Below are 252,357 nucleotides of genomic sequence, written 5' to 3'. Positions count from 1 at the left end.
TGGTGACATGGCAGATATCAGTTGGCCTCTGAATCTTCCAGCCTTCTGTGCCTGCAGGGGAAGGGATGGGGGCTCTTCTGAGGCTGGGCAGGAATCGAGTGTGCACAGGCTGGGGAGGGCAGGCAGCAGGGTGCTGTCTCACACTTCACAGGCTCGGACATCACAGGACATTCTTCCCGCCCCTGCTCACGGCTCACTGCTCATGGCTCACGGCTCCCAGACTCGCCTCTCTTGCCTCCTCTGACCTTCACAACAGACTTCGAGAACACCTGTAACCCAATTTATGTGGAAGATTAATATTGTGCTCTTATTTCACTAGTATTTAGTAAAACCTTGTTATTTTTCTGTTTCTGCTTATTGGAAAACTTGAGCAGTACAAGCTTGCTTTCAGTTGGTACCATTTAGAAGAATAACAGTCTTTACAATATAGAGACATGAATATAGATATATTCATAACAGTTTTCAACTTGTTCTTTCTGTTAAACTATATTCTTAGAAACATAGTTTGAATAACTCTGCCTTTGTTAGGCTTGTTAAATTGTTGTCTTTGTGGAAAAATAAGCAACAAAAAAGTGTGTGGTTTGATTGTCTTACTTGGTAATTTGTCCTGGTAACAACTTAGTAACTGACGTGTCTTTGTTCCTAAATTGCATAAATACTGTGAATTTGCTCTGACATACTGGAAGTGTACCATTGGCATATTTGTCTTCGTTTATATGCATGATGGTAAAATAAAAGCATGTAATTTTGCTAGATTTCTTATTTCTCATCCTGCCCATAAATGTGCTTGAATGAAATTGTTCAAGTTAATGACAAGTTATGGAATTATTAAAGTTGTTAAATGGACACGATAGGCATTATCCCAAAGGTAAGAAAATAGAATACAGAACTGTACCTTCCAAGGTAGGGAGGGTAGTTAGTGCTGTTATTTTGCTTTACAATGTTAAGAATTGCAGCTGCCTACTTAAGATGTCAGTTTTTCCCACGTAGCTTATGTAGCATCACCACCCCTTCATGTTCTCAAATCCTCCATTTCTAACTCTAAAAATGATATTCTTAGTCATTTAGTCTCTTCCCTTTAGTCACTTGTGCATTTAATAAGCAAACATGCAGGGAATACCTATCATATATGATGTACTCTTCTGTTCTCATACTTTTTCATCTGTAAAAATTTGTCATTCTTTTCTTCAAACTTCTCATCACCCTCTGTCAAATCTTTCAAGGCCTGCCCTTGGTAACTCCTCTGCTTTATAGTCTAGTGTAGGGAAGATAAAATGTTTCTTTGTGTACTTTGTAAGGACCTCTGTTCTACAAAATATTACGTAATTTTTCATTATAGTGAACTCCATAAATGTCTATTAAGGTGTTAGGCCTTGGGAAGATGATAAAGTCCATTCTCTTCATTGTTAAAGAATTGGGGAAGGACTAGTATGTAAACATAATTGACACAGAGTGATACAGTAAAATAAAATACAGAGGTATATTTTTACATACTTACATTTTCACTCCCTCTCTTACTAGTTTGGAAACTTGGTGAGAGGAGATGGAGTGTACTTTACATCCCTCACTGCATCACAGAGTGTTGGGTAGCATAGTTTTGCACATAGTTAGCAGATAAATATTTATTGAATGACAGAATGAACAAGTCAGATGGGGAAAAAATCTAGTGCTCATTAAGATATTTCATTATCTTAATGAGACAATAGAAGAAAATGATTTTCAAGACATTTGTAAAACTGTCAAAAAGATTTGCAAAGCCATTTATTTGTATGTAACAGCAAGATTTCTCATTTAGTAATTAGAAAAGGTCCAAATACTTTAACATTTAATCTTTCACTTGCCATTTTAACAGAGCATTACTTAGTTTAGGATAACTTTTTATGTACTTTGTATATTTTAAGGTGATGATTATGCTGGAGATAGGATTAGACTTTAGATATGTGCTTTCCTATACAGTAGTAGCCTTTAGCCACCAGTGGCTATTGAAATCTTGAAATGTGGCTAGTGTAGATTGAGATCTGCTGTCAGTGGAAAATGCACACTAGATTTGGAAGACGTATGACAAAAAGAATGTAAAATATCTCAATTTTTTCATACTGGTTGCATGTTGATAATATGACATTGGGTTAAATAAAATGTATTAATAAAATTCATTTTTCTTGGGTTTTTTTTCACTGTTTAATGTAGCTACTAGTAAATTCTAAATTACATAGGACAGTGTGGCTCTAGACTTCCTGATGAATGTCTGAAAGCATATAAAATACCTGTAAAAATTAAACATGTTATTACTTTCTCCTCATGAAAATTTTTTCTAGGAGTGATAATAGCGCTCCATATCTTAATTTGGGTGATAATGCAGGTGTATCCATTTGTCAAAACTTGTCAAATTGTATACTTAGGATCCATACATTTTAGTGTAAGTAAATTATATCTCAATAAATAAATTTTTAAATGTGGAGAATTAAACTAGAACTCCATTTACCCATCTCCAGTCTTTTGGCTCCTCTTCTTTTGTGGTTAAAAGTTGCTGACTTTTAAAATCTTATTTGCTAGTTCTTACTGTTGCATAATTTTATTTGTTTAAGACAGTCTGACCCTGGGGAGAGTGCAAGTGGCGTCATCAAAGCTCACTGCAACCTCAAACTCCAGGGTTCAAGGGATGCTCCTGCCTCAGCCTCCCAAGATGTTGGGACTACAGGCATGTGCCACCACGTCCTGCTAATTTTTTCTCTTGCTCAGGCTGGTCTAGAACTGACCTCAAGGGATCCTTCCACTTTTGCCTCCCAGCATGCTAGGATTACAGGCATGAGCCATTGCGCCTGGCCACTTAATTTTGTTTATAATTCCAATCTTGGAGTTTTTTTTTTTTTTTTTTTAACATTGCTCTTGCAATTCTGGGACAAAATTGATCTTTCTAAAGATTCTCTCAACTTTCAAACTAAGAAGTCTGTCATCTTCTGGTCACTGAAGTGAAGTCTCCTTTGGGCATATTGTCCTGTAAATAGTACTGACATACTCAAAGATAATCTCCCTGGAGCATTCTCAAGAATCTCTCTGACCTTCCCTTTCCATTTCTCAACATTGAGATGCTCACGAGGCCAGGCGTGTTGGCTGACACCTGTAATCCTAGCACTCTGGAAGGCCAAGGCAGGACAATCCCTTGAGGTCCGGAGTTCTAGACCAGCCTGAGCAAGAGGGAGATCCAGGTTCTATGAAAAGAAAAAATTAGCCGGGTGTGGTGTGGTGCAAGCCTACAGTTTGAGCTCCTTGGAAGGCTGAGGCAGGAGGATGGCTTGAGCCCCGTGAGTTTAAGTTTGTTATGAGCTATGATGATGCCACTGCATTCCAGATGGGCTACAGAGTCTCAGAAAAAAAAAAAGAAAAAGAAAAGATACCCACAAGACACTTCTCTTTGACTTCTTCCGCTCCAACCTGCTGCTCTCCATTACTCTAAAGCGGTGGATCACAAAGGGTGGTCTGCAGACCAGCAGCATCAACCACCTGGATTTTGTTAGACATGCAGATTTTCACATCCCACTGATGTACTGAAACAAACTCTGGAGGTGGGGCCTAGCAACCAGGTTTTAACCAGTGTGCCAGGTGATTCTGATGCATGCGGACTAATATTTGGGAATCATTGCCCTAAACTCTATTGCTGCTTCTGCTTCATCTCCAGTTGATTCTGTTTCCTAATTAAGTTTTCATTATAGCCCATTTACTGATACTGTTAATCACAATGGGTTCCCTGCCCCATGGAGTCACAATGTGAACTTTGGATATCCAACTCTATGTCAGGTACATATCTCTGTCTTTATAATTTCAACAAATTATTAGTTATATCAGGAACTTCATTGTATGCTTTCATTTTGTAATCCTATAGTTTTTGTTTTGCTATCTCCATTTAATGGATAATGAAATAGAGGCTCAGCAAATATATTACCCAAGATGTAAGTAACATAGGCTGCATTCAATTAGGGTTTCTTATTTTAAGCTAAGATACCTTGCACCATATTGCAACAGCCTATAATTAATTTTGCCATTAAATATATCTAAAATCCTAATTACTAGTATGAATAACTTGGTCTTAGTTGAAAGCTATTCCTAATCCATTCATGAATAACTTTTAAAAGGGACTTTATTTATATTTATGTATGTTAACCAATAGAGGGTCTCCAAATCCTAACAGATTATAACTTTCCTATTTTTAAAAAGGTAATTTTTGATATTTACTGCCTGAATTAAATAGCTTGGTTGTGCTCTCCCTCAGAAGAACAGAATGGACCAAAGAGTATTTTAATATTCATCTGGAATTTGGCTGTTGAGATGTAAAGAACTGTTGATATAACTAAGAAATGCAGATAATGTATATTTGTTGAGGTTTAATTTAGTCAATAGAGTGATTACTTATAACAGGCATTTAGTACTTAAATATCATCCTCTTCACCAAACTGTAACTTCATTTAGTACAACAAATACAATTAAAAGTTGTGTTCAGGTGGTTCTAAAAACAGGTGCACGGTAGTCTAGGTGCTGTTGTAGTCAACCATTTTATCTAATGGCCAGATTTCTGTGAGTTTACTCTGGGGTCAGTTTTGGTGAATCCTCTCCAATTTCATCAGCAGTGAGGGAAATGTAATTTCAAGATGAGCATTGGGCATTGAATATAAGGCACGCATAGGCTTGTTTACTTATATCCTTATGGCTCCTAGAAATAGAGTGGTTATAAGGAGTAATCATCTTATATTTCAGTACCCTATTTTTCCAGAATAATTTTCTTTTCCCAAGAAATTTTTACTTTGTATTTATTTGTATTTAGGCCTTCTTTATAAACTATAAGTCTGTCAGAGCAGAGACTGTGTCTTTTTCATCTTTATATCTCACATTTCTTAGCATGTTAGATGTTTGGTTGGAATGTGATTTCAGACACTGTGTTCCAGCCTTGATCCAATATTGGCAAACTGAATGTATTGATCCATTCATTATAAGCAAAGATTTTGAGGTTAGACAAACTTGGTTTGAAATCCAGACTCTGTTTCTCACTTAGAATGTAACTTTGAGGAAGGAAGTCTGCTTAAAATATTCTATTAAAAGCATATATTTCACAAAGCTAATTTTTTTCTTAAGATGTTTTATAAGTCTTTAAAGTGATGATTATGTGGTAATTATGTGGAAGAAGGTAGTGAGGCACTTTAGTTCTAGCAATAAACTTTTTTGTTCCCTAACAACCAGAAGTACCATATGTCTAGGATCTTTCAGAAGTAGCTAACAGTGAACAAGTATTCCTAATACTTATACTTGTGAATAAGTATTATGTCCCAATGTTTCATGTCTTAGATTATTCAAATTGTATCCTACTTGGACCAATTCAACTCTCCTTTTCTTTTTCTTTTTTTTTTTTTTTTTTGAGACAGAGTCTCGCTCTGCTGCCCGGGCTAGCTAGAGTGAGTGCGTGGCGTCAGCCTAGCTCACAGCAACCTCAAACTCCTGGGCTTAAGCGATCCTCCTGCCTCAGCCTCCCCAGTAGCTGGGACTACAGGCATGCGCCACCATGCCCGGCTAAATTTTTCTATGTATATATTTTAGTTGGCCAGATAATTTCTTTCTATTTTTAGTAGAGACGGGGTCTCGCTCTTGCTGAGGCTGGTCTCGAACTCCTGACCTCGAGCGATCCACACGCCTCGGCCTCCCAGAGTGCTAGGATTAACAGGCATGAGCCACCGCGCTGGGCCTCAACTCTCCTTTTCTTCCACAAAGTTTTCATTTGTTGCTTCATTCTACATGGATGTCTTTTGTTCCTGAACTTCTATATACTTAACAGTTTCATAATAGAATTTAACATTGATTTTTTTACTGCCTGCAATATTGTCTGTTTAATGTAGGTAAAGCTAATGATAAAAATGAACAAGTCAGCTTCTATTTATTGAAAGCCCATTGTGATAAACGCTTCATAGATATGTCATTTCATCTTTATGATAGTCCTGTAAGTTAAGTTTTATTGTATTCATTTTATATATGAGGAAATTGTGACTTAGAGATGTGAAGTGACTTGCCCAAATCAAATAGCTGGTAAGTATCAGAACTGGGATTTGAAGCTAGATCTGACTCATTCCAAAATGTGTGTCTTTAACCAGCTTACAAAGGTGTAAGGTCTTCCAGGTCAGAACCCTGTTTCTGGTTTCCCTTAAGATTGGGGAAAGCAGAGCCGTATGAGACTTTCTTTTGCCAAGTATTATCACAGGAAGCCATCACAACTAAAGAAGCCTGAGAAAATTTTAATTTTGTAACAGTGATAGCCTAGAATAAAGATTATATTTCATCTTAATAATACACAGAGTACCAAATTTATGTTGAAAAACCATGCCATAGTTCTTTTAGTGAACATATGGTCTATAATTGCCATAAATATTTTCTTTAGAGCAACTGTAACTTCAAAGGCAAACTAGGATCACATTATCATCTTACAGACCACTTCCTCCCTCTAGTGACCAGGACAGGGAATACCAAGCATTTACGGTAACAGATTCTCAATGTGTATGTGTACCTCCCTCTAGGGGGTGTTTGGGAAATTGTGGGGAGTAATTTTGGTTATTACAATGAATGGGGATGTGACTGGCATTCATTAAGGGTATTAGGGATGCCAGACATCCTGCAATGTAAGGGACGGTGCCCTATATTAAATAATTATCGAGCTGTAAACATTCATGTAGATGAGAAATCCAATTATTATTTAAGCCTAGAACATAGCACTACTGTCATGCGTCACTTAACAATGGGGATAAGTTCTGAGAAATGCATTGTTAGGCGATTTCATCATTGTGCCAACCTTGTAGAGTGCACTTATGCAAACTTAGATCGTATAGCCTGCTACATACCTAGGCTATATGGTATAGCCTATTGCTCCTAGGCTACTAGCCTGTACAACATATTACTGTACTGAATTCTGTGGGCAATAGGAACACAATGGTAAGTGTTCATGTAACTAAACATATCTAAACATAGAAAAAATACAGTAAAAATATGGTATAAAAGATAAAAAATGGTACACGTGTATAGGGCACTTACCATGAATGGAGCTTGCAGGACTGGAGATTGCTCTGGGTGAATCAGTGAGTGAGTGGTGAGTGAATGTGAAGGCCTAGAACATTACTGTACTCTGTTGTAGACTTTATAAACACTGTGCACTTAGGCTACACTAAGCTTATTTTAAAATATTTTTCTTCAATAATAAATTAACCTTAGCTTACTGTAACTTTTTTACTTTATAAACTTTTATATTTTTCTTAACTTTTTCACTCCTTTGTAATAACACTTAGATTAAAACACATTGCACAGCTGTACAAAAATATTTTCTTTCTTTATATCCTTATTCTATTAGCTTTTTTCTAACTTTAAATTAAAAAAAGTTTTTTTTTACTTTTCACAACTTTTTGTTAAAAATTAAGACACAAATACATACATCAGCCTAGGCTTATGCAGGTTCAGGATCATTAATATCATTGTCTTCCACATCTACATCTTGTTTCACTGGAAGGTCTTCAGGGGCAATTGCACAGAGTTGTCATCTTCTACAATAGCATGCTTTCTTCTGTAATATTTCCTGAAGAACCTGCCAGAGGTTGATCGTAGCTCACTGCAGCCTACTGGGCTCAAGCAATCAGCCCATCTCAGCCTCCCGAGTAGCTCACACCACCAAACCCAGCTAATTTTTTTTTTTTTTTTTTTTTTGAGACAGAGTCTTGCTCTGTTGCCCGGGCTAGAGAGAGTGCCGTGGTGTCAGCCTAGCTCACAGCAACCTCAAACTCCTGGGCTTAAGCGATCCTACTGCCTCAGCCTCCCCAGTAGCTGGGACTACAGGCATGAGCCACCATGCCCGGCTAATTTTTTCTATATATATTTTTAGTTGGCCAGATAATTTCTTTCTATTTTAGTAGAGATGGGGTCTCACTCTTGCTCAGGCTGGTTTCGAACTCCTGACCTCCAGCGATCCACCCGCCTCAGCCTCCCAGAGTGCTAGGATTATAGGCGTGAGCAGCTAATTTTTTAATTTTAATTTTTTGTAGAGACAGGGTCTCTACGTTGCCCAGGCTGTTCCTTGCCTCAAGTGATCCTTCTGCCTCAGGCTCCCAAAGTGCTGGGATTATAGGTGTGAGCCACCATGCCTGGCCTGTGCCTTGAATAATTTTAATGATACAACATTTCTTTATACAATGTCCCACCACTTATAAGAGTGTTCTGGAATTTTTTTTCCCTAAGCCACTAGTACCATCATGCAAAGTTTGATACTATAATGGATATATATATAACCAGAAACTATATCATTCTGAAAAACAAACTGCTGTTCAAAAGAGTATCAATAGGGGATATTTAATAAATTTTCCAATCTTTACTATATACTTTAGGAAAGTCATTCCTATTTGACTGTATTAATTTATGTCTGAACTTCTTTTTTTTTTTTTTTTTTTTTTTTTTTGAGACACAGTCTCACTCTGTTGCCCGGGCTAGAGTGAGTGCCGTGGCGTCAGCCCAACTCACAGCAACCTCAAACTCCTGGGCTCAAGCGATCCTACTGCCTCAGCCTCCCAAGTAGCTGGGACTATAGGCATGTGCCCCATGCCTGGCTCACTTTTTCTATATATATGTTTTTAGTTGTCCGTATAATTTCTTTTCTATTTTTAGTAGAGATGGGGTCTTGCTCTTGCTCAGGCTGGTCTCGAACTCCTGAGCTCAAACAATCCGCCCACCTCGGCCTCCCAGAGTGCTAGGATTACAGGCGTGAGCCACCGCGCCCGGCCTGAACTTCTTTTAAACTCCTTATCTCCTGGCAAATGAAAATTACCTCATAAATTTTCATGGCATTTTCTATGAATATTTTTCCACTGGGTCATAAGTTACTGATGTATCTTTTCTGTGTAGTGAGGTTTATTGCCAATTTCCAATAGAACAGGCTGTATTGTGTACAAAAGTGTCCTATATCCTAATGAGCAAAATTGTAAAATATGACTCATAGCTACAATATGTATCGACCCAACTCAGAATGAAAGACTGCCATAATCTTATCATTCATTTTGGTAAATGCTTTTAAAACTTTCATTTAAATTCAAAATTTCACTTAAATCATCAAGTTTAATGAAAACATTCTATGAGATCGTCACTGGACTATACTACAGTAGATGCTAAGGAAGAAGCTGCCATGTAGCTATCATTATCTAACTGGGATGAGGAGACTGACCATGAAATAACCAAGAAAGTAAAAAAGTAGAGGATAGATAAGTACAGTCATTCACTGTATAACAAGATTTTGATCAATGACACACCACATTAGTCCCATAATATTATAATACCATATTTTTACTATACCATTTTTATCTTTAGATATGCTTAGAGACACAATTGCCAATTCATAGAGGGCTGTCCGGAAAGTATCCAGTTGTTGTTAATATAACGAGAACAGTTTGCATGATATCTATGTAACCAAGCAGCCAAGGAGAGTGGACTGGAATGCGCGTGTGTGAACAATGACAACTTCACTGTACTAGTCAGTGGGACCCTAGAGTCTGTTGAGTGAGCATGTGTACTATGTGGCCATCACATTCAAAATGACTGAGTGAGTAGGGCAACAAATCTGCACCAAGTTTTGTGTTAAGCTTGAACATTCCTCTGTGGAAACTATTCGGATGATTCAGAAGGCTTTTGGATGATGAAATGAGTGCAGTGCAAATGAAAACGTGGCACAAATGTTTCAAAGATGGTTGAGAATCTGTTGAAAGTGATCCATGTTCTGGATGGCTGCAACAAGCAGAACACCTGAGAATGTTGAACGTGTACGGGTTAGGTTAAGAGATGCTGGGAGAACTGCCTGAGGTCCCAAGGTACCTACTTTGAAGGGGAATGAGCCATCATTGTCCTATGTAAATGTTTCTTATATCTTGTATCTTCTTCAGTAAATGACTCCATTTTTCATATTACATGGCTGGATACTTTCTGGACAAACCCCATATATGTGTGACCATGAGCAAGTTAACTTCTCTGTGCTTCCTGGGTCCTTGTTTATAAAACTTTGTGTATTTTTTTTTTTTTTTTTGAGACAGAGTCTCGCTGTGTTGCCCAGGCTAGAGTGAGTGCTGTGGCGTCAGCCTAGCTCACAGCAACCTCAAACTCCTGGGCTTAAGCGATCCTACTGCCTCAGCCTCCCCAGTAGCTGGGACTACAGGCATGCGCCACCATGCCCAGCTAATTTTTTTTCTATATATATTTTTTAGTTGGCCAGATAATTTCTTTCTATTTTTAGTAGAGACAGGGTCTCGCTCTTGCTGAGGCTGGTCTCGAACTCCTGACCTCGAGCAATCCACCCGCCTCGGCCTCCCAGAGTGCTAGGATTACAGGCATGAGCCACCACGCCCTGCCTATGTATTTAAATATTTAAAATGCCTAGTACAATCCACCTGAACTTAGGTTCTTTTTTTTTTTTTTTAAGGGACAGAGTCTTCCTTTGTTACCCAGGCTGGTGTGCAGTGGGGTTATCATAGCTCACTGTAGCCCTGAACTCTTGGGCTCAGGCAATCTTCCTGTCTCAGCCTCCCAAGTAGCTAGGACTATAGGCATATGCCACCATGCCCTGCCCATTATTTTTTGTAGAGAAGGGGTCTTGCTATGTTGCCCAGGCTGGTCTCAAACTTCTGTTCTCAAGTGATTTCCTGCCTTGGCCTCCCAAAATACTGGGGTTACAGATGTGAACCACTGCACTCATCCTAAACTGAGTTTTAAAGAACTTTTAAAGGCTTTTATGAGTGAGAAATCATTCAGGTGACAGGAATAATCAAAGCTAGAGACAAGGATGTTTTCAGTAGTGGAGATATAAATCTTTTAAAAATTTTGGTATACATGTAATCCTAGCACTCTGGGAGGCCGAGGCGGGTGGATTGCTCGAGGTCAGGAGTTCGAGACCAGCCTCAGCAAGAGCGAGACCCCGTCTCTACTGAAAAATAGAAAGAAATTATCTGGCCAACTAAAATATATATAGAGAAAAAATTAGCCGGGCATGGTGGCACATGCCTGTAGTCCCAGCTACTGGGGAGGCTGAGGCAGTAGGATCGCTTAAGCCCAGGAGTTTGAGGTTGCTCTAAGCTAGGCTGACGCCACTGCACTCACTCTAGCCCGGGCAACAAAGCAAGACTCTGTCTCAAAAAAAAAAAAAAAAAAAAAAAATTTGGTATACAAAAGAGAAAAAAGTTCAGGTGGAATTTCATAATTGTCTGTAAAGTTTTATAATTGCAAACATTTTTTTGCCTCCTGCGTGGCAAAGGAACTTTCATGCATTTGCTGCTTCTCTTCATCTTGGCTCAGGTTATATATAATCCAAGAGAATTACTCCTTCAACAGTGCAACAATTCTTTAAGAACAGAAACAAAGCAGAGCAGTGTCAAAGAATAACACAAAGTCAAAAAGTCAATTATAGCACACTTGTTTACCAAGAAGATACATCAGGAGATTGATTTCACCCCACAAATGCAAAAAGAGGATTTTTTTAAGAGAAAGAGGAAAAAGGGAGAGAAAAATATTTGCTATCTGTTGAGCGAATCAGGTTTTCATGGGATAACTGATTAGCAGGCAGGCAATCTGGACATACTGTCCTTCAGTGTCCTTGAGACTAGGCATACAAAAAAAACATGTCTGGCAGGCTGCTTCTCTGTATTGTCTGCCACTGTTCTTCCATTAGCATTTCATACTTAATTGAACCAGGCCTACTAGAAGTCTCAGAATACGTGCTGCGCTGTGTTTTTCTAAATCCTTTATCTCTAAATCGTCTGTGCCTTTATTTGAAAGCGATCAATCTCTGGTGCTCAAAATGGAGTTTCTATTACAAGGAGTTATAACCATAATTGTTTATTCTAACATAAATTTAAGATGTTAAGCATTAATATGCAAAATTTAAGTTTCCCTTTGGTCTTTCCTTTTTCTAAGGATGAACACTATTATTCTCACACTCCAAAAAACTAATACATAGTAGTGATATCACTATCAAATGAATTCTATGAGCTAACTCCAATAGACAATAACTAACCTTTATTTTAAACTAAATATCTTAAGAGACAATAGCTTAGGTACCTGCAAATAGCTAATTATTGCTTTTTTCCTGCATTGAATTACCACAGGAACAAATTTTAGCAAATATTTGCTGGCTTCATGCCCACAGGATTTATGAAGCAGGAACTACTTTTAGATTAAGATTATAACCTGGGGAAAAGCAACATATAATGTGCATTTTAGAAATGAAAACCCATTGAGATCATATTGCTTTCAGTAATGTTTAAAAGACAAATTTGTGTACGTGTGCTAAGTCACCTCTTAAGTAAGGAAAAACATTTTCTTTCTCATAATAGTTAGAGGAGGGAATATTGTCCAGTTGCTTCATAGAAATTGGCCAAAGTACATAAACTTTAAAATCTGTAAGGCAAATTGAAATAATCCTTTATTATGTCTTGTTAGTATGAGAGACGTTTCCCTTTCAGCTGCTACTAATTTGTTAAAATTATCACATTTAACACAGTCATACTTCACGGCTCTCTAAAAATCATACTCTGCGCACCTCAGTTCTTTGGTAATAGCTATTAATCCATACCTTAAAGAAGAAAGGCCTGCGAGTTGGTGAATCCACTTTCCTATTTGTGAGAAGCCCTACAGCGAACTGACTCGAATATACAATGACTAACCTTTCTTATCTTTAAATATTTTAAGAGACAATAGCTTAGGTGCCTTGGAAATTCATTGAGAGGCTTAGAAATCCACATTAACACAGTTCTCACAGGTTTGATTCTGGTCTACATCCATTTATGTAAGCCAAATTTCTTTTCCAGGCTGATTAAATTCGCATTTTGTAACAAGACAAAGGATTACGCTTGATTGATAAGCTTAATCACCGGCACAGCAAATTCTCGCGCGATGGTACGATGCTCCCGCACTGACGTCACCGGTTGCCATGGTAGCACCCGCTCGAGTGGAAAAGAGGGGCGGCGCTACAGCATCCCGCAGAGTGCGGCTGCTGCGGAGGACGAGAGACGCTCCTTCTCCCGCTAGGCTGATTTCTCCCAAAATGAGCGGCCTGGATGGGGGCGACAAGCTCCCTCTCGCTAAAACCGACGGTCTCGCTACTCCCGACCATGCCCCAGGAGATCCGGACCTAAACCAGTGCGAGGGGCTGCGCGAGGAAACCGAGGCGACACCCGCGATGGCGACTGCAGGTGGGAGCAGTTTGGAGACCGCTGCGGAGGGAGGTGCACTCGGGGAACCTGTGGACTGTGGCTTCGCATTCTGCATCCGAGTTGCCGGGAGTCGCGGCGGTGCAGCGGCTGCAGCTTGGAAGGCAGATGCTGCGCCTTCCACAAAAAGCCTGGAAGCAGCCTCTGCCTCCGCCTCCGCCTCCGCCCCCGCGGCGGCTGAGAACAGCCAGCAAAATGGCTGTCAGCCTGGAGAGCCCCGCGGCCCTGCTACGCAGAAGGATCTAGAAGCCTGTGGCGCAGAAGGGTTGGGGTCTCAGATGATGCCTGGGAAGAAGGCCAAGGAAGTGACGACGAAAAAGTGCGCCATCTCAGCGGCAGCGGAAAAGGAGGGAGAAGCAGGAGCAGTGATGGAGGAAAAGAAGGTGGCACAGAAGGAAAAAAGGGTGATAGGAGGAGCGAGAGAGATGATGCGGCCCAGGGGCCCAAGAAGCAATACCTGCATGGACTCCCTGGAGGCCATCGATCAAGAGCTGTCAAACGTCAATGCCCAGGCTGACAGGGCCTTCCTTCAGCTGGAGCGCAAGTTTGGCCGGATGCGAAGGCTCCATATGCAGCGCCGAAGTTTCATTATCCAAAATATCCCAGGTTTCTGGGTCACCGCCTTTGGAAACCACCCCCAGCTGTCACCTATGATCAGTGGCCAAGATGAAGACATGATGAGGTACATGATCAATTTGGAGGTGGAGGAGCTTAAACACCCCAGAGCAGGCTGCAAATTCAAGTTCATCTTTCAGAGCAACCCCTACTTCCGAAATGAGGGGCTCGTCAAGGAATATGAGCGCAGATCCTCCGGCCGGGTGGTGTCTCTTTCCACTCCAATCCGCTGGCACCGGGGCCAAGACCCCCAGGCCCAGATCCACAGGAACCGGGAAGGAAACACTATCCCCAGTTTCTTCAACTGGTTCTCAGACCACAGCCTTCTAGAATTCGACAGGATTGCAGAGATTATCAAAGGAGAATTGTGGCCCAATCCCCTACAGTACTACCTGATGGGTGAAGGGCCCCGCGGAGGAATTCAAGGCCCACCAGGGCAGCCAGTGGAGAGCTCCAGGTCCTTCAGATTCCAATCTGGCTAACCTCCCATGTGAGAAGCTTCTGCACGAGTTTCCTTACCACTTCCTCTTCGGCCTATGCGTGGCCAACAGCATGCATCTCCTCTCTTCATACTGTGGATTTTGTCCTTTGGTTCTTCTGAATCTTCAATAATCAGTTGCAAGATTGTTGCTTACATGACTGTGTTCTTCCTCCTCTGTACCTTCATGCTGTTCTGCATCGTATTAACATGTTCCAAGCGCAACGTCTTCTGCTTCTATGACAACTACACGATGCTGTAGATATACTGTACTGTACTGCCTTTCTTTGCATGGCTTGGCCCCTGTTTCTGACCATAGTCTTCTCCCAGGTTTTTAAGTGGTTCTCTACCACAACGAAGCTTGATACATCTTTGCAGATAACTAGCTGGGCTTCATACTTTATGCTGACTGTGCTCCTGATACCCATGTACTTATGTTGAGTTTCACCACTGCAAGAGGAAACTGATATCCCAACCCAACCATCAACCCAAATCGGACGTTCCAGTCTACCACTAACTGGATCCCAGCTGCTTTCCTGGACCTGTGCCATCCGCCTTGCTGGTTATCTGGTAGAACAAGCTGGTGACTGGTGGGTGACTGCTCGTGACAAATGAGGTAATAGAGAAGTGTTCTGTTATCACGTAGGTCTTCCTGTATGTTTGGTTACTCTGCATCATGACCAGCTGCTGGTGAGTATGAAGGCCTATGCTATATAGCCCACTCCTACTTGCTTTCACCTTCTGGTTGAGCTTTGCTCAGGCCACCATTGTCTGCCTCCTCAGGAACTCTCTGTGGAATTAAGCTCCCAGGCAGCACACAGGAAACCCCCGTTCCCCACCAGGTTGGGCATTAGGTGACAATGCCCAAAGCAAGGCTACAACACACAGTCCCTCCCAGCAGTTAGCCCTTCTGACCCCTAATCAACAAACCACTCTTGATCTGGGCAACCCCCCCCCACCGCCTGCATCTACTTGCCAGGGTGGGGGCATTGAGGAAGTAGTATTTCAGGAATGTGGGGCTTATTATGCCTCTTTCTCACTCCCTTCCTCCTTCCTTCACTCCCTCCTTCCCTCCCAAGCCCTTACAGCTCAGAAATAGAAAACAAAACTGGCAAAGCAGGCTTTTTGTTTAATTTGCTCTCTCCTTGATTGTGTCTAGAGAGAGAAATGTATCCTAAAATAGACTCCAGATCTCTTATTTTCCTCATTCCTCTGCCCCACTTCCTTTAGTAAGGTCTGAAAGTTTCAAAGAGAGACCTATAGTTTGTTTAGTTATAGGCATTGTTCTTTTAAGCTAATTTTGACATCCTCAGGCTTTTTTCTTAGTCATTCTACCAAAACCTGTGTGTTTGTTGAGCTTTAGTGTGAGAATATGGGAGGAGGAGAGAAGGGCCTCATAGTGATGGGTTCAGGACAGGCCCTGAGCAGGAGGTGAGCTAAAGCAATCAAAACTTAGCTTTACTCTGCTTTTCTAAACATAGAATTCTTTTTGAGGCCTTGGACTGCTTAGAAATGACCCCTGGGTAGCATTTGGCAGGTCACCCCTGTCCTCTGTACTATTTCATTAGCGCCCAGGTGTCCCATGGGCCTCCACCCTACTGCTTGGCTTTCTTAGCCCTCAGTCCTCAGCTTCTGCATTTCCTTCCCTGTGTCTGTCCTAACAAATGAGCAAGCAGGCTGCAGTCTGCACTGTGGGAGATCCCAAGCCTCCTCCTAGGGGTTAAAGGCATGGGTGGCAACCGTTTGGATTTCCAGGACAAGTTCCAGAGGGTAGGACAAGAGTACTGTCAGGGCCATTTTAGTTGTGTGTGTGTGTGTGTATGATGGTGATGGCCATCCACTCTTACCCTTTCCCCTTCTGTTTTGGGGGCCTTGCCCTAAGCTCCCTGAGGGTTTAGGAGGTCTGGAGAGAAGCCATGGAGAAGGGTGGTCTAGGCTGGGAAACAGTAAAAGTCTAGAAGCAGAAATGAGCCTGCTGTGGATTGGGCTTGGAAAGGCCCACAGCAAACACTGGAACCCTGCAGGATCAGGGGTGGGAGGGGAGGCCTCTGAGGCACTTCCCAGGGTAGAGGTGGGAGAATCAAAGGGGTTGGGGTTTAGTATGCTTGGAGGAGGGTTTTCCTCCAGTTTTTCATAACTCTTTGAATTCACAAGTAGATTTTTGTAAACAAAATTGTAAGTCTGGATGTTTTCTCTCTATTATTCTGGGAGTGACCTTTATATACGTGGAAGATTAATGGTATATGCTCCATACTTCAATGTTTTTAAGTAAAATCCTATTCCTTTCTCCATTTCAGCCTACTGGCAAAATTGATGTTTACAGGCCTGCTTTTTGCTTGCAATTGAGAACGTGTGCAAAAATATCAAATTTGTATCTTGTGCTGTATGAAGACTTAAGTGAATATTCACTAATATATTAGCTTGTTCTGGTCTCTGTTCATATATAGCTCTATTCTTAGAAATATAATTTGAATGATGTCATCTTTGAATAGTCTGAAGGTTTTGTTGCTATGTCATGTGAAAGTAATCTCAAGAAGAAAATATATAACTCTGTTGTCTTACTTGGTATTTCTTGCCCTAGTAATAATGTACTTGACATTTATGTTCCTAACCAGTTGTAAGTACTAGTAGAATTGCTCTGTCAAACTAAATGAAGATCATTAATACTTTTGTCTTCTCTTATGTGCTTGAAGGAAAAATATGTCACTACTGTATTTCTTGTTTTCACCAAAATAAAAATAAATTAAAAGTTCTGTGTTGTCTAGATTAATGATTTCCCAACCTTTAATTAAAGTTATCAAATGATTGCAGTAACCACAGTAACCATCATTCTGAAAGTTAAAAAAAAAAGGTAATAGCCACCAAACCTTCCAAGATTTTTTGCTTGAAAAAAGGGTAAATAAAAGCCATACTGCATACTCATGAACATATACATATGTAGTCTTGATGTTTGCTGCATATAAATGAAATTGTATGTTCCCTGCAGCAAATGCACCAACAGGACTTTAAATATACTCATGGAATTTAGCTGCTAAGAACTGTTGACAATTGCAATTAAATTCAGTTTTTTTAATTAAGCTTGGTGATTGCTTTTAATAGACACTTAGTAATTTATTCCTTCTTATTTATTTATTTATTTATTTATTTATTGAAGACAGGCTTATCTCACTGTGATCATAGCTCACAGCAGTCTTGAACTTTATGTGTAGATGCTTATGCAGCACGTAGGGGGACATCAGGAAAAGCTCCATATGGATTCACGTGCACACATCTGGAGGTACTAGAGCCCTCCATGGCAGATCCAAGAACAGAGAGCTAAGCGAAGAGGCCGTTCCTGTCATTCCAGTTTCAGAAGCTCCATGTTGAAGGTGAGTGGCATGTGGTGGGATGATGCCCAGGTGCCCAGTGGCACCACAGGCATAGTCTGCATATAGTTTGGCTCTCCGCCCCATGCTCATCTGGGCAACCTCTTCTTCCCGGCCTTGGATCACCTCCTGCTTGTCTAGCATAAACTTAAAGGGCGTGTTTCTGTCCCAGGAGGAATCAAATTTCTATCTCCAGGCATCCCAGGGCACTGCACCATGCAGGTCTGGCCACACTTCAGGAAGGTGTACCTGTCTCCTTGGGGAGATGGTCTCCACCTGCCCTCCCATGGAGGCAGTGGATGCTCCCAGGCTCTGCCTCGTCCCTCTGCGCCCCATATGACTTTAATAAAAGTGGTCAAGTGTATTCCAGTCTTGCACTAATCTGGAAGCCAACTCATGATAATCTGTGCTCAAGAGCCTGAGAAGAGGAAAAGGAATGAATGTTACTGCTGTACATTTTAAAAGGCTATTCATGTGATTCTAACATTTTCCAGGTTATTTTATTTTTTTGAGGCAGAGTCTCACTCTGTTGGCTGGGCTAGAGTGCTGTGGCATCAGCCTAGCTCACAGCAACCTCGAACTCCTGGGCTCAAGCAATCCTTCTGCCTCAGCCTCCCAAGCAGCTGGGACTACAGGCATGCGCCACCATGCCCGGCTAATTTTTTCTCTATATTTTTAGTTGTCCAGCTAATTTCCCTCTATTTTTAGTAGAGAGAGGGTCTTGCTCTTGCTGAGGCTGGTCTCAAACTCCTGACCTTGAGCGATCCTCCTGCCTCGGCCTCCCAGAGTGCTAGGATTACAGGTGTGAGCCACCGGGCCTGGCCCTCCAGGTTATTATATAGTTTGATGTTCCATTTTATGCTGGTTTGTTCAATGAAATAATATTTGATTTTCATGTGTGCACATATATATATATAAAGTTAGTTTTGGATATGAATGTTGGTGGGGAAATAATACGTGATTTCAATTTAGAGTTCAGTGAACTCAGAAGTTGATTTTAGATTGCAATTCATGGTTCAACTGAAGTTTCTCCTACCTCAATATTACAAGTAACAAATTCTGACAAAATATTTGACCACTGAGTCATTCAGATCTTTCCGCTGCTGAGATCAACAGTGGCCAGCAAAGAAAATCTCAGTTCCCTTGCATTTTTAGGTATCTTTTAGATGATGTTTGCCTGTGTGCTAATATTAAACAAGTTTTCTGCCCATTTACACAACTTTCATGCTTTCTTACTTCATATACCTTCATTAGAGAATATATAGCTTTTCTTCTATAATATTCTTTTTAATTTTTATGGTACCACTTTTAGATGATTATTTATAAACTTCATATCCAGTTAGAAACACCAGCACTTTTTAGAAACAATGAATAAAAATTTAAAAGACCTAATTATAGTCTAGTGGAAAAACAACATTTATTAGAAGCACTGACTATGCTATAAAGGTAGAAGGAAACTTAAACTCTAACCTTCTCTTATTACAAGATGGAGAAAACTGAAGTCAAATTAGGTGGTAACTTGTTCAGGGTCTTTAGGTAGATACTGGCAAAAAGTAGCACTAGAACCTTCAACTTAAGTGAATTTTTTTCCCACTTCTTGGTGCAATTATTTTCTTACTTGGGGTTCTTATTTTTTGTATTAACAGAAGTTTATAAGCATTTAAAGATGTATCCTTTGGCATTTACAAAATAAAAATGCATAAGGAAAAATAGCTTCATTTTTAAAAGAAATCAAATGTCGATTTAAAGTATACATGAGATAGCATCTTTCATTTAGCTGTAAGCTTGATTGTGTTGCTCATAATATTCCAATTATATTCCAATTCAAGTACATCACTGTATATTTATTGACAGATATCAAACAAAGCTACTGACTTTGAGGAAAAAATTTCAGTAATTTTTTATCTACCCTGAGATACTCACCCACATGGTATATTTGGGATTCATTTGACATTTACAAATTTTAACAAAATATTTTTCTTTTCATTGCACACATCAATATACTAAATTCTCCTCTATAATCCAGGTAAAATAATGATAGGGACCAGTGTGTTTTCTAATACTGTCCTTGATGGAGAGAGTGAACTTAGAGCATAAAGAGTAGCCAGGAACTAATATTGTAAACATTATTTGGCTCTAAATAGCTTGCAACAAATAGCTGCTACTATGACTTATACATAGCACATAGAACACAACAATCCTGGATTATAGTATACTTATAAAACCCCTTAAAGCAGTTTTTTCTTACACTCTTTTTTCATTATCATTTTCCTTCCCCTGAGAAAAATTAAATTTAATGCTAATTAAACTGAATTAATAGCTTTAATAGCTATAAATTAAATTTCTTCCTAATGAGAAAGATTAATACTAAGGAATAAGATTTTTTTGGGTAGGATTATGCTTTTGGAAGGCTATAATCCACTGTATTATCTAAGAGTTTTTTTTTTTTACCACCCCAAGAACCAATTTTTGTCCCCATTCGAAATACATGGCTTAAAATTAATGAAAAAAAATAAAACAGACTTTAATATTATTAGGGGAGAAAAAACTTAATGGGTAACAATGGAGGCTGAGATAGGTGACTTCCAGTATTCACTCTGTTCCATACTGGCTTTGTGATCTCAGAAGAAATCATGTCTCTTTATTTCCTTCTTTTAGAAAAAAACACAGGAATAGAATAAAACCTAATAGCTTGGAAAAATCATTTAATTTCACTGGACTCAGCATTCTTGGCTGTCAATCAAAGGAATTGGTATAAATCAGTTGTTCTCAATTCTGGCTATACTTTCCCAAGGCATATAAAAAATATCAGTGCTCAGCTATAACTATTCAGACCAATTAAACTAATCTCTGGAGGATATGGTGTAACCAGTGGTGAATCAGAATCACCAGTTAAAACACAGATTTTGGGCCTCACTCTCAGAGTTTCTGATTCAGGAGGTTTGGGATGGGGCCCACAAATTTGCATTATAAGTTCTCAGGTAATGCTATGCTATTGGTCTGTGGACCACACTTTGAGAACCACTGGACTAGGCATATGTGTAAATGTGCAAATGTGTGTGTGGGTGCTTGTGTATGTCTCCCCAGCTGAATTCTAATCTCAAAACTAGTGGTATAGAAAATATAAATAAGGTTCTTTTTAGTTCTAGTATACTGAAATTTTAATGAGAGTTGTTAAACATCAAAATGATTTATATTGGAAAGGAGACTTATGGACAAATATCAATTTCTTGGTCAATTTTCATTAAAAATATTTCTATAAAGGAATTTACTAAAGCATTATTTTTTGAGAATTAATATTTCTTTTTACAGTACATTTGCTGCATATGTGGTTCTTCACTTCAATTGTAAAGAATGTTTATTTGGTTGTCAGTGTCTCATCATTTGATAAGACCAATGGAGGGTTTGGATAGTAGCCAGCTATTTTTGAATTGCTTGAAGAGAATCTTGTAAATTTGTAGTCCAGAGGTAATTCTGGGGGAAAAAACCCAAAAAACAATTCGATTATTCCACTGGTCTCTGAATGCCTTTCATAACTATAAACAAACCAAAATTTGATATTCACTGATAATGATACATATTTTAGAGATGCATAATTTTAATATTTCTTTTGCCACCTGGATAAGTCTCTGTGTAGCTATTATTATGTGTACCTATTATTGATATTATAAAGTTGAAAATAATGACCTTATCAAAATGCTTATAAACCAAACCACAATTGTAACATATATGGCTAAAAAATACAAACTTTTATAATAGCTATAACAATGGCTTCTAGGCATTTAAATATGAATGAGATAACCACATCTAATAGGATATCCACAAATATAGAAACATTACATGAATACAAGAACGTTTTGAGAGGCAAAAGGGAAGTATCAGGTTGTTCTCACTTCCTATTCATTCAAAACAAATGAATTTTATTCCTTCTCCCAAGTAACAGAAAAGGTCTATCATTGTTAAGAAATCTGAGTATGGGAGAGCAAAACAGGTCAGATGACTGTTCCATTAAAACAAGAATCCCTGGACTGCGGCTTCTTGAGACTGGGGACTCAGCAAGAGGAAAACAATCTGTCTCTGTCATAGAAAAGTCATTGTTGGGTGCTGACTATCTGGAAGAAAAAAGAAAGGGAGACAAAGAACCAAATTCTTTCTTACCAAAATGTTCTATTAAATTCTGTGCACTAAATACACTATAGTATCAGCCACATTATCCACATTTAGGTAACAATTAAATGAAATCAACCAAAATAAATAAATATTCTTACACAGTAAGTTCAATGTAAAATAGTATGGTGAGAAACAGAATAATTCTTGGGACTTTTTTTTTTAAAAAAGAGATTAGCAGGATAACATTTATACAAAGATTCTATCTTCAACATGTCTAAGGCCATGACCATAACACTATTTTTCTTCCAGCCATTCTTCTTACTTGGAGGTAAATTACACGGTATGAGCCAACTGTAGTGAAGCTGTTACTGAGATAATAGCAAGTTGTGTGTGAGATACAACTTCTGTATGAAAATGTGATCACAGCAATGGCTAACTTAGAGACTAACACTTTGCTTTTTGAGGAAGTATCTTGAACACCAAAACCAACAACTGAATGTGACACAACTCCTCATCCTTTCCCCGCCCACACAAAAAAAGAGCATTTGTTTAGGTGTGTTTGATACTGACAAATCCTACTTAATACTTCCGCAGGAGAAAAGTTGGAGAGAAGACAGAGGCCCTGCCAAGTTCTCTTCAAGAGTGCTGTGAAGAAAGCTTCTGGGATATGAAAATGAAATGTACACTGAGGTTACTGTTGTTAGAGGAGGTTATTTTCCAATTCTTTGGAGAAATACTTAAATTCTGGAATAATGGAGATTCACTTTTCTTTGACCTTCTTACTATTTTACAAGTTTTACCTATGTGTTTTAGAATAATTCAGGGGATGCAATTATCACACACACTCACTAAAAATCTGAATCCTTTTACAAGAAAATAAAAATGAACTATAAAGATTGAAAATGATAGCTTAATTCTGGGCTGACCCTCGCTTAAAGTTACACAGTCCACTTCTTTAACAGGAAAATTATTTGTAAAAGGAAGAATTATATTTAGGTTATCTTTCTTTAATTTTATGTGTGCAAGCATGAAACAAAATGAAAAAATAAATCATTCTTTTGAAACTAGTGAGAATAAGATATCATTTCAAAGAGTAGGCTATACTAACATACGTATTGGATTTGTATACTGGCAGGGAGGAGGAATCATTTAGAAGGTCATACATATCTTAGGGTCATACTCATCATCATCAATCATCCTACCAAAATTCAGATAAATATCTTGCTTCACTTTGTTACATCTATACTGTGAGGGAGAAAATGCAGCCTGGTATTATCATCCCCAATATAAGGAAGAAGAATCTGAAGTTCAAAAACCTTAACTAGACTTCCACTTCTAACTTGGAGGTGAAACAACTAGAAAAGCTGGATAAACTAGAAACATCAGAGTGAAATCACTGGACAGCCGAAGATGTAACCGGGACTTAGGACCCACGATTCCTGGGAAGGAGTAACCTGCAGAAGAGGAGCTGTTGCCACAGCCTTTTCCGTTAGGCACTGGAGTTCTGGCTGGTGGCAGGGGCCACTCACTCCCAGCAGCAGCAAAGCCAGGAGAGCTTCTGGCCGCTTTGCGGGGCTGTAGAGACGAACGTTGAGGGGCTAGGAGTCCGCTGTACAGGAAAGGGCAGAGAACTGCACTCTGCGGGTTTTCTCCTCAAGCCGTTTGCCAAATTCTGAAGGGAACTTGGAAACTAAGAACCCAAGCACAAAGCATACACCTCTACAGAGCACAGTGGATTTTTTTTTTAGCAGTTTCTTGGCATCGTGAAGAACAGGGAGAGATTAAGTTCTGACCTGAGAGGAGGGAGCCCCTGGTGAATACCTTAGACTTTCAGTTATATTTCTGAGCACTGAAAATTTATCATTAGGATGTAATTCTCTCTCATGTTAATGGATTTTTCCCTTAATATCTAGTTTGTTTCATAATAACACAGCCAACTCTTTTTTGGGTTACCAAATAGCAAAATGTGGTACTTGGTACTGCCTCTTTCCCTCTTTTGAGATTTAAACTTTCTGAGTCCTTATGTTTCAGCTATGTCTCTTTTAAACTGCCTTTAGTTGGGTAGTGTTATTTTATTCAGGCTTCTAGTTGGAGTATTTAGTCATCCATATTTAATGTAATTACTTCAGGTTTAAATCTATCATCTTACTAAATGCTTTGCATTTGTCCTGCTGATTCTCAATATATTTTTTTTCCCCCCTTTCTTGTTCTCTTTTGGATTCTTTATTTTACATATTAACTTGATATATATGTACATATATATCACTGCAATTCTTTTGATAGTTATCTTAGAGATTACAACATGCATTTCTGACTTATTAATACCTAACATACTCTTATCCATAATTCAAGGATGTTAGAATACTTCAACTCCAGCTGCCCCACTTTGGCATTTATATGCCACTGTCATGTATTTTAATTCTCTATTTATGTAAATCCCATAGAACTCAATTTTTTATTGTTTCAAACAGTAAGCATTCATTTTAATTTATTCATATACTTATCCTTTTGTACTGTACATTCCTTCTTTATAGTCTTTATGTCTCTACCAAATTTCTCATTCCTTTTTTTTCTGTATTTAACCATTAGTAAACATGGTTATTTCTATTAGTGTGGTCTCATACTTTATCTGCCTGACTATTTTTTCATTATGTGCTGAATCTTATATGAATTGTTTTTAGAAGTGATTTGAGTCCTAGAATGATGTTATCTTCCTCAAATAGAATCTACATTTGTTTCTACCACGTGTGTAGACTGCACTAGCGATCTGGAATCTCCTCAACCACACTTTAGAGATTCAGCTGATTTGAAGCTAAGCTTCAGTCCCTGTGAAAATGAGAACTACTTTCCAATTCATCCTTATTCTAAGGTAAGGCCCTTCAGGGCCTCATCACAGACTGAGGGAGTTCGCTAGGCCCATCCCTTCTTACGCCCTCTCCAGTTCCTATTCCTGCAGGTTCATGAAGTTCTCGAAAGGTCCACTCACCCTCTTTGGTGCCCTCTCTGGCATCAACAAATACCCAGAGGAAAAAGCAGCCACAAAAGCCAGGTTCACCTTCCTGGGCCTCCTCAGCATGGTGCTCTGATAATCCTTCCCTATCCTTGTCCTCTGCCTCCAAGCAGACTTAAAAAAAAAAAATTATCCAGCTTTTGTAGTTGGCTCCAGCAGAAGGGCTGGTCCTAAGGACCTAGGTTGCCATTTCTAGAAGATGTTTCCCCTCAAAATAAATCATGTTGTGGGAAGATTTCTTTCTTTTAAAGACAATAATCCTAGTACTTAAGGTCATCACTATCCAGCAATAGGTAAAGCTTTATAGCATTTTCCCCTTACCTGCAATTGCTTCAATACTTGGAATTGCAATGGTGCTATAAGTACTGATTCTCTTACAAGACCATGTATAAACCAACGAATCTTCTGTATTTTCCAGTCCCGAAACTGAGTCAATAAAAAAAGAGCCCCATTTTTTAGATGAGGTACTTAGAGGCTTTACCTTTGGTCCCTGAAACAAGAGAATAGAACAATGAAAACTGTGATTAACTAATGTTCAGTGTCATAAGTTTTTTCATCCATTAGGTATATCAAAATAGAAAAACTGTGTAGGAATTTACAGATAGGCTTTGGGTACACATTACATTTTTGGAAAAGAAATAATATTTCCTTCTTATTATGAAGTATCTTTTACTTTAAACTGGAACTGGCTTTTTAAATGGTTAATTTGTTATCTAAAAACTACCCTAAGCAGAGCAATCTAGAAAGATAATTTTTTCCTATAATTAAAATAACTCCCTAATTTCATTGTTATTATGTATAAGGATAGTTAAAAAACAACTTGGTCTAATTTTCTTCTTTGGTATTTATTTTTTAGAAGAGAATGAGGACAAAATTATTATTTATTGCTTTCAACGTATATGGAACATGAAGCAAACAAATTGATGCAAGTTTTCGAATTATTATTTTTAAAAAGTCTCTCTCAGTTTTTAGACACCAACTGGGAGTACTGAGAGATAAATACGTCCGCTTGTTCTAGGACTAACCCTTTTCACAGATATACTCTTCATTTAGGGAATTGCCAAAGTGTAATAGTTACACTCAAGGTATGATTCTAAATAAAATAGTATTTGTTTCTCACTGAAAAGCCAAATAGGTGTTCACTAAAACAAAAAATTAAAAATTATTTTCATTATAGTTCAGAGTTGTCAAATCCAATAAAGTGAAGCTTTAGTGAACGATATTGGTCCCAGTCTATGTTTTTCTTAGTTAACTCAGAAATGTATCTTAGACTATTTTATTAGTAAATCAATTTAAAAATCCAGACTCAGTTTATGGCTTTAAGGTGGTAGGTAAATCACCATTGTTTTAATTTGCAATTTATGAATTACTAGTGAGGATGGGCATCTCCTCTCATAGGTAAGCTTTCCTCTTCAGTCAACTGCCTGATACCTTTTGTCCAATTTCCTACTGAATGTTAGATTTCTTATATGTTAGATATCAATCTATTGTCAGTTTCAGTAGGCTGAGCCATATTAAAGTGTAGATGTTCACCAGTTTCAAACATACAAAAATAGCAATTTCACAAGGTTCAATCTATTAATAAATGGACGTTGCAAGACTCTTTCCCCTGTCTTTTGTCTCTTGGTTAACAGTATCCCAGGTATCTTGAACAAAAACATTTAATATTGATGCAGCCAGTCATCAGTTTTTCTACTTACTGGTGCCCTTTGAGTTCTAACTTAAGGAATCCTTCCCCACCCCGAGATCCCAAAAATACTTTCATAAATTTTCTGCAATAAATTTTATAGATAGTATGTTTTATTTTCAAATCTATAATCTGTTCAGAATTTATTTTTATATATAGGATGAGAAAGGGGCTCATCTTTATTTTTCTCCATATACTAAGACCACTTACTTACTGAATTGGCTATCCTTTCCTGATAATGCTCTATCATATACCATACTTAGATGGTAACTTTGAATGTGATACAGGGGCCTGTGTCCGGGTTTTTTTTTTTTCTGTCCACTGACTTTTTAATATTTTTGTCACCAGTTCTATATTAAAAAATATTACTGTGGCTTTCTAATGTGGTTAGTATCTGATAGGGTGAAATTCACTCTTTTCATTATTGTTTTCATAAAATTGTCTTAGCTATTTTAGGCCTTAAGTCTTCCATCTAACTGCAGAATCAGTTTGTGAAGGTCTACCCAAAATCCTCCTGGGATTTTGCATAACTTTACATTGACTTTACAAATAAATTTGAGAAGAACAGGTATCGATATAATTTTATATCATGCATAATTATGGTATATCTCTCCATTTATTCAAGTTGATATTCAGAATACTTAATACAGGCTTATAATTTACTCCATCAAGGTCTTATGTATTCATTAGGTTAATTCCTAGACAGTGATTTGTTTCTGTTGCTTTTACAAATGATTTGTTTCTCATTACAATTTGCAAGTGGTTACTGCTAGTATAGAGAACAGCTATTGATTTTTGAATGTTGATTTGGATCCAGCATTCTGACTGAACTCTCAGTTTGTTGATTCACTAAGGCTTTCTATGCTAATAATCACACAATCATGAAATAATAATTAGGTGTCATATCTTTTAATCTTATCCCACATTTTTTTTTCTGTTCTTGTGATGTTGGCCAGATCTCTGTTATACAGTGAAATTAATGTTTAGCTCAGAACCTTAAGGGGCATGTGTCTCCACTAAGTATGGCTTTTTCTCTCCTTAAATTTCTCCATTACATATTACATTACCACTGGGGTTTTGGTAGACAGCCTTTCTCTAATTAAAGGCTGGTATCTTTTTCTTGCCTGCTAAGAATTTTAATCATTAAAATGAATTATTTTTGCACTTGAATTTTATAACATGGTATTCTAAAAAGTCTGAAAATGCTTTTTATTTGTTTTTAGTTAAAATGAAGAAACACACAAATGAAGGAAGCAGAAAAAGAAAGTTCTTTTTCTTTTCGTACAGGAGGGTAGTCATATAGGACTGAGAGTGTACAAGTAATTACAAGTATAATAGACTTTTGATTTATTTCTGAAAATAAAAATAAATTAAATTATTCCTTAGTCTCTTTAACTAGGCTTACTTTAATCATTAAAATGTACCATTTTTGCTTAGCTGACCTCATGCTCCAATATAGTAGAGTGGATAATCAATTGATGTATCATGATTTTAGAAAAAGTTTTGTAGATAAGCCTTTAAAGTTCCATCTGAGATGCTCCCTATCCTTATCTTAAGCTTCTTGTCACATAGAGAGGTGAAAGTGATCCTCAAGTTCCAGATGGTTTTATCTAGAATGGAAATTACTGTAAATATCTGAGACATTAAATTCAAACCTAAGTGAAACAAAACATTAATCTCCATAAAATGTAGTAAATGTAAATGGTTCACAACATCAATCTTAAAATGATCTGGTTAACTTGATTTTTAATTATATTTTTAAAAGTTTACTTAGGCTGAATAAAGTAACTGGAAATACAAAATTAAATCCTTTTGCATTCAGACTTTGTACTTACCAAAGGACTGCACCTTATATATGTTCTGTGCTTGATATTTGATTGGAAAAACTAAAAACTGCATTTTTATTAACAATCACACAATAAACAGAAAACACCCTCATAGGTGTTTCCTTTTTAGCTCTCTCTTTTATGAACTGTTTTCCTCCTACTGCAGTAATTAAAGATATTTATATCTTTGTTCCCGCCACAGGGAAGCAGGAAAGAATCTGAACTCTCAGGGAGTGCTGTACTTACTGCTTGTTTTAGATGTGCTGCTCGGGCCTTTCAGAGGGAAACGTGCTGTGCTGTGCAGAACAGTCCCTGAACTTAGATACTAAAGCAGTCTGAATTTATAAACCACACAACTGTTTCATCTGCCTTAAATATACACAGAAAAATACATGATAGATTTTTCATAAAGCAGATAAAACAACTAAGTTGGCCCGAAACATCTGCTAGGGATGGGCCCAGCCATACAAATACTGCCTCAAAAACAACCTACAGGAACATGACGGCACTCAGTTTGACCAGGATAATTTTGGAGTCATGCAGTATAGAGAGACTTTAGATTTCAAACATAAACGTTTTTCTTTCAAGGAAAGAGGTGAAGGGAACCCTTACTTCATATTTTCCTTTCTTCTCTAGAGGCTCTGACTCCTCAGGCCTCTGACTCCTCGCAACTTCGTCCCCTCTGAGTTCTTCCAGTATGAGGACCGTCTCCCAGTTACTGTAGTGACAGGCTGGGAAAATATCTGAATGCATGCTGTCACCAAAATAAACAACCTGTAAGACACACAGCAAATCCTCTCTGAGGCACAGAATTGTGAAAAAGAGTAGTGTTCATTTCACGGAAGACAGAAGAAAATTCCTAAGCAGGCATCAGAGTACAGCAATAGAAAATTGCATAAACATCTTAAACTTCCTTGAATAACTTCACAGGTGACCATCGATTTGTTCCATTTGATTCCCTTGGCGCCAGGTTTGTTACGAAGTTGTACAGCACATTTGCAGATAGAAGAAAGAAGATGAGGAAATATATGATTTTATTCAATTTTCCTAAAGACGACACGAACATATGTTTACAATGAAACCTGCCCCTAGAATTGAAGATCTGATAAGATATTAGACACAACTTGTTATAGCAGGTTGCAGATTATAAAGAGTGCATATCGTTACCACTTTTCAAGAGAGTTTCTGGGTCTAACCCCAGATCTGCTGACACAGAATCTCTGCAAGTGGGGCTGGACATGTGGAATCTGGAAGGCTCCCTAGTATTCTGAAGCAAAACTCCATTGATCTAGTCCACTCCCTTCAATTTACAGATGAGAAAATAAGGTTAAGGGATATGAGAACTAGAACCTCCAAGTCAGGATGCTCCATCCACTTAACCTCTCAGGAGTCCCCAGGGGACTGTGGCCTTGTGGGAGTCAGCGGAGCAGGGCTTAGTTACCCCATGACCTCTGCTCCAGGGGCTCCTGATAAGTATTTTTTGGAAGGCAGGTTCTGCTGGTAGAGATGCACCAGTGCTCAACATCAACAGTGTGATCAAATTGCCAAAAGCAAGTGTATCTTCAGGCTAGTCTGTAGCACGCTTTCAACTAGTGCTTGTTTTATATAAAAAAACTTTTCTGATGGATTGTTATCAGGATATCATTCCTCAGCTATCCCACACACTCATCCGGTGTACCCCTTAGATCTGTGGCCCCCTGTGTGGAATCCTGGCTCTCCTCTGTCACAGATAAAGACCCCCTCTACATGGACAAAGGAAAGGCTTATTTAAGCAGAAGAGGTAAGAGGAGAGATCTGGTAGATGGACAGAGGCAGATGATTCCCTCATAGTTATCTAAGCTGAATGCACTGAGAATTATGGGGTCAGTTTACAAACACTTATGTCTGCAATTGGGCATCAAGAATTCTGCCTCGATCAGAGAATACCTTGGGTTCAGGTTTGCCAGTCATTTTCTTCAGAAGTTCATAGAGGTGGCCAACATTCCCTTGGGAGTACCAGCCAGGTTTTTCCAGGGATGGCAGCGCCTCCTGCTCCTCATCATTCTCTGAAAATACAGTTTGACAATCATTTACTTCTTAATCAAGTGAGAGGACTCAGTTGGGCAGATCACACTTAGGGCATGGCTGTAGGACATGTACCAAAAGGAACCATGTGGGGAAGGGAGCTGGCATTCAGTGAGCATCTACATATTATAAGCACTTTATGGACACGTATTTTTAAATCCTATGGCCTTCTTAATTGGGGAAAACAAGGTTGAGAGAAGTTATTTTGCCCAAGATCTCAAAGCTGGCAAGTGATTTATTCAGTGATTAGATAGATGTCTGCTTGCTCCGCTTTTGCAGACCAGTTTACTAAACAAACAACATAATGGAAGCTATTAGGTCCTATTTGTTTAGAATTGGCGGTGGGGGAGATAGGTTTTTATCAGCAGTCTTTTAAATTCAGGCTTACATTTCACACTCTAGGTGCTTCCCATGCTTTCCTCTAGTCCCAGCCCAGGGTGGCCGTGTGGGGACTAAAAGGACTATCTGATGCCAGAGCAGAAGTCTGTGGACTGTTCCAGGCTGTCCTCTCCGGCATATTACTTCCTCATCCTCACTTCTGTTAAAGCAGGGCTGGTGAAAGAGGTAAAATGTCTTTGCGACTCTGGATCTGGCCAACTACTATATACCTTATACACAGGCTGAAAGGTGAAGACAATCTGCTCATTAGCAAGATGATGAAGGAAGACTCAGGCAGGTGTCACAAAATGGATGATATACCAGAGGAGATTTGGGTAGCTATTGGCACAGCTTTGAAAACTGTATGGGAAAAAAAAATCTCTTTTTTTCCACATTAACTGTACAATTTAGATTTTAAGAGGACTTCTTTGGTCCTCTCTGCCGTGCCTCTAAGAAGAATCCTAATGAGATATAGTCCTACGTTGTATACCGAGGTGGTATATATAGTAGCTTACGTAATAACAGACCTCTTTAAGGGAAGAAATACGACATTAACAAAACGAAATTGCTGCGGTCCCTGCCAGAAGGGACAAATGAGGGGTCCTAAAGATTAAGCTTCACTGGCTTCAGTATTAGTCAATCCTGGAGCAGGACAGGTAGAAACAAAGGGTCTATCTAGAAAGAAGACGGCAAAAGTAGGTAAGTCAGTTATGAAAGATATATCTCTGGCACTCTTAGTACCTTTAACTAAAATCTCATTCCCCTTAAAGAAACTATATGCAAAAGTCACAGGTAACTACCCTAAATCTCTGCTTAGTTTATAACATAAACCACCTTGAATAAGGTACCAGAGAATTTAAGATTAATAAACGAAATGTTGGTCACTATAATTGTAATGGAATGTAATTTATTAATCCTATGACAAAAAAAGAATCAAATATGTCACAATAACACGAGGTGAATTTCTATATAACCTCAGATATTTTGAACAAGGAACTCTAAAAACACATTTATAGATAATTAAAACCACATCAGAGCAACTGGCAGCTTATGGTCAAGAAATATTTATGCCTATCTCACTGCCATTTCAGCAGTTATTTTAAAATTCTTCTGCACAATCAAATGAAAATCCCACTACTCTCTAAAGAATAGGCAGTAAGCCAAACCATGTACTAGCCTAATATTAAAAGGCTCTAGTAAGATTCAGTACTTCCCTGAAGCAACACAGTGAAAAGGGATTACTTCTCGTGTCTGCCTGTCTTTATTTATTCACTAGAATGTCTTACTGTGTAAATAATGTAGGTTTGATGGCAATTGGAGAATGAATAATTTAGAGAAATACTTTTGAAAGCTGATTTACATTTGATATGTAGATACTTTGCAAGAGAGGTGAAGAAAGAAATCTTTCTACTGCTTATTAAAAATGATTTCTAGAATAATTGCTCAAATGTCAGAACTCAGTAATTTAATGAGAAACAAAAAATCCAAATCAAACCAAAACAAAAACACTCACTTTATACAAACATCACCTACCCTCCCTGTTTCTAGCCCCTATACTGGAAGCTCCCTTAAAGGATAATTAATCCATGAAGGCAGCTTCAGTGGTTCTAGCAGAACCTCCACAGCTAAAAGCTGTGGGACTCAGAAAATTATTAATTCTCTTAGCAGAGAGCCTATGAGGTCAGTGAAAGCAAGAGAGCTGAGGAGAAAGCTGTATGGCCCAGAGGAACAAACTCATGGAAGTTTCAAGTACAGTGTTCACGGATCCAAGCAGGGCACTCACACTCCTTTTCATGGTCTTTAGGAAATAGTTACATGAACTTCTATTTTCACGTAATATTAAAGAGTGTGCCCTGCAAGGAGAACAATGAGGACACTGATTTCAAAACATTCAATTAAAAATATGTTAGAAGATATGGAAAGATACAGAAAAAAATAAAAGAGGGCAAAGAGTATAGAAGGTGACTATGATCTGTTCCCTCAGTTTTAAAATAAGGACACTAACAATGCTCACCTCACGGAGTGGTTATGTAAATAAACTATTACAGATAAAGATGAAACACATGGAACAGTGCCTGCCACACAGTGTTTGTGAACTCAGCTGTGATCCCTTCAACTTACAAGTGAAGAAACTGATAATCTGGAAAAGTTAAGGAATCTGTCCAAAGTCACCTAATTGTTATGATCAAAGCCAAGCCAAGAATGCTTCTTGCTGTCTTATTTCTTGAAGGACTTCAAATTGGGGCTGGAAGACATAGAATAAGATGACAGGCCCAGAGATCATCTCAGAATTTGAATTCCTGTACCTTAATGTGGCTCATGGTATTGCCACAAACAAGAAACTAAAGCACAAGACAAAATTTTATCTGGCAGCCCTGAAGGCACCTGTAAGCTAACCATTCTTACCCTGAAAGGAGCCCCAGCCTATTCCCTGTGACATTTTCAGACATGCCCAAATTCAGTGCTGTTTACAGTTTTCCATTTATATCAAAAACAGGTTAGCAATGGATAGGGAAGGGGAACTTTAGAATGCATTCTATCTCCCTCAAATTCACTGACAAAACACTATTTTACGAAGAATGCAAACTTGTATTATTTTCCTAAAATTCAATTCTGTCACAGCTTTAGTTTAAAGCAATCCCAATAGCTAGGTAAAACACATTAATTGAAGAAATCTTCCTATGAAAATATATTATTAGGGGCCGGGCGAGGTGGCTCTATGCTATAATCCTAGCACTCTGGGAGGTCGAGGCAGGATAGCTTGAGGTCAGGAATTCGAGACCAGCCTGGGCAAAAGCAAGACCTTGTCTCTACTAAAAAATAGAAAGAAATTAAGTGGACAACTAAAAATATATAGAAAAAATTAGCCAGGCATGGTGGCACATGCCTATAGTCCCAGCTACTCGGGAGGCTGAGGCAGGAGGATCACTTGAGCCCAAGAGTTTGAGATTGCTGTGAGCTAGGCTGACACCACGGCACTCTAGCCCAGGCAACAGAGTGAGGCTCTGTCTCAAAAAAAAAAAAAAAAAAGAATAATTTTTTATACCAAAGTTCTATAAAATGTCCAAATTATTCCTCAAATCCCTTAACTGAATGACTCACAGATGTTTGGGTTATCAGATAACTACAAAGGAGAAAAACTCACATGAGACCAAAGTTCAAACTTGTTCCTATGGCCTATAAACCACTGAAAATATTGACTTAATGAAGTTAAGAAGCAAATGAGGGTGGATAGAGATGGAGGAGCTGCCAATTTAGGGAGTTAGTAAATCAAACTATTAATAAAACTCTTCTGAAAACTGTAGTTCGAACTTGGTGGGGAAGATTGCTGACCAGAGACAACAGCTGCCGGAGCATCTCAGTAAGGAGAAATTTTAGATGGAAGAGACAAAACGAACAAACAGATAAATATAGATTGGGGGTGGGTCTGAGGGAAGGGTACCAGAACCTTCAGGAGACTCCTGGCCCAGTTTGTTTAAACAATGCCGAGCATCTGAATCAAAAGTAAAATAAATTATAAGGCATTTATTACAGTGGACGCTTATATGTGTTATGCATATTATATACATATATAATATGTTAATTTTTATCATTCTTTTTTAAACACAGCTAGATCACCATATAGGTCTATAAATTTTACTTGTTAATGATCTTATATGCATTTATATGTATTTATAACCATTCACTGTGTTTCAACTTCTAACCATTCCTGGGTTTAGTTTAGATGTTCATCCCCTAAGAGAACTTCTGAATGGTCCTCAAATGTTAATATGTCACTGAGCTTATTTGACATCTACTTAAATAGAAACAAAAGACATGACAGATATCAACAACCAAACTCACTGCCTTTCACTCCCCCAAATGCATCACTCCTCCATTCCTGACCAGGCTCCACTTTTTATTCATTTACATATTTATTCAAGAAGCTTTCAGAGAGCACCTACCTGCGTACCTTACTCTGCTATTATCATTCTTTTTCATCTGCAAAATTTGATCACTCTTTTCAATCCACCTCTCTCCCTATCAGTCTCTTCTGTTAATACATGAGTGACAGTTATAAGTATCCTTCCTTGAAGGCTTTGCCTCTTCCCCAGAGAGAGGACTGTTTCATGTGTTAGCATCCTCATGTATTCTTCAGGCACTTTTCTTCCAGAAAATAACCCAATTGACTTATTACAATTAATTCATCCCTCAAATATTTATTTAGGCCCTAAAAACTAATGTAAAGTCCATGTTCTTCATTTTTAAAGTCAGGGATAGACTGACATAAAACAAATAAATATGATATAAAGTGGTAGAGTAAAATTTAATACAAACATAGGTTTACCTTCTTTCTCCCCCATGAGAAGAAAGAAAACATGGTATTGCATCTAACACAGTGCTTTGCACACAGCACAGTGCTTTGCCAACAGGTACACAGAATAAGAAAGAAACCAAACGTAACTTACCGAGTGTCCGGAAAGGCCTCTGACATGGTATATGGGAGAAAAAGCCAGGCTTCAATGCATTTGTAATCACAATGTCAAAAAGGTCTGCAAAATCATTCCTAAAAAGCAACAAAATTTTTCATAAATTTATTTTAAGGAAATAGAAAGGGTCCATATAAAACAGAACTTTACCTATCTATTTTACCACCAGCATCATTTCTTATCTTTTGCTTAACCTTTACATGCTTTATATTTTTCTTATACATTTTCAGGTGAATACTAAACTGGAAATAGAAGATGGCTGAGCACTAGTCTTCCTGACAACTTCTTGAAGTATAAACATCAGCAGGAAAAAAAAATGGTACATCAACTCTAGGTACTGAGCTGCCTTTTCTCATGATGGTAATAGTTACAGTGATGAATTCAATAGTTTTTAACAGCTAGAAATATTTGGGAGCTATGTCTTCAAATTTGGGGACTGAAATTTGTCTGGATTTATTAGCTTAAAGAAAGAGTTAATAATTTTGTTTGTTACATGGGTCCTACAGAAAGCAGCATTATAGGAAGTCAGGTGAAATCTTCCAGAGAATGCTCAAAAAGATATTTTATTTTGAAAATCAGTGTAGTCTGTAATGTGGCAATGTTTAAATGATCACTACTAATGATTTTTAATCTGTACTTCGTATTCATTAAGGATTATTTGAGATGACAAAGGAAAGGCAGTCCTTCTTCCTGAGGGGCTCACTGTCACATTGGGGACACAGTATTTGCCTAACATTCCAGAATATTTTTACAAATCAAAAGAGCAATAAATAGAAATTAAGATGAGAAGAAAAATTTTGATCATCTATGCTAAGGAAAAAGGAATGAAAACTCCTGAGTGTTTATTCTAAAGCACAGTCCCACTACCAGGGCAGTACATGTCTCTATAAGAGGCATCTTCCAAGGCATCCAGGACTTAAGCCTTAATTCACTTTAAGGATCCCAAACCTATGTATTATTCAGAAGGCAGAAAATCCCCTCACAGATAGCAAGTATATCATAGAACAAACTATACCCACACACATGCTCAGGAACGTGGAAATCACGAGGCTAAGAAAGTTGGTGGAGGTCAGTTTTGCTCCATACTCATGGCAATATAGTATTTACTAAAATCTGAGGAAACGTTAGAAGAGATCTAGCAGCCCATTGTAGAATCTTGCTCTGACCATGGACATTTCCAGGTATAGCCCACAGGAATGACAAAGATAAGTATGAACACATTGAAACTATCAACTGCTCTCATGCTTTACTACTGCTATTTAAATACCCCCACATACCTATGAGGTATTATTGTACCATTTTTAAGATGAGGACGTTGAGGCTTAAAGAGGTTACAAAATCTGCCTCAGGTCACATAGTAAGTTGTACAGCAGCCCCAAGTCTGTCTTATTTTAAAGTCTATGCACTTATACTTCCTTGATTTTCGTGGGTATCTACTGCATCCCTGGCTGTGCTAAATGGTAAAAGTACATCTTAATAGCTTCACATTGAAATGGCTACAGAGAAGCTGTACTCCAGGTATCTGTCCTGGAGTGTAATCTCCAATTCACTGTCCCTCAGTAATCACCCAAGCTGAGAAACCAAATTCATGGAAGACTGAAGGATGTACAGTCTATTCACCTTTCAGAAAACCTAAAGGCCAGACCATTAGTGAGCTATGAGCATACTGGCCCCCAGTACCACTGCTTTGCTAAAATGTACTTGGGGTGGGTTGCTGTTGGCAGATATTGAGGTATGTTATAAGAAAAAAAACAACTATGACTCAGCATTGTTTAATATAATGATATAGGCAGGGCTGATGCTTTTAAAAAAGCACTGGGGTAATTTGCTATCAGTTTTTATAAGACAATGAAAATGAAACAAGTCATCACTTACCCAAGGATATAGTCACAGAGCAGTCTACAGTAATCACTGTGAGAACTGGTAATTAACAAAAGAATTTTTCCTGCATTCTTTAGCTGTCGAAGCCACTTTTTAACAGATTCAGGACAACTGTGTAAATATCTGCCTGGATCTCTTTTTATTTCTGGGAAATACATTCCAGAGTTTTCTGAAAAATAGAAATATCAGAGATTTTTCTTTTTAAAATATTTTTGACACTGAATATTCTCAAACAAGTTAATCGCTTTCAAACCTACAGATAAAAGGATAAAGACTAGGTTTGAACAACTTAGGAATGATACCCGTACCAACTAGTTTTTAAGAATAATTTTTGTTCTTTAATTAAAAATATGATGGTTTAAAATGTCAGTTGATAGTATTGGTTAGCTATTTGAAAGGAACTAATAAACTGTTCAAACAGGTAACATAAGAAACACAAAATAAGTAGCATTTTCAAACCAGTGAAAACCTTACTGCATTTGGCATATCAATTATTAATAAATATTCTTGTAATTATTCAACATATATTTGCTGAATACAGATAAGAAACAAATAAACATTCAGATAATGTACCAGAAACACATCTTTGGCATGAAGTAGCTGAGAAGGGAGCTAGATTCCTTAGAGGGACAGTAGTGTTGTTTCAGACAGAACCCATACGAGGGGAACCGGTCTATAGCCTCTGAGAAGTGCTGAGATGTCAAATGGAAAAACCAGAGCAAAACAAGCTAGAAGAGGCCAAAAGGCACTGCAGTTGACAGGAAAGACGGAAGGGCCTGAATCACTGAACTGGGACTGCTGGTTCTGTCCCTTTAGAGAGTCCAAAGGGTCAGGCTGAGCTCCGAGGCAGATGGTGGCAATATCTACGGACAGCATGGCTAGATTCATCGATAGTGCTTGACTCAGTTCCTTTAAAGTTGTGGGTACTTAGCAGACAATTGCAGATTTGGTTGAAATGCTACTAGATTCATAAAGCATTTTGGAAACACTGTTCTCTGAGCATGATAGAATTAATAAGTAGATACAGAGAATCCATGTTCTTACTTTCTCTAACAGCTAGGAAAAGGACACATGCATAGACAAAACAATAGGTTAAAGAGCTTGTACTGAAAGACAAATTCTGCAATAACTAGATATGGGATGCATTTGTAACTTTGTCCAATGTGATGCACTTGAAATAACTGAAATGAAAGGTATATTTCAAGAATATCAGGACAGAAAAGACTCTCTAAGTGAAACTAACAAACAAAACAAAAGGTGGCAAATACTGTTGTCTGCTTGACTAAATCTACTCCTCAGTTTCCTTGCTGGACAGTTCTCTGGTTTTATTTGAGGTTTCCTCCTCCTTTGGGAGGATCTGAGTCTCTCTCAGTCTACGCATATGGTAGCAATTTCCTTCCCTTGCCAGTGAATTGTTGAGGAAGTTCAGCAGACCCCGTCATGGCAAGGAGACCTACGATCAACTTTGCTAGGAAATTTTGAAGTAATGTATACCACTGACTAAAAGTAACATACAATGGGGAAAAATGTCCTCTCTTCTACTACTGGAATTTGCCACAGTTGTAAGTTCAACTTAGAACTGCAGTAGCTTTCTTCAACACAAAGCATAAGTCTGACATACCAGGGATGGCAGAGTGGAAATATGAAAGGAACCTGGGTTCCTGATGACATCACTGGGTTTCTGATTAAGCATCTGAACTAACCACCATTGGAAGTAGCAACCAACCTCTGGGCAACATCTGGTCATGTGAAATAACTCAATTTAACAATAGCTTAAACATTAAGGATATTTACTATGTACAACTTAAAGCATCTTGATTAAGAAAATAACACATTGCAAGAATATCATACCCAGACCCCAAAAAATAACAAAACAAAGAATATGTTACAATGTGAGAATAATATTCAAACATCAGGGGACCAAGAACAAAAAAAGTCTGTGCTCTTCTTGTAGTTTGTCCTGCAGGAACCTTTGTGTGTAAATCTCTGGGATCTCTTGCTATTCCAGAAATTATATATTAATAATACCCCTTAAAAAATTAAAATATAGTTTCTGTTTTCCAGAAAGGGTACTAGTAAGAAAAGGCCAATTTAAGAAAGAGATAATAATAAAGCTAAATGGTTAAGAATTGAATAGTTTGATGAGTGAGTGGACAACTACCAAGGTAATTTCAGAGGCTATGTCTCTCTCGGAACTTATTATACCTAATGGAGTCATATGTGAGACTATTTCACTCAGAAGAACAAACCTTTTTTCGTGAGAGGAATTTTGTGGGCTGCATAACAAAAGATTTATAGCACGTAATGCTGAAAACAGTTAAATAGAGTTAAACTTCTGAATTCATAAAAAAACTGCTAAGTTCTTTTTTTCTTAGCTACATGTGCTTAGTGCCATCTAGTGATCAAAATATAAATTACTATTAAAAAGCTACTGTTAACATTTCTAAGCCAATAAAAAATAAAGCATATACATTTAAATATTGTATTATAAATATCTTACCTAGATTAATTTTATTAGTATCTCTTAATTAGTAATGCCTAACTCAAAGGAGTGCAAACGTAATAGTTTAATCAGAAAATTACTCTCATAACCAATAATGGAGATCTTTGTTTTGTCCATAAGCTAGATTGAAATGAGCAAACTAAAAAAGACAAGCCCTGTACAATTAGATACCCAATGGTTTATGGGTTGCTCTTACTACAAAAGATCACTGGAGAAAATATTTTTGTCCCCTTGTAACCTCAAATCATTAAAGGAAGGAGATGAAATTACATGAATAGACACTCATCTTTTTATTGAAATAAATCAAGCTATTAAACCAAAGGAAGAGTTATATTAAACATACTACACTGAATTATAATTGTCTATTAAATTATTTTCCAAAAGAGACTGTAAACTCTCAAAGGCAAGAAATATATCTGCTTGGCATGGAGCAGGCATTCAATGCATGAATACCTAAATTAGCCCAGGGGCAGATCCAGGAACATTTGTTTCCTTACATTCTAACATAATTTGTAACATATAGCCAACCGTGAATGACAAAAAAACTGTATTATTCATGTACTCTCAAAGTTACCCTAATGTACTCTTTCATTTTTTTTACCCTTGTTGAAAAAAAAATCATGTTTAATTATGATACTAAAAGATTAACACTGATTGAACAAAACAGGGAATTTAGATCTAAGGTGGAAAGAAATGGTATTGCTTGTTCTTAACTCACAAAGTAGCCTGCGTTTTCACTTGACCTCTAAAGGAATTCTATTTCACTGCCACTTTGTGTAATTCATTTTCCTGGCCTTTCCACCTCTCTTATATCTTTAGATGCTGGTATTTTCTATGTCCAGTTGGAATTAAAATACATTTTTAAAAAAGTTGATTCTAAAGAATAAAAGTTTAGCTTTCCTATGTTAAAAATTTGGTTAATATAGAGTCACGGAAAAATAGCAAACTGTTGGAACAGTCTAATATGCACATAAAATGGCCTGAATATATTAAACAGGATTTAGGGACCTCTTGTAGCAAAAAAAGAAATTAGTACAGCTTGAATATCAAAAATACTTTTTAGTTTAACAGACAATTCTGCCACATCACTATTTCTAGCATCACTGACTAAGTAAGCATTTTTCTTGTTAACTGTGTAACTACTGTTCGTGTGATTTGTGGCTAGAGTTTTCAAAGCTGCTGTCTAAGAGGATTAGAGATACCGGATGCTAACACCTTCACCCTCAGCCTCCATCTAAGGTTTGTTGCTATTTCCATTGCAGAACATAATTTAGGAGAGCTTTAAATATTTATAATCTATACAAGTTATATAAGACCATGCTAGTGAACACCTAAAATGTTTAGTTATGAATTGTTTAAATTTACTTGCTGTAGAGATAATATAATTAATTTCTGAAAAAATATAAAACTTTTTCTTGGCTAAGAGACACTGAAATATTTTTTGGAGGATAAAAGATAAATTGCTTTTATTTATAGAGGGCAAATTATAAAATTGGAATTTAATATTGAAACAGATTTTCTGTTTATATAACAGAGATAGAGTTTTTTAATCTATTTAATGTTTTATTTATAAATAAAGAAATCTAGAATATTTAGATTGAGTAAAGTGAAAATCTATATGCTAAATATAATGCTTAGAAAAGGATACCAAATAAGAATTGGGAGATGAAGTATATAATGTATTAAAAAACATAATATATAAAATTTATATTTTAAAAATATCTGACTTCTGGCTCTGTAATTTAATTCACATACCTCTGCCCTACCACAAAGATTCTGATAATTGGTCTGGGCTAGGCCATCACCTTGGTATTTTTTTTAAAGCTCCCCAAGTAATTCTAACATGCCACTAGGATTAAGAATTATTACTCTGAAATGTAAGAGCTAGGACTCTTACTATTATTATCTGTATATCTTGCTTGTTTCCCTGGAAATCATAGGTTCTCAGAAGGGAGAGACTTCTTAATTTTATCGTATCTTTATGACCTAACACATATCCTTGTACATAATAGGCAATCAACACATATTGACTGCTGCTGATTATCTTAAATGTCATTGTGGATGATGATCTTTAAAATGTTTACTTACTTTATACCAATGAAACATGGTATTCTAGATTAGTTAAGCATTCTAAGTATATAATGATAGATTTCATACCTATGGACTGGAGAATTACTGGGAAAAAAAGGACATGGAATTCTTTCAGAGAAAAATCATTCAAACAGTTTAAATGAACACAAGAACAAGCCAAAGAGACATATCTCTCTAAAGCTTGGACCAAATACAGTCTATAAACATGGTTTTTGGTCATCAATATTTTTAAATTTTCGGATGTTGATGTCTTTGGATAGGATTACATATGTATTCTAATAGTTTACCACAATCTGCACCATATGTATTGTATTACACTTGGCCTAGTCAGCTCCCCTGTTGCCATCAGAGTTCACAACCTATGTTTTCTTCTATCATGCCGATATGAGTCATTCTAAAAGAACTTAGTTTCCTCTTTCTGACATGGCAACTGGACAGCTATTATGTTTTTGGTGAAAAATGATGTAAATCTAGAGAGAGGTTTTAAAAGCCTGCCTGGTCTTACGGAAAATATAACGACTCCTTGATGAAGACACGGACAGTGGGGAGGGATAGCATATGCATGTGATGACAGAATCACATACAGTAACATCTGGAAAGGCTGTAAGGTTGACAAGGTGACTTAGTGAGGTAAAATTTTATAGGGATAGATGTAACATTGTTAGGTTGAAAACTCAGGCACATATGTACAGCAACGGAGGAGCTGTTGCTTTTCAGCAACTTCAAAATATAGAGTCTATAATCAGCTCAAGGTCCACGGTATAGGCAAAGTGTAATTAAAAAGTTTAGGACCATGTCTTACAACTTATTTAGTTAATTTTACATACTTTTGACATTGTCATCTTTTTCAAAAAATATCTGTACTCTAGAAAGTTGGGTAAGAAGAATATGTCCCCCTTCAGAACCCCAGGTATTGGATCTTCATATGTTCTTCATTAGCCACTTAGGTGATTAGACTGTGCACACCCAGGGAAGCAACAATTCCCACTTTTTCATCAGACTAAACCTGGATCATCAGGTTCAAATGTGGATGACACTTTTCAAGAGGCAGTGTGTCCAAAAGAGAATGACTATGTCAACACATGGGCATGGACATCGATGAAAGACCTTTTGTTTTTTTAAAGTTTTTTTTTAAATTTCAGAATATTATGGGGGTACAAACGTTTTGGTTACATGAATTACTTTTGTACAGTTTGAGTCAAAGTTATAAGTGCCCATCATCCCGATAATGTGCATTGTACCTGTTAGGTGTGAATTTATCCGTCCTCTCAACCCCCTCTCCCCTGCTTGATTTCTACAGAATTTTACTACCATATGTGCACATGAATGTTGATCATTTAGTTCCAATTTAACAGTGAGTACATGTGGTGTCTGTGTTTCCATTCTTGCGATACTTCACTTAGGAGGATAGGAAAGAGCTTTTTTGAAAAAGAGAAGGCTTGTGTTGGGAACAGGAATGAAGAGAAGGAAAAGAATATGAGAGCTGAACATTCAAATATAAGAACAAAGACAGTGCTAAGGGCAACTGGAACTAGGGGAGGTAGTAAGTTATGGTGCCTGAATCTGTGATCCTCAAACCCTGGAGCACGACAAATACCCTGTAGTACTTGCAGCAAATATCAGTTCCTGTGCCCTACCTAGGAATCTCTGGTGGGGACCCAGAGAGTCATATCTGACTAATCAGGCATTTAAAAACCTGTAAAATAGGTGGCCTGAAAGGACCATTTTAATTCTACAGTTGCCTGAGTCTATGCCTCAGTGGTGATGTCCAGTCAGGTAACTCTTTAGTCACAACAAACACCCATTTCCAGTGTTTCTCCTCTTTTAACATGTCTCTTTTCTTTATGTATATTGTCTTTCAAAAACAGTATTTCTGTAGAGTAGTAGTTCTCAAACTTTAGGGTAAATTAGAATCACCTGGAAAGCTTGTTCAAACACTCCCAGAGTTTCTGATTCAATAGGTGTGGGGTATGGCCTGAAAATGTGTGTTTCTAACAATTCCCCAGGACAGCTGACAGTTGAAGGACCACACTTTGAGAATTACTGCAGTACAATACCCTTATAATACCCTTATAAAACCAGATAGCTTTTTGAAAGCAGTTTTCTCCTAGTGGAACTTGATCTTCACTATTTTGGCTAGAAGTGCAAAAACCAGATTAAACATATTTAATATTATCTGATGAAAATTCTTAAGCCTGTGTCTATGTTAAAATGGATCTAGAGCTGGGTGTGGTGGCATGAGCCTATAGTTCCAGCTACTCAGGAAGCTGAGGCAGGAGGATCGCTTGAGCCCAGGAGCTTGAGTCCAGCCTAGGAAACATAGTGGGATTCCATCTTTAAAAAAAAAAAAAATGGATCTAAGCCAAAAAGGTTTTAAGTTTTTAAAAATGATTTTCATTTCCTTTATATGAAGGATCTATGCAAGCGTGAAAATCTGATAGACTGTTTTTCACTGTACTATTTTACATTTGTTTTAATTTATCAGCCATGAGAACACTAATTTTGTGTAGGTAAAGTGGAAGAAGCAAGGCTTTGGAGTTAGACTGGCCTAAGTTTGAATCCCAGGTTTGCTATTTACTATATTGAGATTTTTGAAAAAGCCACTTAAAATTTTGATTCTTAATGTCTTCATATACAAAACCTTATATTAAATTATGGAGAAGAATAAATAAGTAATGTGGGTCACCTCACAGTGCCTGGCACAAAATCCCCAATAAGAATTCCTTTCCACCCCATCCACTTACCTAGACACAACTGTTTCTGAACTGTTGTAGGAAGCCCAGCTCTAGAGGTGAAATAGCCAGGATCCTGTGACTTACTGCACTTGTAAAAGCAGAGTTATTTTTTAGTAAAGCTTATTATAATTGAAGGGGCATTTTCATGTTCTCCTACATGCAATTTGCATATAGAATACATGGTCAATTTGTTGTACATATTTTATATCATTGGAAGACGTGTGGTGGGTTGGGTTTCCAAATGGACACAATAATATCTCCCACCTCACATGTGTCTAGAACTGGAGTTGATTGCTCCATTCCTTTGAATCTGGGCAGGACCTTTTACTGCTCTAACCAATAGAATGTGGCACATGTTACACTGTGTTAGTTCCTGGTGTAGCCCTTAACTGGCCTGGCAGCTTCAACTCCCTATCTGTTGGAAGCCAGGTACCGTGTAAGATGTTCAAGCAATCTAAGACCACCATGCTGTGAGGAGCATGTCAGACAAAGAACTTACATGCAGATGCTCCAACAGCAAGCCCCAGCTGAGTGCTAAGCTAACAGCTTCCACTGCAAGACATACAGTGAGCCCCCTTGGACATCCAGCCCAGTCAAGCCTTCAGATGACTGCAGCCCCAGCTGACACCTGTCTGTAACTGCAGGAGAAATCACAAGTGAGAAGCTCCCAAATGAGCCCCAAATCATCAGTGACAATAATGAATTGTGGTTTTAAGCTACTAAGCTTTGTAGTGGTTTTCTATGGAATAACAGATAAGCAAGACAAGATTCCTTAGAATGGAGTCAAAATTTTAATTATTATCTCTATACAATTCAAGATAAATTAAGAAAACATTTACAAATCCTTCTAGAAACATATGAAATAAAAATAAACAGGCTCTAAATTGTTTTTCTTCACCTTTAAAAAATTACTATTATGTGATAGTTATATATAATACTATTGTATATAAATTTACAAAATGTAAATACATGAATAGTTTATGTCAGCATAAATCTTTTAAACAGCTAAAACCCCCCAAATTAACAAGCATTTAAGGTAAATTCTACATAGTACTTCTGACTTCAAAATGTACTTCATCTACTTCAAATATGAGATATTTAGAAATTGAAAATGACGTGAATAACCTCCTGAAATACAGATAGATTATGGCAGTAAAAATGAATCTCTTGGGATGTCTGCCCCTGCCCCACCCCCATTAAATCTCAACTCAAAAACGTCCGATATTTCTTCAAAAAATAGATTGGTCTTCAAAGAAATATGCATTTTAAAGATCAAATTTTATCACAAGGGTGCACTGTTTCCTCACTTACTTTAGTTCAAATATCCTCAGTGTCTTCAGAAATATTTTTTCTTACTAATAAAGCCAAAAGTATGGAGAGCTATATCTCACTTAGAAGAAAAACAGTTCAGAACACACATAAAGATTATAATCACATGTATTACATAAACATGAATAAGACCTACCTAGGGTCTTAGGTCTGTGCCACATTTATACCTAGCACACACAGAATAGTTAAGCAGCTATTTTAAGGAGGCATTACTGATTTTCATCACACTTTTCCACCTAAATCTGTATCGCATCAGTTGTAACTTCTATACGTTTTACAAAATACCAGCTGAACAGTTACCCCATGTTACCAAAAAAAAAAAAAGAACTCACTAAAGTTTCAAATCAGTGAGATTTTAATTCAGATATTGTTTTGACTGAGTTATTAACTTTGTTAGTAGAAGACAATTAGAATTAAATAATTTTCTTTGATATAGCAAACAAAAATATATAGGATCTATATATAATGCTCTGCAACATTTCTTGAGAAATAATAATGTCCTAAACCAGGGTTCTTAACCTAGAGTCTATACATTGGCCCCTAAAACTGTGTGTAACATTTTGTTCATCAATGTGTTTGTGAGCATTATGGAATTGGAGCAGGGATAGACAGGCTCTCTAGCTTTCATCAGATTCCTGGGGTAAGGGCCATGTGACCCCCATAAGGTTAAAAGGCAAAGATTTAGATTCTCCTAGATCAGGAAAGTCCAATAAAAAAAAGCATTTCAATATTCCTCCCTTTGTTATTGTCAAGAAAAATCTTATAAAAATGTCCTAGAGAAAAGGTGGCATAAAATTTTCACACAAATAAACATAATTCCTGTACTCTGTAAGTTTTATATGTATATATTCTAAGTCCAATAAATTTACACTTATTTAGTATGGTTAACAAATGGCAGCTCTAGTTAATTTAATTTGTAGGTTAATTGACAGTTACCAAATACACAACTAAAAATATATAAAAAATAATAAAATCCTAATGTCAAAATTATACTGAAAATAAAAATATTTAAAGATTAAATTATTGCTTTTTAAAAATATGATACATTCTTTTTTGTAGAAAATTCAGTTCATTGTATTGGGTGTTTTGCTGCTGCGTAAAATAAACCACTTCAAACATGGTGGCTTATAACAACATCGTATTATCATTTCTCATGATTCTGAGGGTTGACTGAGCTCAGCTGGGTGGTTCTCACTTGGAGTGGTATCCACCAGATACCAATGGGTCTAGAATCATCTAAGGATTTCTTCATTCATTTTCTGGCACCTGAGCAGGGCTGGCTGGAACAGTGGGGGCTGGTGAAACATCTCTCCACTTAGCTAGCTTGGGCTTCCCCATAGCAAGTGGGTCTCAGCGTAGTTGGACTTCTTAAACGGTAGCAAGTTTCCTTCAGAGAAAGCGTTCCAAAACAAGCAAAAACTGCAAGGCTTTTTATGACATAGTCTTAGAATTTTTACAGTGATACTTCCGCAGCATTTTATTGGTGCTGTAGGGCCAGCTCATTTTCAAGAAGAAAACAGAAAGGTGTCAATTCTGGGAGGCATGATTCATTAGGGAGCCATCTTTGCAGACTTTCTGTGTAATTTCTGCTAGTTTGTTTTCTGTTCATATGTAACTATGGGAATTTAAAGCATACCATATATAGTTCTGTTATCTGTGTTTTTGTTCAGCATCATATCTGAGGAATTTCCTATGGCATTAACATTTATTTTAAAACATATTCATAGTTTTAATTTAATATCAGTTTAAAATGGATTATTTATAATAATTATCCTTATAATAACTGACATACTTTGAGTGTTTATTTTTTCTAAACAGTTCTGAGACCTTTGTAATTATATTAATGCATTTAATCCTTTTGCAACTGAGGAAACTGAGGTACAGAAAGCCTAAGGAACTTGACCAGAGTCACACTGCTACCATGTGGCAGAATCAAGATTTGAATGTAGCCAGTCTGCTTTTGGAGCTTATGCAACATTGCCTCTCCCATGATATGGCATTTGTGGACTATGTAGTTACTTTAGGGTCACCATAAATCCTTCCTTCCTTTTCTTTTTCATATAGTACACTATCATGTAGTATCACAGTTCAGGGGCTTTGGGGTTGATTGGAATTTGAATAAATGAGAGTTTGGAATATCTATAACTTTGGACAAATCAAATTAGATTTCTGCAGAGGAAAAAAGTATCTATCAATATATATTCTAATTATAATCACAGCACCTAGAACTGAGAGGAGCCTTAGAAATCATCTGTCAATCCTGTCATGTGAAAGATGATTAAGTAGAGATCATAGGCTTTGCTCAAAATTACAATTAGTAAAAAACCTGGGAATGGAACAGAATGTTCAAGAATCCTAGTCCACTAAACCTCATCATTTACAAGGCTAAATCTTTGTGTTTTCAATCTCACTTTTAGATCTGGTGACCACTTTCTGTTAAAGAAGAAACAGAAGTCCTAAAGGCTTTAAATGGTACACCTGTTTAACTCTGTTATCATTGAATAATAAGATTCAATTCAGCTTTTCCTCAGGATTTCTATGTATAGAAGTTCTTTGTAGTCACTGAGCTGATGTTATCTCTGTTATCTGGGAACTGAAACCTTATACTGAAATAGGAACCCCCCCCCCAAATAAATGTCTCACATTAAGAAATAAATATTATCTCCCTTCCTGGAATGCACTGCCCTCTCTCTGCTGCCTGGTGAACCTTGGAGGCTCGTCACAAGGTTATCTTCTGTGTAGAGCCCTCCCCAATGGCCTTACCCCATCATGCCACCTCTGGACATTGATGATGATGTTTACCATACTATAATCAACACCTGTAACAAGCATCTTCAAATATTTTTCTTTCTTCTGAGACTCTGAGATCTTTTCGGAAGGGAACTGTCTTTACATTCATGTTTATATTCCTACTGTCAGGCAAACTATCGTAATGATTGTAGAAGTAAGTGTACGTGCAGGGAGAGCTACCAGCCAAGTAGTGACCATAAAGATCAGAGGCTGGCAAACCTCAGCCCATAAGCTAAGAAAGGTGTTTACATCTTAAAATGGTTATGTAAGTACCAATAGAATAGCTGTGATTTTGTCTCTTGGTGCACAAAGCCTATAATATTTACTATCTGGCCCTTTAAGAAAAAGCTTGCTTGTTCCTGATATATAGTATTTCATAATTATAGAACAGTAACTTAATAAGCAACAAAGAGTTATAACTCACTATTATTAGAAAAAAAGAATAAAATCATTAATTTGAGAGATTTTACTTAAAGGCTATGCAGTCTCTCAGCAGGAGTATTACAAAATCATTTATGATAAAACTTCTGAAAGACAATATAAATACCTTTATGTACCTTTTCATCACAGTGGATCCCCGGGACTAATTTAACTGCCCCTCAATTATTCTCTGGCCTGGGTCCTCTAATAGAATATTCTACCAGCCAAAAGAGGAGTCTCTTCACTCTGCCACATTCTTAAAAAAAATCTGAATCTGCCTTTGCTGTTGCCCTTATGATTCTTGTACACTTTATTTTTAGTCTCTGAATAAAATGTTTCAGGCTCACTGAGTCTATTTGTTAATAGAGCAGTGGCAGGGGCCACAGCAAGACACTGCAAGCCCAGGGCTAAAAGCTAACAGCTGGTAATATTTTCCCTTGTTAATGTCAGAGGAAGTAGAAAGATCCAAAAAATGCACATGATGACATGATGACATCATCACAATAAACTAAAAAGCTTGTAGCTTGAGATGAATAAAGGCACTATTGCTTAAATACAGTCTTACAAATTAGCTGTGCAAGGAACAGGAATGTTTTCCTTGGTATAGCAAATTAAAGATGCCTCCAGGTAAAATATGGGACAGGTTTTAGGGGCTAGCTTCAGAGAGATACACTGTAGGTTTCATCTCAAATAGTTTTGAAATGTATTTGCCATGCACAAAATCATCTAGGAGTGTTTTATTGACCCACTGCCTGACTATCCTGACTTGAAACCTCCCACCTCCTCTAGAAGAGAGAAACTAGAAAAAAATAGAACTAAAATGTGATAACTCCAGGGCAAAGCAGGCTCAGAGAGGTGGCAATGCTTATTCCTTACAAAAAAAAAAAAAGAGTTGACTTCTCTAGCTTTGAAGTACAAAGAGATCAGAAACAAAAACAGGAACAAAGGAATCAGAAGCTAGACGTTAGGGTTCATTTACTATAAATGTCTTCAGGAAACCTGCCTCCCACTGAGGGCTGAAGCACTCCATTATTTCACAAACAAAAAACCTGGAATAGAACTTTCGGTGTGTTTCTCTAATCTATTTTTATTTCTGTAGCATGTAGTCTAACAAATGCCAAGACAGCATTTTAGTATGTATGTCTTCTGGTAAATTCAACATAAATAACTAAAATTGATAAGTGAGGGGAACCCAGTCTTCATTCTACAATGATCAGTTATGAGGTTCACGGCAGACAAAGTCTGGGGGCAGCTTGGAGCCTCTGTAAGGTGTGGGCAGGGTTTCAAGTAGAAACACAGTGGGCACCTGGGCAGAAAGGGTTCAAAGGTGAATAATAGCTGGGTATGGCAGCCTTCTAGATAATATTCTACTCTAGACTCAGGGCTTTTAATCTCACAGTCCCTCTTTTTTCTTCTCAGGCCTGACTCCTTTTACCTCTTTCACTGTCTCCTTCCAATCTAACTAGTGCAACAAGTTTATATATCTTGGGTATTTTTCTGAACAAACATATAGTTACAGTAACATAACAATCATATGTATTTTTTAAACACAAACATGAAATATTTTTTAAACCAAAAATTAAATGACAACTCTTTGCCAGGTTAACATAAAAAATGAAGTTATGAACTCAGTCTTTACACATATCTGTATCTATTGTCAACTGAAGAAATAATGCGGTTCATAAATTTGGAAAGGTGGGCTTTATTTCTCATAAAGAATTGCAGCCTACAGGATGGCCATTCTGACAGGCTGGGAAGCAATAGCTTCAGGCAGAAGCCCAGAGTATGTACTTTGAGGGACAAGAAACAAGAATTTATGCTGAGCAGGGTGGCCAAATATGCATATTAAACAAGCCATAGGAGTCATGAATATTTATGAAAGGAGAAACATGTGCATGCACAATTGAGCTTCATGCCCCTTCATGGGCTGCATGTACAAAAAAAATGGTGGTGTTAGCATGCTCCAAGGGTGGCATTTTCTACCCTCTGACATAAAGGTGAAGCAGAGGACATGAAAACTCTTAATGGACATACTCCCTTAGTCTGGTTAAAACCACTCCATGGTCATTGGCTCCTTATCAGGAAAGAATGCTGGTCAATTGTGCCCAAACCCCAAAAAGGGAGGAGCAACATTAGGTGGTTGATTGAAATCAGTGGTGGGGCAAGTCTTTCCAAATGGTTGGTTCCATTTAGCCCTTCGGGAAGAAAGCCTAATGGCAGTTAACAGGGTGGGGGTATAATGAGGTATGTCTGACCTCCCATCCTGTCATGATTGGGAACTCAGTTTTAAGGTTTCTCTAGGGTCCCTTGGGCAAAACAGGGTCTGTTCAGTTGGCAGGGGACTTAGAATTTTATTTTTAGTCCTATCTATCTACTTATCTCATCTATCTATCCATCCATCCAGCTATCCATGCATCCATCTATCTATCTTATCAAGGGTTTTGAAAGAAAGATATTTTTCTTCTTCCTCTCTTTAGGATACCTTAAGTTTACAAATGAAAACATAAACATTTTATTTCTATAGCTGTAGACTCTATTGATGTTAATAGGAAATGTTTGAAGAAAAATATTTTTTCCCACTATTCCTTAAAACACAAGATCCGTTTATTGAGCGCCTGTTTGGGGCCAGGTACTATGTCAGCACTGAGGATACCAAAATGACACATGGTTCCCACTTGCAAGAAGGTCTTAACCTTTAGCCAAAAAATCCAAATCACTGAAATACAGTTTGAAGTGTGCCCGGTTAGGTAGATGACCAACATGGCCAGTGACCCGGGGGAAGAAAATGACTACTTCTTCAGCAGGTAAGGTAAGGATTAGAGAGGTGAGATTTTGTTTGGATCTTGGTCAGTGAGAGACCAAGCAGGTTGTGAAGGGGAGCAAGGGCAGGCCAGCAGAGAAAATGGCGGAAGGTAAAGAGAATGAGCATCAGTGGCTCTCTGGGGCTTAAGTGAAGGTTGTTCTTTACTGCCTGGACAACTGGACGTATTTGTTCCTACGGCAGTGTCTTTGATCAAAATGTTGCTGTTCGCCCATCCCACCTTCAACTTGAAGCCATTATCCCCAAACTGATTTCTTCTCTGCTTTTCTAAACCCCATCTTGCTTTAAAATTTAAAAGGTCAGCTCAATTCCCACTTTTTTTAGTTTTCTCTCTCCACTGGATATGCCAAATATTTATATTCTATTTCATATACTCTAACCCTTGTTCATGTATTTTTCTATATAGTTCATTAATTGCACAGTAGATTTTTACTTCCCACATCAGGTCCATGAAAGCAATTTTCTTTGTGCCATTACAGTGATTAGCGACAGTGAATAGATTCCGGACATATAGAACACATTCGATAAAGGTCACGTAATGAAAGCTTGTTCTCTTAAGGAGGTTAAACATATTCTCTTGAAATCTTAGTGATATTATTAGGTGGCTTAACAAACCATTTCTTCTGTATTCAAAGGTAAACTTCATTCTACTGAATTTAAATGTGGCCTATTTACACATTACAATTAAGTGGGCTCTCAAGGCTACAGGTCTTAGGAACAGTAGTGGAAATCTGAATAGTGATGTGTATTTAGTGTACACCTTCAATCTTTCAGAATAAAGCACAACAAATCTGCTGTAGGCAGAGAACAGTTGTAGTTATTAAGGCAGAGACCCTATCAGTTCCCGGAGGACTTGAGTAAAACAACATTGTAATAATGAAACTATTTACTGATGAAAAACTATATTCTAACTTTCTTTTGACCTAGGAAAAAGTTTGTTAAGAAAGCATGTGGCATAAGTGATCAGACTATTTCTTTTTAAAAGGAAAGGAGCTGTCAACCTAACTCCAGAGAACCCTGAACCTCAGAATTACTCAATAACCAAGAAGGAAACATTCAAAATCCAATTTAAGTGAGGCAAATATTTGACTCACAGTTGTTTGGCAAATGTTAGCAATAAACACTAAATGAGCTATGTACACTCAGTGAAGAAAAATGTGAATGAAAAGGAAATTGCACTAGACCTCATAGATGACTAATAACCAATTCAAGTTATCTGAAAACTATGACAAAGAAAATGTTTCGCCTTCCAGATAAGAAATCCATTTAAAACTTCAAAACGACTTTAATCCAAATGTCTCATGCCAGCAAATTAAATCATTATGGAGCAGGAGTTCATGACGTGCAGATGACATCATTAAGAAACTGCTATTGCTGTTGACGTAAGGCTATTCCATTCCTACTGAGGACGCTTCAAAGGACAAAAACATTTCTGTGCTAGAGTAGACACACAGTTGTAAACATAGGGTGTGGCCACAGGGTGTGGCTGTTCCTGGTGGCATGGATCCAAATCAGACAGTCCTGATTCTAGTCTCAGCTGTGCAATCTACTTGGGTAAGCGATTCAGTTATTCAGACTTTGTTGGCTTATACGTAAAATGATGATAATAATAGAACCCGTCCCATCAGGTGGATTAAATGCAATAATGTATGTGAAATACTTAGCACAGTGCTTGGCTCATAGTTAACACTCTGTGTTAGAGCTACTTTTTCTTTAACAAGTTCTCCTAGCTTAAGTACAGACAGTTAATTAACCGTGAATGCTATGGGCCACGTTGCACCATGAAATTGCCCTGCATGGGTCCAAAATGCAATATTTCTCTTATCAAAATGCTACTTACTTTCAAAACATACTTTGAAAAAACATTTGCTATGCAGAAACCCTTAAAGTCCTACTGAAGGGGAGCCATGGTGGCTCCTCTTTTTGTCACTTCCAGGGCAAAACAATAGGCTAGATGGCCCATTATATCATCATACAGCACTGAGCAGGGAAATTTGGGGTGGCTGCTGGGAATTGGGGACCACAAAACCCAATCTCTTCACTGTGAAGATATGAAAATGAGGCCTAGAGAGGCTGCCTTGCCTATCAACACACAATAAGGAAAAAAGCATGAAGGAATGAAAATCCTGGTCTCCTGATTTTCTTTCATTCTATATTTCTTACTATCTGTATCTATTAACCTTATTGTTTTATCCCCTTTATTAAGGTATTTTACTGCCTTGTAAAGGTATGAATACAATCAGTGAAAATAAAAAAATGTTATGTACTTTTCTACTACAAAATCAGAACAAAGATGGAAATTACACAAATAGCGAATTAATCCTGAAGAAATACGCAAAATCTCCAGACAGCTCCTCCCCCCCATTTTATTCTACATGTTCAAGAAATTCCTTTGGGAAGACCAGCTCCAGCAAGATAGGACCCTCTGTGTATTTGCGTGGAGATAGTGGGGTACCAGGGGGAGGAGCTCCCGACTCAGAAAGTTCCAACCTGCCAGATAACAAAAAAAAAAAAACTTCCTATAGTAAAATATAATTTTAAAATTGCCTTGTAATTACCTAAGTAATACATGAAAACATTATCCCTTTTCCAAATTTTGAAACATGTAAAAAAGTCTGAAGTCTTCTCTGAATACTATTCCCAAATTCTGGTCCCTTATCTGTCTACCCTAAAGTGTGTCACCGTTGTCATTTTGGTGTATACTTCCCAGATAAGTTTCTGTGGACTTAAATACACACATACGTAGTTCACATTTTGGTGTGTATCCTTCTAGTAAGTTTTTTATGGACTTATACACATGCATATGTATTTTTCAGTATACATTTTCTGTAATTTGCTTTGTCCACTCAACACTAGGATTGGCGATCTAGCCATGTACATATAAATTCAACAAATAATTACTGAGCACCTACCACATACCTAATGCCTTGTTCTAGTTGTTGAAGATATGGGAATGAACAACAAAAAAGGTCCTTGCCTCACAGAGGTTACATTCTAGAAACACTTCATTCTTTTTAACAACAACATAGTAATCCAGTGGATGAATATACCAGTCCTTTGATGATTTTTTCATCATCATCATTATTATTATTATTATTATTATTATTATTTATTTATTTATTTTGAGACATAGTCTCACTCTGTTGCCCGGGCTAGAGTGAGTGCCGTGGCGTCAGCCTAGCTCACAGCAACCTCAAACTCCTGGGCTTAAGTGATCCTCCTGCCTCAGCCTCCTGAGTAGCTGGGACTACAGACATGCGCCACCATGCCCGGCTAGTTTTTTGTATATATATTTTTAGTTGGCCAGATAATTTATTTCTATTTTTAGTAGAGACGAGGTCTCACTCCTGCTCAGGCTGATCTCGAACTCCTGACCTCGAGCGATCTACCCGCCTAGGCCTCCCAGAGTGCTAGGATTACAAGTGTGAGCCACCGCGCCTGGCCAATTTTTTTTCATTATTACAAATTCTAAACTATTGTGTATAATTATTTGTGCATATGTGAGTACTTCTTTAGGGTTTATACCTATAAGTGAGACTGCTGGGTCACTGTATATTCATATTTCTAAACTTAATAGTTACACTGAGTTTCCTCCCAGAATGGTAGTAACATTTTAGCAGCATATATGTGTGTATACCCCACACTCTCATTAGATCATATTATCAGACTTTTATTTTTGCCAATCCACTGAGTGCAAATGGGCATCTCATTGTCATTTTACCTTGCATTTCCCTAATTACTGATTAGGCAATGCATCTTTTTGAACTTTATTAGTCACTATCTTTCATTTCTTTTATATTTTTACAACATACAAGGTTGCTAATGAAGCAATCACCAAAAAAAAAAAAAAAGTTTGTTGAATTCAGTTGGGTGAGTTGAGGACTATTTATGAAAAATTACTTTATTATAAAAATGTACCAAACACACTCTAAGAGCACTTGGCAAATTCAGTATTAATAACTCCTGAAGTATTTCCTACCCCACCAAAAGCCTTCAGGCTCACAGAAGGGCATCATCATCCTCTCCCTCACTCAACTGTTTCACTGCAGGACCAAATTCCAAATTATATTGCCCAGAGTGAACTGGATCAGAGGACACTGCCTTCAAGCGGCTTTCTGGATGGGGCTATGGAAAGCTGGGAGTGAGTATATTTGATGATCACTGTGTGTATGTGGGGGTGTGTGTGGAAACTGTAAAGCAGCCAGTCTCTACTGGCTTCCTCCAAAAGCTAAATTATGATATCATTATAGATATTAAGTGGTTAAAAAAAAAATCCTGACAATATCAAGTACTGGTGAGGATACTGAGAATATAAAGTATCTGGAACTCTCCTACACTGTAGAAGTACTTTGGAAGACCAATTGGCTCTACCTACTAAAACTGAACCCATACACACACTTACCCTATGATGTAACAATTCCAATTTAGGTATAAATAAGAGTAACATGCAGTAAGTTCACAAAACACATGTAAATGATGTTTAGGAAGCATTATTTGTAATGGTCCCCAATTAAGTTAATAAAAACATTTATCAATTAGAATGGATAAATATAATAAATTGTGGTATAGTTACATAATGGCATACAATACAGCAATGAAAATGAATGAATTACTGTTATATTCAACAACAGAAATACATTATAGGGCATGATATTGAGGAAAGGACACCAAAAACAAGAAAATATGTACAACATAATTCCATTTACATAAAGTTAAAAATCAGACAAAATTAATCTGTGGTGTTAGATATCTCTCCAGGGATAGGCTATCGGCTGGAAGAGTACATGAGGAGGGTTTTTGGGGAATCGCAATGTTCCATGTGCTAAAAATATGTTCATATTTAACAACAATGTCTAACAACAGTAATAATAAAGAACTGCTGTAGTACTTTCATGACCATGAAAATAAATCCAAGAAATGGAGTAGAAACAAATGCTAAATCAGAAATGAAAGACTCACATTAAAAGAGAAATCTATGTAACACAACATTATGAAAGAGTTCAATGTAGAAAAGCATCTGGTAATTTAGTTTGTTCAAATTTACATTAAATAACATTTTAGGTTAACTTCACTATTTTCTGTCTCCCGGCATAAGAAGTGTTTTTCTATATCACAATCTGTAGGAGGAATTCGTCTATTAAACTTAACAAACAAGCACTTGTATTAAGACGTCAAGAACCATGTTGGGAGAAGAAAAAGTTTCTTATGAGATAGCCCCTCCCAAACTTTTTGCATTTCTTTATTACTGCTGGTAATAAATGTTACTTTTGTACTTTCCTTACTCCTTGAGATTTTCTAGTCAAGGAAATGTTAAGTCACTAAGAACTGTCACTTTTTTCTGATTTCTTCTATAGAGCTTTTGAATTTACTTGTTCAATTTAATAACAATAATAAAAAGTTATCATTGTTTTAATATTTTAATGTTTATCTGCAATGCATTTATGAATTTATAAACCACAATTCCCCCTTTCCCAGACTATAATCTCAGAATTCCATTCTTAGCCTAATGGGAACATCATGTGACTGGATTTTTGTCTGGCTCTGTAAATATCACTCGATCCGGATTTAAAGTGTCATTGAACTTTGTAGGCATCAAATAACAGATTTGTATCTGTAAAAGAAAATACCCCTTTGTTTTTAGAATTAAAGAAATAAACCTCTTGCCAATAATAATTTTCTAAAGGTTCAGACTCTTAAAGGTAGAATCAAGGACATATGGGACTGCTATCTCCTCATTTCCCCCAAAAAAGAGTATGGTAGATTAAACTCAGTGAATTCTACTTTTTAGTGTCGAGTATAAGATCTGACAGCTTTAGATTTTAGTAGGTCAAAACTGAAAAGGAACTTTTTTCTGCTAGTGATCTATATATTCCAAATATCCTAAGCATAAGAAAAAGGTTCTCAAAAAAACCATTTTTCTCAAAAAGAATGGCCAAGTGTGCACCAGCAATGCCTAGAGCTAACGTTCCAGAAGAGCCTGCACCATAGTGGAGGATTCCTATGCTGTCTAGACCTGTACTCCAGCAGGGCATTAGCAACCTACAACTATTTAAAGTTAAATTAAGTAAATTAAATAAAATTTAAAAGTCGGTTCCTGTAACACCCTAGCCACATTTCAAGTGCTCCGTGGCCACATGTGGTTAGTGGCTACCGTACTGGACAGCACAGAGATAGAGTATTTATTTCATCACTGCAGGAAGTTCTCTGGGTCAGCACTCCTCTAGGTATAAGTTAACTTCAGTCCACAGTTCCTAAAATTATCACCTGTAGCTGAATAAAGCTACAGTGTGGCAAGTGGAGCAAAATAATAAGCAAATATGACTTGGTCCAGAAATAGAGCATTTAAAAAAGTAGAAGTAATGATTATAATTATGAAGTTATGCCAAGGCTTCAGTGCAGGCCAACGGGGAAACACTGCCCAGAATCACGTGGCTCAGGCTTTACACCTGTGTTGCAGCCGTGTGTCCTTGCACTCATCTGTCAGAAGTGGCCATATGTTACCTTCCTTACTTCATGGGTAGGATGAGATGTCAAACAAGCCTAAATGATGGGAATGATTTGGGGAGTGGTAAGCACTTATTTGTGTTATTTTTATGTTATGTTAAACTTTTGGTATCCTCAGTAAACTTGACTCTGGAAAATGCTCACATCACTGAGGTGCTCAGAATTGAAAAGCATTACTGTGGTGATTCCATAAGTTACTGGTCACATTAGGGAAATTTGATTGGTCAATTCTTTTTCACCAAGAGATTACAGAACACTGCTCTCTATATAATGAAGTGACTCTGAATTCAATTTCTATAATCAACCATGCTCAAAAACATACCTTTATATAGTGTTATACACTCAGAATGAATGAATAAGACTGAAATAAAGATACTGGGGATGACTTCCAACTATATAGTTAGGTATCACAACTATAGCCAGAAAGGGAAGAGCATCACAGAGGTAACGAATTCTAGTTAGCTACATTAAACTTTTTAATCCTCTCGTATATTGTCCCTCCAAGATTTCACATATGGTGACCACTCTGAAGGATCCCCTCACCTTACATTTCCCTCTGCACACATCCATTTGCAGTACCTGCTGGGCAGGTTTGTGTTTCATTCCACAGCTATAAAGGAGTGCTGCCATAGTACCTCTCCACCTTTTTCCATTCCACCTTTGTTAGGTAGATAGGAACTCCAGCTCTTCTAGGGACAAGGGTGCCCTGCTTTGGTGCTGTCTTGAGCAATTGCTCCACCTGGGAAGAAGGATAAGGGTGGACACTCTGTTTCCAGTGCTGCCCCACCATTAATCCTATCCCGATTCAATTGCTATGCCTGGGGAAGGAGAGGATGTTTTAACAATCTGGGAATTCCCCAGCCCAGGCATGATAGGATTTGGAAAGTGACCTAGAAGAACCTAAGGGTAATTATTATGTCATTAGCTTAAATCTACATGTTGGCTCACCCTACCCCCACAGGTGGGCTTTCTTAGAGGGAGCTAGTATAGGCAGATGGAACTTGGAGGATACCTGTTGATTATTTTGGTAATATCCCACACCTCCCAAGCGCCACCCCCCCCACAGGGCCAATAAAAGGAAACAATCCAAGAATTCAGTGAGTCAGTCAGTGAGAAAGCTGGTAAGTGAGTCAGTCAGTGAGTCTGTCTGTTTCTCTCCATTTTTGGAGACAAACCTGTTTTGTTCCACAATACAAAGCTATTGGTGTGAAATTGCTTCTTGCCTATGGTCATGCTGTTGTATTGGCCCTGCTTGTGATATTTCCAAGTAAGGAGCCAAAGAACCAGGATAATAGTCCACCAAGAGGCTGGACCTGACACTTTGGTGTGTCTGGTCATTCTTCAGCCAAGAGCACACCAAGAACCGAGAGCAGACTGCCACCCTGACACCTTGACAACAAAGCAAGCAAACAGGGAATCTTTCAGATCTTGGTTAGAAGAAAGCACCTGTAAACTGTTAAGGGCAGCTGTATTTCAGACTAGGTGGGAGAAGAAGAGGGAAGGAAGCACATGTGGATTTCCTCATAAGAAAAAGTAAACATGGTCTGCCATAGGGTTTATGCCAAGAAGGTGAACAACTGATACGTGATATCCTTCGCCCTTTTCAGTCAGAAATGTAAAACTGCTTTCAAGCTAGTGGGAGGAGTGATGAAGCATGATTGATAAAGATATTAAACATCACCCTGAGAATGAAGTTGGGGAAAGACTTCATCCATAGACTTTTAAAACTAAGAGAATTATGCATCAGCACTTGATAACATTCTGCATAAAATAACCATTACTTAGAATAGTGCCTTACCTTTAGCTTTTTTAAAAATAAATTTTTAAGTTTAGAATAGTTTCAGATTTACAGAAAAATTACAAAGATAATACAGAGTTCCCGAACACCTCACACTCAGTTCCCCTATCAACACCTTACAGTATTATGGTACTTTTGTCATAGTTAGTGAAACAATACTGATATACTATTGTTAACATAGGTCCATACTCTATTTTTCCTTAGTTTTTACCTAATGTCCCTTTACTGATCCAGGATCCCATCTAGGACACCACATTACATTGAGTGGTTATGTCTCCTTAGGCTACTCTTGGCTGTGACATAGTCTCAGACTTTCCCTGTTTTTGATAACTGACGGTTTTGAGGAATACTGCTTGGATATTTTGCAGAATGTCCCTTGGTTGGGAGTTGTCTGATATTTTTCTCATGAGACTGGAGTTACGGGTTTTTGGGAGGAAGACCACGGAGGTGAAGTGCCATTCTCATCACATTATATCAGGGATACATACTATTAACATGACTTATCACTGTTGATGTTCACCTCGATCATTTGGGGAGGGCAGTATTTGTCAGGTTTCTCCGCCGTAAAGTAATTCGTTTTCTCCCCTTTCTATACTGTACTCTTTGTAAGGAAGTCACAATGTACAGCCTACACTTAAGGAGTAGAAAGTTATGCTCCACCTTCTTGAGAGTAAAATGTGCGCATAAATTATTTGGAATTGTTTTGCATGGGAGATTAGTCTCTTCTCTCATTTATTTTTTGTTCAATCATTTATTTATATTAGGTTCACTGATATTTATTTTATACTTTGGGTTATAATCCAATACTATTTTATTTATTTTGTTCTCAAATTGCTTCAGGCTTGGCCACTGGGAACTCTATCACTTGATTCCTGTATCCCTTTGCCATACCCCTATCACTGTAATTCCTTAATAAGCACTTCTTTACTTTCTAGCACTATAAGATGCTTCAGGCTATCTTGTATATTTCCTGACCCAGGCCTAGAGTCAGATAGTTCTCCAAGGAGCCCTGGTTTCTATTATTGGAGAATGGTATTAGAAACTAAGATCTGGGTGCTAGGTGCCTTCTTTGGTTTTTAAAGATGCTTTTATACACACATTTCTCTCTTTTCCACAACCTCATTGACAAATGGGTACCCTAAGGCTCAGAGTAAAAGGATTTGCTCAGTGTCAAGGCTAATAACAGCAGCATTGGGATAAAATTCAGTCTTCTGATGATAGTTCCATGTTCTTTCCACTATCTGATATCATTTGGAAGAAGACAAAGCCTCAAAGAACAGATTAACAAGTTGTAGGAAAAAGGAAAAAAGAAAAAGGCACTTCCAGAACATGTTCCTTTTAGGAGGGGAAATTTATCAGGGATATTTGAAAGACTCTCTGGTCTATCTAGTAGGAAAAACTGGAGGTTTTGTCTTCTATGGAAAGAGGTCTTTATATATTATAGCAGTGGTTTTCAACTGGGGGCAGTTTCACTCCCCCCGCCACAGGGACATTTAACAGTGTTTGGAGATATTTTTGGTGGGTAGAGGGTGCTGCTACCAGCCCCTAGAGTGGGTAGAGGCCAGAGATGTTGCTAAACATCCTCTTGCACAGAACAGCTCTCACAACAAAGAATTATCCAGTTCAAAAATGGCAACAGTACTAAGGTAGACAAAGGACTATTAGAAGAATAACCAATTTTCCACTATTTCTATTCTTGCTGAATTATTTTTATATTGGTGGTTATCAGTGACCACCATACCATGGAAGATCTTTTCTCATCCTGTGATCTCATGAGTTAGCCTATCAGAACAAAAAGTCCCCATTTTGGTTAAACAATGTAGCTGTCAATCACGTAAGAGACTTGTATGGTTCTTTTGCATGGAACAAACAGAAGTTTAAAACAAGTTGCTGAGTCAGCAGGGCATGAACAGAGCAGTAATATCCCCCAAGTATGAGCAGAGTTACATATAATGGTCCTGGAAAGGGAAGGCATATCTCCACTTAAACCATCATTTACTGGCCACGTTGTGTGGCATCTTCTGGTTCAGGAACAAGTTGTACAGAACAGTAAGGTGGCTTGGAAAATATGCCAATGAATGGGTGAACCTTACTAAGTAGATGGCTGTTACCCAGAAACTATTCACTAGTCAGTGACCTCAGTTTGGAGAGGAAGTGAGTGACTGAATCCCCTGTTTGTTGATGTAGTCAGTGACCACCCAGCACTCTGATAGGAGAAAGAACCCTTTTGTTTACCAGGATCTCTCTTGGAAGCTTCAGAAAAAGCTTGGTCACTCTTGGTACTAACAAGTTGATGAAGGACACTTTCTGAGCAAAGATAGGTGCTCTGGGGCCATAAACTTCCATTGCCCTCTATGAAAAAAATGCAGAGAGCTTATGGCAGCAGCATTATCTGGGGTGAACCCGTTTGTGGAGCTCCTGATGAAGGAGTCATGTTTATGTAGAGTAGTCAATGCACCGTCACGTCTGATACATATTAATTGCTTGTCTATGGCAGCAACAATGAAGAACACATATGTAGTTAGTACTCTCAATTTGTCAGGCCCTGTGCTACGTGCTTTATACATTTTCTCACTGAATCTTCATAACTAACCTATGAGATAAATATCATTATCAGGTTGATTTTCATATGTGGAATTTAAAAGTAATTATGTCAACTGGCCAATGCTAAATAACAGAAAAGTAGAACTGGCATTTGAACTCTACAGTCTAACTTCAATAGTTGGGTACCTGTATCATTATATTCTATAGTCCTCTAGCCCTACCTCAGTCACTAAAATTATTATTATTAACCATTGCACCTGCTCTTCATTCTTAAAACTTGGGTGGCAGAGACAGGAGGTGGTGGAGGTCAAGAATGTTAAGTGTTATTCTACCCCGTATTTTCCAATGACTCGATTCTGCTTAGCTTTTCAAATGAGACAAAATGGTAACCAGAGACCTAGTAGGGAATCAACGACTTTTTGTGGGTTTTGTAAAAAGTTCAGTTATAAGTCTCATACAGTCCCAGTGAGGGGGAATGGTGTCTAAAAACCATGGGTACTGTGTGGTTCAGGACAAAGGTGACATTAGCATCATTAACGAGATGCCCATGAAGGCTCATGCCTCATCAGGCCCTAGGCAGGGAGTAGAAGGGGAGGTGAGGTGCACAGCTGTCACACTACAAATGGAGCAAGGAGGCAGCGGGTGGATGGGAGACCAGTGGATGCCCTGTTCCACCAGCAAGGAGAAGAGACCCTGCCTCCTACAACTCTAGGCCTCTCAGGCTGTGGCTCTGATAGACACATGCAGCTGTAGGAGAATGAGGAGCCCCTAAATACCTGGTCTGCCAGAGATAAAAGGAAAAAGAGCTGGTGAGTGACTATCAGATAGGACTCTGGAGAAAAAAACATGGCTATCCCATTTGAGGATATCTCCAATACCAGGGTGGAAGAGGGGTGGTGGAAAAGGAAGTATCGCCTTTCCCTGTCTCATGAAGAATGGTGCCTGGCTCATGGTAGCACTGTGTTAAAAACAACACACAAGGTTGTACAAGTGGAAGAGGGAAGGTGGAGAGAGTGAGCCAGCACTCTTGACAGTGCAGAATTAAGAAGCAGCAAACATGCCCCAGAGAGTCAGCAACACTGGTGAAATGCTCATAAAGTATCAGAGCAGACAGGGATAAACACTATTTTATTTGGTGTAATGAAACTACTCCTCCTGTCCTCTTGACCTCAAGCTTCTGTGTACTAAATATAATTTGACAAAATAACATCCAAATATGTTGAGTATTTTTCTAATTGATATAATTTCTTTGTGCCATTAAAATAAAAATCTAATTGAAAAGAGAAAACTTTTTTCTAAATAATAATAATTACCAATAATGAGTTAATTTATAGTTTGTGGAAAACATTTAGAAAATATTTAAAGACAATTAAGTACAACAGGCTTAAATTTTCATTAACTGAACTCTCTCCCATGGGTTTATATTTTTTGTCATTGCTAGAGCAATGCAAAATGCGAAAATTTACAGATTTTAACTTACATTTAGGAAATAACAAACGTGATGTGGAAAATATAAATAATCTATTAGTTAAAAAAAATGTAATTCCTGAAAGTTGCTGCTGGGTGATTTGAGGTTTAAGCCATCAAGGAAGTTAGATGCTTATGAGATATATGATTGGTAAGGAAAGGAAAACTATCCTTTTTGAAATACAATCTGACTCCTGTAGATAGCATGAGGTCAGGAAATCACACGGACAACAGAATGTCAAGTTTAGCCCCTTAACATCCTGACAACACCAACCAGAGTCCTACAGGTGGTGCTCAAACATACACTAGACGGATGGATGGAAGAATGAATAAGTGAACAAAATGTTCATTATCAAACATGGTTAGAGAGAGGGACTCTCTTCTCACCTCTACCTTCTCCCTTTCCAACCTGTGGTTCAAAATAGCTCTTTCTGGTCTCTTCTAAAGTTAGTGTTAGAAAAGAACATCTTTTTCGTCTTCAATCCAGTCTGCTCTCTGCGTGTTGAATTTGCTCAATTGCTATTATTGATCTAAATCTGCCTACATTTCAATCTCAGTCAATAAATACATTTAGCTGATTAACAAGAGAGCCTCCTATATTCTAAAGATGTGCTTTTTTTCAACCGGATGTTTAGAACATGTTCTGGTAGTCAGTCACCTTTTTAACCCGATTGTGTACATTTGAGAGGAGGCAGGGAAATGATATGAAAGGAATCATTTCAAATGTGGGCATATCTAAAAGCAAAATATTTAGATTATTGGTGGTATCCTGTATTGAGCAATTCTTAAAAATGAATATTTTAGTAATGATTTAGTCATAATCTGGCCATGTTGAAGCTAATCTGGTATACAACCATTATCTCTTTAATAGAAAAATGTTAATTTAATAAAAATTTAAGATAAGTTAATAGAAAAATATGGAAAATAAGTGTTTCCATAAAATTTCCAATGTTTGGGACAATCAATATTCTCTTCTGCATTGTTTTTATAGTGAAATCTCAGTATAAAATCCTGGCATAAAGCAAGCCATTTTCAAAGCAGTAGATATATTATATCACTTACTAACATATACCTGTATTGTGAATTGAGTCTGTTTTGTTTTATAGAAATTTACTATCTTGACATTTCGGTGAACAAGAGAACTAAGAATGATGATACTATAAAATATAATGCGACATAGGCTGATCTTAGGCTGGAAAGCAGAACCACCCCATGCTACCCAGGGATGAGAGCAGGGTACAGAGAATGTGGAGGGAGTAGTGACGATGGGTGACAGGAAGGCCAGATGACTTCAGGTATAAATAATTACAGTGTATCTTCTAGATTTGGTGTTGGGAGTGAAAGTCACCATTTTTGTTATCAGTACTTAAAAAAATATGCTTGTATCAAAGTAATGAATGTACATAGTAAAAATATTACTATAATAGTATAGTGTCTTATAATGAAAAATAATAGCCTCTAGCCCCATACTTGCCCTCCTTCAGTACTCCTCCCTAAAGCTACTACCTTTAGTGACTTGTTTTTAACTCTTATGGTAATTTATATTCACAACTCTAAATAATATAATTATAGTTCTTAGTTCATAAGCTATAAACATCCACTGACTTCTCATGAACAAATAGAGATTTACTAAATTCACATTACCCTTTATTTTTCTTCTCCCTCCACCTCAAAATTTTTATAGTTATAGTTTTATTCTTCTACTGGTTACTGTTCACTTTAAACAATATATTAATACTTCAAGCTCGGTTGTTCCATCAATTTTTAACTCCCCACAATATAAAATAGGCTCTTTGTGATTCTTACTTTCCCACCAATTCTCCAATCCACTACATCCTAACATTCTACCTTCTGACCACAATCTTTTTCCCCCCAAATTATCCACTAACCTTTTTATGCTCTGTAAGGAATAACCTGTGTTTACTATATTGTGAATATAAATACTGTTCATTGTAAAAACAAGTAATATTATATTTCTATGATATTTTTAGAGTATCATTTTTTATGAACTCAGTCATTCAAAAGAACATGTTACTGGAATAAAGGCCAAATGGATTTTCTTTTCTTAATTTTCATAACTGCTCAAAATCATGCCAAACTTTTGCTGCACTGTGATTGGACCATGGTATCATTCTACCAATTTTTTTACTTTACCTGGAATTTCTAATTGTACTTTTTTTTAATTGTTCACCAAATCCTTAAATTTTTACATGTTTGGATCAACACATAAAGATGAAAAAATTCAAGGTTTATTATAGCAGAGTTAAAATTAGAGCAAACTTTTCAAAATATTATTTTGTTTTAAAATGCTCAAAGATAACTATTTACTCTCTGTCCTTTAGCACAGAGATGAGATGTATTCTGTGTATATTAATGACCTTTATTTATTTGGTACTTTCAGTTTATAAACCACTGCTTACATACATCATTTTATGTTCTCAATCCATAAAGCAGGCCATTTCTCCACTTCAGGGTTAATGTAATTTAAGATTAGAGAGCCCAAGAGATTTAGCCAAGATCGCACAGCAAGTAAGTTGCAAATTCCAGATTTGAAATCAAGTTTTTATTTTGCAAAGGCCAGTATACTTTGCTGCTACCACAGCTGCCCAATGCATGGGCTCTTTCTGCCTTTTGTGTAGAATTAAAACATCATGATTTTTTGATTTATAGGTCTTGTTATCAATTATAGCATGCCTATGGAAAGCAACCCAGTACTTTCACTCTCTATTTATTACTAGATATTAGGGGCAAGGTTTTTATAAATAAACAATTGAAAAGTTGGCAGAACTAGAAGAAAAATACAAATAAAAGGTCATTACATAAAGAGTTATTCTAATAATAAATTGAATATCAAGAAAGTGCAAAGATTCATAAGCACTTTCTGAAGTAATACATAGGGTCTGTAAAGCACGCAGGCTATTCTGTACAGCTTTAATAATGCAGCGTTCACCTAAAAGGGGAAGTGATCCCAATAACGCTCTCACAAACCAAATATATCTCAAACAAATAGCATCTTAAGAACAACTCTGGGTATTCACTGCAAGGTCAAGGCCCACCAGAGCACACTCAGGAGGAGAACCAGGGTCTGTTGAAGATACAGTATGAGGAACCAGGGGAAACTGAGCCTGGAGAAGACACACCTTACAGTGGTAGGAGGGCAACAAAGCAGGTTAGGCTTAACATTCCTAACAGAGGAGAAATGTGCTCCCAGAAACAAAGATATTAGTATTCAGACCAGGTGGATTCTGGTTAGTTGAAGTTTTATACTCTTACAATACAAGCGTAAGGCAAAACCTGAAAATTCAATTTCAAAACTTTGAATTTTATATTTACTTTTTATAATACACAAAATAAATATTCTTTAATATACTTAAAGATTTGACTTTTGATTTCACATCAAAAGAAGATAGTTTAAGAAAGAAGTCTGTTCGCTTTTTTTTAAAGGAAACCTACATGACAGAAACATATAATCCAATTTGAGCAAGAAAAAAACATTCATTTTAAGTCTTTTAGTTACATATAGTTAAACCCTAGTACCAGTTTTCTCTTTTTAAAATGATGGGGGAAAGCATGTATAACCCTTTAAAGCACAAATGGTATTTCATAAGAATATTTCATTATACAGAAAATGGAAACCATGCCTTTTCATCAATAATATTAGCTGATATTTATTGAGAGCTTACCATGCTTAATATATTATATGTATTCTCTCATTCATAAAATACAACTTATCCCTGTTTTAACTATGAGCAAACAGATTTACAGAGGTTAATTAACTTGCCAAAATCACAAGTAAGTCTGAACTCACATCATCTCTTAAACATACATATTACGACTCTCTAACTACCTTAAGTCAACTGAAAGTCCACATGACCAATGCTTACCATGATATTAATGATTATCAATTTTCATCTGAGTAATGAGCTAAAGGGTGATTAATTAGATGAGTTTCATAATCCTACATCCTCATCCTCATGTTTGTTCTTAATGTTCCACCTCATCTTTGTTTTGTCTCCCCCCCAGAATTGGCAATCAGTGTAGCTTACAAGAAGTGACAAAACTGATTTGACTTATCTTTGATAGCATTTCCTGTTTCCTTGCTGGTGAGAGCATTAATGAGCAATGAGCACCAGGCAGCTATAAGGTTTGGGGAATACAAATATATAAATACTGCATATCAATATAAACACTTTTAGGAGTTTGGTATTAAAAGAAACACCTCAAAATTAAGATGTTGATTCCAGAAACTTATATAACCTATGTTATTACACAAAAATGTTACACAATGTTGTAGATTCCTTAGCAGTAGGAAGATTTTCAGTTAGTTTAGACAGACTGTATTTTCCTATTGCACTTAATTCCATGTAATTGGTGGTATCATGCACCTTGAAAAGGCAAGATGTAGGTATTCTAATGTATAATTACATACATAAAAATCTTTTTGAGTTAGATAGTGATTGCTGAAGCCTATTTCATCTATAAATCTGTTAGTAAATATTTATGAAGCACCTAAGTAGAAATCTCTTAAACTATAAAACTTTTCTCCTTCCTCTTCTTTCCCTTGAATTTCCTCTCCTTCTCCTTCCAGACAGAGATGGGAGTCATATAAGTACAGCTGGTTTTTTGTTTGTTTACTTACAGTTAACATTTTTTAAAGACCTCAGATGCTCTTCCTTGTTTTGTGTCATGAAGCAACGTGTCCTGGCATTTGAGTCAGAGGTATAAATTCCCGCTGAACTACAGAAGGAAGGGTAGGAGCTGTTGTTTATTTATTTGTTTTTCTTTATTTAGGATATTGACTTTTGGAGCTGAATAATGTTACTGGGGTAGAAACACATACTACATTTTAAAAAATGTTTTCTCCTACTATTATTATAGCATTTATTATAGCTCAGGAGTTCAGGGACTTAGGTCTTGGTCCTAGTTCTAATGTTAACTTGCTATGCAATTTGGGGAAGTTACTTTAGGCCTCTGAGCCTCAGTTTCCTCATTTAAAATAAAGAGCTGTACTTAGATAATTTCTCAAATCGCTTCCAGTTCTAGAATTCTAGGATTTCCTTGTATTAAACTTTATTAATAGAGGTAATTACTAATGAGGATGGGTAGAAGCACCACATAGAACTCATCTCAATGAAATTACAAGAGCTTATCTCTGGCACCTTCTTGGCTTACTGAAGGTCTAGCAGACTGGTCACTTGTTCCTCGGCAGAATGATTCTTTCCAGACGTTTTACATACCACATGATTCTCACTGTTCAGTTGTCAAGAATCCAGAGACCACTACATTTTTGGCAGCTTTATTGGTCTAAAGTTTTTCCTGTTTGATTTTATTCAAGACCCAGTAAAGCAAAGAGTTGTGCAAAAGTAGAGGCTTTCTGCATGGGCTGTTTACCCCACAGCCATTGTCATTTTTATTGTTTTTGACTTAATTTTAGCTGCGTAAAAATGGGCAACTAATGTGATGGGAGGGGTATTTGTTTTTCTTCTCAAGATGCCAATGCCATTAACTCTTTTATCCTACCTGCCTCTTCCTCACTTCTCATCCCTCATCCCAGTAACTATCCACATTTCCCTTCTATTTCTAAATCCACTAACAAAACAACTTATCTCCTCTTTCAAAATAAGAACTGTCAGAAATTACCTCCTTTTATCATGTGGCAACAATCTCACTTTTCAAGGACAAAGACAGTATTTCATATAATAATAAAAGGAAAACCAGGTAGATAATTAAAAAATATTGTTTTGGCTCAGGGAATGCTGACTTTCTATTGTTAAACAATATGGTAATGGGAAGAGAAGAAAATGGAAATATACTGACTAGCTACTATGTACCAGGCACTTTATATATCATATCTCATTTAATACCCACTACAACCTCTGGGATAAATACTGCTATACCCCTATTACAGTTGAAAAAACTCTTGAGGGTGATTCAGAGAGATTAAGTAATTTGCTCACATTTAAATAGAGCCCATGTAGTTTTCATTATGTCATTACTCTGGTACTACCTGAAAATTATTAAAAGAACAGCATACATTTCATGTCTCCATTGAAATCAGTTCAAAATCTTCTTAAAAGGCAAATGCAAACACATAGCATGGTATTCAATAAAAGAGTTATTTACTTCCCATGACAGATGCTGATAAAGATTTGGCAGTAACTAAGTAACTACTATCTATCATGACTTCATTTTCCCTAACTTCTGCATATGAATGGATTTTTGTATCCATCCCTACTAAGGATACAATTCTACTTAAATCATTTTCTTCACCCTCAGAACATTTTACCATGGCCAACTATAAATGCTTACTCTCACTTTACAAGCAAGAGCTTTTTTAAAGGAGAAAAACAGTCTGCATAACTGGTTTAAACTTTTGAACTTTATTTCATCCACAAGAACTACAGAGAACCAAGAGTCTCAGCAGTGAAACTCAATGTCATCTAACATTTGTTTGATGTACGTTCATTCCTGAGTTGGACTGAATTTGGTAAATTTAGTGAGTGTATGTGCAGATGATGTACCTTCCATGACAGGAAAACATGAAGGGTTTATTGCACAGATTAAAAAAATATTAACAGATCCAGAGGCTCTCCTTCTTTTCTTTGTATCTTGCATCAGCAAAATCTCTGTGCTAAAGCTAGTATTTTCAGTGACACTTTGCAACAAGTTGTAAACACTGTTACCTATATTCTTGCAAACGCAATAGGGCATCATCAGTTTTATAAACATGCTAAAGTTGAAAGTAAGGTATTCAGTGTGGATTTGCCATATCATTCTTTTAAGTGCATTGGCTAGTGCAGGGACAGGTGTTAGCCAAAATTTTATCTCTTCGAGAACAGATAGTTAAATTTTATGAAGAACAGAATCAGCAATGTGAATTGTTGAAAGAAGATTTCTATAGGAATGCAGCATTCTCATGTGATATCATGAGAATATTTAAAGCAAAATACATCTTTTACTTACATACTATCTCTATAATTAAAATATTGTATGCCCCTAATAATAATTTAAAATAAAGAAATATAAACATTTACTCTTTTAGGGTAAATTGCTCTCAATTAGATGATTACAAGTTCAACACAGTTATACAGAACCTGATGGTATTTTATAATTAAAAGAATAAGATTTAATTGTAGTAAAGAACTTCTTAATATTATATGCAACTAAAGTTAAAATTACTCATGCTATCTACATTTTTCTAAAATTTTAATAAATGTGTACTTGCCTCAGAGGGATCACTGGCTAACAAATCCTTTAGAACAAGTTTGATTTTCATACCACATAAAATATCTTGGTAGCATTTGTGTATATTCTTGTATGTTTCCAAAAGAAAAAAGATCACTCTAAGTAATCCTCAGTATGCCTGAAATAAACTAGGGCATCAAAGATGTGTGTGTCTCAATCAAACCAGAATCTTAAAACATTTATTGAGTTAATCACTGAAGCTGATTTAAATTCCTATCATCAAAGTGCCAAATGCTTACTCAAAATCTATTATTCCTTCTGATGACCTTGGGAATGATTACAACACTTTAATATCAGCATGTCAATTTTTAAAAAGACCTTTGTGAGTACAACATTCAAGGAAAAAGAGTGAATGCTAAAACTACAATTCTCTGAAGAAAGTATTAATGTCTGATCAGAATAAGAATGTAAATCCTTCTGCCATGATGCAGCTTTCAAAATTTTTCATTTTAATATAATATTAATAAGATGAGGAATATTTTGACATCAATAGTGAAAAACACACACTGGGACAATGCCTATTATGTATTATTCTGAAATAAATTGCTATCCTTACCTTCCCAGTGACACTACCTTAAGCTAAGTAGCTCTGCCTAATACTAAATAAAAAGATTAATATATAATTAATATAATAAAAAATTAACACATCTAATTTTAACATTTTTTCAATTTGTCTTGACTATTTTAGGGCCAAGAAGTAATCACTTGTTTAACCATAAAAATGACGATATAAACATCTTTTCTTTCTACTGTTCACTGGCTTTGTGCCCCCAGGCCCATAAGGAAAAAAAAAAAATTAAAGAGCTGTAAATGCATATCAAGTCAAGGAAGTTTTGCTTAAGGAAAGATAATTTGTGAGGTGAACACTCAAGCAGCAAATTTGTTGGGAATTGGAGGCTTTTTGTGGCCTCCCCCAAGTAAATTCATCCATGTTGTTGGGTTTTTTCCCTTTATGAGATGCTCACATTTTTTTGGGATCAATCAAAGAGTTTTATTATTAGGTGGAAACTACAATTCCGGAAGCATGATAAAATTTTGGACTGTTCAGGATAATTGCCTTTACCAACTCTATAGTTCTTTGTACTGGGTTTGAAAAGTTCGTTCTTCAGAGGAAAATGTGGGAGCACTTGGTAATTTGGCTTCACATACCAGCTCACCCTAGAAGTAGGTTGGTTTTCTGCATCATTGCAGTAATCCCTTTTAATGAACTGGTCAGGTTTTGACCATCCAATTTCAGGATTTCTATGCCTGGACATAAAATATAGAGGTGCCTACAGATTCCTTCTATGCCCTTCATGAATCAAGAGAGGTCGACTTCAAGTTAAAGAGTTTAAGAAGCTGTCCTAGGTCTGTGATCCTCAGCTTGTTGTACAATGAGGGGTTTCAAGCAAATTAACTTTCACTTAGATCACACAAATTTCGACTTGGTCCTGCTTCTACACACAAAGACACAACACACACACACACACACACACACACACACACACACACTTTCAGTATCTATGAAACAATTTATGGAAAATAGATATACAGGGTAAGAAAAGTTCACTAAATAAACTCCTTGACACTGTAGTAAAACGTACTAATGTTTCTATGTTGACTCTAAAACCAACCTCCAATCTCTAAGGAGTTAAGTCTATTCAAGCAAAAGTACATCAAAAAGCTCATCTCCTTTCCCATCTGCCTGCCCATCCAGGAGGGCTTTTGGAGATGTAATCTAAAGTATATCAGTAGAAAATACACAAATGGAAAGTTTTAATGCCCTTTCACATGGTTATGCTTTAGAACAAAAAACATTTTAGAACATTATTATTTAATTACTTATTACTATATTTAGTAATAAACTTAAAAAGAGCTGACTGTATTTTGATATATTACATCTTTTATTTCCATAAATTTTAGGATAAATTCCTTTAATTAAAAAGTCTAAGTGCACTGAAAAGTGCAGGGTTTAAATGCAATTTATAGTATTTTGAAAAGTAGATGAAACTTTCTATGCAAGGCTGAACTTTAGGGAATTTCAAAGACTTTAGACTTTACGTCCTTTATGAAAGATATATCTAGATAGGACATGGTAAGAGGCAGCATGGTAGCATGTATTTTAAAAATACGTATACATGCTTATTTTAATCCTAAAAGTCTACCTAGTAAAAAAAAAGTAGCAAATATTCTTGACGATGACAATTTAAAGAAGTCATAGAAAGAGTTTAAGAGGCTAATACTGGCTGGGCACGGTGGCTCATGCCTATAATCCTAGCACTCTGGGAGGCCAAGGCGGGAGGATTGCTTGAGCTCAGGAGGTTGAGACCAGCCTGAGCAAGAGCAAGACCACTTTTCTACTAAAAAAAAAAAAAAAAAAATTAGAAAAATTAGCTGGGTGCGGTGGCATGTGCCTGTAGTCACAGCTACTTGGAAGGCTGAGGTAGGAGGAATGCTTGAGCTCAGGAGTTTGAGGTTATAGTGAGCTATGAGGATGCCATTGCACTCTAGCCAGGACAACAGAGCAAGAGTTTGTCTCAAAAAAGAAATAAAAAAGGGTAATTCTTTACTTCTAATTATATTTTATCATCTACTTCTATTTACCTACATAGGATTTTAAATTTAGCAATGTAGTTCACATTTAAATAGAAAATTTGTATCATTAAAAAGAAAATTCATGAATGTATTTTTAACTCACTTTACAATAAAATAGACGGAAGCAATTTATAATATTTAGAGTGGTGAGTTTCCATCACAGAAATAATAAAGTCTAGATCTTACAGTAGCGCCTTCCTTTGGATATATTCTATCCAATTTTTTCCTTAAAGTCTATAACGTCCATGAATAAAAACACAGTTAGTTGAAAAGTATGTCACGAATGTTATAAACAGTAGAAGGAACATAATCTACGAGGCTAAACTTAATTATTTGTATTGAGAATTTTGAGGGACTCGAAAGCTCATGTAACAAAAGAATTTTTATAGTCTTATGCATGAACTCATTATATTAGACACTACTGGGCATTTATACTGAAACTAATCCACATATTAGAAACTGTACTATAAATAGAAACTTCAAATTCTAGTTGTGGTTCTCTGGAGATTTTCAAACATATAGAATGCCCCAGTATTCAATTCAATAAAGTAAAGAGTTGTATTAAAATTATATCTAAAATTCTTATAAACTTTCTAAAATTATATGGGGCAAGAAAAAGGCCACTTTCATATCTTGGACCAGTTGCAAAGCTTGGAGAAGTGAGATGACCACAGGATAGTCTGTCAGGCAAAAAGAAAGTAGACAGCTTTGGATGTATCTGTTCCTCTGGGGAGAAACAACAGACCATCTAGCCCACAGAGCTTCAAGGAGGTGATCAGCAGTTGTGGGAAGATGGGTATGGGGGTGGGGACAGGTATCTGCAGGAGATAGGCACAAAGTGCCACCTGCTTCTAAAGACTCTTCATGCTGATAAAGCAAATGGCTTAAGCAGCTGGAGGAAGGACAACAAGTACCCAAAGGGCACCAAAAAGGACCAGGTGTGCTTGTAAAAAACTCCTTGGTACCCTACGTACAAAACCGTTTAGGTACAGAGCCTAAGGTCCTATACCAATACCAAGTAGAGATCTCCTACTGCTGGGAGAGGGGCAGGAAACTTCTGCCCAATGTCAGCTGCAGGTAAAAGGCAGCATTTGGTTGTCACAGGGAGGAGAGCCAGGAATGCTGAAAAAATCCCCAAGACTCGGGTGCACATGGCCTATCTAAGACTGAGGCTGAGCCAAAACAATAGAGAACATGCCCTGCCTCCAGCCCCAAGAGAAGCACAGCACAGAGTGCTAAGTAACAGTAGTCTTCTGCTGGGGGAACAGCAATAATGGGGAGATATACTCTCTGTGGTACAGGTGTGTAGAGACAGCTGAAAGCTGAGGGTGAACAGCAATACTGAGGAACAATACTTTCTATATGTGTGTGTGTGTGTGTGTGTGTGTACCAGCACTAAAAACTAGGCAACTTAGCTCAGCTCAGCACAAGAAGAATTTGAAGCATGTGGTATACTGAAGGTAGCAAAATCCAAATGCAGCTCAGCTCCTGACTAGGCTGATTCAACTCCACACACTAATAGCCTAATAGAAGAAGAGGCAAGCCCATTGTGAAGTATAAATACTGTTTGTCTTAGTGTCTAATGATCACACAATATCCAGCATTCAATCAAAAATTATAAGTTTCACAACAAAATAAACAAAAAGCCCCCAAGCAATCCACTGTTAAGAGACAAAGTAATCAATAGGTGCAGACTTGCAATTGATCCACATATTGAAACCATCAGGTAGAGACTGAAAAACAACCAGGATTAAAGTATTAAAGGGTCTGGTGAAAAAGATGAGCAACCTGAATGAGTTGATGGGAAATTTCAGCAGAGAAATGAAAATGATAAAGATACTAAAAATTTTAAAAGACAGTATCAGAGATGAAGAAGATTCCTTTGGTGAGCTCATCAGCTTCTGATACAACTAAGGAAATATAATGAATTTGAAGAAACGTAGATAGAATTTACCTAAACTGAAACACAAAGAAAAAAATAGCATAGGGGGAGAGGGAACAGAGCATCCAAAAGATGCAGGACATTATCAAATGGTCTAACATACATTTAATTGGAGTCCCAGAAAAAAAGGAGAGACTACAGAGCAGAATATTTGAAGAGATAACGAATGAGAATTTTCCAAAAAATAATGACACAGATCCGAGAAGTTAAGAGAACCCCAAATGAGATAAATACCTCCCCTACCTCAATATCTAGCACATTATAGTCAAACTGCTACAAAGCAAATTTTCTATAAAGAAAATCATGATGGGAGCTACAGAAAAAAATATGAGTAATATAAATTAACTGCTTTTCTAAAACAAACTTATGGTGTCAGAATAGTGGCAGAAATCAGATCATTATTTTCTCTGAGTGGTTGATTGGAAGGTTGGAAGGTGGAAGGTTGGAAGGTTGAGGTAGGGAGGATTGACTCCAGAAGAAAATAAGGAAACTTTCTGTAAATGTTCTATATCCTGATTGGGGTGGTAATTATACAAATGTACAGATATATCACAATTCACCAAACTGCACACAAAATATGTGCATTTTATTGTATATAAATTAAACTTAAGTTAAATTTCTCAGGTCCATAAATAAAACTGATTCCTCAAATTTTCAAGCAATGAATAAATAATCCTGCTCATGGAAATATTCTACATCCCTTATAAATGATTACCATGGTCATTCAATAACTTGACCTAACAGTTTATTACAAAACAACTTTTTAGATTATCTTTAAAACTACAAGAAACCTTTGCTATCCTAATATGGCCCATGTAGTAATTATAGGCAGCACTATTAATACTCCAGTTAGTCTGAATTAGCCACGCCTTGTGTTATTAGCAGGTTGCAAAGCAGGTTGCAAAGTCAGAGACCGAATCCTTCAAAATGGAGTACAACAAAAGCAAACTTCAAACACAAAAAAAGTTACAGGAGCTAGAAACTAGTTCAAAACAAGTATCTGAGTAAAAATCCAAAACAGCTTAAAAAAACCTATTGAAAATAGTAAAGGGAAGATGCCTGAATTCTCTAATCCACCCACTCTTCACACAAATTGTTCTTTTTCACTATTTTTATCATGAAAGAAAACAAGAATTAGGGATAATTTATTCACTTAATATTTGTACTCTGACTTTTATAATAATCACGGTGAAAAATACAATGAATCTAGTCATGACCATAATTCCAGTTGTTTTTTCACTGAACATGCACACCATGTTTTGCCTCAGGAGAAAGGGAAAGAATTAACACTGATGGACAGCCCTCTTAGTAGGGCCAAAACAGTATGTCTATATGGTTCCTTAAAAAAGAATTCCAAATAAGTATATTTTTCCCTACTCCAGGCAGGGGAGTTTAATTCCTACCCCCCAACCTTGACAGTGAGCTAGACTTAGTGACTTGCTTTCAAAGAATAGGGTATGGAAAAGGGAAAAATAGTAACTTTATGGTAGAGAATCATGGTCCATGCTATGTTGGCCTGGTGACCAAGGTTGGCATTACCAGTGATGCCACGTTAACAGCACATACCTCTGATGTGATGTGATGAGACTGGTTTTTCACCTCTGCAGGAGTCATTCCCCAAACCCACAACCCATTCTAGTTATGGGAAAAACATCAGACAAACCCAAATGCAGGCACATTTTACAAAATACTTGGCCAGTACTCCAAAACTGTCAAGGCCATGCGAAACTGAAAGAAAAAACTGAGAAACTGTCACAGCCCAGAAGAAACTAATAGGATGTGATGACTAAATGCAATGGGGTGTCCTGGATGGGATCCTAGAACAGGAAAAAGATGTGGTGGAAAAACTGGTGGAATCCAAATGAAGGCTGCCAATGTTGGTTTTTTGGTTTTGACAAAGGTACCATGACAGTGTAAGATGTTAACATCAGCGGAAACTGAGTGAAGGATATTCAAGATCTCCCCATGTTATCTTTACCACTTTTCCACAAATCTAGGAATTGTTCCAAAACAAACAGTTTATGAAACAACAAAAAATAAATCACAAAAACAATATGGGCAGGAAAAGAGGAGACCGAGGGGATTTTCTGTCCTGTGTCTGATTTTTACCATAGTCCACGGCTCCCCCAACCCTGAGCAACACACTCGCCCTCACACAGCTTTCCTGATACCGATGCTCAGCAGGAACACTCCACGTGAATGAATGAAGCTCTCTGCTCTAAGGGGGACTGACAGACTGCCCACCCTCTCACCACATCACTTGAGTATTCTGTTCTGTTGTCCAAAAATCACACAGCTAGAAGGAACCTTCAGTGTTTTACCACCCCAGATAGATGAAGGTATTTCAATTTCAGATTTTTAAAGGCAAATATTATAATTTCTTCTTGTGTTTTAATCATATTTTTCTAAGTTTCAAATTTTGTAGCCCTTAAAAGCAAAATGTGGAGAGCCTCGATGTGTGTTTCGAGTGAGTGGTAACGAGCAGCCTCCAGCACAGTTATGGACTCAGTTTATGCCTCTGATGAACACTGCTGGGGGCTGCGGTTTAGACACTTACACAGTTTTTAGTTATCACTTTTAGTACATTGCATTTAATTTATTACCATAATGGATCACTGATAAAAGATAGAAAGCATAAGGACCACAAATTTTGAACTTTAAAAAATTATGAAGGAACATAATAATAACTAATCCAATAGCTTTACCCCAAAATAATGGTGTTAATGAATTGCATTCATCTGATCAAATTTCTTATGTAAAAAAATCAAGGTATCTCAAAATATAAAGATGTTTTTATCCTAACTGCTTAGCCTGACCTGTGAAATTATAGAAAAGTACCTGCAAATAGAACCCTGAAACATTCTATCTTATCTCATCGCTTAAAAAATAAACAGGAACAAGAGTAGATTCCAAACATCTAGACATAAAAATATTTTTGACCACTTTTTATGCCTTAACACATAGAGAAATACAATAAACAATTTCTCAGTAAATAATTTTTTCCTATGTAATTAAACAGTATGTATCACCTGCTATATAAAGAAAATGGAAAAATTTTCTTTATAAAGTATAAATATTACTATTATACTAAAATGAACTTTATGATATAATCTTTAATAGTATATTGATCAAATATAATCTTTAAATTAAAACCACTTATCATACAGTATATAAAAATGAAAAAAAAAAACTTTCAAAATTTCTATGAGGAAATCATGAGATCATGTCACTTAGAAAAGTGTTCACAGATTTATAACAGGTTTGGAAATGGTCAACTAGTTCAGTCATCTTGATTTACAGATGGGAAAAACTGAAGCCCAAGATTTGGGGATGGAAGTGATAGCGTTAGGGCAAGAACCTAGTTCTCATTCCTCCTTATAATCTTTCTACAATAGAACTTCTTTAAGATGTGCCACTTTTCATCTGGCTGGCTATCCATCAGCAAAATCCCAACTGCTACACAAAGAAGGTCTGAAAGCTCTCTCACCCTTGGACTTAACCTTCCCTGCATGCAGGAACCAGATTAAAGGCAACTCTTTAAGTACCTTTTCAACATCAAAACACTAGACTTAGAAATTACACATTCATACAAATGGTGTCCCAAGGCTTCTCTACACCCCAACTACCCAACACAGCTTCACTGTTCCTACCATGGGAGAAAGACTTAAAAATTTAGCTTTCTGGAATAATCTTTAAACTCAAAAGTAGAATAGAAACAGCAGAGAAAAGTAAAGGGGTCCAGGGGATATCAAAGAAAGAATTTAGCAAAGTCAAATGTAGTATAAATTGTCTTCCTGCTTCTCCTTCCTCAACCACATCATTGCCCTATTCCAGGTCCTCCCCAAAAAGCTAGTTCTCAACCTTTATGACATTATGGTTGAAACAAGTATTTTGTAAGTACAAGTCTGAAATATGATTGTTTAATCTGATTATGATGATGATGATAGTCATCCTTACCAATACTACCACTTGTACAGCCTGACTTGTTTTAGAAAGTATCTTCCAAATTTCTGATAAATAGATTATAAATGGCCTTTTGGAACAGTGTCTATTTCTAATTCCTGGTCTCAAACTCCTTGCACAAAATAATGAATGCTCTTCTAAAGCCAGAGCAAAAAACACATATTTATTTGATTTTATGACTTGTATTCTTCATAAAATAATAATCTTGGCAAGTCATTAACAAACAAGGCAAGTGATTAAAACATTAAAATATGCAAAATGCAGTGGCAACAATCATATTATATTAATAGATCATTCACACTTAAATTTATTTATTTATTCAACAACCACTTATTGAATATTTACGATGGTTCAAGTACTGTGCTTGGGATAAAAGAAAAAGATGAATGTTCACTACTTCTAAGGATATTATGCGCCAATAAAAAGAGAGATGTGTGAATTACCAAGTCCAATAAAAAGTGGTAGAGGGATAACAGGCTAAAATAAGGCCATAGGGGAGGAAGGCGGACCAATCACAGAATTATGCTGGACTGGGTAGGTGTCAGGAAAAGCCTTGAGGGAGGAGGTGAACTTGAGTTCCTGTTTGAAAGATAAGTTGGCGCTGATAGAGATAATGAAGTCAACATGCATGGCAGATGGGAGTAGGATGTGCAAGATCTCCTAATTGAAGTATGATATATTATGAAGTACCTTGGAAAACAGAAAGCAAACAGTTTGCTAAGGCTGAATTTTTGGGCGGGGAAGTACAGCAACAGCCAGTGCTATGTCTGCCATGCTAAGAAATATGACTGTATCCATAAATGGTTCTTAATAGTTTCTGAACATAGACCCTATTTGGAATTTAAAGGTGACTTTAAAAAAAACCCAATTGCTAAAGTGTATTGATTACATATATTTACCTTTTAATATATTCTCAAAAACCATGGGAATGGAAATGATTTGTTTTTTCTTTTGAGACAGAGTCTCACTCTTATGCCCAGGCTAGAGTGCCATGGCATCAGCCTAGCTCACAGCAACCTCAAACTCCTGGGCTCAAGCAATCCTCCTGCCTCAGCCTCCTAAGTACCTGGGACTATAGGCATGCGCCACCATGCCAGGCTAATTTTTTTCTGTATATATTTTTAGTTGTCCATATAATTTCTTTCTATTTTTAGTAGAGATGGGGTCTCACTCTTGCTCAGGCTGGTCTTGAACTCCTGAGCTCAAACGATCCACCTGCCTCAGCCTCCCAGAGTGTTAGGATTACAGGCGTGAGCCACTTCACCCAGCCTGATTTGTTTTTGAACATAAGACTCTCTTCAGGATTTAAAAGCAACAATAAAAACAGCAAAACCAATAACTATAGTGTACTAATTACTTACTATGAGTCAGGTACTTTACATAAATTTCTCATTAAATTTTATATTCACAACAACCCTAGAATGGGAATAATTTCTATCAGAAAATGTTGGCTAGATAATCTGCTCACAAGCACCAATCAAGTGGCAGGATGGACTTCAAACTCAGTCTAACTTAAGCCTGCACTCTATGGAGCTTTTCTTTGAATTAAAAAAAAAGTATACATTCATATATATACACTGCTATTTTCTTCTCATTCAGGTCACACCCCCAATCACTGGTGGAAGGGGCATAAGACAATCTTTGATTCACCATCATCCTCTAGCTACCACTCCCTTTTTCCCTCCACTTGACAGCAAAACCAGTAAGAATGGTCATGTAAGACCCTGGTCATATCTACTTCCTCATTTCCCAGTCTCCTTCCAAACTAGTCTTTTTACTGAAGAAAATGGGAATCTGCCATGAACACTGTCATTTATGGCTCCATAATGCTAATCCAATGGCCCATTAACTGTCCTCATATTACCCAATGGCTCAGCAGGTGACTTCTTCTCTTTGTTAGTTCTACAACACCCCTCTACCCTATTTCTGTTGTTTTCCTTTCTTCCTTATCTGTCCTCCTTCTCAGCTTCTCTTCTGCCCTATCCCCTGTTCAAACTGGGTTTTTGTTCCCTTCATGGAATTAAATGTCATCTATACGCTTTTAATCAATAGATTTTTATTGATAATCCTGAACTCCAACTGTTTGTCCAACTGTCCATACAACAACTCTTCTAGGACAACACATGGATATCATAAACCTCACAGGTCCAAAATAGAATTCTTTCATTCCTCATCTTTTATCTATTTAAAAAAACTTCCCAATAAGAAACGGAAGGCCAGCATACAGCAGGTATTATAGGCTTCCCCATAGCTAAAGAGGTCATGTAGTACTGCATATATTTATCAGTATACAATATGAATAGCTAAAATCCTCAAAAGCGTTTTTAAAATATCTATCTGTCTTTTCCTATCAAATATTCTTTCATATAGGACTTGGGTGTTCACCGTATGATATCTTGGATAATCACTTTGCTTATTGGACTTAGAGAAGTATAAATTTAATAAGCAACAGACATAAAATATTAATCTTAAACTGGAAATTATAACCTATTTTTATTTTTAAAATGTTGAGAAAATTGGTCTCCTGCTTCTGATAGTGGAGGACTATGCAATTTGAAACAATTGTCCTACTGAAGATAACTAGAAAAATTGGACAAAGTTTTAAAAATATCTGCTTAAAGGCACGGGAAAGCCAAAAAGTCAATACAGATTTAAGGGGGCAAGATGAGGAAAACAGAAACCCAGAAAGGTGAGTCTGAAATCTGGGGCCTCTGACTAGAATTAGCGGCAATACTAATTCCAAGAAAGGTTACGGAGAGCCTAGGCAGCCTCAAGAAGCTTGGAGGACAAAAAATGGACGCCAGTGCCTGCCAAGGTAGGGTAGAGGCTAATAAACTCTCCAGGATTTGCATGGTAACCCAAAGGGCTGTGCTATAGGAGTAAGTATGAACCAGACTTAATACAGTTCTCAATAGTCTGAAGCATAACTTCAAATCACCTCAGTATTGGGAAATGAATTAAAGGTGATCCGGGATTGTACTCCCCTAGCTGCCTGTCAGGAGCAAACAAACATAAGTTCTCTCCGTAAAAAGTCAACATCACCGTAGGCCTCAACATTTCCCTAAAAATAAAAAAAAATACAATAGCTGATATCAATCAAAAATTATCAGATATCCAAAGAGACAATATAACATGAAAACAAAACAAAAACAAAAGGCCAAGAGGAGAAAAACAGAAGACTGAACCAGTCCCACTGGAGCTACTGTGGCATTAAGACACAGACCTAAAAACAACTGTGTGTGATAAATTCAAGGAGGTATACAATAGAATCAAGATTTTTGTCAGGGAACTGAAAAATATGAAAAGAACTGAATGTAATTCTAGATCTGGAAAATACAGTAACCAAAATTAAAAGCTCCATGGATAGGTTTAAAAGCAGATTAGATCCAGCTGAAGAAAGAATAAGAAAAGTAATTATAAGATTAGAAGAAAACAGAACAAAAGGCAGACAAGAGAAAAGAAAACATAGAAAAGAGGGTGAGAGATATAAAGAATCAGTAAAAATATCTCTAAAATATGTGGAACTTTAGTCTCAGAGAGAAGAGAGAAAAGGAGCAGAGCAATATTTTTAGAGATAATGTCTCAGAATTTTCCAAAAACAAACCAATGGTGTTAATCACACATTTAAGAAACTCTCCAAGAAAGATAAAGGAAAAAAAACAAAAACGAAAAAACTATACCAAGGTACATCATAATCAGAGGCTAAAAACCAAAGACAAAGAGAAATCATACAGTAGTCTGAGCAAAACAGATATTTTACAAAACAATTAGACAACTAACTTTTCAACATAAACAATAGAAACTAGAAGATAGTGCAGAAAACAACCAGCAGAAAACAACCACTAACCTAGACTTCTATTTCTAGAAAAAATATTGTTTAAGAATGAAAGTGAAATAAAAATATTTTCAGTTACTCAATACAAAAAGTAACTTTTTTACATTTCATTTGAGCTAAATAATCATATCTTGCCATCACAACTTCTGGCCTATGCAAAGTAATTATTCAACAATGACTACAGGCATTGCCTTTTCTAAGAAAGCTCTTCTTTCTTAGAAAATTAGAGCACTAAGCACAAATATTATTTATAAACAATTTAAATGAATTTAGAAACTAATGGGAGGTAAATGGGATAAGAACAGAAGGAAGGAAAGAACACCACCTATCACTTATAAAATATTTGAATTTCATCAAATGAAATCAGTACAACTGATGTCAAAATTATATATTTTAATGCCTTAGAAAATTTTTCTATTTGAACTAATTTGACATATGCTTTTACGAACAAAGTACATCACTTTTATATCTGAAGCATTTTGTTGCATATATACAAATCATCTGTGATAAAAGAGTACAAAAGATGATTCTAAGGATATTTTATATTCTAAATAGTCTAAGTGTGATTTAATCTTGAGGGCAAGAAATTTCTCAATCATCTTTATAGAAGTCCTATAGAATTCCCAATATACAATTTTGTACGTAGTAGGCTCACTAAGACAATTAACATAATAAACAAAATTCAGATAGACAAGATAGGCAACATACTCCTTCAGCTCAATTCCAAAGAAGAAAAAATTATTCTCATTTCAAGGTTAGAACCAGCATATTTACGAATTTCAGTCCTTTCATCCTTAAATAGAAACCACTATGATAAAATTGACTTCGTAGAGTCATTTTTATCTTTTATTAATACATAATTTAAGTAACTACTAGATATTAACGTAAAAGGAGGTCCCTTTGAAAGTTTAGTAGAAATTTCTCATAGATTTAGATTATAACTGAACCACTTTTCAAATATATTACTGACCTGGTTTTAAGAGTGTTTTCTATTTACCAGCATATAGAAAAGGTCACCAGTGTTGTGTGACCAGGGAGCATAAAGAAAATATAGGCTATAGCTACAGCATATAGATTCAGTAAATTTGGCAAATTAACTATTCATATGATACCAAGAAAATCCGACAGATAATAATGATAGTGAAAAAAAAGTCCGCAACATTTAGGACATTCTATAGTGCATAGTACCTTTTAAGTTGATGGCAATAAAGAACAAAAGAATGGGCAGAAAAATGAATAATCATGTATGTGTAAATTGACAAATAATTAGGAAAAACATGTAAGGACTAATGATTTGAGAAGTGTCTTTTTTCTTTATAGAAAAAAAAGTATGTTTCTCTAGTTTTTGATAATAAACATACAACTGAGTCAACCTTAAAAAGGAGTAATACAGAATAAAAATCAATAAAGTTACAAAAAAGTCACATAAATGTATCCTTTAAAAAAAAATCACTGATCCCAGAGCAATGACATTAAGAAGCCAGTCTTCTATGGAACTCCCTAACATTGCTGGTTAGTAGGTAGATAGGAAGTAATTTCCCTTCTAAAATGCACACATCATTGAGATTTGTTAATTGAAACTACTGAAGATTTTGTACTTGAGCCATCCCAATACAAGTGTTCGTGCCAAGGTGTCATTCCATTCTTGCATTAACACATGGGATCAAATAAATGAAATTCCCTGATCCCCATCCACATCTCAAAAAGTCACTGACGGCTGGAAAACAACAGAAATTTATTCTCTCCTAGAAATGAATCAGAAGGCAGACCGTCATTTGGTAGCCAGCATGTGATTCAGCAGAGCTTTGTATAAAAAGTGTAAAGTTCAAAACGACACAAAAAAGGCTCTGGAAGTAGTGGACTGTTTTCACCCTTCCTGGAATCACAACTGACAGCATCTATGAACTTCTGACTGTGTGTAACAGAAGAACACACCAGGATGACAAAGTAGTGACTTTTAAAGAGCAGCCAACAACAAGCACATAGGGATTCTTTCAGCAAATACAGGTAGGAGAAATTTGAATGTATAACAATAGGTTTACAGAACCAATAATGTGATTAGATGAAAAATAGGACATAAACACTGGCTGTGACTGAACAATTTCTCAGAAGAGATTAAAATGCATTTAAAAAATATGATACTTTTTTTCTGCATCTCATAAGATTGCTATGTTTGTATCTTCTTGTCTTCACTAAGCAATGGTTAAATAAAAAGCAAATCATTTTTAAAAACTCAGTATTTCTTTTGTGGAATTGGAGAAAAGTCAGACGGGGCAGTTTTAACAGGAGGAAAGCATCCACATAGATGCATAGAACAAAAAAGTTATTGTTTGAAATGTCATGTATCTTCAATAAGGTATCACTCTGAAGTATTCTCAGATCTGCACTCCTTTTTGTAATACTAAACATCTCCTAACAATGAGAGATAATCAGCGTTTAATTGCAGAGTTATTGTGTAATAAAAACTGTAGTAATTTGAACTCATTATAGCTATCGAAACTAGAAAGTTCTTGCAAGTTCAGAGGAATAGACCTTTTGGGAGCTCAAGCTGCCAATATGTGATGCTTTTTCTTTTTAAAAAGGGGATGTCAAATAGAAGATGAGAAGAAAAAAATGGAAAGAGAATTACAAAGAGATTTAATTGAAAAATATGCTTTTCATTTTTCTGAATGTTCTTGTTACATGTGTGAGCCATTTTGTTTTTGTACTTTAATGATACTATTAGTAATCTGAAAGGTGTACAAACAACTCAAGGGTGGAAAGGCTTTCGGAAGAAGCCTCAATAGGTGGGTCAAGTCAACTACTGATCTTATTTTATTGCCACTTTATGATTTCCCCCTTAAAGTCTCTTTGAACTGATGTGCCTTTCATCTTTCCATCCATTCTCATCATTTCAACACTCTAATTTAGTTCGACGCTTTTTATTTTGTTTTGTTAACAAATGGGCCCAAGTTCAGGGAGGGCAGGGAGACACCCTCTCTTGTGGTTTCATGTACTTCTTCGTTACGCTCTACTGGAAAAGAGTAACTTAAAAAATGCAATTTCACATACACGTGATCCTCCATTGGACTCAAATCTCTTCAACAATCCATGTTAATATTTTTTGAATTTAAAAAACTATTTAATTTTAAGAGTTCAACACTGGTTCTTGGCAGACAGCTTTTTCAACATAGTTTCAGCTCTTTGAACCTGTCCCCATAGCTCTTTTCCCACTGTCTGAGCTTCCAAGATAGCTGTGGCCAAAGGATCGAAATGCATGTGGAAGCCCATAAAATTACTTGTCTAGGGTCCCACTAAACCATTCATGCTCACAACTGACTGGTCCCACACAATCTGACATTTTTACAGAAACTTGGAGCACCGCAATTAATCGAAGAGTTATGGGGGAAATCCTCCTTCTTAGACCAAGTTAATCAAGAAAACTGCTGGGCGCAGTGGCTCACGCCTGTAATCCTAGCCCTCTGGGAGGCCAAGGCGGGTGGATCGCTCAAGGTCAGGAGTTCGAGACCAGCCTGAGTGAGACCCCGTCTCTACTAAAAATAGAAAGAAATTATCTGGCCAACTAAAAATATATATAGAAAAAATTAGCCGGGCATGGTGGCACATGCCTGTAGTCCCAGCTACTCGGGAGGCTGAGGCAGGAGGATCGCTTGAGCCCAGGAGTTTGAGGTTGCTGTGAGCTAGGCTGACGCCATGGCACTCACTCTAGCCTGGGCAACAAAGTGAGACTCTGTCTCAAAAAAAAAAAAAAACAAAAAAAAACATGAGCTGGAAGGCATACTAGCCAATATTTGGGATATACATATTCCCAAAGGTTAGTTTTGTTTTCCACATTTTCACCCCCAAATAATACAGGTAATTGCAGCCCAAAACCTTGTGTCCTCCCCTCCCTGTCTATTTGGTAGAAGGGAGGCAATGTTTTGAAGTGAGCATACTTAGGCAAAGAGAAAAACATCAGAATAAATAAGCTACAGATATGGAAAGAGGAAAGATGCAGCAGGCCTTCTTTCCAGGGAGCAAGTGGCTGATTCACACCCCAGGGGCTACTTACACAGACTGGAGTGTTGAGGAGAACAAAAGGGATTGTGGCAATTAGACGTGATGGGTGGGATGGGGAAAGGATGTGAAGCACAAAGTTACTGTCATCTGATCTCTACTTTCTTCATACCCATAGTTATCTTTGCTATTACTTTCAAAAGTAATTCTTACTGACACTGAAAAACAATTATGAGAGTATGGTAAGAATACCTATAGTGTCATTCCATCTGATTTCTCTCCCCTAACTCTTAAATTCACCTTTCAAGGCAACTCTAAATTACCATTGCCTCCATGAAGACTACCTTTATGCCCTCCTTCATCCATCCCCTGTTAGCACATATAATCTCCCCCTCTCTTACTGTATCCATGTCTTCTTTAAGACACATTCCTTTCTACTTTGTACTATACAGAGCATGGTAATTCCTTAATAGACAGACTATAATAAGCTAATTGAAAGCAGAGATTATATAATACCTCTTTTCAATCCCAGTCTCTGCATAGTATTAAAAAATAAAACAAACATATAAACAAAACACAACTAGTTGAATGAGATCTACAACCTAAAAAAATTTAAAGAACTCTAATAAAAATGCTCTCTAGTTTTGTCAGAAAATTAGATGAACAAGGACAGGGGGGACAAAACTACAGAAAGTGAAGAGCAAAAACAGTAAAACAAGAAGAAAACAGAAAATATTTTACTTATTCCTCCCCCAAATAAAAGATGATGGGGAACAAGAGACTTAAAGATATAAATTTTTCAAAGTAAATAAATATTATTGACCTTAACATAACCAAGATTTTTAAGCGATGGCATAATCAGGAGAGTATATCAGTCACTATCATAATATTTCACTACAGGAGAGAAAAGCTACTCTTTTTTTTTTTTTGAGACAGAGTCTCACTCTGTTGCCCAGGCTACAGTGAGTGCCATGGCGTCAGCCTAGCTCACAGCAACCTCAAACTCCTGGGCTTAAGCAATCCTCCTGCCTCAGCCTCCCGAGTAGCTGGGACTACAGGCATGTGCCACCATGCCCAGCTAATTTTTTCTATATATATATTTAGTTGGCCAGATAATTTATTTCTATTTTTAGTAGAGATGGGGTCTCACTCTTGCTCTGGCTGGTCTCGAACTCCTGACCTCGAGCGATCCAGCCGCCTCAGCCTCCCAGAGTGCTAGGATTATAGGCGTGAGCCACCGAGCCTGGCCAAAAAAGCTACTCTTGAACTTGATTCAAGTCAATGTAATTTTTTTCTAGCCTATTCCCAACCCCAAATGCCTTTAGATAACTGCTTATATTAGTTTCTTGTATATTCTTCCAGTGTTTCTTTGTATAAATACTTACCTATCCACCCCCAACTCCATTTATACAAAAGATAGCATAAAATGTATACAGCCCTGTATCTGCTTATTAAAAAATTTATATTCTGGAAATCTTTCCATTTCAGTATATAGAGACCTTCCTCTTTTTTTTTTTTTTTTTAAAGAGAAACATTATTTCCTTTTGGGTAGATGCATGCTAGTTTATTTATCCACCCAGTGCCTGTTAGAGGGATAGATACTAGCCTTGCTTCTAACCTTTTGCTTTTATGACCTATATTGTAAGGGGTAACCTATGTAATCTCATTCATGTGTTGCTGATGTGTAGAATACTGATAGGTAAATATATTTGTGATTTTTGATTGATTTGATGTCATTTAAAATTGTTAGATTGTTTATTTTAGTCTTTTAAAGGACATATTTAAACTTCTTAAACTAGATTGCATATTGATTATTCTTAAAATATGATTTTAGGCAAATGTTGATTCACAATCATCCTTTAGGGACCTAGAAAGTGGCCACTGAATTCCAGAAGTATTTTAAGTAACAAAAACTAAAAAATGAAAACCAATAGTATAAAGTGCTAAATGAATTGGTCACTCATGATGAGAAAGATTATTACTTTTCTCAGATTATCTCAGATATCTGGCACAGTTTGGGAAAGTTAAGAAACTACATAATGTATAATCCTCATGACTGTTTTCTATCAATGCCTATATGCACTAAAGCCATGCAAACCATTCGTACCCTTAACTAGTTCACATAGGGACATATTCGAATACCATATCATATTCAGCTGGCCACATATGAAGTTTGTATACTCCCTGCCAAGACAAAATTCTATTTTACCTGCCTCATTCCAAATCAGCACAGGCAGTAAAAGCAAAACAGAAAGAATAATGTGGTTGTAAAGGGATGCTTTGGGTTTTGTTTTTTTTAAATCCTAAATGATTATTTTTTATCTTACAAAAAGTGATATCTTATTCTCAAAACAATTCATTATTTTTATTCATCTATAAGATATTATAGCCAAGTCAAGGAACGCAACAAGATGCCTCTGCTAAGTATCTCCTAATGACTAATCCTGAGGCATAAACAAGTCAAACATTGCTTTGTTTTTAGTTTGATGGGTGAAATAAAACAGAACAAAGGAGGAATTATTTAATTCCATTAAAAACACCCAAATATTTCTCAGGAAGAACCTCTCCCTTTCATAACTAAATTAACCTGTAAGTTTACCAAATAAACACCATGCACAGTGTACTTTCAAACTGTTTCAAAAGTACCTCACTGTTCTAGCATTTTTTTTTTAAGCAAATACAAAGTTTTGTGTATTTTTTTAATCAGCATTTTGCTGGAAGACCTAAAATAAGGTTAACATAAAAATTCCAGATCACAAACATGATCATCTATAGCCAAGTGTTTGGGTGAATCTATTGTTAAGAGTTCAGGTAAGAAAACAAGTCATAACCGGGTCTCCTCCTAAGAGGAAACTGGATCACCATGGACTGTGTTAAGATACAGGGATAGAAAGAGATCAAGACCTCAGTGACAGCATCTTGTAATTTAGCCAAAAACATCACTCCAGATATTTTGCTGTTTTGTTAAAATATTAAATGTATTTATCAACTATTTTTAAATTTCACACATCTTAAGTATTCACAGTGTCACTAAATAAACAAAAATAGGATCAATAGACTATTATATAATATTACTGCTATTCCTGGGGGGGGTGAAATACATTACATTAGTGTTGATTTGAGAACCATGTTTTAATATCTCTTTAGTCAATCACTTCAACCTGAATTATCATCAAAATAAATCTAGAAATATTTCCTTTACACATGTATCATACATCCTATTTTCAAAGATGAACCCTGCATTTTCTGAACGCAATACATGTAACTTTGCACTGAGATGGTACTTGGAAATCTTTTGCCATGTAGTAAGATCTATTCTTCCCCCTGAAGGTAATTTACCAAATTCCATTTCTGTACATGTGTCTTCCACAAAACCCTACAGAGAAGGTAAGGAAACAATCCTATCAAGGTCAATTGTTAGTTTACCAAAACTTAGCCTCACAGGAACTATTTAGGTCATTACATAAAGCATATAAATAAAAATTACTAAAACAATAACATACAGGTTGAACCACGTGAAACTGCCAATATTTGGCTATTTTTGATAAATAAAAATGGCAATTTCATATGGTGTAACATATATTCTTAAAGCCTGACCAAAAATAGAGGTACTTATGCCAAGACTTGATTCAAAGAGACTTAAAAGTTTGAACAAAATGTTTATAACTTAAAATTTAAATGAATAAATAGCACATTATCCTTTTCTATTATTCTGAACACCAATTGAGTAGAGACTCTACAAAATACTATATTTACAGAAAAAGTAAATGTACTCATCCCACAATAGATATTAGGTCTATAGTAGAGCTAAATTGACCCTTAAGGTGTTTGTGAAATTTTAGGAGCTGATATTTATGGATATTCTGTGCAAAGACATGATTTTAAAATATACTGAATTTTTATGTGTCTTATACAACATGTCTTATAAATAGAGCTAAAATCAAACAAGATTATAATTTTCACGATTTTTAAAAAACAATTCTTAATTCCAATTAACCCTCATACTCCAAAACTAAATTATTTATATGTGTGTATTTGTAGTATGTGTGATATGTATGTATGATATTTGTATATGTATAAATATATTTATATTTCAGACATTTTATTAAATGTTATACATTAGGCTACTTTAAATGATTAAGATTTTACTTCTTTTCTAAAAGCAATGTAGTTCAGCCATCTAGTGGTAAAGTATAAAGCGCTCGTTTCTGTGTATTTTATTAAGCTATAAAAACAAGACTAGCAGTATGAAGGGGGATTATAACTTGTTTAAATTTTCTTTCCTCTGGTGACCCCATCAAGAACTCAGAAACATTTTCTTACTGGACCTTTATTTTATTTATTTAATTTTTAAGAGACAGGGTCTCGCTCTGTCCCCCAGGCTGGCGTGAAGTGGTGCAATCATAGCTCACTGCAACCTCCAACTCATGGGCCCAGCAATCCTCCTGCCTCAGCTTCCTGAGTAGCTGGGACTATAGGAGTGGGCCTGACCTCTTATTGGACCTCTACAAAGTCATGTTTAAATATTAACACCACCAAATATTTATTTTTAAGTTAATTTATTTTTATTATATTTAATGAGCCATGTAATTATAGACATCCCACCAAAAATTCAATAAACTTGACAAATAAGTAGATTTTGCCCTAAACTTGCCAACACCTGTCTTAAGCTTGTAGGGAATACCGTCTAGAGGTAACAGGGCTAGACATGTAAAAGTCACAATGTATTAAGTGCTATTGTAAGGTGCTGTAAGAGCAGAAACAGAGGAATGCTTAAATCTGACTATAGCTTCCTATTTATTGAGCTAAATTTTGGAAGATAAAAAAAGGAATTCACCAGATGAGCAGGGGGTGATTCAGCTATTATGATCAACATGTATAAAGATAAAGGAAAAAGAATATGGCACATTAAGAACCCTTCAAGTTATTTCCCATGGTTACAACAAAGTTTACATGTGGAAATGTGGAGAAACAGTCAGATAAGGGGTGGGAAATGTGAATAAGCCATTTATGAGGGGCTGTGACAGCAGCCCTTCTCTTTACCTTCTGTGTTCTGTGTCCTCTCCCGTGTCTTCATGTCCATCACCTCCATGCCAGTTTTCTCTCTCTGAAATGCTACACTCATGCAAGTCAAATAAATAACCTAAGTCCAACACATATTTCCAACTCTACATGTTCAAAGACACAATCATCATGTCAAAGTTCTGCTCATTTTCAAATACTCCAAATGTTAATGAACAGAGACATAAACCTTCAAAGACCAAGCCAAAAACCTCAGTCATTCCTTCACTCCCACTCCCCCAATCAAATGGAACATAAAATCCTGTACATTCCACATCCTTATTATATTTTGTAAACATCTAACTTCTCTCTATCCGTTTGGGGATGCTTGAGTTTAGTTCCTTATCTTTTATCAGGATAAATGTAGTAGTCTCCTAACTCCTACCTCCCAGTGTCTAGTCATTTTCCAATAGGATGTTAGAGATGAGAATCTGGAAAAGAGGCAGGAGATCTTAGGCAGAGACCAGAGAAGAGAGAAATCAGCACCTACATGGGGGATGAAGCTATGACAATGAGTTTGAGCATCTAGGTAGCCCCTGTAGCACAAAGAAGAGGACCTCGTATAAGATCTTCAGGAATCCCAATAACCATGAGATGAGCAAAGAAAATAGTCAAAAATAAGACAAAGAAGAAAGAAAGAGTTGCTGGGGAAACCAGGGAAGAAAAGTAGTAAGAAAGCCAAGAGAAGAGAAGGTTCTGAGAAAGGGTGATTTATAAATTTAGATGTTTAGAAGAATGGAAATATCACTATGGAAAATAGATCACTGGATTTAGCAATTTGGAGTTTCTGATTGACCTTATCAAGAACAATGGAATGGTGCTAAGAACTGTATTAGTTATAAGAGGAAACAGAAAAGTATGAAACAATCTAACCAAGAAGTATGCCTGTGAAGGGTGAAAGGGAGAAGAGAAGGAGCTGTAGGGCTGTCAGAAAGCTTCCCTTTCCATTCTATAGCATTCAAAGTCTTAAATGTTAAGGAATTTAAATAAGGGTTGGGTAAAGATAGGACAGACAACCTAAGTCCCATGTGAGATAGAGGGATGAATCTAGTTCACAGGAGTCAAACTGCCATGGGGAAAGTGCAAGACACCTTAATCTCTGACATGGTGGTACAGAGATAATCACCATAATAGATGCATTTAATGGTAGAGGAGAAAGGAGTTTAAAAAATTGTTTTTTAGTGTTTCTTTTTCCTTGATCTTGAAACAAGAGGCAAAGGGATCTATCTCGTGGTGTAGAAGCAGAGGCTTGAAAGAAAGAGATGGAAGTTAAGCGGTAAAAGAAGTTGAACAGTCAACTGCTATGTGTACCTTTAAGATGTTAAAATGCTAATCATTATTAGATGAAGAAAAATCAAATAGTTAACTCCTGTATTTTCTAATCATATGCTCCCATTTCAAATTCTCAATCTTCAAACTAGTTTAAGACTTACATTTCAGAAGTCAACTGTACTGAAAATATATTGAGAATGAAGACAGTACATCCTTTTAAAACAGACTATGAAATACAAACATCACTCCACCTTCTCCAAATTTTCCATTTCTCCTTCTCCTTTGTAAGGGAGCATGTACCAGAATCAACTAGGTTACTATAATCCTGCATCTTAGTCAACAGAATTAGCTTAGTAAAATAAAATAGGTATTTTCAATAAAGTTGGCATCAATATTCCCCAAATAACATGTCCTTACAGAGCTTCAGAAGCCAAAATAAATGCCTCAAAGCTCCAGAAACAAAAGAATATTTGATAAGGCAACACTCTCAGTTTTTAAATGTCTCAGTAATCAAGAAAAGAGCTGTTATTATTCAAAGGCTAGAGTGGAAATATTTTGTTGATTGCTTTTTTTTAAAAAACTTAAAGTTTATTTGTTGTTGTAGGCTAAACTGGTATTTACTATAGAAAAGCTAAAATGTACAAACTTTATTCCCATTATATGTGGGAAGTAGGAGTATAAAATAATGGTTTTTAACATACGATCTATAAACCTAACCCTAAATTTACCACTCCAGTATCATTTTTCTTTATAACACTGTATATTTTTAAAGCATAATAATAGACCACATACACATTACTTAGATTTAATAGCCTTATATTAACAAACAAGGAACAGCAGGCAAGTGCTCAATATATTTCAAGTAAACAATTTATAAATGAATGAATGGAATAAAATTTTACTCTACAAATGCCTTTTAACCATATAATCATTTAGAAGGTGTAAACAAAAACAGTGTAAGTGGAAAACATACAGGATTTTTCTTCCTATGCAATTTATTTCAAGAAAAAATTAGCCAAGAAAAATATGTATAGTAAAAATGTATTTACATGTATGAACATGATCTAAGATGGCTGATATGCTTATAGTCCTTAAAGATGGGGGTGGGAGTCAGAGGGTTTACAAGTGACAGTGCAGGCCCTGAAGGTGGCAGGTAGTTGGGCTGGATAACAGCCCTGAGGAAGAGCAGCTGATACAAATTACAATTGGGAGCTGTTAATTCTTTTCTTTTTTTTTTTTTTTTGAGACAGAGTCTTGCTCTGTTGCCTGGGCTAGAGTGCCCTGGTGTCAGCCGAGCTCACAGTAACCTCAAACTCCTGGGCTCAAGCGATCCTCCTGCCTCAGCCTCCCAAGTAGCTGGGACTATAGGTGCACACCACCACACTCTGCTAATTTTTTCTATTTTCAGTAGAGATGGGGTCTTGGTCTTGCTCAGGCTGCTCTCAAACTCCTGAGCTCAAGCGATTCACCCTCCTCGGCCTCCCAGAGTGCTAGGATTATAGGCGTGAGCAACCACCCCCAGCCAGAGCTATTAATTCTAATATCTGACAAATTCAGAAAGATATATACATCCACAGATGTCAAGATTTCAGTCAACAAAAAACATTTTTAAATGCCATGAAGAGTTGACATTGTTATCTTATTCACTCAATTACATAAAATTTTGGGTGATATTCCTAAACTCACATTTAATATTCACTAGACATACAATATTCCAAGATTTTCAAGCCTCTCTACATTCAGATATTTTATTAAATTTCAATAATATATGCCAAAGAGCAAAAATTACTAACAATATCAAATAAACACAAGCTTACCAAATATTGCTGGACTAATGCCCCAATCTCTAAAAGTTACGTACCTAAAAGTCACTCTTATCCAGACAGAGACTCCTCTCCATTTTCACCGCACCATTCTAATATAAGACACCACTTTCTTAACTGATCTCTCAGTGGTCATGGACTCCCTCAGTATGTTCTCCCTAACGAAACCAGAGTAATCTTTTGAAAATACACATCGAATTAGGTCACTCTTCCATATAAATCCGAGCACTGGCCTCTCATTGCCCTTGTCAAAGACTAGACCCTTTACCAGGGCCTACAGACTGACAGGCTTTAGCTTCTATTCTCTAAGCCTCAATGCTTGTGGCCCACACGCCTTCTCTCAGCCCCTCAACAGGGCTTTGGGAGCCAACATCAAAGGGAGATAGCACAGGAAATAAAGGTGCAACAATGTACCAACACTTCCAACTGTACTCGCCTATGAGGGGCAAATCCTTTTTAGGATAAAAAGCCACAAGTTCTAATCCTGACTTTTTGTGCAAATCAAATTCCTTATCTCAATTTCTTCGCCTCTAAAGAAAGGAGACTGGTCAAAAAGATCTCTATTTGAATCTTCAAGTTCTCTGATCCCATAACTTGTCACTACTTATTTTACATGGAGATTCCAGATTCAAAGGTTTACCCCAATCTCTACACTGATTAGGTACACCAACATTAAGTTTAACTATTTCCTTTTAAATTCATTGTCTGCACTAGGTATTTGGGCCCTTTTGGAAGATAATTATTTCTCCAATTTACAGGCTGGACACCCTTTTGACAGTTGTCCTTTGGTTCAACTTTGTGAAAAGCAATAGTTCTATGTACTTCACTATTCAAATACCACTCTGTTTTGAAAGCTCCATCTCAGACTCAACTTATTTATCCTACTAAAGAAACTTTTGAATAGGTCAGTGTTCTGTTAATACTGGCACAGAAATAATTTAGAAGATTATAATCCTAAAAATGCAGAGTCAGTCCAATAAAGACACACCGTCTATTTGATTTCCTGTCATACACAGTGGAAAGAATAAGTTAGTATATAGAAATATAATGTTCTGAAATTTTGCAGTGATGAAATCATACTTAAGCTATTAATTATGAGAAAGTTCTTAATTTAAAATTTTGGAAGTTACTGAGTAATTTGTGTTGAATTGCTAATAATATCATCTACACTTTCAAATTCTGAACCAAATGTATAATTACTCCAAAATGTCCTACTAGGCAAAACGTATTTTGAGAACTTTGTTGACTTACTGTCCACTTGTGTTTCTCCATGGATTATGTACCTGTTTTATTATAAAGAAAAAAAATTTAAGAAACAGGCTAAAAATCCACACATCTAGGAAAGTCTATAAAGAATGGTCAATTCCCATCACTTAAATGTTTAGTATGATCTAGTGATTAAAAACAAAGGATTGTCTCCTCATAATAAGCTATAACTCATAAATTGGTGTCATGTAATATATATTTATTAAAAATATCTTTGAGGCTGGGCGCGGTGGCTCACACTTGTAATCCTAGCACTCTGGGAGGCTGAGGCGGGCGGATTGTTTGAGCTCAGGAGTTTGAGACCAGCCTGAGCAAGAGTGAGACCCCATCTCTACTAAAAAAAAAAAAAATAGAAAGAAATTATATGGACAGCTAAAATATATATATAGAAAAATTAGCTGGGCATGGTGGCACACCTGTAATCCCAGCTACTTGGGAGGCGAAGGCAGGAGGATCGCTTGAGCCCAGGAGTTTGAGGTTGCTGTGAGCTAGGCTGACGCCATTGCTCTCTAGCCCGGGCAACAGAGTGGGACTCTGTCTCCAAAAAAAAAAAAAAATCTTTCACTAGATCCTTATTTTCCCTGTTATGCTTTCATTTTGATTTACTTATAGAAATGACTATAAACCACTGAAAGTATGGTTTAAAAAATCAGTACACTTAAGTATTATATCTGAATATCAAAGATTACTTTGCTCAATTGCCTCTCTCCCATAGAGAATAGAAAAACAAATTTTTTTTGAGTCAACCATATTTGTCTTTATTATTTTTTTATTTGGATAGATTTAGGAGTACAAGTGACTTTTAGTTACATAGATTAATTGGATAGTGGTGGTGCCGGGCTTTTAATATGCCTGTCACCCACTGCAAAGATGTGGAAACAACCGGTGTCTATCAATACATGAGTGGATTAATAAAATGTGGTATATATATACCATGGAGTTCCACTCAGCTGCAAAAAACAAAGGTGTTGTAGCACCTCTTATATTATCCTGGCTAGAGCTGGAGCCCATTCTACTAAGTGAAGTATCACAAGAATGGAAAAATAAGCACCACGTGTACTCACCATCAAATTGGTATTAACTGACCAACACTTAAGTGCACATATAGTAGCAACATTCATCAGGTGTCGGGCAGGTGAGGGGGATGGGTATATTCACATCTAGTGAGTGCGGTGTGCACCATCTGGAGGATGGGCACCCTTGAAGCTCTGACTCGGGTGGGGCAAAGGTAATGTATGTAACCTAAACATGTGTACCCCTGTAATATTTTGAAATAAATAATAATAATAATATACCTGTCACCCAAATAGTGTTTACTGCACCTGATAGGTAGGTTTTTGTCCCTTACCCCCTTCCCAACCTTTCCCTTCTGAGTCTCTGGTGTCAATTATGACAATTTGTATGACCATACACACCCGTAACTTAGCCAAGGATAATGGCCTCCAGTTCCATCCAAACTGTTGCAAAAGACATTATTTCATTATTTTTTATGGCTGAGTGGTATGCCATGGTGTGTATATATACCACATTTTCTTTATCCACTCATGAATTGAGGGGCACTTAGGTTTATTCCATATCCTTGCAATTGTGACTTGTACTACAATAAACATTCACGAGCAGGTGTCTTTTTGATATAATGACTTCTCTTCCTTTGAGTAGATCCGCAGTAGTGGGATTGCCGGATCAAATGATAGATTTACTTTTAGCTCTTTGAGGAATCTCCATACTGTTTTCCACAGAGGTTGTACTAATTTACATTCCCACCAACAGTATATAAACATTCCCTTTTCATTTCATCCATGCCAACATCTATTGTTTTTTGACTTTTTAATAATTACCATTCTGACTGGGGTAGGGTGGTATCTTATCGTGGTTTTAATTTCCATTTCCCTGATGATTAGTGAGGCTGAACATTTTTTTACATGTTTGTTGGCTATTTGTGTATCTTCTTTTGAGAAGTGTTCATATTGCTTGCCCATTTTTTAATGGGATTATTTGTTTTATTCTTGCTGATTTGTTTGAGTTCTTTAGAGACCCTGGATATTAGCCCTTTGTCAGACATATAATTTGTGAACAATTTTTTTCCCATTCAGTCAGTTGTCTATTTACTCTGTTGATTGTTTGTTTCACTGTGCAGAAGCTTTTTACCATATTTCTTAAAAAACCATTTTAGTGATTAATGACTTTGTTATATGAGTCATGCAACTGTTAGTCATTTCTTAACAAAAAAATTGATGTTCTGAAAAATTACATAATTAACTTTTATCATATTAATACTTCCATTAACTAACATGTCCACGTTTTGAGAGTACTATGAAATCAATATTCACAATAATGGTCCTAAGACAATGCAAGATTGAGTAGTACTAGCAAAAAATATATATTAAATATAATTTGGATTATAGTTGTCTATTACGGTATTCAAATACTCCAAAAAGTAGGCAATCTTTGGATGGTAACTATGATAAACTGCAACGAAAACAAATGCTACATTATTTTCTCTTTTGCTTTTTGTCTTTTTATAAGGATTTAAAATAACATGATATTTTTTTGAATAGATATGTTTGTATATGATACAACATTCAAAAGGTAAAGACTGGCATACAATGAAAAGTCAGTCTCCCTTCTACCCCTGCCCCAATCTACCCAATTCCCATCCCAAAAGACAAACACTCTTACTAGTTTCTTGTCTATCCTTACACAGGTATATGACATATTCTGTATTACACATATATCAACTATGTGTATGTACTTTACACAAGTACTGTATGCCATATAATCTATTTATAATCTATTCCATGTACTTGTTTTTCTTCTTTTTTTCTTTTTTTGTCAATTTGTGGACATTTATTCTTGGACCACATTAACTTCATGGAAATGAAAATGATTTTCAGAGTGAGATTTTACCCCAATCTAGGCCAGTGTTTGGTGAAACATTTCCTAAAGTTATATTCTTTGCTAAAGTTTAATGTTTGACTTTGCACAGTAGGATGTCTGTGAAACACGCAGATCCCTCACCTTAATTATCATTTTCTTTTTTTTAAATTTCAGAATATTACAGGGGTACAGACGCTTCGGTTACATTAATTGCCTTTGCATAGCCCGAGTCAGAGCTATAAGCATGCCATCCCCCAGACAGCATGCACTGCACCCCTTAGGTGTGAATTTACCTATCCCCTCCCTTTCCCTCCCGCCTGCCTGACACCCAGTGAATGTTACTTCCATATGTATGCACTTGTTTTTCAACTAACTATCTTCTGGAGGTCTTTTCATTGTCCATAATGAGGTATCTCCATCTTTTTAATGACAACTTAATGTTCCATTGTACAGGTGTACAAAAATGTAGCTAGTTCCTATTAATGAATATTTGGACACTTTCCTTCTGCTACTACAATGGTCTAATAAATAACTCTATATACATCATCTGCACATATGCAACTATATCTGTAGGATAAATTCTTAGAGATAGAATTCTTGGGCAAAGGGTACGTGCACTGAAAAATTTTAAAGTTCACATTAACTTACACTTCCTGAAATAGTTTCTATTTACAATTTTTTATTACAAATGAAATTGTAGATCTTTGCATAGGTTTAAAGCTCTGTGTATTTCCTTTTCTTTGAACTGTGGTCATCCTTTGTCCATTCATTATTAAATTGGGTTTCTGTTTTTAATACTTTTTAAAGAAAGTTGTTTTATGTTAAGATGGTTACATGAGTTGAAAATTTTTCTTCCAGCTTGTCATTTATTGTTAATTTTACTTGTACTTCTCCTTATATGCAGAATGTTTTTAATGTTGTCAGATTCATACATCTTATCTTTCATGGTTTTGAGTCTTGAGATCATAATTCAAAAGGCTGACTCCAGGATTAAAAACAACAAATATATATCTTCCCCCATATTTCCTACTGATATTTCTTTTTTAATGCTTAGATATTTGATTTCTGTAGAATTTAATCTGGTATTAAGTGTGAGGTAGGGTACAACTTTATTTTTTCAGATGCCTATCCATGGGTCAAACATCACTTTTTGAATAATCTGTCTTCGACTGATTTGAAATGCTACCTTTATCATATACTGAATTTCCCAGTTCTTACGGGTTTATTTCCGGACCTTCTATTCAGTTTTAATACCACAATTCTTAAACAACATAGATCAACAAGAATTTATAGTATACTGAAGTTTAAGAAACATAAGTTACATTGCATCATAACTAGAGGAAACTATAAGATTCAGATAAAGTAAATATTTCTCCTAGACTTAATTCTTATTTAATTCATTTAACCACATAATTCATTTAACTTCCTCCTCCCCTTGGCACACACTTTCTTTTGTTAAAAAGAAAGTTTCCAACTGGCCAGCTAAGAATTTACCTAGCTTTAACCCAAAGGGATTTCTTTCCCCCATTTTGAGTGAAGCAGTTATTTACTTAGGTCATGTAGTTTCTGAGAAATTACTCTTTGTTCCTTTTGTCTGAACTTGAGAAGTCAAAGTATGATCAAGTCCATTTAGCAAGTTATCTAAAATCACAGATTGATGCCACCTACTCAAAAAGTACACAGCCAACGTTTTCCTGAAGCCTGGATAACTTTTTATTTATTTGATTCCCTTTTAATCATATGTTGGTTTCAAATCTCAGATTACATTCCTTTATCATACTCCAGGGATTCTCCCTGCCTCAAATTCTGCCCAACACACCCACTGCACAAGTATGAACGTTTTTTCTAATCAGTACTAATTGTAACCATAATGAGCAAGGCAGGCTGTAGGACATGTGGCTGGTAACTGTGCACATGTTAACTGTGACTGAAGGAGGAGAGCATCCCCTTTCTTCTATGCTACTCTCCAGAAATAAGTAAGGGAAAACTTCTGCCTGGCACCGTGCTTTGTGAAAATAGTAACATAGATTGCATGCCAAATTAAAATAATTGGCAAATGCAAAACTCTGGCAGGTGTTGGCTACTCTAAATACCATCACATAAATGTTAAAAGATGTTGATAAACCAAATATTTTGTTGCCCATTCACTTCATATTTCATCTTTCTAAACAAATTCACTTGGAAACATTTAATAGTAAGCAGGTAATGGCTGTCCTCTGTAACATAACTCTTGGCAGAGTGAGGAGTTTAAAGAATATTACAATACATTATAAGGCTTCAAGACAGAAACTCAAAGGAAGCTTTTATGTCCCATAACTTTGCTCATGTCTTAGATTTAAAAGGCATTCCATTTCTCATGTGTCAGTTTGATGTAAGAATCAAATCTATGACTGATATGTCCATTCACTCTGAGAATATCTCAAGTTCATACTCCAGCTGAATCCTTTTTCCTCAGATCATTTCTTCACTGTTAGCAACTAGCACATTTTAAAACAAATCCAGTACTTTTGAAAAAGTTGTACAGAGAACAGTCAATACCATCAGCCTAAGATCCCTCGTTTGAAAAAGTCTCTTTTTGTACTACGTGCCAAACAGAGCTCTCATTCTCCTATCATGCATATTTGTGGCTGGGATATGGTGAACTACCCCAAAGTCGTCAGGGATACATACCATGGGCTCACCACTGCTGGTTTACTTCCTGCTATCACACCCAGTGCCCTGAAGGATTATATTACTGGTGTGAAGTTTAAGAAACAGTTGCCCCAAAGTCTGGTGTGGATTACAAATAAACTCTAAGAGTCTATTTACTAGCTTATTAGAAGTCAAGGTTAATTTAAATACACCCAAATATTTGAGTTCTAAACATAGAGTCTTATATTATATTTAAAGTAATATAGGAAACCAGGAAAAGCAGTTCAATAAATATATTTAGCAGCTTAGTATACGTGAATGGAGGTTGGTCTTCTCCTTTAAGCTTACATTTTAATGTTGTAACAAGAATATGCTCGTTTTCATACTTTGTTATAAAAAGGATTCCAATTACATAACCCCTCAGGAAATCCAAATATATGAATTATATAATTCATGAATTATATATAACTATGAATTTAGGGGACGATACCACTAAAAACTGAGCTCTAGATAGCCTCATTATAAAAATAAAAATGACTATATTTATTTGGCAATGAGTGTGAAAAAACATAATGAAAAAGCTCCTAATCTCTCTAAGTTTTTTCTCAAGTTATAAAAAGGTTTAAGACATTCCATTCACATCTGCACTTTCATAATGGGTTACAAATATCTTACTACTTGTTATAGATTAAAATCTAATAGAGAAAGCACATTACAACCAAATGCTACCATAAATTTGGCAATATTGAAATTAATGACACAGTAATAATCTTTCTTGACTTGATTATATGAAATGAATTACTATAGTTAATTTTGTTGAATGATTTATTTCCTAGGCTTATCCATAAAATGATCACTTGTCTTTAAAAAATTATATTAACATATCAAACACTTAAATATGTGGCACAGCAAAATGCTGAATTAATAGCAATTAAAAATGGCATACTTTCATTCCTTAACTATGGCTAACAAGGATAGTGTAACTTGTTGAAAATTTTCACAGGAAAAAAAATACTGTAAGTAGTAAAACTGATTCATTCTGAACAAAAGAAATTAAAATAAATAGATGGGAAAATGTCATACTATCCCTTTTAATGTTATGCATGTTCGTTAAAATCCCTTCAATTATTATCTATTCCAGGGGCAAATTTAACATGCATTTTGATATTACTTCTAAATATTATTCTAAATAACAAAATCCTGTCTCCAGGAATCTCAAAGCAATAGCAAAATGCTTATGACAGAATCATAGTCTTCTTCCAAGTATAAACCATATGTATATAAAGTATAAACCATAATGTCTATGTTTTTAGACACCAAATTTTCCCACCATGAAACAATATTCTAAATCCAGATTTTGGGAGGAATTTGCTTGATTTTCCTGTATTCAGACTGACAAATATGTGAAGAAACAAGGATATATGCATAGCACAAAGGCTTTCAGAACTGACAAAAAACAGAAGCATGCATCTTCAGCAGTCTGAAGCAGTTTACAAGCAGTGAAGAGAAACAAGAAAAGCAGTGCCAAATTATACTTTTCAAAGTTGGAAGAACACTATGAATTTTTTTAAATTTCAGAATATTACAGGGGTACAAACGTTTTGGTTATATAAATTGCTTTTGTACAGTTTGAGTCAAAGTTATAAGTGTGTCCATCACCCATATAGTGTGTGCATTGTACCTGCTATGAATTTATTTCACTGATTCCTTCCTGCTTACCTCTGAGCCAGTACCATGAATCTCTTTTAAGCTATCATTCTATCAAGATGCCAGGGTCTCTAAAGACATTTCTGACTGTAAGCACAAAAATCAGTTTTCATCACACACTATAAACTAAGTATCTCATTTTCCTGTACATGTTTGTTTTCAGATTCTAACAAATTTTAACAAAATTATCCAAAGTTAGAAATTCATTTAACATGTTTTAAGAGTGAAAAATGAGTTTGAGAGTAGAACTGGCATTGATAATATATAAAATAAATATAAAATACAAAACCTGCAACTAAGCAAGAGCTGCTTTCAAATTAGATTGTTTTGGTTTTTACGTTATTAAAACTTTTTCCCCCAATTCAACGTAACGTCTACTATTTTTTTCTAAGAATATGCCAAGTTACAACATTTGTTTAAGTTTTTTTAAAAAAAGCAAAAACAGAGTTTAATAAAACAGATTTTGTGGTATTCTTGTTTTTTACAATTAAATTACTAAAATTGGTCAAATTATGAAAAATAAAATGGAACACCTGTGAGCCGTACTAATATTAGTTTATTATTTTAGAAAGGACATCCAGTCCCCACAAAAAAGTTTTGTAAATATCAAAGTAATATGAAATAAGATCCTAACATCAATTCCATTTTTATCATGTACTACAAATCAGTTTTTAAATGAAAATGAGAAGTAACGAATCTTTAAGACCCTGTATAAGAAACTGTAATTAAATGCTGACCATAATCCTCAATTGGAAACATTTTCCTTTTGGAAACTCCAAAAAAGAAAACGTGGCACTATTTATTATATATGAAGAAAAATAACTTTTTTTGAATTCAAATGTTGATGTAAACTTCTGTTAATGATTTATGTAGAACCTTTGCAAGTAAGCCTAGAATTGTAAATTATATGAAAAGAATGATTACCTATCACTATTAGAAAAAGGAAGACCGTCAAAAAGAAAAACTTAGTGAAACATTCTCTACTATCTTTCACAGAGGTGCCAAATCTTTTCTAGAATATACAATGATGTGGAGCCCTACTGGAAAGTTGGGAAAAGAATAACAAATAATTTATTGGGAGTTATTTTTAAAAAAAGAATCTTTCTTGGCTAGATGATAGCTGCAGATAACACATGCCATAAAGAGAGTGAAAGACAAGTCAAAAACTGAAAGAAAATACTTGTAACACATACAACTAATGAAAATCAATGTCCAAAATATGTAAGGAATGCTAAAAAATCAACAACAACAAAAAAGAAAACCTGCTAAAAAATGCACAAAGGTACAAACAGGCATTTGAGAGAAGAGTAAACTCAAATGATCAATAAACATGAAAATATGTTCATCCTCATTAGAATCAAGAATATAAATAAAAATCTAATGAGATAGCATTTCACAATTACTGATTGGCAAACCTTGAAATTTAGATGACACCAAGTGGTTATGCCCTTATATCCTGCTGGTAAAAACATAAAACGAGTTTAGTAAACAATTTGGAGTTAGCCAGTAAAGCAGAAAAATATGTATACTCAATATTCCACTTCTAGGTATACTCCCTAGAAAGATTCTTTTGCATGTAGCCAGGAAAGTGTGTACAAAAATGTTCAAAGCAGCATTATTTTTAGCAGCAAATAGAAATAAGCTAAATATTCATCAGCAGATAAATTCTAATAAACTTGTACCATGGGAAACTACAGAGCAATGAAAAATGAATAAACCATCATCACACACATCAGTATGGATAAATCTCAAAAACATAATATTGTATCAAAAAAGCACGTTACAGATGCACACACATACAGTATAATTCCTTTTAAACATAGAGCTTTAAAAACATGCAAAAAGAAGTTGTGGGATATGTATTAATATATGTGTGTTTTTAGGGGTGGGAGATGGAGTGGTAGGTATATTTTCCACAAAGACAGAAGGAATAACAATAACAGACTCAGAAGTCAGCACAGTTACCCTTATGGGAAACACAGGGAATGCAGTCAGGGAAGTATCATAGGGGCTTCAAAAATAATGGTAATGTAGGTTTCTTTAGCTGGGAGGCAGATAAACACGTGTTCATTGTATTAATATTCTTTGCCTTTAGTACAAAAACTTATTATCCTATATATGTATCAAAGTTTTTCTAATTTTAAGTATTGAAAAAAATAGTACTTGTTCTTGAAAACTGTGGAAAGCAGCACTATAAAGCTGAAAAGGGAGATAGGTCTGATGTGGCCAGAAGAGTAAAGGAGTTGCTCCTACCTTGAGAAAATATGACTAAGTGATATATAACTGTGACATCAGCATTTCAGCTACAGTTTATAAGCGATGGAACATGAGCATAAGCTGATGGCATTAGGTAACAATTAGAGGAAATTAAACAAAAGAGAAATACTTAAAAATATCTGAGAGAATGTTCTTGCGGAAAATGCCAATGTAGCCTTTGAACCTGGTGTCCAAAGATGGCTGCATTCTCCTCGCTGCTCTGCCACCTACTGGCTTTATGAACCTGTGCAATTCCTTAATCTCTTGAGCTTCAGTTTCCTTACATACAAAATAAGAGTGATAATATTTATCACATAAGGTTCTTGTGGATCAAGTGAGAAAAGTAAAACACCTGACACAGAGAAGACACTAAATACAAGTCCAGTCTGAAGACAAAGTTGAATCAGATCTAACTAGAGTAATAATCATGGAATGTTATTTAAAAAATGACTGACAAAACTCAAGTGCTATATTAGGTATCAAAGACAGATAACTTTTATACAAATGGCCCTTACTTTGAAGAAGATGGCTTAATATTTATAATGCCTTTAAAGCAAAACAAAGGTAAATTGCTATTTCCCTCTTTCCCCCCTTTACAAGAAATATCTACAGAACCATAACTCATAACATGACCCACATGTATACTTTTCAATTGACAAACTAGATTGTAAAGTGATATAAAATAAAATTAACACATTCTAAAAGCTGATAGTGCCCTTCATTGTCATATGAAATGTTTTTTTTAAAATTCTGATAAACTTATCAACACTGTAAGTCAAATGCATTTTAAAAGCAGTTCAATATTGTTACACTGAGGTACACAGTGTGCATTAAAACGCATAAGAATTTTGTCGTGTCAATACTGAGAGTAAATATGGTCTAAGGTTAGGTGGATTTCAAATATAATTCTTTCTCAAACGAATCAATAAAAAATATATATGTGTTTACATGTATATTATGTATGTGCATCTATGTATATGCTTGTGTGTATACATATGTGTCTATATATGTATGTGTCACACATAAGATAGATAACTGGGGAAATGTAAATGTAGACTAAAGCATTTGATGATATTAAGAAATGGTATTTTTAAAATATGATGAAGATGTTGTAAAGAAAAAGGATTCTTTATCTTCTGGAGAAATATGTGGAAATATTCACCAATGAATTGTTACAATATATGGGATTTGCTTCAAAATTTGGGGTGGTGGTGAATGAAATTAAGATTGAGTGACAGTAAATTGAGATTAGTCTAAATGGGGTGATAGTACATAGACATTCATTGTAACTATTCTCCCTGCTTCTATATAAGACTACAATTTCCTACAATAAAGTGTAAAAACCATGTGAACACAAACAACAAAATATTATGTAGCTAGTATTAGCAAGCTGGTAATAGAACACTGATATCAGACTATACATTCAAACTTAGGAGTTCATCATGATCACCTGAGGAGCTTTTTCAAAATTTAGTCTCGGAACTACCACTATCTTAATGATCCCCAAAGACTGAAGGAATTGTATCATATCCCTCAGTACTGCAGGAGTGGGGAAAAGAGGCTGAGAACCACTGTGTAAACACCTTAAAGGTAAGGAATATGCATTATGCACCAATATTTATCTCAATGCCTGACACTTAAAAAGTATTCAAGAAATTTTTGGTGAGTTAATGATGGCCCAGGTATATGTAAATGAATAGGCAAGCTTAACAGCAGCTAATTGCTAGATTTGTAAAAAACATCATTCATATTTGATATTAAAAAAATCACTCAGGTTACTGGGTTTAAAGAGCATGGCTTTCTGTTTTAAGTAGAATGGATTTCCATCATAAAGCCACAGACTAGTCACTTCAAACAGCTACAAGTAAACACCCAGAATAAAAAGTTTTAAACACACAAATTGGGTGGGGTGTGGCTAGCAAATATTCTGATTCTACAATCTGTCTTGGACGAGACAGTGCTTCTTATGTGACTAACAAAGCAAACAGTAGTTCAGATTCCTTGTGCTGAAATAAGTACACTATTTGCAAAAAGGGCTGAGCATCCAAGGTTTATCCAATAAAGACACCACATTTTCCAAAGCTAAAGGGGAATACAGAATGACAAATACTCACATATATTTACACATCCCAAAAAGAAGGCATGCAACCACCTGGTATGGATTTTTGTTTTTCGGTTCTAGTAAGTACTAAATGAAGCCAAGTCTACCATCTGACCACAGGGAGCAGCAGAATACCTCAAGCAGGAGAATAATCTAATTTTAAAGCTGAGAGGAGTTTATAAACCACCTTGTCCAAACATTTCATTGTGTTGATGAAAAAAACAGAAAAAAACTCTGAAAATTATTGGAGCAGCCACAGATGAACAAATGTTCTACACAGGTGCATTAGTGTTAGGTACAAAGAGCTTAGAATTAATCTTCTGAACATTCTCATGAACAATAACCAACAGGGTATCAGTCTCAATTATAAACATATGTAAATACTAAAATATATATTTCTAATAATTCCTTTCAAAACAAATTCTTCAACTAGTACTCAAGAGCATACATAATGTCATCACATCACCTACATTTTCAAAATCTTGTCCAAATGAACCGTAAGCAAATAGAAGGCAGCTGTTTTCTCTTACTTATCTTTTGTGGTCTCTTACAGATATAGTAGAGTACATATTATAAATATAAAAGCTCTTCAATATATAATTTCCAAATGATGAAAGAATGATTGCAATATAAACCTTCCAATTATCCTGTTAATTTGAACTGATATAAAAGCCATATTTTCCATGTGGATCTATGAGTATTATACACAGACATATATGACAATGTAGATTTTTTTCAATATGGCAATCAACAAAAGGCTTAAAAGTGGAAGGAGAAAAAGAGCAGGTGAGATGAGTTATCCATTACGTTTCTACAAGGGGCTATGTAAGGCTTGTTATATACACACAGAAAATTGCCTACACAGAGGGAGAAGGGAAAAGAGGACAAACCTTTATTTCATTCACCAAATATTCAATTATTGATCAATACTGAATCTATACTACTTTATCTATACTACTACTGGAGATACAAAAATGATGTATCTATGCTTGTGAATGGAATTCTTATTCTCACCCAGTTCACCTGTATAGTCAATTTGATTTAGATTTGAAATGAGAAAATTAGATACAAAATTTGAGCTCTCAACTTCCTACCTTTATTAGATTTTTTAGGATCTTGAAAACTGATTTTAAAAGTCTCCTAACATTGTGAAAGAGAACCTAACTACTGAAATTAACATCAACATTTACTTCCACCTTTGGGGAAAAATATTTCTAAGTGGGATAATTCAAGATCCCTAAAGGAAATTGCAAGGCTGAAAGCAGTTTGAAAATTTTTTTTCTCCTGAAATTTACACAGCAACCTTATGTAAATAAACATAATATTAGATTATCAAGTTAAGGGGCTATTGCAAACTCTACTGCAACTCTAAAGTAAAATCCAAATTTAAGCAAGAAAATCTTTAGCCATTTACTGAATACAGTATGTAGTATTGTGAATAGAGTCTAAATCCTTCAGGGCAATTGTATTGCTGACTATACTATCAAATTCGCAGATGGCCTACCTCTGAAAAATTCAAAATATTTAATGTGCAAAATTTTAAATATTTAATATGCCATCATACTTTAAGTTTCTCTTATTAACTTCTGAGGGCTTACACTAAAAACCTGAAATGCAAACAAATTTTCACCATTTTGTTTCTTTCTCTCAAGACTAAAAACAATTAAGAATTGGGATGTTATTTTCATAAAAATTTAGAAACATTAATGGATACATTGATGGCTTTATGTAATAACTGAAGAATTTAGATGATGCTTTAAATCTAAACCCCCTGCCCCAAGAGAATTCTTCACCTACTTTTATGTAATACCACATATTTTCAACCAAGTGAACACAAGAATGTGTTTTTCAAAAATAAAAATGGGGTATGATCATCCCATCATGAACCACCCTAAACACTGGAGTAATAATACTTAAAATAAAATCACAGAAAAATGTGGTACATAGTTAAAACTATTAATATATATTTAAGACAAAGAGGTTATTTTTCAATAAGAAAACAAGGAAAAAGAGAACCCGACCTGGTCTTGTGTGCCTGCCCAATAGAACTTTCCACCATAATTAGTGCTTGTCACCTCTAAGGGGAGGAGCAACTCAGGGTAACCTCATGCAGCAAAGGAAAAACAGTATAAATACCACAGGGCAGCTCTGGAGAGGCACCTTCTGCATTGCTCACCTGACCAGTGGAGGCCTCAGAAAGCTGCCAAGACACCATCTCCAGGAACTCCCAGCACCCAGGCAAGTCTATGAATTGATGCTCGCTGGTGGACTTCCATGTTAGCTTGCTTGGAAACAAGCTTCAATAAATTAACTATTGGGTTTGCTTTGTGATTTTAAAAAATGGCTTTCTACTAAAATACACTCAGAAAGTTTTATTTGTATCAGTCTACATAAGATAGTCCTAATAAAACCATATTGTACAACCTTGCCCTAATCTGAATTTTAGTGTATTTTGAAACTATTGGATATTTCAGGCTATGTCAAAGATCCTGAATTATTTAATAGAGACATCCAATAATAATGTGTTTCTTTTTTTGTAAATCACTTCGTTTTTACTTGATTACTTGAATGTGGCTTCCAAAAACAAGATATATTCACAAAAATAAAAAATTATCTCTCATTAATTTATGGAATATATTTAAAATATATAGGATAAGGTGAAAAAGTAGACAACTGTGTAAAGAATTCATCTGTGTAAAATTAGAATAAAACAGGTCCATAACAAAGCTGTATAAAATTATTCTTTTCTGTTTTTCAGAATCCATCAGAGAATATGCTGCCAAAAATAGCCTTTGTGCTGCTAATGTCCTTGAACTTGGATCAGTCCTTTGCTACATTTACAGGCATGAAAGGACCACCACCCAACATAAAGGCACAGTTCTTCATTCCCCACACAATGAACAGTAAAGGTAAACTAAATTGCATACTTTGCTCTATTAACCAGTTGGTACATGCTTTCTATAATCTTAATGATCTCTTTAACAAAATGCTTTTAACATCATAAATTATTTTCCAACTCCTCAATTAGCTCAAATTGTTACAACAAAGTGATTTGTGAAAAAAGTAGGTCCAGTCAAGAACATTAATATCCCTTGCACAGTAAGTACAGTAGGAAGTGTATACCTGAAAGTATAGTAAAGATATACCTGAAGAATGTTAAGAACTTTTATGTGTAGAGATCTTTTTCTCTAAATGATATTTTTACATGAATAACTACACATAATCCAGAAATATTAATCCAATTAAAATTAATCAAGCTTACAAATTTTAAATTAAAAATAACTGCCAATTGTATAAAGAGAGTAACAGGTTTATATATCTAAGTACTTAAACAGTTACTTTTAAAACCCATTCAACTAGCCCATAAATACACACAAAACTGAGTCTTATCAAATAAAACCTGATGCCCCTCCTAAATAAATTTAATAGGGAAATGAAGCAGCAATTCTCATAATTACTTACACATTTTTAATATAATTTAGGGGTAAAATGCACGGACTTAACTGCCACATACCAGTTATGTGTGTGGCCTCTGGGGAAGTTATTTATCCTCTCTGTGCCTTATTTTCCCTATTTGTAAAATAAGGATCAGCTATCTCAAGGGGCTGTACTGAAGATTAAATCGGTTAACACCTGTAAAGTACTTTAAGTGTTGCTATTACTAGTACTACTGATACTACTACTTCTATTACTTGTAATTCTACTTCTACTACTACTGCTCTACTGGCGTAGCCTTAGGTAAGTTTTAACTTTCTCCTTGAACCTATTCCTCATCTGCCCAGGTTTCTTGGTTACCGTGAAGGGTACTGAGATAATACCTTGTATATGTGAAGTACCAAGAGATTCTCAAAGGAGGGCAAGGGCTAGGCCTCATACTCACTAATTCCATTTAGTGCCATCCGACACAAACTGCCTACAAAACATCTACTAAACAATACAAACTGTAGGCTTCAAATTTCCTTTCCATAATATTTTTCATTTTAGCTATATATTTTATCATGTAATTAAGCTAAGGATATTTGTCATAAACTTTAAAGACTATGCTTTTGAGAAAAACCATTTCAAGCACAGGAAACTTGTAAGATTGTCATTTTAAGAAGAAAGATGACATTTAAAGTATTTCACAAAAAGTAGATGAATATTTAAAAACAAATGCATAGGTATACAACAGATACTCTTAAATGTCTCACAATATAAATAAAAACTAGGAGAAAAAATAAAAGACAAAGAAACATGCTACTTTACTTGAAAGCAACAAATGCAATTTATAATGTTACAATAAGAAGCACTGGATTCAATAATCTCTGTGACCATAAATTCAGACTTTTTATACCTTACCAAGATTATAATCAAAAGTCTTGAATTAAAAATAAAATGCACCACATTTATAAAGTTAAAAATATTTCTATCTTCCCTCCTTAATATACTGTATCATCTTGGCTATTTTTACAGAACAAATGAAAATATCTTGTTAACAAATGGAGCTATATTTTAACTATTAACCTTGGTCTCTTTTTGATAATGCAAGGTAGAAATAATTCGAAGAGTTCCTATGTAATTCCTAGGCGTATCTGCTCAACACAGACTGAAAGGGAATTCAGCCAAAACACACTAAACTATGCTGCAGAGGATTCCACAGCTAGTGAGTAGACACAGGTGCCACAGTCTGACACATCCAACCACCATTTCAGTTTGTGCCATTTAAAAAACTTAATAGTCAGTACTCATTTTTCCTTGAGGATGGTGTCCCCCTAATGTTGAACGAATGAAATTTTTTTCAGATGGAGAGCTACAAACAGGGGCTGTCTCCCAAGGATTCAAACAGAAGTTAAATTCTTGCACTGAGAGGTTAAGGACCCATTAGTACAACATTCCGAGCCACAAAGATCACCCTGACATTGGAGTGCTAGCCTCAAAGGGCACCCAATGCAGTTGTTTTCATTGACTTGTATTTCCTCTTTAAGAGTAAAACAGATTTCCAGTCATACTAAGACAATTAGTTTTAGTATGAACATGATCCTTATAATCAGATTCTGAAGCAAACCTCAGTCTAACATGGTTTGCATTTTAAAAAATATGCTATGTTATTCCAAACCATTAAGAAATGACTTATTTATTCTATTTGCAATGTATCTACATCCATTCATACATATAGATATATCATGTATGTACACTAAAATCAATCAATAAGGTACGTGTTTATATGGAAATCTTTTTTAAAAATTAACTTTTTCTAATAGTCTTTTGCCTAATGTCATTTTTTGAAAATCCATGGGAAAGCTCTATGTATTTAAATGTTTACAAATTGAAATATAACTCTAATTAGTACACAATATAAAGATACCTAAATCTAAAACAATTGTTTCCCCATTTCAACATATGTATTTTAATGATTTGCTCTGTATTTTATATACACCAAATGTTTTTCAAATCTGAGGAACATCTTTACCTAAGAGAATAATACTAGCAAATACTGTTAGCTGACTACTTGTTGTGTGCCAGTCAATTAAATGAGAGATTTTTTATTTTAATACCTTTGTGTACCAACAACTAATAGTTAAAGGGAACTATACCCATAAAAATAAGTTTTCAAAGGCAATTTATAATTCATTTACTATTAATTCCCCTTTAGTCTTCAGTGTGATTTTTTAAACCATTACAGATTTAGTTACAGTTTATTAATCATTTTTTTTTTCTAACAACAACAACAAAAAGATGTGGCTCAAAAGTCATAGCTATAAGTCACTTTTAGGGTTTTGGCTAAACTACTTTACTGTGACATCTACTAAATCTACATTATCATGAACCATTTTCCAAAAGCATAAGACTCTAAATCATACGTATAAGCAGGCATTCTACTGTTGCTGAAATTTATTAAGCAGAAAATTATTTATATTAAAATTCTGCAAGTAGATTTAAAAATCAAGTAATTTTATTATCATCTTTACTATTTTGCTAAATAATTTCTCTGAAAAATAATGATTTTTCTTATGTAGATGCTTATGATGATTATTGCCGAAAGACTGGCCTGATAATACTTCACTAGTAGTATATTCTGATGCCCACAGTGCCTGGTATGTCCCACCTTTGAATGACCAAAGCAGCCCTTGGATACCTCTTAAAGCACTTATGTGCACACTTGTTTTACTGTTTCTGACTGAAGCCCTTACAGGACACATTCTGTGCTTTCTCCACACCTGTGGCCCAACAGCATTTTTCACATCACAGGCACTAAACATGTGATTTTTGTATTTAAGTTCAGTATACGGAGTCAAACAAACTCAAAGCTCTATGAAATCAAACAATATTTATTTATATTTAGATAAGCACTTTAATACTATTTTATGTATCTCACCCATTATGTCTAATTCTCTAATTCTTTGTTTCAAGTTTAAGACAATATACTCTTTCTTTGTTTCAAGTTTAAGTCAATAACAGAGAGTCTATTGACTTAAACTTGAAACACATACAGACATGCACTCTCAGGTAAAAAAAAAAAAAAAAAAGAAAAGAAAATCAACCTAAATCTAAACTATTTTCAGCAGGGCCATGGCAGATGTGAACTAGAAGTAATTCCATTTCTCATTTATGTCTCATAGGATAGCTTTGTGAGGGAAAATTGTTATCGTTCTTGAACATTTTCTCACTTATTCTGCACTTGTCTTTTCTGCATGTTCTGTTAAATAGCTTTTCTTTTCTTTCCTTTGTAGGTAGATAATTTTCCCAAAACAAGATAGATTTACCTCCACTGCACTCTTATTCTAGAGGAATTCTTCAAATCCCAGCTGATTTTCATGGATCATTAAGATGTGATGAAAGTATTACAATAGCCATGGTTTTCTGAAACCATCTTCTCTAACAGTGTTTTGCAAAACCATATAAAATATATCATCTAAAACCATTTCAGACTGGTCTGCCTACAAAAGACTGAATGACACTGCCATGTCCTGTCCCAATTCATTCACATTTTGAGAAGCAATGATTATCTTCAACGTTACTAACTATCCCCCTCTCTGGGTGGGTGTATTGGGTGTGTCTTTTAGGTATACCAGTAAGAAAAGAGCAAGGTATTCCTGGTCCACCAGGCCCTGCTGGACCTCGAGGCCTCCCAGGTCCTTCTGGACCACCAGGAAAACCAGGCTACGGAAGTCCTGGACTCCAAGGAGAGCCAGGGTTGCCAGGACCACCTGGACCATCGACCATTGGGAAGCCAGGTTTGCCGGGACTCCCAGGAAAACCAGGGGAGAGAGGACCATATGGACCAAAAGGAGATATTGGACCAGCTGGCTTACCAGGACCACGGGGCCCACCAGGACCACCTGGAATCCCTGGCCCAGCTGGACTTTCTGTGCCGGGAAAACCTGGACAACAGGGACCTACAGGAGCCCAGGGCCCCAGGGGCTATCCTGGAGAAAAGGGCGCACCAGGAGTCCCTGGTGTGAATGGACAGAAAGGGGAAATGGGGTATGGCGCTCCTGGCCGCCCAGGTGAGAGGGGCCTGCCGGGCCCTCAGGGTTCCATGGGACCACCTGGTCCTCCTGGAGTAGGAAAAAGAGGTGAAAATGGGTTTCCAGGACAGCCAGGTATCAAAGGTGATCGGGGTATTCCAGGAGAAAGGGGATCAACTGGGCTACCAGGTCCCCGAGGTCCTCCTGGGGAACGAGGACCAGAATGCATTGGAAAGCCAGGAGCTCCTGGAGCCCCAGGCCAGCCAGGGATTCCAGGAACAAAAGGTCTCCCTGGGGCTCCAGGAATAGCTGGGCCCCCAGGGGCTCCTGGCTTTGGGAAACCAGGCTTGCCAGGCCTGAAGGGACAAAGAGGACCTGCCGGCCTTCCAGGGGCTCCAGGTGCCAAAGGGGAACAAGGCCCAGCGGGTCATCCTGGGGAGCCAGGTCTGACTGGACCCCCTGGAAATATGGGACCCCAAGGACCAAAGGGCATCCCGGGCAACCACGGTTTCCCAGGCCCTAAAGGTGAGACAGGGCCGGTTGGGCCTGCAGGATACCCTGGAGCTAAGGGAGAAAGGGGCTCCCCTGGGTTGGATGGAAAACCAGGGTATCCAGGAGAACCAGGTCTCCATGGCCCTAAGGGTAACCCAGGGTTACCAGGCCCAAAAGGTGACCCTGGAGTTGGAGGACCTCCTGGTGTCCCAGGCCCTATGGGCCCAGCAGGAGCTAAGGGAGTGCCTGGACACAATGGTGAGGCTGGTCCAAGAGGCACCCCTGGAATACCAGGTACCAGAGGCCCCATTGGGCCACCAGGCATTCCAGGATTCCCTGGAGCTAAAGGGGATCCAGGAAACCCAGGTCCGCCTGGCCCAGCTGGCATAGCAACTAAGGGCCTCAATGGACCCACTGGGCCACCAGGGCCTCCAGGGCCAAGAGGCCACACTGGAGAGCCTGGCCTCCCAGGGCCCCCAGGGCCTCCAGGCCCACCAGGTCAAGCAGCCACGCCCGAGGGCTTTATAAAGGCAGGCCAAAGGCAGAGTCTTTCTGGGATGCCTCTTACTAGCGCCAATCAGGGAGTAACAGGAATGCCTGTGTCTGCTTTTACTGTTACTCTCTCTAAAGCTTACCCAGCAGTAGGTACTCCCATCCCATTTGATAAGATTTTGTATAATGGGCAACAGCATTATGACCCAAGAACTGGAATCTTTACCTGTAGGATACCAGGAATATACTATTTCTCCTACCACGTGCATGTGAAAAGCACTCATGCTTGGGTAGGCCTCTATAAGAATGGCACCCCCATAATGTATACCTATGATGAATATTCCAAAGGCTACCTAGATCAGGCTTCAGGAAGCGCCATAATCGATCTCACAGAAAATGACCAGGTGTGGCTCCAGCTGCCCAATGCGGAGTTGAACGGCCTGTACTCCTCTGAGTATGTCTACTCCTCTTTCTCAGGATTCTTAGTGGCTCCCATGTGAACACATGCCCACTGAGCTAATCTAAATCTTCTGCTTGGAAAGGCATTTCCCCAACCCCATCCCACTCCACAAAATGCATGCGGAGGTAGGCTGAAAGGAATGTGAGTAATTTTTATTTTCCAAAATACAGATTTGAGCTATGAGATCAACAATTTCCCTCCCCTTGAAAAGTGAGCAGCAAGAGTAAACACACGAAGACCCTTTGAATTGCGAGTCAGCAATCCTAAGGCCCTTTAAAGTATTCTGTGAACTCCTTTAATATTTAAAAATTTTACCACAGAAGTCTTGCTAAGTTAAAAAAATACAAAACTAGCAAAAAAGACAGAAATAAGGCTCTAAATTATATTAAATTTGCTTTCAGGAACTCAGGATTTCCTTGTAAAATAAGGCTGTTTCTAACAATCAATATGAGAACTTCCAGGAAACATTCAGGAGGAAGTATCATATAACTTTATAGAACTTAAATACTTGAATATTCAAATTTAAAAGACACTGTGTACCCTGAGATATTTCTGATGGTGCATTGTTCAGAGGCCTATATGGTCCCTTTCATCAAGATCTATTCAAATATATAGGTGCATATATACTTTTTAAAGCTCTCATTAAAAATCAAAATATTATGTTGAAATTAATCTGAAATGCAAGGTGCTTTAGTCAATGAATCTTTCTAAACTTTTCTGTGATTGCAGAGAAGCTTTCTATATACCCAGCACATCTTGGAATCAAGTGTCTGACCTATTCTTATTTATTTAACACAAGTGTGATTAATTTGATTTCTTTAATTCCTTATTGAATCTTATGTGATATGATTTTGTGGGTTTATAGAACATTAGCATATGTACCTTGTACCTCCCACTTCAGTGAAATTAAAACTAATATCAATGGTTCCGAAATTTGACTAGAAGTGAAAAGATATTATTTATTTATGCTCTGTACTGTATTTTTATATTGCTGTTTAAAACTTTTAAGCTGTGCCTCACTTATTAAAGCATGAAATGTTTTACTACTCCTTATTTACAATGCAATAAAATAACATCAATAGATTTTTATGCTGGATTTATTTGAAAGCAGCAATTTGCTGTTTTCAACCATTCTTTTAAGGCTTTTTATTTTACAAAGATAATAAAAAAGTAAAAAAACAAAGTGTTGGGTGGCTTTTATAGTTGTCATGGATATGTCCTTCCAATGGGGATGGGCATTCCCACACACTCAAGCACTCAGTGTAGACTGTGAAAAGGGACGCACACAGCCACATGTGACCTATGAGCCAGGGTCAAGAGCTGCTGATTAGAAACAGAAAAGTGAGACAATCATCCCAAAGCAGTGATTTTCTTCTGGGCAGGAAAGAAGCAGGTGGCAGAGAAATATGTACTTTGAACAAATACCCTGCAGTTCCTATTTATTATCTTGACATGTTTTTAGTCATAATATTTAAAATTATTTTGACAGCTTAAATTACATTAAAAGGAAGTCAAGTAATTTTTATTTCAAACAAAAGGCAATATTTTTCCAAGCTAAAAAATATTGCTCTTGAGTATCCATCAGCCCATTAGTTGAATCAGCATGATCTGGTTCAAGTCACTCAGGCATCTGTTTATTCCTTAGAAGCAACTTTGTGTAGCCCAAGCAAAGCTGTGAATGAAAAGGTAAAACCCTAGGCTCAAGGCTGGCGCTATCTGTGTCCCCATTCTGGGTCATCCAGTCCTGTTCCTTAAGCAACAAGAACGAAATTTCCTCTAGCAGGCACTCTGCCCACCTGTCTACAACTAACTACACTAATGGTTACAAGTGTCACCAACCCTTCATGCCCAAGCCAGGAAACAGCAAAGCTGGAACTTCAATTCTGGGGAGCCTACAGAACAACCCTATTGGCAAACATTTTTGTAAAAGGCAGTTTAACAGTACAACTTGGAATAACGGCAATTATGGCCATGAAACAGACATGCATAAAAGGACCTCTTAAAATGTAAGCAGAACCAACCTTATAACAATATTTAAGATCAAATTAAATCCTAAGAAACATGGCAAAATAGGTAACTTCCAACTAATTCACTAGACACGCAGTGTTTAAAAAATATCTATTAGGAAGCCTCTCTTCCCGTTACTCACCCTTAAAAGCTGACGTTTTGTAATTGTGTTGTATGCCAGCAATTATATCCTTCCAAAAATCAAATGTTTTTTGACCATTGTTGTGCTGAAAAAAAAAATCCAAATGTAATAAATATAATAATTCTGTTTTTAAACATAGTTTAAAATGCTAGCAAACAATTACAATACAGATGGTCCCCAACTTAAGATGGTTCACTTAAGATTTTTTGACTTTATGATGGTGTGAAAGCGACAGATTCAGTAGAAACCATACTTTGAGTATTCATATAACCATTCTGTTTTTCATTTTCAGCACAGATTCAATAAATTACATGAGCTACTCAATACTTTATTATAAGACTTTGTGTTAGATGATTTTGCCCAACTGTAGGCTAATGTGTGAATGTTCTCAGCACATTTAAGGAAGGCTAGGCTAATCTATGATATTTGGTGGGTTAGGTGTATTAAATGCATTTCCAACTTAAAGATGTTTTTAACTTACAATGAGTTTATTGGGAGGTAACCCCACTATAAGTAAAGAAGCATCTGTATTACAATATTCTAAGATAGGAATTTATGTTTTAGAAAACATAATAAAGTTCTCATTTTCCTAAATGTGATTTAAAAAAAAACAAAAGATTAATAAAGTTCTCATTCTCCTAAATGTGATTTTCTCCCAGAAAATCACTGCTATATGTGTATATATATACACAGATATCACTAAATATTAATATACCTCATATAGACCAAATCAAATAAAAATTTCCACTCCAAGTCTAAGAATTATAGAATATTTTGCATACATAAGTAAACTTACAATGTTATATAATTTCTGGAATGTCAGAATGTGTTACTTAACACACTAGGGCATCGATGGGGCTAAGGAGCCTGAAGTCCTAAAGCCCCAAAAGCTATCACTTTAGAATTCACTTAACCTGAATTTCAATCTTAAAAACCAGCAAGTTTCTACAGGTGAGATGAATGAGGTTGCAAATATAAATTGTAAATCATTTTTATTAATATTTTTTTAAACCAGAAAGCAAATAAACATTACATTAAAACACAAAACCTTATAACCATTTGCTTCCTTGGACATAAACCAGTGTCCTTCTATCTAAATAAAGACAGATTACTAGATATTTGTACCTAATTATACAAACTATGAAATATTTAAAGACTGATATATTTTGCTTGTAGTAACTAAAAAAAAAAACTGACTTCATCTTGTGTTAATAAAGACTTCTACAAACATACCAAAATTCTTGCACCCCAGAAACTTTTCACAAACACATGAAAATAATTCTGATTCAAAAATAAACCATTACCCATGCTCTACTATAAACATGATAATAGTGATTTTAAAAGACAACATATGCAAAAAGGAAAGTGATTGTGACATGTAAACCTATTTATGTTCACAGGTTTTAAGTATAAACTGATTAACCAGAGACCTATTTAATTTTGGTACACAGTAGAAAGGAAAAACTTATATGCATTAAACTATGCTCAAAATAATGAATTTAAAAATTTCATCTCATTTTTCTGTTTTTATGTTATTTAGAATACTTACAGACATATAGAATTTTCTTAATTACCTTTACCTTTTTTTATTCTGCTAGTTAAACTATTTATTTGTTCTGCTAAAGAAAATAGTTTTTCCAGATTCAAGTTCTGGTATGTATTTTCTTTTTCTAGACTTTTGCACCCCCTGCTGGAGAATAGGTTTATTTTCCCTGGGGAGAAAAGTGGTCACTGCTATTTAGTTTTCCAAAAATATTTTGACTGAAGTCACTGTGTTTTTCCTTTCCAGTCACCTCTGAAACCACAAGGAAGAAATTAAAATCTCAACTTGAAAGTTATATGTAATTAAGTCCTATGATTTATGACTAAGTACATACCATAGTTTTTAAAAAATGAGTCCCTACTCACCTTTGTTAGTAAGTCCACCACCCTGGCACATAGAAGAGCTCCTGGCAGGTCAAAATAGTTATCATAAAAATAGTACTTTCCTAAAAAAGAACAAAATATTAATTTTAAACCTGGAACAAATCAATGCCTCATGTACGTGAAAGACACAGAAACATGGCTGAAAAGACACTAGATTTCAGTTTAATTATCTGAAGAAGCCTCCATTTTAATTCAAAATGGCACATCATCTTTTAAGGAAGGTTTAAAGCTTTGAGCATATTATTATAACAAGAAATTTAGTTAAAATATGGTATCTGTAAGTTAAGCATTTTATTCAAAAATATTTGAGTTGTCTTCAAAAAATAAAAACTAAAACCAGAATATACCCCACCTATAACATGGAATATGAAAAAGCCAAAATTTGTTATCAAAGTCACTGAATTTCAAAACAATGAAATAAGCTAACCCTGGAGCACCATGAAGTGCTCCACAAAATAGTGCCTTTTCATAATGTGCTGGTTGGTCCCACCTAGAGTACCACATCCAATTTTTATGTCACTTGAGATAAATTTCAATACAATATGAGAACAATGGGGTGATGAGAGGAATAAAAACCATGCCATGGGAGGACATGGTGTGCTTATCTTAGAAAAACGCAAGGGTACAGGACAGGTACATTCCAGGATCTCACAGAATAGATGGATTTGATTTATTCTGTATGACCTTGGGGTAGAATGACCTCAACTAACAGGTCAGGAGCCAGTAAACGAATGTCCCAGCCTCCTGCTCCGTGGATTGATAACTCTGGGAGGTCTCTCTGTGTTTCTTCACAGAAGCCTCAGTAGAATCCAGCACCCACTGCTCCTTCCTTCCTACTGTGTCTCTCCCTCTCACTCCCCCACTCCTGCCTACTGAGATCAAGAGTAACCACTCCACTTTTGGGGGAACCCAACCTCACAGAGTCCCCTAGACTAACTCTTAGTACAAAGAAGAATCAAACAGAACTGATAGGTTGAGCCAGATTTTAGTTTAATAATAAGGAAGTACTTTTCAAATGGTCATAACTACTCTTGAGCACATTAATTGCCTGATTTGAGTCCCCTTTCCTCTCATTTATAAGCTGTGGGTCTGAGGTTATGGAATACATCTGTCTCGTTCTTTAAGGGTCCACTAGGCATAGTGTACAGCATATTGTAAGCACTCAATAAATGTTTGTTGACTAAATGAACAAATTATCCAATAATCAAATGGATTACTTTGGAATGAAGGAGTATCAGAAGTAAATTAGGAGAAAAATGTATGCAGAAGCCAGGGGTCTATCTCTCTGAATATCATTTAGTACCTCTTGCCTCGTCCTGTCAATTTATTAAAAATGTCTGAAAAATAAAGTCAAAGTTAATTCAAAATATGGCTGTGCCAGTTTGTGTCCTTTCTCTCAGTTAAAAATATTTTGGTTTTCACGGTCTTCCTGTTTTTCATTCTTTCATAGCTTAAATTCTTGGGGGAACATCTCAGACTGTTTTTCATTCCTAAGAATGGTTAGGGTGGCTTTGCCAGTGTGAATAACAAGTGATCTGGAAGAATAGAGAGATGATATCCAATGCGCATGTCTGCCTACGCTTTGTGATGCTGTAAGACCACGCAATACTCTTAAGACTCCCGAGACCTAGGACGGTAGGCAAAGCTTCCCAAGGTTCATTAATCTGTGTTTTCTCTTACCTCTTGGGCTGACCTACCTGAACCCAACGGCCAGCTCTCCTAGGGCACTGTTGGAGCAGGAAGCATCTCATCATTGCCAGGGACATACCCTTGCTTTTCTCCTCCCATTCCCCTTTCTTTGTGGGCCTTAAGAGATGAAATTCAATCCAAGAGTCGAAACACTGATTATAAGTCATGGTTAGGGTCTAATGTAATAACTCAGAGGGTTTAATGAGAAGGACTCACTGGTTCCTTCCTGCCCATAAGGCAAGTGGCTAATGTCACTCAACCATCAAACTTTGGGTGAATGTCCACGGTGTAGACAAGGAGGCTTGTTCAGCCTTGAGCTGTTAACTGGGCCAGGCTGCTCTCAATGCCTCACCCAACACCCAAACTCTGAGACTGTACCACAGGAAAGCTTCAAGTTCCACCACCTCATAGAGCAGATAGTTCATTGTGAATGAAGTGATAAGTGAGCTCAGTTCAATAAAACAAGTCTCTCAATCAACACCAAGTCCTTTAATCATTAAGCTTTACACATAGAAAAACTCCCCAAGAACCTAAGCCAACTCTACTACCCATCATCTTAGTGGAAATGGAACAAAGGCACATGAATGACTGAGGGGAAGAGAACAATTTACGCTAGCAAAGGTTCTCACTTCTGCAGATAAGTGATATTATCTTCACTTAAAGATAAGAAAACTGATGCTAAAAGTGGCTTAGTAATTGACCAGAGTCACTTTATCATGCAAGTAACAGAGCCAATATGATCTAGGGCCATGTGGCACCAAGCCCCTTGTGACTTCCACTATACCAAACTATTTCTACATAATCTACCATTTGGGGAAAAAAGCTCAAAAAGACTTGCTCTCTAGAGATCACGTGGCAAGGAAACCCAACCTCATGCACAGGTCAACAAACTGAACAGGCATTATCCAATAAGTTGTCCTTAAAAATGTCTATGTCCATCAATGCTTTACATTTCCTAAATGTATTGGCAGGGAATGTACTTTATGACTCTGTACCTAACTCTGAGGATTAATACACTTAATGTAGAAGAAGGCTACATATTGAGAAGCAATTGGAGTTCCTGAAAATAAAGGCCTTAGTTGGCAATATACAACAAAATTTTAAACCTGTGGATCTTTAGAGCAAGTGTACTTCTAGGAATAAACTCCTAGAATAAATTCTGGATATATTTATAAAAGTGCAAAATATACATTTATGAAAACATTGCCTCAGGCTTGTTTGTAAAGATAAAACAGCAGATACAACATAAATGCCCCTGCTAGGGGACCAATTAAATAAATCACAATACAGGCCCTAGATAGCACAGCAGGCCAGCAATTAAAAGAATGAGGTACACCAGTACATGTGCTGATGACAGGCTTTCCAAGATGTAAATTAAAAAGAGCAAAGTAAATACATGATCCCTTTTGTATATATTTAAAAAATAAGCTTTGGGGAAAAGGGATTCTGGGGAACAAGGGTTGGGGACAATTACTCTTCCTTCTATTCATTTCTATAAGGAGGAGAATTCCAAAAAACAGGAGTGGTAGGCAACGTGAACATGGAGAGAAATGGGAGGTGGAGAAAGAAAAGGATTGAGCACATAACAAGCTGATAAAGAATACACAGGACAGCTAAGGAATGTATTATTCCTAAGTGCTAATCTCCTCTCCAGAACAAGTACAAGGAGTATCAACAAAACCTTAAATAAAGAAGTGTGAAAATGCTAATAGCATTTGGAATTAGCTGCCAAACAGACATCAGACACATCTGGAAAAAAATACATCCTAGTGCTATAAGGCCAAACCCGCTCCCTTGTGCATCTGCCCAGCCGGGGGAAAGGAGGGGCTTCTTTGTGTCCTCACATTGAAGGGAAAGGGTCCAAAACAAAAGGGGAGCTGCCCCACTGGAGTCATACCTGAGCGGCAGGTCATTCCCATGTCTGACACAAAGTGCTTCCACTCCTCCTTGCCATAAGCCTCTGCCAGCGCCTCTGGAGTCATCATCTTGGTGCCGTGGCTTGCCCTAGTTTGGGGAGATGATGCACATTGCTGATTAATGGTTCCCTTGAATGCCCTTTCCTCTAGCATTGTGACTGTGGATCTCCACTGCTGCTGGAGCTAACAAAGATTTTTTTTTTTCTGTTTTCAATTGGGTGACTTCCCTGTTTAGGATCATTCTATAAGGCATTTATATGGACAGTTCTAGCTCTTCCTTCCTTTAATCCACCAACTAGCAAGTGATTAGAAGATGCTCACTCTGAGGTCAGTACTGGATGAGATACCACCATTTCCTAGAGAAGTTGTCATTTATTTTTTTTAAATTTTTTTCTTTCAATAGATTTAGGGGATACAAATAGCTTTTTGTTACCTAGATGAAATGCATAGTGGTGGATCCAGGGGTTTCAGTGAATCTGCCACCCAAATAGTATACACTGTACCCAACAGTTAATTTTTGATCACTTAGCCCCCCTCTCACCCACACCTTTTCTGAGTCTCCAAAGTCCATTATTCCACTCTGTGTGACCATGTATACCCATCATTTACCTCCCGCTTATAAGTGAGTACATGCAGTATTTGTTTTTCTGTTCCTAAGATACTTCACTGAGGATAATGGCCTCCAGTTCCATTCAAGTTGTTGCAAAAGACATTATTTCATTCTTTTTATGGCTGTATCCCATGGTGTGTGTGTGATATACACACACACCACATTTTCTTTATCCACTCATTAGCTGATGGGCACTTAGGTTGATTCCTTATCTTTGCCATTATGAATTGTGCTGTGATAAACAGAAAAGTGTCTGTGTCTTTTTGATATAATGATTTCTTTTCCTTTGGGTAGGTCCCTAGAAGTAGGATTGCAGGATCAAATGGTAGGTCTTTTGGTTCTTTGAAGAATCTCCATAGTGTTTGCCACAGAGGTTGTACTAATTTACAGCCCCATCGACAGGAAACATAATGCTTGTATAAGCCTCCCTTTTTCACCCCATCTGTGCTGACCTCTATTGTTTTTTGACTTTTTAATAATGGTCATTCTGACAGGGGCAAGGTAAGTTGCATTTACCCTAATGATTGGTATGCTGAGCATTTTCATATATTTTTTGGCCATTTGTCTATCTTCTTTCGAAAAATGTCTGTTCATGTCTTTTGTCTACCTTTTTTTTTTTCTTTGAGACAGAGTCTTGCTCTGTTGCCCAGGCTAGAGTGCCATGGTGTCAGTCTAGCTCACAGCAACCTCAAACTCCTGGGCTCAAGTGATCCTCCTGCCTAAGCCTCCTGAGAAGCTGGGACTACAGGGGTATGCCACTACACCAGGCTGATTTTTCTATTTTTAGTAGAGATGGGGTCTTGCTCTTGCACAGGCTGGTCTTGAACTCCTGAGCTCAAGGGATTCTCTTGCCTCAGCCTCCCAGAGTGTTAGGATTACAGGCATGAATCACTGCACCTGGCCCTTTTGTCTACTTTTTAATGGAGTTGGTTTTTTTCTTTGATTTGAGTTCCTCGCAGATTCTGGATATTAGTCCTTTGTCAGATGTTTAGTTTGCAAATATTTTCTCCCATTCTGTAGGTTATCTATTTAATTATTTATTTTGCTATGCGGAAACTTTTTAGTTTAAGTAAGTCTCATTTATTTATGTTTTTGTTGTACTTGCTTTTGGAATCTTAATCATAAACTCTTTGCCTAGGCCAATGTCCAGAAGAGTTTTTCTTAAGTTTTCTTCTAGAATTTTTATGTTATCGGGTCTTACATTTTAAGTCTTTAATCCATCTTGAGTTAATTTTTGTGTATGGTGAGAGATAGGGATCCAGTTTCATTCTTCTGCATGTGGCAATTTTCCTAGCACCATTTATTGAATCGGGCAACATTTCCCCAGTGTATGTTTTTGTCTGCTTTGTCAAAGATCAGTTGGTTGTAGGTATATGATTTTATTTTTGGGTTCTCTATTCTGTTCCATGGATCTATGTGTCTACTTTTATACCAGTACCATGCTGCTTTAGTTACTTATAGCCTTGCAGTATAATTTGAAGTCAGGTAATGTGATACCTCCAGATTTGTTCCTTTTGTTTAGGATTGCTTTGGCTATTTGGGCTCCTTTTTGATCCCATATGAAATTTAGGATCGTTTTACTAATTTTGTGAAAGATGATGTTGGTGTTTTGATATGAATTGCATGAAGTCTGTAAATCACTTTGGGCAGTATGGACATTTTAACAATATTGATTCTTCCAATTCATGAGTATGGGATGTTTTTCCATTCGTTTGTGTCATCTACAATTTCTTTCATTAGTATTTTGTATTTCTCCTTGTAGAGATCTTTCAACTCCTTGGTTAAGTATATTCCTAGGTATTTTGGGGTTTTTTTGGCAGCTGTTGTGAATGATATTGAGTTCTTTATTCGATTCTCAGCATGACTGTTAATAGTATATAGAAATACTATTGAATTGTGTATATTGTGTATATATACATTGATTTTATAACCTGAGACTTTACTGAATTTATTTGTCAATTCTAGGAGTCTTTTGGAGGAGTTTTTAGGGTTTTCTAGACCATTTAATCATACAGATAAGATTATCATAACTGGAACAATTAGAAAACAACCATGTGGGTGGGGTGGGAAGCTGGTTCTGGCTGCAATAGAGAAAGAGCAGCAGGTACCACAGTTAGAGCATGAGCTACACCAGGCTCACAAGAGGCATGAAGGAACCTGGCCCTTGAGCATGGATGACTATAAGCACGAGACTGGGAAGACAAAATGAGGAGCCACCTGCCCACACAAGGACACAGCATAGCTAAAACCACATGGGGAATCATGAGAGGAATATGTCAGAAAAGAACAACAGGATGAAAAAGTAGCTATTTTCTGTGCTCAAAATATTGCTGCTGCATCAGTTAGGCCTGGTTATGAGAATCTTACCCTGTAGAGAAAGAAATACAGCAATCCCCCCTTTGTCGTGTTTTTCCTTTCTGTAGTTTCATTTATCCATGGCCAATCATGGCCCAAAAATATTAAATGGAAAATTCCAGAAATAAACAATTCATAAGTTTTAAATTGTGCATCACTCTGAGTATTCTTATTATTGTTCTATTTTGTTATTAGTTACTGTTGTTAACCTCTCACTGTACCTAATTTATAAATTACACTTTATCATAGGTATGTATGCATGACAGTTTCAGGCATCCACTGAGGATCTTTGAACATATCCCCTTCAGTAAGGGGAGACTACTGTAGTGGACATCTCATACAGTTTCTTATGAAAAATTATAATTATAAGGAGTATCATTATTATTTTCTTGGTATTACGTTGTAGCAAAATAATATGAAGGAAAAAAGAAATGAAATAAGAAGAGCAAATGAGGGAAACGCATGAAGAGGCTCCTTTTTATAAAGAAGTTAACATTTTAGAAAGCTATATGTAAAGATGAAGGAATCCTGAATGGGAAATACAATCAGACAAGGAATCTACTATATCGGTTGAAAGAAGGCATCAAGGAGATCAGCTATTAAAATTCAGGAGAAACTGCAGGTTAGCCAGAGCTTGAATGGAAGGTGACAGACCTTCAGGAAGGGGTGTTGGGAGTGGACAGACAGAACAATGAGAGAAAGAAACAAAACCGTGGAATGCTTTTCATTCTTTTAACCATAGTTGATGACAGCCAAGCACACTGTAAGAATCTGATGGTAGAGTTAAAGGCCACAGTCAAAGCTGCATTGTATGTGTACACATACATACATACATACTCTATCTCTGGGTGCCTGAGGAAAAAACATACAAATAAATTACAAAATACTCAAAAGTGGAACCCGCTCTAGTCAGATGCACCTTAGGGGAAGGTCTGGGGGAGAGTGTGAAGGGAGTTTACTTCTTGTAAAAAGAATGAGGTATGAAAAGAGAGAATATATATAAGAAGCAACCTGTGCTGAGAGTCTTCTCCTTTGACTCTGATCGTGTTTGTATAAATATTTAATAATAAACAGCAGAGCTTCATGGCTATGTTGACTTGCCTGTACTATTAGGACTGAGGAAAAAACAGATGCTCACTCCCTGGTACTCTCTAAAAGGCTCAAAACGGCGATAGAAGCTGCTTCTGGATTACATGTCAGATCCTTCTCAACACTTGGAAGGTTGGGCCCAGAGAGAAGGGAAAGAAAGAGTCAGCATTGAGTGTGGGAGAAAATGATGAGGGTTGGAACAAGCCAGAAGGCGCTAAGATACAACATAAGCCCTGCATGATGGGGGAAAATTTGGATTAATGGAAGAAGAATGGGAGGTATGTATAGACAACTAAACCCTACCCAATATCCATTCTTTCCTTCCTCCTTAATAAAAAGAATGCTGATTTGATTCTAGGCACCTACACACCCAGCTAAACAATATAATTCCCAGGCTCTTTTGCAGTAAGGGGTGGTCAGTGAATAGAAGTTGTTAACTTTTTATTGTATTTTCTGCAAATATTTCTAATGAGCTAAACTTAAAGGAACTAGACCTTTAAATCTAATGCTCACAGACTTGTATTTAATAGTTTACACAATTCACACAAAGACATGTAATTAGACAGATAATCTGTCATCTTACTGACTAAGATAATCTTATTTATCCCATACCTTAAGGGTCATATGCTACCTAGTAATAAAGTATTCTGGAGGAAGTAAACGTTTGATTTCACAACTAAATTTTATTACCTGAGCACAGTGCCATTATCTGCAAGTTTTATGAAGTTCCCATCTTCCAGATCCAATGCTAAACCCTTGCAGCTAAAATAGAAAAGTTTTATTATTAATCAGTTCATATCTTTAGCCAACCTAAGAAATAACAGTCTAAATTTTTAAGAAGTCACAATGCAAAAAAAGGATTCTCCCACCCAACTGAATGATATGTTAAACACACAAATAAGAATATCCAAGAATTGTAAAAGTAAATATCCACCACAGAGCAGGCACATACGGGAAATTGTTATGTAGGCAAACAAAGGGCAGCATGCTTAGTTTGTAAAATCTTTAGGCTTTCAAAAAGATGAATCTCAAAAGAGAAAAAAAAAAAAACCTGAACATCAACCCATGCCGCTTTCAAAATGTGCAAATGTTTTTCATTAAATAAGACACACACACACACACACACACACACACACACTCTCTCTCTCTCTCTCTCTCTCTCTCTCTCTCTCATAGTCTACAAGTTGAGCCAGAGCCTTTTCTATACTCTTTAGAATTTGCCTCAGTTTAGGTCAGTTATAAGAACTTGCCCCCTGGGCAAGGCATATTATTGAAAACCACTAAAATAAAGTCAAATACTAAGTTGTAGATTCTCCCCTGAAAAGACTTGTTGGATTTGGGGAGAAAAGTGAGTATAGATTTCTTATTATGAATAATAAAAGCAAAGAGGCATAATGGCCACCAAATACCAAGGGAATTTAAAAAAAATGACAGGGTACTTTAGAAACATTATTTACTTGTGCTCACCCTATAATTTCCAGAGTCAGTAGGTTTGTATAGTAAAATGTTTCTGTTTCTTCCATTTATAAAAGAGATACAACAAAAAAGACTAACCAAGTATTGGAAGAATATATACTAGATGAACATTATGCATGTATTTTTCATGTGTTTTAAGATCATTAATTTTTTTTTCATCATTAATTTTAAACTGAACAATTTAGTGGCTAGGATTTTTGTTTGTTTTTGTTGTTTAAATGAAGAAGAAAGACAAAGGAAGCTTTGGGAAGTTGAGAATCCTAAACCAGAAAGGGAGTATACAGTTAGAGTTTTAGATAAGAATGTCTATTCAAATTACAGAAAATCGAATGTCCTAATTCAGACACTTACATAAAACATGATGATTCCTCCTTTTCTCTTACAGTTCTTAATTTGAGAAGTAATAAAACAAACTTTTTTCCCTCAAAGATGTAAATTTTAGAGATAGCTCCTAACCTCTGAGACTCTTAATTATGACAAAATTAAATCATACCAAAATATCCTAATTAGTCACATAAGCTCTTAGCTTATTTCTACATTTAATTAAGCAAGGTCTAAACTTGTTTAAAGTAGTGAAGACTTTTAATTCATTAAACACAAAACTTTTAGTATAGAAGGCATTTTGTCCTTTGACTCAATTTCACATTTCATGTTCTACCTTCATAGAAGAGGAACCATTAAGCAACAATTCAGAAGCACAGGAAATGTGCAGACTTTAAAAAAAAAAAAGAAAAAAATAAAAGAACTTACCAGAAATCCCAATCCTCTGGGGTCACACTGAGCAATTCCTTATCATACCCTCTCTCCTTAACTAGGAACTGAGCAAAGCTATTATATATGAGCTGAAAATAAGGGAAAGAAAAAAAGATTAAATATAAAACTCACTATTCATTCTTAATTTCACAGACATGAAAACCTAATGGAATCACTGGTGGGGGCAGGTAGGAGGAGGGAAATATCTGTAATTGTGCAGTTTAATCCCCCTTCACAAGAATCTTATCAACCCCTGTGAGCCCCAGGCAGCTGTCCCATCCAAAATTATACAACCAAGGACAATTATTAATCCTACTCCCAAATACTAACGTGTTGGAGATCATAATTTAAGATGTGACAAAGCTTTGTAAACTTATTTAACGTATCAGTAAGACAATAAACATGTTGACCATTCTATCATTACATCAGTCCTTGGTCCATCCTTGCTAGACAGGCCCCATCCCAGGGGATTGTCGAAGTGAAATACACATGGGGACCAGGCAGGTGATCTAAAGGGGGAATCATGAAACCTCTATCAGATATAGAAAGTATCTCTTATTTCTCCACCAAAGTAACAGAGGAAAGAGGACAAAGGAGCCTTTGGAAGCAAGTACAATGAATGATAGAAGCTCTGCTGATTGTTGACAGATCTATTTCTCAACAACAAAAATTCTAGGTTCCTGAGTGAAATATCAGGTTTTTTTTAAGAGGTGGCTCAATTTTAAAAGAACTGTGTAGACCAAACAAAAAGTGGACAGAAGGTAAATGAAGGTCCACATCGGCACACTTGAACCTGAGGCAGAGTAGTGGCCTGGGGTAGGTCTAAGCAGTGTCCAAAGGACACACTGAACAATCTGACTCTTCTGTAGATGTTAACTCATGGCAGGTTTTGATAACGCGGCATGCTACTCCAGGGAAGAGGGAATCAGAGAGTGGGGGAAGGTGTCCCTGGGGAGGTGAGGTTGACACTGATACTTAGGTGTAGCAGGCAGCTGAGTGAACCAAAGGGGATGGGGGCAGGGGTAGACAACGAAGGTCTAGAAACTGAGGGGCCTGCACAGGGCTGGAGGTGGGGGGCTGGGGTCTGAGTGTCAGGAGATGAGGGTGGAGAAGCAAAGGCTCCTTATCAAATAGAGCTGCTCTGTCATAAAGTTAATTAAATCACTATACACGTACTCCCAGCCAATGCAATCTGTTTCTAATCCAGGTCAACTGTTAATAGGCCCACATAACGATAACACTATTTATGAACAGTCCTCAACCTCGGTGGTGATTCAGAACCACAGATGACACATCTTAAAACCACCTAGAGATTCTAAGCCTACAGGTTAAGGAGGAGCCCAGGTAGGGCACCTGCAGGATTCCTGAAGCCCAAAGAGGACTAAAAGTCACTAACTCATATGTTTTTATGGATTTTCATTCAATCATTAAAAAAAACAATCAAAAATTTACTGAGTCACTCTGAGGTACAAAGTACTACAGACAATGAAAAGCATATGTCATGATGCCACTCAGAAGAACCAGTGCCGTGTGGTTAACAGAAGTAAAGTGCTTAGAGCAGTGCCTGGCACACAGGTAAATCCTATTTAAGTATTTGCTATTATTATGATATGTGGTTAAAAAACAAAAACAAAACACCACCCTGACTTGTAGCATTTGCCTATTTCTGTGGTATAAATACTCCCAGCATAGCCTGTTTCACACTACCAATAGTTTACCTGCTTACACAATTCCTGAATATTTAAAAATCAGCTTTCACAAGCCCCTAAGAGGCGGCTATTGTACACCATTAGACTTGCCTCTGGTCAAGACACTTTATTCAGTCTCGGACAACTGGAGTTTCTCACCCCTTGGCAACAACATTAGTCTAAGATATGGGCATCTGATTCCAATAGGGTCGGACTCCTTCCTCGGTAAAAGGAGCCTTTTGCATCAGGGGCATCCACAGTTGTGTTCCTTACTTCACAGAGGAAACATTTCTGCAATAGGAGAGGGGGGCCAATGCACAGGGAGAAGCCGAGAAAAGCAGGGAGTTTGTACTCTGAAACTCCTGGTCTAGGCCCAAGTCTTCTTGCAGCTTGTCCTGAGATTCTGTTAAGCGCCCCCTGAAGCTTTCACAGAACAGGGTCCTCCAGGACCTCCTCTCCCAGCCTCAGCTGTACTTGCTCCCTCCACTCTCACATGACTAATAACAATCCACACTCCACAGCAGTTGCAAATTAGTGCTCTGTGGGCCATGTGTAGCCCACAAATTGTTTGGTTCCCATTTAAGGTTGCCAGATAAAATAAAGAATACCTAGGTAAATTTGATTTTCAAATAAACAAATTTTTAGTATAAGCATGTCCCCTGCAATATTTGGGAACCCACTCTCCCACTCACTCACACATTTAGGTTAACTTCCTGGTACCAGGAGAACACAGCCATCATTGTTCATTGTGTCTTCTACAATGCTTTTGCTGAGGCCCTGGGTTTGCACAACACTAGGCCCCGCTGACTTCTGCAACTCCCCACCTTGTGCTTGCATTCCCAGCAGTTCATGGCGCTGCCACTCACCTCTAGGTCCTGGCCCTTGCTGCACTTCCTCTGCCTAAATGTCCCTTTCCCCAGGCCTCACCTGCCAGCTCCAGGCCTCACTTCACCTCGCCTCCCTGCTTCATGGCACCAAGCAGATAGCATGGTGGGGAGGGCAGAAACCCACCGCCAGACTACTGTGCTGGGTGGCCCTGGATCCACTATTTAACCTTCCTATGCCTCCTCATTCCCATCTCCAAATAGTGACTGTGCTGATATTACCTACCTCACAGCGATGTCATAAAGATTTAATCAGTTCACATAAGCAGAATGCTTATTAGAATCGTGGCTGTGTCATTTTCAGTTTTTAATTCGTTCAGCCACAATTATTGATTGGGCTCAGTATATTCCCAACACTAAGCTCAGCACACAGACCACACAATAAACTATCACAGATACCAAAGTCAAGGAGCCATCATCGCTCTAGGCCCCGGGGGATAAGTGTGACATGTAAACAAAAAATGTTAATACCATGTGGTAAGTGCTATGGGAAATTAGTCTTATGGAACACTGGAGATAGGATTGGAGCGGAGGGGCAAACTCCAGGGGCCCCAGGAAGGTTTCAGAAGGGGAAGGATATTTCAGATGAGACTTGACAGGATGAATTTACTGTGTGGAAGGGAGGAGACCCTTCCCAGGAAGGAGGAGACGAGGTCCAGGAAATATTCTTCACCACAGTGGCCTGAGACTGTCTTCAGCATCTTTTGCCTTCAGCGTGAGGGTGCTTGTTTGTCTAGGTATCTCCAACTCTAGCGTGGTGCTCAGTACACTGTGGGACTTAAAAAGATTTTCACACCAAACAGGATCCAAAATTCACTAGGTAACTGTTTGCAACCTTTAAACATCACTCATATTCCAGGCTCATACTAAAAAGTCCTTGTCTTTGAGGATCTTATATTCTCAAGTGTTAGGCTCATACAGGGACAAAATTGGCTCTAACATGACAGGAGTTTAACAATACATCCTCCATAGGAAGGTGACTAGAGAGGAGGGGCACAAAAATGTGAGCCAGAAGGGGATTTGAAAGGGACAGAGGGATGGAAAATATGAATCAATGATCTAAGGGAAATTGTGGCAAAAGGATCAAAAAGTAAAGAAAAGCTTTCTGTATGACTAAGGATAAGAGACCTGCATGGTAGGAAAGCAAAAAAGTGTAATAGCAGGAAAAGTACATTTTTTTCTTTTAGCATCTGTGCATAGAAAACACCCAAGTAATTCAGACAGCCACTCCTTTTTTGACCTTTGAAGTGTACCTGAACTGACTAGGGCACTGACATCACCATAATGAGAGCAGCCCGGCTGATGTCTGCACCATAACCTAAGAATTCTGCCCATAAACGGTGAGGTTTTGAAATGGTTTGAGTGATAACCACAAAAGCTAACACTTGTATTTGCCAGGTACTACTCTAAGCATTATACATCTATTACCCATTTAATCCTTGTAGCAATCATTTGGGGTAAATCCAATTATTAGCCCCATTTTATAGATGCAAAAACTGAGAAGAAACACAGGTTAGGGCACTGGCCCAAAGTCACAGAGCTAGTAACAGTGGGGCTGGTGTTCTAAGCTAGGCAGTCTAGCTGAGGAACCCTCGCTTTGACCACTGTGCTCACAACCGGCTCTTTTTCTGTCTGGAGCTTAGATCTTGAGTTCAAAAAAAATTCTGTTAACTTTCCGCAATTAGTTTCCTTGTGAAACCAATGGTACGGGGGAAGGAGGACCATTAACTTGAGGGGACAGATCTGGAATCATACATACTCCTATTTCCCCCTACCTCAGAGCACAGTGGGAACCCAAACTTCGCAGGCTGTTAGAATTTATTCAAAGTGCACGGAGCATGTAGTAGGTGCACAACAAATGTCTGTTTTCTTCTCTTGGAAAAAGGCAAAATTAGGGCTAAGATTTTAATGACTTTTCAACTAGTGTTCCTTCCAGTACACTACACAATCTCTCCCTGACTGCAGCTTAAACACTGATTGGTGGTCACTTGGTCATGCAAATGGAAAAATGCAGCCATGGAAAATGCAAGTCCCAAACCAGATGGCTGTACCCCACTCTCAGCTAGTGCTTAGAACGACCAGCAGAGAAGTTCCAAGGCAGGGGATCGGCAAGGGCACCCCCAGTAACCCGGGCCCCGCCCCTCCTCTGCCCTAGAAACCGTTTCCCCAGTCCGGTCTTGCGCAACTTGCCCCCTGCGTTCCTTTTCTTCGCTGCTCCTCTCTCCACCTCAGCTAAAGGCCGGGCTCCCAAAGCCGGTCCCCACGCACCGGCGAGCAGCGGGGGATGCACACTTCCGCCAGCGCCGCGGTGGGAGGCCGAGTTCCGCGGAAAGGCTCCCCCGCGGCCGCGCCGCCGCCCAGGACAGGAGGAAACGCGAGCCTCTCCGCCATGGAGGCTGCACGCCGTGCGCCCGAGGCAGCCCGCGCCACTCACCGGGGCGCTCTCGGGCAGGTTGTAGCGACACAGAGTGTGGTCCAGGTCGAAGCCGACCGCGTCGCAGGCGGCCAGGGAGAAGTGCTGAGCCATGGCTGCGCTGGGAGAAACGGGAAGCGCCCCGGCCGGGGAGGGTGCGACGAGCGCGCCGGCAGGACGCCGCAGGACGGGCCCCTGCCCGACGCGGCGGGCGAGGCGGAGCGACGCGGGGCGGGGCTGCGGGGCCCGGGCACCTGGCGCGGCCGCCTCCTGCGCTTCCCGCGCTCTCGAGCGCCGCCCCTCGCGCCGCCGGCGTCCTGGGCCGCGCCAGGTCGGATTTGCAGCAGCGCGGGCGCCTGACTCCCGGACGCCGCACCCGCTGCTCCTTCCCCGGACCGGGACTCCCGAAGGCCGGAGGTGACCGGGAGCCGTGCTACGGCCGCGCAGCTATGGCTTGTTGGCGCGCAGCCCTTGCCTGGGGTCTCCACAAAATTAACTGGAACTCTCCATGGTCTTCAAAAGCGCCTCAGGACCTGGAGATCGTGAAGTTAGACATGACCCTTTACTCCTGTGTGCAGAATAGTGTGAGAGGATGGAGAAAATTTCATCCACTGATACCCCTCTGACCCAATTAGTCTACACAATGGTAAGTCTTCTCGCCCACATGATGTCTGACTGTGGGTTAAACCGAAAACTTAATATTCCATAGTTTCTTAAGTGGTAAAATGGAAAAGAGACCTTTCACCATGTCATCCCCTGGAGTGCGTTAGAAAATAAATTTATTAGACATCGTGAAGGACTGTTTTGCAAAATGGCAGGGGTTAAGAAACCAGTATTGGTTATTCGATGATCCTATTTTTTATTGTAATGAATTTTTCCACGAAAGGACTTCAGAAACTTCACAGGAATATATAGAGCATATTACGGAAGAAAGAATTCTTACAAACAGATTAAGGTTTATAGACGACAAAATGATGAGAGTGACAATATGCTCAATTCTCTCAAGGACTGTGTATACCTAGTAGCATTTTAGATACAAAGGAGTTAAGTTAATCCATTACATACAAGGGATGCTTTAGAGCAGCGGTCCTACCCTTTTTGGCACCAGGAACCGGTTTCATGGAAGACAATTTTTCCATGAGTTGGGGGGTAACGAATTCAGGCGGTGATGCCTGCGATGGGGAGCGGCTGTAAATACAGATGAAGGTTCGTGGGCTCCCCCACTCCCATGCCACTCACCTCCTGCTGTGCAGCTCCGTTCCTAAGTAGTTTCCTGAAAGACAGTTTTCCCACAGACAGGGCAGGGGGCGGAAGGGAGGGCAGTAGGGGCAGGCAGGGGAAGGTGGAGCTCAGGCAGTAATGCGAGGCCAGGTTCCTAACAGGCTATGGACCAGACCTGTACCACTGTGGTCCAGGGATTGGGGACCATGGGTTTAGAGCATTTACGTCTCTCCACGATTCTCTAGATGTGAAGGACTACCACTTTGAGATCTTTACTATACAGCTCATCTAAAAGGGAAAATACAAATCTATTATCTTTATAATGCTTCTGTTTTTAACTTAAGGAACACTTTGTCCAATGGGAAAAATCGATAGTCATGACATAATGAAAACATAATTGATTTAGAATTACACTGAACCCTTACGAAAACTAATCTTTGTGAGGCTAATAGACCAATCAGGGGATTAATTTAGTGCAGTGGATAGTTCAATCAGGTAGGAGGACACTTAACTATACCTAGTGGACCCATTTGAATAAGTGGATGACTTGTTCCATTAAAACCATTAAAAGTCCCAAACAAATCTCCCTGGAATAGGAACAGGAAAGAATCTTCAAGAAGCTTGAGCTGTTCACTTGTAGCAGCCCAACCACCATGTCTTTCATGTCTGTGAACCAAAAGAGGAAAAGCTGGATTGTTCCATAGCTGTTGGCCGTGAAACAAAGGCCTTAGCATTCCTCTTTGTCCTCTGCAGTAGAATGCTACCAAAGTCAAACTTTCAGATAGACCACACATTGAAGGCCACAAGTCTCCTTTGAGGATATCTTGTTTTATTAAGGGAGTAGGCACTTCCCTTAGTAATATAAATTTACTAGTACATTCATTGCCAGAGGGAAGAGCGTCAAAGTATTGTTTTTTGATGACTTTGCAAAGAAGTCCCCTAACTAAACCTCTTGAGGGTGCTGAACTGCAGATGGGAAATTCACTGGGGTGAAGGGAGGGAAGGAACCTGGAGCACTCTTAAAGAAAGAGGAGAAGATCCTTAGGTCTCTAACCAGGTGGCCCTGGGACTAGAATTGGCTGTTAGGGATGTACTTTAACAGTCATATCTATTTGCTGAATAACAATTTATATTTCCTGTATTCCTCAAGCCTAACCAAAGGGCCCTTGGGCTAGAGAGTCCACATGATTTACACTTTGTGGGAGAATTTTGCAAGTTATCCAGTCCCTTCCTCCTGGAGGCTTGTATTCCTCCTTGAGCCCCACTCACCTTTCCTGCCCACTACCTCAAACCTCAGTCTACTTCCTTTAGGTCCCTTCTCATCCCCCATTCCCTACCTGACCCTGAGCTTAAATACAGACATTCACTTTGTTTTATAAGGTTTATTTTCAAATAAAGGTATTTCATTTTCCCTGCACGTTATACTTTTATCAAACTTACTGAAATACCATAGCTCTTCTACTATCGACTAAAAGTTCAATCTTCTACTTAGCTACCAATTAATTTCTTTTTCTTTGAGCAACATGTTAAATATAGTATGTCAGTGCTATGGGCTGAATTGTGTCCCCATCCAATTCATATGTTGAAGTCCCAACCCCCAATGTGACTATATTTGGAGACAGGGCCTTTAAGGAGGTGGTTAAGGTTAAATAAGGTCATAAGGGTGGGGCAATAATCCAGTAGGATTAGTGTTCCTATAAGAAGAGGAAGAGATACCAGAGATTGCAAGAACAGAAGATCCTGTGAAGATCCACAAGAAGATGACTTTCTGTAAGCCAAGGACAGAGGTCTTACCAGAAACCAACCCTGACAGCACCTTGATCTTGGGCTTCTGGCCTTCAGAAATGTGAAAAGATATAATAACTTTTTGTTGTTTAACCCACCCCATGTGTGGTATTCTGTTACAGCAACCTGAGCAGACTAAAACAGTCAATAATCAGAGTTGACTGTAATCTTGTGTTAAATATAGCAAATAATATTTGCCCTTTAAAAGCTCCCTAAAGGATCTCTGGCTTATGTTATTTGTTGACATTTTAAATTTGAGTATTTTTACTTACATTTAATATTGATACCATGTTGTGAAATTTTACTTTTTTATTTTTAGATACTTTTTTTTTAATAACTAGAGAGTTATGTAATAATTTAGAAATACTAAGAAATAGGAAGCTATGATATTGCTAATTTTCTAGAATTAAATTTCATTTTAGCTGACCTATCTTTTAATAAACATAATTCTGTAATATAGTAACCTTTTATTTGTTATTAAAACTTTGTGATACAACAACTTAAGTTTTAGACTCCATCATAACTCACTGAATAATCTTTTGGGAATTTATAATACTGTATTTTAACATCTACATAGTAAATATTATTTCTCAAACTGTTATTTTGGGGAAGGAGGAGAATGGCCTGTTTATTTTTTCATTAGTTTAAAAAGTACTTTTCTAAGTAGTCCAAATTAAATATCGTAATGTTCAACTTTTTATATACCCTAATCTAATCTACATGCTTTCTCTGGCGCATATAATTTGTTTAAGAGGTAACAATAAAATTTATTTAATAATTTAAAAAAAATGAGGAAATGCAAATGCCTAAAAATTAATCTCTGTGGCATTTAAATATTAGACATTTAGCTAAATAAAACCAAAAGCTGACTTGTAATACTGCACTGAGGCCTTTAGATGGCAGTAGTTCTGCATTAGGAAAATTTTTCATTTGATTTCTTTAGTAATCTTAAAATCTTTAAATATCTTAATAAAAAATACTTCCTTTTCTACACTCCGTTTCTGTTCTTGCCACAAGAAGAGAAGCCTACTTAGAAATTTCACTGTGTTTTTTGCATGTGTATTTATATTTGATGATGGAGAGGGAGGATATGAGAGGAAAAAGTCGTTTAGTAGGAAACTTCTTATAAAGGTTGTGTCCGGATAAAGAACCAATGTTTAAAATATGAAACAAGTTCCTCTTGGATAGAGAGCTAAAATATTAAATGGCAGAATTGTTATTCAAAAGACGTCAAATGATGGAGCAATGGATTGAAATAAATGTTAAGTTTTGCTTTAAGGTTCAAATAATCAACTTGAACAATATATGATGGGGAACCTTGATTTACCATAGTTAAGTTGGAAATAAAATGTAGACAAACTCAAGGTAAACTCAGCTAGTTCTACTTTAAACTCAGTGTCTCTTTGATTGACAGCCACTTCACAATATTTCCCTTTGCCTTTAGCTGTTCTTTTTGGGGTATAGGGCTTCTATTAATTAATTGCAGAAGAGCTAACATACTGTGGAGGAGTCTGAGGAGAGGATTTTGGTCCTTGGTTAATGGCATCCATACACATGGCTTTTTCTGAACTAGACCATCCCTGATGGCCTTTGGTTGCCTTAGGCCACACTGGCCATACTGTCAGTAACCATCCCTGCTGTATACACTCTGAAACACTTGTAGTTACAATGATGTCAGAAAAATGTTTAGTTTTGACCCAAGCCATGAGACCATTTCAGGCTTGCCACTCCACACTCAGCTAACCTCTGCATCTCTCTTGCACAGACACAGGACATCTTCGGCTTTAGAACCACAAAGAAAGAGATGTATATGCTGTGGTAGGGGAAGGTGGGGTGGCTACCTCAGACCCTCTCTATATCTAGATATGACCCAGTGTTCCTATTCTAGTCACTGTTCCATATTGTGACAGGATACCCTGCAAAGCTGTTTTCTGTCAGAATTCCAATTGTTAATCAGGACCCAGTTCTCTCTGCTGCTGGATCCCCAAGATCATGGGGGGTGGGGTGCTATTGTTTCCCATGCAGGGAATTTAACCTTGCAGTGGGACAGGGTTCATTATCATGTTCTCTATCCTGTTTCCCTGAGACTAACTTTCCCAGATAAAATACAGAATCCCCAATTAAATTTGAATATCCCAAATATTATGGAACATACTAACACTAAAAAATTGTTCATCATTTATCTAAAATTCAAATTTATATTGACATCCTATATTTTTATTTGCTAATTTTGGCAATCCTGTCCCCTTAGATAGTTTTTGAGGCAAGTTTTTTGAAAATGTTTTGTAGCGATTTTTTTTCTTTCAGAAAGAAAGAAAATATTATTTGGTAATAGACCAAATAATATGTGAATGAGCACATTGAAATTGTTCTTATATCCATGGCCATCCTTTCCTCTTTTCCACTTATGTCTTGATTCCAAATTTTCAAATATCTAGGTGAGTTAAAGTTTTGAGTCTTCAAGGGCATTCCAAACATGAACATATTTCAGGAATCATTTATAAATTGTGATCCAGTCAATGGGGAGTTCCCCATGGCTCAAACTTGAATGTATAACTTCCTTGTCTTCAGACCTCTTGGGCAGTATGTTTACTTTTGTGACTTAAATGATGGAAAGCACCCAAGGAGAGCTAATGATATTAAAAGAGCAATCAATCATTCATTTATAAATTCTTATTGAATTTGTCAGACATTGTCCTTGGCTTTTCTTGCTCAGAGCACCAGAGTACCATCTGCAATATTAGCTAGACTTGAGAAATTGAACTATGACAATACATAAGAAGAAACCTTGAACTAGGGATGTTAGGCAGCTACCAAACATGTAAGCTAAAAAATGACATAATTCATATCACATACTTTATGGTGCGCAATTATTTGCATGTACATATGCAATAAAATAGAAATGTTATATGCTGATATTATGATATTTATTTTCCACTTCCTTGTTCCTGAGAAATTACTGGAAATTTTTTTGTTATGGTAAGATAAAGCACTTAGGTCAAGCTTTCTTTTCTTCCAGGTTTAGCTGGTTTTATAGGTCTTGTCCTACACCATCGTACACTGAGATATTGAGTTCTCATGTCTTTTTTTATTTCTATTTGCAGAAAATTCATACTATCAAAAGTTACTTTAAGTACTGCATCTTTCTCATGGATGAGTTGTCCTACAAGCAGAGCCTGAGACAAGGATTTGGCTGCAGGTAGTATATTAGGAAGTGATCCCAGAAATAAATAGTGAAGTATAATAGTAGAGAGAGAGAGACTCAATAACAATAAAAAAAGGCAATGTCAAGGTCACTGTTACAGGCAAGAGTGTTTCAATTCTGCTGGAATGTCCCATGAAACACAAAGGATCCCTCTTTAAATTGTCCACCAGAAGGAGGAGAGGCTGAGTGTTTATCCACTGGCTCTTGTTCACTTGTGGTTGAAGGTTATCCATCCACCATATTTCAGGCTATGCTTGAGCTTGGGTCCCTATGGCCTCAGTGAAGGCCCGCAGGCACAAAGGCGAAAGACCTTGCAGAACTCTGTGGACACAAGTGACTGCTAGCATGCTGAGTCTGAACTGACATGAAAATGACCATATGTGAACTGTGGCTGAAATCAGAAGTGGGCTAAGGGCATGTGACATGGGGCAGCAGTGCCATCCCCAAAGTGGATATTTTTGTAAAAGCTTATTCATTTCAGTATAGTCCACAAAATTTATTCCACCCTAGAAGAATTTACCTGGGAATGGTGTCTCCATCTTTTGGCGAGTCTGTCTCTAATCCACCATTCATCCTTTATCTTTTTCTGTTTCATCTGTGGTCTACTCTGTAGTCTCTGCCCTAAGACAAAGTACTAAAACTTAGTGGAAACTACCACAAATGTTTTAGTCCAGCACTTTCCAAATGTATTCATATCACGGCTCACATAGAAAATTGTAATGTTTATTTAGCATGCTGGGGTGAACAGAGAAAGGTGGCCCAGGTAGGTGGGGCAGCCTGGGCTTATGATGCTCTGGGCTTCCTCTGAGGTCCACAGGGCAGGGCTAATCAGTATCTTAGCATAAATAAAACCGGGTATGTTCTGGACACATTGGTTGAAATGTTCTGACATATTCTATTGAATCAGCTTTTAGTTTTTCTTTTTAAATCATAATGAACTCTTGGCTTCTTACTTCTTAGTTCAGTTTAGCAAATGTTTATTGAGAATCTGCTGTATGCCAGGTACTATGGCAGCTACTAGAATACAGAAGAAGACAAAATGGTACTTTCCCTAGAGGGGCCTGCAGTTTAGAGAAGATAGCACATAATCCAATAACTGCAATAAAACACTGTAGATAAAAGAGAAGGAGAAGCTAGTCTGGCAAGACTTCTTCCATTCAAGCTGTGTACTCTGCCCCAAGTATTCTCCCCACCCCCTGATTCTTTGATTTCCCTTCTCATGCAGGATAGCTCCCACATTACCCTTGGAAATAACATAAAGTATTTTGTCTAGCTGCAGGAACTTGAAGTCCAGAAAGTATCCAGCCATGTAATATGAAAAATTATGGAAATTATGGCTGGCTACTTTCCAGACAGACCTTATATCTTTCTTCTATTTTGTTATATTATCACCTGCTTTTATGTCAGCCTTCTCCACTAGGCATAAGTTGTTTTAGACTGGGAACCTCATTTCGTTCATCTTTGTATCTCAGTGCCTAGCATACAATCTGGCACATTATATCCAGTGAATGAAAGAATGAATTCCTGTTTCTTAATTTCCATCTTATCCATTATGAAGTTTTAAATGGTTGCAAAGAAGCTTTTAGTCAGAGGCAGGAGGCACTATCTTTCACTGAAATTCTGAATCCGATGTTCTTAGTAATCAACTAATCAGAATTCACATTTCATAGATTTATAATAAAGATTTTAGTTGCTTGGAGCCACAATTTCAGGCTGTCTTCTGACAACCATTAATTTTTAGTTCTGTCAAATACTAGCATAAGTGCATTAGCTAATATTTTTAATTTGACCGTTGGTAAACTCTTCATTGCCCACACCAAGAAATCCCATGCAGGCTATATAAGTAATTACAAGTTAAACATGGCCTAAGCTAATGTTTTAGGAACCTGAGAATGAACTTACCCAGCAACACTTACTTTTTTAGAAGTGCCTCACATAGAAATATACTTATTTTAGGAATTTACATTTATATATTTTATTGTCAAGTTCATAGAATTCCCCTAGTTTCTATTAATAGATTTTGTCTATATTGAGATAACACTGCCTACTATCTTTATTATGACTGTTGACTGTTAGAAAATAGTACTTTTGATCCCTTGAAATTTATTCTTGTTCTTAAAACTATATTTTTAAAATGTCATTTGGATAATGCAAACCATTGTTACTAAGAATGGTTGAATAAATGCTGCTTGCAGCTTAGAGTGGAAGTGTTAATATATATATAATTTATTATTATTATTGTTAGTCTCCTCTGCAGATTAGCCAGGTAAGCAATAAAAACCACATGTCCATTTTCCTTCTTCTTTTTCATCCCAAAATTTAAGTGTGCTCCAAGGGAGAGTACATAAGTGCTATAGAATCTGTGTTCATATGTATCTTTCTTTCCCATCTGTGTGTGTGTGTGTGTGTGTATGTGTGTGTGTGTAGCATGTGCACACACATACTCCATGTGCATGTGGTTCGGGGGGACTTGTCAGCAAGTGGAGAAATAAAGCAAATGCTACTGAGCTCCTTCCATGTGCCAGGCATCATATTAAGAACAGTAGATAATGGCCTCACTCATCACAATGGCATGGAAGTAGGTAAAAGCATACTCATCTTCCAGATGAAACTCAAAGTCTGATCTCTGTGACAAGCAGTTCAACAATTTTGCCTTCTTAAAAGCTCTATTTCACTTTTTTATTTAAACTTTTTCTTTAGACTAAGTTATTTATGCATAATACATGTGTGTTGTGAAACAACAACAAAAAGAAGCAAATAGAATGAAAATGAAAATCTCCTTTTACTATTTCACACATTTATCATTCTTCTTCCCAGACATAACTGCTGATATCAGTTGAATGTCTTACTGATCTATTAATATTCCAATGTATAAAATGCAGATATATATTTATACAATCTTATATGATGATCCTGTCACCCATACTGTGCCAGGCACCCACTCCTGCATAATCTCAAAAGCAAGCGTGTTATTCTCTACTACCCTCATCTTTCCAGATCATGTTGTCAAATATCCAACTCCAACAATTCTCAGAGGCCCGTGACATCTAGAATCTAACAATTGCCACATCCTTTTCACTGACCATCACTGCCCTTATGTTTTCACTTCTTTTTGTCAAGCTATGAATATTCATGTAGAACCATTATAATCACTTCATTGATATAGCCTTTATTTCTATATTCCTTTCTCATTTCTTCATACTCTTAGGAAAACTTATAACCATGGTAATGGTAGGTTTCAAAAATAGCCATACTTCTTCCTTTCCCTGTATCTATGCCCCTTGCAATGCAACTTTGCAACCCTCTTCATCAAGGCATAGAGTCTATATCTCCACTACAGTGGAAGGTGACCTTTTGCCAGTTCTAAGTCTGAATGGATAATACAAGTCAGATGGGGATGTGGAGCAATGGGAACTCTCATGAATTGATGGTGGAAATATAATTGGTACAATCTCTTTGGTAATATCCAGGGAAAGGTAAAGATACCTAGAACCCTACACCCAGGAATTTCACTACTAGAGAGAGAAATGTGCAGACTTGTGTACCAGGAGACATGTAGAATACACAGTTGCAGTATATCCACACAAAGATACACCACACAGCAATGAAAATAAATGGACTTTTAATATATATTACAAACTGGATGAATCTTAATGACATAATGTTAAGCAAAAGGGGCCAGACACAATAGCACAGTTACTGCATGAACCAAAAAGTGATAAAAATTAAACTATATATTTAGGGATTCTTAATTATATTGTAAAATGATAAAGAAGTAGAGGAAAGTTGAATTCCCTAAAAGTCAGGGAAATGTTTGGCAGGGGGGTTGGGTGGGGCTACGATGCAGAAGGGTCCAGCAGGGGCTGTTAGCGTGTTGCTAATGCTCCGTTTCTTTATCTGGGTTACATGAGCACTCATTTTTACAACTTGTTAAGCTGTACATTTACATTTTATGCAGCTTTCTGTATGTTTGCTCTATTTCACAATTTTGAAAATTTAACAAAATATTCACATCTCTTGGGGTATTGTGAGAATTAAAAGATCTAACACAAAGCCTGGGCACCATAAAAATCCCTCAACAAAGATTAGTTATTAGGAATCTGTGTGTCCTTCCCAAACTATTTAGTGACCTCATATATTCAATAACTGAACTCCAAGCTGATTAGACTTATTTTTCCAGATTGGTTAAGGGGCATTAGAAGCAAAACAGGACTGTTCCCATGAGTGTTCTATTGCCTTTGGTCCTAAGAATAAGCAATAATATTACCCAAAAAGTTAAACACCTTTATTTAACAAATCTTGGGATGCCATCTTCATAACTGCTATCCAGAAGATGGGACACTCTACTCCTGGGTCAAACAGCCATTTTGCTCCACTTTTCATTTTCCAGTATCTATTGTCTTTTGTGACATGCCAATGTCCAGCTGTGTAACTGCTGTATATAGTATGAGTTGATCTGGTCAGGTTGGAACAAACAAAGGCATCTTGTCATAGGCAATGGTGGCATCGAGATATATGACCAAACAAAGGAGATTCCCCATTTTCTCTGAAAGAAAGCAGCACAGACTTTCTCTAGTGCATAGAGTAGTTCCTGGCATTAAGAAGTATTAAAATAACCATTTTGTCCAATGAGTAAGGGAATGTACATAGGAATATAATGATAAAGAAAGAAGTTAAGGGATAATTACACTTTAAATAAATCAGAGGAGAGAGAGGCCATAATTGAGAGAAAGATCATACTGAATCAACACTGTGAACATAGCTACAAGGATCAAATGACAAATTTGAATGAGTTGAGTGGGGGCCATGGGATTTAAGGACCACTGTACCTGAGGACCTGGCTGAAATAAACAGTAATCTTTGTGAAAGGAAAAGCAAGCCTGGGCCCTCCAAGATGGGGAAGGGCGGGAGTCCTAAGGTGCATTTTCACAGGCACAGGAGAGCCCTGTGAGAAATGCTCCTCCCACAGCAGCATAAAGGAATGAAGACTTAGGTCATTAGATGCCTTGGGAACTAGTTTCTACTTGACCCTTACTGTGTGACCTCACGGAAATTACTTAGGGCTTCTGAGCCTCAGTTTTCTATTTTATAATAAAGATGAGTGGCAATGTGTATAAAACATCAGAGGTAAAAACACACAAAATGAAAGGTAAAATGTGCCTCTATTTCTATATGAATTACTTTAACCTAAATGTGGTGAGCCCTTAAAACTTTTTAGTTTTTATTCCTTTTATCTTTTAGATAGTCAATCTGATATATAGATGTTTTAGAATTATCCTTGGGTAGCTTAAAATGTTTAATTGGGAGATGAGGTTTTTCAAGAGAATTACAGATAGAATATATTAAATAATAAAAATAATCTGTAATATTGTTACCCTTTTTTCCTTGATCTGATCAACACCTTTCTCTGACAAGTTCACATTCAAATTGCTAGCATAGTGAAAGGCATTTTATTGTTGCTGTTATTATTACTATTATTTTAATTTAGAGTACACAAAACACTCATAGCACAACAGAATTATAAACACTTCTTGGGTCTGCAAGGCCATTTGTGCAGCCAGCTCACTGCACCACATTGGTCAGAGAAAAACATCCACGAGCATTGATCTGAAATGTGTGACCTTTAAGCAGTTAAGTTCACTTATTAGCTTTCATCCTCAAAATAAATGCAAGAAAGGCTTTAGACATGTCAGGGACCAAGCAGAGACAATTCAGCATTGTGCTTATGGGCTATTTTATACCCTTTGCTTCTTTATCATTGTTGTAGTTCTACAAAGGCTTAAATGGTTAAAAAAACAATAACAATTTATCGTTTGTTAAAGAAAGATAGCAAAAATCTAACAGTGGAGTCATTTTTAAAAACCAGAAATGGACACAACAGTTGTGAAACTAAAATATGTAAAGTACAAAATGAATCATGGTTCAATAGAACAGAATGCTTTAGAATAATTTAAAGGCAATAAATAATTTTGACCTTTGTTGTTTAGTATTTGTATAAGTTAGACACATATAATTTTGCATATAAGCACATATATAATACCCATCATAACATACTATGTGGAAAAAATGAATAATTTCCTTAAATAATTTCAGAAAAATCTTTTATCCTTTGCCAATAGGATAAAATTTTGATGAGAGTATAACAGAAACAGATATACAAGACATTTAGGTGATGGAACTATATAGAACAGTTAAGTCAACTAAAAAAGGAAGAGCGCTAAGAAAACAGTAACGAAGGTGAGAAACTCTACATTGTAGAAAGAATTTGCGCAATGGAATCAATGTCAAGGAATCAATGTTAAAGTGAAGAGTTGTTATGTGCCAAAATTTTATATTTATTATCTGATTGCATTTTCACATTCTAGAATCTACAGGGCCCTGTAGATCTGGCTGCTCTATCTTTCATCATCATCTCTTGTCACTCTCCTCAATTTGTTCAATTCAGACACAACAGCCTTCTCCAAGCACCTAGAAACTGAGGGGTCCTGCCTGTGTCAGGACTTTGCACACGGGTCCCCTCGTCATGAAGTTCTTTTCCATCCTCTACCTCATCTTACTCTCCCTACCAGTCTCAGCTTTATTATCCCTTCCACAGGAAGCCCTCAACTATCACAACCAGGATAAGGTCCCCTTCATAGCTTTCATCACAATGGAAATTACAAGCTAAATAATTTTGTAATTATTGGTTTAATCTTTATCCTTCATGCCAGGCTATAAACTACATGAGGGCAGGGATCGTGTCTGTCTGGTTCACATTTTATCCCCAGGACCAACATATAGTAATCAATAAATATTTGCTGATTGATTTACTCAACCTACAATAATAGGGATCTTGTGCCTAATAATCTTGTGTCACCAGATTATTCCCACCTATTTCATAAATGAGAAACACTAAGGCTCAGAATGTAAGCCACTTTCCAAGGTCACATAGCTGACAAAGGACACTAATATCATGGTGGTATTTTTTCTTTACTCCATAATTTTGGGTGAGGGGATACTCATTTTATAGTTAAAAGTGGAACAAAAGTCTGAGGTCTAGTTCCCAGGCAAAGCAGGGCACAAAAGAACCCCAACAAAAAGGGTTAACTCCTCACCTGAGCTTCAAAGTGGAATTTTGAGTCTTTAGCAGAAACAATCATCTTAAAAAGAAATTCTATTGAAAAAAACAGGTTCTGGGAGAAAAAATTTCTTTTGAGGTTTTTTTTTTAGCTCTAAAGCTTGCATTTAAATAATCACACCAAAATAAAATATATTATTATATTAACTAACTTTTTTTGAGGCCTTTGTGTCAAAAATTTTATAAGCCTTTTATACCTGTTAACTCATTTAATCTTCACAGTGATCCATATGGTGCAGCTATTATAATAATCCCCATTTTTACAGATGAAGAAATGAACATAACAAGATATTTTTGAAAACTTGCTCACAGTCACACAGTTGTAGTTGTAGAAAAGCTAAAGTCTGGCGATCTAGCATAAAATCTATTCCATGATTCACAGTGGAGAAATGAGTGGATGGATGACAATGTGTAAGAGAAAGTTTATCTTCCAAAAGGAGAGAAGAGTTCAACAAGCAAGTGGGAAAAAGAGAATCAGAGGGGCCTTGGTGAGAGCTGAGACTCCCCCCTTTTGGGTGATTGAAATGAACCCTAATTTCCGCTGCTCTCCTTCTGTCTGAGCACTCACAAGGGAGTGGGTAACCGGGAGGGCCCGGAGCAGGCATTGTTGGTGCCTGGCTTCCCAGGTTGTGACCCAGGGAGGTTATAATCTCAAAGTGAAATGTCAAAGAGAATGCAGCATGTCACAATAGGGGCAGATAAGACTGAGGGCAACTGTTCAGATTCTCTTGTGCCCTGGTGTGGCCCTGGAGAACATTAGGAAATTTTTCATGTCCCTGATAGCGCTCTGGAGTAGGTTGGCTGAAGGCCACAGATGAGAAGCAGCCTTGGGATGGGACAAATGGAGGTAGACCTCTCTCCAGTCTGGCTCCTATTCAGGGAAAGAATTTTCAGGCAAGTGTTCAGTGTGGATTTTTATATACGCTGATGTTCCCACCCCATGGCAGTTTGAATACGATATATGAAATTTTACTATCTATGAAAACTTGGCCATAACTCACTAACAGATATATATTTTAAGTAAATACTTTAAAAGTTTCCCCATATATATCTGATTGCTTGCAGAAATAAGGCAAGTTCATTTCATCAGTCACATAAAATGAAGAAGCACAGGCATATTTCATTATCCAGAAATAAGATGTCCAACCATTTAGGTTTGCCTGGGACTCCCTTAGTTTTAACACTGGCAGACTGGGAGACCCTCAGTCCCTGGTAAACAGGGACAGCGGGTTACCAGCATGCAACCATAAGCTTCCTAACATTAAAAGCATGTAAACAAAGATGCTAGTCATTAAGAATTCAGATGGGCCAGGCTGGCTCCTGGTTTTACCTTTCGAATGCAACAGGGTTATTTCCTAAGCTCTAAGTGGACTTCTCTCAGTTGTTCCTCTGGAGGACTTCTTGACCCAGGTCTCTGAATTGTGGATTTGAAAATTTTCTTAATCTTTTCTGAAGAGAAGTGACATACCAAGAGCTAGAATAGAAGACGCATCTGCAATGGCTTTGCTGACCAGGTAGGGATAAAGTAGGAGGAGATGCTCTTGGCTTCTTTGTGTCGATGTAGAGGACAGAGGACAGAACAAGCCAACTCTGACAGCTTCCTTCACCCTAGCAGTAGCCAGGAGCCAGGATTTTGGGCTCTCATGTCAGCTCTCTTATTAATTCCCTCAGCAGTCCTTGGTATCACAATCAAACATCATTTTAAGCTCTCAGTCTGTCAACTCTGGATAATTCTTAGCTATCTCTCGGTGTTGTTGTGGGAATTGATTAATATTTATGAACACATTTAAGTGGAAAAGTGCACTATAAATATTATTGCATGAATTGAAAAATCATTTCGTACATAATATTATGTACAAGGAAAATAAGCCATGGACCATAGTGGCTTCTTGAAACAGTTTTAAAATGTTGATCAGTTATCTGCTGCTTCCCCTATCATCTTTAATAAGTTTATTGCTTTTGTTATTTAATGTTTTCAACAATGATTTCTGGTACATTTATTTTATTATTGTCATTATGTATCGATGCATTTTGTTTCCTGCTAAGTTCAATGTATTTCTTTGTTTCCAATTAAAATGTGTAAATCATTGACTATGACTTTCCTTCATTGAAACTTGTCTAGTGTACTAGGAAATTTATTATTACTTAAGAATAATTATCAAAGCCCATTGCTTAAGAGAATAAATATTTCTCTAGTCAGGTTCATTACACATCAAATTTCTATTACATGAATTCTCACTCCATTCTTGAATTTGTAAGTATAAAGTTAAAAGTATATTTGACTGGAAGAAAATGGGATCTGGAGTATAACAAAATTATATGTAAGTATTTGGTTAAGTTTACGAATCATATAAAATAGGGAAATAATACCTTTCTCATACAATATATAACACATTAGTAATAATCCTCAAAATAGTCATAATGGTAATTCTTTACAAATGGCAAAAAGTAAATACACTAAATGTTAAAAGATAATCCAGTTCAGGAAATGTATTTTAAAAAATTCTTCCTCACATGTTGTTACAGCAGGGAGGCAGCATTTTAACAATTTAATATTTAATAGTTTAACTCCTGTAAAATGTCTAACTTTAAGCTCAAGATTATTTTTGTAAATGTTTCCCTCATTTCTCATAACTCCAACCTACACAACTCTTTCTAGCCATAGCTGCTATTTCAGTTAAGACACCGACAAGGTCTGGCACATTGTCTTCTGTCACCAAATGTGCCCCACAAGGATGACAGCCATTTCAGACTGAGTGTCTTGGGCCACCTTTGAAGGATCAACACTGATGCAGGGCCTGGTTCTCAATAACACATGTGTAGAAACTTTGTAAAAATCATATTATCCAGAAATTATGAAATTTATAAAATATAGTTAATCAAATTCATAGGGGAATGACTTGTGAAATAGAATGTCAAATTATTAATTCCTACTAACAGGCATACTTGGCAGAGCTAGTGAGATACATTCAGAAGTCCAAAACAGAGAATAGAAAGTTGCTGAGTGAATACAGAATCTGAACAAGGAAATTGGGTGTTAGCAAGCAGATGGCAATCTCACCCTAATATATCCTAGAGTGTGACCCTTTCTCCTTCTTACTAAAATTCTGTAGTACTAACTGGTAATTAAAATCAGAGCATAATAGAGACACTTCGATACATTCTTTTTGTGCCCCTCTTCTTTCAATATTTTTTATCAGTCACATATACACAAAACCCTTGTATCACTACGTAACAAACTTCCTTATGACAAACATATTACATTTTCTATGATCCATTTCAAAGGGATACTTCCTCTTCCGGGGATCACCCCAAGTCTTTTACTGAGATTTAGAAAACACTCTAATATTACCAGCTGCTTATTTAATATTTTCTTAGATGCTTTCCCCCCTTACACCATTACACTTTACACAGATATCTCACCTAATCTAGGTTATCAGTCAGCATGGGTTAGGTTAAATTCCTACAACCCTTAAATCCCTGAGGCCTAAAACAGCAAAGGTTATTTCTTGATTAGGTTATATGTACCTATCTGATCAGTGGAGGCTCTGTTCCATGTTTTGCTTAGCTAATCGATCACCCCTCATCTGGAACATTATCATCACAGGAGGGGAAGGAAACACACATAATTGTACACTTTCTCTTCCTCATAAAGAATTTTTCTTTTTAGCGTGGAAGTGATATAATCAGTTCTAATAACACTTAATTGGTCAAAGCAAGTCATATGGCCATCCTTATCTTTAAAGGGATAAAAAGTATAGTTCTGCCATGTCTTAAAAGAGGAGAACTGGGAATATCTTTAAATAGCAATAATAAATACCACATCTAGTAATTTTTGCAAATATTTTCATTTGTAAAGAGTGATACTTTTTGGCCCAATTCTCAAATTCAGGGCTCAATACTTAACAAATTATTCATTTAAATGTCAATTTTTTTCCAATATTCTTTTCCAGATTCTGCAGGTGATACAAAGTTGAAACAAGTACAAATCTAAAGACTCTCTTGTATAATAGAGTGCAATAGTCCTCTTACAGCACTTGATACTTCTGCTTCATAGCTCTTAGCAAGATGGTTGTTAATTATTTCTGTAACTATTTGTCTAATGCTGTCTCTTCTACTAGTTTATAAATTCTATTTAGGATACAGGCTGTATCTCTTATTATGTCTATATCCTCAACAGCAAGCACTTTCCTGATGCCTCGCTGGTGATGTTTTCTGTTGACTAAATTATAAAAGAAGAAAACTATTATGAAAGCCAAAGAGGGAGACATTACTTACAAATAAATTTATGCCTTATTTAGATTTGTATCTCTCTTTGCACCGAAAATATTTATCTGGTCACGTTTTGGTTTGCAATGATGTCCTTGCATAGGAGAAAATATGCTTATTATATTTAATTTTATATCCCCAAGCACTAGCCCAGTGCCTGACACATAGTAGGAACTCAGTGAATATTTGTTGACTCAGGGAAGCAAAGGAAGTAAGCCTCAAGGACTACTGAAATAAATAATTGTTAATAGACAGGCCACTGTTTTATAACAGTCACTAGAGAGTGCTTCCTTTAACTGGACCATTAGTAACATATGGTTTAATCTTCTAAAGCATGAGTGTTACATACAATTGCTTTTGATAGACTAGCAGATGAGTGTTTTTGTCGTTGAACAAATTCTGATTGAATCTGATACTAGCTTAGACAATGAAGTTTCAATAGATGACTTTTAGTAGCGGAAGATGGACCCTCTGCTGGAGGCAAAAGCGAAGCATGATAGGAGGGACATTTTTTTACATTTTATACATTCAGAGTTAGATTTTTAACATGGATCTGTAACTCAATTCATAAATGATCTTTTCAAGTTTGATAATCTGAAATTTCTATTGACTAGCAAGATGTAAAAACGTGCACAGTCAACAATGTTATAATGAATACTCCTTTGTGAACATGAGTGTAGCACTCAGATTATAGGCTTTTGTATTAAAGTGAATGAAATACATATATATCATTGTGTACGGGGGGGTGGGGGGGGGGCCGCAGCAGGGCAAGGTGTGACTTGTGTTTTCACTGTAACTGAGAAAAGCAAACCACCTTCTCATAGGCTTTTATTAAATGTTAAACCTGTTTACTTTGATGATTCTCCAAGGATCATTAAGTCTCTGAGACTTGGTTACTTGTCCAAAATGAGCAACTCCATCTTTCAAGGCCTAGGACAGCATTGCAAGTCTGTAAATTGCTGTGCCATACATGACAGAACACATTTATAGTTTAACAGATTTTCAGTATCAACATTGCTAAAACATCATTATTATGAACTTATTAATAGTTATTAAAATGCCAAGTGCTTAACAAATATCTAACCATTCTAGAGAGACTTTTGTGATTTTTAAAAGTTTATTTGACATTCTTATCTGACTTTAACCAAAATATTTCTTTGACCTTCACTTTAAATATAAATTTATGAGGTTAATAGGATTTGTTTTTTTAAATCAAGAAACAAATGAAAAGAAATACTTAAAAACATTAAAACAAACAATAGCCATTGGTGTGAACAGTAGAAATCTGAATGTGGTTACTTAGAGATAGTCCAATATCAATATAAAGAATGCCAAGTATACTACTTATTTATCAAGAGACAAAAAAAAGGCCTAGTGGGACAGAAAATTCTTGAAGGTCTGCCCAATTACTTGGCATGGACATTGGAAAATTCTAAATCTGGAAAGTTAAGCATAATAATTTTTTTCTTTGTTTCTATATAAAAACCATTTATGTATAAGTAATAAGTAAGAAACAGTACATTTGTTGTTGTTGCTGATGACTAAAATTTTTACAGCTTGGGTAATAGAAATGAACCTATTTACATATCACTTTTAATTGGAAAATACTGATTGAATATATGGCAATTTTTTTTCTTTTTTTTTTTATAGCCAATGTATCATGGATTTCTTCTTGTTAATACTATTGGATTTTGCAAAGGCTGTATCATAAGTGCAGTATTATAGGAAAGGAAAGCCTGTGGTTCAGGTTATATGATTTGTAGACATCATAATTAGAAGGATATAAAATAAATTGCTATTGATATAATAGAAGCCTAGACTGAGAATCAGGCACCCAGGGTCCCAGTCCTGGGATCTTGAATGGATCATATTCTGCATCAACATGCTCCTTGATCACATAGCTTTCTTATGCCACTCCCTGAGTCTTCTACCCCACATCTATGCTAGCCATTTTAATGCGTTATCTCATTTAATTCTCATAATGACTTTATGACGTACATGCTATTATTAAGAAATTGTCAGCATTTTGCAGATAAAGAAACTGAGGCTAAGCAGTCAATAACTATCCAAGGCCACAGAGCCAAAGAGTACCAAAGGAACAGGAATTCTTATTCCCAAGCCATTCTGCCTCTCTGTGGCAGTGCATGAAACCCCCATCCAGGGACACTGATTAATGAGCAATGCTGCTTGGATCCATCCCTTCAGCCAGTTGTGATTCTATCTGACTTTTCTATTGTCTAACGAACATTTAACATATCTTTTCCACAGTAATATTGGGTAAGATTAATCTTTTTTTTTTTTTTTTTTTTTTTGAGACAGAGTCTCGCTTTGTTGTCCAGGCTAGAGTGAGTGCCATGGCGTCAGCCTAGCTCACAGCAACCTCAAACTCCTGGGCTTAAGTGATCCTTCTGCCTCAGCCTCCCGAGTAGCTGGGACTACAGGCATGCGCCACCATGCCCGGCTAATTTTTTTTGTATATATATTTTTAGTTGTCCAGAAAATTTATTTCTATTTTTAGTAGAGACGGGGTCTCACTCTTGCTCAGGCTGGTCTCGAACTCCTGACCTCAAGCGATCCACCCGCCTCAGCCTCCCAGAGTGCTAGGATTACAGGCGTGAGCCACCGCGCCTGGCCAAGATTAATCTTTTGACAGGAGTTAAACTCCAACAGAAGCATGGCTCTGCTAAAGCTTACTTTGCACATAGAGTTTGGAATTAGCCAAGAAACTTGAAAGATGAACAGACTAGAGAGGCTCTTTAGTATTACTAAAATAATTTTGCTGCTAGATAGATGTAAGCCTTGATTGATGAATTATCTGTTTAATGGGCAAGAACAAATCACCTGGGTGAATGATGGATAACTATCTGTATTTTAAGAAAGGCTTGTCAGCTGCTTCTGAGAGATTGTGTATATAAGAATATTCAACACTTTTGGAAAGCAAGTTCTCTATCTAATCCCATTGGCACATATCTCTGGAACATTTTTAAAGTATCTTACTGAAATCTAGATATACTATGCTTATTTCAGGTCTTTGACAGTGCCAAAGAATGAAACAAAGAGCTTTAAAAAATCTTTTTTTTTTTTAATCTGAATTGATTTACATGCAAGCAAGGGAACATACATCAGAAAAGAAATTGGCTGAGTACCTGTAGTTCACTGAAGGGCAAATTCATGGGTTTTGAAGAATTAGAAATGGGTTTTCATGATCTTTAAATATTGAGAACATATTCTCTAAATAGGACGGAATGAGTCCAGCATTCTCTGTTGGCTGGATGTTTAAGGTAGTCCTTTGTCATTGGTGAGGAATGATGCTACAGTTATGGACAGAAGGATCCAGCATGTCAAGCCACATCGAAATTCATATTCTTCAATAGTTTTAGATGGTTAGACAGAATCAGTTGGTTTTGATATGTCCTATGTACTGCAGTAAGTAAAATTTTTTCCTTTCCTATATCAATTATATATAAAGAAAGAAATTGAGTTCAATTTGGCATCTTTTTTTGAGCCCATGTCAGTTTCTGAGAATCATTATTTTCCCTTAAATTCCAGGTCTCACTCAGATATGTGTGGTCTTCTTTTTCCAGTCTGAGGATTGTACCCTTTGGCCAAGAAAACTGGGATAAATTTAGAATTAAGTAGTTACCATCTGCTTCAAATACTAAGGCTATCCTTTCATCATGATAGTGATCATCATCATGATATCATCATTTCCCTCTGAATATAACTTAAACTCTCCAAAATATATTTTATATCCTTTAGCTCATTCTAACAGATGATTGTCATTTCCCCTAGTGCCAGGCTAGTGTCTGGACCTACAAGAGATGATTAAATGAGGAATTGGTGAAGGCTAAGATGAAACAGATGAAGGATCTCAAAGTATGAGTCTGTATTTTCGCCAAAGGAAGTATCTGAATTTTGTCTAGAAGAGAAATAAAGGATTAAGCTGATGAATGATGCCAAGACTCAAGTCCAAGGGGTAAGATGAGATTGTTTGGGGCCTGCTTATTTAATGGCACCAGGCAGGACAGCTGAAGACTGAAAGCCTCAAAAAGTTTTCATTAAACTTCAGAATGAAAATCCAGTCATCAATCTCTCAGCAGTAATAGCCAGACATCATCATTCAGCCTTTGGTATAAAACAATCTTCAAAAAGGGATATTGTACTTTGTTCTATTATAGTAAAAAAAAACCAAAAACCCTGCTCTTAAAATTAGTATTAAGTGGCCCCAAATTCCCTTCTTAGAATAGAAATTTTCCACTGAATTAGCAGTATCTTTGTACCTATAGAATTTATAGTGATATTATTTTATCAGTAAAAATATGGTTTTTGGTATCTTAACTACTTATATAATAATTATCGATCGATCATCTATTACAGGCTAAGCTGTAAGGACATAGCAGTGAGGGTAGATGAAGCCCCTACTTCACTGGAAACATTTTCTAGTGGGGAGACTGTACTCAGCATGCAAACAAAGAAATAGACAATGTCAATACACATTGTGGTGATGCTGCAAAAATATAAATATGGTGACATATTGTTAGTCCCCTAGGGCTGCTGTAACAAAGTGCCAAGAACTGGGTGGCCTAAAACAGCAGAAACCTCAAGTTCTCACAGTTCTGGGAGGCAAAAAGTCTGATATCAAGGTGTCAGCAGTGCCATTTTCTCTAGATAGCCCCTTCTGGTTTCCAGTGTTTGCTGACAATCGTTGGTGTTCTTTGGCTTACAGTAGTATCACTCCAGTCATATGTGTAGTCATATGCTTTTCCCTGTGTGTATTCACACGGTATTATTGTCCCTGTGCCTGTTCAAATTTCCCCTTTTTATGAGGACTTCTGTCATATTGGATCAGAGCCCACCCTATCAAACTCAGTTGGACTTGATTACTTCTGTAAAGACCCTATTTCCAAATAAGGTCACATTTTAAAGTGCTAAAAATAAGGACTTCAACATATCGTTTTGAGGGACACAATTCAACTCTAAGACACGTTAAGAGAGGAGCTAGGCTGGGCAGTTTTGCTACTTTAGACATTGTAGTTAGGGGGTAACCTCTTTAATGATATATTATTTAGACTCAGAACAGAAAGATCCATCCACATGAAAGATCTGGACAAGAATGGTGTTGAGTGGGAGAATGTGAGTAAGAATCCTCCACCAGAAAAAGGTCTTGGCTGTTGCCTTGGTGAACAGCAAGGTGGCCACTGTGGCTGGACCATGGAGAACCAGAGGAGTGGTGTCAGAAGGAGGGGAACGGGCAGGCTGGAGACAGCTTGGGCAGGGCCTTCTTCCCAAACACAGGGAATTTGGAATTAATTTATTTATTTATCTATCTATTTATTTATTTATGAGACAGAGTCTTGCTCTGTCTCCTGGGCTGGAGTGCAGTGGTGTGACCATAGCTCACTGCAACATTAAACTCCTGGGCTCAAGCAATCTTCCTGCCTCAGCCTCTCAAGTAGCTAGGACTACAAGTATGCACCACCACACTGACTAATTTTTTTTTTTTTTTAGTTTTTTGTATAGACAAGTTCTCGCTATGTTGCCCAGGCTGGTCTCGAATTCCTGGGCTCAAGTGATCCTCCTGCCTTGGCCTTCCAAAGTGCTGGAATTACAGATGTGAGCCACCACACCGACCTGGGAATTTATTTTAAGTGCAATAGGAAGCTATTAAAAAACACAGAACTGATTGATAGTTTTTGTTGTTGTTGTTTTGAGACAGAGTTTTACTCTGTTACCCTGGCTGGAGTGTAGTGGTGTCATCATAGCTCACTGCAACCTCAAACTCCTGGGCTCAAGCGACCCTGATCCTCCTGCCTCAGCCTCCCAAAGTAGCTGGGACTACAGGCGAGTGGCACCATGCTCAGCTAATTTTTCTGTTTTCTGTAGATACAGGGTCTCACTCTTGCTCAGACTGGTCTCGAACTCCTGACCTCAAGTGATTCTCTTGCCTTGGCCTCCCAAAGTGCTAGGATTACAGGTGTGAGCCATGGCGCCTGGTCCTGATTGATATTTTACAAAGAATATTTTGGCTGACATTTGGAGAACAAATAAATTGTGGTGGATCAAAAAAGTAAAAGCAGGGAAACCACCTATGCATAGAAAATCTAGAACAACATTCTAGATTTTCTTTAAAACACAAAGAGATTATTAAAGATTTGAGGAAGGAGCCAAAGACGTCCTGAATCCAGGAAGTGTCAGTGGGGTGGAGAGGAAGCAGATGAAGACAGCAGATGTTGGGCAGTTCAGAATCATAGGATTTAGTCACTGATCAGTGAAGGGAGTAAGGAAAACGGGAGTTTAGGATGCTTCCTAAGGTTCTAGTTGACATGATTTTGACCAAGACAGAGAATACATAAAAATGAAAGGTTTGAGAGCATCATAGTGAATGTTATTTTGGATCTGTTGAATATGAAATGGAGGTGCCTGTGGAATATTCTGGGAAGTTTTGTTGAGCAGACTATGACTATGTGGATTGGGATCTCAACGGATCAGTCTAGGTGGAGGTGTAGGGTTGGAAGTTATCAGCAGTTGAAGTGATGGATACAGAGGGCATGGCCACTCAGTAGTGTGTGCAGGGAACAAGAACCCAGCCAAGGGTTCCAGCTAGAATTTCCAGTTATCATAAACTCTGAAGGATAGGTAGAGGGACACTAACCTGCAAGATATTGAGAAGGATTGTCTGATAAAGAAGAAAATCAGGAGGACAGCATTGTGGATTGATGTTTAGAGTATCTATCTTTGTCAGATAGTGGAAGTGGTCCAGTAGAATGAGACCAGAAAAAGAGTGATTTGATTTGGCAAATGGCAAGGCATTGGTGACATCATGTGGACCAGCTTCAGTGATGTGGCATGAGACAAAGCCAGATTGCAGTCTATGAGTGGAAAACAAAGAGAAAAATGGGAAAGGAAACATTCGCTATTTCTCTGAGAAGTATAGCTGAAGAAAGAAGAGAGACAGGGTAGTAGCTACAGCAGGATAAAAGATTTAAGATTTTTTTTCTTTTTATTCTTCAATTATCTTTCTTGTTTTCCTTTCCTTTCCTTTCTTTTCTTTTTCTATTCTTTTCTTTTTAATTCTTGAGAGACTTGAAATTGACTACAGGCTTTTGAGGGAGTCACTTACAGAGAAAGGCAAGGTGACAGCTCATTGATGGAATCAGATCCCATGAGGGATAATATTAGAGCATAGGCATGGGATTTAACCATTTTTTCTGTTATTGAGAGCATATCACTTAAGTCTAGGCTTAGCTATGTATAACAAAAAATCACAATAATTATACCTCACATAGAAGATAATCTGTCTCCCATATTACAAAGAAGTATTCCTGGGCCTTAGGGGAATAAGTTACTTTTATCTTTTTATGCTTTCTATTTTTGAGGTCACTTTATGGTCCAAGAATGTCTGCTGGGGATTCAACCACCTCAACTGAGTTCCAAACAGGAGGAAAGAGAAAAGAAGGAAGAGAAAAAGAGTAGATCTCCCAGCTAAGTCAGCCTCCTTTAAGGTACTTTCCTGGAACCCTACCCAAAGACTTCTGCTTATTTTTCATTAGCCACTCCTAGCTTTAAGGAGGACTGGGAAATATAGTCTCTTGCTTTTTGCTTCTATAAAAGTAAAGTTCTATTAGGAAGAAAGAAGAAAAAAATGAACGCTGGGTAGACACGTAGAAGTTTTTCTTCCCAGGTGGAAAAAAATTACATGTATTTGCAAATGTAGATTCACTTTTTGATGCAAGGAAAGGAAATTGAATTAGATTTGGAATTTTTGTGAATTTGTATGACAAGGTCATCAGAATATCCTTAGAGTCTCTGAGAAGAATGATAGATGATTTGGGATAGTGTTATGGGAAATTGAAGGGACTGACCAGACTGGCACATAAAAGAGTGTGGAGTTGTGCTGAGGGCCTAGCAGGAGTTGGAGATCATTAATTTGTCCTAGTATAAAACTGAATAGCTGTGTGATTTTCTGTGGCAGCATTCAGCACACCAGATACAGGAGCATGGTTCAATTCATTCACTGTTGTGTGTATTGGGGATGGGGATTGTAGGATATAGAAAGATTTAAGGAAGAGAGAAATTATTTTTTGCAGGAATGGTTGAGAAAGGTCTAAAGGAAATGGAGGACTTTTATTTAGATCTTGAAATACAGGCAGCAGTCTGCTGGGAGGAGAAGGAATATTAAGTGAAAGAATGGCAAAGGAGACAAGATGAGTGAGATGTGGGAACAGATGAGGCATATTGGGAGAGCCAATAAACCAATTTGGCTGAGTGGGAGAGCTAATGTAAGGCCATAATGGAGAGGGGTGTTGAAAGGGTACATCTGATAAAGACTGGATAAAGTTCAAATTCCTTAGCCTTGAATTCTAAGCCACTGTCTTCCAGACAATGAAAATCTGTTGAAGGTTATTGTGCAGGAGATTTTGAGTAAGAAGATTAATGTGGTGGTAATTTGCTCTAAGGATGAGAGGGAAAGTGATGGTAGGCAGGAAAACTGGTTTAGGAGGCTGGCAAAGGAATCCAGCATTCAGGGGACAGTAAGAGAGGAAAGGAAGGGGCCCAGAGGCAATAGAGAGAAAGTCACTCTGTCTGTGCTCCTGGCTCTTTTCACACTACAGAACTTGCACTCCCAGTTGTGAATATTTGCATACATTTTTATCTCACCCAGTGGTTTCTTCCTCCCTCTTCCCTCTCTCTTTTTTCTCTCTTTTCCTCTTCTTTCCAACTCTTTCTTTCTGTTTTAATTAATTCAAAAAATACTGAATATTTACTACTTACATATCAGACATTATAAGGGGCACTGAAGATTCAGAGAAAGGAATCTCTTCTAGGAAAGCAAATGAATAAAGGAACCAAGAGGAGCTTGACAAGCAACCAAGGAGAAGTGTGTGCCAGGTTTTAGGGGTGCACAGAGTAGGAGCCTCTAATCTATTAAGGCAGAGAAGGTGGTACTTGAACCCAACCTAGAAGAATGACCATGAAGTCATGACGGAAGCAGGTCGAGGAGGATGCAGACATGTGGTGGGGAAGAGAGCCTCTGGAGCTGCTGGTGGTTGATGAGCTATGTCAAAGGAAGCTTGGGCAGGGACCATAAGGCTAGAGGTGTTAGTAGGGCCTTGTGTGTCTTGCTAAGGAGCTAAAGTTTATTCCAAACATGTGGGAGGTTCTTGAAAGATTTTTACATAGAAGAATAATATCAGATTTTTTTTTTTTTTTTTTTTTTTTTGAGACAGAGTCTCACTTTGTTGCCCAGGCTAGAATGAGTGCCGTGGCGTCAGCCTAGCTCACAGCAACCTCAGACTCCTCGGCTTAAGCGATCCTACTGCCTCAGCCTCCCGAGTGGCTGGGACTACAGGCATGCGCCACCATGCCCAGCTAATTTTTTCTATATAGATTTTTAGCTGGGCAGATAATTTCTTTCTATTTTTAGTAGAGACGGAGTCTCACTCTTGCTCAGGCTGGTCTTGAACTCCTGACCTCTAGCGATCCGCCCGCCTCGGCCTCCCAGAGTGCTAGGATTACAGGCGTGAGCCACCGCACCCAGCCCAGATTTTTTTTTTTAACAGTCAGTGAAACTGAGGATTTGAATCTCAGGCTCTGGAATCAGAGTGAGACTAGGGTGTCACTCATGATTCAGCCACCTGGTGACTGTGTGACCTTGGACAAGTTACCTAACCTAAGCCTCAGTTTTTTCTCTAAAATAATTTAAAATAATTAAGGCATTTTTTTTTATTTTGTGAGAATTAAATGATGTATTATTTGTAATATTCTTTTGTTATTTTTTGTTAGGTATTAACAAATCATTATTGTACGTATTTATGGGGTACAAAGTAATACTATGATATATGAAAACAATGTGGAATGATTGACTTAAGCTCATTAACATAGCCATCACCTCAAATACTTATGTTTCCTGCCTAACTGAAACATTGTACCCCTTGACCAGCATCTCCCCATTTCCCCCACTCCTCAGCCTCTGGGTAACCACCATTCTGCTCTCTGCTTCTATGTATTTGATGTTTTTAGCTTCCACATATAAGTGAGAACATGCAATATTTGTTCCTGGTTTATTTCACTTAGCATAATATAATATCCTCCAGGTTCATTCATATTGTCACAAATTTCAAGATTTCCTTCTTTTTTGAAGCTGTATAGGATCCCCTTATGTATATATATATATATATATATATATATATATATATATATATATATATATATATACCACATTTTCTTTGTTCATTCATTGGCTGATGAACACTTAAGTTGATTCCATAATGTGGTTATTGTGAATAGTGCTACAATAAACACAGGAGTGAGATGTCTCTCAGACGTCCTGATTTCAAATCCTTTGTATCTATACCCAGGAGTGGGATTGCCAGATCTCGTTTCCAGCTTTCTTAGCACAGTGCCTGACACGTGGAAAGCCTCCCAAAACAGATAACGACTTTTACTAGTACTTGTATCACCTCAGTCACTGCTACTATTGTAAAAATTGCTCTATAAACTATTACAAACACCACTCATCTTGGTGTGCAAAATAACCCAGAGATGGGAATAAAGCAGAGGAAGGGAGACTGGTTAGGAGGCTTTTGGAATAATCTAGAAAAGAATTTTCCATTTTCTGTCAAGTGCCCACCTGTCACTAAGAAGGAGTAAAAAAAAAAAAAGTTTTTGGAATAAATTAAAAGGAAGACTGAGCAGAATTTAGTGATTGATTAGCTGAAGGAAACCAGGTAGTGAGTAAATGATGGCTGCATGGCTTCAAGCCTGGGTGCCTGGAGAATTCTGGTACAACTGGCACAAGGAAACCCTTTCTTCTCCTACCCCTTGGCTCTGCTGTCTCAGGCCATTGCTCAGCTGACATGTTGGGATGGTTGGCCGCTTTCTGAATTTCATTCACTTGCTCAGTGACTGTGCTGTGCAGGTCTGCTGCTTTGTCTTTTTCCAGAATGCCTTGTCATAACCATAGCAAAGGCATATGTGAATGTAGAACCTTCAATTTTTTTGGAGTCTCAAACCCCACTTACAAATTGGGTATGGATATGTCTCTCTGGTTGGTTCCAAATCTTTTTCTTTTCCAGATCATGTAGCTGTCTCAGCATCTGTGGCTCTGTTTATGGGCATTGAAAGAATCCTACACTTTTTTGATACATATTGTGTTTGGAACAAAATATCCTTTTTTTTTTCTTTTTCAGTAGTGTCTGACATTTATTGAAAATAAGAAAAGACTTTGTACAGGTAGTATAGAAGAGCAGGGCAGTGGAACAAAATATTCTTTATGGTCTCTTGATGTTACCTATTTTCTCTTTTTGTGTAATATGGAGTTATATATACATTCTATTTTAGATCTCATGTCATTAAAAAACAAAACAAAACAACAAAAACCTGGCTCAGCATTTGGCTTTTCTGTTCTTGCTGAATTGACACGTTTATTCTGACTTTAAAGACAATGGGAGAAACTGGGAGTGTGATGTAAGATCTTGTTTTAACCAAATGATTGTCCACTGCTAGGGCCTGATTTTAGCACAAGGTAATAGCAGGTGGGGCTGAAGCCATGGTCCTCTGTCTTTCTTTATTTTTCTTTTTTTTTACCTTTTTCTTGAGTTTGATTATTCCGATTAGTAAAAATGAGTTGCAATTAGAAAAAGAGTTTTGGAAATTAGAAAAAGGAGTTTTGAAATTGTACTGGGGCTAGATTAGCCAGGTTCAAGGCTCTGACAACACTTTGAAAGATTGTTTTTAAGAGAGAAACTTTTAAATAAACGTCTTATACAAAAACAAGTGACACATCATAAAAAATTGTGCAATGCTCATTACTATTAGTAGTATAAATTGCCCAAACTCATTGCCCGGTTACTCCTGTGATCCAGGGCACATTTTGTGAGACAGCTGCCCTGAACTGGGGGAAGTCAAGCAAGACCCACTGCCTGCCTGGGGATGGCTGTTCTGGTCTCAAGTCTCATTAGTTCCTGGGCCCCTGCCAACAGGGTTAGTAAGAACTAGTATAGACCTGAGGTGACAGTTTAGCAGAGAGAGCCTCCACAGCAGCACATGAAGAGCCCTTCTTCTACTCTTTGTTTCTCTACTGGCCACCTAGTTTGTGTGTGTGTGTGTGTGTGTGTGTGTGTGTGTGTGTGTGTGTGTGTGTGTGTGTGTGTCAGTGTGTATGTTTTTCAGAAATCCTACTTGAAGGATGGAAAATTAAATGTCTGTGGGAAAAAGCAGTGGTTCAGGTTCTCAGTGTTTTAGTCAGCTGCTTTCTTACTTGTCCAGACTGTGAATATACTTTGAGGCTATTAAAATCTATTCCTGGTAATGAAAAAAGGGAGGGACTTGTTCTTTCCCAATTGCTCTGTGTCAGGCGACAATACCTTTGTCCTAAACACTTTAATTTGCCTTTTTTATTTCCCCTGCTGGTGGCAAAACAATTCTACTCATATTTGTGAAGGAAAATAAATCTCTGCTCTGAATTTTTGTGTTGAGAACATAGCAAGAAAAAAAGCTGCCTGGGCTAGCCTGTTTCTCCAGAATGAAATGTAAGGGATATGATTTTGGCGGCTGCTTTAACCCTTTGGCTCCCTGATAAGGGGTTGGACTACTTTGGGTGTGGGAGAAGGGAGGGGTAAAGAGGACAGGAATCCTATTTAGATCATAGACAAAAAGAAACCAGGAAGTAAGGAGAAATTATTACAGTCTGTACGTAGCTCAGGATGTTAAAGGCAATAGACTCGGCCGGTTGGTTATTCATTAGCAAAAAGGAAAGAGCCATCGGGACTGTTCTAACGACAGGAACAGACTTGAAGCAGAGAGATAGGTGCTGGCGAAGGCAAGGTGTGGAGATTTTACCTGGAGTTAGTACCTTTCTCTTCTTAACTTTTTCTTGGGACAAAAGGCAAGATGGCACCTTTTTGTTCTCCGATGTCTGTCTAAATAAAACCCTCTTCGTTTTATTTTATTTTTGTTGTGGGATTCTTCGGCAGACAAGAAGAAAAGACATCTTCCCACTGAGCAGCTGCCAAGCTCCCACTTGGTTTTGCTCTGGGGCAGCAGCTGCGGACACAGAAAGCAAACCAGCGAGTCTCCCCAGGTAGGGCTTGCTGGACTGTTCTGAAACAGGACTTTGCACACTCTCGAAAGTATGGCGAGTTGGCGCTGATTTCAGCGTTGCCTGGTGGAGGAAGAAAAAGTGGATTTGCAGAGACTCGGAGGAGAGGGAGAAGCTTCCCTCTTCTTCTCCACACCAAGGCACCATGGGCAACGTCTGGCAGAGAATCTGGGCTTACTTGGAGCCCTGTCTGCCCTGCTTGTCCCAGGAGGCAGACAAGCCAGTGGTGATTGCTAATCCAGGGGCCCGTTGCTCCCCTGTTGCTCCCCGGTCACAGAGGCAGGAGCCTGAGAGAAGCACCAGCCACTACTTTGTGGCTCTATTTGATTACCAGGCTCGGACCGCAGAGGACCTGAGCTTCCGTGCTGGCGACAAACTGCAAGTCCTGGACACTTCCCACGAGGGCTGGTGGTTTGCCAGACACTTGGAGAAAAGGGGAGAGGGCTCCGGCCAGCAACTACAGGGCTATATTCCTTCCAACTATGTGGCTGAGGACAGGAGCCTACAGGCAGAGCCGTGAGTAGTACAAACCCACACTTTGTTTCTCAACTCTCTGGGGGCTGGGTAATGAGTTTTCCTTCCTACCTCACTACACCTCTTAATTTCCAAAAATCTGCCTAGAAAGTATGAGGAAGTACCGGCAAGAACCCGGTAACTGAAACATACCTCCCTGCTATATGAGAGTGAAATTGGCAGGTGATTGTTGCTGAAATGACTTCAATGGTAATATTATAATGCTGGTTGCCCTTTTTGACCTAGCCTGGGATACTGACCTAGCCTGGGATATGTTCGAGGACACAGAATATAGGCTCAGATGATCTGGATTTGAATCTGGCTCTGTCATAACTTAGCTGTGTGACCTTGAACAAATTATTTGACTCTTCTGCCTCAGTTTCTCATCTGTAAAACAGGAATGACATGACACCCATCTCATAGGATCGTTATATGACATAAATGAGACTCTGCAGAAAGTGTGCACTGTAGAGAATATGACACATAATAAGGGTTAATAAATATGATGTTTTATTTAGTTGGCAGCTCCTCTTTTACTTCTGTCTAAATGAATCATACTTTGTATACTCTCACTGTAGTCTGAGCTCACAATATTCTTTCCCTTTATTAGTTGTGCTGCACACTGAGCATCTTTCAGTCATTAATAGTTCAATAATCTCCTTCACCTGTGGGTTGGTCTTCAGACAGGCTGTTCTCTCTGCCTGCAACCCTCTCCTTTCTCTTCTTTTCTTGGCCAACTCTGACTCATCCTTCAGGTCTCACCTTGTTTGCTCCTCCCTCCAAGACTTTCTAGACTATATTCAGTGTTTCTGCTTAGAGCCTTTAGCATCCTTTGTCATTATTGCTAATTTATTTTCCGCAGGAGTACAAGCTGTGGATCAGGGGGGTGGCAAGGGGAGCCATTGCTACTCTGGAGCTTAGCGTGATGTCTATGCATAATAGGCACTGGTTGGGTAAATGAATGATTGCTTATCTACAGATCTGGGGTCTCTTAAAGAGCAGCTGACAGCTCCCTCTTTTCTTCAACTGTTCCTCTCTGAGTTGCTTTATTACCTACCATGAAAATCTACATTAAAAGCATAAGCCATTTTGTATTTTTTTCTCAGTGAATTGTCATGCCTTAATTTTTGGTTTGACTCACAGTCATTAAAACATAATTTCCAGCCTCCCAGAAATTAGTTGCTCTAATCCACGTCTTGGGAGAAAATACTTAAGGATCATAGACCGATTCAAATATTCTTTGTAATGTAGAATGAATATCAAGCCGGGAACAGATTGTAAATCTCATTGAAATGACATTGAAAAATCACATATACACATATTAAATTATACCATGGTTATATTCAAAGTAGGGAAATTACTAGATAGAGCTTTAAATGGACAGCAAACCAAAACCTAATTTACAAAATTAATGTTGTGGGGCCAGCCTTGTAATTTCAGTTTTTATGTTCAACATACATAATTTCTAATTATTATGTATATGAAATATTTTTCAGCTTATATGTGCTGAAAGTTTGACTCTATACTGAATATTAATAGCTTTTCAGTGTTACATTCTGAAATATTATCAAATATAATTATATCTTCTTTTACTAGTTTTCTTGCTAATTAACTACTAATTTCTTGCAGCGTTCTCTGACTCCCATTTTTAATGTGGATTCTTAGCACTTCTTAGCTCTGAAAGGATTAGGCCAGTTTCTTGAGAGAAAGTAGTTATGCAGATTAATTGCAACTTTAATGGTGTTTCAGGGGTTCTTACAGCTATTTTCCCAAAGCCTGCAACTTTAGTATTAGTTTGTGTGGCTGTTTCCTTGAAGATTAATGTAACAGAAGAATTTTGCTAAAATGCATAGATGCTAATGTAGATCATGTGATCTCTATTACCCACCTTATTGCTTATTTGGCTAAATTCAGATACTATAATACACTATCCCTTGTGTAGTATCTGTCTGTCACAACGTCATTTTTTTCTACGAAGTTTTTTAGTTGAATGTTTTTCTGTTTAAAAATTGGATGTCAATTTGTATGTCAGATTCTTTAATGTTTTTATTTATGACTTCTTTTTTTACCTGGCATATTTTATAGTGCCTTTAAATTAAGACTAAATTTTAAATTAGAGATTTTTAAAAATGATTTCTGTGCTTTTTTTAAGGGTAAAATGAAAATGTAATTCAAGAAATGCAATTAATAGGAACTTTTGAACTTTATGCTAGGTATCTAATTTGAAAGACATTTAGAATAATACATCAACAATAAGCATTTTCATTAACAAAATGTTGCATACCACATTGACAACATGATTTGGATGAGTCAGGAAAATCCCACAAGGTTCCTCTGAAGGGTCAGTATTGTTGATAGATTTAAAGCTACTGTAATGCTATCCTAATCTCACATATATCTTTTTGCCATTTCTGAATATTAATTAATTATGACATACCAAGACACCGTCCTGCAAGCCCCAGCATTGTGCTGCCTTCAAAGTCACTACCAGAGAATCATTTCCAGACAGTGCCAGTTGCACTTTTGTGAAGCAGGATTCTGAACACTCTTTCTCCAATGTCTTTTCACCATTTCTTGTCATTGAAGAAAATAATTTCTGTGGGAGTCAGATATCCATTCAACAAACTTTTTGTGTATATTTACTTTATTAAAGGCACTTTTTTTTGTATAGTGGGAGATACAAAAATTAATATGACAGTGATCTCCAGAGAATTTATAATCTCAGGAGACAAGAGTAATAAATCAAGAATATTATGATAATGCCCTTCAGTGAAAGTGCACCAGGAACATATCTGTAGTGGTTTATTACTCATTGCAGGGAAGGAGACCACACAGCATGGAGTACAGAACCTCAGTAAGAGAGTGTCAGAAAGGCCTCATTATTAGATTTTGAGGTGTGATTTGGGGGAAAGTTTAAGAAAGCAGGGCATTGCTTTGGATGAGATGTTATCAGGAAGTGCGGTATTTTATGTTTAATTGGGTATTTTAATAAATCTTATAGAGAAAGAGGGAAGACTAGTTCAAGGCTAAAGCTGTAATTGGTCAAGAAACATCAGTCACTCAGGTGAACCAAGATGGGTGAATGTTTGATCATTTTTGAAGTTGGACAACGTTCCTGTTTTTGTGGGCATTCAGACATGATTATGGAGTGATCTTGTTTTTGTCTTGATCTATCATGGTCACAGAGTGGCCTTGTCTGATGTTGATGTTCTGTGAGATTGTTTATGTTCAACAGAGGACACCAAGGCTTAGCCATAAATGCCAGGTCAGGTCCTCGATGTCCGCACTGATTTTCACTTTCTCAGTTAGCATGGACAGATGCTGATAAATGCCGTAAGACAGGGGTGGGCAACCTTTTCATGTTAAAAGGCCCCATTAATGTACCTGCAATCAAATAAGGGCGCATTCAAGAAACTTCAATTACATGTACTTAAAAGTGTACATTATTTTGTAAAAATCTAACTGCTATGTATTTAATAATTTCAAAAAATGAAAAGTATTTGTTAATTTTAAAGTTAACCTTTTAATGACCTTGTTGTGTCTGCTTTTTGTTAGAAAGCATTTGAATGTTGGGTTGTAGCATGGAGGTCTGATGTGGGAAGACCATGATGATGTGGAAATGGATTAGAGAAGAGATAAACCAGGGAAGAGTAGGGAAGTTGCTCCAGAGTTTTTTGGCATGAGATTATAAGAACTTAATTTCGATTTGTAGCACTGTTAAAAAAGAGAAATACAGAGATATGAACAATCTCATGAATGAAGACTCAAAAAGAATTCCTCCTAAGTCTTTTTGAATATCTTCAATGTGCTAAGCATACAAAACTAATTTAATCCCTGCAATAGCTCTGCACAGCAAGTTTTCTTATCACTATTTTCAGGGTAAGAAAATTGAAACTAAAATTTAAATAGATTTGATTATTCTTATTTGGTAAATAGTAGAGGTGAAACTATAAATTCGACATAGAAGAGAAAGAGTCTGGAATAAAAAATATGTCGTATGGGACCAGATGAAACATTAAGAAAAATATATTTCCTATAATAATTTTTATTGGGGGAGGAATGGTTGAAGCAGAGTGGAAAAGAATACATCGATTTTAGTTCATGTTGAATTTGAAGTCCTGGTAGGACATCTCAATGAAAATGTCCAGGAGAAATTTAGAGACACAAAAATCAAGGCAAAGAGACAAGTCTATTCTGTAAAAATGGACTTTGAAGTCATTCACACAGAGGTGTTTTAGAGGTCACAGTAATGTAAAAATCATGGGGTGTTGTAGACGTCACAAGGATTATAAGAACCTTAGAGCAAGAGGGCAAGAAACAGGAGTGGGGGCAAAGATCAAATCTTTAGAAATATCAACAGTTTAGGTAAGTGTGACGTGTAAATTGCAGTAATTGTCCCATCTGTGGCTCCTTGCATCCACACCCTTGGGTAGTCTCCTCCCACACTCACCCTTGGCTTTGCCAAGTGACTTGCTTTGGCTGATGGGACAGTAGCGAATGTGACAAAAGCAGAGACTTCAAAAGTGCTTGCACATTGAGGCTTGTTTTTTTTTTAACTGCTCTTGGAGTTCTGCGACTACCATGAAAAAACCCAACTCAGCCTCCGGGAGGATGAGAAACTGTGTCAAGAAATGCCCTACAGGTCCCAGCTGACTCACTAGCTGCTCATGACCAAGCCCAGCTAATATCAGTGGAGCCCATCCCAAATTGTTGACCTTTAGATTTATGAGCTAACTAAATCTTTGTTATGAAGCAAAACCTAACTAATATATAGAGGAAGAACCACTGAAGGAAACAATGAAGAAGAATTCATGAAATGAGAAGAAAAACAAAGAGCATCTTTTTCAAAGCAAGAAGATAGAATGTCAAAAAGGAGGTTTTGGGTCAAAGTCTACAGAAAGGTGAAGGTAATGAGGAAGAGGGGAAGACCATTAGGTTTGCTGGAGGATTATTGGTGACACTAAGAAGCAGTTTCATAAAGTAATGATGGGTGATGGCATGCAGTGGAAAGAGAGAGTCATAAAAGGGAATTGCCTGCTCTGGCTGGGACTCTGCTCTGGGAGGTTTAGGCTGTGTTTAGCCATAGAAAAGGATTTTGTGGTAGGGATTCGGATTCACATATGGGACTTAGGTCCATTCTGAGAATGAGAGCTGAGGGAAAACAAAAGCAAGAGACAGTGGAACCCAGATGTGTCCATTTCTGAGCAGAGTCTGCAGGGTTCTAAAGGACTTTGTCTGGTTGGGATTTACGAAACGTTTCACCCTCTCAAGGGCATCTAAGTTGATAGATATTCAGTATCCTCTGGTGGGTTGGATATTTGGCATTTGGAATAAGTTGAGGGTTCATCTTTAGCTCCATCAATTTGGTATAACCAAAATTATAAGAAAAGTTTATCGGAGTTTCTTTCTTGGGTGTTATACTCCCACATTTTGGGGTCATGTTGTGGGAAGAGTCAGCTTAGTCCTAGGGCTCAAAGTAGAGGCAGCAAATATATGTAACTTTTAAAGAAGTATGGGCCAGGCATGGGGGCTCACGCCTGTAATCCTAGCACTTGAGGTGGGAGGATAGCTTGAGCTCAGGAGTTCAAGACCAGCCTGACCAAGAGCGAGATCCCGTCTCCACTAAAAATAGGAAAAAAAAAAAAAAATTAGCCAGGCATCGTGGCACACACCTGTAGTCCCAGCTACTCGGGAGGTTGAGGCAGGGGGATTGCTTGAGCCCAGAAGTTTCAGGTTGCTGTGAGCTAGGCTGACGCCACGGCACTTGCCCAGGCAACAGAGCGAGACTCTGTCTCAAAAAAATAAATAAATAAAAAATAAAGAAGTGTATCTGTAAAGGAAATTTCACAGAACATATATAGGATAGTAGATTAGAGGGTATCAGGGTCAGAACTTGGAAATACTGAGTCGGATTAACAGTTCCTTAAAAATACTTTGGTATTTAATTATACACCTTGTATCTACATTTTTAATATGTTATGTCTATGGTATACTATTAGAACTATTTTATAAACTAAAAAGAATGCACTTAGATCCACCTGTTCAAGGAATCTTTTATATACATAAGCAATACATGGTCCCTTTGCACTTTCCTAGGAAACAGGTGGGGAGTGGGTTAGGTAAGCCCTGGTTTTCTTCTTTGTCATGCAATGGTTGTGGAGTATTCCTCTGTTTAGCCTCAGGCTATTATAATACAGCGATTACAGTGATGTTTCAGATAAAAACAATATAAAAGTAACTTAATAACTTATATTTATGTTATGCAATCATTTATGATAAAACAGGAAGATACTGGTTTTGATGCTGAGTCACTTTGAACTCTGTGTTATTTCTTATCAAAAGTCTAACTTAGGAAAGCAGTAATTTAGGGAATTGAAAAGTCGTGCTGTCAGTTTAGTAGGTCCTGATTAAGTGATAGAAAGCAAAATACTTACATGACAATTAGTGAGACCAAGGAATACCAACAGATAATTTTTCCCTTTTGGAAATTTTGGTGCTTAACAAAATTTCTATCTTTTAAATCATGGATATCCACTTTCCAAAATTTTAGTTATACAAAATTTTTTAGTTCATCAATTTTTAAAACTTTTCATCTTTTAAAAATATCTTGGATAAATACAAAAGAATATGTGTAACTTTCAGATAAATTTTAAAGCATAATGATTAATGAACATCCATTTAACCAGCTAGCCCAAGACTTAGACTATTACAAAAATGGGCCTATGAATTCCTCCCCTGCCTCCATCTCCAGAGTAAAACTTTTTTCCCAGAAAATGTTCATAGCAACTAAATTTCTAATAGCAAAAGACTAGAATCAATCCAAATTTCCATTAATGTGAGAGGGATCATTTATGGTTTATTCTATGAAATATTATAAACTAGTAAAAATAATGAGTTGAGTGATATGCAACAACATAGATGAAATTTGGAAGCATAATGTTGCATGGAAAAAAGTTTCAAGAGGCTACATGTAATATGATTCTATTTTTATAAAGTCCACAAATAAAGAAAACCAAATAATAGATTATGTGGTCATGTATGTTAGTAAAATATAAAAAAAGGTAAGGTATATTTTAATAAACTTAAAGAAGTAATAAATGGATTGCTATTTGATTTACTCATCTGAGTATTGTAGTTTCTATACTTCTGTAGACCATTTAAAAAATTATTAGAAGACACTTATGCCATGAAAAATAAAGTATAGCAAGTATGCTTGCCATGAGGTCAAATATAGATGTTGTGACTAAGTATATCCATGACTCTACCTTCCTCAAAAATTATTTTTGATAAATTATCCTTTAATATTATTCTCCTAACATAAATAAGATAGACAAAAATCAGTGGATTTTGCAATTTCTGTCTATGACTTTTAAGACCTTCCCCACCTCCATTCCAGTGACAAGAGTCCTTAATCTGCAGATGAACTCCCTAGAGGTTCCAAAGATAGACTTGAGACAGTTCATGAATCCTCTGAAAATGTATATGAAACTCGTATGATGTTTTCAGGATAAGAGGTTGTAGGTTTTATGATACTCCAAAAGGAATCATGTTAAAAAAGTATAAGAACTTTCTAAAATTTGTTCTAAAATTAGTATGGGCAAAAGTTTAAGGTTTATTTCTCTTGAGAAAAATTGATTTGTTTGCTTATAACAGATACTAAGAATTTATTACACATCACAATTTTCTTTATTCTTAGCTACTAGGAAGCTTAGAGCCCAGTTAAATGCTTATTCATAATAACTCTATTTGACTTTAAGTCTGTCATATTTTCTTCCTCCTCTCACTCTTTTTTAAAATCATTTTAAAATCCCATTCTATAGAACATATGTTGAGTTTTGTAGGGGTCTTATTTTAATCTACTCTAATATATAAATAATGATCAGATAATTAAAATAATTATCATTATTTTATAAACTTAAATATAAAGAAGAAAGGATTTTATGTCTTAATCTATATACTGATTAAAGAATACATTATTTTAATTGTCTTTCTGAGCTTGGTTGGTAGACTAATTCTAAGCCAATCATGACAGGTTGTTTGATAGAATCACAATTAATGAATGTTGGACAGAAATCTACTCTCACTACTCTCTCATCTGGTTCCCAGTTTGCTTTCATGGCTCACATGCCTTTTCAGTTGCAACTGGGCACATCTTTGTCTGCTGGGGAAGTTGACCCAAGCTCCCTGCCCTTTCTCCTCATTTGTGTGTTTGTGGAGCTGTGTAGGATGCATTCCTGTCATCTCCTGATCTGTAGAACAAAACAGGAAAATGCCCTCAGGAGGGCCTTCAACCCTAAGTGAGACCCAGGTGCATTAAAGGAGAAATACACGGTGTGGAGAAAACAATAGAGACAAAAGGAAAAAGGAGACAAAATAGTTTAAAATGTGGATTAAAAAGGTGGATGGGTTTTTAATAAACATGAGAAAAAGAGATATAAGGAATAAACAGATGATCCCATAAACAGAACTAAAAAAAGATAAGCTAATGTTTAAGGAAAGCAAATGAAGTGAGAGTGTGTGACAAACTAGAGAGAATGAGAAAGGGGATTGATGAGCAGATCGATAATAGCATGAATTAGTTGAGGAAAGACTAGGTGAGGATATTGCACCAAGTATGGAAATAAGTCAGACAAATGTTGTCACAGAGGGAGGTTCATGATTCTATGCTTATATTATTTTAATTACATCTAAAAACCTATCCCTAGAGCTTTTGCATTTGTGTTATGTAAGCATTTACACTAAGGAGACTATTACCAGATGCAACTTTTCAACTCATGCTTTACTGTTGGGTCCATAGTGAAGAAAATAAAATGCTAATCATTGACACTGAAAGTGAATTAAGCCCTTTTCTTCCCTTATTCTATCTTCTTTATATCATACAAATTATCTGCTTATCTTTCACAATGTAAAAATAAAACAACCTGCAAAAACACATATACCTATCATATAGACAGTGGAACCAAGTAAGAGACTTCAGGGACCTAAAAATGAATTGAGTTAAAGCAAGTTAATAGTGATATAAAAAATCTTTTACATTTGCTAATAGAAAATTGGCTGTATGGGCAAGGTGGTAAAACAAAAGGCTTCTGCAGGGAATTAGAGTAAGTTAATAGCTTTACTTGGCTCCAAGTGATTCATAAAGTCTCACAAAGAAAGCACTGATACATTTGGGTATGCCTGACATTCTCCATTAGGGCAAACCTTAAATATACGTTGCATGTTGATTTAATAGTCAAAGAAATACTATGTTAATAATATTAAAAATAAAATCAACTTTTATTCTGCTGGCATGTTCACATGTAGAATATGAAATTGCTTTTTGAGGAGTTAAAGGAACAAATAATTGAATATAAATTGAAGACTTATATAAGCTTCTGCGCTGTTACAATGTTGACTTCTAGGACAGAGCTCATTGAATTCATCTAAACTCTGCACATTTACAGTTAAATGGACGATATTTATGTTGTAAAGTTATTTCACTTACTTAATGAACAAAACACCATTTCTTCTTTTCAAAGAAATATTATCAACTTGTTTGACTTTGAAAGTAACTTCACAGATGCTAATTTTCCTCAAACGCAAAGGAAGAACATCTCCCAGCTTTGCTCAGTAGCTCTGGGAAGATAAGATATTTCAAAAAGTATTTTGAGGCTGAATAGTACTCCATGGCATACATATACCACATTTTATTGGGGAGGAGGACAAGGGCAATATATGTAACCTAAACATTTGTACCCCCATAATATGCTGAAATAAATAAATGAATAAAAGTATATTGTGTTAACATTTCTAACTGCATTGTTGGCCATTGACAGATCACTGAGCACACTGAGTGATTTATTTTTGTACAGGGGGTATCATGGGAAAAATGACCCCGACTTATTTTTTAAATCTATATTTTTAGTTATCCATTTGACATATTTTAGCCACTTTGGATTGCTATAATTTTGTACCACTCTAAGGAAATAAGAGTATAAATAATGAATGTTTTAGTTTGAGCCAGCAGAAAGTAAGTATATTCGCTGAGGGCAACCCAAGTAATTGGCTGACTGCATTCCTGGAGCTTATCTTACCTAATGGATCTCAGCCACTGATGAAAGAGGGGAGCAAACTATCCTTATTACTGAAGGATTTGTCCTGGAAAGAGGCTTTGTCTAAGCAAAGAAGAAAACTTTGTTGTTTCTTCTTAAGTTGCTGATCTATTTTCAGAAACAAAGTATTTGCTCAAACTTATTCAAAAAAGAGCAGACAGCTCTCCCAATACCTTTTTCCTTTTCTCCCCAGACACTTATCCTGGAATGGAAAACTGAAATTAAGTAATTTTCAATGGACCCTAGAGGTAGTGGTGATTCTATGAGAAAGAAAGTCAGATGAAGAGAAAGAAAATAGAATTAGGACAAGATGGAGGAGAATAGGGATAAGAATAAGGGAGGAGAAGAAAATAATTTCTATTATAAAGGAAAGTAGCAAGTGTCAAACAATCTCTGTGAATGTTATTCTCTACTGTAAATAGAAACCATAGAAACAGACATTCACCTGCTCACTATTTATTTGTGCGTAGTTGTTGCAACACAAAAACTCTGTACCTGTTAGCGTCGCCACCAATGTTGGAAAAAAAAAAATCAGTACAGTGGGGATTAAGGAAAACATTTAATAATGACTCTACTAAGAGGCCAATGAGTTGAAAGTTTGATTTTAAGGAGTACCTACAAGAATTATAAGACAATTTTCCTTGCTTTTTCCTCTTTTTGATTCAGGCATTTGTTAACATTTAATCCAAATTTACTAGTTGTCATGCGCTAGTATTTTGTTAGTCAATTATATTAGCAGATTATAACTTTGACATAGAATTTTCAATCAATGTTATCAGATACAGTGTTTCTGAAAGTATATTTTTGAAGAATGAGAAAGAGTGAGTAATGGTTGTGGTTATATTGAAAAATAATAAGAATGTTAGCAAGTTTATCATGTGTGTGTTACTTAAGTATTCTGTGGGTTCAACTGAAATTGGATATATGGGTATTGATTTCTTATAAAAATTCTTGACCTCTTTTCAGTTCACCACTATAATTTAAATTATGGTTAGTAAAGAATTAAATTATTTTTCAGAACTAATTTCTTCTTGGAAGGCCAAGCAGTAGGAAACAAATAAAAGCAATATTCTTAACTCTCAAAAATAAGTCTTGACTCCACTTCCCCTCTGACTACTGCACATGAATCTCCTCTGCTGTATAGCAAAACTCTTTGAAAAAGTTGCCTGTACTCAGGGTCCTATTTCTTTCTTCTCTCTTCCTCTCAATTTTTTTTTATTATGGGAAATTTCAAACATTTACAAAAGTATAGAAAACAGGTACCCCCCCAGGTACCATCACCCGATTCCAAGGTATATCAACACATGTCAGTGTTGTCTCATCCTTACTTTCTCCTTCCCACCCCTACCTCCACCAGCCAGCCACTACATTATTATTTTGAAGCAAATCCTAGACATCATATAATTCTATCTGTAAATTATTTTGTATGCATCTTTAAAACACATGAAATACTCTTAACAAACTAACAACCATAATTACAACATAATAATCACTCCTAAAAAATAAAATAACCTTAACATCACCAAGTATCCAGTCAGTATGAAACTTCCCATGATCTTATGGTTTGTTTTTTTTATGGCTTGTTTATTTGTAAAAGGCGAAAGATTTATATGATCTGAAGAGAAACCAGAGTATATGGCTTGTTTATTTGAATCCAAATTTTTGTGAATTTATTTTGTGGTTGGTTGTGAATCCAAATAAAATTCATTCATTACAATTGGTTGATTTGTCTTTTAAAATCTCTTTTAATGTGAATTCTCCTTCTATGTTAGTTTCCTTGCAATTTATTTCCTTTGCCTATAGAGTTTCTCATAATCTGGATTTTGCTGATTTAATTCTCTCTTGAACTCACTGCAATTGGACTTGTAAAGGAAAATGAAAATCTCAGAACCACCCACCCCCCACACCCTCAACTCCTTATGCAAAAGGTAAGGTCAAGCTCAAGGCTGAGTCATGCAAAATCCCTTTCCATTAGCCAGATCCCCTAGAAAAGGTAAAAGCCCTCTGGTATCTAGGAAGGACTGCCCCCACAGATCATTTATAAGGAAATTCTTTGCTGGCCTCCCATAAGCAAGGACATGCCAGTTGTAGCTTTAGGTCTGTAGTCTAAGTCTAGCTCCTAAAACTAAAGTCTGTTTAATTCCATATTGATAATGTTGATTCCAAGCTTACCTTCCCAGGTACAGAACAGAGACTAGAGGAGATCAATCATCCCTCCACCCACCCAGATACATCTGCATAATTGCTCTTCCTTTACTCCTATTTTCTCAAATGCTTCTTCAAATATTCATCTTATGTAAAATGTAGATTTCCTGTGCCTATTAAAAATGTAACCATTTGCCTCACTACCCACCCCCCTCCTCCTTTTTCTTTCTGTATGTCCTCTTCCCTTAAATACTGAATTCCTAAATCCCTCCTTGGAGAAGACAGTCACAGATGTGTCTGTGGCTTGTGTTTTTCCTGGGTGCATCCTCAAACTTTGGCTTAATAAACCTCCATTGATTGAAATCTTTGCCTCCATCACTTATTTCGAGTTGTCAGACTTTCCCTCCTAATATTCCAGGAAGCTGCACTTATCAGAGGTCACCAAGGAAACACCACATTTCCAAATTGCAAACCTATTGGTCAGTTCCTGTCATCATCATTATTTTTTATTGATACATAATAATTATACATATTTATGAGGTACATGTGATATTTTGATACATGCATACAATAAGTAATGATCAAATCAGGGTAATTAAGATATCTATTATCTCAAACGTTTATCATTTATATGTGTTGGTAACATTCCAAATCCTCACTTCTAGCTATTTCGAAATACACAATAAATCAGTGTTAACTATAGTCACCTGACTGTGCTATTGAACATTAGACCTTATTCTTTCTATCTAACTCTTATGTTTGTACCCATTAACCAACCTTTCTTTATCCCCCCCTCTCCCCTACCCTTCCCAGCCTCAGGTAGCCATTATCCATAATATCTAACACACTTGATCACTCCATCATCGTTAATATACTTACTTTATTGATCTCCAGGAGAACCACTCCCCTGGTTTCCTCCTACACCACTGGCTGAGATATTTTTTGTTGTTCCTTCTCTTCCCTCTGACTACTAGATGTCGGAGTGCCCCAGAGCTCTAACTTGGTCCTCTTTTCTATCTGCTCTCACTTTCTTGGTCATCTTGTTCAATTTGAGGCATGCATACTCAATGATCTACTTGACATCACCATAATTAAATGAAAGTTTCCAAATTCCAGACATTTCCAATAACTCCAAAACTGAGCCCCTACATTCCTCCCTGACCCTTCCTACAAAGACTTCCCCAGCTCTGTCAATAGCAAGCATCCCTCCAGCTGCACAGGCCAAATATCTTGGAATTATTTTGACTCCCATTTTCCTTTTATGCTTCACTTCCAGTCAATCAGCACTTTGTTTTGCCTCTTCCTTCAGCGTATATCTACAAATCAACCATCTCTCACAGCCCCTGCTCCCATCTCATCCAGCCTGCCCTGATCTTTCAATGTGGCTTAGTGTGACAGTCTCCTAACTGGCCTCCCTGATGCAGCTCTTGCCCTAAATGCAGTCTGTGTGCAACACAGCAGGCAGAGTGGCCCCATTAAAACGTCAAAAAATTAAAATTACTTCTCTGTTCAAAATTCCCCGGCATCTTCTATCTCACTTGGAGTTAACTCCTGAGTCTCATTGCAGTGACTTACAAGGCCCTGGTAATCTCCCATTTCTACCGTTACCTCTCTGATTTCATTCCTCATTTCTCTCTCCTTAGCTTTCTTTTTTAGGGGAGAAAAGTAGAGGTCTACTTGAAAATTCATTTTATAAAATTTTGTTTAGAACCTAGAATTTGAATTTTATTGCTCAATAAATTTGTAAGAAATAGGGAAAAAAACTGGCTCAAATAGAATTTCAAAGCTGAAGAACTTTGTAGATGGTCTCATAGATGTAATACCTTGCTCTATCCCGAACCACTGATTTACAGGGTAGGTCAAATTATCCCTAAATAATTTATTTTGATATTCAAGAAAAGTATCTTTCTTGGTCCATGTATATATGTACATTCATCCTAAGAATATTGCTTAACATATCATATCATTCTAAGAATGTTGATTAACATAACATAAATAGTTTTAAAGTCTATGGATATTGTGGGAATGATTATTATTCTCACTTACACTTTTGAATTGAAATGTGGCCTTTTAATTAGCTTGTGCTGATATTTCATCTCTGTCTGGCATTTCAAACTGATTCTTATTAATAAGTGACTGCCTATGTTCCATTGTACAGTCTTGAGAACACAGTCTTTCTTGCTCAAGGATGCTGAGTGCAAGAAAGGAAAATCTGAGCATTGAAGAAAATAGTCTGTAATTTTTCTAACAACAACAACAAAAGGCTGTGTTGTTAATAAACAGGTATATAGATTTCAGTCCTAGGCATTTCAAATCCTTGATCGCATTTGTTTCTCTCTTATTTTGTCTTTAGAGAATTTTTTAATGAATTTAATGCAATATATACATGCCTAAAAAGAACTCTAAACATAGAAAAATAATGTGAATCAATTCTGTGGTATCATCACATAAAATTACCCTCTGAATCTCAAAGATATTTCACCCTCCCCCAAGAAATTAAACACAGCCATGAAATATAAATGAATATATGTTTGCCGTAATGCTACTTGACATTTTAATTGTAATTAACAGAACTTCTAATATTAACCAACATTAATTAATATTGTAATGTGTTTAAACACGGAGTGCAATAACAATGCCCAGTAGATTATGCACATTCATCAATACACCTCATGTTTATTAAAGATTTCTCTTTGAATGCTGATTATTAAACAAGTTTATTAAGCCTACCACATAAATCTTGATTTTTCTGCTATACTCATTCTGTAGTGATTACTTCTTCCTCAGGATATTGTGGTGTTGGAGGCAGGCTCTATGGTCTGAGTTGGCTGGGTTGAGAGAGGTGCCACTTCATGGTGAGAGGTGCCACTTCATGGTGAGAGGTTGATTGGATGTGTGGTTCTGGGAGAAGCGAAGTTGCCTTCTGTTTTTTATTTTGGTTATGTTATATTTATATATATGTTATATATTTTTGGCAATTAACCATATGTTATGATGATATTTTTGAATATTACTATTAATAAAAACATTTGTGAAGTGATATATATATAACAAATATATTATGCAAATATAAAAATATCTTAGTTTTCATACACATGTATCTTCTACATGAAAGTAATCAGCGTACATATTCTGCCTTGTTACTTCTATGCATTTTAAGTTACTACCCAGTCTTTATATTATTTTTCTAATTTCCATAATATTCCTATCAGTGAATATATCATAACTTACTTAACCCTTCTCTTAATAGTTAGCATTTAGGTTTTTTCTACTTTTTTATAGTGTTCTGAATAGCATAGCAATAAATTTCTTTCCACATAAATATTTTTTATGTTTTGTATGATTTTTTTCGGTTGGATTTCTAGAATCTGATTTACTGACTCAAAAAGATGAACAGTTTAAGGCTTTTAATGCCTATTGTCAAATTTCTTTCAAAAGGATCCCACTGATACAGTATAGGGTGGCTCTATTTTCACAAAACCCTTGTCAATACTTAGTATCATCATTATTTTTTCTAGTAATGGGAAATTGTAATTGTTTTTAAAATTGTTTTCTATACTAACAAATTTGAATTTTCTCCGTATGTTCCTCTACTAATTATATTTTTCCCAAATAAATTTCCAGTCTTTTGACCATTTAAAAATTGGATATTATTATTTTTTCTTAACACATGTGGATTCTGTCAAAAGAAAATACTCATTCAGTGTATTAGTCTACTAGGGCTGCTGTAACAAAGTGCTACAAATGGAGTGGCTTGATAAAAATTTGTTGAGCTACGGCTCTCAAAGCTTTAAGTCTGAGGTTAATGTGTTGTCAGGTTGGTTCCATCTGTAAGGGAGAATCTGTTGCATGCCTCCTTCTAGCTTCTGGTGGTTTTGCTAATACTCTTAGGTGTCCCTTGGCTTGTAGATGCATCACCTGATCTCTGCCTTTATGTTGGTGTGGCATTCCCCCCGTGTGCATGTCTATGTCTCCAAATCGCCCCTTTTTATGAGCACACCAGTCATGTTGGATTAGGGGCCCAACCTACTCCAGTATGATCTCATTCTAACTGATTAGATGGCTGTACTCCAAATTAGGTTTTATTCTGAGATACAGCCAGTTAGGACTTCAACATATGGAATTGGGTGAGGGGGCATGCTTCAACTCATAACATTCAGTAATTCACTTATGAATATATTTACACAGAGAATATTTATGTGGTGATTCCTGCAACGTTAAATCTCATGCTAATCATTGGAAGGAGAGGTGAAAGCCCAGGTGCTGTCTTCAGGGAGCAGAAGGCTGGGATGTGGGACCTGCTACTCTGTTTTGCTCACTCTGTTCCTGCCACACCCAGCTTCTCCATATTCCTGGGAACAGTCAGTATGTTCCTGCCTCAGGGACTTTGCACCTTCTGTCTCCTCTGTACGAATGCTCTTTACTAGATTCTGTGGAGCTTGCTCCTGCCCCTCCTTCAATCTCTGCTCCAATGTCACCTCCTCTGTGAGTCCTTCCCTGACTATCCCATTTTAAATGGTGACACCACTCATCTCGCACTGCCTAGTTCTGTTTCTTGAATTAATTTTCTTAAAATTTCTTCTCATCATCTCATACAGTCTATATCTTACTTCTTTATTTTGCTTATTGTCTGCCTCTCCACTAGAATACAAGCTACTTGAGGATATGGATTTTTGTCTGTTTTGGTCACTGCTCTATCCCAAGGGCCTAAAGCCATGCTCATAAATACGTAATGAATGAATGCAAAGAGAATTATGATGCAGTAGATTAAGTGCTGTGAGATAGTACAGTGTTAAGGTTTAAGTTCAATATTCCGTTATTTATTTTATAAATATTTATTGAGCACCTATTAGGTACTGCATGTACAGTAGTGACTCATACCGAGTTCATTTTTATTTTTATTTTTTATTTATTTGAGGCAGAGCTTTGCTCTGTTGCCCGGGTAGGAGTGCAGTGACACAATTATAGCTCAAGTAGTTAAGTTACCTGGTATCTAACTGCAGACTTTGTGTCCCTCAAGGTATATAACTGCTGTTCTGTTCTTAGTTCACCATCAAGTGCTTTTGTCTTAGTCTGTTTTGCATTTCTATAAAGGAATACCTGAGGCTGGGTAATTTATAAAGAAAAGAGGTTTATTTGGCTCACAGTTCTGCAGGCTGTACAAGAAGCATGGCATCAGCATCTGCTTCTGCTAAGGGATTCAGGGAGCTTCCAATCAAGGCAGAAGACAAAGGAAGAGCAGACGTGTCACATGGTGAGAGAAGGAGCAAAAGAGAGAGGGATGAGGTGCCACACTCTTTAAACAACCATCTCTCACTTGAAGAACCCACTCATTACCACCGGGAGGGCATGAAGACATTTATGAGGGATCTTCTCCTTGACCCAAACACCTCCGAGTGCTCAGCCCCACCTCCAACTTTTGGGAGCAAATTTCACCATGAGATTTGAAGGGGACAAACACCCAAACTATATCCATATTAGGTGAAGAGCTTTTATTGTTGCCCTTTTTCAGATTGAGAAAGTTTTCTTTTATTTTAACTTTGTGTTTTTAATCATAAATAGATGTTGAATTTTTTCAAAAGATTTTTCTGCATCTGCTGAACTGATTGTATAGTTTTTCTCTATAGCCCATTAACATTAGTCAGTTACAATTGATTTTCAAATATAAGTCAACATTCTTCTTGGGATGAATTCCACCTAGTTGTCATGTATTTTTGATGAATTTCATTTTCTAATCTATTTTAAGGATTTTTGCACCAATGTTTATAAGAGATATTCACCTGTAGTTTTTTTTTCTTGTAATGTCTTTGATTTTGGTATCAGGGTAATTCTAGCCTCATAAAATGAACTGAAAAATATTCTTTCTTCTTATATTTTCTGAAAGAGTTTGTATGTAAGACTGATATTATTTCTTCCTTAAATTTTGGCGGAATTCACTTGTGAAGCCCTGGGGACATGGACTTTTCTTTGTGGGAAGGTTTTATTAATAAATTATAGATATACAACAAATGTAGGATTATTAAGATTTTCTATTTCTCCTTGTGTTATTTGGGGTAAAATGTATTTATCGAGGATCATGTCAATTTCATCTAACTTGTCAAATTTATTTGCATATAGTTGTTAACAATATTCCTTTATTATTTTAATGTCTGTGGGAATCTCTGATGGTCTCCTCTTTAATTGCTGATATTGATAAATTGCTTTTGATTTTTCCTTCAACAATCTTGCTAAAGGCTTATGCTTTTTATTAATCTTTCCAAAAAAGTCAATTTTTTGTCCTTGTGCATTTTTCCTATTGCTTGTTTTTTTATTTGACCATTTTCTACTGTTGTCATTATTATTTCTTTCCTTCTGTATCTTTTAGGTTTAATTTTTTCTTTTTTAAAAATCCATTCAAAGGGAATATGTGGTATGGTTTTGAAAAAGCAATAGAAAAATTTGCATTAGGGCATGCTTAGAAAATTTATGTTTAACAGATTTTGCAATCTTCTTATTTTGGTTGTCAAGAGATTTTAAAGTGACTTGGCCTTTGCTGTAAATTTAAATTCAATTAATTACATACAATGGGCACGAAGGCTGTAGGCAGCATAAAGAAATCATAAGGTAGAAAATCCTTGTTCCTTATTTGTCATACCAAACTCCTAAAAATAGCACTATAGTTTGAAGGTGAAAGTATAGTTATATATTTCAGGCAATTACACTGAATAGGTCCTTTTTCTCATAGCCTCTGCCTTATTAGCCATTATATGTGAAATTTTGTCTGCATTATTGACATATTGATCATACATATCAATTATGAAATATTTCCTTATGATACATTTCTCTGAAAATATATTTTTCCAATTATCTGAGATCAAAATGATGTATGGCATGGTTAGGTAGCTTATATTTCATGAACTTTTTTGATGTTTATAATAGTGTGCATGTGTGTTTTTTCACCTATAATGTGAACTTGTAAGCAAGCAAAGTCTTATCTTTTTATTATTATTCCTCCAGCTCATAGTAAGCCTCCAAAAACACTCATTTATTTCAATATTTTTTCTTTTAAATGTTTCTCAGCATTTAAAACATTTATAATCCATCCTTTTAGTTTCAAAAAAAACACAAAGAACCTAATTTTAAAAGTTAATTGATTATAAAAATATTACATTTAAACACTAACATGAAACCATTGACATTTTATTAGTCGTTTTTTTCAGTCCAATTTTCCAACCAAGCCATTTGTATTCAGGTCAATTCAAAATAAGCCACAAGAAATAAGATTAGAAAAATGATAATTCTTGAATCTATGTGTTGGATAAAAGTGGATACTATACTATTCTCTCCATTTTGGTATCTGTTTGAAAATTTCTATAATGAAAAGTTAAAAATATATATATTATGAGGACATGTATGGAAACTCAGGGGAAAATTGTGTCTTGTTGAGATTTCCCGTTTACAAAAATAATTATGCACACAGGTGGACCTAGAGGGCCTATAGCATATACAATTTAGAGGGAGATTTCTCTCTTAAACAAAGAATACAAAATGATGTGTAGCAAAATTTGATAAGAAAGAGAATATTTATCTAGAACAAAATAAATCATTCCAAATTATTTAGAGAAGCTGGCAGATGACAAATATTACAACGATAATAAACAAGAATGAGCTTCCTTTTATAAATCTTTTCCCTACATTCTTTGACTAACTCTTCATGTGACAATGATTTTGTAATACTATTTAATATAGAAAGAATAAATGCTAATTTTGTTTTACTTTTGAAATGTTGGATCAAATTTTTTTTGTTGTTGATAGTCTAAAGAGTTTCTTTAACCTTCATAATTCATTATTTGTAATATCATCCATAATTTTAGGATTGTTTCACTTATTTAAATATTTATTTGAATCTTTTTGCTTTCTATTTTCAAATTTTGATTCTTATGCAACCAAACCTACCTCTAAAAAGCAAATAGATAGTGTTTAATTTCATAAAAGTGTATTCTGCAGGCACATTTTAGAACTGAAGTTTGGTTTTTAATAAGTCATAAATAACTGTTATTTCTGACACACTCTGTAGAGTGAGTTGTAATATGATCTGAGGACAAGTCCGTATTTTCCATTCTATTTTCTTCACAATTTTAGAGCAGTCACATGTAACTGCTTTGCACTACTGCCAACGCACTGGGCCTGCTTATTATCTGCATGGCAAATCATGCAATTTCTCTCATTTCTAGTTTGCTCCTCCACAAAATGAGGATTTTGAAGCACCTGCTCTGACTGCCCTAAGATTTGGCATGAGCATGAGTGCCATACCTGAGGTGATGGCACTGTGAATTAAAGTGGAATCCAGTGTTATCATTTTTGTGATTGTTATTATTGTCATCTTGTCCATAGGTTTGTGATCATCTGCCTGCCTATGAGGTTACTCATCATTAGTAAAACCTGGTTTGTTCTTTTGCTCTCTGTACAAAACCTCTGGAGGGGTTTCTCTATATTCTTGTCCTACTTTCTGAAAGTATTTGGTCAGCTTAACTTTTAACTGTAAGACTCACATCCCCAAATAATTTTTTGTTCTTTCATTCATGTATTCATTCTACAGTATTGAAAAACTTAATACCAGGTGTTGTGCAAGGCTCTGGGAATTGCAACAATAAGCTAAAAGATAGAGTTTCTGCTCTCTTGAGCTTACAAGTATGGTGGGGAGGTAGAAATTAATCAAATAATACCAAAAACAAAGTAAACCAAGGAAAGGGTTATCAACTTAGACTCACTTATTCTGGAAAGGAAGGGTTTCCAACCACACGCCCTCTGCGTTGCAATCCAGTGGATGAGTAGGGAGTAAGTGGGAGGAAAGCTCTCTTATATAAGAATCTATCACTTGCCTTTTCAGAAGTCTGCTTTTCAGGCCTACTTGGGGGCCCAATTCTAAGGCTTTAGGGTGTATTTTTCCTGTGCCCTTATTCCAACAGCAGGTCTTTTCAAGTCTATAAAATTTTAAAATCCTTTCCTGGGTCACAACTGACAGGTCAGAGTTTATTATATTCTGTGTACTTCGTTGAGGTTTTTTTTTTCCTTCAAATTAACCCCAGGCAAAGAGCATGGTATTTTAGTGACTGGAAAAGTCTTTGTATCGCTAAAATTGTGGAATGAAATATTATTTAATTGCAATTTGCTAATTATTAAGGCAGCCAACCATTGAGGCAGGGCATATATGTCTGTAGATAGTTACTCGCTATTTATAAATAATATTTACATTGCATATTATTAGAGCATATCCTTTTAACAAAGACACTTTGTAAGAGAGTAAACATTTTAGAGTAGTTCAAGCAATTCATACTTTTAATAAACTATATTATTTAAAACATAAAATATAACTGGAAGGAACTCTGCCCTTCACCCTTCTCCAGGACATGGACTTGTTCGGGACAGGGAGAGGATGCGTAATTCTGTTGCTACCCTCTGCTATGAATAATGGTGTGATATGTGCTCTGCCTAAGGGTTTGATGAGCTAAAGAAAATTCTCTTTTCGAAACTCTGGCTGACTGTGCTGCTGAGAATCAAGACCTGGAGCAGATGGGCCTTTATTGAGCAGAACAATTTAATGAGTGTTGGAGCACACAGAGGGAGACCAGAATCTGGTTTGGAGTGAGGGATAGGTGGAAAACTAAGCTACTTTGCATGCAAAAACAAGGAGGGATTTTGTTATAAAAGCCTGGTAAGGAGGAGAAAGGTGAGGAGAGGGGCCTTAGCAAGCTGGCAATGGGCCCTGGACATAGAGAAAATGTTTTGGGAAATTCCTCTTACGGAAAAGGGCATTAAATTTCTATGAGCAGGGATTTCTTTCTTTTTTTTTTTTTTATTTCAGCTCTTCATGGGGGTACAAAAGCTCAGGTTATATACATTGTCCATGTCCCGCCCATCCCCCTGAGTCAGAGCCTCAAGCGTGTCCATTCTCCAGACAGTGCGCCTGGCACTCACCATGTAGTCATACTTCCATCCCCTCCCCCCACCCCCACCTCCCCAAGTCAGCACCTTCAAGCATGACCATACCCATATGCACTCATCACGTAGGCATACACTCATCCCCTTCCCCCACCCCCCGTCTCAGTCTGATATCCAGTTGGTATCCTTCCCCGACTTCCATCCCCTCCCCCCACCCCCACCTCCCCAAGTCAGCACCTTCAAGCATGACCATACCCATATGCACTCATCACGTAGGCATACACTCATCCCCTTCCCCCACCCCCCGTCTCAGTCTGATATCCAGTTGGTATCCTTCCCCGATGTGCATTTAGGTGATGATCAGGGAAACCAATTTTCTGGTGAGTACATGTGATGCTTGTTTTTCCATTCTTTGGATACTTCACTTAATATAATGGGTTCCAACTCTCTCCAGGAGAACCAAAGAGATGTCGTGCCACCATTATTTCTTATAGCTGAGTAATACTCCATGGTATACATATACCACAGTTTACTAATCCATTCATGGGGGCATTTGGGTTGTTTCCACATCTTTGCGATTGTGAATTGTGCTGCTATAAACATTCGGGTACAGGTGTCTTTGTTATAGAATGACTTTTGTTCTTCTGGGTATATGCCCAATAATGGGATTGCTGGATCGAATGGTAGGTCTACTTGAATCTGTTTAAGGTATCTCCATAATGCTTTCCACAGGGGTTGCACTAGTTTGCATTCCCACCAGCAGTGTATGAGTGTTCCTGTCTCTCTGCATCCACGCCAACATGTGTTGTTTTGGGATTTTTTGATAAAGGCCATTCTCACTGGAGTTAAGTGGCATGTCATTGTGGTTTTGATTTGCATTTCCCTGATGATTAGAGATGTTGAGCATTTTTTCATATGTTTGTTAGCCATTCTTATATCTTCTTTTGAAAAATTTCTATTCATGTCGTTTGCCCACTTTTTGATAGGGTTGTTTGATTTTTTCTTGCTGATTTTCCTGAGTTTTAAATAGATTCTTGTTATCAGTCTTTTATCTGATGTGTAGTATGCAAAAATTTTTTCCCATTCTGTAGGCTGTCTGTTTATTTTCTTGACTGTTTCTTTGGCTGTGCAGAAGCTTTTTAATTTAATCAGGTCCCATTTGTTTATTTTCATTGTTGCTGTGATTGCCTTAGGGGTTTTCTGCATAAATTCTTTGCCTAGACCAATGTCTGTAAGAGTCTTTCCTACATTTTCTTCTAGAATTCTAATCGTTTCCCATTTAAGGTTTAAATCTGTTATCCACCGTGATTTGAGACGTGAAATCTCTGGGTCCTGTTTCAGTCTTCTACGTGTGGCTATCCAGTTTTCCCAGCACCATTTATTGAATAGGGATTCTTGTCCCCAGAATATGTTTTTGTCTATTTTGTCAAAGATTAGATGGCTATATGAGGATGGTTTTATATTTGGATTTTCTGTTCTGTTCCACTGTTCTGTGTCCCTTGAGCAGGGATTTCTGGTATGTGTTTGAATTTGTACTTAAAGCTTTGTTCGTCACAAACTTTGCACAACATTGACTTTTTAATGTTCTGGATGGGTTGGAAATAAGGGAGTGGGGGTCTGGTGTGAGGCAGTATGGGGCAGAGTGGACCAGAGAGAACAAAGGGTGACTCAGCACTCAGGAGCAGAAGAGGAAGTTCCTCCCTTCCAAAACAGGCTTGTGCTTTTCAAAATGCCTTACCTGGGTTACCTGCCTCAGGATTTCCTGCTGCCCTTGGGAAGCCACAGCAACCGCAGCGCTATCACAAGAGTATTTGCCTTGTACATACTCTTCCTGGGACCTTTTTGAGAAACTGGAGTTAGGAACTGAGGCCCTAGAGGAAGTTAATGCTTAGGTAGCACTGGTGTGTGTGGGGGGTGGGGAGGTAGGGCTACTTCTTTTCTCCCCATAACAGTCCCAAGGAGTGAGGTTGTAATATATCTGTGCAACTGCCTTTTCCTCTAACATTAAGCAAAAACAAACAGGAAACTAATTTTCAGATTTCAGAAAAATCCAACAGTGCTGGCAGAGTCTTCATTTTGTTTCCTGACAAATAGCTTGTTGACACTGAAAACAAAAGGTGTGTTTTCTGGCTTTGTTTCTGGCTTTCCTTTTGAGGAGAACAAGCTGCCTTGTGGACTGTTTGTCTTCTACTATTTCAAAGTCCAGTGGTTGGCATTTACACGGGTTATAAATAACCTTAAGTTATTAATGTTGATGTTATTATTGGTAATTATTACTCATAGCAATGCTTAGTGAGTATCTGGGGGCATCGGGCCAAATTATTAAAAAAAAAAAAAAAAGGAAAGAAAAAAGAATGTGTGTTCCTGTTCTGACCTTTAGCAGACTCTGTATCTCACAGCTTTGCTGTCTCAGGGCAGTTGGTTCAATTTAACCCCCAAAGAGCCGTAAAACTAGTACACATCTGTACATCTATGATGTAGCTACAGCTACATACACATAACACATCCACTTATTCACATATACGTGTCTTTGTGCCGTGTATAGATTAAGATTAGACAGTAGAGTTTTTAATTATTTTTTATTGATACATAATGTACATATTTTCAGGATACCTGTAATAATTTGATACATTCATACAATGTATAAAGATCAAATCAGGACAATTGAGATATCCATCACCTTAAATATTTATCTTTTCTTTATGCTAGGGACATTTGAATTATTCTCTTCTAGCTATTTTGAAATGTTCAACAGATTAATGTAAACTGTAAGTCATCCTACTAGACAGTACAGATTTTACTTTGTGTTGTATGTTTGCCAAACATTTTGGTTTTTATATGGATTTAAGAAATATCTATGAAACAATCATACCTTAAACATTTAATTATAATTAAAAATACTATTTCTATTTTATGTATAATTATTTTCATAAAACATTACTCTTCCTGTTAAATAGATTCTTCCCTTTTCCTTGGCTAAAGATCCATAGCCCCCAAGTGTCCTTAGAAGATACTTGTATCTTCTGGTGTTTTGCATTTCCATACACATCAGTGATAGAAACACGTGAAGCTGATAGGCACTGATTATTTCTTAATTAGAAACAAATGCTAATAGAACTTGGCCAAGTTGCTGTTGAGAAATTTAGATATTGGCTTCACTCCTAGAGTGGAGTATGATTCTCACTCATCTCCTCTCAAAGATTATGTCCAATTTTTCTCCATAGCTCTCTTTATTCTGCTGATTACTTTGACGTTAGGAACACATAAGAAAACCCTCTGGAATTCCACCTGCCTCACACTGCTGCCTACTATGAGTAATTAGAAAAATGCACTCATCCTCCTCTTTACTTTCCTTCATTTTTTTCTACTTGGCACTTATCACCTTTGAACATACAGTATAATTTACTCATTTATTTTATTCATCATTTGTCTTTCTCCATTAGCATGTGAGCACCACAAAGGGAGGACTTTTTGTTTGTTTCATTTACTTTGCTGCTTTATTTCCACGAACTGAATGGTGCCTGGCACATAGTAGGTGCTCAATAAGGAATTGTTGAATGAGAAATGAATGATGAATAATTGGATGGTGGTAAGTTGTGATTTTGGCTTTGTCACTATCCCTTGTATGAATCTGGAAAGAATACTTAGCCTTACTGAAGGAGATGCTAGTTTCTTTCAGAGGCACCTTATATAAAGTTCTGATCAATTCCCCTTTTTGTTTCTCCCCATAGAAGAATTCTTCTTTGCTTCCACCCTCCACACTTCGACCTCTTAAATTTTTTCATTAAATAATTTTTTTAAGGGACAAGTCACATTTTCCTCTTGTTCTGCTGGTGAGCTCAAGACTTAAAATTCCCTACTGTGTTAAATATTAAATGGAATAGCTTAACATGCTCCAGATGTACTTTTCAAATTTTGCCAAAGATCTACTTCTTCCACAGAGTTAGTTTCCACACAGAATTACCTAAAAACATCAAAGAACTATATTTCTTGCTTCACCTTCACATCATTGCCCATTAAACCAATCTGCTCACAAGCACCTTGTTGGTTTCTTCACCTGTGCACACGCCTTTGTCCTTCATTTCTTCGGATTTCTCATCTCTTTCAAATACTTTTCAAAGTGTATTTTCTTTAAGAAGCCTTCCATCTTTCATACCACTAACAGTTAATTTCTCTGACTACACACCATTGGCAATAAAATGTTATTTATATTTTTGATCATTTTCTTTTTGATTTATTACTTAGTTGAAGTGGTCTTTTCTCTCTCCCTTGATATTCTAAGATTCTCAAAGGAAAAGTAATATACCCTTCTTTTGCTTTTTCATCTTTTCTTCATAGTTAGTGTAAAAAAAAAAAACTTTAGACAAATTAAATTTAACAGAGTTTGATTGAGTAAAGAACAATTCTCAAATTGGGCAGCCCCCTGGACCAGAATAGGTTCAGAGAGACTCTGGTACTGCCACGTGGTCAGAGGGAATTTATGGACAGAAAAAGGAAAGTAATGAATGCAAAACAGAAGTGAGGTACAGAAACAGCCAGATTGATTAGAGCTCAGTGTTTGTCTTATTTAAACAAGGTTTGAATCACGGCTGCCTGTGATTGCCCAAAACTTGGTGATTAGTACAAGAGTGGATTGCAATCTGTTTACACATCCAGTTAGGTTACAGTTCACTATGTATGAAGAAACCTTTAGCCCAAACTTAAAACATGTAAGGAGGCAGCTTGAGGCTAAACAATTTAATATTAGTATGAAATTAATGTTACTAATATATTTCAGCATGTGAAGCACATAGAAGACTATATAACTGTTATAGGTAATAAGAAGAGTAAGATACCTCAAGATGTTTATAATATTTTATTTGAGATAAAAGAATTAATGAAGCTAAGTGATGACATAGTACATCACTTAGTGTTAAAATGATAAGTACCATGGCTCAAACTTAGACATAAGCCCCTGGTTTTGCTGGTGTCTATTCTGATGGTGGGTACATGTGCTCTATCAGCAACAAGATATTTTGAATATCACCTCTAGTATAGGAAAAAAGAAGACAGATGATCCCCATTTTATTCTTTTTGTAAGAGAAACCTGGATCCAGGAAATGCAGAGTGGGCTGCTAAGTCCAAAGTGTGCCATTTTTGGCCCTTCTTGAGTGGGTATACACACCGACAACTAGCTGACTCAACTCAACATTTGGTCTTGTTTTTTCCATTGGGTAAATCTCAAGGAACAAGATATTTTTTACATCTTTAAAAAATACTCAGTGCTTCAAATAAAGTAGGATGAGATGATATCATTCATGACCCTGGGAATTAAAATTCTTTAGAATTAAGTGAATTAAAACATTTCTTTTATTTTTCCTTCTTGGGATGAGAAAGGAAATAGTTCATGAGAGGAGATAACTCATTTTTTTGGCAGGGGTGGGATGGTGTAAGAAACTAAGCGAGACTGTCGCTTCTGAAGTTAGCGCTCTGTATAATCCTTACAAAGTACACTACTGCTCGAAAGCTTGTCCATATAAAAAATAGAAATGAACATTTGTGGTGTTTTGTGAAGTACAGCATTTTCGCAGGCATCATAAGGATGTGACAAAGATAGAAACTAATGATTAATGCTTTCAACTCTAACCCATATTCTTCTAGTTTCTGGAGAAAATACTATCACAAATATTGTATAAAAGCAAAGCAGATGGGTTAAAATTTACATTTGTATTTCAGGCATGATGATTGGAAATGTCATGATATGTGTATGCATTTTGTTTTTATTTTAAAAGAGAAATCAATAATAGCTTCCATTTTATTAATATTTTACACAAATTGGGGATGGTTATGAAACAGAAAATGCCTTGTGATTGAATGCTTATCTGAACCTTGTGGTATTCTTTGTAAACTTTTTATGAGGAACTGCACGCTTTTGGTTACTAGACTCAGGGAAGTAGGTTCAAATTATAACCAGATTCTTTCACAGTCACCTCCCTCAGTGAGGAAAGTAAAAATTAATTCACCTTACTTCGTCTCTAAAGAAGTTCCTTCAAAATTCCCCTTTTATGATGACTGTAAAGGTGAATCATACTAACAAAAAAGGTTTATCAAATGACTCAGGCATTTGATAATGCCTGAACCAGAACTCCTGGTTTTCATGTGACTCAAGTCCAAACCTCTGATACTGAATGTGACAGTGTCACTTTTTCACACCTTCTTTACATGTGTAGAGCCCTGATATGCTTGTATTTTGAAGGACAGAAAAGTCAGTTTCATTTTTGATCTTTATATTCATATACAAGTATTCTCTTTGGGAGAAAAGAGAGAGGTCAGATCGGAATCTGTGAAGGCCAATTAACATTAGAAATTGTGCTGCAACTGGCTCATAGCAGATAAGGCTTTTCTGTAAGCTTTGTGGCAAGCACAAATAAAAGATTACGTGAAAACATAGGCATTATCTAAAGTTCAATGTTCAGTATAAACCCAAAGACTATATACTACGCCCACATGGAAGTACACTGTATTAAGTGTTTTATCAGCAGGTGTTTAGTTACCAGCTCCACAGGGCAGATGGGCAGGTACTTCATGCCAGAAATATGTGGAGTTGTCTCAGACTCAGTCCTTGTGTTGGGGAGGTCTACAGTCTCAAGTGAACACAAGGAATAATCTAAAAAAAATAAAAATAAAATAAGCATGCTAGCTTTTATATGCTACATGCCAAACCAGAGGCCTACTCACTGAGTACTGCAGCAATTCTGAGCGGGCAAGTTTAAGTAATGCCACCGTGAGCAGTGGTAGGAGTGTGTGTTTAGTTGGAGCAGGGAGTTGATTCAGGGCAGGTAAAGATGAAGAAATGACTAGTGTGCAGTTGGTGGAAGGCCTGGATTTCCAGGTTCATAGGGATCTTGTTCCATAAGCAAATCCCTGCTTATTTATGCGTACATATTGATGAGAGGATGATCTAGTGGTCATGGTGGGAGCAAGGAGGAGAGACTGAGATAATGTCTGTAAAACTTGTAGCAACAGTGCCTGGCTCCTTGGACGTGATGTATAAATATAAGCTATTCTTGTTAAAGAGAAAGGGTAGTAAAATATTGCCATAATCCAAGTGGTGATGTTGAGTTGGACAAAGGTTATTGTAGAGGAAATGGAAAGGAAAGAATGAATAACAAAATACGTATGAACATAATTTTTTTTCTTTGTCCTTATCATGCCGTGTGAGTGGGAAAGAGTGGCAGGAATAGCCTACTGGGAGCCAAGGGGGATGCTGAGCCTAAGAGATTTTGTAGAAGGGGAGGGAACTGATTACGTGGACAGGAAGGACTCTCACAGAGGCTTTCCTGGGAATGATGCTGAAACACAGATTGATGCAGGTGAGTCATATAGAACCACAATAGCTTAAGGGGGACATGAGTCCAAGCCTTTCATTTAGATATGATTAATGACTGAATGTGATTATGAGTGTGCCTGCAAACTGTAGGTGTTTTGCAAATGTTAGTGCCACTGATGCCTCCCAAGCCACATTGGTGAGGACAATAGGTGGTTTGATCCATTATAACATGTATAACTCTGATGACATTAAAGACACTTACCCCTGACCCTGAGCTTCCACAGAGGTCATTCCAAGTTGCTTTCCCCATGGCTGGTTATGCCAGGTTGATCTGCCCACATTCCTTTCTACATTTTCTGGAAGGATACAGTCTTTTTCTGCGACTGGTTTTAAGACTCTTATTTTTTCAGGTTCTGTCTAAAGTACTTGAAGGCTGGTTGCCTTGGTTTTTAGGGAGACATTAGAAAAAGAAATTATATGTTAACTTCTGTAAGCCTTAGCCAGCAATTGCTGGGCATGAGTTTTCTCTTAAGAGGAAATTATCTCCATCTGATTGGAATGATGAGTGTCCTAGGTACCAGTGCAAGTGACCTAGTGACTTGTGTAAGTCACTAAAACAGAATATGACTCTACTGGATGAAATGAGAAAATGTTAATGGAGGTACCACATCTATTTACATGTTGATTTCCCTAAACTTTGATTGATATCTATATTATTTAAATGTTTACATGTAGTAACATTGCATAAATACTAATTTTTTTTAAGACCTCATCTTGCCTTTTTTGTAAATTAAAGAACCTCTAGTTAATCATACAACGGCTTTCCTTAGTCCTCTTGGATTAGTAAAACGGTCTACTGCCACCTGGTGGCAGCATGTCCTAGTTAAGAATGGCAGGCAGGACAGAAGAGTCACTCCGGATGAAACTGTCAATACACACAGAAGTAAGGTCATGTTCACACATTCACTCTCATTTCATTATGATGTCAAATCCAACATGTCTAAAACCAAATTTATAGTTTCTCCCCTCAATTAGTTCTCTTAAAATAGGTACTATTTATTGAGCATGAATGTGCCCAGGCATCAAGCATTTTACATACATTATTTTTCTTGATCTCAAAACAAGGCTACAAGGTAATTATTATTATTCCCCTTACAAATGAGGAAATCAAGGCACAGAGAAGTTAAATAACTTTCTCAATAAGATGCTGCAGCTCTTAACTGTTATTATACTCTGCCTCGTGAAGTGTTGCAGGGCATATCATCCTTTAGTCATTCAAATTTGAAAGCCTGGTGTCACATTGGATCTTCCATCTGTTATCTGTTTGACTGCTCATCTATAATCACTTGTTTCATATTCCTTTGGGGATTTTCCTGTATATATTAATACTGCCAAGGTTTCTAGTCCAGTAGATTTTTGTAGCATATTTCTGATTGACCTCTTTTAATTTTTTATATTTAAATAAATTTTACAGTGATGTACACTATCTTATTGTAAACATCCAAATTATACAGAAGAATGCAGAATAAAAAGTAAAAGTCCTCTGTTATCACTTTTATCACCTCTCACTAATCTCCAGAGAAGATTAAGCACATATAATTTTTGGTTTGTGGTTTTTAAAATATAAATAGACCTATAAAATTCCTATTACTTTGCAATTTACATTTTTTTATCCAGTAATGTCTTACAAATCTCTCTATGTCAGTGCTACAGAAATTTACTCACAGCAGACACTTGATAAATGTTTGAAAAATAAATTTTTAGATTTCAATCACATACTCTTTTTATCCAAAACAGTCATTATATTTTTTTGTTCTTTTTTCATCTAATTGAAGCATTTCATTCTCCCAGGACATAGGTTATCATGGGTCTCCTCTCTTTCTTCTTTATTATTAATCAAAATTTTTTTCATGGCATAGTATGGTATGGTAATAAAGGTTATTTTCATTAAGTATCAATAAAATGTGTGTGTTTGTGTGAGTGTGTGCGTTATCATTTTACCAGATAATTTTTCACATGTAAGTGCCAAACTTTAACATTTTCTTAACTGTCTTGTGTAAATTTCTAATTTGTTTACTATTTCTGTATGTCAGTAATTCTTAAACTTTGGTATGCATCAGATTCGCCTGGGGAATTTATTAAATCCCAGATTGCTGGGCTTTGCCCCCAGAGATTCTGATTCAGTAGGTATGGAGTGAGATGTGAGAATTTCCGTGTCTAACAAGTTTTCATGTGATGCTGATGCTCCTGATCTAGGGACCACACTTTGGGGGTCACTGGTTTAAATGACTCCCCTGTGATGGTTTACACCTCCTAGGATATCTTGTTTCCTTCTCAGCTCTCACTGTTGACGGCACACAAGAACTGTAGCTTAAAGAGAGGGTGAAATTGGCTGTGGTGGACAGCCAGGTGTGGGGTGCACGTGTTCTTCCAGAACACAGGCAGCAGGGGCTCCCAATGGCAGAGTTGACGAGAACGACAGTCCTGCCAACGTTTCAGACCTCACATTAAGGACCACTTCTCACATGTGCAAAGGGTGGAACAAGCTATTGTTGGCCCATTAGTCTCTGCAGCAACACATGCTCTAGAGATTGCAATCCAGAGCAGTTACGTCATCTTTGAGTATGAAGGATGGCATTCTAATGCCACTGCATCCAGAAAACAATTTTTGTTTACATTTTTCATTTCCTGATCGGAGCTCAGCCAAGTAAAATTCCAGGCATTAGGTCAGCTGATGCATCTAGTCAAATATTTATATCCCTTTCACTGTTAGTATGGATTCAATACTGGTGTGATTTGCTTTGTAAAGTGATTGTACCAATCTGTTATATAAAAGTCCAAAATTGTTGAGAGAGAAAAGGATTTTTTAAAAAAATTTACTGTAGGGCTCATCTCTGAATGTAGTAAAATTGCTCTATCTTTAATCATTTGAGTTAAAAAAAACTGCTTTATACATATATTGGGCACAGGAAACACATCACTTATGGACTTGATTATACAAAATCAAATGTAATATATGTACATAAAACTAATATAATGAGGTATTTATTCTTGAGGATAATGAGATATGGGAGATATAATCATAATTTTGAATTTGCCAGATAAATTACAATTCTTGTAAAGGTTTACCTATTTATATTTTGATCAAATATTTTAATGTTGGTGCATAATCAATGCACTTTGAATCAGAAAAATGCAGTGAGTTGATCAGTATATTTGATCCATGTTGCTTCTTTGCCTGAAATAATTATGTGAAAAAATTTTGCCATTTCTCGAAATGGAGTTGAAAGAATGCCTGAGTACTTTAACCATTAGCTTTCACCAAGCATGCATGTATCCACAAAACTATGTACAGTTTTTAAAAATGCATTTGCTTAAACTTCATATAAATGCTGTTGCAATTGTATGTATCATTTTTTTCAATATTTTTTGTCCCTAAACTATTTATTTATTTAGAGATGGGGTCTTGCTATATTTCTCAGGCTGTAGTGCAGTGGCTATTCACAGGTGCAATCATAGTGTACTTTATCCTTGAACTCCTGGGCTCAAGCAATTCTCCTGCCTCAACCTCTGTGGCTGGGACCATAGGCCATGCCATTGTCCCTGGCCATTGTTTTAATTACTGTATACTATTCCATTTTATATACATAACTAAATCTGTTTATCTCTTCTCCTTTGATGGAAATTTAGATTGTTTCGAATTTTTCAATGCTAGAATTCTTCAGTGAATGTTCCTATAGCCTATCTCCTTAGCACATACAGCATATAGGCAAGAAGTGAAATTGAGTAGTATAAAAACATTCAGCTTCACTAGATAGTGCCAAATTGCTCTCTACATTAGTCTAACAAATTGTATGGTAACTAGCATTGTGTAAGGGTTCTTGTTTCACATTTTCCCCAATACCTAATAATGTGAGAGTTTTTAATCTTGAAAAGTGTGAAATTGTATTTCATTGTAGTTTTTATATGCAATATTCTTAATATTGCTAATTGACAGTGCACAGAGAGGCTGTGTTTCTTTTCTTATTTTTATTAATTATTTGGGTTTTCCTTTTCTGTGAACTGTCCAGTTATAGTCTATGCCAATTTTCTACTGTGTTGTCTTTTTCTTACTGATCATAGGTCTTAATATAATGTGAATAGTCTATTTTTGGTTATATACCTTGCAAATATTTTCTCCAGGTTTGTGGCTTGTATTTTAATTTTATTTCATGTTCCAGATGACCTTTAATAGACATGGAGCTGAGTAAATAATAATTCTCTCTTGTCTTAAACCACTAAGATATTTGGAGTTGTTCATTACTCCAAGATGACCTGGCATATCCTGATAGATATAATATGGTATAATTTATAATTTGATGATTAGGAGAATGATAACCAAACACCCTGCATTTGTTAGAAGATAATATTTACATGTTAATGTCTCTCTTTCTTTTCAGTTCCTTCCCCTCAACCTCCTTCCAATTGCATCATTCTTGCTGTACTCATATTCTCCAATACTCATGACCTGTCAATAAATTTTGAGTTAATTTTTAATAGCCTGCATTTCATCTCCCAGCCTGTATTTTTTTCCTCAAGCCTGCTTTTCCTCTCATGTCTATTAAAGGTCATCCGGAACTCTGCTCTGTCTGTCTCACTCAGGGAGTTTCTATCTCCACACTTCCATGATTGCTGAGCCATGATTAGAAAATACGGCAGAAAACAGGCTCGTTCCTAGAGCTTCTATTTAAAGCTTCTCCTCAGGAATGAACGCTTTAGCAAATAAGTTGCATGGTCATGCCTGAACACAAAGATATTAGAAAGCATAATCCCACGACTTCCCAGAAGGCTGGAAACATTGGGTAGACTACACTAATGACTGCTACATTGATTCAGGATCATCTTTAACGTTATCAAAGATGATACCTGAAAAGATCAATGTTTTACCTCAAATCTTTAATAATTATGATCATCTCTATTGCCCTATGATGAGGGGTCATTTGTGAAAAGCAGGCATTCTCAGCTTTCTCTTATTAGATCATATTGGCTCCTACCACCTTGATACACATTTTAGACTCTGATATTAAAGATCTGTGATTCTTTGTTGGGGATGATTGCATTCACGAACTTGTGTAGTTGGTATCTGATTTCTGGAGTGGTAAGGTTAAGAGGGGAAAGACCAGAGGTGGAGGTGGCACTAAGAAGATATTAATATTTCCCTGGAATGCAGCAGGCTTATGTGGCAGGTCTATACTAGTGCTTTGGCTTTATAGAGGGAAGCACAGGACCTCTCAAACGGAATGCAGGTGTGAGAAGGGACGTAGCAGTTGGCATCAGTCCCATTCCTGCTTTGTAATTTTGTTTTATGAATTCTGGTGTGGATTACAGACATCCTGAAAAGTCATCTCAAATGTCAGAAGCTACCATTATACTTGCAATAGTTTCACTAAAGAATATCAAACGTTTTTGATATTATAATACTATCTTGCTAAGCTTCTTGCTCCTAAAAAATGAATGTTGATTGGTCAATTAAAGTTTACATATCTCTCTTTTTAGGTGGTTCTTTGGAGCAATCAAAAGAGCAGATGCAGAAAAACAACTATTATATTCAGAAAATCAGACGGGTGCCTTTCTAATCAGAGAAAGCGAAAGCCAGAAAGGGGATTTCTCTCTTTCAGGTATGGACATTATTTTGTGTGATTCAAGTATGGGTTTGAGAGTCTGCAGTTATGAACTTGTGAGCATGAACATGATAATTTTAAATTTGTCTTATTTCTTATCTTCACAATATTAAATCTATTGAACTACTCAAGAGTAATACAAAACCAGTAGAAAAAATATTATCTATGGCTAGAAGTCTCTATAAAGTTTCAAATAAATGCACTCTGAATATGAAGTGGAAAACATATGGATCTGCTTACATTTTCTCACTTTTGTATTATCTAGGGTCCTTTGAGGGAAATAAGCAAGAAGCAAATACTGTACTATTATCAAAATTAGTCTTGTCACAATATAATTTTTTTTCTTATTGCATTTCACTTGTCTTTGCCTAGTAAATAGAAAGTGAATTGAAATGCTTAATGCAAATGCATTTAATTAACCCCATAACATGTACAATTTGGTCAAATGTAATTTTTCACCTAAGGGTTAAGTACATGTTTACACTGCCCTAGGAAAAAAGCAGCACAGGGGACCTGAGAAATATCTTTTAAGAGGCATAGGTACCTACATGTATGTCTTTGCTTTAAAAAAAAATCTGTGTTTTTAGGTGTATATTGCCATGCTGCAGAATGTCTTTTCTTAAAGGCTCTACACTAGTTCATCTCTAAATGTGAGACTTTCTCTCTTATTGCCGAGTTACAATCTCTGTATTGTCTAGGCTTGTCATTTGTATTATCATCTCCTTTAAGTACGTATTCTGTTTCCCCAACTAGATGTAAACCTTATAGGGGAAGAGACTTTGCTTCCCTTAATTCCTGTTGCCCTGAAATAAATGCTTATTTAACATGATGCCCCTGTACCTCATTGTGTCTGTCTGGCTCACTGAGCTGGAAGTCAGGCAGCCTCACGGTGTTATGTTGAAGGAGGCCATGAACCCACATGTATTGGGAACTTTGACCTGACCTGAACTCTGGCCAGGCTGTGTGCACTTGGTACTTACTACCCTTCCACACATCTGGTGGTCTCAAATACCAGGGCAGATGGGTTAGAGCTGGAGAGAATCAAGGGCAGTGATGTTGAGGGTCCGTACTTCAGTTCCTGCCTATTCTGGCACTGAGTCAATATCATATTCCAGAATTGTGTGGATTCAACTTCAATGCTATAATACCTGGCTCCATGCATAGGAGGTTAGAAAATGTGTCTAAGTAAGACCTGTCACTGACCTGTTACATGTTGCTTACACCCAAGGTGATAATCAAAATATTTAGTGACTGACATGGGATAAGTATTAGCCACTCAGAACAGATGCCCCACTTCTCTGGGACTTCACACCAATGAACAGCTGTATATACTCAGGGGACAGAAGCAAACATTTTATGTAATAACTTTTTTTCTGATTATGAAGAAATGTAAACATTTTTATATAAACAGAACAGCTTAAAGAATAATCATCTATCCTCAGGCACAGTGCCAATTAAAGAAAAGAATAATCATCTAAAAGATCACTTTCTGAAGATACATTTTAAATATTAGAATACCTTTCCTGTCAGACTTTTAAAAATTCCTGACCTATAAGTGTATTAATTTATACACGTATAATATACACTCACATCCCCATACACAGAAAACAAAATTGAGATCATCTTGTAAATAATGAAATCTATATGTGTACACACACACACGTATTTGGGTATATGCGCATATATGTGTGTGATATGGATCCAGGCTCCATTTTTCTTATTTCTGTCTTGCAGTATCTTGTGAACGTTCTTGTGTGTCCTTTAATATTCTTCTTCACTATTGCTTTTAGAAGTCATTTAACTGCATTCTATGAGTATATCATCATGTATTTGACCTATTTCATATTTTATACCTTTTACATTATTTTGCTGTTACAAAATAGAATATGGTAGACATCCTTGTAGATAAATATTTGAAGATTTGAAGATTTCCATGAGAATATTATATTCAGAAGGAAAAAATTGGATCTTTTTGAAATCTCTATGCTTAAAAAGAAGAGCTTTAAGAGAATTCCTTGTTTAAATTCATCCATGTTTGTTTATTTGCCTTTGCCAATATTTATATATCAAATTAAGTGGCAGTTACTTAGCCAAAACCTAGACTAAATGTTTTGATTAGCATTAAAAATATAGAAGTATGATATTTCCACAAAGAAAACAAACTAAAAGTAGAATTACCCAAGTCATATCTTTGAATAATGCTCAGGCTACAGTGACTGCTTGGAATACTCTCTAAGTAGGATATTATGGAACAAAACAGCTTTGCAGGCTTAGAACAAAATTACAAGGATATTGGCTGAAATGTACTATGAATACTCTAGAGCTTGCTGTGGATTTAGGGAGCTTTGTAGGCCTTGCGTAGAGAACAGCATACCATTACAGATTCTTTTTCAATGAAGTCAAACAATTTAGAGTCTTTCAAACAAATTATCTGATTGCTGTGTATTCACATGGGGACAAAGTAAATGCTTACCATTATGTTACACTGAAAGGAAAATTTTCTTATTAGCCAGAGGTAAGGCTGGCTATACAGGGGAAAAATGGAAAGAAAAAGGTCTTTGATATATCCATAAACAGACAAACAAATAACCCAATTGCTGACTGTTGATTATCACTAAGCATCTTCAGATACACCTCTCATGGATTTATTTCGTGGTGCAGTTGTCTCCTTAATCAGTCAAGATTGATGGTCTTCTATTTTGCTGACTGCTGTGCTGCTAAAGGAAGGCAAATAATATCCCCGTTCCATCTCTGTCTTTCCCATATGAGTTTTCCTTAGAAGTATTGTCTTTATTCCTTGGGCAGCAATGGCTTGCAGCTGTCAGAGAAGAGCTTCATGAGGGAGCATGATTTATTGATGCTGGGGTGGGCTCCGAGAAATGGCAGCCCAAGCTTAGGGTGGGTGCTAATTGGGTTGTTGTGATCCTTGCGTGGCTGTCTGCTCTTGTGAGGTCTGAGTAGATATGAAAAGAGAGTTAGGGCCATGACACCTCTCATAATGGCAAGACACTAATTAGCTGTGAATTACAGCAGCGCTTTTGTATATTACATATTATATGTTTTAGCCAGAGAATCTGTCTTCATTAGATGCATGACAGGTAGTTTTAGTGTCCCTACTGTTATTTGTCATTGATAGTGAATTGTTTTTCTGATGAAAAATATCAAATTCTGACTGCATGTCAACTGGTTTGGCTATTTCTTGACTTCAATCAATTACTTTAAAGGAAATTATTGTTGCTATTGCCATTAATATTCATTTGATGTTTAGTGTCCCATAAACATTTGTATTATTGTTTAACGTATACTTTAAGGAAAATGCACTTTGGGGGCTAAAATTGATCTGCAGATGAGTTTTCCAGAAGACAGTTTGTATCGAACATTGTGATGTTATTTCAGGCAACTCTGCATATATAAAAAACCTGCAGAGTGGTAGAGCTTCCGCATTCATTTTCAGTGAAACCCTTTCAAGAGCAAATAATAACAAATTGAAGATAGTTGAAAAATGACTACATTGAGGACATAAGGCAAAAGAGCTCATCAATAATACTCAGGGTGATGCATCTAGGAGCTGACATTATTTATTTACACATTTGTATATTTCTTCAACAAACATTTAGAGTGCCTACTGTGTGCCAGGTCCTCTGCTGGTCGAAGGGTAGCAGGACCAGCAAGGCAGGGTCCCTGAACTCAGGCTAGGCAAGAATCATAATACAGTTGTTTTGTTATGAGGCAAGAGAGGGCAAGGGCCAAGTCTCTGAGGGGGAGTCAGGGACGGTTTCACTGACAAGGGAGCATTTGGGTTCTGTATCAATCTGTGTTACAAGGTGGCCGAGGGGGAATGATTATGTCTGGCAAATATAAGTGCACAGAGTTGTGAGTACATCTAGTGCTTTATGGAGTGGTGGGAAGGGTGGAGGACAGTGCGGCTGTGTGTGTGTGTGTGTGTGTGTGTGTGTGTGTGTGTGTGTGTGTAGCCAGACTGTGCAGGGCCTTGTATATCATGCGGAGCAATTCGTACCTCATTCTACAGAGGAAAGTACTAAGCAGAAAGTGATGGGTCTGACCATATGTTACATAGTTACCTTTGTTGTGGAGAATAGATGAGAGATTTATAGACAATAGTCTGGGGGAGAAGTGAGAGAAGCAAACACAGTGGCATCCTGGCTGCTGTCTGAAACCACAGGTTCCAGATGAGCAGAGTCCAGCGTTCTGCAGAGAGGAGGGACCAGACTTCAACTCAGCTGGCCGCGCTGTCTTCGCTCCAGCACAGGGCGTCCCCAGGAACTGTAGGCCTCCTCTGTTGCTCTCCTTTTCTTATGGGGCACATGTGGGAGAGGCCCTAGGACCAGGGATAAAAAGGCTGCTTTGGTGCTAAGCGGTCTGAGTTCAGGTATCAACTCTTTGCAGGGTTGTTCAGACAGCCCAGCGCCTAAGGGCTTCAGGCCTATGGGAAGTTGCAGTTTCTAGTGCTCAGAAAAGGAAATCACAGGGCCTGTGGGAAGTTGAGTTCAGGCGCAGCCCCTCATGTGGGGGTGATGGGTGGGCCCAGTGGACCCTTTGCCATGCATTCCAGAAAGAGCCCCCAGGAGTCTTTTCTACATAGTCCTCTTATCTCCACAGACATCAGCCTGAGCCAGGACAGAGTTACGGTAAATGGAGAGAAGGGAATAGAAGTGAGAAATATCTATCTAGAAGACAGAACTGACAGGAATTGGTGGCTAATCAGGAATGGGGTAAAATAAGGGGGAATGAGAATCTAGGATGGACGTCAGATCTCTGACCTGAGTAATTGGGAGATAGTAGTGGCTTTAGCCAAATGAGGTACATAGGAGGAGATGATTTACAGTGAGAAGGGGAGGGAACCAAGGGAAATAACCTCAGAGGTGTCGGACGCCCTTGTGGGTGGACATACAAGTAGCCATTTTTTTAAAACTTGTTTTTTACTTGTTTCTACTGATTTTGAGCGGAGTACCTTCTATGATAAAATTTCATTCCCGTGAACATTTACGTCTCATGGAATATGAAGGTCTTTTATAATAGTTGTTTGTGATTGCTGTTTAAGTTCCTTCTTGAGGATGTAAGATAGGCCTCTCTAGTGACAATTTAATTTTAGAATAAATATACTGGAATTTTCAGAACCAAGTAAATGTTTTGCCCTTCAAAGTAATTGATTACCATTGCTCAAAGTATTGTACAAATGGTAGAACTGTCTTTACAGAAAGAATATGATGTGTTCATTAGGGGCAGCTTTGATACTTGGAAATGAGCAGAGTTATCTGAAGCAACTTTCTGAGTAATACAGATGATTTAACCTGAGTGATACCATGAACTTATAACTTTGTAAATATTTCTGCATCTCTTATAAATCAATTCTAAAGGCAATTCAAAAGGAAATGAGAACAACAGCAGCTTACTTAGGAAAAGCGTGTCTCCTCTCATGTTGACCTTGTATGTCTCTTTCCTGTTGAACTTACACATTCAAAGATTCATTTATATTTATGAGTGACTCTTTCACTGTAGGTAAAAATGTGCTTCTTAAACTACATTTTAAACTTCTTGAGCAGAATAAAATGTTTTCATTGTTTTTGTTGCATGCTTCTCTGTCTCCATAATTTCCTGTACATTTTTGTAAAAACAGTAGACGCTCGAACACTCTTCATGCTGTCGTCTACCAGGAGCAGATAAGCAAGGCCATTGTCCCTGTCTTAAACCTCTGGTCTGGGCCATGTAAGATCACAAATAATCCTCCTATCTGCTGTGTTTCAGACTTACTTTAGAAAGACAATTTCACACCTTGACAGGTCAGGGTTTTTGTTAAAGGTAATAAGACTTTTGTAGAGGAGACAAAATTGGAAAAATATATCACTTGTTAGTGTGACCTCTATGTTTCTGCCAGGCACGGAGTTCAGACCCAAACTCATTCTACACACACCACTCAGCTACTATTATTGCTTCCAAACTTTTGAGATATGCTGACTCATTCTAATCAGATTCTGTCCCACAGGCAAAAGACTCTAAGTTTCATTATCCATCCCCTGAGCTATCTATTCATTCTTTGTTTAAAATTAATGTGGACATTGTGGCCACTAGAACTTGTCAGTAATTTTATTACTATTAACCATGAATGAAAATACAGTTGTATATCCCAAGTAGGGGCAAGTATAATGACAGGAAAAAAATTGCTCCTTGAATTTATTATGCAATGAAACTTCCATGGATTCTGGGATCATTTTGATATTGGTTAAAGATGTTGTGCTTCTTAAAAAGTGCACATTCTGCAGAAAGAAAATGTTATGTTAATAACTCCAGCGTCTCATATAAAATGTATTAAATTTTAAACATGTTGGTGCCATCTTAGAAAATGCCTTTTAATTAAAGTCATAATTTAGTTGTGTTCAGCTTAATTGCAAATATCATTGCCTATAATAGCAAGTGACTTTTTTCATGAGTTATGGTATATGCTGCCTTTTCTTAATATTACTACTGGTAAGTTGTATTTCAAATGTTTTAAATACTCTATAAAGTTAAATTAACATTTTATTATGTGGTACATATATCTGTGTTTATATTTGTATGCACACATATGCACATAGGCAAAAATGCATAGGCGAAGAACCTTTTTTCTAGGGCACTGGCTCATGAAGAAATCTTATATCTTGTTGAAAATCCATGCCTAGCATTTCTAGAAGTATCTTTATGAGGCTTGTATTTTGATTTTTCCTTCTTTTAGTTGTCTGTGAACCTTTCATAATGACTTATCTAAGTCTTCTTTTCTTATTTTGCTTACCTTGTTTTGTTTATTTAAAAATGTTTTCTGTATTGGTATTTTGAATCATTTGAAAGAAAGTACAACAAAGGAATGATGCATATTATTGCTGTTTGAATGCAACTTTATACTAATCAATTTCAGATATTAAATCAATAAGTAGGAAGTTGATATGCCTTGTGGAGGTCAGTGAAATTGCTATTTTTTTTGTAATTCATGACATATTCCACTCCCCTGTTTTTTTCATTGTTTTAGCTACCAAATTAAATTGATCCTTTATTTGCATTCTGTCTCACTTTGTACTTCCAGATTAAGATAGTGGTGGAGTTAGTATCCCTGTTTTCTATTCAACTATTCAAAAACATACATAAGAGAAGTGGAATCCTAGTAGCCCTATAAAGTAAGTCTGCCAGTCAGTGATTTCTTAGAATCTGGGTATTCTCCCAACTTCAGTGGGAATGTAGATTGACATGCTGTAAGTGGCTGGAGCAGAGTTTGACCTGTGCATCAGATCAGTGCTAGTCAAAAGTGGGAGGGTGCTGTGACCCATGCTCAGTGTGTGTCCGCGTCTTAGAGAGGGAAGATGTGCAGTTACCAGGAAACCAGGCGGTCCCTGACCTCCCATGTGGAACTGACTCCGTGATCTGGGTGATCTAGGCATCCATGCACAGCCCACCTTCTCTATGTCCAATGGGACGACGGCTTCTAGTACAGCAAATGTGATAGGGTGGAAGATGACAGACAGAGAGTTGCACACTGACCCATGAAATGGACCTTACAGAAAGGAGGAAATAAGAGCACCGCCCTCTTGTGATGGTGTTTTCACACATTCTTCTGATGAAACAAATACTAACCACTCAACATTACTGTCTTAGCCAATTTAGGGTGTTATAACAAAATATCATAGACTGGGTGGTTTAAAAGAACAAGCATTTATTTCCATTATATTTATTTCTATTTCTATTGGTCTGGAGACTGGAGAGTCCAAGATCAAGATGCCAGCAGATTGGTGTCTGGTGAGGGCCCTCCCATTTGCAGATGGCTGCCTTATATTCTCACATGCTAGAGAGAAAGAGGGCTCTGGTCTGTTTCTTGTAAAACACTAATTCCATTATGGGGGCTTCACCCTTGTGACCTCATTTAAATCTAATTACCTCCCAAAGGCGCCACCTCCAAATACCATCACACTGAGGATTAGGGCTTCAATATATGAGTTTTGGGACCAGGCACAGTGGCTCACGCCTGTAATCCTAGCACTCTGGGAGGCTGAGGCGGGTGGATTGCTCGAGGTCAGGAGTTCAAGACCAGCCTCAGCAAGAGCGAGACCCCGTTTCTACTAAAAATAGAAAGAAATTATCTGGTCAACTAAAATATATATATAGAAAAGATTAGCTGGGCATGGTGGCACATGCCTGTAGTCCCAGCTACTGGGGAGGCTGAGGCAGTAGGATTGCTTAAGCCCAGGAGTTTGAGGTTGCTGTGAGCTAGGCTGACGCCATGGCACTCACTGTAGCCCAGGCAACATAGCGAGACTGTCTCAAAAAAAAAAAAATATATGAGTTTTGGGAAGAGAGCACGAATACTCAGGCCAGAGCAATCGCAAAGTATTGAATTATGTTTCTTATTGTCAGTGGGCAAGCCAGGAGAGTAGGAGATCTACCCTTCCTTTGGCACAGCTACAGGGGTTGGATATTTGCTAGACATTGGCAATGTTTAAAGATGTGATGTGTTAGCAGCCCTGCTGTGTGTAAGCTAAGAGAGAGAAATGTACACGCATCCCAAATGACTAGAGAGGAAGACAGGTGAGTGTTTTTTTCTAAACACCAAGTTTCTTTTCATTCAAGGATGAGTATAGTGAAGAAAAAAATCATGAGAATCTGGATACTCAATAACAGAATTTCCTGACTTATGTTCTAGAGCATGAATTCTTTGATAAGCCAAAAGTATTTCATAGAAAAGAGGGTTCAGCAGTCAGGTGCATTTAAAGAACACCCCATATTACATTCCTTCTGTCCTAACTTGACAAAATATGTTGAAGTCTCTAAGAAGTCTTATAGCAAAGAAATATAACTTTTTCAACCCAGAATATCCCAAACTACTTCATTATAGAACCACTTCTTTTTTTCTAATAAAACATGATTTGGGAAAAATAATAGTATAGGAGATGATAAATAATAACCTCAAGATATAGACAAAACTCATATATTTGAGACATATTCACTAAAAGCAAGAGAAGAAAAATTTTGAAGGAATTTGATTTGAAATCATAAAATACAAGAAAGCATAAATTCTATGAAATGAGACATAAAAAGCAGCATGAAAACGCAATAGATGAGAGAGATAACATTTAGTGATATAAAGAGCACCCTTGAGATGCTCTCTGGAGAGAGAAGAAAAATAGATGAAAGTTTGTGAGGACAGATGATGCATAAAGAGCAAACATTTCTTTGAAATTTATTAGAATGATTAAATGCAAGCAACAGTTAAATATGTAGCAGAAGAAAAAATTCCTGAGCTTGTTTTTTTTTTAAATCTGTGTTTGCAGATTGAAAGGACCCACAGTATTCCAAGCAAAATAAATGAAAAGATCTATACCTAGGATATCTTTTCAACATACTTTAATATCAAGGATAAATGAAAAAATTCTGTGAGCATCCAGGGCAAAAACAATCACAAAAGTATGAAAATTGAGTTGGTCTCAGAATTCTTCTTCACACCATTAAATACCAAAACTCAATATAAACATAGTGTTTCTTCTTTTTTTTCCTAACTTATTGATGAAGTTGACAGGCATACTTTCTATTGCCTAACTTTGTTGATAAAGTTGATAATTGCATACTTTCACCTAAGTTCACCAAATGTTAATCCTTTGCGACATTTATTTTCTCTCTCTCCATCATTCGTATATCTGTATATATCTGTGTACAAGTGGCAGATATCATGTCACTTGGACTCTAAGATCTTTGGTTTTGGTATGTATGTCCTATGAATAAGTATGTATGTTCTATAATAACTCTCTTCTATGTTATCATATCATTTTTAAGCCTAGGATAAAATAATATTTCACACCGATATAATAATATTATCCATTAAAAAGTATATACTCAAATCTTTCCAAATAGTCTTTCTTGCTCTTTATTTGCTTTTTATACAATACAGGATTATGCATTGTATTTGGCTATTCTCTCTTATGCTTGTCTCTTATTTAGAAGAGTTGAAAGCCTTCAGTAGCTCTCTTTTACCGACCTTTACCAAGTGAATTTCTGTTTACATGACATTTCAGCCCTTCATAGCCTTGCTGAAAGCCATTTCTTGCCTAATCTTTTGTGTTACTTTAAGTCAAACCATACTTCCTGAAAGACGAACACAAGCTATTGCATAATTAAGCAAGACTTGTACTTTCTGTCTTCTTAAACTTTGTTTTTACTTTCTTTGAGCAAGGTACTCAAGACTTAGCACAGCGTCCTATGTGTTGAAGTTTTTTTGATAAATGTTTGTTTATGAAGGTTGGATGATTTTAATAGGATGTTACTTATTTTTTTCCTTGCCTCATTTTGTCTTTATATAGCAAATAAATTTTCAAAAATATTAGGAAGAACATTTTGAACTATTTTTAACCATTCTTTTATTCATTGATTCATCCATTCACTTATTTTTCATAGAACTTTCATTTGTGTTTACAATTATCTGACATAATTGTGTAAGCAACTAAATAGCTCACACGATGACAAGCATAATAATCAAGTTATATGCAAAGTGCTTTAAGAACCCAGCAAAGAGAACAATTAATTTTCTGGAAGGGATTAATAAGGCAGGGCAGTACAGAGGAGACTAGACATCAATCAACACTATACCTGTGGTGACTAAAAGCACATGGAAAATAGTGGCATAAAATTTATGTTTCTGTTCATATAATGTCCATATAATGTTCATATAATGTCCATTCTTAAGAATCTTTCTTACTTTGAAAAATCACATGATGGTCCTTAGATTAAGAATGATAAACTATTTTCTGTGATGCACTTTCAAACCCTTTAATAAATAAAATGGAGATCTATAAATTATTCATCTATTACCACCAATATGCCTAAATAACTAACAAAAGTACTGGATTGTATATATTATAAGTATAGTCAATGTGGGTTATATTTTTGGATAGCTAGATAGTGCCAGGACTGAGATTGATTGGTCTCTCTGGTTCTTGGGCCCAGATAACACATAGACGTAAACATTACAAACTGCAAAAAAGGGAAAGGATTAAAAGAGTTGAGCAGTGGAAGACAGAGGGAAGGAAAGAGAAGAAGGAAGAACATTTGAGAAGGCCTGATGCTGAGTTTTGGATTGAACGGGATATTAAGACTTCTTGGATCTGGAAATGAAACACAGTGACTTACAGGGCTTCCAGTTCCTTCTTCTTTCCACTGGGCCTGAGCAGTTCGGTCTAGTTTCTATCTCAAGTATATAACAACTAAATAAATGTTTACATCTTAAGGCTGCCTGATTCTTAAATCAAAATATGTAAGAAATTTCTTTTTCTTTTTTCTAAGAGGCAAAAACGTATTATTGAAAAGCTACTGTGAGATTAAGCCCAACTAGTGTATTTCATATAGGGTTGGTACAAACAGGAACATTGTCTGCAGTGTTGAATGCTGTATGTGTAGCCTTTATTTTGAACCCAGAACACCATGCCAGCTTCTACGTTTTGCTCCCTGCTCTTTACAACAGAGAGCCATTGCTGAGCTTTCAATCAAACATGTGCTCCCTCTTGTGGCACGTCAGGAAATAACATGCCATTATGCAAACAAAATACAGGTTTTTGCTTTGTTTTTAGTTTTCATGACCCATTAATTTATAAAAAGGAGAAGAATGTCTGATTTTAGTTGAAAACAAGTTTACAATTTTAGTATATTTCTAGAAATTTGTGCTGCAAATGAAAATGCACCCAAATGGCAGCAGTTTCACTTCATTAATGTCAAAAAATCGACCTAAGTTTAAATTTTCATAATGATTTAGGCATCTAGTTTCCACATCGTGTGAGTTATACAAAATGTGTTCATGATATAAAAAGTGAATGAGATAAATACAATCCAATTTAATAAGTTAGCATTTCTAATTTTAAACTATGTATTAAAATGACATATGCACATTAGCTACTTTATAACTGTCAGCATCCTGTCAATCATACAGTCATTTCTAATGCATTTGAGAAACGTGCTTTGCATTAAGTTATTAGAAACCTTGGCACAGGAACTGCAATTTGAGAAAGTATTCTGTTGTCTTAAAAGCCTATGCATAGCAGGAAATTTATTTTACTATTTGTTTCAGTGGGGCAGGAACTTTCTTTCAATCTTTTCTCTCTGAAGAGCTATCTCCTTACCACCTGCAGATGTTTGTAAAAAGGTTTTGTGAACAGCAAAATATGGAGGAGGGAAAAGCATAAAAGAAGGAAAAACAGCAAAAAATTATAGTCCTATTTTTATGTAATTATGGTAAATGACATTTTCTATATATCTGTTATATGTATAATCCTGAAAAAAGATGATCCAAGCCTTAGAGAACTTGTGATTCATTCATTCATCAAATAGTTGTTTAATGTCTACTGAGTGCCAGTAACTATTCAGAAGGCTAAGCTACGATGGCAAACAAGACAGTCCTTGCTTCATGAGGCTTATGTTCTAGTTGGTAGTGGAAGGGAGATGCCAACTAAACAGAAATGACACACTCATATAGGAAAAGTATCTATTTATGTGTTGAGTTAGCCTTGTTTTTACAAGAATAAACAAATGGTCAAAGCAAGGAAAACACTTTTTATGTATATAATAATGACTTGGAGAAGAAATGAGGATTGCTTTCTTACCTGGGAATTTGTAAGAAATCTGAAAGCAGAATTTTATACTAAGATTATTGTGGTTGGAAAGATAACGTCATCAGAGCTTCAATTGCGTTCTCCCGTTAACAGTATTGTAGTTTATGATAATAAACTCTGCAGCCAGGGTGTTTGGGTTTGGGTTCGTCCTCTTACTAGCAATGTGGCTTTGGGCAAATCAGTTAGCCTCTTCATGCCTTAATTCCCTTTTCAGTAAAATAGAGATTAAAAATAGTATCTACCTCTTGACTGTGATGTTTTGCTTAAATGGGTTAATACATGAAAGATGCTTAGATCATAGCCTGGCATAAAGTGAGAAACATCAATATTTGCTATTGTCATTAGTCCTCAAACCTCAGCAATAATGAGCTTTTAAAGAACTTGCCCCACGATTCTAGCTGGGTATCCCTGGCATAACAAAGGGATTGGAAAGTTATGATATTGCTTGTAGGATAGAAGGAAGACGATATTGGGTTTGTTCTTTTCTCTATGAAATTTGTGATATGTATTTGTCCTGTATTAATTGATTTTGCCCATACAGCTCAGTGGTTTACTCAAGCTACATGAGGGCTGCTGGTTGGCTGTGACTTGGCTGGGCTCTGTCTGGGGTAGGAAGGCCTAGGCTCATCTCCGTGTGTCCTTCATTCTGGACTCAGGCCAGAGGAGCTGTTGCTGTCTGGGGCATGGCTTTCTCATGGGGGAGGGCAGAAGGTTAAGGGGGAGAGAGAAACCATTCAAACCATTTAAAGCTTCTGCTGGGACATGCCATTTGTCATGTTTGCCGCACTCCTGTTTGCCCCAAGCAAGTCACATGGCCACATGCTAAGTCAGTGGTGTTGGCAGGGATGTTCCACCTACAGGGAAGTCCCGGCAAAGGCCAGAAGAGAATGAATAATTGACCTCATGTCTCATATAAATAGTCCCAGATGTAATACCTACAGATATTATTGATGTAAAAGTAGCCTCAAATAACCTTTACCCCTACAAAAATACAACTCCACTATATGGAAAATTTAACTACTATAAAATATCTGCATGTTATGATAAGCATTTAATATTCTAATAATAATGATTCTGTTACTTGTTGGGAGATAGTATTGATACTTTCCTCTTTCTCTCAATAATTTCACTCTAAATTGGATATCAGCAGCTCTGGGCATCCACTGTACAAGCCTCAGTTTTGTCATCTATAAAACACTTACGGCATTTGTTCTATCTATATTATTAGCTGGTGAGAATAATAAGAATATGTACAGGGTGCTACCTATGTGCTAGGCACAGTCCTGAACCTCTTTACATGTGTTTAAGTATTTAATTTGCACAACTCTGTGAAGTAGGTTCTGTTATTACCACCGACTTACAGAGGAAGACAATGAGACATGGAGAGATTAAAGTAGCTTGTCCAAGGTCCCATGGCTAGAAAAGATTTACAGCCAAGAGGTCTGGCTCAGAGCTTATGTGGACATCCATTCTATCATACAATAAAAAAGAGTATGTGAAAATGCTTTGTAAACTTTAATAAAGAAATATAAGATAAAAATCTCATTCATCATTCTTTTTAAAAATAAACATAAATATTTAAAAGCATTACTAAAAACCTTAGTCAACGTATTTTGCCACCAGTCCTATCTCAATCATTAACTAATTTCATAGTCCCCAAAAGGGAGAAAAGCCATTGAGGAGACCCCATGAAAGGGGCAGGCTTAGTGGTGTCATCTATGTGGAGTTTTGGAAGCAAGTAATAGTAGTTACCATGCATGGAACACCGGCCCTATGGTTTAGGCATATTTATTCTAATCTTCACCAAGATCCTGCAGAGAGTGTTCTTTTTGGCTTTACAGATGAGAAAACTGAGGCTTAGAGAAGATGAATAGATTCTTTGCAAGTAAGTAGCTGAGCTCATTTTCAGCCCAGCTCTCGCTGAGATCGGTCCAGGCTCTTCCCCACCACTGTGCCTTTCCAGGAAAAGGCTTATAATGAGCTCATTATAACCATAAATAGCGTTCCCTCCACAAGTGCTTAAGGATGTGTTTATGGAAGCTTTCTTGAGCTTGACAGAAAAATGCTCTGTGAGTTTCCAATGAAGACCTCTAAATTATCACTGAATCAGCACATCGAAAGAAATTTGTTTCAATAAGTAGATTCAATACATTTATTGGGCTTCAGCAAGTTCACAATAGGAGTGGATGTTGGTCATGTGATCTGAAGTCTAATTCAGCAGGTATTGGAGATTTATTATCCCCCTTTGATTTTGTTTGAGTGGCGGCAGAGAAACAAGTATAAGATCTTGCAGCTGGGATTACAAGGGAAAACAAGAGGAATAAACATCAAAACCCATGTAACAGGCCATGTTCTGCCTGCGACTTACTTCTGTAGATTCATTATTCATGCATTTATTCATTTGTGCATCTACCTGTTTATCAAACATGTGCTGAGATCTCTTATTGGGCCAATATGTTGCAAAGCTTAAGACATCAAACTATCTGGGTTTCAGTCTCAGCTCTGTCACTGAGTGACCTTGAACAAATTATATAAGCCCTCTTAGCTTCATTTTCCCACAGTAGGGCTGATGTGAGAATTCACTGAGATAACATATGTAAAGCTCTTGGCACCATGTTTAACATATAATAAGAGCTCAATAAATATTAGTCGTGATAATGATGATGTGATAATTTTGTGCTAAATAAAAAAATGATGAGTGAATAAAAAATATGAGATACACACACACATATATATACATTGTGGAATACTACTTAGCCATAAAAAGGAATGAAATAATGCCTTTTGCAACAACTTAGATGGAACTGGAGACAATTATCCTAAGTAAAGTATCTCAGAATGAAGAAACAAATACCACATGTTCTCACTTATAAGTGGGAGCTAAACAAGGGATATATATGGTCATAAAGTAGTGTAATGTTATTGAAAAATAGGAAGGGGGAGGGCAGGGGGGGTGAGAGATAAAAATCTACCTATCAGGTACAATGTACACTATTCCCGTGATGGGTACACTGAGAGCCCTGACTGTAGCATTATACAATTCATCCATGCAACAAAAATTACTTGTGCTTCCTAAATCTATTGGAAAAAAAAGAAATTAAGTCATGTTCTCCAAAATTGAAGGGCTCAGAGTCCATTAGAAAAGGTACAGTGTAAATATATAGGAACAATACCATGAAATGAATTCAATAATAGAAGTAGACTTACAGTGGGATGCTAAGGACCAAGCAAGCTGCTCTGCTGGCTGAGGCTGGAGGCTTAATAAGGGAAGGAGATGCCTGAGCTGGGCCTTGAAAAGTGAAATAGTTCATAATATGTAAATAGGATGGTGTTCTACTTTGAGTTAACAGTTTGTACAAATGAGCAGAGATAGCAAACAGCAAGCACAGTGCATTCAGGAAGCTACAAACAAGTGTTTGATGATAGCGTGCAGCAGAGAACTCTGTTACGGGATCTGAAACTTAGGCAATGGGGGAACACTTGACAAGCTTTAAGGGGGGGAATGAAAGGTTCAGATTTATGTTTTAGAAATACTATGCTGGTGGATCTACTGAAGCACTCCAGGACAGGGAAACTGACGGGGCACTCAGCAAGGTGCCGGCAGGGGGGAGGACAGATTGATAGAGCATAATGCCCAGTCAGAGGTAAGAAGGCAGGAAGAGGGAGGAATCAAGGGTGATCTCAACATTTCCAGCTTTGATGTCGGGGTTTCAGGACGGCAGTGCCGTTCATTGGGAGAGAGGGTTCAATCTGGGCAGGAAACTTGGGGAATAAGATACTGTGAATGAAATTTTTGACTTGTGTCATTTGAGGTGCCTGCAGGGCTCTAGAAGATGGGAGTGAGGGTGGCATTTCAGAGAGAAGCTGGTGAGTCATCACACATTCCTTACAGTATTGGAAGCTGAATGTCTGTGATAATACCACGGTGTATTGTGAGAGATTATACCATGTCCCAGGTCAGAACCAATACTGGAGGAGTAGGTGGAATGGGAGAAGTCTGAGAGGTAGTAAGACAAAGAAAAGTGGAATCATGGCATTAGATGGAGTGAAATGTTTCATGGAGGGAACACTCAACCTGTTATTTCCCTTTAAGAGGTGTCAGTTGCAGAACAGACCTTATCCACAGCATTATCATCGTCTCATTATTAAATGGTTGCTCTGAGTTTACTTGCTTTCGGAGCTGTGAGCAGTGCCCTGTGATAGCTGCCTAAACATTCTTGCTGGTTGATAATAGAGGGAGACGGAGTAGTGGGCATCAGCGTCTCACTGCCTGGTTTTGAACCAGAGCACTAATATTTATTTACCTGCTCTGTATCCTGGGGCAAATTACTTAAGCTCTCCATAAACTGTAGTTTCCTCCTCTGTAAAATGGTGAAAATGATATTCATATTTCATAGGGTTGTTATAAGGATTAAATAAAATATTACAGAAAAAAGCATTTAGCTCAGTGCTTGCTTAGGGCAAGTGCTCGAAATCCAATAGCTTTTATTATTATGCATAAAGAACGCTATCTTTTGCACAGAAGAATGGAGCTGTTGGTCCACCTTTCATTGGAATGTGTACTTTGAAACTGTTTTTCTGGGAGTAGTGATGGATTATGCTGAGTGATACACAGTTGTTCACCTAGTTCACCCCTGAACAAGTAGAAGTCATTAGGAAGATGGTTGGCCAGCCTTCGAAGTGCAGGCTGTGACTAGGAGACAGTTTGTCTTTATGTGAAGTGTTTACCTGAACATGACCTGAACTAGGTTTGTACCAAGCTATGACAAATAAAAGTAATCTAAACAGGGTTTGCCCTGTGTAACTGAATTAGTTAGGGTTCTCCCTGAGAAACAGAGAACCAGAACCAATAAAGTGTGTATGTATATATGTGTGTGTGTGTGTGTGTGTGTGTGTATAAAAGAAGATTTATTTTGGGAATTGGCTCACACAGTTATGAAAGTCCCATGATATGCCATCTGCAGAGTGGAGAACCCAGGAAAGCCAGTGGTTGTAATTACTCAGTCTGAGTCCAAAGGCCTGAGAACTGATGTGAGCCCCAGAATCCAAAGGTCCAAGAATCAGGGGCTCTGATGTCCCACCTCAAGGAGAGAGAGTGAATTCACTCACCCTTTGCCTTTTTTGTTCTATTCAGGCCCTCAACGGACTGTATGATACTGGCCCACATTGGTGAGAGCAGATCTTTACTAGTTCAAATGCTAATCTCTCCTGGAAACACCCTCACAGACACACCCAGAAATAATGTTCTACCAGCTATCTGGGCATCCCTTAGCCCACTCAAGTTAACACATAAAATTAACCATGGCAGCAAACTTCATCTAATGCTTGTCAGAAATAAAAAGCAAGAATATCTTTATATCACGGGTCCTCGTTCAATATGATGAAATTTCTAAGAATGAGACCTATCTGCTTGTAGAAATGAGATTGAATAGTTAGCAAATGACCAGGGGTTGTCATGCATATGTAAAAACAAGGTGAAAAAAAATGGAGGGAGACTATAATCTCCTCTGAGAATAAATTAACTAATATGTAGAAATATTCCTTTGTATTTTAAAAAGAGATAAAAATTGATTTCAGGGTATTTTAATTACCATTCATCGCCTTTCTCCGTGAGTTTCATGTTTTGTGTTTAATATGTCTGCTGTTTACTGAAACTGGGTGGGGAAAAGGAGAAGAGGAATTCAGGCCCGAGTTCTCCTTTACTGTGGAGAAGGCTTTCTGAGAGTTTTGGGAGAGTTACGAGAGGGAGGGGAAGGAGGCATTCGGAAAGCTTTGGAACATGTAACATCCTACAGAAAAATTAACAAATTATTACCTTTTCTTTCTTCAGTCAGGAAACAGGAAATCAGTGGTTAAAGGTTTTTGCTGTTCCCACTGTCATTCATGTGGCTAGACTGAGATTTGAGCCCTGCAAACAACTAACAGTGTATTTCAGACCTCTAGGCTTTGTTTTTCTCATCAGTAAAAGGAAAAAATTAAATCATCTTCAAAATTTCTGATAGTTTACATATCATATTCTCTTTTCTCCATGTCTTTTCATTAATGGAACAGTAGAATTTGTAAAGAATGTCTAGTCTAGTGCTATATTATTGTCTTTTGTGAGGAATCTCTCATGATTTGAAGCTTCAAACCTTCCATGAACAGAAATCCCAGAAAATCAGCCTATTCTATTGCTAGGCAGTTCACTTCATTAGAAATTCTGTCTTATGTTTAGTACATGTGCCATGTCTTTGATTATTTATCTTTTCATTGGTGCATGTGTTTACTTATGTCTAGAAAAGGTTTTAAGTTGGCTTATAATGCTGAAACACAGTATAAAATATAGTTAAGCATAAAAAAGACAAAATCAATGAAAAATAACAGAGAAATAGATCATGCTGAGCCTCTAATGGGAGATAATTATCACAGTTTAGAAATCAGTTTAGCCAGGGGTTCTCTGGCAGATAAGGCAAAAAGGGAAACATATTGCGCTTCTCCCTGGCTTATGTAAGATGAGGCACAGTATGATTTTAAGCACTGAGTTCAAAGAGAAATGAATTCAAGGAGTCTTTATATAAAGAATATCAAGTATCAGACAGTGTCTTCAGCAAAATATGGGGTATTGTTTTTAGGTGGTTAATTCTTATATTGTTTTCTAAAAAAGCTGGAAGCATTATTTGTATATTCTTATTTTAAAGGTGGTATACCTGCCTTACAGTTGATTTGGAAAGCAGAAGGAATAAACCACCCACAAGTCTGCCAATCTAGCACAGCTATTTTCACGTTGGCAAATTTAATCATCTTTGCTCATGTGCAATTATGGTTTCCATGAGGAACCTCAGCTGGATTCCTTTAGCAGGAAAGGACTCCAGGACATGTGAGCTGCAAGATGTATCCTCAGGTTTGCAATATGATAGTCTCTTTATTTTCTGTCCCACTTAGTTCACTTAATACATTATATATATTTTTTCTTACTGCTAGATAATTTTTACAATTATACAATTTTCATAATTAACTCCCAACTTTCAGACTTACTACACTTTAACAGTCATTTAATCCTATAAAATGCTGCAGTAAACATGCTTATGAATATTGCTTTTCCTCTTTTGAGTGATGAACTATGTTGTTTGTTTCCCATACAAATGCTTTTACTGAATTTCATGTTGGAAATTGGCCCACATTAATGGATGTTGTAAGAAGCAGTTCTTTGCAATATATCGGTGTATTTACTGTTAAGAATGTTAATGATGATATTGCTCATTATATTTTCTGTTTTTCTTTACAAAGACATATGTGAGAAATTTCTCTCATTTTATTATCAGAAATACAGTCATGCATCGCTTAACAACAGAGTGTAATTAGGCAGTTTCATCATTGTGTGGACATCATGGAGTGTACTTACGCAAACCCAGATTCTCTAGCCTACTACACACCTAGGCTATATGGTATAGACTCTTGTTCGTAGGCTACAGACCTGTACATGTTACTATAATGAATATTGTAGGTGATTGTAACACAATGGTAAGTATTTGTGTATCTAAACATATCTGAACACAGAAAAGGTACAGTAAAAATACAGTATAAAAGATAAAAAAGGTATACCTATATTGGGCACTTACCATGAAGGGAGCATTCAGGACTGGAAGTGGCTCTGGGTGAGTGAGTGAATGTGAAGGCCTAGGACATTACTGTACATTACTGTAGACTTTATAAACACTGAATGCTTAGACCACCCTAAATTAATCAAAAATATTTTTTCTCCAATAATAAATTAACATGACCATACTGTAACTTATTTACATTATAAACCCTTACTTTTTTTTTTTAACACTTTTTGGCTCTTTCTTAATATAACTTAGCTTAAAATGTAAACACATTGTACAGCTTTACAAAAATATTTTTTTATATCCTTAACTATAAGCTTTTTTCTATTTAAAATTATTTTTTATTGTTTACTTTTAAACTTTTTTGTTAAAAACTAAGACACAAACCCACACACTAGCCTAGGCCCACACAGGGTCAGGATCATCAGTATCACTGTCTTCCATTCCCACATCTTGTTCCACTGGAGGGTCGTCCAGAGCAGCAACACACATGGAGCTGTCATCTTCTATGATAAAAGTGCCTACTTCCGGAATAACTCCTGAAGGACCTGCCTGAAGCTGTTTTACAGTTAACTTTTTAAAAACATAAGTAGGAGTACACTCTAAAATAGTGATAAAAAGCACAGCATGGTAAATACATAAACCAACCTCATAGTCATTAATTATCAAGTATTAGGTACTGTACATAATTGTGTGTGCTATACTTCTACCTGACTGGCAGTGCAGTAGGTTACACCAGTACTACCACAAACATGTCAATAATGCCTTGTACTCCAACTTGGATGGTTACAAGGTCACTAAGTGATAGGAATTTTTCAGCTCTGTTGTAATCTTATGGAACCGCATCACATGTGCAGTCTGCTGTTGACCAAAACATCGTTATTTGATAGATGACTTATAGTGTGTGTGTGTGTGTGTGTGTGTGTGTGTGTTGAGTAATAGTTTGTTAATATTTTCTCCATGGAATCAGGTAACTGAATGTGTTTCCCTCTTTCCCGTGAGCTGCTGGAAAGGCACAGAGCCAAACCTTTGGCCCACATCTTGGGAACATGGACTGGCATCTGAAGAGACCTATGTGAAGCATACCAGCCTTGTTCCTACAGTCGTCCTCCTTCCCTTTACCTGTTGTCTCATTTCCTTCATCCACTTACTTTAAATTTTGTTTTATTTTGAGGCATTTTGTAATTCATGCAAACTTTCCAACCTTTCTGGAACAAGGTAGGGATATAACTAACTAAATGCATATAAATGTTTGGCTTATTTCCTTAGGGTAAGTTTTGGAAGTAGACACACTAGGTCTCATGCCACATTATATCTTAACACAGTGAAAGATTTTCTGTTGGAAACTGAGATAATATAATCCGAGTATATTAATTCCTGGTGATTTATTGCAGATATAATACCAAGTGAGAAGTTAGAGTCCTGAGAGGAATAGAGTCAAGTTATTTCTTAGAGTGTTTCTCTGCAATGTCAGGTGATGCAAATGCTATTTTCATGTGAAATTGTACAGACAATTTTCAATTAAATTAGCTGAAAAAATATTGAATATTACAATCATGTATGTTAATTAAAGAGGTACTTATCTGTTTTAGATACCAGATATATACAAAATAGAATTGACATTCTGTTCTGAACATTTAGGAGCTACCTTTATTGGGGGGTTGGCTTATTTCCTTAGGGAGTTGGACCATAGGGGTCTTGAGAATAAGAGCAATATTTTTCTCAAAAATGTGATAAGAATTTCAACAGATATATGGTTCAGACTCATGAGTTCTGTGCTATATAAAGTGGAAGAGATAGTCAATTTTTACCTGTAAGGGTTACTGATTATGTCACCGTGGACTATGAAGGAACCTCAGCTTGAGCTTTTAGACCAATAACAATTCTGAAAGATCCCAGGACATGGGAGCTATCAGATGTATCCTCAAATAGTCTTTTTAGTAAACTTTTTAGAGTCAACTAACATAGACATTTTCTTAATGGATCTTTATCGAACTCAGTCCACCAGTTTAATAGTAAAACTTACTGCCCAATGTCCACAACACACTTGGAACCAGATGTCATTTGGGACCCACTAGTTGAGTTATATGCATAAAATGAGTCAGTTCTGTTTGTTTCCTTTGGTCTTTTTTTTCTTTTCCCAGAAGAGGAGAGAACAACTCTTCAACATGATGATTTTAATATTTTAAGACAGATGTACATTCTCCTCTTAAAAGTACTTATACTGGAATCCTACTCTATTTGCTGTTGAACAGAATTCAGTGTAAAATGAATGTGTGTCTTGAATTCTGTTTTAATGGGGGATACAACATATTAACAATAATTTAAATGTTATTTACTTGTTGGTGTAGAACTATCTTAGCATGGTTTTGGAAGCAATGGTATAGGGAGAGTCATCATGGCTGTCTTAGTAATAGTTTCGAAAGGTACAAACAAGCCGGGCGTGGGCGTGGTGGCTCACGCCTGTAATCCTAGCACTCTGGGAGGCCGAGGCCGGTGGATCTCTCAAGGTCAGGAGTTCAAGACCAGCATGAGCAAGAGCAAGACCCCGTCTCTACTAAAAATAGAAAGGAATTATCTGGCCAACTAAAATATATATAGAAAAAAAATTAGCCAGGCATGGTGGCGCATGCCTGTAGTCCCAGCTACTCGGGAGGCTGAGACAGTAGGATTGCTTAAGCCCAGGAGTTTGAGGTTGCTGTGAGCTAGGCTGATGCCACGGCACTCACTCTAGCCGGGGCAACAAAGCGAGACTCTGTCTCAAAAAAACAAAAACAAAAACAAAAACAAAACAAAACAAGCCTTCCAGAAACAAACCAAATAAATAGGGATTTACAAGTGCATAAGTTCTCTCACACAGAATTAATAGCGATTTCTTTGCTTAATATGTTTGGTAGTCACAATGTTATATAGCCATTCTTATGCCAAAAGTGGAAAGTGTTACTTTGGAAGTTCCTCTCTTTTGTTGACAATGCTATTTGACAATACTGATACTGTAATACAGTACTCACACATTGCATATAGAAATATCTATCATCCTTTGTGAATAATGACACTCAAACTATCCCTGTGGGAGTATATAGGTAAGATCATTATTCTCATTTTCTAGATAAGGAAACTGAAATGAAATTCCTTGCCTAAGGTCAAAGAACAAATCACTGGCAGAATTAGATTAGGGCAGCGAGTTCTTGCTTTTCAATCCTTTGCTCAATCAATGAAGTCATATTGTTTTACTCAGTATGGGAAGAGATTATTATCAGTCAGTAGAAATAAGGCTATGACCAGATGATGTTAGAAGACCAGCTGAAAAATGAAAATCTGCACAATCAACCATTTGTTTATCTATAAAATACGAAACTACTTGTTATACTATTTGTCAGAGAGCCGACTAGACGTCATTGTGTCTTACAGACACAGCCTATCACTTTATGTTTATATTGTATCCCTCAGTTAGTTCCTGGAGGTTCTGTCTTTCAGAAATCTAATTTTGGAATATCTTGGATTTCATAATTATTTAATATGTTCTGAATAATGTGCTACTGGTATGGTAGAGTTGGGACAGAGTTTTTTGAGAGTGCTTTATGATAAAAATCTCACAGCACTGCTTCAAGTAGTGGGAAACAAATTCTTTTCTACCATCAAGAGCCCCAAGTTGGAGAATTACTTAAGTTTTATAAAAGTACTTCAAAATAAGACCTTGTCATTAGAAGAAAGCTGGGCTTCTATATCTGTCACCAACTATATATAAATGCATTTGGGCCTGGTAAGTAGGATTGAAATCATCAGACTCCATCTAGATCACATGGAATCAGTTACTCTGGGTGTTAAAGTGGCCATATAATCAGGTGACCTGGGGTATAGTCCATATAGAAATTAATGTGCAGAATAGCTGAATTCTTCCAACATGAAACACATCTTTATTGTATTCTTCATGGGTGCTTACCTACATCTCTGCAATGTACCCTAATTCTTGGATGTGTTCTGGTAGATGAATCAATTGACAGTAAAACATTTCTGCCTAGGTCAAACAGCATAAATGAGGGTAAAGATGTAAACTTGGGATCCCTGGTCTTTTAGCTAAATTCAATCATGATGCCAGCGACTTTAATTGATAGGTCATTCCATTTTATTTTATGGTTAGCCTTGTATTTTTTGCAGTTGAACTACTAAAATGCTTAACTAGTCTGAACTTACAGTATTTCACAGTAAGAATGGCACAAGCATTATCATTTGTTTATAGTCTGTAGGGATTTGGAATAGGTTTGGTTCAATAATAAAGATCACAACAAACCAGAAAAGGGTTGGAAAATGCATTTCTCCCTAGTTCTGAGACCCCTGAATTCAATCTTCGTTAGGAATGACATTTTGCTAGTGTGTGAATTCGCCACTAACAAATTAAAATCACTTTTAAAAATAGTTACACATTTTGTACTTGGTTATTCATGATTATATGCCATATTAAAAGTGCCTTCATTCTGACTACAATGTATTGAGTCTCCCTGATGTAACTTTTGTGGTCTAATTTTTAAATAACATATATAAGTCTTGTTCAGATTGAAAACCTGAATGAACTATATATAATGCCCATAATGCTAGTTAGAGATGGAAAAATTATTTCTGCATTACGTTTTAAAAATCAAGAAATTACATATTGACTTGAATGACAATGCTCTAATAGTGTTTGTATCCTGAGGCCAAGTTTATTTTTTTCCTTTTTAAAATAAGATTCCAGGGAAGTCTTGTTAAGTTTTGAAAGTATTTGTGTAATTACCTAATTAATATTGTAGCAGACACTTCAGAAACTTATATTTCACTTCATATCCAAGAGTTGGTGCATCATTCATTCATTTAGTAGATGTTTATGTTAGTTGTTACTCTCTGCCAAGCTCTGACTAGTTATTGGATCAAGACAGCAGAAGCCCTGCCCTCACAGAGGTACTTCTACTTCACAATTAAGTAGGTTTATATGGTAGAAAGGAGTAGCTGGGGTGGATAGGAAAGGGTGGCTCTGAGGATTGAAATTGAGATGGAAGGAAGGGGCCAGCTTCTGGAAGATTCATATGAAAAGCATTCAAGTGGGGTTCAAAAGCTCCAAGGTGAGAATTACTTTAGTTTTATGAAAGGACTACAAAAAGACATTGGAATTCAGGAAGAGGAAGCAATGATTATCAGAAAGGTTTGAATACTAACTAAGGTGGAAACATTTGGAAATTTGGAGATTTTTTAAAAGCTTACTTTTTTAAAATTTTAATGATGAAAAATCAAGGCCCAGTGAAAGTGACATTTTTTGGTGATACACTAGTTAAATTATAACTTAAATCTCCCGTCTCCCAGTCTATTGCTTTTTCTATGAAACAAAATTGCTCCTGTGCTTGTAAACTTAGGGTGTATTGCCAAGTATTGGTTCTTACAGTTGAGACTTTAAACCTGTATCTACAGAGATCTGGCAAACATTTATTTAGGCTTGCTTTATTATCAATAGCAATTGCCAAAGCCATATCATCATTGTGATTTGCATCCCTTATTAAGAAAATCACAAGGAGTGCTTTAACCCCTCTGTCATCTATTTACTTTAGTCTCAAGCTTGGAAACCATTAGATCTTGTATGGCTCTAAAAAGGAACTTGTAAGTTTAATTTCCATGTAGCCCATTTCAATTTGGAACCAGAAGATGGTCCATCTTGTTTAAAAAAGGAGAATTCTTTTTATCGCTTCCAATCATTTCCAGTTACAGATCTGTTGGCTTGCTAGACACAGCAGCTATAATTTATGAACTTTTTTTTGATAAGATGGCAAGGCTTAAATTTGCAGGCCAATAATTTATATAAATTGCAGGTGTACTTTAGATTTAGCTATCCTTCTACTTTTATTACTTTGTGGGGAGACAAATTGGGACTAACATGATATTGTTTACAGCTCTCTTTGACTTTTTGTTAGCCTTATAATCCATGTACAGAAATCTATTATGGGATAAACTCCACATCGTAATAAAGCCAACTATTTGATGATAATTATGCAGTAATTAACCCTGCCCCAGGAGTCAAGCAGTGGCAATGGTAATGTGACAGATAAAAGTACAGGGATGAGTCCCAGATACTTAAAAAATTGTAATTTCAGAAACTGATATTGTTTTTGGAGGAGCTAAATTTACTCTTGCCCTCTGTATTTTAGTGTAAAGATCTGATAGTAAAACATTTTCCTGTATGCAGAGGACATAATTTTATTGTAATGAACTGCAGGTGTCTTGTTAGACAACTGGATCTACTATCTGAAATTCACTGCTCATAAAGAATCTTAGAGTCACAGGCCCCATGTTTGAATCCTGGCAGTGGCACCAACTCACTTTTATGAGTAATGAAATCGACCTAATAATAACTACCTTATATGACTGTTATGAAGATACAAGGAGGTAATGTAATAGTGGTTAGCATAGTGCTTGGCTCAACAAATGTGAATATAATGGAATGTTAAAATGGAATTTTTGACTGAGGTTATCAAGGTACAATAGAAGTAAATTCCAAAGACAGATCCCTGTACCCAGAGTTGACAAAGGAATTGGTCAAAGACAGGCCCTGCTGCCCTTGGATCTCTCAGCTTGTTAATGATTTAAAAAAGATACGAGGAGTGGAAAGGAGGAAGGATTTGGTGAGAGCATTTGGCTTTTAGAGAAAGCTGTTGGCACACTATGAGAACCCCCTTTGTCACTGAGCTGATGAGTGGGACTCCAAACCTAGTGAGAAGGAGCTTCAGGAAGGCTGCTCTGAGAGCTTGCTTTCTGCTCTCTGCAGTTGGGAGGATAGAACACAGGTGCCTGACTCAGCCTGTGAAGGCTAAAGCAGCTTGTGGCAGTAGGACAGAGGTGCCTCAGGGCAGCAGCTTCCCCTCCCTGTAATTGATTGGCAGGGCAAGGGATGTGTGAGTGTTCTCTCAGTACCACAGTATGTCTCCTGTCTTAGCAAAAGTGCCAGGGGACTATAGACTGATGGGCTAGAGGTTTGGGTTCTGCCCAGGAGGGCTTTTGCCAGAGCATGAGGGAGAGTGTGATGGGTGAATTGCTCAAGAAACAGAAGCTGAGAGGTGATTGGGTGTCGGCAGCCTGGGAAACACCTGCATCTTAGCAACTACAGTGAGAGATCCTGCAGAGATGGGGAAGCTCCAAAGAGCCTGCATGAGTGTCAAGAGAGAAGAGTCAGCTTGAGGCTCTGCCAGCAAGCAGGCTCAGAGTGTGAAGCTGCTGACATTGGTGCCAATCTAAGGACACTCTTCATCCTTTACCTGCTCCTCTCTGGATACTCAGAAGCCACCTGGCAAGGGGAAGGGGAGGGAGCAGCTCTAGGTAGAGAAACAGAGAGGAAGCTGCCTATATCACCTTTTCCACTGCTGCCTTTCCACCTGAAGCAGGTCTGGGCTGTGGAAGGGGAGAAGACTTGACCTTCAAACATGTAGTAGAGTGTTTTGGTTAATATCTTGGACTGGGCATTCTAGGCTTGAACTGAGACTGTGTTCATGATTTTAAGTAAAAGTAGGACTGTCTGATACATAAAAGTGAGTAGAAAAGGTTTGCTGCAGCTTTCTTCTAGGGGCAGGGTAGTGTTACTCTCACTGAATACAAATTAAAGAACATTAGGAAGAAAATGAGAGATGTATGATTAAATTATTAGTTGCGCTTGTCTGCTGTTTGGTTTCATTATTGTTGTTGATGCTGTGTTAGAAAGGCTACTTTCAAATTCAGTGTTGTACACCTAGAGTCTTCATTTTTTCTTGATATTCCCCTGCATTTTCTGGCTTATAGCAAATACCCCTATACCACAAGTCAACTCAGTTATTTAGGAGGGCATTTTGTAACCAGGTTTCTCACAGTCCTTACCAGAAAATTTATTTGCTTAAAATTGATGTTTCATGAGTACTTTACTGAGAATTTTTACATCCAAAGTGAAAATTAGGTAGCAATTACCATAATAACCATCCAGGGTGAAATAATTCAGCATGCACCAAGATGTAGAAGTTTCGACTTGATCTTCCATTTGTCCATGAACAAGAGCAAATAATAATTTTTCTAGTATTCTTTTAAATTGATGTATAATATACATAATAAAAGTACACAATTCATCAGAGTTTAGATTGATGAATACAAAGGGAATACACCCCAGAAAAGAGCCCAAATAGCCAAAGTAACCTTAAGCAACAGGAACAAATCTGGAGGCATCACTTTACTGAACTTTAAGCTATACTATATGACTATAGTATACAAAACAACATGGTACTGGCACAAAAATAGAGACATAGACCAATGGAACAGGACAGAGAACCCAGATATAAAATCATCCACATGTTGCCATCTCATCTTTGACAAAGTAGACAGCAATATACACTGGGGAAAAGAATCCCTATTCAATAAATGATGCTGGGAAAATTGGATAGCCACATATAGAAGATTGAAACAGGATCTATACCTCTCACCACTTACAAAAATTAATTCAAGATGGATAACAATTTAAACCTAAGATATGAAACCATAAAAAGAAAATGTTGGAAAAACTCTTCTAGATATCAGCTTAGGCAAAGAATTTATGAAGAAGATCCCCAGGGCAATCACAGCAACAATGAAAATAAATAGATGGGACTTAATTAAATTAAAAAGCTTCTGCACAGCCAAGGAAACAATCAAGACAGCAAATAGACAACCTACAGGATGGGAGAAAATATTCACAGGCTGTACATCCAATAAAAGACTAATAACCAGAATCTACAAAGAATTTGAGCAAATCATCAAGAAAAAAATCAAACAACCCCATTAAAAAATGTCCAAAAACATGAACAGAAGCTTTTCAAAAGAAGGTAGACTAACGGCCAAAAAACATATGAAAAAATTCTCAACCTCACTAATCATCAGAGAAATGCAAATCAAAGCCAAATGAGATATCACCTAACCCCAGTGAGAATAGCTTTTATCAAAAAGTCCTAAAACAATAGATATTGGCATGGATGCGGATAGAAAGGAACACTTATACACTGTTGGGGGTACTGCAAACTAGTTCAACCTCTATGGAAAATAGTATGGAGATACCTCAAACAACTAAAAGTAGACCTACCATTTGATCCAGCAATCCCACTACTGGGTATTTATCCAACGGAAAAAAGTCATTTTATCAAAAGACACTTGCACTTGAATGTTCACTGTAGCACAATTCACAATTGCAAAGATGTGGAATCAACCCAAGTGCCCATCAATTCATGAGTGGATTAATAAAATGTGGTATATGTACACCATGGAGTTCTATTCAGCCATAAAAAATGAATTAATACCTTTTGCATCAATCTGGATGGAACTGGAGAACATCCTCCTAAGGGAAGTATCACAAGAATGGAAAATAAACACCACATGTACTTACTATTAAATTGGAACTGACTGATCAGCACTCATGTGCACAGATGGAAGTAAAACTCAATGGAAATCACGTAGGCGGGAGGGGGGAGGAGGGGATTGGTGAAACCATACCTAATAGGTACAAGGTACACTATCTGAGTGATGGGCACACTTATGACTTTGACTCAAGCTGTACAAAAGCAATCCATGTAACCAAAACATTTGTACCCCTGTAATATTCTGGGGGAAAAACCCCAAAGTGAATATACCTATATAACTAGCACATAGTCAAGAAATACAATAAGACCAACACGTGAGTCACTGACTCCTCATATCAATAGTTTTGCTTGTTTTTAAGCTTTTGAAGAATGGAACCACATTTTCATGCTTGTGAGATTCACTCATGTTGTTGTGTGTAGTTGTAGTTTGTTTATTTACAAATCTGTATAGTGTTCCATTGGACAAATATATAACAATTTTTTAGTCAATTCTATTATTTATTAGTTGATAGATATTTGGATTGTTTCTAGTTTTTGACTCTTACAAATCATGCCACCAAAAGCATTTTTATACATGTGTTTTGGTGAATATATTGTGCCTTTTTGTTGATTTTATGCTTAGGAGTGGAATTACTGTATTATAAGTATGATATGGTAACCTTTAGTAGATAATGACAAATAGTGGTGATAAAAATTACATTTCATCCACTGTGTATGAGAAGTCCCTCTGCTTCCTTGCCAACACTTGATATTATATATCTTTTTTCAGTTTAGCTCTTCTAGTGTATGCCAGTTATTTTTTGAGAAAAATGCCCTAGCCATTGGCATGACCTCAGTAACCTTCATGTGGGGATTGGGATGTCTTTTTTCCTTTCATGAGAGCATCGCTCCAGCTTGACTGATTATTGAAGCATAAGGTTCTATATTTAGCAAGGAACTCAGAATAGCTGTATTTGTGCTGCTCAATACTTATCAATAACTTTACTACGTGGAAGAATGGGTAGAAAGTGCATTAGTCAATATTTCAAACGCAAGTGTAGAAAACCCGATTCAAACTAGCTTAAGCAAAAAGGTAATTAATTGACTCCTGTAGCTGAAAATGCCAGGCTTGGCTGGCTCCAGGGACCATGCTTCACTTTCCATATCAAGACTGCTTTCCACTGGGCTTCATCTCTTCTCAGGCAAGATTGCTCCCTGCCGGGGACCCAGGATTCTGCCAATAGCTTCAAACTCCCAGCAGTAAAACCAAAACCAAAACCGAAACCACAGCACTCTTCCTGTCTTCCTGGAACTTCCTAATGCAAGTCCTGGAATTGAGGGTTTTTGGCTACAATTGCTCTGATCATGCCTTCCGCAGCTCCATTTGGCCACCAGGTCCCTCTGGGCCACATGCCCTTAGAGAAGCAATAATTTCTCTGAGGAAAATTGGGGTACTGTTAACAGAAGAAGGGAAAATGGTTGGTGGCAGGCAAAAGTAACAAAATGTCCACTACAAGTTGGACTACCTAAAAAGAATGCAGTCTATTTATTACTATAAGTGCTACAGGACTTACTTTCGGGTCAAGCAATATTGCTGGAAAGTTACATATGTGGACTGCATCATTTTAGGTCCTGTGGAATTGCTTTTATTGAACTCTGCCAGATGTTCCATTATCAGCTTGCATTGAGGGCAGTATAATGAACGGCCCTGCAGAATTCCTTATATTATTGTAAGATAGTATTGAGGGTGCTGTTTACTCTATTTCAGTCTCCATGTTACAAGATTTTGTGGGAGAAATTTCTCCCTGGTCTCTGTACCCGGAAGAGGGGAACTGTTTCTAAACACCTTTTGTGATTTTATCTAATGAACATTGTGATTCTCAAAACTGATAAGGTTTCCTTCCTTGCTTTGCTAGAATGATAGAGTCAATTTTATGGCTTGTTTTAATCAAATATACTAGCCTTCACAGCATGGATTTTTTTTTTTTAGTGCTACCCTCATTTCTTTGTTTTTATCTTATGTTTCCTTCACTATTATCTCCTAATTCTCTCTCTCACTCTCTCTCTCTTGCCATATATTTTATAAAGTTCCTTAAGTCTTTTCTGAAACAAAGTTGAGAAGTACATAGAATTTTGTGAAAATTTCATTTCATGCATCGAAAATTTCACCACAAAATAAATAAATCTGTTTGGCTTTAGCAAAAAGTTTACTAACAGGGTTTATTTTGGGTTCCAGTTTTAGATCAAGGAGTTGTAAAACACTACAGAATCAGAAGACTCGATGAAGGGGGCTTTTTTCTTACCCGGAGAAGAACCTTTTCAACACTGAATGAATTTGTGAGCTACTACACCACAAGAAGTGATGGCTTGTGTGTCAAGCTGGGAAACCCATGCTTAAAGGTAAAATGCTTTGAAGCTGTGTCATTTAACTTGAAATTAATTTTTCTCTTCAGATAGTTGAGTATCTGTCAGTTCAGAAAAAAAAATGTCATTTGATTACCTAAGGCAGGCAGGGAAAGGCAAACCATGACCCTTGAGCAAATACTGTTCCATGCATGCTTTTGTAAATACGTTTTATTGAAAAAGACACTTATTCATTTACTAATTGTCTTTGGCTTCTTTCATGACATAACAGCAAAGTTTAGTATTAATATTTGCAACAAAGACTATGTGGCAGTTGGTAAACTAGACTATGAGCTCTAGGAGGGCAGGAGTCTTGTCCGTTTTGTTTGCAAATGGCACCTAGTTGATGCTTTAAAAAATTTATTTATTACGTGAATGAGTAAATGAATGAATAAATAACAAAATAAAAAATAAGTTTGGAAAAAGATTAAAAATTTAATTATGCAAAAATATGTGATACATATAATAAAGACTGTAGCCAAACAGTTTGGGATTTGCGGGTGAGGTGCAACTTCAATTGGGCAGACCCAGCTAGGCAAAAAGGCAGAGAGAAGTCATTCCAGAGGTGTGTGAGGATGGCGTTAGGTGTGGGCAGGGACAGATTCACAACGAGCTACCTGACTTAGCAAGATTTGGGAGAAGACCAGCTTGAAGAGTTAGCAGTGCAGATTCTCCCACCATTGTTTTCTGTTTTGAAGTAATTAGGATACAATTTATAATGTTTAACAATGTTTCCTTTAAAAAGTATCTAGACTATTATTTTCAACAACAAAAAAAGTTCAATCTACCTCTTTTTCTTACAAGTCTTCTCATTATTCTGTGAAACAGATACAGGTCCCAGTGCCTATTGGTTTGTCATATAAAACCGTGGACCAGTGGGAGATAGACCGCAACTCCATACAACTGCTGAAGCGATTGGGATCTGGTCAGTTTGGCGAAGTATGGGAAGGCCTGTGGAACAACACCACTCCAGTAGCAGTCAAAACGTTAAAACCAGGTACGCAAACATCAAAGGCTAAACGACATATATGATTTTTATGAGCTCACTTTGCCACTGTAAATGTCCAAAAAGTCACGGGACGGCCAATGCTGTCAGCAAGCAGATGTGGTGACCATTCTCTCTAGCCCAGGTGACCACAACCTATAGATAAGGCTTTAAAATATAAAGTCAAGAAGGTGCTCGCTGGATCAGCTAAGTCTTAAAACATCTCCAATTCAAGATTCCAACAATGTATTTCTTCTCCAGAATTAGGATTCAGTCTTTCAATGTCCTCCTCCCCTTTTTCCCTAGCCTTAGTTAAAAAATACTGGCTTAACTGAAAATACTTAAAAAAAAAAAATCAGATGGAACCTTGGTGCTGTCTAGGGAACAACTACTTTATTAAATACTAATTGTGTATGGTTAAAAGGTAAAATGGTCCATTTAAAAGACCTCATATTTGAAAATGTAGGAACTGTTTTTACTTTCATCTTCCTTTTCCCTATGGTGGCAAGTAAAAGTACACTAAAATCAATATTTATTCAGCGAGGCTTTATTCCCTCCATTTTAACGATGGAGTAAGGAAGAGATTAAGTAACATTTCAAAGATTTACCAATCATATGTGATCTTGAGTAAAATTTTTTCCGTTTTATCATTTGTAAAGTAGAAATAATAATAAGGCAAACCTAACAGGGTTATAATGAAGATTAAATTAGATCATTACTGGAAATGCTTTGTATGGTGCTTGGTTCATAGTAAGTGACCAGTTATTATTATTATTACAAAGTCAGTAAATGACAGAGCTGAGATCTGAGCCTACATCTACCACTACTGCATCACACTGCATGGAAGTGACAGTTTATGAAAGTACAGCATGACTGTGGTAGCCTCATAGCTGCTTCTAGTAACATAGGTAGGAATAATAACCGTAGGCTAGATTATAGTTCTCTGGGACCTCCGTTGTTTACCTTGCCCAGAATTCTTAAAGGTTTGGGAAGCCTCCCTTGTGGCAGAACTTGAGCACTTGGGTTTTACTGGCTAGCAGTACACTGTAACACCATGGTTCTCAAACTATGTGCCAAGGGGCATCGGGGCACCACAGTGAATTCACAGGGGTGCTGTGGGATATTTAAAAATTTTGAAGTAAACATCTTGAATACTGCACAAACTGCTACCTTGAGGTAGTTTGCAGATTCAATGTTACATCATGTTACACTCCTTTTGCTGACATCATATCTTTGTGAAGCTGAGTTTTTGATTGTTATTATAATCAAAATGTAAGATCCAAACAGAAACCAACATGGACCAGGAAATGAGGGTAGCAGTGTTCATTCTGATTCCAAGACTTAAGTTGTGCATATATCACTTTAGCAAGTAATCGTGGTTAAGAATGAAATAAAAAAGTTTTTTTCCCTTTTCAATTTACCAGTGTTACTTTTTCAGATGGCTACTAAATTTTTAGGACAAATACTTCTCAAGTTGTTTGGATCTAGCCAAGTAACTGTTAGGTATTCCTTTTGACTTAGGGACATAGTGAAAAAGTGACTGAGACACTAAGGGCGCCATGAACCGAAAATGTCAGGACCCTCCAGTCTAATAGTTAAGAGCTTCAAGTATTGTATAAGATAAATCTGCGTTCAAACTTGGCTCTGCCCTCTGGACAGCTTATTAACCTTTCTGAAACTCCTTATCTGGAAGTAAGAATTATAATAGTTCCTACTTTATAGGGTTTTATGAGCACAAACTAAGGCAAGGTACATAAAGTATACGCAGTGAGTTCTTAATAAATGTTAGCTTCCATGGGGTTGCTGACAAATGTGTTCACTGATGTGCAAATTCACTAGTGCAGGAGTGAATTTTTTTATTAATATATCTGCCAGATGAAACCAACAGAGAGGCACTTTTAAGTGTCCAGATGCCATATGAGAACTCCAGGTGAGGACATTCTATTCCAGCACCTGAGATTTTCACAATCACTGTGTGCATGCACTTTTAAATCCTAATCTTCTTGATAATTGAAACTAAACATTATTAGCCAATCAGATCATTTCTTTTCAAAAAGAGGCAGCTAGCTATCCTTCCTAACATTGCTTTCTAAGGAAGGCCTTTGGGGGGGGGGGTCAAAAGAGAACAACAACAAAAAGAAAGTCAGATTTCTTATATTTAAAAAAAAAGCCAGAATAGTTTTCTCTCCAACTCAGGAATAATTATTATTGATTTACAGTGTAATAGCTGCAAACAGCTTTGGTGATTGGTTAAATGGCTTCACTTCACTGGGGCCATTAATAATCTTAGCAGCTATTTATTGCTTAGCAGACTACCACGCAATAAAGATGAGTCCGAAATCAACTCCCACAGTGGCTTTGACAGGCAAAAATTAATATTTAATGTTGCACTACTAGCTGAGTGGAGATTGGGTTTCCTTTACTATGCAGCTGGTTAGCTGCAACCAGCACAGCCAGGAAGGGGTGCTCTGAACAGCCTTCACCTGCAGAGGCTCTTGAGGTACCATGATTGTGGTTCTTGTGGATAGTCTGATCTGGGATGATTTGAGTGTCCTGCACTCTATGAACCTGATGGCCACACAAAGCATTAACATAGAAATATATTGCATATATAAATTGTCTGAATAATGATCATAATTGTTGCTATCACTGGAAGCTTCCAGTGATTTTTTTTTTTTTTTTTTTTGGCGGTGGGGTGTCCCTACTATATGATGTTTGAATATAGGCTAAGCTAGTAACAGACAAGAACAAAGTTATTTATTATGGTTTAGGTGCCTCTTTTGTTCTCAGTTCCATTTTGCTACTATGATTACAAATTTTAATCCTATTTGATCATGTGAAATAAACCAATGGTAAAGATGTAATTGAAGGAGCTCAGAAACACATGATGGAAAGAGAATAGGCCATGTTCTTCTATGGATCCTCTTTTAAGTCCTTGTTCCTTTCCCTCCTCAGCCTATGGGGGGAAAAAAAAATTGGTTCATTTGGCTTTCCCAAGAGTTTGCATATAAAGGATAATACAAATAATGGGCAACAGTTATTGGATACATATGTGCCAGGCATTGCTATTATCCTGATAATGAGCTTATGATGTCAGTAAAGTTATTAGCCACGTTTTACAGATCAAGGAACTGAGGTTCAGAGAGGCTTAATATCCTGCTCAAGGTCACACAGGGAGCTAGAAGCAGATCTGTTGCCACCCAAACAGGTTCGTTTGCCTGCTGCCCAAGGGGAAGCCAATATGCTGAGTCAGCAGGGCTTATGGCAGAGAGTTTATTCCACATAGTGCTAAGCAGGGAGATGGGAGAAATTTCTTAAGTCCATCTCCCTGAGAATTTGGGAGATAGGGTTTTAAAAGACAGTTTGGCAGGCAAGGGATTAGGCAATTATGTTTATTAATTGGGGCAAAATTATAGGGCGGTAGAAATCATCTGTGTTGCTTCAGTCCCTGGGATCACAATTCTAGTTCAGTCGGTTTCTTGGTATGGGCCACTGGTCCCTTGGGTGGGCCAACCAATCCACTGGAATGCGGAGCCTGGAATATATCTTAAAAACTACCTTTAGGTTTCAAAATGGTGATGTTATCTACGGAGAAAGTTAAGAATCTTTATGACCACCAGCTGCATGGCTCCAGAACGGCAATTATAAAGAAGCAGAGGGACAGTGACTAATTATTATTGTTATTTTTAGCTAGGCCTGTGCCTTATTTTTAGTTAAGCCCTTACCACAGTTCTTGCCTTGCACCGTTCTTTATTAATTTGTAAGGGCTGTTTCAGATCTGGGATTTGTGCAGAATCCAGACTTTGATCAAACCTGGGTTCTGAATTTCTAGACTCTCAAAGAGTAGACTGCCTAGATGCTTTATGTGAATGATCTGCAGGTCACATGTAACCGTTCTTAACTTTACATTAATAAACAAGTCACAGTGTTACTTTAGAATGTCAAAGCTTATCCATACCTGTGTTCAAACTCCAGTTGTAAAGTATCCAAAACGGAGAGGGTGATGAATGTAGTGTTCTTCTTTGGCATCACTGGAAATGATATTTGCAGTCTCCATGGTGAATACTAAGATGTGGAATGAAGTGTTCCTTCAATTACTGTAATGCCTCTGAAACATCATATCCTAAAAGAAATAAAAGATTTTAAAATTACTGATGAATGTAAACTCCAGGTGTCCTTCCTCCTCTTAGGAGGTAACTGCTTGACACTTTGCCTGGTGAATGAGAGTTGAACCATTTAAATGCAATTTAATTGTAGATGAGTCTTCTAAATAGGCCCCCATACTGCCTCATTGATTTGGTCAAGCTGTTAGGGCTTTGACTGTGGAAACAGATAATACAGAAGAAAATGTTGAATTTTCCAAGTTAAACATATAAAACCGGTGAAAAAACCCCCCCACTAACTTTTGGGGATGGCCTGGAATGTTTTATAATTGGCCTGTGCCCTATGTTCCTACAGAATGAAGGACAAAAAATATGGCAGAATGTTACTGTTTTAGGATTTTTTTTTCCCCAGCTTTTCCCATGGTGGGCACCAAGGACAGGGCAGCTATCAGTCTTCTCTGGATCCCAGAACAAAAAGCTCTGGCTGCAGTAATTAAACATTCAGCATTCTCCAGTATTCATGTTAATAGAATGTCTTCTCTTTGTGTTAAGTTGCCTGCCTTATTTTATCAATTAGACTGTCAGTCTCTCCTCTTTCTTTCATTTTTCATATAGACCTGAATCAACCTCTCCTCACCTCCAGGTCGTAACACATAAACTGCACACCCCCGATGCACCAACACATCCAGTTATTAGGCTGCCCTGGCTGAACTGATTCTCTTCTTTGATAAGTCTGAAGATTTGTGCTACTGCTGTTCTGACGTTACTAAGAGGCAGGGGAGGCAATCTTGGTGATTCCCACCAGACTGCTGTGAGGATAGGAATGCCTCAATAACACAAAGTGATTTCCCCCTCTTCTTGTTTCAGGTTCAATGGATCCAAATGACTTCCTGAGGGAGGCACAGATAATGAAGAGCCTAAGACATCCCAAGCTTATCCAGCTGTATGCTGTTTGCACTTTAGAAGATCCAATTTATATTATTACGGAGTTGATGAGACATGGAAGCCTGCAAGAATATCTCCAAAGTAAGCTAAAGACAATAAAAGGGGGAGAAAAGAGGAATTTAGTTTAGCTAGTCCTATAAACATCAATTTAGTAAGCCTTCTGTGACCCAAAGAATATTTACTATGTGTGTATCTGTGAGAACAAATGTCTTAACATTGAATGGCTCAACTACTGTTTAATAGGATGTGTACTGTGTACTCAAAGGGAGGAAAATATTTATGTAGTAGAAGAGCAAATTGTTCACAATAGACTTATTAGAGTACTTAAATGTAATGTGGGAAGTTAAAGGATGGATGTTTTGCACGATGCTTTACTTCCTACATTAATTGAACATTATCAGTCAAGGACAAATATTTTCTATGGTGTAGAATTTGGGGACATGGAATACTTTTGGGAAAAGAGGAGAGATGTATCCTATCTTTTCGTTCTTTGCCAGTATTTGACAACATTGTACTTGTTGGTATTTAAAATACTTCCGCTGCCAGTCAACATTGGAATTTTCAGACTAAAAAGCAGAAATATATTATTGCATTATTTCTACATTTGCTTCCTGTAGTCAGAGAAGACTGAAGGGCATTGCGAAATTTTGATGTTTATTACAAATGAATAATTTAACAAATAACAACACAGTATAATAAGCATTAAAATGAGATGTTCAAAGAAGTTGAGATCAAGTACTGAGAGAATAATTCATGCTTTAAAAATAGACTTTTTTTCTATAATTTCTCAAAATGTCAGGGTAGGATTAATGGGATGTATAGAGGTAAAGGGAGGTAAGAATGATGGAACAAAGATTTCAGAAAGATAAGAGTATTCTCTGATTTTAGGGTGAGTTGTGAAGCTGGTAATATTAAATTACAAACAACATAAGAAGAGGCAAGAATATTCTGTTACAGACAAAAATATACCTAGCTCCCTTGCACGAAGATAACAAATTTAACAGCATCAGGGTGTGTTACCCACCATAGAAAGACTAACTTTGGCTACTGAGCCCTCTGCTTTCTTCCCAGGGCAAAGTGTAAATGTGATCTTGGGTCATATCTAATATAAAAGCTTTATAAAAATGGTCACTTATAATACACACATTATTAAATCTAATAGACAATTCCCCATCCTCAGACCTATCAGCAGCATTTAATTCAATGGACATTGTCTCTTTCTGGAAACACTTCCTTCATTTGGCTTCTAGGACACTTCACTCAATAGCATTTCCTCCTTCCTTTCTTGCTGTTTCTTTTCAATCTATGTGATTTCCCTCATCTCCCAGACCTCTCAATATCTTGGAATTCTCCGGGATGGTTTGTAATGTCACTAATTCTTTTGTTAAACTCATCCAATCTCATTGTTAGATTGTTTTTATCTTGACAGTTCCCCAAATTTTATCCTTCCCTTACTTCAGAATTATATATCCCACTGCCTTCTTAATTTCTCCACTTGGGAGCAGTCTCCATTGGAATACTTGTCTATGTATGTATGCTGTAGTAACAAATAGTCTCCAAATCCCAGTCAGATTAACAGAACAAGGGTGTATTTCTTGCTCACACTAAGTGTGCAAAATAGATTGGCTGGTGGCTCAGCTATTTGGATCACTCTACCAGGAGAAGAAGATGAGTCTAATATCACCCTGGTTCTTAAAGCTTCTGACCAGAAGTGACAGAGGTCACTTTTGTTCTCTTTCCATTTGGGCAAATTAAGTCAAAGGATAGGGAAATAGAATCCTCTACAGTGCTAAAAAGGAGAAAAAAATTAAATGTTAGTGAATAGCCCTAATTTCTACTACATATGTTTTATTGGAAATCTCAAAATGACATACCCCAAACTGCTGTTGTACTCTCCCCAGCAATCACTATTCTTGCAATCTTTCTTCCTTTAAAAACGTCAGCACTTAGGCCTGATACCTTGGAGACATCTCTACTTCTTCTCATATCCTGTCTCTAACCAGCCAGCAAAATCCCATTGGCTTGTGTTCCAAATATTTTCAAGATTTTACCTCTTCTCAATGCTCCTACTCTGATCCAGGCCATTATTGCCTCTCTCCTGGATTCTGCAGTAGCTCCTGACTGGTCTCCTTCTTTTGGTTCTTGTCTCTTTCAGTCTCTTGTCAGCACAACAGTTAGAGAGATCCAGTTAAAATGTAAATCAGAGCATGTCCATCCTCAGCTAATAACCTGCCATGACTCCCACTGGTTCTTATTTCTGTATGACTCACTAAGTCCTACGTGACCTGGCTCTCCATTCCCTCTTAGGTCTTATCCCCTAAAACTTCCCCTCCGTCACTCTGTGTCAGCCACACTGGCCCTCTTTGTGATTCCTCTTACCCTCCAGGCATGCTTTTGCCTCAAGCCCTTTGCACTTGCTGTTTCCTCTGCCTGAATTTTCTTTCCTTTCTTTCTTTTTTTTTCCTTAATGACATCTATCCACATGCTTACTTCTCATTTCCTGCAAATCTTTACTCAGGTGTGCCCATCTTGAATCCTTCACTGGTCACCCTCTAAATACTAAAATTTAATCTCCTTCTACTGACTCTTAGTATTCCTTTTCTCTGATTTTTGTTTTTTCTTCGTAGCTATTAATCATCTTATAAAATATGACTTATTTATTTAGCTTATTTTTAGTATCTTCTAAATACAATTTCATGAAGACAGAGATTTTTCTCTGTTTAAGTGCTAGAACAATGTCTGGCACATAGAAGATGTGAACTTAATTATGTGTTGACTGACCGAATACATAGGTTAAGTTGGGACCATCCTCAACCTAATGAGATTGGGTTGGAGTCAAGGTTGTTTTGAGACTCTTGGCATCAGCTTGAAAAGATCCAAATAGTATGTGGAAAACTTCTTGGGCATTGAGGATTTCTTGTTGATGTCATTTACTTAGGGCTAAGTCCAAACCTGTCATCTTCTGAGTTAGGCCCTCAGGGTCAAGTTTATTAAGGCCTTTGTTTGTGAGGATACTTAGCAGCCAGGAAGTGTAATGAAGATATGCTCACTAAAGAAAATCCCTTCCCAATCAAGAGATTATAAATTCAATAAAGTGATCCTAAAACGAACCTACCACTCTTCAGCACTCAATCATGATAAATATTATCAAGAAGAACGATTCTTGAGTAATGAACGTAATTGAAAATATTTTCTTGCTGCAGATGTAAGTTGTCACAGATTTGTGAACCTTCATATCAGTTTTGATATATGGTGGTTGTAGTAGAAGTGTGCTCTGAGGTTTTACTTAGGCAGTTCCTAGGCTATTGTACACTTCAGGATAGGAAATGTGTATTACTCAATTTCCTCCAGTATTGTGCCCGACAGAGAAAACCTCTATCCACTGTAATAGGATTAGATGTTGTATTTGATAGTTGAAATAACATACATATTTTTGTATGTAACCATCTTTGTAGTCCCTAAGCATGGCTGAATTTTTTTTTTTATAATACATTTCTCCAAAATGGGAGAAGCCTGTCAAAAAACTTTAGCATTGAGGGTAATTGATGACAGGTATTTCTTGCTGAAATTTAAGAAGGATAAATATCTGCATTTTTTTTAATTTAGTTGGGCTTGTTCCTCACCACCCCATTAAATGTTTATAAAGCATCTAATATATGTCAGGCATTTAGGTACTCTTTAAAGAGCAGAAAACATTTTCTATTTTTATAAATCTAGTTCTAAAATGTTCATCATTCTCATGGATAGTTCACTTAAGTGGACTGAAGTAGACAGGAATATTTCCATTGCCATAACTTTTAACTGAATATAACTGTATAACTATTTGCTGTATGAATGGAAGTCTCTCCATTATCCCCTGTCTTTTGGGTGCTCAGGAGCCATGTGGAAGGTAAATTTTAGGAAGACAGTATAAAATAGTTCTTGAGATTACAAGATTTAAGCCTCAGACGTACCTGAATTTTAATCTCCTCTCTACAACTTACCACCCGTTCCTCTAAGTAGCAGCAACACCTGAGAAGTGGGGGAGCATAATAAAAAGACTTCATATAGTTGTTCTGAGTATTGAACTAGATGATTTATTGGAAACGAACCATATGACAAAGAGGTAGAAGAGGACCATGTGTTTAATTTTTTTTCCTTAAAAGTCTCTGTATAGCACTTACTATGTGACAGGCCTTTTTTTAAGTCTTTTATAAATATTAACTTAGTTCATTTTTCTAACCACCTTATGAGATCAGTATTATTATTAGTATCCCCATTTCACAGTTGAAGAAACTGAGATATGGAGAGGTTAAGTATTAATAACTTATCCAAAGTGGAAGTCTGGCTCCATAGTTCATGCTTTTAACCATTTTTATAGCATTGATGTTATTTTCCTAATATCAACCTGTATTAGTTGTCTATTGCTGCACAACACATTACCCTAAAACTTAGTGGGTTAATGCAGCAAACATTTATCATCTCACAGTTCTGTGATTAGGAATCCAGGAGTAGTGTAGCTGGGTCTTCTAGTTCAGGGCCTCTTCTAAGGCTTCAGTCAGGATGTCAGCAGGTGCCCCAGTCACCTGAGGGCTCTAGTGGAGATGGCAGACTCACTCATATGAGTGTTTCCTCCCGGGCTGTTGGACTGAGGAAGTCAGTTCCTTGCTGGCTATTGGCTGCAGGATACCCTATATTCCCTGGTACATGGACTTTCCATAGGGCGGCTTGCAACATAGCAGCTTGCTTGATTGGAGTGAGCAAGCAAGAGAACAATAGGGTAAAATGTGTCAGTAAGATGATGTCAGAAGCTTTTATAACTTGATCTTGGAAGTGATACTCCATCACTTTTGCCATGTTCTATTTGTTCAATCTGAATCACTAGGTCTAGAGCACACTCAATGGAAGGGGCTTTTGCAAGGGCATGAATATCAGGAGGTGGGGATTGCTGGGAGGCACTTTAGGAGATGTCTACTCCTTTATGGCTAGTCACCAGCTTGTCTTAATTTCATACATTTATTTTCCTATGGAGTGAATTTGATATCAAAAGGCATGGCTATTTTGGCCATGATAGCAGCAATGCTTTGCCATTATGCTACACACTGAATTGTATTTTATTTTCATGCATACAACTTATTTTAGACTGAATAATTAATGTCAGCTACTAGAACATACAATTCAAAACTCTGTGAACAGGTCGGGCACGGTGGCTCACACCTGTAATCTTAGCACTGGGAGGCCGAGGCTGGTGGATCGCTCGAGGTCAGGAGTTTGAGACCAGCCTGAGCAAGAGCGAGACCCTGTCTCTACTAAAAATAGAAAGAAATTATCTGACCAACTAAAATATATATATAGGAAAAATTAGCTGGGCATGGTGGCACATGCCTGTAATCCCAGCTACTCGGGAGGCTGAGGCAGTAGGATCGCTTAAGCCCAGGAGTTTGAGGTTGCTGTGAGCTAGGCTGATGCCACGGCACTCACTGTAGCCTGGGCAACAAAGTGAGACCCTGTCTCAAAAAAAAAAAAAAAACTCTGTGAATTAACACACAGAAATAGACATTTTTGATATGAGTCAGACTGCTCTTTTAGAGGGCTTTTTTTTAGATGGGTGACACAGGGATGTAGACACATGTGAGCCTACCATTTTGAAATTCATCCCTTTGGCCACAAAGATGTGGGAAATTTTAAGGCCAGGCCTGTAAGTGATGTACATAATTTCTGCAAATGTTGCATTGTCCAGAACTAGTGACATGGTCCAACTTAACTGCAAAGGAAGATGGAAAATTAGTTTTCTATATGTGCCCATGGAGAAAAGAAAGGACAAAAGGATTGAAGAGCAGTTAGTTTTGCCTCACATCTTGTTGAAATATACTGCTTGCCTTAAAAACCAGATATATATGTACACACACATATACACACAGTGCTTAAGTCTTTCTCATTTAAAAATTCCTTTGACTCTATTTTATTTTTTATTGAAAAACTAGCATATATGTCGAAAGCACATAAATCATACTGTACAGTTTAATGTGTAATTATAAAGTGAACAAGTAAATGACTGTGCAGTCACTGTCCAGATCAAGAATTAGAAGATGGCCAGCACCCCAGAAGCCCTCTGAATACTTCATCAATCACAATCCCTCACTATCTTGAATTTTATGATACTTGCTTTCCCTTGACTTTTACCTTTACCTCTAGTGCATCCGTCTTGTCTTCCCTTCTTGGCTAGGGCTTTGGAATTTGCTGTCTCCTCTTGCTGTCTTCATGTCTTCAACTCCCATTCAGCCCTCCACTCCTTATACTCTATATCCTGCTCTTCCTGTCACTGAGATCACCAGTGACTCCGTAATTATTAGATTTAACAAGTATCTTTTAGTCCTTGTCTTACCAGACTTATTTGTGGTATTTGACTATGATGGCGACTTTCTCTTTCTCAAAACATTTGACCTGTTAAAATGTTCTCTACCTTTTTCTCCCCCTTTCATTTTTCTGGCTGATTCTTCTTAGTTTTCTTGCAGGTTTATCTTCTTCTGCCATACCCTCTATATTGGTGTTTCTAATGATTCTGTCACATCTTAGCAATCTCATCACTTTTAATGTTTTAACTCCTACTCATAAACTATGACTGTTAAGTCTCTATCTCTAGCTGCATATTCTCCCCTGAGCTCCAAGACCCACATGCTTGTCTTCTCTCAGGCACTTCCACATGAATAATCCATATGTATCTCTAGCTTAACAAGTCCTATATGGTTTCATTTTGATTAGGGAGGAGCAATGATAATAATAACTAGGATGAATGGGTTCTTCCTACATACCAGGTTTTGAGTGCTTTATGTGTCTTAACTCATTTTAATGCTCATTTTAACAACTAATAAAACAAGTAGTTACTGTTCTCACTCTACAGATGAGGAGACTGAGGCATGAGAAGGTTAAGCTTCTTGCCCAAGGACACAAACAAATATGAAATATAGCTCAATCTAGAGTCTGGCACTCTTGCTTCAACTACAAGTCTTCCTGGCCCCTGCACTACAGCTGTTTCTCAGATCAGGACCTGTGTCTAAGACTCTTGACCATGAATCCAGTGGACTTTACATAATAGTACTTGGCCTATTCAGGCAGGAATAATAATAGTTTGGATTTATGTGAGATTCTTTTAATTCTCCAGAAATCTGAAGACATCTAGCAACAGTATGGCAGCTAAACGCTACCCAAGAATGACTTCAAAAAGCCACCACAAAATAGCACTCACCCCCTCTACTAATGATTAAATTGAACCTACCACATAAATGTCCTGTATTTAGTTATAGAGAATGAGCCATAGGAGAAATTCTGCCTGTTAAAGGTGTGTCCATGCCCAGAGAGATGAGCAACCTACTTTAAGAATAATAAATTAAGAAAGGGAAATTTAAAAAGTATCAAGCTTAATGGTATAAATGTTATATACATTTTATAAGTACTGACAGTTCCAATGTTTTTTTTAGTGAGCTAGTTTTTAAGAATAAGATGGAAGAATGAGAACTTTTCATTGGCTCAGCCATGCGCATTGGTACTGTTTTATAGGCTCAATGACTAAAACAAACTATGTAATGTTTGAAAGAAATTCAGGAGGAACTAAGTAATAATTTCCATGAACAGATGACTCAGTGACATGTGATATTGAAAAGTGGCACTAACCGGACTCTTTCAGATAATTGTAGCCATGTTTGGATTATGTGATGCCTTTGTTCCTTTCTCTGTGCAATGCTCATTCAGGGAAAAGAGAGCTGTAGCCTTGGAATGTGCTTGGACTCTGAAAATTGTTGCCTTATTAACTCTTTATGGCAAATGAAATTGTATTGATTACATTTTTTTGCTAAACAGATCAATGCCATTGGACTCAATTTCACTGATAGCTCATTCATCAACATTCTCAGAATTCACTTTAATAGTTTATATGTTCCCCAAAGTAAATATCTTATTTTCTCTTATTGCTTAGATGATGCTGGGTCAAAAATCCATCTAACACAGCAGGTAGACATGGCTGCACAGGTTGCCTCTGGAATGGCCTATCTGGAGTCCCAGAACTACATCCACAGAGATCTGGCTGCCAGAAATGTCCTCGTTGGTGAACATAATATCTACAAAGTAGCAGATTTTGGACTTGCAAGAGTTTTTAAGGTGGATTTGGTTTTGTTTTAATTCATTTTTGTAATAGCTCAAAAACTTAACAGACTAGTAGACCAATAGATTTACTGTTATTCTTTAAAACAATGTTTCCCAAGGTTCTGTGGTCCACAGACCACCTCAGTGACCCAAGACCTTACAGACAAAATACCTGTCCATTCCTGTTTCTTCTCTAAGGGGAAATAAACAGAGAAGGCAATGGCCAACCAGATTGAAAAGTATGTAATTAAATTTGCAGTTGAATTAATGATTTGTTTCTCAGTATCAGTAGCCTCTCTTTGTTTGCCTCTGTTTCCTTTACAGAAAACAGTATGCTTTGTACAGTGTCATCCTACCAGCCACTGCCCGCTTTATGCCAGACTAATCTGCATGCTGCCACACTTCTTCAGCAATCATTGGCTTTTTCATTTTTCCTCCCATTTTGTTACCTCAGTCCAAAAGACATTGACATAGGAGATATAATATTAGGCATTTTTCTCTGAATTTAATTTTAAATTTCCACATTGTACCTTAAAAATATGGATGTGGGACATGAAGCACAACAAATAATGATTCTCTTGATCCTGATGAATTCATCATTTTCTCTTTTGGTAAATTAATTAGAACCCCAGTGAGTTGATATATTAATGTAAATCATGTGGATCCTACTTTTTAGGTATTAGCAAGTGGTTACATGGTAATTATCAAAGTCAGTGGCTCTTCAATACCAGTAGTAAATCAAAAAACAGACAGGTTTTGCTTCCAGTTTTTAATTTGCTCAAGACCAGGCATGAAGCCTGAATCCTTATGTCTGTAGTAGAATGTAGTAGAATGTTCCTTGTATGTAGTAGAATGCTCCTTATAGTATACTGCTATAGTATACCTTATAGTATAATGCTCCTATTCTTAGCACATATTAAGCTTTCAAATAATATTTTGTTAATGACTTCCATAGATTTTTCAGTCTTGTATGCCAGATTCAGAATTTGGTACTGTAATTATCAATTGAACTAAGCTCATTTTGTATCTTTTCCCTCTAAATTTTAATGTGAAGCAGGTTATAAATGAATGAGGGCAGTAGCAAAAAAAAAAAAAAAATCCCTTTAACTTGGCTTGATTCCTTAATGCATTAACAGGTAGATAATGAAGACATCTATGAATCTAAACACGAAATAAAGCTGCCGGTGAAGTGGACTGCACCTGAAGCCATTCGTGCTAATAAATTCAGCATTAAGTCTGATGTGTGGTCATTTGGAATTCTTCTTTATGAAATCATTACTTATGGCAAAATGCCTTATAGTGGTGAGTAATTAATTCTGAAGTGGGCCTTTTTGCTGCAGGTCACTTACTTAGGTGTGACTTTAACTGCTTTGCTCAGACTTAGAGGGCAGAGTTATGAGGCTGACCACACCATGTACCCGTGGGAGCTTGATAGATAAAATTTGATGATGATAATTTGCATTAATGAGGTGGTTTATTGCTTCTCTCTTCTTTGCTATTGAATTGCAGTCTTATAGACATTACTTGCTGCAGGATTTAGTTTTATCTCTGCAGCCTGGGAAGGGGATGGTAGACCTCATAGCTTTGCCAAGGAAATTGATTTGCTTTGTAACCTAGAGTACAAGTGTCTTTGAGTTTAAGACTCTGATCTTCATCTCTTTTTTTTTGTTGTTGGATTTATTCTGTATTTTTTAGGTATGACAGGTGCTCAGGTAATCCAGATGTTGAGTCAAAACTATAGACTCCCGCAACCATCTAACTGTCCACAGCAATTCTACAACATCATGTTGGAGTGCTGGAATGCAGAGCCTAAGGAACGACCAACATTTGAGACACTGCATTGGAAACTTGAGGACTACTTTGAAACAGACTCTTCATATTCAGAGGCAAATAACTTCATAAGATGAACACTGAGGAAGAATATTAAATAATGAAGTAGCAAAAAAAATTGAATAATCAGTCCAGAAATACAATCTTATCGACCAACTGCAAAATCAGTTTATCTTGACATGAAAGTGATAGAATAAATTTGGCCAGGCGTTATAAAAAAGATTGTATGTGCATTTTGTTGACTGGGCAACACTGTAGGACGGTTTAAGATGATATGTTATTTTCTCACTGCCTGGTAAAATTAAGCACACTAAACAAACTTATTTTTCTTTTTAAGAGATGCTTACATTTCTATTTATTGTTTGAAATGCCGATCAAGAGAATCAACAGATGATAGTCAGTTTTTACTCAGTGACTGTAGCATTTTCCTGTTTACTGATTACAGTGGTTATTCATTATTCCTCGGATTGCTGAATCCCATCAGGCTGTTATTATGAAGGAATTTGATTGCTTTGCTGCACAGCAGGACCTGTGCTTTGAGATTTCTTTTCTCTTTTAAACTATCCTGTAACTACAATGATGGTAAAGCCATGTTAAATGACTTGATTGTACTTGGAGTAATTGCACATATTTTTCCTATGCATAAAAAAATGAAACAGCTGTTGAAAAAATGAATTAAAATCTTTCTCATTTTGTAGAAAGAAATGATGGAATTTTTTCTATACCTCGGTATGTGTCATCTGAGAATCATCTACATTAGTGTTAATCCCTTAGTGTTGAGAATCAGGTTGCAAAGCTGATGAGTTATTACCTATGGAAATATGTGAAAAACATCTAATAGCCCACAAAGTCTGAGAAACAGGTATCAAAATAGTTGAGAAAAATGAGAGGAGGGCATTAGAATTGATATGGCCTAGGACTTCTGAATAATTAAAAAAAAAAAAAAGAAGTAACTTTTGGCATATAGACCAGAGTTTTAAATGAACCACAAAACAGGTCAAGCTCTATTTCAGAACTAGAGGCTAGGAATAATGTCTGAACTTGGTTATGAAACTATATTTTTTGTCTGGTAGGGCAAGGGGTTTTTACTCATCTTAAATTTGCATTAACCTTTGTAACAGCATTACTATCTTCTGAAGCAATGGGTGTATCAAATTCTCTGCCTCATTAGATGACTAGGGAGACTTCTCCAAGGTGGTTTCAAACCAAATATATATTCAAAGATCTTCTGATCTAAAGCGTTATGAATGAAAGCCACGAGAAAACAGGATATTTTGAATATATTCACTGATCTGTCTTTAAAAGAGAAGAGCCTATCTAAATAGTTACAGAAACCCAAATTTACAGTGGATTAAGCAATAAATACATCTATAAACTCATTTAACTGGGAGGTAGGGAGGGTTCCAGGCACAATACCATCAGCAGTTCAATGATATCAATAAAGGCCCAAGTCCTTTCCAACTTTGGCCTCTGCCATCAGCATTGTCCTCATTTCCAGGGTAACAGATGGCTGTCGTTGGCAAAACTGGGGCTCCTGTTTCCTTTTCTA

The 252,357-nt window shown here is 37.0% G+C and overlaps 4 protein-coding genes and 1 pseudogene across 9 annotated transcripts; 3 read left to right on the top strand and 2 right to left on the bottom strand.

Moving 5' to 3' along the window:
* Positions 1-12,716: 12,716 nt before the first annotated feature.
* On the top strand, positions 12,717-17,102 carry TSPYL4 (TSPY like 4). The gene has a single exon (XM_045544222.1). The coding sequence runs from the start codon at positions 12,977-12,979 to the stop codon at positions 14,351-14,353; it is 1,377 nt and encodes a 458-aa protein (XP_045400178.1). The 5' UTR covers positions 12,717-12,976; the 3' UTR covers positions 14,354-17,102.
* Positions 17,103-17,366: 264 nt separating this feature from the next.
* Positions 17,367-18,050, bottom strand: LOC123633186 (annotated as a pseudogene).
* Positions 17,849-136,789, bottom strand: NT5DC1 (5'-nucleotidase domain containing 1). 6 transcript variants are annotated; one of them, XM_045544219.1, is made up of 12 exons: positions 136,552-136,735; positions 131,543-131,634; positions 130,007-130,078; positions 125,244-125,350; positions 121,640-121,719; positions 119,732-119,816; positions 37,134-37,308; positions 35,238-35,335; positions 30,274-30,392; positions 28,960-29,121; positions 25,316-25,324; positions 17,849-18,132 (listed from the first exon to the last, which is right to left on the bottom strand). In XM_045544219.1, exons 1-12 carry the CDS (start codon positions 136,642-136,644, stop codon positions 18,109-18,111), a joined length of 1,116 nt encoding a protein of 371 aa, XP_045400175.1. In that variant the 5' UTR covers positions 136,645-136,735; the 3' UTR covers positions 17,849-18,108. The 6 variants fall into 6 exon arrangements, with proteins under 6 accessions (XP_045400175.1, XP_045400170.1, XP_045400174.1 ...); XM_045544214.1 differs by lacking the exon at positions 17,849-18,132 and adding an exon at positions 19,538-21,188 and having other exon boundaries at positions 25,156-25,324; positions 136,552-136,789; XM_045544218.1 differs by lacking the exon at positions 17,849-18,132 and adding an exon at positions 19,538-21,188.
* On the top strand, positions 111,455-117,682 carry COL10A1 (collagen type X alpha 1 chain). The gene is made up of 2 exons (XM_045544221.1): positions 111,455-111,599; positions 115,734-117,682. The coding sequence occupies exons 1-2, from the start codon at positions 111,464-111,466 to the stop codon at positions 117,620-117,622; spliced, it is 2,025 nt and encodes a 674-aa protein (XP_045400177.1). The 5' UTR covers positions 111,455-111,463; the 3' UTR covers positions 117,623-117,682.
* Positions 136,790-166,827: 30,038 nt separating the features above from the next.
* Positions 166,828-251,772, top strand: FRK (fyn related Src family tyrosine kinase). Its single transcript, XM_045544213.1, has 8 exons — positions 166,828-167,742; positions 202,741-202,862; positions 234,661-234,824; positions 235,656-235,824; positions 240,783-240,941; positions 248,812-248,993; positions 250,115-250,280; positions 250,674-251,772. The coding sequence occupies exons 1-8, from the start codon at positions 167,372-167,374 to the stop codon at positions 250,883-250,885; spliced, it is 1,545 nt and encodes a 514-aa protein (XP_045400169.1). The 5' UTR covers positions 166,828-167,371; the 3' UTR covers positions 250,886-251,772.
* Positions 251,773-252,357: the final 585 nt, after the last annotated feature.

This window comes from Lemur catta, chromosome 2 (assembly GCF_020740605.2).
Source record: "Lemur catta isolate mLemCat1 chromosome 2, mLemCat1.pri, whole genome shotgun sequence".
Lineage (NCBI taxonomy): Eukaryota > Metazoa > Chordata > Mammalia > Primates > Lemuridae > Lemur > Lemur catta.
This window is presented reverse-complemented; position numbering and strand designations above follow the sequence as displayed.

Bases quoted from the DNA above. Each gene is read 5' to 3' on its own strand.
- TSPYL4 (XM_045544222.1), top strand. From the start codon at position 12,977: ATGGTAGCACCCGCTCGAGTGGAAAAGAGGGGCGGCGCTACAGCATCC.
- COL10A1 (XM_045544221.1), top strand. From the start codon at position 111,464: ATGCTGCCAAAAATAGCCTTTGTGCTGCTAATGTCCTTGAACTTGGAT. The intron at 111,600-115,733 runs GTAAACTAAATT...TGTGTCTTTTAG, and splicing joins CCACACAATGAACAGTAAAG to GTATACCAGTAAGAAAAGAG.
- NT5DC1 (XM_045544214.1), bottom strand. From the start codon at position 136,644: ATGGCTCAGCACTTCTCCCTGGCCGCCTGCGACGCGGTCGGCTTCGAC. The intron at 130,079-131,542 runs GTAAGTTCTTTT...TTTCTATTTTAG, and splicing joins CCAGAGGATTGGGATTTCTG to CTGCAAGGGTTTAGCATTGG. The intron at 25,325-28,959 runs GTAAGGGTTCCC...CTCTTGTTTCAG, and splicing joins AGAAGAAAGGAAAATATGAA to GGACCAAAGGTAAAGCCTCT.
- FRK (XM_045544213.1), top strand. From the start codon at position 167,372: ATGGGCAACGTCTGGCAGAGAATCTGGGCTTACTTGGAGCCCTGTCTG. The intron at 167,743-202,740 runs GTGAGTAGTACA...CTCTCTTTTTAG, and splicing joins AGGAGCCTACAGGCAGAGCC to GTGGTTCTTTGGAGCAATCA. The intron at 202,863-234,660 runs GTATGGACATTA...TTTGGGTTCCAG, and splicing joins AGGGGATTTCTCTCTTTCAG to TTTTAGATCAAGGAGTTGTA.